The following is a 238,982-nucleotide window of genomic DNA, read 5'->3' as shown; positions in this document are numbered from 1 at the left end:
GGACCTTCACTTAAACTCACAAAGCTCAGTTATTTGGTTCGTAATTGTACTACGCAACAAGCATTCATTATGCATAAAATGTTACAAACATAGGCGTCGCTAAGTTGGCTGAAGTAGTAAGAGCAAAAACAAATAATGCATGAAAATTTTGTGGTAGGGATTATATTTGAAATTGGATTTGGATGGAAGTTCACATCCATTGAGCCAAAGAACAAGAGGCTAGAAACACAGGAAAATAAACCTAAAGGGTTCTCGAAAGAGGAAAATAAACATAATCTGCATAACTTTCATTAGGAAATTGTCAAAGGCCTGAGTCTTATCCTCCAATGGTGATCGAATATCTTGCCTCACAGAGGTGTGCCTTAATGCAAAGTGACACGTACAAATTTTCCTGCGAAGGGTTCTGTTTTAGCAGCGAACAATCTAAGAATTTAAACATGTTATGTTATTATGCATCATAAGAAGTAAGAACTAGCGAGAGGACATTGATGTATGTTATTGGCTTGAAATACAACGCGCTTTGTATAAGTTGGCTATTAACCATGCTCATTTTGTTCACGAGTCTAGTGGATTTGACGAGTTGGGTACCATGTACTGGACGCATCCTTGTTGTTAACAACTCAGACGTACAATTTCGATTTCTGTTGGAGTGTCAATTAAACTCTTTTTAACATATGGAAGAAGATTTATTCGGATGTTGCCTGTCATTCCTTCGAATGCCTTTATTGATGCAGAGAAAAAGCGCTAATTAAAACTGACATTCTTGTTCTCATGAGTATACCGATTTTCTTTTGTCACTGTTCTAAAAATCCTCGCCTAGCGCCGCCTAGGCACTAGGCGGTTGGTCACCGCCCGATTAAAGCCCAAGCATTTGAAAATTAAGAAATGATGGCTAGACTTGCTGAGGCACCTGCCTAGACCGCCTAGCTCGTCCAGACCGGCGAAGGTTGCGACTCACTAAGAAGAAAATAGATAAATTTTATTTTACATTTTACCTTTTTCAATAAATTATAAAAGACTTGTTGAATATTTAAATAAACACACATTATATGCTTGTTTCTTATGTTTTTATTATGTTCCAATACTTAATGATATATATGTCATTCTATTTTGTAGTTTTTGAAGAAATTACATATATTTTAAGTATAAACAGACACTTATTTACATGAAATATAGTAGATTTACTTAAATCCTCCTAGTCCGCCTAGGTGCCTAGGCACTAGGCCTCAATCTGCCACCCGACTAGCTCCTAATGTCTTTTAAAACCTTGCAGTTTGTTTACTCAATAATTCTGCGTAAGAAATGAATAAATATGTTTCTTGATTTCTGCAATTTGATCAGTTAGTACTTATGGCTTTTGGCAGTGGCTTTCCTCTCAGAAATGAGGCAAACAGAAGTAGTGATCTCTCTGGCTGCGAAATTGGAGCTTCATGGCCTGCTCCTCTTATGGTAGCGTAAGATAAAGCGTCACTGTATACTTGTGTCCATCCAGCAACCTGAAAAGTTAAAAATTTATAAAGGATAAAAACTGCTAAGACCACAAGTAGATAGTCCGAATTTTCCACTATTATTATATTCACGAACCGACCTGTTTTTCTTGAACCCAGACTCTGTAAGGCACGTTCGTTTGTAGCCCCAAGTCCTTTGCCAATCCGTTCACCAGTGTCCGTGTACTCGTTAGTGGAATAATAGAATCTTGATCTCCACTGTGGAAAACATGTAAGATAAACTTTTAAGGACAATTTCTAAAAGACTAAGATTATCGAAGATGGCAAGAGTTTTGATTTGTACAATGGTGAGACTCATCACCTGTAAATCAAAACCCGAATTCCAGACTTGACAAGGTCACCTAAAACTGGAAGCATCGGTGTTTCCAGGTTTTTCAGGTCATACTGGATGACAACTCTGCTGTAAAAGAGAATAATCAAAGTTAGAAGCACTTTAAACAAAAAAGAATTGCTGCATAAGGAACATTTCTTCGATCTTCGAATAGTTTGGAATATAATTGGAATTCTTTTCATGTTTTGATTCATCTTCAGAACCTAATATGTTTATGTGCATCAGTGATTCACATGAGATGAGATGATTACTTGCTGCAAAATGTCCAATTTGTGATTCGGGCATGAAGCGCCTCCTGAACATCTGGTCGGTTTAAGTATGAAACTATTTCATCTACGAGACAGACATCTATCTTCACTGTTTTTCGCTGCAGATGTGATCAGTGAGTTGGAAGTTTTGTATATTAACGTAGAGAATTTGAAAAAAATGAAAGGAGAAAATACCAAGGCTTACCAGTTGGAAAGCTTTGACCGATGATAAACAGACATCGAGAGTAACATCATTTCGGTTGATCAAATGTTCAGGGACTTCTCTTTCAAATTGGTTCGCCACTGCATCACAAGCAGGGGTAAGGGGACCACCACGAATTCGCTCCTGTCTAAAAATTTCAGAATAGTTGCAGACTGAAGTCAAATTTGCGAAGGTTGCATCTGATATTAATCCATGAGACCACCAGTACTCTGCTCGTGAGTTGATATCAGTACTGAATTCGAGAAGAGGATTGCCAATCTGCAAGCAAAAACAGCTCAAGCATGACATCTTAGTCGAAAACATCAACTCCAAAGTATTTCACTTCACTTTTTCGATTCCCGTTTGCTTACTGCTACTGCTTTCAGATTGAACTTCAGTTTTGATTGGATAATGAGTTGTGCAAGCTGCAGAACATAGTGTCCTGGCAGTGACAAAATGGAAACTTTTAGAAGCGCATCGTAAGTTGGTACCTTTTGAGTTTTCTAATTGGTCATTAGTGATAGAAATGACGGTTTTACAAGTAAATGATGTTACCTGCATAGCTCACTCCTGTGATAAACAAATCCCTATTTTTATACTCAGGGAATTCGTCGAACCAGCGCTGAAGGAACTCGAGATTATCTCGTGCTGAAAAGAAGAGAATCGGAACATGATCAGAATGTACATTATACCTATACTAAAACTCAACACAAAACACTGTTCATTAACAGTAAACGAACTAAATTGCCCTTCAATTCCTTTGTTATCAGCCATTTTTTCCATTTTTTACACAGCTAAAAGACACTTTGCCCTTCTAGCCCACGCATCTGTCATCCGTGTGCTTTTTGGTTCCATCTTCTTTTTGGTTCTATCATCTTATACACGTGTTGCTCACCGTGTCCCTTTTAGGCTGCCCATGAGTGGATCATCGTTGAAGGCTCTACTTCGATTTCTTCTTGACATTTCTTTCCGTTTCCACTTCTCTCTCACTCTGCGGTCATCTCTCTTCTCCTCTCCTCCTCTTATCTCTCACTCTTCCTTCGGGTAATTTTCCAGTACGCTTTTCCAGTTGCTTCCCACATTAATCTCACCCTAAAACCAACAAATCCCAAAAACCCTGAAGCCCTCCAACAAATTGAAAAAACACCATCTTTGCCGAAAATTTTGAATTTTTCTCAGGAATTTTTGTCTATCCCTGAGATTTTCTTGGTGGGTTTTCCTTCTCAGGTCCCGTATGTAAAAGGGTTTTGGCTTTGGTAGTAGATGAAGATCGGTGACAATGATCGGAGTTCATCACCGTGTGGGTGATTCCAGTGGCTGGCTTTCAATTCTGGTGATTTCTAGGGTTTTGTGCTGAGTAATATTTAGGGATTTGGTTTGGGTTTGTGGGTAAGCAATCTTCAGGGTAAATTTAGTACCCTTTATTTTCTCAAATTTGTTTCACAGCATGATTTTTGGTCCTTTACTGAATAGTTCTTAAGAATGTTGGAATTTTTATTTGTTTTGATTTGTTTTGAGTTTGTTTTTTATTTTATTTTCAAGTCTTGAAATTGTTTCTAATTTCTCTATAAGTAAAATAAGGTTGAGGATGAAATTTATTCTTTCTTAACACTATTTGACTGCAGATTCTAGGTTCCAACCCCCAGTTACGCAGCATGCTTGATTCCAATTCTTAATAAGGGAGATGATGCAAAACCCATAATTTCTTCGTCAGTTGGCTTCTCCCGAGACTATGCAGGTATATTTATTCAGGATGCCTAATGTTTGAGTTTTGAAGTTTGTGCCTTACCAATCACAGCTCGACAATCCCCAGCATTAGCAACTATCAGGTTTCTTCAAAAAGTACAAACTATGTAAGACCAGGACATGAAACCTAATTAAGATTCACAAATTCTGAATGCAAAGTATTTAAAAAGTAATTCTGGGCAAACTCAATGCTCATCATTCAATTCCTTTCTCTCTTTCATAATATAACTTTTGCTTCTTATTGCCTTTGTTTTTTTCTTTTCTATCTTGCAGATGCTCTTCACTTTGCAGCAATCACTTATGTCGCAACTTGGTCGGCAACAGTGACAGTCAGCCAAGTGACATAATTTTTTCTTTGATATGTCTGATAGAAATAGCCTGAATTATTTCTCCCTTAGATCCCTGAATCCATATTGGTCACTATATGGATTAATCATGCAACTCGATTGAAGTTTGAATGTAATTTCATATTGTTAAAACCCTTTAAATGGATGAGAAAATATTATTAAACCCCTCAAGCTTTATTCGAGCTCTACTTTCAAATTAATTTTATATCAGTAAGAGAACATAATTTTACTTGAAAGGTTTGGAAAAAACTAATAACTCTTGGTAAAATGTCTTTATGTCACAGACAAGCAAACATTATCAAAACTATGTGTTTGAGTTGCAAAGATATGTTTGCAAAGGAATAGGTGACCTCTGTATTCTAAATTTCTAACTTTTTTTTCTTTTTTTTTTTTCCAAAATCCATGATGAGCAATTTATGTTTCTCTTTCTTTAACATTTTTTCCTTCGGTTTTGCTGGCTTAATAATTTGATTGACACCTACTTCTTAGAATTAGAATAGAATATGGTTATAATTATCTGCAATTGTGGGGTAATTGGCAAAACTCAAGTCCCTTTTATGAATGTTTGAAGGAACAAGCATAGTTTGTAAACCCCTGCCTTGCTCATACATGTTTTACTCTTTCATTGTCATTTAATTTATTTTCCTGTTTTGGTTTAGGCTTTTAGTTTGGTTTGTTTTGCTGTTAACTTTGTTAATCTGGTAAGGATTACATTTTTCTGATAGCTTGAATTTAGAATTTGATTATAATTTCTTCTTTTTCAACGTAATGGTTAATCCGGATAAGGATGTAGTTTGGATTCAGGTGAGGTGGGGGAGACTTTTTCTTCAAGAACCTCTTGGTGGAGTCCCTCAGAGGACAGAATAGTACTATTCAGTGACTAGGAGCTGAGATCCCAATTTCATTACAATTTCTTCTTTTCAACTTAATGGTTATCGAATTGATTGCTTTTCCTTTAAGAGTACCAAAAGTAGTCTACGCTCAGCACTCATACCCTTCCATTTTTTTCTTCCCATTTCCCCAAACAATACCAATGTTATTCCCTTTTTTTTCAAATTATAAATTTTCTATATGCAATCTTATTTTTAATTTTTTTTTTTTTATATTTTTGCTCGGAATTCGTAAGTGTAGTGTTTTCAATTTGTTAAAAGGCAGGATCGTATTTCCATTCAGTTTAATGTCATTTTAACCTGGTGTTGGTTTACACATAATTTTTAGCATTTTCCACTTAGGTTCTGATTTTAATTTTGCTAAAACCTATAGATTGTTAAACTAATGACAAGCTATTACTATATATTGTTCGTATCAAGGAGGAAGACATTTTTAGATCACCCTGAAATATAGCTAGGAAAACATCATTTATTTTTATTATGACAAACATTTATGCCTTACACTGTTGACTTTCTTCAATGCTTGCTCTAGATTCTACAGGTTTTTTTAAAGTTTATTTGGTTGCTGGAAAAAAACTGAGAAATAAAGGGCTTCAAAGTTTGATCATTTGTGCCTCAAATTTGGTACGGTTTCTTTCCCGTATATAATTTTGATTGGTATTTATAGATTTTCATCATAAATTATTGTATTCTCTTGCAAAGAAGTTCATTTTTGACACTTATGTCAACTTTAACACCACTTCACCAAAGAACTCAATTTCAATTAGAGAAAGAGGAAGAGGAACATAGAAGTTTGCCCACTACTTCTCTGTTTCATCAATAATATCCACAAACCCAATTCTCAGCTTTTAGGTTTTTTTTTTTTTTTTCACATCAATTAATTTTGCCTGCAATGTCAGGGCATGATATTTTAGAGAATTTTTTGCTCATAATTTTTTTGGGTGAAACAAATACATATGAGTCTTCACTAAGTTAATTTTATGTATTATAGTTTTATTATTTCAGAACTAAATGACATCTTGCAGCTTTTGGTAGGTTTTGTGTAAGCTTACTTGCATTGCATACTTTGTTTACAAACAATGTTTGGTTTAATTTGATGATAATATATTTGGTAAATCATTTCAGAATTAGTCTCTCCAACCTCCATAAGTTTACAATATTACTACGGTAAAACTTAATTTTGGATTGCATGTTTGAAAGTTTAGCCTTTTGTTTAGGAAAACGATCCTTGCCGGATCCTTTTTCTGGAGATCCGTGGGATCTTGTAATCATGTCCGTTCATCATACATTATGCAATCAAAAATCATTTAAAATTTAAAATTAAATATAAATAGTACCTAACGAAAACTGACTGCACGATGTACGATGAACGGACATGATTACAAGATCCCCATGAAAATGATCCGGCGAGGATCCTTTTCCCTTTTTTTAAAATTTGAATTGCATGTCTCAAAATTTATAGTATTTTCTTAATTGCCAGCGAAAAGCTCAGAGAAAGAGGTAGCAGTCATCGATCAAATTCGAGTTCAAATATGAGTTCACACCTGAGTTCAAATCTTATTTTTGAGCCTTTGTTTCGTCAGTAATCAGGTAAAGCTCAAATATTTCCTACATGTCTTAATTTTGGATTAGTCTCTATATCTACACATACATGTAACAAATATTCACTGGTCCCTTACAATGATGATCAATTAGTGTAGTTCATGGATATAAGGGATATATTGACAAGGGAATATATTGAAATATGTAGGGATATATTGAAATATGCAGGAAATTGTTTCACTATAACACATTGAGAGTCAAGGAATCTCCTTCTTTTGAGCTGGCCATGTCGGAGTATATTTTTACTAACTTGGTAAGCTATATCAAAATTTAGACTCTTTTTCTTGCCTTTTGTATTTGTGTTTGCTAAATATATATAATATTCGTTGAGTTATTTGGTATATAGTTGATTAGATTCCAGTTTGTATATCATTTGACGCCTAGCTACCATATTTTTGGCATATAATCCATGCGATTGCTTAACAAAATTTGGTCAATAGTCTCAATTAAATGACTTCTGTGTTTGTGACCTTTTACCCAAATTTTATATATTTTATCCTTTCAAATTTGTGTAACTTTTGCTTTTTTAGAAGATTAATTTTTGTATAAAATATAAATCTTAGAAACATTCTACCCATAGTGTAGTCTAACGAATTTTGTACTGTTAGTTCTGCACCATTCCAATTTGGATTTGATTGGATAAATAATAGCATTGTTTAGCTAATTAGCAAATTTCCTCATATTCCTAAGCTCTCTCCAAGCAGTATATTGGTGCCTTTGTTTCAGGGTTTTGAAGACGCTGGGGATTTCACCGTGACAAATAAATTGAAGACTTAGGTTCTAAATATATTTTTACATGTATGTAAATATATATCTAAAACTATCAACATGGTTTATACAATTTTTAAACCCCCGCAACATCGCGCAAGCAGGCTTTCTAGTGTGTTTACTATTTTCGGGTTATATTTTGTTGGTTGAAAGAGGATTAAGAAAGTCGTATGAAGCAAAAACCTGTGATATCGTCGTTCACGAAGCCATAGAATGATTTGTTTGCTGAGTAGGAGAAGCCTACTCCTGCAGGTGACTCCAAGTATAGCATATTTGCTTCTGCAAAGATTATATAACAGGAGAAAATCCATCGTAATTAGTATCAATATTACGTGAATAATCGGGAGCAGAATCTAATTAACAACGAATGTGACACAATTGTGATCACTTAAAGACTAATTTAATGGAATCATTACCTCTATTCCAACTAAAATCTTTCTTGAGTAAAATGTCTCCGCTTGGTTGAAAAGGTCCGTGCTCGATGAAAGCTCCTCCAACAGATGAACAACCAGGACCTTCACTTTAAACTCACAAAGCTCAATTATTTGGTTCGTAATTGTACTACGCAACATGCATTCATTAATGTATAAAATGTTACAAACATAGGCGTCATTAAGTTGGCTGAAGCAATAAGAGCAAAAACAAATAACGCATGAAAATTTTACGGTAGGGATTATATTTGAAATTGGCTATGGATGGAAGCTCACCTCCATTGAGCCAAAGAACAAGAGGCTTTGAAGCAGGATCAGTTTGTGCTTCAACAAAGTAGTAAAAAAGTGATCTCCCTTGCTTTTCATCCACAGTTACATATCCTGCATATTGGTGGAAGTTGACTTGTGGTTGACCAGGCAACCTTGTGATTTTATCAGCTTCTTGGAGGGAGTTTGCCGTGGAAAACGCTTGGATGACAGTTGCAAAGACTGTGGCGACGACGACGATACTCCCTCGTTGAGCCTGCATCATGAGAGAGAGAGAGAGAGAGAGAGAGAGAGAGAGAGAGAGAGAGAGAGAGAGAGAAAGAGAGAGAGAGAGAGTGAGAGAGAGAGCTTCAAATATGAATTGTGGTGTAGGATGGTACAAGTATATAAAGATCTTATCTCGATTTTATCTGGTACCAAGCTGGCTAAGTTGTGTAAGACAAATTGTCCAAGAGCTCTCGTATTCAACATATTGTATTGTTCTGACGTGGGTTAGGCAGGACAACCTGTTATGATACCAGTTCATAAATGTTCATGAGTACAACTTGCTCTTGCAAGAAAGGTACTCTACTTTGAGATTCTAAGCGAGTGTTATGCATATATATAGGGATTGGACGTCTTGAGTTTGATGCATATCACAATACTGCTACACTAGGCAGGGAAGGGATTTTCATTTGTTTTTTCTTCAGAAAATGGGGATTAGTTGTGGCCCTATGGAACCCACTCCGCTTCAAACTTTAACAATCCAAACTGACTATTTTGTAAGTCTTGATTCATAAATCATCCTTGAAACAATTCAATCCGAGATATTTTGTCCATTTAATTGTCATGCTAAAATTTCAATGTTTCTTAGAACACAATGTTTGATACATATAACAATACTGCTACACCATTTGCCTATTTAATTGTCAATTTGTCACGATAAAGTTTCAATGTTTTTTAGAACACATTGTTTGTCAATTTATTTGAACTCAATTAGATGCCTCAACTATTTCTAATTTGGCTAATATTTTGCAAGGACGATCTGTGAGGTGCAACTTGAAAAATAAACAGTTTGGACCATTAAAGTTCAATGTGGTGTGGGTCATACAACCAATCTCCATTTTTTGAAAAAAAAAAAAAAAAAGGAACCCAAGACTCTGACTACTACACTAGTGTGAGTTTAATATGTTGGTACCCCACTCACGAGTTTGTATAAAACTTACGAATGCCATATACTGGTATTATATTTCAATTTTTCGCCCTAATGAAGAAGTGTGATTTTTGTATGATTTAATATATTAGTATTACACTCACATTTTTTGACGTACTGTGGAAGTAAATATTGTGTGCCGTTTCATGAATCAATAAATAAATAAGAATTTGGGTCCTTGTTTCTCCCACTCTGTTTTTTTTATTTAAAATTTACAATGTCAAAGAAAATGACCAGAAAAGTGTGATACACATGTTTTACAAAATAGATTGACTTGGTGTTGTGTTATCCGCAATATTAACCATAGTCCAGTGAACAAAGTCCATGGTGTTACCTGTTCAATTGATCAAAACACCCATCACTCATCTAGCATCACCTCAATGGTACATTGACAACAAGGCTTGGACAGTTGTGCATAGATAAGGATGAGCAAGAAGAACATTCTTATAGGGTTTCAAATGTAGTCATGCATATAAATACTATTGTTTTACTCTTTATGTTTTGAGCTTTAGGTCTGCCGTTTCTTTCTTCTTCAAAGATATCAACATATTTTGTAATCAATTCAAACCATATACAAGATGATTCTTTTCCTCAACTTGTAGTTTAAAATTCTGAAAAGCTTGCCCAAAGCTTGTTTCAAGTTGCTTAGTTCCAAGCTAACTGCTCAATCTCCGCAACTTAGCTTGAGGGGGAATATTAACCATAGTCCAATGAACAAAGCCCATGGTGATATACCTTGCCAAGACACATGTTCAATTGATCAAAACACCTATCACTCATTTAGCATCACCTCAACGGTTCATTTACAGCAAGGCTTGGACAGCTATACATAGATAAGGATGAGCAAGAAGAATATTCTTATAAGGTTTCAAATGTAGTTTTTTTGTACCATACTTGACCAATCTCAAAACTACCAAGCACCGGTCAACGTCATACCTTCAAGGACCCACTGAGGGGTTCATGCTGAGGCACCCATGTCGAAGCACAAAAGTTTCCCTCCAACCAGAAGGCCAATCACAGGGCGACACATGTCAACGTCATAACAAAACTCACAGAGTTCCACATCGATCACGGACAAAAGCTGGAGACTCTTCTCAACTATAAAAGAAGAACATTCTCCTACAATTAATCCATAATGTCATTATTGTACTTAAACTAGTTATTAGAACCCATTGATGATAACTATGCTTAAACTTATGTATGTGTAAACCCTTCACTATTAATGAGAACTCCTCTACTCTGTGGACGTAGCCAGACTTAGGGTGAACCACGTATATCTTATGTTTGCTTCCATATCTCTATTTCCTTACATATTATCCTCACTAAGTGACCGGAGCAACCAAGCAAAGGTTACAAACTTGACACTTTACATTGTTCCAAAGTCTTCATTGATTTTGTGCATCAACATTTGGCGCTGTTTGTGGGAAGAAGGCACTTATTCTTACTCTCTTTAGCTCCATCAAGCTGGTTTCTATCGTTCATATGCTCTCATTCGATCAAGAATCCATCTCCAACATGGGGAATGAAGAAAGCCACAACACACAGAATGACATTCCCCTTATGCCTAGTGTGAGGCAACGAAGAAAGGAACAAAAAAAGTTTGTTCTTCAATCTAAAGTCGAAAAGCTGGAAGCTCAAAATAATAAAATAGCAATGAAGAATGAGATCCAGGAGCAGTATGAGAAGCTCTTCGAGATGCTCCATGAGGCTAGGCATACTCAATCACACGAGCCTATTACCCATGTGGACGTCAACCATCACCTGGGTGCCCCCCAACATGGGGGGTCACTGGTCTTCAACATGGATATTCTTGATGAGGAGCATGTTACTCATCAATGTCTTGATCAACGTGAGATTTTTCTCAACCCAGCTGCTTCGACCCGAAGCATGAAAAGTGGAGGGAGACACTTCCTTGCAGAGGGAATGGAAGGATCAAGAGCCTTTTACTGTGACTGTCGAGACTTCCTAAGACAGCGTTGAGAAAATTTTATCCACATAAGCTCAAGGATCAAAGAACCAAGAGTCATTGAATGGCTCGGTCCTCTACCACAACATAGGCCAACGCCCAATCCAAGAAATGAACGACATGCCTTGGAGGGACATGAAGGTGTAGAAGACTCGGGGGCTCCAAATGGCACGTCTTGGAAACCAGTACGGTGAATCTAAGGAAAAGCCATATGCCTTTAACCAAACTCCCTTACTTCCAAGGGATAAGGGAAACTTGCGAATAAGAGTTCTAATGGTGCCTGACTCCACTCAGGACCTTCTTATCATGCATCTCCTCGAAGAAGTGAACAGGCTAAAGGACGAGCGTCATGCCCAAATCCCTAGCTGGGATCAACCAAGGCCCAACCCTCTGACAAAGAGAATCCTTGACACCCCTCTACAAGGAGAAACGAAACAGAAGCTTGGCTTGCAATCTTATACAGAGAGGGAAAATTCGATTGAGCATATCCACCACTTTGAATCTACCATGGCATACCGAAGACACAATGATGAAGAACGATATCTCATATTCCCCTCAACTATCTCTGGTGAAGCTCTCAATTGGTATTGTTGTCTTCAACCTAATATTGTGGATTCTTTTGCTAAATTAAGAAGACTCTTCGTGGCTCAACACATCTTCCAAGCTGATCGCTTACACAACGTTAATGAGCTATACACCATTCGTCAGAAATCAAACGAGTAATTGTGTGAATATGCCGGTCGCTTTAGCTATAAGTACTTTCGTTGCACTGAGGCAGATGACAAAACAACACTCAGGGTTTTCACGGTAAGCATACGTGAATGCTTCTTCAAGTACATGATCAATGCTAACACTCGGAATACTTACTCTAAGATGATGATGCAAGCTTACATTCATGCCTTTGCCGAGGCAAGGACATACCAAGGGAAAACTCATGTGGTTAACTCATATCAACAAGTGGGGAGTGGAAGTCAAGTTCTACCAAGTGATGAAGTTTTGGCCATTCAAACACCCATTGCAACCTCTTTTGCCTCACTTAGCTATTTGCTAAGTCACCAAACGTATTCGTCTCTTGGTAAAAGGGAATATTTTTACTCTTAGCAAGCTCATTACAATAAGAGGGATAAAGGTTCGTATCAAGACAACCAGGAGTGAACGTACCTTCAACTATTATGATCATGGGGTCAAGCCTCGCTCTTTCAAAATGGGAGGACTAGATGCTAAAGGAAATGCTATTATAAGAAGACATATACATTACAAATGTTTTGACCCTCAACCGTTTGAGATCTTTTGTAACACAAGTCATTCGATAAATATTTAAAGAAGAAGGAAGTCAGACAACTTCGCTTGAGTCTTTTACATTCCTAACATTGGAACATTTGGTCTACACTGACCTACCTCTATACTCTAACTCAGAGCTTCAACATGCGTACTTTGACACAAAGTAAGTGAAACTAAGTATTACAACCAACATGGTTCACATATTAAAAGCATGGATTCCTTTATGCATAGCAAAACATTCATAAGCATGACTCATGTCAATCAACATAAGCATCATACATCTCAACACATTCTTACATAAGCCAACTGATTTTCGAAAGGGTGTCAACATACTTTTGTCATTCGGCATTTGCTACAATGTGCCTCGACACCTTGCCCTTATTCTTACCAACCAAGTGATGAAAGGTACAACTTGTACTCTAATATCATTCGGCAACTTTCCACTCTTATCACCAACTAGGTGATGAAGGAACTCACATTCATATCACCAACCAGGCGATGAAGAGTACAACCAATACTATTAATAAACATTTTTGCCTTATCAACTCACCATTCTTCCCACCAACTCGATCAAGAATGGTACAACTTGTACATGTGAACTCTTAGCATCACAAATAATAAAAAAACCCTCAAGCCTTACAACTCAAAAGAGGGATAAGCAAGCTTAGCTCAACCCAACTGGGGGAGCACTTATGACCAACAAGAGTTATTTATAGTTACCAACAAAGTCTTATTACAAGCTAACAAAAGCTTCAGTGCATAGTATACAAAGATCAAGCTCTTCATCCCTCTTGCATCTACTCCAGACATTTCCCCTTTGTAACAATGCAAACACTACAACTTGTAGAAAGCTTCGCCCACTCTTGATCAAGACTATGCGAAGCAAAATCAATTTATATGGTTCATTCGAACCTTCAACTACTACAATGTGTTGCTTGCCTCGCACATTCTTGCTCAAGAGTGTGAAAGCAAAATCTATATATGTTGTCTCTCCCACATTTTCTTGTCCATAGTTCAAAAAAATAAAAAATAAAGAAATTTGCCATAAAAAATCCGAAATTAATTGTTAAGTATTAATTAAGCAATTAATTAATTATTAATTATGACATGTAAAGAAGGCCAACAAAGCTTCAACACATAGGAGGCAACTACAAATGTAAAAAGCTTCACACACTCTTGATCAAGCTAGTGTGAAGCAAAATCAATTTATGGTGCCCAACAATTAGCTTCAACTATTCAAGCTATGTGCCTAACGAAAAAGCTTCACCTACAAAGCTTCAATCTAAAAGTTTCGCCTACAAAGCTTCAACCAAAAAACTTCGCCTACAAAGCTTCAACATACAAGCTTCACTTACAAGGCTTCAACATACATGCTTCAACTTAAAAGCTTCAACTTAAAAGTTTCAACCTAATAATTAATTAATTATTTTTTTATAATTATTAATTATTTAATTAATTGTTAATTATTAATTAAGCAATTAATTAATTATTAATTATGACATGTAGAGAAGGCCAACAAAGCTTCAATACATAGGAGGTAACTACAAATGTAAAAAGCTTCACACACTCTTGATCAAGATAGTGTGAAGCAAAATCAATTTATGGTGCCCAACAATTAACTTCAACTATTCAAGCTATGTGCCTAACCAAAAAGCTTCACCTACAATGCTTCAATCTAAAAGCTTCGCCTACAAAGCTGCAACCAAAAAACTTCACCGACAAAGCTTCAACATACAAGCTTCAACCAAAAAGCTTCACGTACAAAGCTTCAACATACATGCTTCAACCTAAAAGCTTCACCTACAAAGCTTCACCTACAAAGTTTCAACCTAAAAGCTTTACCTACAAAGCTTCAAATAAAAAGCTTCAACTACAAAGTTTCAACTAAAAAGCTTTAACCAAAAGGCTTCAACACCACAACATATAGAAAGCTTCACACACTCTTGATCAAGACAGTGTGAAACAATATCAATTTATGGTGTCCTACAACTAATTTCAACCACCCAAGCTATGTGCCTAAGCAAAAAGCTTTAACCAAGAAGCTTCAACTAAAAAGCTTTAACCAAAAAGCTTCAACACTACAGCATGTAGAGAGCTTCACACCCTCTTGATCAAGACAGTGTGAAGCAAAATCAATTTATGGTGTCCTAAGAATAACTTCAACTATTCAAGCTATGTGCCAAAGGAAAAAGTTTCAACAAAAACCCTACAACCAAAAAACCTTCACCCAAACACTGTAAAATGTAAATCTTGTCCAATTAAATTATTTTTCAAGCTTTCCCAACTCCTACAACAAAACATGCTTCATTGTCCTAATCTCAAGACGATACAAATTCGAATACACAAATATTCAATAGAATATAAACTATACAGCAAAAAACAGAATACAAACACATGCGTACAACTTAGACACGGACTGCAAATTAAGCAAAATTCAAAGAACATAGCCTCAACCTTTCACCCATTTAGCTACCAATCAAGAGCCTTCGGTCCAATGGCATAGCCACCCACAAGGCTAAGGTGGGTTGTAGCCCATGGAGGTTTTCTGTAAGGGTAGTGCTATCCATGCACTCATTTTTACTTCTTACACACCTCTCTGAATTGTCGGTTGTTCAGATCGAATGAATTAAAGATGATCACTAACAAAACATTAATAAGGTTGTGTTGGAAGTAAAATGGGTTTGTGAATAGATCTATTATTTTGTAAACTCATGCTTATAGCCTACTCAGTTTCAATACATATTATTATTTTGATGTATATTTAGTAGATGAAAGGTAGTGAATAATACGTTTTATGCTAAAAATTATAAATTAGTTCTATCTCCAGTCCCCCTTTATTTACCTATTCTTAATTTAATTAGTAGGTTAATTATTTATATGGTCCTTGAATTTATCGGTTAGGATTATGATTTTGAGAATAGTTTATATTATAGGACAAGGATTGTCTACCCTCCCACTTCCGGTGCCCTCTCGTGCCCTCCTATTTTGTGTGGTCACGGTTAAGCCACGTCAACATTTTATATTGTTTTTTATACAAATAATAAGACAAAAATGAATAGTAATATAAAATGTTGACGTGGCTTAACCGTGACCACAAAAACAGGAGGGGGAGGGCACCGGAAGTGGGAGGGCAGACAATTCTTGTCCTATATTATATTGTTGTTCTTTTATATTGATTATTATATAATTTTATATAAGCAAAAAAATAAACATATAATTTTATGGTACTATTTTCAACTAACCCACCCAAGAGAAAAATCATGGCTCCGCCCTTGCTTTAGTCACACGGGTCCAAGAAAAAATCTCGATCCTCTGAAGCGATGGATTCGAAAACCTTGCAATTTGTTCACCCAATAATTCTGTTTACGAAATGAATATATGTTATAAATAGGCAAAAGTTAGAGACCCTTGCTAGGGATCGGAGCGAGGTTGTTGCAAAATATTACACTAATACAAAATGATTGCAGATAAGAGAGAAATAGGAGGATACTGAAAATATTCTAACTTTTCTTTCTTTCTTGCTCTTATCTTTTGAACACTAGTAATGCTCTATTTATAGAGCAACTACTTTGAAAGCAAACAAATTACACTATTAAGCATATGAAAAGTTTACTGTATGCAAGTGGGCATACATACCCACTTATTTACAACACTCCCCCTTGGATGCCCACATATCAACATCAGTTGTCTCGTTAAAACCTTGCTTGGAAAAACCCAGTGGGAAAAAACCATAGCAAAGTAAAAAGAGTACAACTTTACCCGGATTGTTGATATGGTGTTGAGCATGCTTATGTTGCCTCGTTAAAACCTTGATAGGAAAAACCCAGTGGGAAAAATCCTAATTGAAGGGAAAAGCGTACAACATGCATGTATCATGGATGCTCCCCCTAACTTTTATCTCCCCCTGATTCCGCATTCTTCAAATTGGTAAGCCGACGTAATCCGATTCCCTGCACTAACTTCTAAAATATGCACTTTGGTAGAGATTTGGTGAACAAGTCTGCCAGATTTTCATTGGAGCGGATTTGTCTGACTTTAATAACTTTAGCCTTCTGAAGCTCATGTGCACTGAAAAATCTTGGAGATATGTGTTTAGTCTTGTCACCCTTGATAAATCCTTCATTCTTTTAGGCAACACAAGCTGCATTATCTTCATGTATAACAGTTGGAGTGTCTGTCCTTGAAGGTAGACCACATGAATTCCGGATGTGATGGATCATTGATCTTAACCAAGAACATTCACGACTTGCTTCATGTAAAGCAATTATTTCCGAGTGATTGGAAGATGCTGAAACTAATGTTTGTTTTGTTGAGTGCCATGAAATTGTTGTATCTCCATTAGTGAACATATATCCAGTTTATGAGCGGGCTTTGTGCGGATCTGATCATTTATGGATTTATCTGAGTAGAAGAGACATATGTCTGTTGTTCCATGAAGGTATCGCAATACATCTTTGACTCCCTTCCAATGACGAATTGTTGGAGCAGAGCTATATCTTGCTAACAAGTTGACTGAAAAAACTATATATGGTCTAGTACATTGTTCTAAATACAATAAAGCACCTATTGCACTCAAATATGGTACTTCTGGACCAAAGACCAGTTCATCATCTTCTTTTGGACGGAATGCATCTTTCTTAATGTCCAAAGAACGAACGACCATTGGGGTGCTCAGTGGATAAGCCATGTCCATGCCAAATTGCTTTAATATTTTCTCAATGTAAGCTGATTGATGCACCAAAATTCGATTAGCACAATGCTCGATCTGAAGACCGATACAAAATTTTGTTTTCCCAAGGTCTTTTATTTCAAATTCGCTTTTTAGATATTCAGCAGTTTTATTGATCTCTTCAGGGGTTCCAACTAGGTCCATATCATCGACCTATACTGCCACTATATCAAATCCAGTATTTGATTTCTTAATGAACACACAAGGGCAGATGACATTGTTGGTATATCCTTCTTTGATCAAATACTCACTGAGACGATTATACCACATTTGTCCAGATTGTTTCAGCCCATATAATGGTCGCCTTAATTTAATTGAGAACATACCTCGTGGTTTGTTAGTTGTTTCAGGCAACTTAAGTCCTTCTGGGACTTTCATATATATGTCAGTATCTAATTCTCCATATAGATACGCAATGATGACATCCATAAGTCGCATGTCAAGTTTTTCTGAAACTACCAAACTTATTAAGTAACGGAACGTAATTGCGTCCATTACAGGAGAGTATGTCTCTTCATAATCAATTCCAGGCCTTTGTGAAAAACCTTGTGCAACGGGTCATGCTTTATATCTTGCAATCTAGTTTTTCTCATTGCGTTTCCTTGTGAATACCCATTTGTAAGCCACAAGGTTTACACCAGGTGGGGTTTGGACTATCAGTCCAAAAACACTTCGCCTTTCTAAGGAATTTAATTCTGCCTGGATTGCATCTTTCCACTTAGGCCAATCTTGTCTTTGTTTACATTCATCAACAGAGCGGGGCTCAATGTCATCGCTTAATATAATTTCAGTGGCTCATGCAAATGCGAACATGTTGTCGATGATTATTTCATTTCGATCCCACAATTCATTAGTATATGCATAATTTATGGATATTTCTTTGCTTTCATGTACTTCTGTCTCTTCAGGGACATGTGTTTCATCACGGATATTTTCTTTTTCAGAATCATGAATTGTGGATTTATCATTCATTTTCTTTTCTTGAATGATTCCATTTGGGTTCAACTGTGCCCTCATTTTTCTCTTTCGAGGGGCTAAATCTTTTGAACCTGGGAATCTACCACGATTCAGGCGTGCACTAGATGAATCAGTCACTGCCACTTTATTTTGTCCAACAGGGACATCAATTTTTGTAGGTGCATTTGCAGCTGGTATATGTGACTTTGTCACTTTCGAAACATCATTAAATGCATATGGCATTTGATTAGCAATACTTTGAAGGTGAATGATCCTTTTCACTTCATTTTCACATTGAATGCTTTGAGGATCAAAATGAGATAAGGTGGGAACAACCCATGTCAGCTTTTACCGCTCTTCTGGAACGGTCTTTTCTCCCCCTAATAACGGGAAAACTGTCTCATCAAAATGACAATCTGAAAAACAAACTATAAACATATCACCTGTCAAGGGTTCCAAATATCTAATGATAGTTGGTGAATCAAAACCCACATAAATTCCCAGTCTACGTTGAGGTCCCATTTTAGTGCTTTGTGGCGGTGCAACAGGCACATAAACAGCACAACCAAAAACTCGTAAATGTGAAATGTTTGGCTAATGCCTAAACACGAGTTGTATTGATGAGTATTGGTGGTTGGCTATAGGTCTCAATCGAACCAATGATGCAGCATGTAAGATAGCATGTCCCTATGAAGAAACTGGTAATTTTCTTTTCATAAGCAGAGTGTGAGCTATTAATTGAAGCCACTTGATAAATGCCTCTGCTAAACCATTTTGAGTATGGACATGAGGAACAGGGTGTTCAACATCAATGTACAGTGCCATGCAGTAATCATCAAAAGCTTGAGACATAAATTCACCAGCGTTATCAAGTCAGATTGACTTAATGGGGTGATCTGGGAACTGTGCTCACAACTTAATTATTTGAGCAAGAAGTCTCACAAAAGCTACATTTCAAGTAGACAATAGGCAAACATGTGACCATCGGGTAGATACATCAACCAAAACCATAAAATATCGAAATGGTCCACAAGGTGGTTGAATAGGCCCACAAATATCCCCTTGAATTCTTTGCAAAAAATGATGGAGATTCAGTATCAACCTTTAGTTGTTATGGTCTAGTTACCAACTTCCCTTGGGAACAAGCCTTGCAAGGGTTTTCATTTGAGACAGCAATATGTCTGCTCAATAATGGATGTCCATTAGAATTGGTAATGATCCTACGCATCATGATGGATCCTGGATGACCCAAACGGTCATGCCAAAGCATGTAAACTTTTGAATCTATGAACTTCTGGTTCATGACAATATATGTCTCAATTGTCTTTATGTATGTATAATAAAATCCACTCAATAAACCACGCAACTTCTCCAATATACACTTCTGGGTATCATTGAAGGTAATGCATAGATATTCTACATTTCTGCACTTTTCGTTTCAATGTGGTATCCATTTACAATTCAAAGCAGTTTATTCATACATGAATACTACTTTTATTGAATTGAAAATGTGAGCATTAAATCACAAGTACAAATAACAAGAGTACATCAAACATAAATGATTCACTCGGACCCATACACTTCATTCTCTCTTTCAATAATGAAGTCTGAAACATCCAGGTGGGTTGTGTTCAATTCCCCTGATAAATCGAACATTGTATCAGTTATATCCATTAGTTTAGCCTGGTCGAGGAAATTAGTCTCGACACCCTTCTCCTTGAGGGAAACTTGATACAGATCCACCAGATGTTTTGTGGTGCGATAGGTACGTGCCCAGTACCCATTGCCACCACACTTATGGCAAACTTCTTCGGGATTTCTAAGAGTGTTTATATGAGCTTTGCCTTTCTGGCGATTTGCAATCTTAAAGCTCGGGCCTGGATTATATCTTGGAACTTGGTTGTGAAACTGGACACCATGGTTCTTGCTTTTCCCGTTCCACCAGCCTCGCTTGTGGCCATGTCCTCTTTTGTAATTATTGCCACGAGAGGATGTGGTATTCTCTTCAAGGGAAGCAGCATTCACTTCTGGGAATGGTGATGATCTGGTAGGTCGGGACTGATGATTTTTCATCAGAAGCTCATTGTTTTGCTCGACTACAAGGAATACAGATATCAGCTGGTTGTACTCAATAAAGCCTCTTTTTTTAGACTACTGCTGCAGAAGCACATTGGAGGCATGAAAGGTGTTGAAAGTCTGTTCCAGCATATCTTCCTCAATGATTGTTTCTCCACAGAGCTTCAACTGGGAGCTAATTCTAAACATTGCAGAATCGTATTCAGCCACTGTTTTGAAATCATGGATCCTTAGGTGAGTCCACTTATAACGAGCCCTTAGAAGAATCACCGTTTTCTGGTGATTATATCTATTTTTCAGTGCCTTCTAGAGGGTTAATGGATCTTCAACCGTGAGGTACTTGCTCTTCAGTCCCTCATCAAGGTGGCGACGGATAAAGATCATGGTCTTCGCCCGATCTTGAGATGATGCATAGTTATCTTCCTTAATGGTTTTCCCAAGATTTCCTGCCTTCAGATGGATCTTGGCATCCATTACCCAGGTAAGGTAGTTCTTTCCAATAACATCTAGGGCAACAAAATCAAGATTTGCCAAGTTCGCAATTTTCTTTTCTAAAAGAAAATTAAGGCGTGTAAAAACTTGCAATAATATATATATTCTGGAGGAATATATTGTTAGAACTTCTGGTTCTTACAAATTTTTTATTTTGATCTTCAGGCCAAAATGATAAGCACTTGAAACTTCATGCTCGAGATTTACATGATGAATGAGGAGGGCAATTGTACTGCACCATTCTCATCGAAATAACATAGGATGGGCGATTATTCCACACCACTCAAGCAGCAGAAAATTTTAAATATGCAGAGTAGGGTGGGTGATTATACCACATCACCTAAAATTGCAATAAAATTAAATAGCAGGTAAATTTAAACATGCATGATAGGGTTGACGATTATATTGCTCTACCTAAAATTTGCAGTAAAATTAAATCTGCAGTCCAAGATGGGCGATGATACCGCACCATCTTTGATCGCAACAAAGGTAAATAAACATTGGGTTAGTAATAAGGAGCTACACCAAACAAGAAATCAAAGATATAAGTAACTGTTATGTTGAGAACTAAAAGCAGGCATGGTGCAAACAATTCTTCGCGAGGGTATATCCAGCAGGTGAGGCAGAGGAAGAAGAAGAACAGTAAAATCCTTGGAGGAAACAATTTTCTTTCGGTGAAGAGAAAAGAGAAATGGTTAGAGAGTCGTACTGATAACGTGTTATAAATAGGCAAAAGTTAGAGAAATAACCTTTACTAGGGACAGGAGCGAGGTTGTTGCAAAATATTACACTAATACAAAATGATTGCAGATAAGAGAGAAATAGGAGAATACTGAAAATATTCTATTTTTTCTTTCTTTCATACTCTTATCTTTTGAACACTTGTAATGCTCTATTTATAGAGCAACTACTTCGAAAGCAAACAAATTACACTATTAAGCATATGAAAAATTTACTGTATGCATGTGGGCATACATACCCACTTATTTCCAACAATATATATGTTTCTTCTTGATTTCTGCAATTTGATCAGTTAGTACTTAAGGCTTTTGGCAGTGGCTTTCCTCTCAGAAATGAGGTAAACAGAAGTAGTGATCTCTCTGGCTGCGAAATTGGAGCTTCATGGCCTGCTCCTCTTATGGTAGCGTAAGATAAAGTGTCACCGTATACTTGTGTCCATCCAGCAACCTGAAAAGTTAAAAATTTATGAAGGATAAAAACTGCTAAGACCACAAGTAGATAGTCCGAATTTTCCACTGATATTATATTCACGAACCGACCTGTTTTTCTTGAACCCAGACTCTGTAAGGCACATTCGTTTGTAGCCCCAAGTCCTTTGCCAATCCGTTCACCAGTGTCCGTGTACTCGTTAGTGGAATAATAGAATCTTGATCTCCACTGTGGAAAACATGTAAGATAACTTTTGACAATTTCTAAAAGACTAAGATTATCGAAGATGGCAAGAGTTTTGATTTGTACAATGGTGAGACTCATCACCTGTAAATCAAAACCCGAATTCCAGACTTGACAAGGTCACCTAAAACTGGAAGCATCGGTATTTCATGGTCTTTCATGTCATACTCAAGGACACCTCCGCTGTAAAAGAGGATAATCAAATATAGAAGCACAGTAAACAAAAAAGAATTGCTGCGCAAGGAACATTTCTTCGATCTTTGAATAGTTTGGAGTATAATTGGAATTCTTTTCATGTTTTGATTCATCTTTGGAACCTACTACGTTTATGTGCACCAGTGATTCAAATGAGATGAGATGATTACTTGCTGCAAAATGTCCAATTTGTGACTCGGGCATGAAGCGCCTCCTGTACATCTGGTCGGTTTAAGTATGTAACTATTTCATCTCCGATACAGACATCTATCTTCACTGTTTTTCGCTGCAGATGTGATTGGTGAGTTGGAAGTTTGTATATTAACGTGGAGAATTCAAAAGAAATGAAAGGAGAAAATACCAAGGCTTACCAGTTGGGAAGATTGAGCTTCGACGGATGATAAACAGACATCGAGAGTAACGTCATATTGGTTGATCAAATGTCCAGGGACTTCTCTTTCAAATTGGTTCGCTACTGCATCACAAGCAGGGCTAAGTGGACCACCACGAATTACCTCCTGTCTAAAAATTTCAGAAGAGTTGCAGACTGAAGTCAAATTTTCGAAGGTCGCATCTGATATTAATCCATGAGACCACCAGTACTCTGCTGGTGAGTTGGCATCAGTATTGAATTCGAGAAGAGGATTGCCAATCTGCAAGCAAAAACAGCTCAAGGATGACATCTTAGTCGAAAACATCAACCCCAAAGTCACTTCACCTTTTTGATTCTCGTTTGCTTACTGCTACTGCTTTCAGATTGAACTTCAGTTTTGATTGGATAATGAGTTGTGCAAGCTGGGGAACATAGTGGCCTGGCAGTGAAAAAATGGAATTTTTTAGAAGCGCGTCGTAAGTTTGTACCTTTCGAGTTTTCTAATTGGTCATTAGTGATAGAAATGATGGTTTTACAAGTAAATAATGTTACCTGCATAGCTCTGTCCTGTGATAAACAAATCCCTATTTTTATACTCAGGGAATTCGTGGAACCAGCGCCGAAGGAACTCGAGATTATCTCGTGCTAAAAAGAAGAGAATCTGAACATGATCAGAATGTACATGTTTACTATTTTCGGGTTATATTTTGTTGGTTGAATGAGGATTGAGAAAGTCATATGAAACGAAAACCTGTGATATCGTCGTTCACGAAGCCATAGAATGATTTGTTTGCTGAGTAGGAGAAGCCTACTCCTGCAGGTGACTCCAAGTATAGCATATTTGCTTCTGCAAATATTATATAACAGGAGAAAATCCATCATAATTAGTATCAATGTTACGTCAATAATCGGGAGCAAAATCTAATTAAGAACGAATGTGACACAATTGTGATCACTTAAAAGTATAATTTAATGGATTAATTACCTCTATTCCAACTAAAATCGTTCTTGAGTAAAATGTCTCCGCTTGGTTGAAAAGGTCCGTGCGCGATGAAAGCTCCTCCAACAGATGAGCAACCAGGACCTTCACTTTAAACTCACAAAGCTCAGTTATTTGGTTCGTAATTGTACTACGCAACACGCATTCATTAATGTATAAAATGTTACAAACATAGGCGTCGCTAAGTTGGCTAAAGTAGTAAGAGCAAAAACAAATAACACATGAAATTTTTCCTGTAGGGATTATATTTGAAATTGGATTTGGATGGAAGCTCACCTCCATTGAGCCAAAGAACAAGAGGCTTTGAAGCAGGATCAGTTTGTGCTTCAACAAAGTAGTAAAAAAGTGATCTCCCTTGCTTTTCATCCACAGTTACATATCCTGCATATTGCTGGAAGTTGACTTGTGGTTGACCAGGCAACCTTGTGATTTTATCAGCTTCTTGGAGGGAGTTTTCCGTGGAAAACGCTTGGATGACAGTTGCAAAGACTGCGGCGACGACGACGATACTCCCTCGTTGAGGCTGCATAGAGAGAGAGAGAGAGAGAGAGAGAGAGAGAGAGAGAGAGAGAGAGAGAGAGAGAGCTTCAAATATGAATTGTGGTGTGGGATGGTACAAGTATATAAAGATCTTATCTCGATTTTATCTGGTACCAAGCTGGCTAAGTTGTGTAAGACAAATTGTCCAAGAGCTCACGTATTCAACATATTGTATTGTTCTGACGTGGGTTAGGCGGGACAACTTGTTATGATACCAGTTCATAAATGTTCATGAGTACAACTTGCTCTTGCAAGAAAGGTACTCTACTTTGAGATTCTAAGCGAGTGTTATGCATATAGATAGGGATCGGATGTCTTGAGTTTGATGCATATCACAATACTGCTACACTAGGCAGGGAAGGGATTTCCATTTTTTTTTTCTTCAGAAAATGGGGATTAGTTGTGGCCCTATGGAACCCACTCCGCTTTGAACTTCAACGATCCAAACTGACTATTTTGTAAGTCTTGATTCATAAATCATCCTTGAAACAATTCAATCCGAGACAGTTTGTCCATTTAATTGTCATGCTGAAATTTCAATGTTTATTAGAACACAATGTTTGATGCATATAACAATACTGCTACACCATTTGCCTATTTAATTGTCAAATTGTCACGATAACGTTTCAATGTTTTTTAGAACACAGTGTTTGTCAATTTCTTTGAACTCAATTAGATGCCTCAAATATTTCTAATTTGGCTAATATTGTGTAAGGATGATCTGTAAGGTACAACTTGAAAAATAGACAGTTCGGACCATTGAAGTTCAATGTGGTGTAGGCCATACAACCAATCTCCATTTTTTGAAAAAGAAAAAAAAAAAGGGATCCCAAGACTCTGACTACTAGACTAGTGTGAGTTTAATATGTTGGTACCCCACACACGAGTTTGTATATTGAACTTATGAATCCCATATACTGGTATTATATTTCAATTTTTCGCCCTAACAAAGGAGTGTGATTTTTGTATGGTTCAATATATTAGTATTACACTCACATTTTTTTTACGTACCGTGGAAGTAAATATTGTGTGTCGTTTCATGAATCAATAAATAAATAAGAATTTGGGTCCTTGTTTCTCCCACTCTGTTTTTTTTTATTTAAAATTTGCAATGTCAAAAAAAATGACCAGAAAAGTGTGATACACATGTTTTACAAAATAGATAAACTTGGTGTTGTGTTGTCCGCAATATTAACCATAGTCCAGTGAACAAAGCCCATGGTGCTACCTGTTCAATTGATCAAAACACCCATCACTTATCTAGCATCACCTCAATGGTACATTGACAGCAAGGCTTGGACAACTGTGCAGAGATAAGGATAAGCAAGAAGAATATTCTTATAGGGTTTCAAATGTAGTCATGTATATAAATACTATTGTTTTACTCTTTATGTTTCAAGCTTTAGGTCTTCCGTTTCTTTCTTCTTCAAAGTTAGCAACATATCTTGTAATCAATTCAAACCATATACAAAGATGATTCTTTTCCTCAACTTGTAGTTTAAAATTTTGAAAAGTTTATCCAAAGCTCATTTCAAGCTGCTTAGTTCCAAGCAAACTGCTCAATCTCCGCAGCTTAGCTTGAGGGGGAATATTAACCATAGTCCAGTGAACAAAGCCCATGGTGCTATACCTTGCCAAGACACCTGTTCAATTGATGAAAACACCCATCGCTCATTTAGCATCACCTCAACGGTTCATTGACAGCAAGGCTTGGACAGCTATGCATAGATAAGGATGAGTAAGAAGAATATTCTTATAGGGTTTCAAATGTAGTTGTTTGTACCATACTTGACCAATCCCGAAACTACCAAGCACTGGTCAACATCATACCTTCAAGGACCCACTGAGCGGTTCATGCTGAGGCACCCCTACCGAAGCACATTAGTTTCCCACCAACCAGGAGGCCAATCACAGCACGACACATGTCAACGTCAGAATAAAGCTCACGGAGTCCCACATCGACCTCAGACAAAAGCTAGAGACTTTCCTCTAACTATAAAAGAAGACAATTCTCCTACAATTAATTCCTAATGTCATTATTGCACTTAAACTAGTCATTAGAACCCATTGATGATAACTATGCTTAAACTTATGTATGTGTAAACCCTTCACTATTAATGAGAACTCCTCTACTCCGTGGACGTATCCAGACTTAGGGTGAACCACATACATCTTATGTTTGCTTCCCTATCTCTATCTCCTTACATATTATCCTCACTAGGTGACTGGAGCAACCGAGCGAAGGTCACAAACGTGACACTTTAAGTTGTTCCAAAGTCTTCACTGATTTTGTGCATCAACATTTGGCACCGTCTGTGAGAAGAAGACACTTATTCTTACTCTCTCCACCTCTATCAAGCTGGTTTCCATCGTTCGTATGCTCTCATTCGATCAAGCATCAGTCTCCAACATGGGGTGAAATACCTGTAAGACTACGGGTACATACGCCGTACGATTTCTCATGGACGGTTCAAATTCAAATAATGCAAGAGAATACTGATAGTGGTCCAGTGTAACCAACAACTACTAGTACCGGTAAACGGGTCGAATTCAGCCGAAGACATGGCCGCAAGATCCCGAATTCACTCAAGCTCAAGCAAAACACCGCGACGCTTGAACCCTGCGTATTTTGATGTGCAGATGCCCCCCTCTCAGGACCCTGTAAATCCATTTATTCACGACGCATTAGGCCATAAAGTTACTCATGAATTGGCCCAATGGGATGGTTTTAATAAGAATCCGGCGAACTCTACTACTACTAGTACTACTACTTCAGTCATGGAATCGAAGAATCCGATGAATACTACTTCTACTGCTAGTACTTCAGCCATGGAATTGAAGCCTCCATTGCCAGTGAAATGTCCAATGCTGCCAAGTGCGTGGATTTTGAACACAGAATTACAGAAGAAGATTTAACTAAGGACACCATCTCGAATCCTTGGTTATCGAACTTCTAGTCTTCTACTAATTTTTGGTTTGATTGGTTTAACTCTTGATTTACCGTTTGGCTATGAACAATATTCGCCTTGCTATTGTTTTGTTTAGAGATTAGCAGTTGCTTTGTAATTTCAATTTAATTAATTCATTGTTGGAAGTCGGTTACCTTGGTTATGCTTTCGTTCTTGATAAATTTATCTTGCACTCCTCCCTCTCTTATTTCACTACAAATTACCGTCTTGCTAGAAACACAGGAAAATAAACCTAAAGGGTTCTCGAAAGAGGAAAGCAACCATAATCTGCAAAACTTTCATTAGGAAATTGTCAAAGCCCCGAGTCTTATCCTCCTATGGTGATCGAATATCTTGCCTCACCGAGAATATGGTGTGCCTCAATGCATAGTGACACGTACAAATTTTCGTGCAAAGGGTTCTGTTTTAGCAGCGAACAACCTAAGAATTTAAACATGTTATGTTATTATGCATCATAAGTAAGAACTAGTGAGAGGGCATCAATGTATGTTATTGGTTTGAAATACAACGCGCTTTGTATAAGACTATTAACCATGCTCATTTTGTTCACGAGTCTAGTGGATTTGACGAGTTGGGTACCATGTACTGGACTCATCCTTAAAGTTGTTAACTCAGACGTACAATTTCGATTTCTGTTGGAGTGTCAATTAAACTCTTTTTAACATACGGAAGAAGTTTTATTCGGATGTTGCCTGTCATTCCTCTTAATGTCTTTATTGATGCAGAGAAAAAGCGCTAATTAAAACTGACATTCTTGTTCTCATGAGTATACCAATTTTCTTGCAATTTGTTCACTCAATTATTCCGTGTAAGAAATGAATAGATTTGTTTCTTCTTGATTTCTGCAGTTTGTGTCAGTTAGTACTTCAGGCTTTTGGCAATGGCTTTCCTGTCAGAAATGAAGTAAATAGAAGTAGTGATCTCTCTGGCTGCGAAATTGGAGCTTCATGGCCTGCTCCTCTTATGGTAGCGTAAGATAAGGTGTCACTGTATACTTGCGTCCATCCAGCAACCTGAGAAGTTAAAAATTTATAAACCATAACAACTGCTAAGGCCACAAGTAGATAATCCGAATTTTCCACTGTTATTATGTTCCCGAACCGACCTGTTTTTCTTCAAACCAGACTCTGTAAGGCACATTCGTTTGTAGCCCCAAGTCCTTTGCCAATCCGCTCACCAGTGTCCGTGTACTCGTTAGTGGAATAACAGAATCTTGATCTCCACTGTGGAAAACATGTAAGATGTACCTTTAAGTACAATTTCTAAAAGACTACAATTATCGAAGATGGCAAGAGTTTTGATTTGTACAACGTTGAGACTCATCACCTGTAAATTAAAACCCGAATTCCAGACTTGACAAGGTCACCTAAAACTGGAAGCATCGGTATTTCCAGGTTTTTCATGTCATACTTGAGGACACTTCCGATGTAAAAGAGGATAATCAAATTTAGAAGCACAGTAAACAGAAAAGACTTGCTGCACAAGGAACATTTCTTCAATCTTTGAATAGTTTGGAGTATAATTGGAATTCTTTTCATGTTTTGATTCATCTTCAGAACCTACTACGTTTATGTGCATCAGTGATTCAAATGAGATGAGATGATTACTTGCTGCAAGTTGTCCAATTTGTGACTCGGGCATGAAGTGCCTCCTGTACATCTGGTCGGTTTAAGTATGAAACCGTTTCATCTTCGATACAGACATCTATCTTCGCTGTTTTTTGCTGCAGATGTGATCAGTGAGTTGGAAGTTTGTGTATTAACGTAGAGAATTTGAAAGAACTGAAAGGAGAAAATACCAAGGCTTACCAGTTGGAAAGATTGAGCTTTAAAAGATGATAAACAGACATCGTGAGTAACGTCATATTGGTCAATCAAATATCCAGGGTCTTCACTTTCAACTTGGTTCGCCACTGCATCACAAGCAGGGGTAAGTGGACCACCACGAATTCTCACCTGTCTAATAATTTCAGAATTGTTGCAGACTGAAGTCAAATTTTCAAAGGTCGCATCTGATATTAATCCATGAGACCACAAGTACTCTGCTTGTGCGTTGTTATCAGAATTGAATTCTAAAAGAGGATTGCCAATCTGCAAGCAAAAAAGGCTCAAGCGTGACATCTTGGTCGAAAACACCAACTCCAAAGTTACTTCACTTTTTCGATTCTCATTTGCTTACTGCTATTGCTTTCAGATTGAACTTCAGTTTTGATTGGATAATGAGTTGTGCAAGCTGTGGAACATAATGGCCTGGCAGTGACAGAATGGAATTTTTTAGAAGGGCGTCGTAAGTTTGTACCTTTCAAGTTTTCTAATTGGTCATTACTGATAGAAAATGATGGTGTTTACAAGTAAATGATGTTACCTGCATAGCTCTCTCCTGTGATAAAGAAATCCCTATTTTTATAGGCGGGGAATTCGTCGAACCAGTGCTGAAGGAACTCGATATTATCTCGTGCTAAAAAGAAGAGAATCGGAACATGATCAGAATGTACAAGTTTACTATTTTCAGGTTATATTTTGTTGGTTGAATGAGGATTGAGAAAGTCATGTGAACCGAAAACCTGTGATATCGTCATTCACGAAGCCATAAAATGATTTGTTTGCTGAGTAGGAAAAGCCAACTCCTGCAGGTGACTCCAAGTACAGCATATTTGCTTCTGAAATGATTAGTATCAAAATTTCATGAATAATCCAGATCAGAAGCTCATTAACAATTACAGTGACACAAATGTGATCACTTAAAGAGTAATTTAATGGATTAATCACCTCTATTCCAACTAAAATCGTTCTTGAGTAAAATGTATCCGCTTGGTTGAAAAGGTCCGTTCTCGTTGAAAGCTCCAACTCCAACAGATGAACAACCAGGACCTTCAATTAAAAGTCACAAAGCTCAATTATTTGGTTCGTAATTGTCCTACGTAACACGCATTCAATATTGCATAAAATGTTGCAGACGCAAACGTCACTAAGTTGGCTGAAACAGTATGAATAACAAAAACAAATAACACGTAAAATGTTTCCGGTAGGGATTATATTACTCATTACTGGATTTCGGTGGAAGCTCACCTCCATTGAGCCAAAGAACAAGAGGCTTGGAAGCAGGATTAGTTTGTGCTTCAACAAAGTAGTAAAAAAGAGATCTCTCTTGCTTTTCATCCACAGTTACATATCCTGCATATTGCTGGAAGTTGACTTGTGGTTGACTTGGCAACCTTGTGAATTTATCCACTTCTTGGAGGGAGTTTGCCGTGGAAAACGCTTGGATGACAGTTGCAAAGACTGCGGCTACGATGACGATACTCCCTCGTCGAAGCTGCATCATGAGAGAGAGAGAGAAAGAGGGAGGGAGCTTCACATATCAATTGTGGTGTGGGATGGTACAAGTATATAAAGATCTTATCTCGATTTTATCTAGGCCTGGGCACGGTTCGGTACTGAGGTGGTACCGAGACCGAACCCATAGTAAAATTTCGGTACGGTATGAATGGTTGTACCGACTTAGTACAAACCTAATAGGTTCGGTTCGGTTCTGGGCCTTTAAGGAACAAGGCCTGTTTTAGTGTTTTTCAGTTTTTGTGAAAAAAAAAGCCCAAATCAGTTTTTGGCACAAAATTAACAAAGTGCACAGTGCACATGACTAAATTAGTCAGCTTATCCATACCTACAGAGTCTCCCTGCTTCTGAGATGATGGATGTAGTGAAAACATCCATCCCAAAATTAAGGAGATCAAAATTAACAAAAGCAAAAGTCAGACTAATCTGACTATTCTGAGCATATAGATGCAGCAAAAATTGAGTTCTCCCTGCTGCTAGCCTGCTACATGACTAATCTGAGCATACAAAATTCAATCCAACAACAAAGTTCAAGTAAATGCCTTAAGGCATTAGTACAAACCAAAATGAAAAATCAAAGTTCAAGTCAAAGCCTTATGGCATTAATACAATCCAAATGTAATAGCAAACATCAAACTAAATGCCTTAATAACTAATAAGTTCAATTCATATAAAATAAAAGCAATTACCCCTTCGAGACGCAGCAAGGGTCCAACACCCACCCCGTACGTTTGATGAACAAGTAAGAACACAAATGCAGAACACAGAATCGAATCGATAGTATTTAGTTTGATGACCCGTACAGAATCCAAATTGAACCAGTTCTTTTGAATTGAAGCTAGACAGATTGGGATCATTTTCATCCCATTAATAAAAGCAATCGATAGTATCATCCAATATGGCGATAGTAAAACAACGGAAGGATTACAATGTTAAAGACCCCCAATTTCAGAGAAACCCCCAATTCCAATCCCAATTACATTAGTGTTAAAGATCGAGGTTAACCACATCAAAACTACAAAATCCAGCAACAAGTTAAAACCCTAATCTAAGAATTTCAGAGAAACCCTCGAATCCAATCACAATTTGAATCTAAAAATTAAAACCCTAATTTTATAAAACGCAAACAAATTCAAGAAATTGACTTACCATGAGAGAAGACGAAGTCACGATGGTTGCGGTGGAGGTGAGACCGTGAGAGAGATTGGAGAGGAGGAGGACTGGACGGCCGGCGACTGAGAGAGACGGAGTGAGAAAAGTGAGAGTCGGAAGAATTCAATTCTCAGATGACTGAAAAGCATCGAGTGCAACGAGTGGCGACCAAGGACCAATGGGGATCCAGTGTGACCAAGTCCTTGTGGACTCGGATAAGCACCAATAGAAACAAGCCACGTGGATGACAATTTTTAATTAAAATTTTAATTCAGTACGGTTCGGTATCAAACTTAGAACCGAAACCGAACAGAATAAGCACCGAACCGAACCGAACCGATCTTGTACCTATACCGAATGAACCGAAAAAAACCAAACCAACCGGGTTCGATTCGATTCTCAGTATTTTTTTGTCCAACCCCAATTTTATCTGGTACCTACTAGCTAAGTTGTGTTAAGACAAATTGACCAAGAGCGTGTAAGACAAATTGTCCAAGAGCTCATGTATCCAACATACGCGTTATCTAGAATACTCGTAAGATTACGGGTACATACACCGTTTGATTTCACATGAACGGTTCAGATTTAAATAATACAAGAGAATATCGATAGTGGTCCAGTGTCACCAACAGCTACTAGTACTGGTAAACGGGTGGAATTCAAATCGAATTATAAATTAACGGATTTGAATGTTATTCGGATCAACAGATTTGGATGCTATTCGAATCATCGGATCTGGATCAATCAGTCGGATCCTTATCGAATTATAATTTAAGGATCCGATCATCGGAGAGAGAAGAGTGAGCCGTGTTCTCTAGCGCGAGTCTCTAAAACTAGGGGTGGTTCGGTATGGGATCCCATACCGAAACCCTTGTCTCGATTCCCAAACCGAAATTTTTGGGAATCCCAAATTCAATACCAATCCCAAACCAAATTTTCGGGAATCCCAATTTTCGGGAATCCCGAAATAATTTCGGGATTTCGGGACAAATCGGGAATCCCGAAATGTTTTTGGGCTTTTGGACTAAAATTTGACATATTATGTTTTTGGGCTAAAATTAAGTTTCAATCTACCCACTACCCATTTGTGCACAAAGTTTTTGGGCTAATGCCATCTCACCCCACATTCCAACTTTGATTCCTCTTCCACATAGTTGTAATTAAATGAAAATTTTGGCGGCGCCCATGTCTGAAAGAACAACTATATTGTGTACTCGAAAACAAAAGAAAAAAATTTGAGCTCAACTAATTGCATGCCCTGTACCCACCTTGTCCGTGTATATATATACAATATATGTATACTGATATGTTCATGCATGCATAATGGTCTTTGCTCCTTTGTTTCCTTGATTTGCCTAGGTATGCAGGAAACTAATATCCACATATTAATCACACTAGTGGCTAGGTATGCAGGAAACTAATATCCAAAGATTAATCACACTAGTGGCTAGGTATGCAGGAAACTAATATCCAAAGATTAATCACATTAGTTGAGACAACTGGAATATAGAAACAAACAAATTGAACAAACAAACATTAGTTATTTAGTTGAGACAAAGATTAATCACACTAGTGGCTACCAATACCATTAATTAAAAAATAATTCTCTTATAATTAAAAAATAATATATATATAATATTTATTTCTATTCGGTATGGGAATACCGAAAAAATGGAGATGTAATCCCGAATCCCATACCGAAAATTTCGGTTTGGTTCGGGATGACATACCAAAATTTTCGGGAATTTTGGTTTGGGATTTTTTTGGTTTGGGATCGGGATTTTTTCGGTTTGGTTTGGGATTTTTGGGATTTTTTTCCAGCCCTATCTAAAACTCAAAAACCAGAAGCGGAGAAAAAAAAAATTACAGTTACAAACGCAACCCGTCCCCACAGTTTCAGTTGGCAATCCACAACCGCCAAAAGCAATGAGAGTTAATTCCGGCGATGCCCTCAGCGGCGCCGCCACCAGTTCCTTCGCCACTGCAGCCGCCGCTTCTCGAGATGCCGAGTCCCTCTTCCGCTCCAAACCCATTTCCGAGATCCGCACCGTCGAGTCCACCACCCGCACCCAGATCCAGTCCAAGAAGGAGGAGCTCCGTCAACTCGTCGGCACCCGCTACCGGGATCTCATCGACTCAGCCGATTCCATCGTTCTCATGAAGCGCTCCTCCCACTCCATCTCCCAAAACCTCTCCTCCGTCCACGCATCCATCAATTCCCTCTCCTCCGCCTCCTCCGCCGACCCTCCCGATCCCTCCCGCCACGACCCGACCCGCCACCGCATCTACGGCATTGCCTGCCGAGTCAAGTACCTCGTTGACACTCCCGAGAACATCTGGGGCTGCCTCGACGAGTCCATGTTTCTCGAGTCCGCCGCGCGCTACGTCCGCGCCAGCCACGTGCACTCCATCCTCGCCCTCCCCGGTCAGGTGCGCTTCCTCTCCAACTTCCCTCTCCTTCAGCACCAGTGGCAGATCGTCGACAGCTTCAAGTCCCAGATCTCTCAGCGCGCCCGCGACCGCCTCTTCGATCGAGAGCTCCGATTGCCCATCTCCTCCTACGCCGACGCCTTGGCCGCCGTCGCTTTGATCGACGACCTCCGGCCCGAGCACGTCCTCTCCCTCTTCCTTGACAGTCGCAAGTCGTGGGTTTCCGGGATACTCAACGCTTGTCGTCCCGATGCTCAGTGCTCCGACGTCGTTTCAGTGCTGTGCGAGGCTCTGAGGGTGATTCAGGTGACTGTGGGGCAGGTTGGGGAGCTCTTCTTGCGCGTGTTGAACGACATGCCGTTGTTCTACAAGGTGGTGTTGGGTTGCCCTCCTGCATCCCAACTGTTCGGTGGAATTCCCAATCCAGATGAGGAGGTCAAGCTTTGGAATTCATTTCGGGAGAAGCTCGAGTCCGCCATGGGAATGCTGGACAAGAATTACATTGCCAAGGCTTGTTGCTCTTGGCTTAACGACTGCGGAGGCCAGATGGTGGATAGGATCAACGGGCGGTTCCTCATCGATGCAATTGGCAGTGGCCATGAGCTCGCCACGGCTGAGAAATTGATTAGGGAGACGATGAACAGCAAAGAGGTATTAGAAGGGAGCTTGGAGTGGCTCAAGAACGTTTTCGGGTCTAACATTGACCTGCCATGGAGTAGAATGAGTGAACTTGTTCTCGGAGACGATTCAGATCTCTGGGACAGTATCTTCGAACCTGCGTTTGTCGCCAGGATGAAGGTGATTGTGGCATACAGGTTCGAGGATCTCATGAAGGCGGTGAACATTAAGGATGGCGAACCCATTGATTTCCTTGGCGCTGGTGGTGGAGTTTGGTTTGTAGAAACCAAATCGAATAATGCTAAGAAAGGTACTACTAGTGCTTTGCCTTGTGAAGAGAATTGTCTCAATTTCTATTTTGGTCCTCAAGTGAGTGGAATTCGGGATGCCGTGGATAGTAGCTGTAAGGATGTTCTTGATGACATGCTGTGTTTCTTAGAATCGCCAAAGGCAGCTCTTAGGTTAAAGGATCTGGCACCGTATCTACAAGATAAGTGCTGCCTGACCATATCCAATATATTGGTGCAACTGACTAGTGAGCTTGATAATTTGGAAATTGGCAAAGACACGCAAGGGCCAATAACCGTTGACAGGGCACTTTTCATTGGGAGACTCCTGTTTGCATTGCAGAGCCACTCCAAACACATCCCCATCATTCTTGGCCCTCCAAGGTCTTGGGTAAATGTAACAGGTTCTGTAGTTTTCGATAAGTTCCCAGCCATGTCAAGACAATCTAGAGCTCCCACGGATTCTCCAGTGCTTGATAGCCCCTCGGGTTCTAAAAGGCACACTTCATCTGCTACTGCTGCATTGCTTGGAGCCAGCCAAAGTGCAAGCCCTAAACTTGAAGAGCTTAATTCAACTATGAAAGATCTCCGCATCCGAGCGCATGGTTTGTGGATGTCGTGGTTGTGCGATGAGCTTTCAGTTATTCTTTCCTGTGATCTTCAAAAAGATTATGCTTTGTCATCATCAACACCTCTGAGGGTAAGGCGCATTCAACACACTTTGCTCTCCGTTATTTCTTTCTTTATACGCTGTTTTTACATTTTAATCAGTATAAGTGAAATGAACTGCAATCTGACGTGATTAGTAATCAACAAGTTGTTGAATGCCAACAAGGAAGTGTAAATGATCCTTCATTTCATCTGTTTCCTGCTGAGAAATAAGTGAAACGAAATAGGTTTAAGCGTTTGAGTCTAAACAACCTAATCTTGATACTGCAAGCTTCTCTTGATTATTATAATATGACAGTTAGCCCGTAAGTAGCTATAATTGGAGATAATTGCAAAATAGACCTAATGCAAGATATAACTTTTTGATATAACATATCTAGAACGGTAAAGAAACATTCGCCACAAAAAATTTGTATGTAGTAGTTACAACGTAGGATGAATGTTGTGGTTTAAATGAACAGTCCTGAAGAAGTAAATTATGTGGTATGATTCAAACTTGGTTTTAAATCAAAGCCATGGCTCTGCTGAACATGTAAGTATGTGCAAGTGTAAGTGCACATTTTATTAGTACTCTTGAAGAGCACTTGGTGTTCATCCATCTGCTTTTGAAGATATTTGGTGCTTATGCTATTTTTAAGACTGGGTGGATTTTCTGTTACGCTACGGTGTTTGTGGTTTGCTGAGTACGGTGTTGACTGAATACAAATTACCTATTCTTATTTTTTATTGTTTGGGCAGGGTTGGGAAGAGACTGTTGTTAAGCAAGAGCAGTCTGATGATAACCAGTCAGACATGAGAATATGGCTCCCATGCATGCCTTCTCTCTATATAGTCTCATTTCTATTTCGTATATGTGAAGAAGTTCATCGAATTGGAGGTCATGTTCTTGACAAAACAATTCTGCAAAAGTTTGCATTAAGACTGCTGGAAAAGGTATGTAGCTTAGCTTGATATCTGACTTAGTATTTTCTGTATTCATCAATGTCTTGTTCATTTGTCCAATGAGTATATATGCATGACTACACTAAATTCCAAATCCAATCCATCCATGTTTCTCAAGCTTGAATGGGCTTACATGCTACTAGACCAACAGGTCATTGGCCGGCCATCATACATGATTTTTGTTTCTATTACAGTTTTCTGTATACCTGTTTGTGATTTTACCATTGCTTAGCCTGAAGATTATCTTGTTATCTTGCAACCTCAGGGATGTTTAGTATTGATTTTGGTTTTTATCAACTCATGCATTTGTATTTTTGTGCCCTTGTGTATCAGTTTTAATAAAATTTACATCTTGTCACTTGTTGCATTGAACTTTATTACCTCATGAAGTAGTTTACGTTTACTTCTGCCATTCACAGAAAATGTGTGTTTTGTGTGTTCATTAAAAAAAAAGGAAAATTTCCCAGTTGTTTCTTCAGATTATTGTTTTGATATATACTCTCAATTATTTTTCCTTGTTTCTGTAATATTGATAGCAATACTTTAATGTAGGTCATTGGTATTTATGGGGACTTCCTTTCTACAGTAGAGGCTGGTGGATCTCAAGTGTCAGAGAAAGGAGTTTTGCAAGTTCTGTTAGATTTGAGATTTGTTGTCGATGTCCTTTCTGGGGGTGATTCTAATCCGAGTGAGGAGTCATCTGTATACCTAAAGACAAAAAGTCCTTTCAGACGGAAGCAGGACCAAAGCCACGTGAAATCTGCCATTAGAGAGCGTTTTGATGGGTTGATAAATCGTCTTTCGCAAAGATTGGATCCCATAGACTGGCTTACGTAAGTTAATTTATTCTCATGAATAAAAAGTTAGAAATCTAAACAAATATATTGAACTTCCAGAAGTGTGGACATGAGACTGGTGTCTCATTTCATGCATCTTTCTCCCATATTGTTTCACTTAAAGGGTTATCTCTGGTGGTTGTCTTCACTCTTCATAGAGAAATGAATATTCAGGAGTTAGAAGTTGTTCTCTTGCGTAGCTAGTCATGATGTTATGATCACAAGGGAAACTGAGGATTTGGATCGTAAATAGAAAAGCATGGGAAATTAGGACAATGTATTCTATGGAACATAATTCAACTAGTGAATCATCTATAGTGGAACCACAGCTCTAGTGAGTTTTTATTATAGCATAGAATTCGTGCTTATAGTGGCACTATGTTTTGAATTCTTATATTATTAATCATTTTGTATAACTATTCAGGCATTTTGACTTTGTGTATTTTATCACATTATCTCATTTTAAGGTATGAGCCGTATCTTTGGGAAAATGAGAAGCAGTCCTACCAACGCCATGCTGTCCTCTTTGGATTCTTTGTTCAACTTAATCGCATGTACACAGATACTGTTCAAAAACTTCCTACTAATTCGGAGTCCAATATCATGAGATGCTCTTCAGTTCCTCGCTTCAAATACCTTCCAATCAGGTTAGTGTTTCTTGAAATTTCTACTTTGTTAGTTGCCACATTATATGGTGTGCACAACGCGTGTTACTCTTGAGTCTACTCATATATCATTCGTTTACTGAACTGAATAAATTGGGTTGCACTGGCTGATTTGGTACATACGACTGTTTTCTATTAGCATTTCCCAGTTTTAACTATGTCCAAAAATATTCATTGCCAATGGGTATCTTCCTCAATCATGGGTTCTAAGCTTTGACTTTATCTTGGTGTTCCAGTGCTCCAGCATTGTCTTCAAGAGGGACAGCTAAGGCATCCATTCCAACCTCTTCGGACGACATTTCTTCAAGAAGTCCCTGGAAGGCTTATACAAATGGAGAGCTTTCCAGTAAGCTAGATTTGGACGATAACGCAAGTTTTTCTGCAGTGCCAATCTTTAATTCTTTAATGCAGGCAAGGCTGTCTATCTCTTTAGATTTTCTTGTTACAAGTTTTTCCTATTTCCATAGTTGCATTCTGAAAACTTCTGTTTCATGTTGGAATAGCGATGCATTTGTTGTTTGAAATGTGAATATTTCTGGTTCTCATGTTTTGGGGACACATAGTTAAAACATGTAATGCAAGACATTTTCAGTTCACACTATTACATTTGATTATAACAAGTAAATTTTCTGGATAGTAATGAGATAAAAGAGCGTGTCAGGTCTGTAAGCAAGCATGGATTGCACACGGCATACCTCTTGTTTTTCTGATATTACCGCATGATTTATCTTTGCTAGGTTTCTGTGTATAGGAGATTAATACAGATAAACTGTTCCATTTGGTTGGGATATTGAGATATCCAGGTTGTGAAAATGATATTCGCTATGATTGGCAGGCTGGAAGTAAATTCGGAGAGAGCTTAAAACTAGGATCGATGCTAACAGATGGGCAAGTGGGCATATTTAAGGATAGATCAGCGGCCGCCATGTCGTCAATTGGTGACATTCTACCTTCCCAGGCTGCAGGTCTTCTATCATCGTTCACAGCTTCCAGATCGTACTCTTGATTGCCTTCAGAATCCTTCAGTCTCATCTTCATTTGGGCACATATAAGTAATCTATGGCTGTGAAGAGAAACAACGGAGTCTCACCAAGCATGAGATAATGGCTCGGAGATTGCAGTACTTAATTTGAAACCTGATAGAAGAGGTATGCAATTATGAAACCCTAAATTTTGGGATGAGTATCGGGTGGGAGATTAGGAAAGTTAAGATATGAGAGGTTGAGTAACCCTAGTTTGAAGCTTTGGGAGCTTTATTCTTTTCTAAATTTGATTCGTTTTTTAGCCGCCATAGGTTTTTGTTGGCATCTATTGTTATAAACTTCGATTCTTTTGTGTGTTTAGATTTCCCCTTTGGGTGAAATTTGTGTTTCCGCTTGTCTTCAACATTGTTCGTAGTTTGGGGTTTGGCTTTTAAAGTTGGCTGTTAGTGTTCCGAAAGACTTAAGAGGAGGCTTAACGTAAGCATATCTCCCGCGTATGGGTGAGTCATCCTTATGTAAGGAGGAGAGGTAGCTGAAAGTATGGTCCATTTGTTTCTTCAATGCCCGTCTACTGTCTAAGGCTTCAGCTCAATTTATCTATGGAAGTTAACGCAATACTGAAGGAATTGGAGATGAGAACGACTCGGGTATCATGTCGACTTGGACGACGAGGATGCACGATATTGTTCGTGTTAAAATTCAATCATTCTCTACCAAACTGGAACTCTGTTATGTAATTTTGTGTGTATAAATACTCTTAACATGTATTACATAGGAGCCTTAAATAAATGAATTTATGATTTTCTGATTGTTACGTAGCTCTTTTGTTTTTGCCAAAAACTTGGGGATATACGGTGCGTTATTACATTCAAACTTCAACCAAGGACAAAATATAATTGATTCGGTTTGACACGAAAAATATAATCGAACCAACTAGCATAAAACGGTTTGGTCCAGATATAACCAATACCAGTATTAAAACCAAACCAAATCATTGTTAATCAGTTTTGTTCGGTTAATTTAAGCCTATGCGTCCGACATTTTTAAAGTGTTAATTTTGTAAACATCTAAGAGAAATTGTTTGTATTGATTGGTGGTAGAAAATGAAATGCGCATGTCAATACAAGAAACTGGAGCCTGTGACAATTTCTCGTCTAAATCAAGCAAAGCATCTGCACAAAAGCATTAGATACAACTAATTTCTCGGTCTGAAACAGACAGCATCCATTCCATGCTTCAGAAATTGATCAACAGAAAACCGCAACTTCTCTGAGAGACACGAATGATTAACGAAAGCATTTGAAACGAAAAGATGAACTCGAGAAAATTAGTCCGAGCAAAATTGACAAAAGTCAGTTGCATGCATTTAACAGTTGCTAGTTTAGTTAGTCCAAATAAACAAGCTTAGAAACTACTGTTAACTGTATTCGGTGTTCATCTCTATAGCTTACAAGATTCAGAAGTTAATTCAAAATGCAGAAACAGATAGATCCAAGTGCTGCAGCCTGCAGCAGCTAAGTTGCACGGAGAGGGATTGGCTTCACCGCACTTTGGATTCGACGAAATGCTGTTTTTACTCTTTCCTTGAGACCTTCGTTTTCACTCTCTACATCCCCGCTCTGTTTATCAAGCTGCGCCACATTCCCATCAACACTAATCACTAGTTTCCCGTTTTCTCCCGGCTTCACGTCGCCAAAGAGTGAAACAAGAAGTGCATGGATAACCTTTTCCGCCTTCTTCACATTCTCTTCCTCAGTTTTTATATCCTCTGATTCAACAACTACCTTGGGGACTTCTCGATTGATATTCAGAATAAGAGCAACAACCGAGTCTGACACCATGTCACTTATAGGATCCGACGCCCAATGCAGTGATATGTGTTTATCTGTATCCTGCTTCAAAGTCACCCGATCATGCACTTGCAGTGCTGGCACTCCAGATTCCTCATCCACTGAAGACTCTACACTCTCGTATATTTGCTTAAGCCGATGCTTTATCACAGTGAAGCCACTAGCATATGGAATAGTAATTCGTTGAGTGACATTTGCTGTGGACAGCTGTGAGAAGACATGAAGATCATCGGAAGCCATTATTTGATAACTGAAGCCTTTTTTCACCAGTAAACCGCTGACACTTTCACCAACTTCAGGGGTCTTCTCAGCAAGCCTTCCAATAGCTTTTGCCATTTTCTGGGAGTTAAAATACATTTCAACAGACTGACAATTCTTTGGGGTCAGGATTTTGGTGTTCCGATCAGCAAACTGGGTCACGAGCTTCTGTTTTAGCCTTCCCATCTCATTAGCTTCTCCATGAACTAGGATTATGTTAGGAGGCCTCAGCTCCTCCAAAAATGCACTAGTCTGAACAGAGTCTGCGTGGGCAGAGAATGAAATGTAATGCACCTGCATGTTGAGAGGTACCGAGAGTCCAGTCATACTAGTTACCTCTTTTGGTTCATTGATGATGGTTTTGGCTAGAGTCCCTTCTACCACATAACCTGGAATAACACATGAATTTTTCTTATCAGTGCACCATTTATCGAAGAGCTGCCTTGACAGTCCACTCTGAAGACCACCAGGGCTTGCCATCACCACCGATGGACCTACATCTTTGAGATTCTCAATGCTCTTTAGTGGTGATATGTGCTTGAAAATGAAAGGATTTGACTTCGCATTGCGGATCCTATCGTTCATAGAAAGGGTGTATGTCTCGTATACAGACAAACATCTTTTAGCAAGTGGGGAAGCATAATAAATAGGAATATTGTGGAGCTCAGGATGGTTTGACCAATACTCATCAAGGATCAGGAGAAGTTCTTGGGCACGACCAAGTGCAAATACAGGAATCAAGACACGACCCCCTTGAGCGACAGTTGTGTGGATAACATCAGTGAACCGCTTCTCACGGATGTGCCGAGGTTGATGGTGCTGGACACCATAAGTGGATTCAATAATGCACACATCAGGGGAGAACTCTGGGGTCTCAGCAGCACGGAGATGCCGGTCTTCTTCACGTGAATAATCTCCAGTATAAAGAACTCTAACACCAGCTATATCAACCATAAACATGGCAGCACCAAGGACATGACCGGCAGTGTAGCACCAAAATCGAATGCCCTCAACCTCTACTGTCTGATGGAAATCAATAACCTGCAATTATCATGCATTGTTAATATTAATATCATCGTGAGAATATCATTCATGTCTTGTTGAGTTTAAACGATTAAGGATCCAATAACAGTATTCATGTTAAGTATGCTGAATAGGATAAATGGATAATGACGTAAAAACGGTGAGGACTGAGAGTTCATCAGTGACCACAAATATTAATCAACTCAAAGTACTAATATCACCAACAGCCCTGTCCCCACCTGCAATATTAATTAAGTAAAAAAATGCCGACTGAAATGCATCTAAACATACAACCCCAATGAGACACAAACTAATAGTTCTAGTAGTGATGGACAAGTTTGGTTGGTTCAAAGTTCAAACCTGCATCATCAAGAACAACATAACTTAAATTTAATATAAATCTGTGATAGGTTGGTTATGTTGGAGACAAAACAGTTGGGGATGAAAACATAAGTCATGGGAGAACAACAAACCTCAATTTTATCCATCGAGGAATTTATGTCTTGCTCATCAAACAACATATCTTCAACTGAAACTTTGCTCACTTTTATATAATCCGTCAAAAGCAACTTGTAGATAGCCTTTGTAGCATAAGTCATAAAAACTCGGCCTTTGAATGTGGTCTATCAAAAGTTACAGAGATATTAGTCCCGTGGAGAGCATAATACATACAAATTATTGTACAAATCATTCAAAAAGTGAAAACCTTCTCAAGAAAGTAAGGTAGGGATGCAGCATGATCCAAGTGAAAGCTGCAAACAAAAAGTATGATGTAATATTAGTATAATTGAATGAACAATCGCAAGTAATAACTTTTACTGTACAAACTAATAGGTTTTAACCAGAAGATTAGGACAGTTTTGCACATTAAATCAACTTGATAAAACTTTTTTCTGAGATCTTGGTTTGTTCTATCTATGGTTTGTCCTAGATCATTTTGGTGTGGAAACTCTTTATTGCAAAAAAGTGGTATTGAGGAATTAGGGCTGTAAATTTGGTATTTGAGCTACTTTTCCAACATTAGATACAATCTTTTCAACTGATAAGAAAATCAAGGAAATAAGCACGAAATATTCCCCAAAAAATGTTTAATACTTTATATGTTAAAAACCATTTTTTAGTCAGAGAAAAATTTGATCCCATGTAAGCAGCTCTCCTATTAGAATTTATTGCTCCTAACTCTAAACAAGAAATACATAACGAAAGGGAGGTAAAGTACATTGCACTCAAGTTTCAACCAGAGTAAACACATAACAAATTATGAAATTTCTCAACCCAATGTGCCATGTCTGATATAATTTAGAAACAGCTTTCAACAAAAGCTCCAAACTTTGTATGTCAATTGACTATCAATCAATTGATAAAACAAAAAACACTCTAAACAACGATAAAGACATACTGGGTTACGAGGAGGACATCAATTGTGGAAGGATCAATCTCATCAAAGTATGGCAAGGCAGCCATGCCCGAATAAGCAGGGTGAATTCCACAATCAAACTATCATTCATACGAAGGCAGCCACACAGCCACAAGTGCATGAAACAAGGGAAAAAAAAAAAAAAAACAAACAAACAAAGTCAGGAGAGTGAACAAGATTAAATCCAGATTCAACACTCAAAGAAACAACAATGCACTTGTGTGAATGGAAGCATACCATGACAGTTTTCCCTTTGAAGGTCATGTGCACGCAAGAGCGGCCGACTTCATTGCCAGCACCGAGTGGAGTAATGATCATTTTATCATCTTCTCTTGATGCTGCAGGAGCCTCCCGCCGCTTAAGAGGCGGCGGCGGCGGGGGTTGTCCCATTGAAGCCATTCTTACCCAGAATGTGTGAAGCTCTGCAATCAAAATGATACATAAATGAATCAAAAGACTTTAAATTTCCAACCAAAAGTCACATTGATTACCCATTTTTTTTCAGACCCAAATTCGAATTTACCCCATGTAAAATTCAATAAACAAATTGAAATCATAGCTGAATTGAAGAGGAAAAGCAAAGAACATCAGATAATAAATAATACCCAGAAGAGAAAATGTTCGAGTTCTTACCTAAGATTTCAGATAAAGAAGAAGGAAGAGACAGAGAGGGCTACAAGTGCCTAAAACCCTAGAGAGAGGCAGAGAGAGAAAGGGAGGGAGTGTAAAGTAAATGGAAAAAAGAAATATTTAAAAAAAAAAAGAAGGAAACGACCACAGTGGGAGTCGAACCCACGACCTTCTGATCCGAAGTCAGACGCGCTAATCCACTGCGCTATGCGGTCATATGAAAGAAAACTGCTGAAAAAAGGATGTTATATTCAAATTTTCAACAAGCTACCTTTACAAGTGAAGTGGTGCTGTGATGCTATCTCCACCTCTTTTTACCTTTTACACACTCCTCTCAATTTCCTGCCATTGGATCGAATAAACTGAAAAAGATCAATATGACAAAAAATAAAAGGAGGTGTTTGAGACGTAAAAAGGATGTGTAAATCATTGTTCTTTGGATGCTTTAATAAAATGTGTTACAAGATCAAATTGGGTTCGACTTCAATGCCCATCTAGTGCTCGTAACATGGAAGAATTTTCCAATGAAAATAGTTGGCCTTGCTAAACATATGAGTTAGAAGCCTTTTTTGTTTATTTTTTTCCATCAATTTCTACTAAGAGAATCATCAGAACTTACTAGTAATGCAAATGGTGATTATATATGTAATAAATCATAAGCAAATTAATTATACTATATCACATGTTCCAGTACCATACAATAATTTTCTAATCAGCAATTGACCAACTCGAACTGCTGAATATAATTCATGACATCATAAAGACATGTTCTGATGACACTGTACAACATCACAATTAAAGTTTTAGATTTAAAGACTACATCCACACTGTACATCATATGTTGGTGCCTTGACTCCCAAGTTTACAATTTCAACTGGTTATGTTGTTAGGGCATCCGGAAGACTGGTGGGTGCTCCCATTATTTTACCACCAACATCAGGAAACGATTCGTATCCAGGCAACGAACTCACTCGTCCATCTCTCCCAATCTGAACTGGGTATGTCATCAAGTGTCCCTTCATCTCCCTATGCTCTTCAGACACAAATGCTTTCCAGTTAAGCTTCGCGATGTCGTTAACACGCTTCACGCATTCAAGGCTCTCGGGGTCTTGATAAGTATCCTCAACTCCGCCCAGGTGCTCAGCCCACAATGACATCCGATAACCATATACCTGCATCCGTCCAAAGACATCGAGTAACATAAGCAGACACCGAAAAGATTTGGAGACTATGTTGCTTTTCCGATTACATATACGGTGTTCTGTTACATTGTGTTCGTCCTTTTAGATTGCAACAAGTATGAAAGAATTTGATGTAATGGAAGGGTTTCGGACCTGGCCGTGTGGATGAAGGTTTTTTTCTGCAGCCCATGTATGGTGTGGTTGGTAAGCACCCATAGCAATTTCTGTGTCCCTTGAACCGTCCATTGATCTTTGGTTAATGTTTGCAGATCCCATGATTACATACTCATCATCAACTATCATCCCCTTGGCATGAACATAAATCATAAACCGCCGGAACTTTTGCGCTAACAACTGTTAACAAGAGAGAAAAAAGTTAAGGACATAGCAAATTGTTTGATGTGAGATCCATCAGAGTCTGTCAAACGTATTTCGTATTGTGCAATGGTAAATTGACTACTAGCTAGTTTACCAGAATGAAAACACAAGTATACCAGTCCACGATTATCGGTTGGCTGATGAGGTTGGGAGGAAGATGGAGCTTCGCGGTTACCGAGGCAGTAAAAGTTCAAATAATCCTGTGGATGATACTGATCGAAAAGGCCTGCATCTTGAAGGGCACTTGTAACAACCTGGTACATCATACCCATTGTCTGTGCCTGTGGTGACCAGGAAACTTCAAATTAAGCTCAAGAAAATGGAAATAAGAAATCACAGTTCTCCCTCCGATGTAACTTCCGAAGCTGTGATCTTTACACACTAAGTAAGCAAGCTTTCGTTGGCTTTATTAACTCAAGAACTCGACAAGCTGGGAAGCCTACAATAATGTTTATCAACTTTTTAAATGCAGTTTTGAAAGTTCTAAATTCATTCTTTGCAAGCATTCAAAAAGTCCAGGCCCGAGTAGTATCAAACTTTCATGCTTGTTTCGGCGAATTGGGAAGGTTATAATTGTAGACAACAGTTAAACCCTAAAAGCATACGTTGTTAGGAAATGGCCAAATGAATGCAGATAACGATATATATAGGTGCAGTCCCACCGGTGGGCATTGGAGGTTTCGAACTCATTGCAACCAACGCTGTGGTACCAAGTTAGACAACCACTAGAGCTCAAAATCTTAAGTTGTTATGGAAAATGCTAGCAAGGTCTATCAAGCTAACAAAAGTTACTATATCAGTCAATGCAGACAAAGTTTCTTCTTCGCAGTAAATCTTACGTTACAAAAGTGCAGAATTTCACAAAAGTTGTAACACAGAAAAATTATGAATTTAGTTCTTGGCTTGGAAATTTCTTATGGGCAGGACTCCGGAGTCATACACAAACTGATCAGACAAAGATCACTCACAAAGGAAAGGCGAAATAACAACCGAGTTCTAGCATTCATTACATCCCAATTTATCCACACACAAGAAAGTATGGTTGAGAAATTCCCTTTTTGCACATTTTAAAAAGGTCAAGAGAATAAAGAGTTCCTTGTAGCGTAACAGAAGACAGAATGGTCTAACCTGCCAGTATAAAATTTCCTGAGTAGCAGAGGCAGTTGGGACACCCTCTGGCCACATAGGTACTACTATGTACACCGAGAAACGCTCATTTGCTTTGATTTTGCTAGCAACTTTTAGGGCCAGTTCCATCGGGATCAAGTTATCTGCACCTGTGGTGGTGATATTGCAAAGTATGAAAAAGAGAGAGCAAAATTGAGAGCCAAAGGGCATTTGCTAACATGTTAGTTGACGAAAGTGTAACCCTGGCAACACCAGAAACTAAGCTGTAACTTACCTGCATTTTTGTACGACGGCCAGTAGAATGAAGATCCAACAAAGTACTGATTCTCTATGTATATAAAGCGTTGAGCTGATCGTATAGCTTTAATATATGCAACATGGATGCTCTTATCTATTTTCAAATTCTTTCCACAAATAAGATTCTGCAAGAAGTGAAAGTCAGATTAAAAGAGTTTTATTTGTGAGTTTGATCAATCAGACGAATGGAACTACTAACGCATGTTCAAACACATAAGTTGACCTCTCAGTTTATGATCAATGGACAAAAACCTGTTGGAAGCTACTAATTAATTAAGTAGATGGTTAACACAATAATTTTCGGTAAAGTAAATAAATAAGTAAGAAAAACTCCGTGAGGATTATAAACGAATTACATAAACCTAGTTCTAACCTGCGCTTCAGCATCCTGGACACCCTTTGGAAATCCCTTTACAGATCCTGAGTCAATGGACCTGAATACCTATCAAGGAAGAGTCAAAACTGACCACCATCTATGTAAAAGTTTCATTGAAATGAGTTGCTGTATTAAGGTGTTATCATTGAAACTTTTCCTTCCCTACCTGAACATGCCAGTTCTCACGATCTTCTTCACTGCTAACACGTACATTTTGTTCACCATCACGATTAGAAGTTGGAGAGACTATCCATGAAACGCGGTCAAGCCTTATCAAGGCATCATCATGCCTATTAGTGACCTTTTTTATCTTGAAGTCGCGCTTCTTTGCCTTTCTCCATCTTTGTTCAAAATTTGTCAATATATCATATGCAGCAGGACCTTCAATTTTACAGTGTAAATCATGCCATGGTTCCCTCGGGCCATGATCGTTAGGCTGTACTTGTTACAACAAATAGAACTGTCAAAACTGTATATTTATACTTATTTATTGTTTGAACTTTCAACAAAAGGAGACCACTTAAGACGTCGAAAAATAAAGAGATGCAGATTGAACCAAACATCACTGGTAGCAAAAAGATATGATTAATATATTTATACATTAAACCTTGGTTGTAACTTCATAAATATAAACAAAACAAAAAAAAGAAGCGAAAAGTATACTATAAAGAATAATCTGATAACAAAACTCAAGCTTAAACGGGTCAGGCCAATGTTGGGCAAAATGCACGTATTGCTCACTATTGAGCAAAAAATGTACAGATTTCTCCGTGTCGTAACAGAGTTGAAAAGGAGAGAAAAGAATAAAGAAAACTGCTTCAGTACATATCATATCATACATTGATCTCAAGAAAGTAGATGGTTGTATAGAGGTGCTATCGCTACTTACAGGGAATGTAGGATTATGAATATCATTTTGAAAGACTGAGCCGACATCTTTAAAGAGCCTGTGCTCCGGAGTGTCATATCTTCCGTCACACATATCCAGGCCACCAATGAAAGCGGTTATTTTCCGATTATTCCCAGAAGCTGTGTCAAGAAGCACACATTTCTGATGATGCGTAAAAAGGGTTCCCACAACCTGGACTAGAGGAATCCATTTAAATGAGCAACTGAAATTACACGACGCTATAGGATATGTATCATTCCAGTAACAACATGGGTTTAGCTCTAAAATGCAGATGTTCCATACCTGTTGCTTGAAAATACTAAGCTTATTGCTCGCATAACGAGGAGAAAGAACACAATGAACACTGGAATGTTTGAAAAACCTTTTGGTTTCCTCGTCATGGGTCTGCATGACACCTTCCTGCATTGAAACGATCATCAATAAAATGCATTCTAATAGTAATAACATTTAATATTTGTAAGATTTGTAACTTTCAGGTCTCATGGAATTACCGTTTTCAAAAATAATTTGTCATGTGAAGTTTTATCATCCCAGATCAGCATAACAACGCGAATCCCTTCTTGTGACTTGTACTTCAACAACTCCCCAAGCGCCAGCTCTCCTCCAGAAGGTAGCGGCTTTGTTGGCTCCCTTACAAGCTTAACACGGTGGTACACTGACCAGCCTATAATATATATAAGGTGCTGAGCTTCCAAGATGGCATGACATATGTCTTCCCAGCACTTCCCTTGCTGAAAAATTTTCCCTCCGTCCAGTACAATTTCAGGCAGCATATTGTTAGGTACATGAGCATCTTGATATAAAGTGACACTCCCTCCTTTGCGAAGGGGAAAATATGTATTAGGAACTCCTTTATAGTCGGGCCCAGCGCCAACACCGTTCTTATACAACGGGTTACCTTCAACTGGCTTAAACTGAATAGAAACATGCAGTTCAGGAAAAGGTTTTAAACAGTTCCCATGATTGCCAATAATCGGAAACCAATCATTAATTGGCTTTCCCGAAATGATTTTATCAACAGATATCTCCACTACTCCAATAAGTTCTGCTCCAAGAACATCGTTATCTTTGACATGAAACTCCACCTTCACAACAGGGTGAGCAACAGGTACGCAAAAATGTTCTTCCCACGAAGGATTCTCGCAGTTTGAAATTATTCTGGTTTGAGCAACAGTTGCTCCGGCTAGGCAAACAGACACATAAGGATCACTTGTAATCATTGCCTGCTTTCCCGAAGCTGTTTTAGTTGGCCTATTACCGAAGGGAGTAGAGCAAGTCCCAAACATGGTGAAACACCGTCTCATTCTTTCTGAAGGTAAATCCATATTTGGAAGAGCTTTAGCTTCTATAATCCACAAATCCAGTTCACCATGCAAGATAATATGTTCTTTAGGACTCCCATCCTCACTGCCGTCGTTACCCATTTTGACAGGTGAACGTGAGAAGGGAAATGATTTTGTAGTTTCCTATCTAGCAACTATAAAGTTATCTCACAACTGCTAACTGTATCCCATTATATCATCAATCAAAATCTGAGATAATTGTAAGAATAACAACTTATAATAGAGAACTCCTCCTCCCGGGAGTCTAAAAGAATCGGTTAGTGACTTAAGTATGACACATCTGGAATGAAAGCGCAAGAACTGCAGTAAACTCATACACAAGCACAAATCTTCAGCATAATCAAGCATCTAGGAAATTTAAAGCATGATTTCCTCGTCCGCGTATCTGTTTGACAATCAAGCAATTAGGCAATTTTGGAGCATGATTTAAGAATGTCCCCTGATAATATCGGAAATGAGAACTACGTTAGATCAGACAAAACATTTCCTCAGCATAGACGCATGTTTCATGCACATACAAACAGTTTGAAAACTACAAAAGAGTAAAATGCATTACAGACAAGCACATAGATGTTACCTTAACGATCTCGATCACTGACCAGAAGCAAGTGAACCATCTCAATATTCAAAAATCAAGCTTCCCAGTAAATTATTAAACAAACTGAACTTTCAAATATTGTAGATGCAAGAAATATACTTTTGCTTTCTGATTGCGCCAAAAATCAGAACCACGGTTTTCTTGTTTCTTTGAAAACAATTCAAAGTTCTCATGTAGTTAGCTAGCATACTCAATACTTCAGGGAGCAAGTTTGTGACTAAATAACATAAATTGTACTAAAACGAAAGACTTTCAATGTCAACACAAGAGGTATACTAACTGAACAATTTGTCAGGTCAGGTTCGGATAATTTTGGTATTCAATCATTGAGTATTTGGTCTAAACTGAGGCCTAAAACACATAGCTGCATCCGAAAAGTCCTACTACATCGTTCTTTAAACGGGACGCCATCATAAGCAAAATTCATGTTATTCTAGGTTTGGACACGCGAATCGAGCACCTACTGATGATTCGGTTAGACAATGCGACTATGAGACGGCGACTCCGGGTAAAAGGGTAGAGGAAGGCCTAGGAAGACTTGGAAAGAGACTCGAAAGATACTGGGATAAGACTTGGTTGTTGTTGTTGTATAATTAGGTTCAAGTTTACAGTTTTAATGGCATGATTGCTGCCCAGTTATTTGCACGATTCGATTATTAAGAAATAAAGTTTTAAAATTGTTTTCTTTTTCTTTTGTTCTTCTTGACAAATTCTTGAAATTTTTAATTCTATATTTTGTGTATTAAAGTTTCCTTTACTAATAAAATTTATATATATCCAATGTGAAGCATGCCAAACATTAAAAGATGACAAATTCATTCATATATATATATATATATCAATCACCAAAGAGAAAAGAATATATATATATATATATATATATCACCATTTGAACCTTGTAAAGAAAAAAAAATTCACCATTTGAACATTCAGAGAAACATAAGCCATCAAAAGATGACAAGTTCATCAGATAATTCATAAACATTTACAGATACCAGAAACAACAGAAAAGCAGAAGAAAGAAACGCATAAAATTTATTTATTATAAGCTCAAATTCGATTATTATTGGATTAAAAATTGAAAGCAAGATGAAAAGCCAAGTTTAATCTCCACCTGATGAGGAATGGAATTATTTCTTTCTGCTTTCTTTTACGGGGAGAAACAGAAGCGAGCTGGCCAAACAGCACCATCACCACCCGAGAGAGGAGAGAGAGAGGGAGGGGGGGGGGGGAGAGAGAGAGAGAAAGAGAGAGAGAGCTTGAATGAAGCGATATTGGCGGGAAATAAATGGAAGCGGAAGGCAGAGCTCCTTTGGCTGCCTCTTTCCCCTACAAAACGGTCTCACCAATTCAAACTGAAAATAGAGAGTCAAATTAAAAATTGAAAAATTGCTCCATCTAGTTTAAAAAATAATTCTTACAAGCCACTTAGCGGTCTACAGGTATTCATCTTTACATGAAACTTATAGGTTAGTTTCTCGCCAAAGGTAAATTCGAATCACATTATTGCTAGTTCATTGTGAGGTTAAGTCCACCTCTTCCCCTTTAGTGCATCATAATATCATTTGTTCAAAAAATAATAATAATAATAGATACGTGCAAATGATTTTCTACACTAATGTAAGAGAGTTTTGAAACTTGAGACATAGTGGATTGAAGAAAAATATCCTAACCTACAAATCACTAATTCACAATCGAAATATATAATAAAGAGAGAAATTTGATGTACTTAATATTATAATTTAATGTTATTTTTTTTACTTGTAAATAAGCGTTTTAAATTTGAATCTCTTTCAATACCAATTTATTCTCTCATCCTCTTGTGTAAATATATTTTTGTATATAAAAAAATTAAAGCTTTTGGTTGTAAGAAATGGAATAAAAAAAAATTTAAAACAAAAGGAGTGCCCTAGTAAAATCAAAACTAGCGTATATCCACACACATTGGACTTATTTGGAAGTACTTTTAAAATGACTACAAACGTTTTTAGTGAAAATGTTTTAAAACCAATCCTTAGTAAAATCCAAGTGAATCCAAGTGAATCCTAGATAAGAACTTGAAGTGCTTCTTGCAAGAAATACATATCTAGTACTTTTTTCAAAAAAACACTTGAAGTGCAAATCAATTTCACCAAAAACGCTTTTAATAATTTTAAAAGCAAATTCAACCGAGCCCTTTGCATGTGTGACCATTTTTTTTAATGGAAAGGAGAGATGGGGAGAGATTTTTATTTTATAATAGTAGAGATATGTTATGATCACGTCTACTGTGAGATTAAACTCAACCATTTTTTTCTTTTAGTATCTATAAAATCATCTGTCAAAAAAAAAAAAAAAAAAGTACAAAATTACATTACTGTCAATAATTTTACTCTTTCAAACGAAAACATGGGCGGTTAGCCCAATCCACAAACAACAAAAAAAGCCCAAACCAACATTACGACGAAAAAAATAAATAAATAAAAAAAAAAAACCAGCTGCCCAAAAATCTCTAAAACCCTAACTAAAAACCCTGGAATGCTGGAAGCCTCTGCAACCTCTGTTAAACGAAACCCCTTCTTCTTCTTTCCTTCTTTCCTTCTTTCCTTCCCTCTTCACTGAACAGCAAAAGAACCATCAGAAAGATGACGTCGTCGGAGAGAGAAGAGAAGCCGACGAAGATGTTCGGGAAGCAATTGGCGGCGGCGGAGGACTTCGCGGCGGTGCGTGAGCTCTTCCGCCACCACATAGAGTCATTCGACTACCTTGTCACGAAGGGTCTCGAGGTTCTACTCAGCAAGATCAAGCCCATCGAAATCGTCGACCCTTCCACCAACAATACGCTTACAAATATCCTTTCTTTTATTTTCCTTGCATTTTTATCTGCAATTTGTTTTGTTTGAGCTCTTTTTTTCTCTTACCATTTGGATTAAGTTAGTTGATTATTGTATTGAAATGGATACGTTTGTTCTTGACTTATCTTACTCTGGTTGGGTGACCCTGCGTTGTACCGACCTTATAAGGAAGAGTCGAAAATGATGCAAGTTCCTCTGCTGCCTTTTGAAGTAAGTGTCAAACACTCAAATATGTGTGTATGTTTATACAGGTATGATTGTGTACATGATAGGCATTAATGGGTTGTTGTTGTTGTTTAAACAGTGTAGACAGGCTAAACTTTCCTACACGGGGAAATTCATGGCGGAAGTTTGCTTTAAGTATAATGATAGTGGAGCTGTTATAAGAGAAAAGTTCAATTTTGGGCAGCTTCCCATCATGCTACAGGTCGGTGTTCTTTCCTTTTTGTTCTTTATCTTTATCAGCTCTTGTATTTGTTTGCGATTTGTAAATCGTGCAATGTATTCATATTCCTTCAAGCGATTTTGGGAATCTAGGATCATGAATAGGGCTGGATTTGAGCCTGAAAATAAAGTGTTGACCTGTAGCGTTTTTGCGAGATGTTAATAACTGGTTGTTATTTGTAAGAACTCATCAAAACATGCTTACTTTTGTTGACTCTTCCGTTTTAGTCTTCTTGTTGATGGATGGCAAATGATCATTGTTTGTACAATGCAGTCAAAGCTTTGCCACTTAAGAGGTGCTACTCCCCAAAAGCTAGTTTCTTACAAAGAAGAGGCATCGGAAATGGGTGGGTAAGTATTTTGATTTCTCTTTTGTTTTTTTATCATGTCATCATGTGCGATATCTTTACTTTTTGTTTTTTATTTGTCTTTACTATACTTTGTGTGCTTTGTTAATTCTTTTTCTACATTTGTTTTGTTGTAGTTATTTCATTTTAAATGGGCTTGAGAGAGTGGTTCGGCTTGTTATATTGCCAAAGCGGAACTATGTAAGTGAGCATTTTCATCTTATGTAATGCAACAAATTTTTGGACAGGCCATCACCCTTGTAGCCAAAGTGAACCACAACACAGTGGACAAGATGTACCCTGGACTAAACCAACTAACTAAACAAAAAGATTGAACGAAAAACAAAACAGATATACAGAACTCCTTTGCAAGAGCATCCCAATCAGAATGAATAGATTGGGGGAGGTCTTGAATTCAAGTTAGATTGGGAGTGGGTGTTGGAGGGAGAAGACTTTGTGTTTTCTACGATAGGAAATTGGCTAGTACCTTACTTAGCTAATCAGTAACATACTTGATACTGTTCTCTATAGTTTAACAGTAGGATTTATGGTGGATTTCAATTCTCAAAGATAGTTTTGGAGGAAGGATGCTAACTTTCTCAATTTGTTTTTCCTATTGTTCCAGCCAACTAGTATGGTGCGAAATTCATTTCGTGATCGAAAGGAAGGATATACTGACAAAGCAGTTGTAATAAGGTTTGGTTCTATCTCTACACATGTGTGCTTGCATGTTTATAATAAAGTTCTTCTTTTGATATATTCTGTTATAACTCATGACCTAGTATTAGTAATAATAGTGTCAGTCCTAGTTTGTGAGATGCATATATTAAAAAGAGAACAACACTGGGGACAAGGTGTACCCTGCACTATACCCAACTATTGAAACAACAAAACAGAAACCAACGGAATAAAACAAAAGGACAGAACTCTTACCAAGGCGTTGCGACAACTATGTCAATGAAAATTAAATTACAATGGATGATAGTCTCTTCATAAAAATGGGATGAAAAGGTTAAAGTTTCAGCTTTGATTGGCATTTCATGCAATTTGGAAGGTAAAGATACATCATAAGCTATGGGGTTTGCTTGGTTATTGCTCATGGTAAGGCAAATTCACGGTGCAAAGGAGGAAACCATAGTGAAGCGTTTCTCCTCACTGGTGTGTAATGTGCAAAGGAGATCCCCAATTCAAATGCTCCATTGTCAAGTTGGGTATTCTTTAGAAATGGGATTTCAGATTAGAAACGGGAGTTCAGATTGAGTTGGTAATTCCAGAAACTTGTAATGCATTACTTTGTGAGAAGCTTATATTTTTTAAGGGAGTAAAAGTGGCATGGTGACTGGAAGGTGGAGAGAAATAAAATAATCTTTAGTGTGTTGGGTGGGGGAGGTGGTGTTCGATTATTTGTGAGACATTGTTTGTTTCCACACGTCTTTATGGGCTTAAATTTCCTAAGATTTTAAGTAGTGGTCCTTTCATGTTCTTTGTTTTTTATCTGTTCTCGTTGCTTTTGGGTTAAAATCATATGTTGTTTGTTTTACAATGGATTGATTCATTCAGAATCTTATTGAATTTCGGTTAGAATTTGGGTTAAAATCAGGAGCTATTCGCATGTAAGCCTTTTATAACATTAGACTTGGTAATGTGAGAAGGGCACCAAAGAATTTCTTAATCAATTAGAGCATAGCAAGTGGATTGATGAGGGATTTTTTTTAGTTAACTTGAGCTTTTGAAGTGTTTTTGTTTTAAACTTACCTAGGTGTTTTTTCTAATTTACTATGAAATCAGAACCATTGCCATCTTCAGTTGTTAGGAATTATCCAGATCCAGTAGCAGCTTCTTTGTGCAAAGGATATGTTGTTTTATCTTGTTTTGATTTTCCTATTACTGTTATTTCAGATGTGAAAGAGAAGATCAGTCTTCAGTAACTGTCAAATTGTATTACCTTCGTAATGGAAGTGCAAGACTGGGATTTTGGTAAGTGATTTGAAATGGACTACCAAAGTATTTTGGTTTACTGTTTGGAGAGGCAACTAAAATGAGCATGTATATGTATTATATATGGAATCATGGATTAAATATTTTTGCAGGATACAAGGGAGGGAGTACTTGCTTCCGGTAGGCGTTGTCTTAAAGGTACTTCGAATAATACTAGTTACAGATATCTGTATATTTCTACTTTTGATGAAAGTGCTTGAAAATAATGTGTATATCCTCTCTCTCTCTCTATCGATTCTCTTTACATCTGGTTTCTGTATCTTTTGAGGTTTTAATGATCAGCAATCAAGATTTATATTTTGTATGCATAGAGGTGAATATTTGATCCAGACTTAGCTAGTTGGACAAGAACACCTTTTTTGTTTTATAAAAAAGCAAGAATCCTCTTCATGTATTCTTTTTTAAATCATGATCATAGAGGTTAACTTTTTAATTCATGATCATTTTTTACTTTATATCAGGTATATTTTTATTCGTTGATCCATTTTCTGTCTGTGAAATGCTTTCTCACATCTCGCAACATTTTTATTTTGAGGGAGAGGTAAAGGTTTAAAGTGAAATCGTTGGTGGAGTTCAGTACTTTGCAATTTCTTGAGAAACTAATGCTCTTCATAATTTTTATTAACTTTTATGTTAGAGTTCATATATTTATATATATTAGTTTATTTTACTTATGCTTTCTATCAGAGAATGCAAATAGAATAACTAACCCACTTTTGTTGATAAAGATTCACAAGAAAGTCAAGTGATTCCTCCTCTTCCCCAATCACCATCCGAGTAAACTTTTCAGAACAAAAATAAAAGAATTTGTTTATTTTGCACTTGAAAAGATTACAGGATATGTTTCAGTAGAATAGTTATACTCTGCTTGACAGTTGATTTGTGCATAGTAGTGTTATATTCACATTCCATCCCTTATGAACGTGTCCCCATGTTATGTGAAGGACTAAACTTTTGGGCCCAATCTGTGTTGTGGTCTCATGATCTGTTCCTCATTGTTTTATTATGTATGTGGCCTACTTTATATTCTTTTGACCTTTTCACCTTAGTTGATGTAGTTGTCATGTTGTAATATATATGATTATGCTAACTTTGCCAACATGCTTAACAGGCTCTCATTGATACTACTGATCGTGAAATTTATGAGTGTTTGACATGTTGCTATGTCGAGAACTACGAGAAAGGAAAAGGGGCTGTTGGCACTCAGCTAGTGGGTGAGAGGGCACAAATTATCCTGGATGAAGTGAGAGACTTGAAACTTTTCACTCGTCATGAATGTCTAGAGCACATTGGTACTTACTCTTATCTTGTCATTGTCTTTCAAATCTGATTAAAATAATAACCATTTGTATTGATTCCTTTATCGTGATCAGGAGAACACTTCCGACCTCTTATGGGTGGATTGGAGAATGAACGACCTTCGGTTGTAAGTCATGTTCTACAAACTTTGACTTGTTTTGGTCCTTCAAAGGAGTTAGGGAAAGAAAGCTACTTTACAAATGGAGTGGGTTGTTAGGCTGCTTATTTCTGACTGTTTCATTTGTAGGTTGGGGATGCTGTGATAATGAATTACATATTGGTCCACCTTAATAAGGCTCATGACAAATTCAATCTGCTCATGTTAGCTGCTCTCTCTCTCTCTCTCTTTCTCTATCTCTTCTATATATATATATATATATATATATATATATATATATAACTATATATGTATGTGTTGGGTTTTTTCCAGCCCATGATAAGTTGTCCTAAGTCTATAAGGAATTATAGTCTTAGAGGATTAAATTGTTTTCCCAATTGGAGTTGTTTTCCCAATTGGAGTTAGTTTCTCAATTGAAGAAGGATTCATAACTAGATTCCAATTAGGATTAGTAATCCTTATTGAAGAATACCTTTATTATGTCTATATAAAGGAGCTATTGTACTAGTTTTGAATTGGACGGAGCAAAACAATAAATTGTATACCACTCTAGGGATTAGAGTGAGAGAATATTGTAAAGTGTGTGTGAGAGAAAAGAAAAGAGATAGTGTATTTCTTGTTCTTGTTCTTTCAGGTTTTTCGTCAATTCCTAGTTCTAGAGATTTGGCAAGATTATTGGTTGTACTCATTATTGATATAGTGAAAGATTGTTGTTGCTATCTCGTGGACGTAGACACATATTGCTGAACCACGTAAATTCTTGGTGTTATTTATCGTGGTTATTTGTTTTTCGATTTCTGGAGTTTGTTCTTGTTTTTCCCATTCTTAAACGTGATATTCTCAACAGTATGTGCGTGTGTGTGTGTGTATATGTATGTATTCTAATTCACCCTTGGTCGCAAAAAAAAAAAAAAAAAAAAAAGGTGGTTTCTGTGTGGGAGTGTTGTGCATCATTTCTCACACTTTGCATGTCTTTAGATTTATGGTGCAGAAACTTTTTTCACTTGTGGATCAGACTTCTGTGCCGGACAACCCAGATTCCTTGCAAAATCATGAAGTCCTACTCCCTGGTCACTTGATTACAATATATCTTAAGGTATTGTGGTAGTTTGAATAATGGTAACTCTTGAGGAAAACATAAATGTTTTGGTTTCTGGTACGTGCACCACAATGTCAAGGTTTTCTGCTATTCTGTGTATTGCAGTAATGTCTGAAGAATTTTATGTTGTAAAGCTTGTCTAGGGTGGCAGGATAAGTATTTACTTAGAAGAGTAGTATGTCTCTGAACACCATGTAGCAATTCAATGGTTAGTTCTAGAATAAAAATATTTTCGTGGCTAAGGCTAATGCTTCCCCTGATAATTAACTTGCAATTAAGCCACGACCAAAAGTTCAAAGGGATCGATTCAGTCATTTGATATCCTTAAGTTGTTGACCAATTGTTTTTACTAAGTAATCTATTGAGTTTGTGGGATAGGGATTCATGGTTTTGTTTGGATCTTACTGCTATTTGATATGCCATGTAACATAACTGAGAATATGATACCCCAACCTATTATTTCATAGTGAATGAATACAACTACATGGTACAATAACAGTGAGTATCACATTTCTGTGGTCAATTTCTTCCATAGCTGTTTGATGTTGTAAAGCCCTTCTTGTCTTGTCTCTTTTGTGTTTTCTTTCAACTGGAGGGTAGGTTTTCTATCCCCATTATCCCAATAAACATTTGCTCCAGAGCAAATTATCTTAAATTTTAATACCCTTATATGATTATTGCAGAGTACAATTTCTATGCATTTGAGTCCAGGGTTGTGTTCACTTAGTGCTTATCTTGATTTCTAGGAAAAACTAGAAGAGTGGTTGCAAAGGACGAAAAAGCTTATTGAAGATGAGATCAACAAAAATAAGGACTTTGAATTTGGCAACGGTATGTATTTTCTTTCTTTTATTAATTTTTTTTTAATTAAATCATTGAATTATTCCTCTTGTCCCCTTTCTCTGTGAATTGACACTTCCATCCTGATAATGCAGTAGCTAAAGTAAAGAAGCTTATGGATAAAAATCCTGCAAAGCAGATCAGTTTAGCTGTTGAAAATATGTTGAAAACTGGAAGACTTAATACTCAATCTGGTCTAGATTTGCAGCAGGTACGACTTATTGATTATGCTTGAACTTTTCCACTTCATAAATTTTGTACTAAGAGGTTTGCTACTCATAAACGAAACCTGCCCAGAATTTGGGCACTTCTTATTATCTGAATCTTATCTCATGTATGATATTCAAGTTTACAAGTAGGCTATCTTTAGATTTATCTGGATGCGTGTTTATGATTGTTATGTGTTTTACAAATATTCTTTCAGAGGGCAGGCTTGACGGTTCAGGCAGAGAGGCTTAACTATTTACGCTTCATATCTCATTTTCGTGCTGTTCATCGAGGGGCATCATTCGCTGGACTTCGCACCACAAGTGTGCGGAAATTGCTACCTGAGTATGTATTTGCTTGCGAGGTTACTCAAAATGACGTTGATTCCATGATTAAAATTTGGGTTTGACCAGATGTTTATTTTTTTCTTTACAGATCTTGGGGTTTTCTTTGCCCTGTCCATACACCTGATGGTGAACCATGTGGCTTGTTGAATCATATGACTCACATTTGTAGTAAGTACATGTTGTGCCCTTCTTTTGAAAGTTTCTTTTTTTCTTGTTTTTCATTTAAATTTGGGGACCTCCGAATGTGTTTGAATTATAGAAACTTGTTTCCATTGATTCAAAAGAACTACAATACAATACAATACAACTTTTGGTGAAGCATAATAAGAATTGAACTTCTAACTAAAGGTAAAGTAGAACTCTAAAAATACCTTGATAACAAAATAAAACTCTAAGGCCTCGTTTGTTAAAGAGGTTTGGCTTGGGGAGCACTATTCACTATATTGAAGGCATTTTGAAGGAAGAAATAGATGACAATTTCCTTATTTTGTCCAAGTTGAAGGTTATTCATGGAGAAAAGTTGTCCCTTTTAATCCTACCATTTTTGCGGGATTAGTAGGGATATCTTTTCTTCATGGGTAACCTTCAACTTGGAAAAAAAATGAAAGTTTCTTCCTTCAAAATACCTTCAATATAGTCAATAGTCCTACCCAAGCAAATCCTCTCTAACAAACAAGGCCTAAGAATTACAGGTTACACACGGATTATTCCTCCACTCCAGAAAATTTGAAAATCACAGAAGTGCCCTTTACCATCTGAAACGAATAAAGGAAATAAGCAATTTTGAAGTAAAAGGCCTGTTTGGAAATGCTTTTAGATTGGATAGACGTGCTTTCAGATAAATGCTTCCAACAACTGGGAAAAAAGAGTTGAAAGAGCTTATGGCTGTCGTACAATGCAAGTATACTGGCAAATTGAATAAAGGTGTATCATGAAATTTGATTACGAAGAGTTACGTAAGAGTGATTGTTTTTATTATCTTAAAATACATGTCCAGGAGGAAGGTTAGATTGGTGCCAGCACTACAGATGACATTAAGGTGCTGTCAAACTTAGAAGCTAGAGAAAATATTTTGCCTCATCCAGATGTTTATTAGTGCTTTGCCTTTTATTTCCCAAAGGTCTTATTTATTGCCACACTCATCTTGGATGTGATACCCAATAACCAATTATTCCATCTTATTCATTACAGGGATTACATCCTTCTTTGATGCTCAAGGAAATATTAGAGACTTCTCAAAGATCCGAGAGTCTATTCTCAGTGTTCTGAGTGCAGTTGGAATGAAGACTTCAAAGCCAAATCTGGTTCAAGCTGGTCCTCCTGCAGCTTTTTCTGTTTTGTTAGACGGCTGTGTTGTTGGTTCTATATCTTCCAGTAAAGTTGAGAAAGTAGTGGCTCATTTAAGGAGGCTGAAAGTGGCAGCTGCTCCAGTGGTTTGTTTTTGCCCTCTATTTGTTTTTTCCTTTCTTGTTTTTTAGCCTAGCTTTTCTGTCTAATATCAATCCTTGACATTGTTGCTGAAACGATGTCTCAGATTCCTGACGATCTGGAAGTGGGATATGTTCCATTAAGCATGGGTGGGGCATATCCTGGTCTGTACCTTTTCACTATCCCTTCTAGATTTGTTCGGCCAGTAAAGAATATTTCAATTCCTTCTGTTGAAGGTCAGAATATTGAACTTATTGGACCCTTTGAACAGGTAAATATGGTTTTTCTTTTAATAATTTGTTTACCCAGATTACTGTTGCTGCCATCCCAGATTACATTTGCTGCCGTGATAAGAATTATCGTTTACAAGAAGACAAGTAGTCTGATGCAATATGCTTTGTTACTTGTTACTTTTCATTTTATTTTCTTTTTGTGATTTTTAGATGGGGTACCAGATAAATATTGATTTGAATTACTGTCATATTTCCGCTTTGATCATCAGGTGCTTATTATGATCAGACCCTAAAAGTATGACTATCTGGTTTCTCTGTGTGATATTAGGTTTTCATGGAAATAAGATGTCCTGATGGTCGAGATGGTGGAAGGAAAGATGGTTTCCCAGCAACTCATGAAGAAATTCATCCAACTGGAATGCTCAGTGTGGTCGCTAATCTTACACCCTGGTCAGATCATAATCAGAGCCCACGAAATATGTATCAGTGCCAGGTTCTCTTCTGTTTTACCCTCCTGTCTGTCCTTGGTGATTGTTCAACAAAAGTTTTATCTTGTATAAATTTTTGGAATCCTACTGCTAAATTTTATTGAATATCGTTGCTGTTTGAACTGTAGATGGCAAAACAAACAATGGCCTTCTCTTTACAAGGACTTTGTAATCGTGCAGATCAAAAGTTGTACCATCTTCAGGTTGGTTCTCTTTGTAATCTTGTTATTCTGTAGCAGGGATCAGGGAAATAAATTATGAAAAGCTTTTCCTGGAACACTTTATACAACATTTTAAGTACCAGTCCATTAAGATAGGGTTTGGATTACTGATTAGCATTTGGGTGGATTTTTGTTCTCTAATTTAAAGTTCTTAGCTTCCCCACCAAGTATTTTATTTTTTCATATTTCCAATTTGTTGACACAACATGAAGCTGGAACTGTGTAGTATTTCTCTCGATGTTGTTTTGATGAATGTTTGTCCATGGTGGATCCATTTTAGTCAGCACTTGTGCTAGGGAGGCATGTGATCTAATATTGCTGTAGAAGCAACAAATTCTCTTATTTAAATGTACTTCATTGTTATTGTCCCTTCATTTCATCATGTGTTTTTATCCTTTTTTTTGTGCTAACTGTTCATTGTTACGTTGAAAAATGGGGCATGCAGACTCCTCAGTCCCCTATTGTACGCACAAGTGCATATAAGAAGTACTGCATCGATGAATACCCAACAGGCACAAATGCGATTGTTGCTGTACTGTCATATACTGGGTGAGAAATTTAGATACATAAAGCCTATATGTTATTTGCTTTCTTTTCTTTTAGAATTTATTAATATTTCTCCTTTTTTTTCTTATGATATCTAGATATGATATGGAGGATGCCATGATTCTAAATAAGTCATCTGTTGAACGTGGAATGTTTCATGGGCATATATATCAGGTTTCTTCTTGCAATATCACATGATGCTACTTTCGTATAAAAATAGATAAATAAATAATATTGGATGAAACAACTTTGTTTTTTTCCCCTTGTGCTCTGCTTTTTATTAATTATTGCTGGTGCTTCTTGAGCTCTGTATACTATAGCCTTTATTTTTTTTCTTTTGTAATGTTAGAGGTCAAATGCAATGCTTTTTAATATTGGTCCCTTTTTATAGAATCTTTTACAAAATTGAGTTTTATATATTGTTGGATCGTTTTTCTTTAACTTTCCTGTATAGATCGTTTTGAGAAATATGAGTCCGAGCCTCAAAGGCAATTTACAAATTATAAGAATGTGCACTGAAATTCCACGCAGCTTGGTACTTTATTCATATTACTAAGTTGGAGTCCAGACCGAAATTTCTAAATAATCATCCTGCAGGGCCCAGACAAAGTGAGGGAGATTTTGTTCTTGATGGAATCTGTTAGCAAATCTTGTATTCATTTGGCCAAATGCATTTTGTATACATGAATTTACTCTTGTTTCTTATTGTATGTTGAAAGTCATTTTTAACGGGGTTTTTTCCTTTTATTCTTTAATGTTTTTGTATACCAAATTAATGTCTTTACTAATGCATATGGTTTTCTTCTTCTTGGACCTAAATACCCACCCTTACCAAATGATGGGTTTTGGCAGACAGAAACAATAGACTTGTCTGATCAAAAGAAGAGGTCGGATAACACCCCAACATATTTTAAGAAAAGTAACGTCGATAAAAATCCTTTGATTGATTCAGATGGTCTTCCTCATGTTGGTCAGGTTAGCATTCATTTCTGGATTTAGTTTCTGCTCTATATTATCTTCTGCATTATGTTGAACCCCGATAGTTGGGATCACGGCAGTGCAACTGTTGTTGTGATATTTTGTCCAGATGCAAGCTTCTGGCCAGTCGACTGACTTAATGATTGGATTTTGTCCTAATGCGGCCTCTGGCTAGTTGACGGACTGGAAGTACAAGTTTTTCTCTTGCTTAGATTTTAGGTGATTACTTTTGGGGTTTTTCAGAGTTCAAAACCCGAGAGTTGAAGCCTAAAATCTCATCCAATATAAATGTACCATATATAATACATATGTGCTTGCAATTATGTACTTACTTCATTCTTTGTTACTTTTCAGACAATAAAACCATATGAAGAATATTATAGCTTTACGAATGACACTCTTCATAAGCCCAGAGCCGTCAAACGGAAAGGTACAGAACCTGTTATAGTTGACTACGTTGCTATTGATGGGAAGAAGCTCCTCCAGAAGGTAAGTGGACAACCTTTACTTTGGTTCCTCCATATGAAGAATATTTTACTGTTCTTGCCCAGCTTTCATTTCCTATATTACCCTTATTTTACTTTTTTTTTTTTGTTTTTTTTCGTTTTGAGCAGGCAAACATACGTTTTCGACACACTAGAAACCCCATCATTGGTGATAAATTTAGCAGCCGGCATGGGCAAAAAGGTGTTTGCTCCCAGTTGTGGCCTGATATTGATATGCCATTTTCTGGGGTTACGGGAATGCGTCCAGATCTAATCATCAATCCCCATGCATTTCCTTCTAGAATGACAATAGCTATGCTGTTGGAATCAGTTGCTGCAAAGGTACTTGATCCTAAAGAACTTTATTTTTACATCATCTTTAATATGGGCATGGATTTGCATTCTGATGCAACGAAAGGAAACTGTGAAAGATGCCGGCATGTTTCTTTGTCGCAGGGCGGTAGCTTACATGGAAAATATGTTGACGCGACTCCATTTGCTAGTTCAAAGAATGCTAATGGAGAGACTGGACCAAAATCCAAAACCCTTGTTGACGAACTTGGTGAAATGTTAAAGGTTAAGGGGTTTAACTACCATGGTGTAGAAGTTCTGTACAGCGGGGTTTATGGCACAGAACTCACATGCGAGATCTTTATTGGCCCTGTTTATTATCAACGACTACGACACATGGTTTCAGACAAATTTCAGGTTAAGATTCAACCAAATTCAAATTTTTTAACTACATGAGCTTTCAAGATTTTCTTAAGATTCCTACTTTTTATCATTGGTTGCCTTACATGTGGTACTCCAATTTGGCGTGCAGGTTCGCTCCACTGGAACGGTAGACCAGGTCACTCGCCAGCCTATCAAAGGACGAAAGCGAGGTGGTGGCATACGTTTTGGTGAAATGGAGCGCGACTCCATGCTTGCGCATGGGGCAGCATATCTGTTGCACGACAGGCTTCATACCTGTTCTGATTATCACATTGCCGATGTATGTTCCATATGTGGAAGCATCCTAACGTCCACATTCATCCAACCAAAACGGGTTGGGCGTGCGGTTTCAGGAATTCCGTCTGTAAGAGCTCCCAAGAAGGTCATCTGCCATGCTTGTAAGACAAGCAAAGGGATGGAGACGGTTGCAATGCCCTATGTCTTCAGATATTTAGCTGCAGAGTTGGCATCAATGAACATAAAAATGACTCTTCAGGTAAGTAATGCAGCGAAAGATTGATATCACGTTCTTAGGTATGACGAACCAATGTAAGATGGTACGTCAGTTGATGAGATCTAGCAGGCTGCGGCGGCGGGACACTTCACACAAGCAGCAAACCGTCGATGTTGGGGATTGGGGAGAGGGTCCTTGTATGTATTTATAAATTTCCAAGAGGGTTTGGGCTCTCTTCAGTTTTCTTATAAGCACAGATTACTCTTGAAGCTCTTAACCTTGTTTTTTCTTTTTTAATTATTGTTTTGAGTCCAAGTGGAATTACTGTTTTTTAAAATACCATCTCAAATGTCAGTGGAAAGATATTGTACCAGAGAACGCGAAGGTCTATCTCCGTTCACGAAATGCTGAACGTAACTCTTAGGGCTATGTATGTTTTAGGCATTCAAAAATTAATCTTTTAAAGAATATTGTGGGGCTAAAATATTCCATCTCGAGAGAGGATCCTTGCCGGATCCTCGTTGTGAGATCCTTGCCGGATCCTCTTTGTGAGGATCCCAGGGGTCCTCCAATCACATTTATTTATCGTACATTATGTGATTAATTTTTGTCAGGTATTGTTTATATTCAATTTTAAATAAAAAAAATTACAATAATTTCTGACCGTTCGATATACGATAAACATATATGATTGGAGGATTCTCACAAAAATGATCCGACGAGAATCCTCCTGGTTCCATCTCCACCCGCACATGCAAGGCTTGTCGAGGGGCTCGTGGGCTTGCTATATGCAGTCGGTTCTTGGCTAAATTTGGCCCTGATTCTTTTTAGCAAATTCATTTTTGTTTTTTCATTTTTTTACAAACAACAGCGTTTTAGTGTGTTAAATGATTAGCTGTTAAGGAGGAAGATCGGTGGAGATAAAACCAACACCAAATTGCACATGCACGTTTGAATGAACAGAATAACGAAGGTGTACATGCAAGGCCAAGGAAGACTGGAATGATCATACAAAAAGTGATTTCCAATGCCAATATGGTTGGTAATGGCGAAGCGGATTATGGTGTCTTCATTGATACTACCGCAGAAGAGGAGTTTGATGGGAGTAGCTCTGCTGCTGCTGCTGCTGATGTAGTTTTGTGTGACATTGGCGAATACAAGTTTCTCCTGTTAGAATTCCTTTCAGTCCTATTTCTCTCCAAAAGCTTCGTCAGGAAAGCACGAAACTTGTATGAGTCCGGGGCCTTTCCCCTAGAACCACCACCAAGATTTCTACCGGCCTTCCGTGGCCGGGTTTCTGTTTGCTTTATGCACTTGTAATTGGTTTGAAACAAAACATACTTCAAAATTTGTGATATAACAAATGTTGTCTTTGTCGTTATCAATTATCATTTTCAAGAAACGAGTACAACAAGATAAGCACTACTTGATAATGCAAGGGAGCTTCCCGACTCATTTCACTACGAAAGAGGATATTTACCATCGAAAGACTTCAGAAGGACAGATAATCTCCCTTATCATCAGATCAAACATGAGTAAACATGACTATAACTCGTCTTCCTACATCCCTTCGTGCATCGTCTTGTCTTGAGTGGCACTGGCATGTCGCTAATAATTTTTCCCCTGCAAAAACCAACCACCATGAGCTACCTAAATTTCTAGAAAATTCCATGATTTTCTCATCTCATCCGCAAAATTGTAAGCATACTCCGCAAGTTAAAATTCATCTAGTTACTAAACATTGGATATCTTACTTGGTCAATCCCTGTATGTTCCATGGGTGCAGAGTTGCTTTGTTGGAATCTCTCATCTCCTCCATGTGCAGGGTATCCCTGCCCATTACCAGATGCCGTTCCTTGGCCATAAGGTCCAGAACTCGGTCCTTGGCCATAAGATCCAGAGCTCGGTCCTTGCCCATAAGCTGCAGAGCTTGGTCCTTGCCCATAAGCTGCAGAGCTCGGTCCTTGCCCATAAGCTGCAGAGCTCGGTCCTTGCCCATAAGCTCCAGAGCTTGGTCGTTGCTCATAAGTTCCAGAGCTCGGTCCTTGCGCATAAGCTCCAGGTGTTCCCTGGCCTTGAAATCCACTCAAACCTTGCCCATCAGTATCAGAATGCGGGGGACCATAATTCCTGTTATCTCCCCTAAATCCCTGCTGACCAGGAGGGGCATAATTCCTCTGATGTCCTTGTGGGAAGTTCCTTTGTTCTTGGGGGCGATAACTTTGCTGCCCTCCTTGGTTGTAATTGCCCTGATATGAAGGTACTGGTTCTCCACCTGGCTGATATGCATCCCTCCCTCCAGCGGTATTCACTGGAATAGAACCTGTGTTCTCTCCTTGTCTTGGTGAGCTATAATTTTGTGATGCTGCATAGTTCCCTCCACCTCGCATAGGACCCTGTTGATTATAGGAGGGATTGCCTTGCGGATTATACGATGGTCGTTGCTGATCATATCTTTGTTGGTCACGGTTCCTGTTATTATCACGGAATCTTCCACCCTGCTGCCTTCCATACTGAACTGGGGGTGGTCTTGGTATGATTGTACCATTAATGTATTTGTCTCCTGATATTTACAGAAAACAATTTAAATTGAATTAAAATGGTAGATATGGATGGACTGGCTCATTTGTTTTACAAGTCTGCAATCCAAAACAACTTAAGTTGAATCAGCAGATAAATTGCTGCCCACTATTCTCAAAGAAAACGATCATTGCATCCTACCTCCATATTCCTTGTTCTGTGGATCAATGTAAGAATCCGGCAACACAAAAACTACTCCAGGTAAACCTGTTAAAAATTGAATGGAAAAGTTATCATCGGGGTTCAAGACTATCATTTTCAAAGGTAACACAGAATGCGATCCAAAACTTACCTTCGAACTTCTGTGACTCTTCCTCAGCCATCACAACCTGAAAGCCTGTATATGTAGTAGTGCTACAAGCATATATCTTCTTTTTTGCCTCTTCCACACTGATTCACAAAAATACTTATGAGAAGAAACATCCAATGCATACAAGACTGCTGCAAGCATAAAGCTACCCGACAAACATGTCATAGAAATTAGTAGCATTGACATAATCGCATCCAGCAAATGGTTGATGAGCAACATATATAGACAATAATATATGTATAGTAGACAAGTTAGAATTACATTCAATAGTCGATGAATATATAAAAGAATCGATATCATATCATCAACCGAATTCGATAGTGGAATTATGAGGTAACACATTTCACAGGCAAGACACTGTAACATCTTATTAGTTCCTTTAAGGGGAAATTAGAGGCGATTACACCAACAAACCTTTCGGTTTTTGTATTATCCCGAAATTATTACCAGAGCGGGACTAATAGGTGCTTTATCTTTCTCAGACCCGCCAAAGGCGAATACTTTTTACAGGGACTCGTTATGGTCCACCTCGAACACAGAAGTAAACAATCAAGCTACTGTTGGACTTGAATCGGGCGCCTACTCCTGAGTGGAGGGAAGTGCTAATAAATACTACAGAATATATTGCAAGGTTCAAAATTACCATTTTCGTTCACAGTAGTGATTTTCCCTCTGATTTTCTCAGTAACCAAACATATCGTCAAATCAAAGCATACCATCATAAGCATATACATAAAAATGGACAGAGAGGAAAGATGCGTGACCTGATGTTCAAGCCTTTAGCACAAGTCTCCTCATAATTCCTGATCATCTCCTCAGCCGGAGGCTTGTTGTCCCTCGGGTAATCCATGACGATCAGCCAGTGGTTGTAGTCACACCCTTCGAACAGTATCGTATCCGGGCCAATCTCGTCATTTTGGTTGTTGCCGTACGAATTCGGTCGCGCGGAAGAGAACGGCGACGACCTGAACGTCCGAGACTGGAGGAGGAGCCTACAGGACTGTGGCGGCAGCGCAGGGAACTTTTCGGACGTGGAGGCGGGAAGCAGAGGAGAGGAAAAGGAGTGTGGAGCTGAGAGTGCGGAGGTTGCAGAGAGGGAGCGATGGAGGGTGGAGAGACCGCTTATGGTTCGGCGGAGGCGGAGAGAGCTCAGCGCCATGGCTAGGGTTTTGAAGAGTTCTGGAGTTTTCGGGGTTTTAGAGAAGAGAGGGCTCACTACAATTAGTGAAGGGGATACCCAAAGGGTTTTATGATCGAAGTTATTCTAATCATTTTGACCATTCGGTAAAATTTATTAATATTCTAGGTAAACTGTTATGTAAATGGCTATGTGGTCGTTTTTTTACGGATAATTTTATCAAATCAACTCTTTCCCTTAACGAAAGTATTAACATATTTTTTACAAAATGATCAAGAAAACTTGTCAAAGACAAATTCAAAAATCAGTTTTATTAATTTTTATTTTCAATAATTAAAATAAAAAATTATAACAATCTTAAAAATAATTTTGACTAAAAAGTCAATTTATCATTTGGTCTCCAATTCGAAATTTGATTGCTCAAGTAAAATACATAAGTATAGAAAAAAAAATGTAAAGTAACTTTTGTAATTGAGCCAAATAAAAAAATTTGAATATAAACAAGTAAATTATAAAAATAAAAATTTAAAATTTTATGAGTATGGGTTAAAAGGAATACCTATTTTCAAGAGCTAAACAAGTAGTAGAAAATATGAAAAATGGGGGGTAAACTGTTACTGCATTTTAAAAAAAGACAATTTTCTATTTTGCTTTTGAATCGATGAATTTACGATATAATTGAATATAGTTAAATTGCTTAATATTAATCAAATCAGCTTCAAATGATAGTAAATTTTTAAGCCAAACACGTAAAAAATAAAAATTTAATGACGTGAAACATATGTAGCCATAAGTCTTTACACGAACCAACCTGCTCTAATACCCTTAAAAAAATTAGAGTTCCATCATAAAACTAATTGGTTTTAATCTACATAATGAAAGAGCTATGATTGAAAAGAAGTAGACTTTTTAGCCAAAATGGTCATTGAGATTGACATAACTCATCACTTTGGTCCTAAAGATTGAAAATTCATAGAAGTTGTATTTGAGTTTGTCTACAATTAATCATTTTGATCATTTTGTGCAAAATTTCCATTAAATTATTAATATTTTTGTCCAGTCAACCCCTCTACTTAATTTCATTTAACGAAAATTTTTCATAAAATACTTAAATAATTGATGATGAATAAACTCAGAACCATTTGATTTTCAATATCAAGTATCAAAGTAAGAGTAATGTCAAAATGAGGAATCATTTTAAAGCTAAAAAGGCAACAAAGTGTGATATTATTACCAGTTTCTGCAGTAAAAAGGACCGTTGGATCTTTAAAACTTTTCCCTAATCGTGGAATGGAGGGGAGGGATATGATGATTCTTAATCTCCACGTGAGTAGGTTGGTAAAAAGACATGCAGCTCCAGCACATCCACAGGGAGAGGGAGAGGGAGAGGGAGAGGGAAATAGCAGCAGCAATTCCAAAGCAAATGGAAGGTGGGTTTGTTTAGAAAATCACAACCCGGACAAAGAAAAAGGATAAAAATAATGCAACAAACTTCAGGTCCTATATGTAAAATATTGAAGAAGAAGATCCGCCTACTACTTTCACAATCAATTATTCAAACCCCCCCTCTCTCTCTGTCTCTCTCTCTCTTCAACAACATTAATATATTGCACAACAACGTGGTCTTACTATTTCCCCATTTCCTGGATCTTTCCTTCTTTCCGCTTTTTTCAACTTGGGCTGTTGGGCAGCTTCCATTTTCTCCAGAAAGCTGCCATCTTTCCTTATAAACTAAGAAAGTCGAAACCTTTGAGAGTAACAGTTGATGGTTTTCTGTTGACTGTTGATTGTTGGTCGAGGAGGAAGGAGGAAGGAGGAGGAGGAGGAGATGGAGGAGGTGATACAGCAACAGAGGTCGTTGGCCGAGACGCCTACGTATTCAGTTGCTTCGGTTATTGTTGTTATGGTCTTTGTCTGCCTTCTGGTAGAAAGGTCAATCTACAGATGTGGAAAGGTAAACAAAATGTCTTGGCTTGTTCAGCTTAGTTGGGAAATGTTTTGTGAGAAAGCTAATTTATTTCTAGTGCTGTAAATTTCTTTTGGTTAATATTTTTTATTAGAGAGATATTTGAATTAATTTAATTTAAATTGGAGCGGATATTTGAACTTTTGGTGTTCTAGCCAACTTGACGAAGTCTTTTGATTCACAGTTGTAGTGCTGTATCTAATTTATTATAGCTTCAAGAAAAGAAAATGGGTTTTATTTTAGGGTATTTTTGTTCACGATCATATGTATGGCGGTTTTAAGAGTTTAAATTTCGAGATTTTTTAGTAGATAAACACAAATTTCAAAATTGATAAATATAATGGTGAGCATTACCAACACGTCACCACTTGAGAGTGGTGAGCAAAATTGCGTCCTTTATTTATTTTAATGTATTGGGGACCCATATAGCTATCTGGCATACATTTTTGTTAGTTTGGAGATATACATATGAGAAGAGTTTTGTAATGAATTGATTATGAAATGCTCTGAAAAATATGCTGATTTGTAGATTCTTCAATGTCTGAGACCCAGCTAGCTACTTTGCTCAATTAATTTTGTTTTGGACACTAGATTTTTCATCAAGTGAAACCTATTAACAACTGAGATGGACTCCATAGACATCAAGAAATATAACGGAAAGAAGCTTGAAGAAGAAGCCACAGAAAACTCTTTATATCTTTCTCTCAATATTTCTGAATTTACAATCACTCAAATATTAAAGAGGGAAAAGCTATTTATACTATCTTATCTAGTAAACCATACATGCACATGTTACTCACGTGCAGTAAGTATCACTTAACCTATATACTCATCCAATACCCCCCCTCAATCTTTGCTGGGGTACCCAAGCTTAAGATTGAAACAATGACGCAGAAAATCTGGTCCATGTAAGCCCTTTGTCAATACATCAGCAATCTGATCCTTAGTACACAAATACTCCACAGATAAATCCCCCTTTTGAACCCGTTCACGGACGAAATGAAAATCTGTCTCCAAGTGTTTAATCCGAGAGTGTTGAACCGGATTTAAACTCAATGCTATAGCTGATTGATTATCACAATAGAGCACTGGGGAAGAAGGCACAAAGACATGTAAATCCTTGAGGATAAGTCGAATCCAAGCAATATCAGCAGTGGTATTAGCAAGGGCACGATATTCAGCCTCCGTGGAACTACGAGAAACTGAGGACTGTTTCTTAGATTGCCAGGAAATAGGATTCTGCCCAAGATACACCACATACCCAGTTATAGACCGTCGAGTATTCAAATCAGCGGCCCAATCGGAATCACTATAGGCAGTGACCGTAAGTGAACCCCCAGAAATATATGTTAAGCCACATTGAAGAGTACCTTGGAGAAATCTAATGATGCGTTTAACCATAGCAAGATGAATATCAGTAGGAGCATTCATATATTGACACACAGTATTCACAGCAAAGGCAATATCAGGACGGGTAAAGGTGAGATATTGTAAGCCACCAACCAAGCTGCGATATAAGGTAGGATCTGGTAATAAGATACCTTCAGTGGACAACACTTGATTATGAGGCTTGCAGGGTGTGGAGCAAGGTTTACAGTCATCCATTCCAGCCTTGTGAATCAAATCTTTAGTGTATTTGGCCTGATTAATAAACAGATCACCATTAGATTTATAGGTAATCTGAAGCCCGAGGAAATAAGACAATCGACCCATATCCTTCAAATCAAAGGCAGCATTAAGAGTTGTGATCACAGACTGAATCAGTTGAGAATTAGACCCTGTAATAATAATGTCATCGACGTACAGGAGCAAAATAACAACATCAGTCCCAACAGTGTGAACAAACAGGCTAGAATCAGACAGAGAGGCTTCAAAACCAATTGCTTGCAGATAAGTAGTAATTTTATCATTCCAAGCTCGGGGAGCTTGCTTTAAGCCATAAAGAGACTTAACCAATTTGCAAACATGCGTAGGAAAGTTAGGATGAACAAAACCTTGAGGTTGCTTCATATAGACTTCTTCCTGCAAGGCTCCATGAAGAAATGCATTCTTCACGTCGAGTTGTCGTAGTTCCCAGTGATGAGTGGCAGCTAATGCTAACACTAAACGCACTGTAGTATGACGAACAACGGGACTAAAGGTTTCTGTATAATCCAGCCCCTTTTCTTGGTTAAAACCCTGAGCCACCAGCCGAGCTTTATAACGGGATATAGATCCATCACTAGTTCTTTTAATTTTATACACCCATTTGCTTCCAATCACATTCTTCTCACAAGAGTTAGGAACAAGAGTCCACGTGCCTTGAGATTGAAGAGCATCAAACTCTTCTTGCATGGCCAACTGCCATTGAGGGATATGAGAGGCTTGTTTAAAGCTAGATGGTTCAGACACATCCACAATGTCAGCAATAAATGTGAACCCTCCTGAGAAATGAGCATTATTGTCAAGAGTCAAGGATGTCACTTCTGGAAATATAGCAGTCAAAGCAGAATAATCCTTTCTGGTAATAGCCCCTGTTCGCAATCTGGTTTGAATACCTTGGGATAGAGACACATTCTCAGTCAGTGCAGAAGTAGGTGAGGGAACATGAGAGACCTCCACAGAGGTTTGTTGAGGGTGAAGGACAGGCAACAGAGAAGAGGGACGGGACAGAGTAGCAGGAGAGACAGAGTCCTGTGCATTTTCCAAAGAACCTGAAGCAACAAATCTGATAGGTTGTGAAGCTGAACCAGTCTGAAAATCTGGAGAAGGAGCAGCAGGAAGAACCGGTGCTACTGGAATCGACAACTGAACAAGAATAGGTTTCATCTGACCAGGAGAACGAGAAGAAGCAAGCGTTCCAGCAACGGCAGTGACATCCTTCTGGTAAGGAAACACAGTCTCATCATGATAAACATGGCGAGAAATAAGAATTTTCCCAGTGTGCATATGGTAACACAAAACACCTTTATACCCTCGAGGATATCCCAAGAAAATACACTGAGTGGATCTGGATTGCAATTTTGTAGTATTATATGGTCTGAGGTATGGATAGACGGCAGAACCAAAAACCTTCAAATGAACCAGGTCAGGGTGCGTGCCAAACAATTTACCAAAAGGGGAATCCATATGAAGAGTCTTGCTAGGCATCCTATTAATCAGAAATGCAGCATGGACTACAGCAAATGACCAAAACTTATGTGGTAACTTAGCAACAGATAACAATGTGATGGCTGTCTCAAGCAGATGTCTATGCTTCCTTTCAGCAAGACCATTCTGCTGAGGTGTGTAAGGACAGGAAATCTGATGGACAATACCATGTGTGGCCAAAAATTCCTTAAATGCAGTGTTAACAAACTCTCCACCTCCATCAGATTGGAAAAGCTTAATCCTGGACTGAAATTGGTTCTCAACATAAGCACAAAATTTGACAAATGAATTGAACACATCTGATTTATTCATTATAGGAAAAATCCATACAAAACGAGTAGCTTCATCTATAAACGACACATAATAGCGAAACCCCTCAACCGAAACAACTGGAGAAGGCCCCCATACATCACTATGAATCTTATGAAATGGTATATCTACTGTATCAACCCTATCAGAAAATGGAAGTCTACTCATCTTTCCTTCAAGACAATGAGAGCAAACTGTACTAATGGGATCAGAAGAACAAATTACATTGGAATTCCTAAGCATAGTGGCTAATATAGCATTTGATGGATGACCACATCGCTGATGCCATACAGATGATTGCACTTTACATCCCAAATAGGCAGAAGAAACGGAACCTGGAGGAAACAGTGTTGGAAAAATATGCACAGGAACTCTGAACAATTCATTCGTGCTACTCTGGCCTTGATGGAGGATGGCCCCTGTTGCCTTGTCCTGTACAAAAAAGCGAATGTCATCGCATATGAACCAACTACTATTGTCTCGGCATAATTGCTTAACAGATAAAAGATTAACATTTAACATTGGCACATGTAAGACATTCTTAAGATGTAAAAGATGAGAGGAAGATGGTAGAGTGCCATGACCAATATGTTGAACATCCAAACCTTCACCATTACCAACAATTATCTTCTCAGTGCCTTCATATGGTGTCGAATGATCAAGAACTGTTAAATCTGGAGTCATGTGATGAGAAGCCCCAGTATCAAGAATCCAAGAAGCTCCATTGGAAGTAGATGCAGAAGCTTGAGCGTTCATAGCTGGAAAACCAGCAGAAGAGGATGGCACAGATGGAGAAATGAATGAGGAAGATTGAGGGACATTCAAAAACTGAGGAAAGGAATTAGGATGAACAAACTGGGACGCAGGAGAAACCATGCCCATATCAACACCACGAGGAGACACAGAAACCCCTTGATATGCAACATTGCCAGATAAGGAAGGAGATGGCTGAGCACCTTGATAAGCATAATTGCTCCGATGTCTACAATTCAAGGCAATATGACCCCGTTTACCACAGATTTGACATTCGAGCACATTCATACCATTATCATTCCTTAAACGACAAGTAACTGCAACATGACCCTTTCGCGAGCAAATCTGACACTCAGGAACAGGCTCAAACCTGTTGAATGTATTTCCTGACCACTGCTGCCAAGAATTGCCAGATCGCGTGCCATTAAATTTCTGCCGATAGCCTCCATTACCCCTTGGCCGATAATTGTGACCATTGAATGATCTGCCAGACATATTGTTGCCTGAGTAGTCATTGGACTGAAATTGATTACCAGGATGAAATTGATTACCAGGATAACCTGGACCAGAAGATGAATTGCCAGAATAACCAGAACCAACACCCGGAGAAAATGGTACATTAGAAGCACTACCGGATGAATTGGAAGAGACAGGGTACTGATTGGAAGACCCTGCAGTAGGATCATTAGAAGCTTGAGCATTAACATACAGGGCAGACATACTTTGTACCAAAGACTGCATTCTGGTTTCAAGTGTCTTCTCTGCACCAATTAATTGAGCCCGAAACTCTTTAAGTGTAATGTTGGAGTCTTGAGCCAAAATAACAGTCCGAATCATATCATAATCAGCAGGTAAACCAGTAAGTGCAGCAATGATTAGATCATTGTCTGATACTTTCTCTCCAGCAGCCTGTAATTGATCTTTAAGAGTCTTTAATCTCAACAGATATTTATCAATAGTATCACCCCCTTTCTGCATTGTATGTAACTCTGCTTTGAGATGATTTACACTAGCTTTAGACACAGACATATATCTATCCTGTAAAGCAGTCCATGCCTCATGAGAAGTCTTACAGCCTACTACATATTCGATAGCATCATCACTGAGGGTAGCAAGTAACAGACTTAACAACGCCATATCAATCTTAACCCATTCTTTATAAGCTGCATTGATCTCATTGGTAACTCCTAATTCAGAAGTAATCACAAACTTGGGAGGACACACAGAATCACCAGTAAAATGATCAAAGAAATCATAACCACGAAGAACTGATCCAAATTGGTAGCTCCATTTAATGAAATTATCATCATTCAATTTAATAGTGAGCATACCCAGCAAGCTTTCAATCCGCACTTGATTTGCCATAGTATGAAAACAGACAGAAGAAATCAAAGAATGTCGATGCGAGAAACCAAAAATTCCAGACCAACCCAGATACAAATTGAGTCGGTGAAAACCCCCAGATGAACAAGAATTACAGATCGGATATCCAATTAGCAAAACAAGCACTATACACGCTCAGAGAAACAAGAATCACAGATATACTTCAACAATGGCAATCGGCCTTGAATCACTTCAATTACTTCAAGAAACTAAAATTCGCAACAAATTTGGCATCGGCCTTTCATCAAATCAACATATAACTCTTCGATTAACAAGAAAATTATGGCATCGGCCTTCAATCAACTCAAAGCACTTCAATTCAAACGAAATTGCACAAGAAAGAACGCTAGGGTTTTTAACACACAGAACACATACCACCTTCTTACCAGGTCGAAGCAGCGGAAACACTAAACCAAGACCATTGCGCAAGCAAGAAAACAGCTCTTGATACCATATTAACAACTGAGATGGACTCCATAGACATCAAGAAATATAACGGAAAGAAGCTTGAAGAAGAAGCCACAGAAAACTCTTTATATCTTTCTCTCAATATTTCTGAATTTACAATCACTCAAATATTAAAGAGGGAAAAGCTATTTATACTATCTTATCTAGTAAACCATACATGCACATGTTACTCACGTGCAGTAAGTATCACTTAACCTATATACTCATCCAATAAAACCCACAGACCTACCTGTTTAGTTTAGTTCACAAGTTTCTATCAAACTCTTCAGGACGGTGGTACACTACTAATCAACGTTGATATCCCAACTTAACCACACGTATACTCCAATAGGCAATAGGTTGGGTTTTAACCGTTTTATACAAAAGTCTTGATGAAATTAGTCGTAGAGCCATTCAATATAATGACGATTTAACTTTTTCGATGTGGGACCTGCTTCGGCAGTTTCTATGCTTGGTTGCGGAGAAAAGGGCAGGAAAGGAGAGGAAATAAGTTTGAATGTTGTTGTGATGGAGGGTTGTTTTATTCTTAACAAGTTCTTTTTTTTGAACAACGATATTATCTACGCTAAAGGGGCGGGGGTGGGCTTAGCCTCATAATGGGCTAGCAATAATGTGGTTCAAATTCGCCTTTGGCATAAATCAAATCTAAGACCTCTCGCTTACAAGTGAAGAGGAATACCACTAGACCGTAGTACTAAGTGGCGAGCTTAACAAGTCCTTGAAGGCATTTATGAATTTTGGATTTAAGATCTTTGGCATAAATCGAATCTAAGACCTCTCGCTTACAAGTGAAGAGGAATACCACTAGACCGTAGTACTAAGTGGCGAGCTTAACAAGTCCTTGAAGGCATTTATGAATTTTGGATTTAAGATCTTTCAATTTTAGTTTTAGTTTTCAACAGTGATTTGTGTTATTTTGTGTGCAGTGGTTGAAGAAGACTAGGAGGAAAGCGCTGTTTGCTTCTTTAGAGAAGATTAAGGAAGGTGAGTTGAGCCTCGGGTTTAAGTTCAAACAGTACAACTTCTCTACTGAGGAGTGCTAGACTTCTAATATCCCTAATGTTTGTGACAATGCCGGTTAAATGTTTACATTTCTCTTCTTGTTCTAATTGGCATTTCGGTCTTCATGGCAGAACTGATGCTGCTTGGCCTAATATCGTTGTTGTTGTCACAATCGGCAAGGTGGATCTCTGGGATTTGTGTAAACTCTTCCCTTTTCACCAGTAAATTTTACATATGTTCCGAGGAAGATGACAGCACCAAGAAGCATGTCATGCTTGAAAGTTCTCCTAACAAGACTGAGATTCCAAGAGGATTAACTGATTTTTCTCATCAATGTGGTGAGGTAAACTGGTTTCCGAAGTTAAAATTTGGAAGATTTGTGGATGCATTTTCCTTACAATTTCTAACGGTTAATTGCAGGGCCGGGAACCGTTTGTTTCTTATGAGGGACTGGAGCAGCTGCACCGGTTCCTGTTCGTTCTTGGGATCATCCATGTGTTGTACAGTTGTTTGGCTGTGGCTTTGGCTATGAGCAAGGTGTAATCTTCATCCCTAATTCATTTCCTTGTGATGATCACTGCATTCTAAGAAAAGTCTTCCGTTAGCTCCAAGTACTCTAAGAAAAGACGTGGAGTACTTGGAGTTAACGGAAGACTTGGCGCAAAACTAAGCGCAATGGGGTTCTAGGATTCATACAGCCGACCCCACTTAGTGGGATAAGGCTTTGTTGTTTTTGGCCATTGCATTCTGAATTTGTGCACCTGTTTACAGATTTACAGTTGGAGGAAATGGGAAAATCAAGCAATCTCATTGGCTGATGCGAATTTTCAAGGTACATGAGAAAACGAAAAATAAGATAGTTAAGGTGCCTCCTGGAATTTGTTCAGCACTCACTTAGCAATGAATCTGTTAAAAGCCTTGTTATGCTGGTGAAAATTTTCTCAATTGCTAAACGCAATAGCCTAATTGAGGTCAATTTCAAGGCCATTCGACACATCAGAGAAATTGGTCAAGTGTTGGATAACCTGATGCTTGCGGACCTGTAACCTTATCAGATTAAGCAAAATCAAATATTGTGATGTCTCGTACTAGCTAACATTAATGATTACATTTGTCAATTAATTTAAACAAGAAAGGTTTGTTTTTAATAACCATCCCCCAGCCTGTGGCACTTCACTTCTGTCTGTAGAGGGTTATAGAACAGCAGGCCTGGGTTTCTTTTTGTCAAGTCTAAACCAAAAAATTGGCTATTGAGATATCTGAGCCAAGAGAAGTTATCTTGGACACAAGAAATGAACTTGTTACGATGAATTTTCTTGGTCGAAATCTAGAAGTTGGTACTTGAGAATATTTACCCAGGAGTTAGATATGGGAAAGAATATTAGTTCATTGTCAAGGGGTTCTGATAACAACCGAATAACACAAACTGGTGTGGAAATGTGCAATTGGCTGATATGAGTTAAAAAACGCGCACCTGCACGCACACGCACACACACACATACACACACACACACACACACACACACACACACACACACACACACACACACACTAGCATCAGCTTCAGTATTGGAGTCTAGAAGAGTAAATTCAGAGGTTTTATTTTGTGGATTTTTTTGCTTCCTTTCAACTGATAACTTCTAGTGCATTTCCATGCCTTCTTCATTACCCTATTTTTGCAAGTCTTTGAAGTACATATATATTATCTTGGCTATATGAGCCTACTAATCCATTGGTGTTTTCTTTAGCAAAGAAAAACAAGGTCATGAGGCGGCAGTCTACCTTTATTTTCCATCACACATCTCATCCATGGAGCAGGAATCGGCTTCTAATTTGGATGGTAACTTATCATCCTTGATACAAAAGAAGATATATTAAACCTTGATTCTCCCTTTTCACAAAAACTAATGGTAACAAATTTTTATAAGATTTGATAAAAACAAAGGGAGCTGAAACATACCCCTTTGAGTTCATTTGCCTAGTGTTTTCCGATCAAGACAACTTTTAAAACACATAGTAGTCAAAACGTCTTTACTGCAAGGACAATATGGATCAGGCCCTTATCTCCAATTATTTGCTAAAAATCTTCAATATCCTGAGTTTTCAAATGTCTTTAAAGTAATGATTTTCATCTTAATGCTGCAGCTCTGCTTTCTACGACAATTTAAGAGTTCTATGGAGAGATCAGATTACTTGGCTCTGCGTTCGGGCTTCATCAGTGTGAGTATAGTATTATTGATTCCCTTAGTTGAACACGTTGGTTTCCTACTGCTTATGTACAAGACATACTTTGGCACCTCATTTTTCTTTGTATTCATATTTGTAATTGGTTGTCTCTCTTCTCCTTTTATTTTATTTGTAAAACAAAAGGTTAGTAAACATTCTGTTTTCTATATTGCACTAGAAACCTCGAACTATCTGAATGAATATGCAGCATGCTGGATAAAGTTGCAGATCTTAGAGTGTATTAATCACTCTAGGTGTTTTGAGATTAGTAACCAGTGTATTTCTGTTGACTTTCTTGTTCACTGGAATAGCATCCCTTCTCATGGCTTTTTGATGTTGTTATTGTACTGATGCGCATGGCTTTTTGTTTATGCGTTCGTAATATGCAGAAGCACAAACTTCCACTTTCTTATAATTTTCATAAATACATGGTCCGGAGTATGGAAGATGAATTTCAGGGCATTCTGGGTATTAGGTAAGCACTTTTCTGGATTACATACGTAACTTTATACCAAACTATGTTATATTCTGATATTTGGGAGTTTTGTATCGTATGTATGTACTTGAGTTGTCATGGTTTGCGCTTCTTGGCTGTCAATCTGCTATTTTATATTCACATCTCCAGTTAATATAAGGCTGTATAGGACAGTACATATGTAATATCGATAGAAGATGAAATGACCTTTTCCAATGCCTGTAAATATCACTCGGAATGTTTTTACCCTCTGGTTGGTGTCATTGGACGTTAAGCTTTGAATAGATGAGTTATTGGAGAAAACAAAAACAGCTTCTTTAATCAAATAGTGAACACGGATTTATTTCATATTATGATCTTAATTATCTTACGGGATGAAAGTTGTTGTATCTGAATAATTTTTTTGCTTGCAGCTGCCCGCTTTGGGGATATTCCATAGTCTGCATTTTCGTAAATGTTCATGGTAAAGTCTTGTGTCTTCAGAACGCAAATAAATAGATTCGCGCACATGTGTGTGTGTGTTATTGGAGCCTTATTTCCTGACATATTTCCGATTTCTGCAGGTTTGAATATTTACTTTTGGCTTTCTTTCATCCCTGCCATTGTAAGTACACATGCTATCATTGTTCTAAAGTAAATCGTCTATAAAACAATCTTCCTTCTCATTTTTCTTTCGGACGGTTCATGTCAAAGCTTGTCATGCTGGTTGGAACGAAACTACAGCATGTCGTCTCTTCCTTAGCACTTGAAGTGGAACAAACAGGGCCAGCTAATGGGACTCAAGTAAAGCCACGTGATGATTTGTTTTGGTTTGGAAAACCTGTGATACTATTGCGGTTGATACAGTTCATCATATTTCAGGTTACGAATATTTGAAATCATATCTTACGCCTTAATTGTAGTTATTTTGATCCTCACGAGTTTTCTTGGTGTGACTGCAGAATGCCTTTGAGATGGCAACATTTCTCTGGTCCTTGGTAAGAGCATTAGTCTCGTGTAACGATATATAAATTGGTTGGATGAAATTTCAGAGATTATGGAAATTGTATTGAACTTTTCCTCTGTAAATGCAGTGGGGGCTTAAGGAGAGATCATGCTTCATGAAAAACCACTTAATGATTGCTATTCGGTTGACCTGCGGGTATGTTCTGTACTTTGACAACGCAATAATTTCCGGTCATGCTGATGCATATGAACGGGATCCTAACGTCAATCAGTCCTATAGGTTGACCATGGACATGTTAAGAGTACCGGTATTATGCATCTTACAATATTTTTCTTAATTTTTTGGTGATTGCAAATTTGCAGTGTTCTTGTTCAGTTCTGGTGTAGTTACGGCACAGTGCCTCTGAACGTAATTGTTACACAGGTTTGTTTAAACGCTTCACTGATTTACGTTAGAATTTTGCGCAATGCACAATACTGCACACTTTCCGGGATTGTTACCTTAGCCTAACAAACTAATGGTTTCTTATTTACGGGAACTTATGGATGTCACAGAAGCTAAGAAATTGTTCTGACTCGCACGAATGAGTTGTTTTTTATGGTTCATTCTCGCTATTTGGTGACTGCAGATGGGATCCCAGTGTAAGAAAGCTCTTGTTGCTGAGAGTGTTAGAGATTCGCTCCATAGTTGGTGCAAGCGAGTAAAAGAGAGGTCTAAACACTCACACGCAACAAGGTCAGTTTGTTCACTTGATACAACAGACGAGAGGGATGAGATAACCGTTGCATCTGGTACCTTGTCTCGGAACTCATCCTTGGATTCCCTACATCAAGTAACGGTAGCACCAATGGAACAGCAACCCGAGGCTGATCAACAAACTTCCGGACCATCTCAGCATGACTACTCATTTCGAGTGGAAGAGTATTTATCTGACGCGGTGAGAATCAGTGCATCACAGCCTCCGATAAACAGCGATGATGATGATGGAGTGGAAGAACAAATGGATACTCTATTGGAGTTGTTTCAGAAAACATGAAGGGCTTGATTAGCAAGTTGAGGCTTCGTAATTGGAATCAACAAGAATCCGACTCTGACTCGTCATAATCCTACCATTTCGATTATGGATTAGCAAGCGAGGGCGTTGTTTAGGTTTAGAAAATGGCTGAACACTTGGAAGTTTCTGTTAAGCCATGTTAAAATTCATTCCACTGTCAGTTAAATATGGCTTTTAAGACATACCTTCTACCTTCACAAGCACTTTCATTACAAGTTCTTCCCTCTTGAACCTTACTTTTACTAACAAACGTTGTCAGATGTTCTTTTAATTATCTAAAAGCACTTATTATCCTAAAAGCACTTCCAAGCAGATGAGAGAGAGAGAGAGAGAGAGAGAGAGAAAGAGAGAGAGAGAGGGAGAGAGTTAATACAAGGGTGAGTTTACAAGGTACAATGATTTTTATACCACAAGCGAAGTACAAAAACATTAAGCAACTCATATAATTAGAAACAAGACAACCTTATCCTGAAACAAACTAAGCCAGATTCAACCGGACAGCAGCCGTCAAAACATGACATCATCATGAGAAAGCTCAAAAGCACTTAACCAGTAAGCTCCTCTTCCTTGTGGGTCTCAAGTGTGACGTCAGACGACGGATAAGCCACGCAGGTCAGCACAAATCCACCGCCAATCTGATCATCATCCAGAAAGCTCTGGTCCGACTGATCCACACTCCCACTCACAACCTTGCCGGCGCACGAGGAGCAAGACCCTGCCCTGCAGGAGTAGGGCAGGTCAATTCCTGCCTCCTCCGCCGCGTCGAGAATGTATACGTCCTCAGGGCACTCAAACTCTTGTGGCCCTTCTGGTGTGATCAGCTTCACCTTGTAGGCAGCCATCGCCACACGCCCTCCGCGGTTGGCCTTCAGCCCGAAAAGGGCCTGGCCGACATTGGGGGACAACCGCAGGCTAGTCATCGGCTGGCCGCGGATGAAGGAGGTGCTGACCATGGTGCTTGAGAGAGCTGCTGCTGCTGTGGCTGCCATGGTTTTTGGTTTGCTTTGGTTGCAAGGCTTTTGTGTTGTGGCTAAAGAGAGTGGGAGTGAAAGGCTTAGTAGTGTTGATAAATCAGATGGCTTGTGGAAATTGTGGCTACAAATGAGAGAGAGAGAGAGAGAGAGAGAGAGAGGGAGGGTGAAGTGGCATCAACCCTTATCTGCCACGTGGCAAAATCTTGTGGATCACTCTATCTTTTTATCATCACCACAGGACCATATAGGAGTGAGTGAATGTGGCGGCCACAATCCTCTGAACGAGGTTTTTGGTCTTATTTCAACTACAAATCGAATCCTCTCCGCGTCTAGCAATCCGAAGCTGACAGACTAAGAAGTTCAGACCACTTTTTTTTAACTCTATGGCCTCCATTAGTTCATTTTATTGGTCTACCTTACACAAACTAAGGGTCTGGATCTCTCTTTTGACTGATCTGAATTTCTCAGTTCGTCGGCTCTAAACTACAAGATACAAAGAGAATCTAATCTCTAGTAGGCCAAAATACAGATGCAAGTTAGGTCTATTGGCTAGATCAGTGTATGTCAGGCCGATTGGCTAAGATGGTGTTTTTGTCTCCTAACATTAAAGTTCAAATTTATCTTTCAATAGATTATAGTAATTTGAAATATCGTATTATAAAAAACAAAACTAATTAAATTAAAATCACCAAGATTGACTTAACTATAACATTACCTGTATAACACAAGGCTATCATTTTGAGGAGAATGATAATATTAATGGATTAAATAGTTAGCTGTTAGGGGAAAGGAAATTGACAGAGATCAAACTAGCACCATCTGCAACAATAGGCTATCATAAACTAGGATTACTTGTTAAACAAGATTTTAACAAAAAGATCCAAAGATTTATGTCAGCATGTAGCAGTTTTTGCACAACATGGATGTCGAAGAAACAGAGCTCGTTTACGGATACTCATCCGTAATTTTCTTAACGACACCTCGAAAGGCTCTTTATCTAAAATGATCTCCAAGATTTGCATAACTACTTATTTTAATTCCTAAGATTTGAAATCAATAGAATTGGTTCATTAGTTTGTCCACCATCAATCATTTTAGTTATTCTGTGAAAAATCTTCATTAAACGAAGATAAAATGACAAAAATACTCTCTTTTTGTCAGATCATTTTGACCTATTGTTTATTAAATTAAAGGTAGTTTGATTATTTTAACCTTTATTTAACATAATTATTCACAAAAGGACAAAAATGATTAATGATGAATAATCTCATAGACCAAAATAAAGAATAATGCAAATTTCAAGAACTATTTTGGCTAAAAAGCCCACGACGGAATATCACGAGATCACCTGAATTGTCATTCATATCGGGTTAAAAGAAATAGCCGAAACAAATCATGCAAAGATGTAGAAACACAAAGTGAGGTTTCAGACAATGATACTTATATATGCAAGGTACAGATGGAATCAAAATTCACAAGTCGCTACATAACTCGGAATCAAAGGTTCGTTTCGGGAAGCCCTTCCCTTCCTTTCCATCCATCCCAAAGACATACAGATAGAAAGAGTAATAGGGCACCTATTTGTAAAAGGACGAAAAAAAGAAAATAATAAAATCAACAGGAGTTCGACGTCCGCTAACTTAGATTATAAAACAATCTCTGCAATCTAAAATTTAGGCTTTCACTGACAGCTGGGGAAACAAAAAAAACTCTCAGGGCTTTCCCAAGTCCAGAGAAAGAATACATTCCCTATCCTCAACCCTGCGATTTCGGTCTCTAGTGGTTGCTGGATCCCCATCCCTGACCACGTACCTCAACAACAGCCAATCTACTCGGGAAAGCTCCATCAGGTCCATTTCCTCGCGGAGATGCTCTAATCGCACTTGATATTTCTGTAGATCCTCCTCACAAACAAATTGGAACCCAAATATCCAACAGCTCCTGCACATTTGAAAAGGAAACAAACAAATAATCAGAGGGTGGGAGAACTTGGCACTCAAGAAGAGACGATTCTTCTTAGTAACTCTGCAACTAAAGCTCAGGTCAAGCATAGTTCAATCAAGAAATGATAGCACCGTAAAATGCCTTTAAATACGTAGGTCAACAATTGGTCGCCCACATTCATGCTGCCATACTGGCTGGGTGGGAACAAGAGTCGAGCAAAAAACAATATTGACATCTCAAAATCCATGAAGTGGAACTGAAATTCAAGTTAGTGCATAAGATAAAACTCACCGCAGAGGATCCCTAAGCCAAGGCAGAACATCAAAGTGTACCCAAAATAGAAGCTGGTCTGGAAGAAACCCGACATCTTAGTCTTTGCATGGTAGTAATAAATTGAATACAAGTACACGTAGACAGCTGTTGATGCAGCAGAAAAGAAAGAAGTCCATTGCCAGTGGTAGTTCTCGGCATTAAGCAAGAAGTATGTCCCCACAATTGTCACGCATACGGTAACAATGATGAGAATCAGAAAAACAAGCAGCATAAAGCCATAGACATAGTACACCTGTTGAGACACAAAGACCAAGAAATACATTACTATTCATGTTAATCATTGTGTCAACACTCAACAAGTATCATGCACTTTCGCCACAACAGACTTTAGCAGCTTTCTAAACAACATAGAATATGCTCAAATGTGGTGCAACAGAACTTCACCAAGTCTTTGACAAACAAATGATTCCCAAGACAGACCAGGAATCATTGCTTTCAAGATGTAAAATTCAGCAAATGAACCTCATGAATTCAACAGTTTTCATAAGCTTGGTATCATAATGACTCCAACTATTGTAATTTTGTCTAACTCTAAGGAATGCCATGCACAGCCTATGTTTGCAATGTTATTTTGTACTCAGATCTATGTAATCAGCAAGTCTATCCTATAAACAGTACATAGTTATTGAAATTTCACCTTGTAATTCCAGAAGGACGTGAAGACAAAATACATTTCGATAAATATGCTTCCAAAGGGCAGAAGTCCTCCCATCATTGAGACTACAGATGGGGTTAAATACCATTTCTTCTCAGGAATAGGACGAGGAATGGTTTTCACACGGCAAGGATTGTTAGGAGCACCACTCCAGTTCCTTCCAACAACTGTACCAAGAAGTGCTAGAGGAAAAGAGATGAATGCCCAAATGACAAAAACAACCACCATTGTGCCAAAAGGAATAGCTGCTAGTGACCCGTAGAAAATAGCAATTGTGTTCAAGACAAACCCAATCCCGAAGCACATAAATGGAAATAGGGATGCTGTGAGTATCATTGACTTTATCCAGTTTTTACCTGATAAAGATTGTAGTCATTTGTTAGAAAGCTTAAACAGAATGACTAGCACATCTATCATATCAAACAAAGAAATACATACCCCCATGCCGTGAATACATCCCACCACTTACATAACCAGAAATGAAAGATGTAAGGGCATAACACACTATGAAAGTTGTTACAATTGCACCTCTCCTGAGACACCAGATAAATGCAATGATGTAAGACATAACACACAATTAAAAATCTAGCAATTCCTCCCAGGACCACAAATAGTAATGAACTAATTAAGATGGGAATATGAGATAACAAGATAAGACAGGGAACCATTAATGTGCAGCGATGCATAGTTGAACTAACATTAATTACATAAACATATATGTATGCACAACTTACATGTTTATGATTCAAATATAAACGTTTTGAAAATAATAAAATAAATAAAGCTAGGAAAGTGGAAAACAGTAACCCAAAATAGCATCCCAAGAACTTTTGAGCAAGCAGTCAACATACCCAACATACAACATCCCAACAATTGCCAGTAAGATGACGAGGAGAACAAGCAACGCTAGCTGAGCGCCTGTGCCAACAAGAGCTGAAAGAACAACCAAATTCCGAGAAGGCCGAAAAACATCCCCATGCACAAGTTTCCAGCCAGACTCTTCACTGACATCTCTTTCCTACAATAGGCACATTTTCAAAAGGGTCACCACACAAAAGATTTTATGTATTGTATCTCTATCTATGTCATCGCATAAGAAAAAAAATCAAAACATCTAAAAGAAGGATATGATATGATTATAAACAAAATCATTAGACCATACCAAAGTCTCCAGATCGTCATCTTCCCGAGCATACTTTGCATAGTCGTTCCTAAGAGTCCGCATCAATATCATTGAGACCAAACCCGTAAGGAATATAACCATCATGAATGAATTGAAAATCGAGAACCAATGTATCTGCATATTGCAAAATGTACATACAGCTCATTAAAAATTAAAATACATACATACATACACACACACACATATATATATTAACATCATTAAGCAACCAATGTTACAGTACCTTGCAGACATAATTCTACTGAATTTAGGATAATACGCTTTCAACGCCAGAAAGAAAAATAGGTAAACAAATAAACAGTCAGTTCTTACTTGGTGCTCAAAAAAAGGGTAGTCCAAATAGACATCAAATCGACGTGCAAAGGTGACAGTGGTTGCAATCCATTTGACAGAGTATGTTAGATCCAATTTCTTCCCTACTTCCAATGGCTTTGGACTATCTTGAGTGAGATTCACATGAATGATCTACAAAATTATAAACTATAATAAAAATCATAGATCCTCAAGCCCATTATAAAAACCACATCTGATATGGAGAATCGCAAACCTGGTCTTTATTGTATTTAACAATGATACTTTTATGAGTGTAAAGGACATGCTTGCCATTTTCACTGTTCTTGTCCTGGTGCAACTCACCAACAAAGCCTAGTACATCACAAGAAGACGAAGACCAATTTAATAAGAGGATAACACAAGCATGAGCTCAAATTGGGAGGAACGAGTATACCACATACCCCATAAAGGGAGATCATCTGAATATGTATCCAGCACAGCAACGTCCAGGGGAGATAATACGTTAAAGAGACAAAATACAGGATCAGTGAATGCCCCCATATAAAACAAATTGGCCACAAAACATAAAGAAAATAAACCCTTGCAGTAGACCCCCACAGAGATCCAGATTAACACACACAATAAAACCACTTTCAGATAATTTCAAGCATTTCCTAAGCCAATACTAACATTATACTGTTTATGAAAATGTAATTAACACAAAATTCTTGTAGTTAAAAATCAAGTTTCTCGTAAAGTAATATTGATCTTGGCAACAATTAGAAAGTAGCTCATGAGGTATAGACAAACATGTAAGTCACAATACAATGATCAATTAACTTTTATGACTAAGGAAACATCTAAGTAAATAATTTTATTGCATCAGCTATATTGTAGTCCAAATATAAGCACAAGAAATGTTCTTAATATTGATTTAACGATAACTCTGCCCTAATCTTTTGCTTCCTACATCCCTCTTCCATGCGCTAGATACGTACGACTCATCTTTCATTCTTTCCACAACATTCTCCAGTAATTACGCTGAATTGCAGGCCTTCTAGCCCCAACAGGCCACCGACTTCCCCAGAGAAAATAAAACGCATGCTATATACCAAAAAGAGTACAAACTTTGTAAATCAACAGTAAGTGTTTTGGAATGTTAACTCAAGACTTCCAACAGAAACTTCATATGCATCTAGAAACACCATACTTCAATTTGATCTAAACCAATATTTATACCATGTATACATATCGTATTAAATAATTTTATTGAAAACATACCCATGAAAAATTCAAACCAGTAGTTATTCTCGATTGCGTCCTTGAATTGTTTAACCTTTTGATCGTCAAGTTCAAGTTGGCAAATGGTGGCCCTGTCCACATTTTCTGCATATAGAAATGAAACAGATCAAGTTGCAATGAAATACCTCAATCCAGCAACAAAAATTAAAGCAGAGCAAGGAAGCCTACATACTTTGAAATTTTATTTCAATCAGGCTATCAATCAACTCATTTCCACCCAGGACTTCACCAAGGCCACCCCACTTGTGAGCAGCATTTTCAGATTGATGACAGAAAGGAAGACTGTAGTAATTGTATGTTTCTTGAGGATTATTGTAGGGCCCAACCTTATTCACCCAAAGGGTAACTGAATCTTCTATTTGATACTGAAAACGAAAGCAAGGGAGCATTAGAATATTTACAGATAATTTAGAATTAGATCAAGCATGGATCAATCCAATACAATTATTATCATAGCAGTGCAGGAAAGTGTGAACTTAGAACTAACAAAAATGTTTCCTGTTAGATTAATAAAATTGATGACAGAATGACAGTGTATGTGAAATTCTAGTTGACACGTGCCGATTATAGAAAAAGGCTTCAGGCTATCATCTTTTACATCTACAATTCAAGGCAGCCTGCCACCTGTAAATGCTTCATTAGAGCATCAGGATGCCTCAAACTAATGTCTTTTGAAATTACCTAGGTTGAGGATCAATGGGTTCATTGAACGGGTACCTAACTTATAGATATATGGACAGTACATTAGCACTCATAAAGTATTTTTTGCTAATGCAAGGCAAGCTTCTTGTGTTACAATGGCAGATTGACTTGCAACCAGTTTTTGGTGGAGGTGGATCCCATTCAGATGTCATTTCAGCGTTATGGATACGTAGTGATATTAGCTATCTGTGCAATGTAGTTTTCAAGTTCCAAGATCTGCACTTTCGATAAGTTTGATGTCTTTTGTTCTGCTAAACGAAGCATCTATGCATAAATCTACTCAAATGCAAGCATAAACCCAGCTCACGCAAATTTCGTCATCGATATCCTCGAGGCCCCTAGACCCCATTAACATAATACCAAAACCCTATGGTAAAATCACCATTGCAAGTCCCAATTCACCACTACAAGCGCTATCGTAGGTACCCATAAGACAAAAACAGCAACAATTGGACCAACAAGAAAAACCCAGTTAAGATCTAACCCTAACAAACATATACACATGCTTACACAGTTACATGATAACCAGCCGTAGAAAATACGGATCTGAATCGGAATTTAAAGTTTTAAAGGACAAACATAGAGATCTACGGGGATTTAGTGAGAGAGAAAATGTTAGGGTTTGCGCAACGCAATGGAAGAGATAGAGAGAAGGAGGAGGGGGGGGGGATAATTTTACCTTGTGATCTGCCTCGGTGGCGAAAGCGGGGGCGAGGAGGAAGAAGACGAACAGGAGGGAGAGGGAGAGAGATCGGACGGAAGAGAACATGGCGATCGCCGGCGAGGGTGGGATCTGGACGGTCAGCGAGGAGGTGGTGTAATATTTGTGTTGTGATGATTCTGATCTCTCCCAGAGGCAGAGGAGGTGAAGGCTGAGGCCACTCGGACTCGACTCAACAACTCTCAAAAGTCTTCACGAGAGAGAGAGAGAGAGAGAGAGAGAGAGTTTGCGAGTTCGGATCGGAACGCATATTTCATTTTTCTTTAATTTAATTTATTTTTTTATCTCTGACAAATGGGACAAATGGGGCAAATGGTAGATCGCGATTTTAATTAATTTTTATTCAGTTTTGGCCTTTTGGGTTGGGTTTTATGGTTGGGCTTCACAACAACAACTAGTTTTTATTTTTGGGGTAAAGTGCGGTTTGATCCTCTAAACTATTATCTAGTTGAAATTTATTCCGAACTATTTAAAATCAGTCAATAACCCTTTTTCGTTGGATTCCGTCCACTATTCCGTTAAATTTAAGGGCAAATTAATCTTTTTATCTTCAATTCTTACTTGTCAGTTATAACCACTAATAAAATAATGACACATGGACACGTAATAATTCAAATACTTATAGCATAATAAGAAACATAAAGAAACCAAACATTTGCATAATGGGCCATTTCACATTATTATGTTTCCACATGTCATAATTTTATTGATGGTTATAACTGACATGTAAGAATTGATGATAAAAAGACTAATTTCCCCTTGAATTTGACAGATGAGTGGATGGAATCTAACGAAAAGGGGTCAGTTGGCTTATTTCAAATAGTTCAGGGGATCAAACCACAATTTACCCGATTTTTATTGCATCAAACACTTGATAGACACAAAAGAGACTTGTATCAAATATTCGGGATCCTCGAAAGATCTTCGCAAATATATTTTCCGGATTCCGAGTAGTCTCGAGATCACCTTGATTCAAATGTACACCCGTCCTCCATGAATTCTCTCTCAAAAGTGAAAAATAAAATAAAAGGAGAGATACTCATCCTTAAAAGAGAGAAGAGAATGAGTTTGAGTTTTCAAGAGAGACAACAATACAATCACTTCCACCGCCGCCAAACTCCAATGGTTTTGATTCTTGTTATCTCGTATAGGGTACAAAGGCAGTTATAGGGAGGATGCAACCGAAAAATCTACAACACAAACGGGTGTTAGTGAGAATATTAACATATTTCTTAGGGAATGATAAAAAAGATTTCCGATGGACAAACTCACTCAATGACCACTTGCATCGATTTTCAATGTCAAAGACTAAAGTGATAAGTTATATTAATCTCATAGATCATTTTAATTAAAAAGCTAAACAATTATATTGGCATGTTCCCCTCCTTCCGGATTGTATTCTTCACCAAAATCTGATATCTCAAGTTCTTGCGGATGCTTTTGATAGATTGCATGCTAGAATAGCAGTCATAGCACAAGATTCCTGCTAGTGCACTCAAGTTGGATGGGGGTATGTTTTACATGTTAAGGGCTCGTTTAGAAGTGGTTTCAAAATGATTAAAAACACCTCTAGAGAAAATGTTTTTGAGTTCCAAAAGCACTTGAAGTACTTTTCTAGAAAAGTGTTTTTCTAATATTCACTTACATTTTTATTAAGTGATTTCTACCAAAATGCTTTTAATCATTTAAAAGCAATTCTGATCGATCTGAAATAATGAATTTGAAATATATGTTCCTTTGGTGGAAGTCTAATGGTGTGAAATGTCCGACTCTGCACAGTGCTTGCTAGATATATCTTGCAAATTCCACTCTCTGCCTTTACTAGTTTCGGACGCAACCCACCTTTCGTACTAGTGGAAGGATTGTGAGTGCTCATCGAAGTCGGCTTCACTCTACTGTGGAGCCTTTGATGTGTGCTCAAGTTTGTTTTTTTTGTGGTGATATTTAGACCCTGCAAAACTTTGGTGCTTTTGTGGAGGAAAGTTGGTATTTTGATGCTCGTTTGGCAAGTGATTTTAATTTTATGGTACGTGCTTTTTGTAATAAGTATTTCAAGTGTTTTTTTATGATTAACTTGTATTTTTACTAAGGATTGGTTTCAAAAATATTTTATCTAAAAACGCTTTTAGTCGTTTAAAAGTACTTGTCAAAAAAACCCTTGATGTCATGAGAAAATTATGTTAACCTTTTAGTTGCATATATTTTGCTTTTGTGGATAATATTTACGTTTGCAAGTCTTACCCATTGGTTTTGCAAGTTGTGATGTCCTGTATTACCTTTTATTTTAATAAGTACTAGTGTTCATGTACGCGTACACACGCGTGCATCAGATATTTTTTAAATCACGACGTGCAAAGCGTGACTTATACGTTTTAAATATATTTATATGCGTAAATTGACAAAAGAAAAGTCAAATATTTCAAGTAAATGAATAGGGTGTGATTTTCACACACCCTTTATTACTTTTCCCACACGCCTCTCTAATTTTTAATGCTTAATTGGTATCCCACTATTTAATCTTCCATATATACCCTTCCTACTCTTTTATGGTAATTAATGAAAGATTAAATAGGGAGGGATATATACGGAAGATTAAATAGTAGGATACCAATTAAGTATTAAAAAATATGGAGGAGTGTGGGAAAAGTAGTTAAGGGTGTGTGAAAATCACAACCTAATGAATAATCTTATATCATGCTAGAATAAACCTTTTATAAACCAATTAAAGCAGTTTAATTGACATAATAACATTGGTCTCTATAGAATTTACATTAAGAATAAAGAAAATAATGTTTAATAAATAATTAATTGAATCACATTATTGCTAGCCTATTGTGAGGGTAAGCCTAGTCTATCCCACTTATGTTTAGATAATATCGTTTGTTAAAAAAAAAAAAATCATTTGACAATTAATTTAATCAGATAATTATTCGTGTGCGAACGACTTTTTTATAATCCGCATTACATGTCTCTTAAGATATTTTGAACGTGTTTAAAAATAGAGAAAATAATATTTAATAAACAACTGATTAAATCATATTATTGCTAGTCCATTACGAGGCTAAGCCTACCCCTTCAAAAAATATTTTTTTATAACCAGCATTACACGTCTCTTAAAATGCTTTGTTTGTACATTTTTGTGATATGACTGTTCATACTTAATTGCTCCTAGCTTTGTCAGATTGCTTATCCACTTGTTCTAAGACAAAATTATTAAAAAGTAAATTTACAAAATTACCCTTGTATTGTTTTATGCATTCTTCTTTGCTGCTTTTGATTTTCTTTGGTTGTATTCTGGTCCTAATCATTTTGTCGAAGCCGTGACCCAAATTGGGGCTCTGGTTTTATATATAAAAGAAGATTGAGACAGGGATTGATGAACATTCAACGAATTAGAGGTTACTATGCTATTATAATTATGTGGAATTATTCACTATTTTATTAACCTTTTGATACGAGTCGATTAATTTATGTTTCATATATGAACAAAAAAATATTACTAATTAATTTTTTCATAAAAAAGCGAATTGGTGGATGCAGGTTTAGAGGTACTATTCTCTAAATAATACTTGATTACATAAAAATAAGTAGAAGCTCATACTTAAAATTCTGAGTGTTTTAATCATAAAACTTTGTGTTTATGATCAGAACCATTCATATTATGAATCACACTGTAAAGATCATTTGTGCCAAAATAAATTAAAACTAAGGTCGTTTAGTCAATCTATTGTAACAAATACATAAACGATTCGTAATGCTTTTATCAATATCGTTAATTTGTTTTCAAACAGTTTAATGACTTTTTAATTGATTTTTTGTAGAGACGATTTTTATAGGATGATTTATAATTTGAACAGTTATGATTAAAAACATGAAATTCTATAAATTAACAACAAACAATTTAAAAAAATTTTAAATAAAAATTACTACTTATTTTTGAGTAACCAAATATTGTTCCTATTCCCTGCAGATGCAAGAATGAGGAATTCTCAATTAAAATAACTAGTTATGGATGCGGTGGAAAGGGATCCTCTCCGAATCTCTTCCTCCTAATTCATCAAGTTCGGAAATCCCGCCTGTTGAAATTTGATCAACGGCTGCAAACAGAGGCTCACTTTAAAAGTTATAAACAGAGGTCCACTTTAAAAATTGTAATAATTTTAACCGTTAAATCAAATTTCAACTGTTCGAATCCCCAAACTTAATGAATTGAGAGGAAGAAATTCGAAAATAATCCATGCAGTAATGGAGTAATAAATCTTAAACGAAAAGGACAGATGGATGTGGCGCCCGTTCACACCCGCCCCGTTCTCATCCCAAGTTAAAAATGGAGATTGATCCAGGCAAAAATGGAAAAATAAAATAATGAAAAGTAAATAAATCTTTAAGAAGGCTCACCATTATAAAGCTTTCTTTGTGATTCCTTTTGCTTAACCTTGAAGACTCTCAGCCTCTCTCTCTCTCTCTCTCTCTCTTTCGTTCTTTCCAAATAGAACATTCTTTCTTTCAATCTTCACCACATGCAACCCCAACCTAATCAATTCCCCAAATCAAATCCAGCAAGTGATCCAATTCAGTAACTCTCTTCCTTCCCAACCCCCCCCCCCCCCCTCTCTCTCTCTCTCTCTCTAGAACGCTGATCTCGTTCCAGGATTTGGGTTTTCTCCGATTCGGTTCAGTTTCTCTTTGTTTCTGGGTGTTGTGTGAGCTTGGATCGTTTCAAGCTTCCGTGGTGTGCAGCTCAATTGGAGTTTCTATACAGAACCCCAAGAGCAAAATTAGAAGAAATCAAACGTAGAAAATGGAAAAGTACGAGATTGTTAAGGATATTGGATCTGGGAATTTTGGGGTGGCCAGGCTTATGAGGAACAAAGAGACCAAAGAGCTCGTCGCCATGAAATTCATCGACCGCGGCCACAAGGTCCTTACTTTTCCTCCTTTTTTCATTTCTCCGTTTACTTATTTGTTTTTGCTTTGATTTTTGCTTTGAAGTTTAATTCTTTTAGAATTATAAACCTCATGTAGGAAAACCCATTTGTTTAATTCCGGAGTCGGTGCTCGAAAAAGCTACAATCTTTCCATTTCATTCTATGAATCCATGAAAAAAACACAATATCTTAATTGTTTCACATGATTATATGTATATGTGTATGACGTTAACTATATGTTTCATTGTTTGGTCGTAGATTGATGAGAATGTGGCAAGGGAAATCATAAACCACAGATCGCTTCGCCATCCAAACATCATTCGGTTCAGGGAGGTGTGTGTTTGTTGATATGGTTTTCACTGTGAAGGATCCAAATAAAATATAATCAGTTTCAGTGGGGTAAAATGATGTTCTGGAATTTCAGGTAGTTTTGACTCCTGCACATCTTGGTATCGTGATGGAGTATGCGGCTGGTGGAGAGCTCTTCGAGCGAATCTGCAATGCAGGAAGGTTTAGTGAAGATGAGGTTTGATCACTGACCTTGACTAATGGGAAGCTCCAAATTTTGAAAACTTTTGTACTTGTACCCTCATAAAATCCCGGAAATGATAAAGAAAATGATAGCTATACTTACAGCATGCCAATACTTATGATTGCATAACCCTCCAGTGTGTATTTCACTCTGGCTAATTTGTTAAGTTTCTAAGTAACAAAGTCATCTTAAGTTTTGTTGGTTTTGCAGGCTAGGTATTTTTTTCAGCAGCTTATCTCAGGAGTTAGCTACTGTCATTCTCTGGTAAAGATAATATGAGTCTATAATGCTCCTGATGTCCAATGGATTTTATCCTTAACCCGTGATTCTCATTTGCCCCTTGTCTTGCTGTGCAGCAAATATGCCACCGAGATTTGAAGCTGGAGAATACCTTGCTGGATGGCAGCGCGGCTCCACGCCTGAAAATTTGTGATTTTGGTTATTCTAAGGTTTAATTCTGCAATGAACATACTATGTTTCAAGGTAAATGTTAAAGTTCTATAGTCTGATGAACCTTATTTGTGTAGTCATCCTTGCTGCATTCAAGGCCTAAATCAACTGTGGGAACTCCAGCATATATTGCTCCTGAGGTTCTTTCTCGAAGAGAGTATGATGGCAAGGTAGCTTTAGTAACTTTTGCATTGTTGTCATTTTCATTCTTCTATAACTGATGCACTACAGTTTTAAAGATACTGGTATATTGTTCTAAGGGCCAGTTAATATAAATTCATTACAATGAATGGGATTTTCCGGATTGTGTCATAAGATTTCTTTACGTGATTTCTTGTTGCGCCAAGTAGGTGAAGGCATAGGTATATCATTTAACGATGGCGAAAATGAGTTGAAACTTGGAGTGGCAGCATCAATATTTGTGGTCAATTTTTTGCTTCCATAATAGCAATGTTCATTTACATGACAACTAGGAATCAGGGAGGTAAACCGTTCTCCTGCCTGGGGGGAGCAGGAAGTGAAATGATGTTATACACTCATTCATTGAATTTTTGTGTCTGGAATTTAAGTAGAAATTTTCAACAAGAGCTTTTACCTCAATTATCTGACTTTGGTTTCTGTTCATCCAGTTGGCAGATGTGTGGTCCTGTGGAGTAACCCTATATGTTATGCTGGTGGGAGCTTATCCATTTGAAGACCAAGAAGATCCAAAGAATTTCAGGAAAACCATTAAAGTAATTTGACTATTTATTCAGCCTCTGAATGTTAATCATGCATGTTTTTTCGTTTTAACTGTGTAGTTTCCTTTCATTCTTTTGATGCAGAAAATAATGGGCGTTCATTACAAGATCCCAGACCATGTTCACGTGTCTCAAGATTGTAGGCATCTCCTCTCTCGCATCTTTGTTGCAAATCCAGGAAGGGTATGTATGATACTATGTTGCCGGGCACTTTTTGATTATGTATTACTTAAAAAAGAAAGCTTTAGGTGGCTGAACTTTGTAGGTGAATGGCAAATGGCTCATTGTCCTGTTATGACTGAATAACATCAGATTAATTTGCATATATAGGCTTCTGAGTTCTGACACAGAATATCCTACTAGACTAGGCGTATAATGAAGGGTCCCTTGCAATCTTTACCTTGACAGTCTTTGGAATAATCAAGAATCCATAATGGTGTAATTGTTGTCTTATCAACGGACTAATGTTTTAACCTTCGGAATGAAAGGATGGAGGTATGCATCTAAGTCCTCGTATATTTTGTTTACTTCAGTCTCATCTGATTTGCTCCTGTCTAGGTCTTTTTTAGTCATCCCAAGGTGCCCCCTAAAACGAAAAGAAATGAATTTTAAAAGTTTGAATCATTGTGCGAGTGTTGAACATAAAATAGCTCAAGTGAATTTGATGTTGGATTTTATCAGCTAAGTGCATTGTTTTCTGTTTTCTTGCTCTTCCATGGTGTGCTCAACTGGCTTCAATTCTTGCTTCAGAGGATCACCATTAAAGATATCAAGAACCACCCATGGTTTTTAAAGAACTTGCCAAGAGAGCTTACAGAAGCAGCTCAAACCATCTACTACAGAAAAGAAAACCCAACCTTTTCTCTCCAAACTATCGAAGACATCATGAAGATAGTGGAGGAAGCCAAAATTCCTCCTCCAGTTTCCCGATCAATTGGAGGCTTTAGCTGGGGAGAAGAAGATGGTGATACAAAGGAAGAAGTAGAAGGCGAGGGGGAAGAAGAAGAAGATGAGTATGTTAAGACAGTCAAAGAAGTACATGCAAGTGGAGAAGTGCGCGTCAGCTGAGGACCAGTTTCTTCCTCAATATCGGAGAACCTGAACGTGCGGGCTCTCATTGTCTTTGTAGTAAAAAACGTTGTCATGTTTGTAAAAACAGTCATTTTTTTGGTTTTGCGTAGGCGATGGTGTTTTGTGTTTCAATAAACAAGCTTGTGTAAATTATGGTGTGGGGTGTAAACGCCTAAACGGGCTGTGTTGTATCGTTTTATCCGAGAACAAGAGATTCTCACAATGGAAACTTTGCCCCCTAATGGGGTGTGGCATGTAAGGAGGTTTATTCAGTTAGAACATAAGTTAGTAATACTTTTGTTGTATACTTTGGTAGCGCCCTTATCTCTTTATTTGGATTGCTTTGTTCTGAACTCCTGTTCTGATTGCTTGTCTTCATTTTTACAGTTCTCAGTTAGGATAAAATGCTTTTCTTACTCCATGTCGTAACTTTTCTGGAGTAGGATTCTCTCCCTCCAAATCTCTTCCTCTCCCCTCACTTCTCTCTCTCTCTCTCTCTCTCTCTCTCTCTCTCTCTCTCTCTCTCTCTCTCTCTATATATATATATATATATATATATATATATATATATATGAAATGGGATGACTAATATGTGCATAAGCGAATGCAGACTAAAATCAGGTTGAATTTGGGTTGACATGAGCAAGAAAGGCATCCACCCAACCTAGCACATCCCAATAAACGGTCAGGTTGGAACCGGGTTGAGTTTGGGTGGGTTTCCCAATCTAGTTTAAAACCATGTTGGGTTTCAGGATAGGGTTGACTTTTGGAGTAAACACAAAGATGAAATAGTAGCAGACATGTAACGACCCATCCCTAAATTTTAAGGTTTTTATAATTTTAAAGCGTGAAATTATGAAAATGTCCTTTGGGGCAAAAAGATGGACCATTGTTTCTTCACTGGCGTAACCCATTGTCGTACAACTTCACCTTTGGTGATGGTTATGCCTTCGAGCCACTATGATACCCCTAGAGAGTACAGTATCGGTGAGATGTATGGATTTACCTTCGGGCGGCGATAACACCATTATCGAGCATTGTTTTACACCTATATGTTTTATGAACGTTTTCATGCCATGCTAGAGTTTTCATGAAACCTACTATGTAGTACTACATATATATATATATATATATATATATATATATTATATATTTTTTCAAAACAAGGGGTTAATATGTTCAGAAAGAAAATGATTTTCTTATTATTAGTATTATTATAAACTTTGGTCCACTCACCTTTTCTATTTTGGCGCCTTAGGATTTAGATTCGAGGCACACACTCCCGACATCAGGGTACTTCTGCTTAGGCATCTTCGAGTCTCTTTTATGCAAGGCCCATTTCTCAATTCGTACCTTTCTATAATAATTCTTTCACATTATTCTTGGTTAGTGGTATGCTCTGAATACAATTCTGCTTTGGTTTAATTCGTTCTAATTAAGTATTTTTAATTGTATGTATGTTTAAAATGGTTTCGTCACCCTCAGGTGTCGGCCAACATGTGTCTATCCTGATATTTGGGGATATCGAGATTGGGGCATGTCAAGACAGATCTTGAGTTCGGAGACAGCAAAAAGGCTTACTTTTATATTCTTCACATCCACTCAATAAAAATACAATAATGTTTTCAATAATTCAAATATTCGATCAACCATCTCAAGTCAGAAGCCAAGCACATGGTTACATATCATGAATTAATTTAGAGCAGTACATCACACCGCTGCAGTGCATTACATTATACAGAACCTCTGTGCCAAATATTTGAAAAAACAAACGTCCATACCGAGCAACCAAACGTCCCATACTACGCAGACTAACGTCCATACTCAGACCTTCTGAGCAAGATCAACTTTTTTCGGTGCATTGAACCCAAAAACACCGAGTACATTCGCCTTTCTAACCACTAACAAGAACAAATGAATGTCATGATGATTCTGGTACCGATGCTAAACTTCAGACAGAAATTTGAATCAAGGCCTTGTTCCCGTACGTTTCAGTTAACTGCTGCTGCTGCTGTTGCCTCCGTTAGCACTGCATGCAGCTTCCTAGTCTCTGTCAGAACACATTCCCTGTCAAATAGAGCAGACACAACTGCAACACCTTTCAGGTTCGGTACACCCATTTCCATCACTGGACGTGCATTTGAAATATTGATCCCACCAATCTCAACCACAGGTAATCTGGAAGCCAAACAAACAGTTTTCGGCCCGTCCAAGCCTACGGTGAGATTGTTTTCCTTTGTATTAGCTGGATATACACCACCACAGCCAATGTAATCAGCACCACCAAGCCATGCTTGCCCTGCTTACTCTGGGGTCTTGCAGGACACACCAATTATCTTTCTGGGGCCAAGGAGAGAACGTGCAACATGGGCGGGCATGTCGGACTGGCCAATATGCACACCATCAGCGTCAGAGGCAAGTGCAACATCAATGCGATCGTTTATTAGTAATGGAACTCCATGGGCACGGCAAATTTGGAGACATGACTTGGCTGCCTCCAGGAAATCCCCGGTTTCAATATCCTTTTCCCTGCAAGCAAAGTTAAATTACTATCAAGATCAACAAACGGAAAACTACTAAAAGCAGATATATTTTAGGTATCATAAGCATAGTTATGGGAATGAATACAAACAAATACTGAAGGTGAAACAATACATAATAATAACATACATGAGAAGGGTGGGTGACAGTTGATCACAGTTCCGAGTAGGCAATTCCTGTTGATTGTTGGCTCAAACAAAGTAGAAAGTAGTCTAAAACCAACAAATGATGTTGGCTACTTTTGTGGTCAAAATTGATGGTTGGCATGCTACATGTGGGAAATAAAATGGATGCTCTTATGCCTAATTTGTGGTCAAAGAATGGATGCACTTATGCCTAATTCTTTTGACTTGATGAGAGGCCTTTGGCCTATAAAAGGAGGTGTAGGCATAACTCAACAACACCAAGGAGAAAGGAAGAGAGAAAAATAGCAAGAAGCCATTTGGCATAGAGAAGAATTTTCTCAAATTGTCTTGCTTTGTATTTTTGGTTTTCTCTTCCTATTGTAAGTGTGTGAGCTTGGGGTTATTCGGGTCTTTGGGAAATTGAGTGATAAACACTATTGTATGTTCTCATTGATTATAGTGGAATACTCCGTCGTCTCCAAACTGGATGTAGGCATTGCCGAACCAGTATAAATCTTGGTGTTCTTGTTGGTATTGTTCCATTTATCTTTTGTCAGTTATTGTGGTTTATTTTTCACTCACACTTAGTTGACGCTTCCGCACAACAAGTGGTATCAGAGCCTAGTGTTTCGACTAGGCGTTCTCGTGGGAGTGAAAAATTTGTTGGCGCTACAGTCCTGTGAATAGTGCCGAGTAGATGGCTGGAGATAAAGATGAATCTGTGAAGGGGAAGGAGTCGACATCGTCTTCGTCGGCGTCTACATCCAATAGACATCAAATTGCTACTACAAGGTTAGAGGTTGATAAATTCAATGGCTCTAATAATTTTGGTATGTGGCAATGTGAAGTTATGGATGTGTTGTATCAACAAGAGTTGGATATGGTTCTGGAAGATAAACCAGAAGATATTGATGACAAGCAGTGGACACGAATTAATCTTCATGCTTGTGCTGCTATTCGATCATTCCTTGATAAGGAGTTGAAATACCCGTATATGAAGGAAACTTCTGCTAAGGAGTTATGGACAAAATTGGAGGAGAAGTATATGACCAAGAGCGCAGAAAATCGGCTCTTCTTGAAGAAGCGACTCTTCCGATTTCAGTATAGTCCAGGTATTTCTATGCATGAACACCTCAATGATTATAATAAAATACTTGCTGATTTAGCAAACCTTGATGTGAAAATTCCTGACGAGGATAAGGCACTATGTTTGTTAAATTCATTGCCTGATGATTATGATCATTTGACAACTACTTTGTTGTATGGAAAATCCGAGGTGAAACTTGATGAGGTGTCTGCGGCATTGGTGAATCATGAGTGTCGAAAGAAGGAACTGAAGACTCACAATTCACAAACCGAGGCACTTGTTGCAAGGGGTCGAACAGAGGAAAGAAAATCTGGGAAGCGGGGAAAATCTCGTTCAAAGTCACGAGGGAAGTTTCCTGCTAAAGATGAATGTGCCTTTTGTCGCCAAAAGGGTCATTGGAAGAAAGACTGCCCCAAATTGAAGAACAAAGAGAAGGAGAAAGCGGGTTCTGAAGCAAATATTGCAAAATCTGGAGATGATGATTTCGAGTTTGTTTTGGCTAGTTCATCTGCTGATGGTCACTCCAAGGAGTGGATTTTGGATTCAGGTTGCACCTATCATATATGTCCCATTCGAGAATGGTTTTCTAGCTTCGAGGAGCTGGATGGTGGAGTTGTTTTGATGGGTAATGATAATGCCTGCAAAACACAAGGGATAGGCAAAATCTGTTTGAAGATGCATGATGGAACAGTCAGAGAATTAAGTGATGTTCGGTATGTACCGGATATGAAGAAAAATCTTATCTCACTGGGTGCATTGGAATCCAAGGGTCTCAAGATCACCATGAAGGGTGGAGTTCTTAAAGCTGTGTACGGGGCACTGGTGGTGATGAAAGGTACAAGACGAAATAACTTGTATTTCTTGAAGGGGAGTACAGTTATTGGTGAAGCAGCTGTCACCGAAGCTGCTGACGCAGATAGCACAGACACCACGAGGTTATGGCATATGCGTCTTGGGCATGCTGGTGAAAAAGCGTTGCAAGGATTGGTGAAGCAAGGCTTGTTGAAAGGTGCAAAGGCATGCAAATTGGAATTCTGTGAACATTGTGTGTTGGGTAAGCAAACTAGAGTAAAATTTGGCACTGCTATTCACCACACTAAAGGCATTCTTGATTATGTTCACACTGATGTTTGGGGACCTTCCAAGAATGCATCTTGGGGAGGTAGCCATTATTTTGTCTCCTTTGTTGATGACTTCTCTAGAAGAATATGGGTGTACACCATGAAGCGTAAAGATGAAGTCTTGAAGATATTCCTGAAGTGGAAAAAGATGATTGAAACGCAAAGCGGTCGAAAGATCAAGACTCTCAGATCAGACAATGGGGGTGAATATAAGTCTGATCCTTTCTTGAAAGTTTGTCAAGATGAGGGTATTGTGAGGCACTTCACGGTTAGGGAGACACCGCAACAGAATGGGGTGGCGGAGCGCATGAACCGTACTTTGCTTGAGAAAGTTCGGTGTATGTTGTCTAATGCTGGATTAGGCAAGGCGTTTTGGGCTGAGGCAATTACTTATGCAAGCCATCTCATTAATCGATTGCCAGCTGTTGCGAATGAGGGCAAAACGCCCATGGAGGTATGGTCTGGTAAACCTTGTACTGATTACAAGTTCTTACACATATTTGGTTGTCCTGCTTACTATCATGTCAGAGAAAGCAAGTTGGATCCAAGAGCAAAGAAAGCTCTATTTATGGGCTTTAGCACTGGCGTGAAGGGATACCGACTCTGGTGTCCAGATGAGAAGAAATTTGTTGTAAGCAGAGATGTGACCTTTGATGAGGCTACTATGGTTAATCAGAACAAGCATGAAGGTGAAACTGAAACAACCGAGACCATGAGTAGCTCAAAGCAGGTGGAGTTACTGAAGACTCCAGTTGTTCCAGTAAGGTCTGATGTTACAGACACTAGTCCTACAGTTAATCATGATGATGAGGACGAGGATGATGAAGAGGAGGCACCTACCCAAGAGCCTCCACAGCAACAAGACTATATTGCAACCAGAAGATCGAGAAGGGAAATTCGAAAGCCTGCTCGATTTACTGATATTGTGGCATATGCACTTCCCGTTATTGAAGATGATATTCCATCCACCTACAAAGAAGCTGTCATGAGTTCAGAGTACGAGTTGTGGAAGAAATCTATGGATGAGGAGATGAAATCTCTTCATAAAAATAAGACTTGGAAGCTGGTTCAGTTACCAAAGGGGAAGAAAGAAATTGGTTGTAAATGGGTGTATGCCAAAAAGATGGAATCTTTGGAAAAAGACAATGTAAGATTCAAAGCCAGATTGGTAGCTAAAGGCTATGCTCAGAAAGAAGGCATTGACTACAATGAGGTATTTTCTCCTGTAGTAAAACATTCTTCTATTCGTATTCTATTGGCTTTGGTTGTGCAGTTTGATCTTGAGTTGGCCCAACTTGATGTCAAGACTGCGTTCTTACATGGTGATTTGGAGGAAGAGATTTATATGTCTCAGCCAGAAGGTTTTAAGGTTGCTGGAAAGGAAAATTGGGTTTGCAAATTGGAAAAATCATTGTATGGCTTGAAGCAGTCTCCAAGACAATGGTACAAGCGATTTGATCGATTTACGATCGGGCTTTCGTTGCTCAAGTTTAAGCACTGCTTAGACTTGATTGGCATTTGCAAAATTTGTTGATTGCCCCATGGGGGAGTGGGAGACGACTATTGGGAGATCTACTTAGAGGGTTTGCGCCAAGGTGGAGATTGTTGATTGTTGGCTCAAACAAAGTAGAAAGTAGTCTAAAACCAACAAATGATGTTGGCTACTTTTGTGGTCAAAATTGATGGTTGGCATGCTACATGTGGGAAATAAAATGGATGCTCTTATGCCTAATTTGTGGTCAAAGAATGGATGCACTTATGCCTAATTCTTTTGACTTGATGAGAGGCCTTTGGCCTATAAAAGGAGGTGTAGGCATAACTCAACAACACCAAGGAGAAAGGAAGAGAGAAAAATAGCAAGAAGCCATTTGGCATAGAGAAGAATTTTCTCAAATTGTCTTGCTTTGTATTTTTGGTTTTCTCTTCCTATTGTAAGTGTGTGAGCTTGGGGTTATTCGGGTCTTTGGGAAATTGAGTGATAAACACTATTGTATGTTCTCATTGATTATAGTGGAATACTCCGTCGTCTCCAAACTGGATGTAGGCATTGCCGAACCAGTATAAATCTTGGTGTTCTTGTTGGTATTGTTCCATTTATCTTTTGTCAGTTATTGTGGTTTATTTTTCACTCACACTTAGTTGACGCTTCCGCACAACAATTCCCAATGTGAAACAATAACATATGATGCATATAAGATAATGTATCTATAAAAAGCAAATGCAAACTCCTTAAGTTGTCGGTGCGTAGATTTTTTCTATTAAACATTACTGCATAAAGTTTTGGCATATTTGTAAACTGAAATCAGCATCTGACTCTACAAGAAAGGAAATGATCATCAAAAATACATGAAGAATGAACATTAACCTAAAGACGTCTCTAGGATTAGTTATCAAGGCACTGATACATACAAATGGAAGAACCAACTCACTAGTACTAAAGTTATCAGAGAGACATAAGGCCTAAAGTATATAAGAATTATGATGAGCATTAGATGAGTAAAAACCTCAATTGGACAATAGCAGCACCTCCTTGTACGGCATCTTTAACAGCATCTGAAATAGAATGGCCCCACTTTCTGTTCATACGCGAATCTGTAACAGCATACAAGAATAGATCGCTTGGATTGAATCCGACTTGTCCACCAGAATTGTGAATGTTACTCTTGAGCCTCATTAGGTGATCGAAAGGGCCTTGGATACGGCCTGGGCCTTGGATATGGCCGTGGAGGCCATATCCAAGGCAGACTCAACAAAGAACTTAGCTGCCTACCAAAATTTAATAAAAAAGATAATAGATTTGGGCACTTCAATGGCATTTGTGAGTCTTTTGTGTGTTCTTGTTGGTGCGTGTGTGAGTGAAAGTGGAATTTCACATGTCATATGTGATAAAAGTTATCCCTGCTATTTGGAATCACACAAACCCATGACTATCCTCTGTTATTCTTGAGTGTGACTACTTCAGGATACGTGCTCAACTGAAAGAAGGCAGGCTATTTTATCTACTCTTCCTGCAGCATACGATGTATAAGAAGCACATATGTATTTACCTTAACAGCCTCAAGCATTGAATAACCTTTTGCCAGCTCAGCTGCAATACATGATGCCAAAGTGCAACCAGTTCCATGAGTATTACGAGTTTTTATGCGTGATGAACGCAACTCATATAAGTGCTCGCCTGCAGTATCAATCCTAAAGAAGTAAGTTTTCCAGAACTTCACTCATGCATCAAGTGGATGAAAGAAAAGTATTATCATCGGTGCGAAGGCTCCAGAAGACCAAAGCTTACCATCAAAGAAGACATCAACGGCATCCAATGAATCAGGAAGGTCTCCGCCTTTGACAAGAACATTTCTGAAAAGCAATGACACTGGTTTATAAAACTACAGTTCCAACACGAGGAAACTTGGTTTTTATTTCATAAATTTCCAACTATCACACTGCATTAATTCTGTGAAATTGGTAGCTTGAAAATATGTCAATATTATCTAACTGCAACTCTTCCTAACCTCAATGAGAGACATTGTGCTATTGGGCTTCACAGCCCTAGAACAGTCATTGTCTCCTCATCTTTGTTCTACATTGGTGACAACATACTGAGGATGGCACAGAGCTATAAACCTTGCCAAATATGTCAAGGGCACTTGCTGTAATAAGTTGAGAGCTTGGGAGACTGTTCTTTGGAAACCAAAGACTAATACATCCCCACAACATTTACAGATTACTAATACCCATCAAATTAGTCTATCATAGTCCATAATCACGCAATCTTGTTTCCAAGAAACGTGCCAAAAGCAAAGAAATCCATCTAGTGAGAAAATAGATGAATTTGCTGCTTTTCCGTAAGTCCAGAAAAGGTGTTCATGTACACTCATCATACAATATTTGGGCGTCCTAACTCCTAATACACCATTGCCCAAAAGCACATGCCTGAAAACGCAGTAAATACCCTGGCCAAACCCTCTAAACCAAACAATAGCATATGATAGCCCATCTACCCCATCAATCAGATAATTTCAAACACGATAACAGTTTTACATTATCCCCCAACTTATTCAACAGTGAGGTCAAAAGGATCAAAGATGGATATGTAGACTGTAGTACAGCCATTGAACCAACGCAACCAAGAAGCAAACCTATATGTACGTTATACGAACAAAAAGAAATGACCATGACCATTTCGTACAAATTCCTGAATACAAGCTCAAGGGTACTCCGCTGTACAATAGTGACATACTGGAAATGGTTAAAAACTACAAACACCTTCGCGTTTTAGTTGATTATCCAGGTGAAATCATAAACTATTCCTAGTAAAGTCTTAGGTAATGGAAGAATGTTTTGTGAGAACATACAAAAACCAGTCACATTCGTGAAGTGAAGTGCCTTCTCTTATGATTTCAACAGTACTCACAATGCATTCGAATTTAGTACTAATGCAACATTCTGCTTTATTAAAAACATGTCCAACAGTTGAGTGACATTGGAAGGACTATTATAAACTGCAACAATGCAAAAAACAAGAGTTCTGTAAATCATCCGATTAAGAGAGAACTGAGATCTCAAGCATGTTCCAATAACTAACCGTGGACCCATATCATGTAACAATTTCGCAGCAGAACGCATGTCAGAAACGGTTTTTATTTTCACGCCATCCAGTAAAGCGGATGCCTCTTTCAAATTTGGAGTTACTATGTCAGCCATAGGAAGAAGCTCCTCTCTGCAGGAAACCACAAAATTACAATTATTGACGAGTATCTGCTGTTACACAAGGAGACCTTTTCTCTAACTTAAGAAGAAAATTGGCCAAGAAATAAAACAGGGAAAAACGGTGAAGGAGCAATTCAAGAACATAAGCACTATGCATATATCCATGTTTATTCAAACAGCACAGCCCGCCAATACAATCTCTGTTTCTGCCAAGCAGATCTGAATGCACATTTTGCATTCAATAGATGGTTTCAACATCCTAAAGAGGTTTTCATAAGGCGAAAAAAACCAGAAGGTGGGACTATGAATTTACTCAATCTTATGTACAAAGGATTAGCATACCTAAACCCAGGAAGAATTGGTCAACCACTAAAGCTGCCTTCAATGATAGTATCAAACTCATTAAAAATGCTACTTTATTAACATTAGATTAAAAAATGTTTAATTTTTAATAAGACTGCATACCTCGAATAGGATACTCCTGAAGTTGTTGATGCAGAATCTTAATGATGCCAATAGACGGTAACATCCCAGTTTTCACCTTGAATGACATATCATGAGCAGATCAAAACCAATTTAGTATCAATACCGCTTCTTGATATAAACAAGTTTGCAAAATATGCATGCCTCAGGTAAAGAGGAAGTGAAAGCAGACAAATTTATAATAGCGTTTTTGAAATAACAATTGCAGACGCTAAGATTAAACTTTTAGCCACATGCAGACTTAAAAAAGAAAATGGATGTCTAGTCAACTATGAAGAATACAACATTTCATTAGCTACTTGTAGCATATAGATTTATTTTTTACTATATAACTACTCTACAATCTATTATCAATCAATTCTATAAGCTCACGATGATGGTCGAACATAAGTCATCGTACCAGAATGGTTGACTAAATTACTAACTTGCTAAAATCAAACAGTCGAACATATGTCATTGTACCAAAATACCAAAGTATTTCGGACAAGACTCGTAAAAACAGACCTGTTCGGGCAGGAATTTCGCTGGGAAGGGTCCCTGGCTCGAGCACACAGCTCCTCGAGGAGTTGGCACTTTGGTTGGCTGTCAGGCTCTTGCTCGCATGTCGGGCTGCAAGAAGAGGACAAAGTTAGTTCTGAAAGGTGCCTTTGTCGGGCCTTAGGTGTAGGCCGTGAGGCTCACAATCAAAACTAACCAAGTGTTGAGGCATGCCACTGCCATCTCTGTATGGCAGATGTAGAATGAGTGTATTTAAGTCGATTACTTGCGCCCCAAGTTATTCTGACTTTTTATCATCAAAGGATTGTCATGGATGTGTTAAGTCCACATTAAATTCTTTTCTACGCCTTAAGATCAATGACTTTTGTTTATCTTGTATGCTTTAAAGGGCAAGGGTTCAAATCTGATCAAGGCATCAATTTTATTTACTTTTACGATAGTAAAAGTACCAAGTGAACTAGATCTAAGAGTTAATAGAACTTTGGATCATCAAGAGACCGAAAATGACTTGCATATATACTGAGGGATACATTATAACACCATATCCAATAATGGAAAGGCAAAAAAAAAGAGAGTCGGGCAAGGTTAAAACGTCTTGCAATCTCTTATCTTTGCAGTTACAAAGGGTTGAGTAATAAAGAGAGATGAAGGGCAAACGAGTTTACACAAAAGAATCGACACTACAACATTTGGGGACAGTAGTAGAGCTTTTACATAGACAAAAGATGTCTTTCTACGGGAAATCTAAGGCTAAAAGGGTGCAGAATCTGGACAAAGTGCAACTTGTTGAGCATTTGCTTGACTAAGAGACAAGTTGTATGTTTGTTTGTTTGATTGGTTGAGTGTCTTTGTCTCTGGGCCTTCTTCCTCATTTTATAGACGAATTAACCCAACTGTATTGTTTCTGTTCTTACCTGAAAGTAACAGAAGGGCAGTGAATCATCAGTATTTTTACATGTTCTACCATCCAAAAGTACCTTTAGGCTGGGACTAGGTGGATTTCCATCGGTTGTCACTTCTCTTGTAAGCAACTAGCCTTTGCATTAATGGGGGTTCGTCATTTCATCTTGAGATGGATGACTTGGGCTTAACTCTAGGCTTCGAGCAAACCTTCTTTATTGAGCTCATTTGGGTTTCTTTCCTTTGAAGTCCAAAGTTTAAAGATGAGAAAATTTGAAATAAATCCAATTTTATAGGCCAACTTTTGAAATAGGTCCAATTTTTAGTTATTTTAGATCCATATCAAAAGATCCCTTTAAATATTAACACAAACAAGACCAACTCGTAAAACCAATTGAAGGTGGAAACTAAAGCAGTTCCAAATATTGACTTACCACATCAACATCCATATCAGATAGCACAAACTTCGAGCTAGTTTGGTATTGCTGTACTTTGAAAAAAAACTACTTCTGTTGTGCTGTGAGAATAAGCAGCTATGAAATAAAGCAGCAGAGTATTTGGTAAATTTTTTTGTAAAAGTTTTTTTGAAAAAAAAAAAAAAAAGTAGCATTATAATGTTTGATAAACTTCTATGTAAAACAGATGTGAAAAAAAAACTGATTTAAGCTGGGTTTTGCAGTTTTGTATTTTTAGTTTTTTTTCATCCAAAACTGTGAAAAAAAAACTAAAGCTGAATCGTTACCAAATTAGGTTTCCATCTACCCGGCAACAAACTCCTCGGGCACAATGTTTACACCCTATCCATCAAAGAAAAAGAAAGATAAGTCACCACTATAAATGTTTTCTTTTCTATCTTGTGTTATGCTTTCTCAACAACCAAACAGAGCATAAGCCACGGAATGCAACATCAAACAACCTGAACCCCAACAGTGTTTTGTGCAGTAACAGCAGTTATGACAGTAGAGCAGTACACTCCGAGAGCAGCACAAGTCTTAAGATCAGCTTGGATTCCAGCACCGGCACCCGAATCGGAGCCAGCAACAGTCAGTACATGTGGAATCTTAACTGCAGAGTGGTCACTTGTCATTGGAACTCCATTTCCCTGCATCTCCATTGAAGTTCTCTGCTTGCTTCGGTTGAATCTCGAATCCACCAGAAAGCTCAAACCTTTTGATTGTCTGAAGTCTGGCAGCACAGCCTGGTAACGATTTAACGTCAAACAATTGAAATTATAAGTGCAACCCAGAAATGCAACAGCCATGGCAACACAGCAGCAGTGATTGAAAATGCAAAAGAATTTGAAAACCTAATTGGATATGCAATTCTTCGAATAAATAAACAAAATGACAGTAAATTTGAAAAGCAGAAGAGTAAAGAATTCTGACGTCTCTGCCTTTTTTTTATCGGCAACCAAACAGTAAATTGGAAAAGCAGCGAAGAGGGTTGGGGGGGGGGGGGGGGAGCGTACCTTGTTGAAGGAGAGGAAGGAGAGAGAGAGGTGGAGAGAAAGTGAGCCTCGTTTGCCATGAAATTATGCGATGATGATGATTCCTTTTAAAATGAACGGTCATGATTAAACCTCAGCAGAAAGCTCAATCTTGTCCCAAAACCCGATAGTGTGAAGTGCAGCAGCCGCTGCCACTCCTCCACCCCTCCTGAGACTGCTCCTCGCTATCAGGCAGCCATTGTTGCCTCCTGTTCCTCCATTTCATGTGAGTTCTTCCTTCTTCTTCTTCTTCTTTTCCCTCTTCAGTTATATTTTAATTTCTGATTTGATTTCTTTAAATTAGGGATTTAGAACCGAGCGCAATGACGTTCTAGGATTCATATAGCCAATTCCATTTAGTGAGAAAATGTTTTGTTGTTGTTAGGGATTTGAGCAAGTTAGGAATTTAGTGTTTTTCTTGATGGGAGGCTGGAGTTGATCGCTCAAAGTTTTTGGGTCTGCCGTAAACATTGCCCACCAACTGTTCTATAAAATGTCTCAAAGGCGTCTATGCGTATGCCGCACACGCCAAAGCCTTCCTTAAAAGAAACTTCATCAAAGAATTAGTCTAGTAAATTTACAAAACAACTAGTGTGTATGAAAAAAGAAGAGAGTATATCAACTTTCGTACATGAAAACTGAATCGACATCCTTACGTATAAGAAGATTACTTCGTTTAATTGTAATTATGTATCGCTTCAACCCGTATTCTATGGCCCAACATATTGTGTACTTGTCATGGACATTCTTGTTCATATAGAAACAGTGATGTAAATTATGTACATGAGGTTTGTTAGTGTTAAGTTTATTTGTTTGATGCGTTCATTATTGATTGATTTAACTTTTTCTGAAGCTGTATTCAAAATTTTCAAGGTTTGGAGTTTGGGGCAAATTTCCATCATTTCAAGTTTTAGAGCTCTGTTAATTAATAAACTCTATTATTATCTGGGGATTGTTTCGTTGCTATCGTCGATAATGAAACCATAATACGAATTTGATAAAAAAATTCATCATGGTCCATGGACAATGCTTGTAAGGGTTTATCTTCCTGGAAAAAAATGAGAACTTTTCAATGTTTTAAAATGCTCGCCTCCGGGCGGGCATAGGTGTCCTCTGAGGCTGGGCGTGAGGGTTGTCGCCTCTGTTTTGAGGGAGTGGACGGAAGGCGCCGCCGGAGCCGCCTAGGCACGCCTTAGGGGATAATTTTTATTTATTTTTACTCCCAAACCCAAATTTTGGATAGGGTTTTAACTACCTCATACCTCTTCCTTGCACTATCATCTCTCTGCCTTTTTTTTTCTGATTTTTATTTTTTTATATAATGGATGTGTGTGTTGTCTGCATGCATTGTTATGTGTGCTCAACTGCTCATTGTACTTTTCGTCCTCTATTTTATATATATATATATATATATATATAATATGTATATATATGTGTGTGTATATATATTTATAATATATGTGTGTGCTCAGGGTGATTATTAATTAATAATCTCTTTTTTTATTTTTTTATTTTTATTAAATATAATACATGTGTACACTCAGGGTATATATTAAAAAATTTAGGTCCCGTGAGGCTTCGTCTCACACTTAGGCTGGGCTGTCCCTCGGACGCCTCACGCTTTTAATACATTGGAACTTTTACACATTGACCCGGTGGAGAAAAATTTCTAGAGCTGCCACTGGTCTGTAGCTGATGCCCTGCTTCTGTTTAGGCTTAGTCTCAGTTTTGGCATATAGCTTTATACACTTTTACTTGATTCTGAAATCCACTCGTTGTTTTGTTTTAGATTTCGGCCTCTTGGTCATATAACAAAGGAGATGCTGGCAAAATTTTGACAGAATCTTTCCACTAAGATAGATGGCTGGGTGCCGAAGAATCATCGTTTGGAGAGAATGTGCTCAAGTTTGAAGGTTCTCAGACGTGGGTTTTCCTGGCTTCTTGCTAGCTCTTGTTTCACTTCCACTGGAATCGACATCATTATTTCTGGCGTATCATTCTTCATTTAAGTGACCGAAGTTCAGAAATGAAATTAGCGGATAACTCTTGAGTATGACCAGTGTATTAAAAGCGTGAGGCGTGGGCGAGGCGTCCGAGGGATAGCCCGATCTAGGCATGAAGCAAAGCCTCACAGGACCTAAAATTTTTAATATATACACTGAGCGTACATATATATTATATTAAAAAAAAAAGATTATTAATCAATAATCATCCTAAGCACACACATATATGATAAATATATAGACACACATATATATACATATATTATATTATATATATATATATATTAAATATAGGATGAAAAGCACAATGAGCATTGAGCACACATATAACAATGCACGCAGACAACACACACATCTATTATATAAAAAGATAAAAATCAGAAAGAAAAAAAAAAGGTAGAGAGACGATAGTGCAAGGAAGAGGTATGAGGCAGTTAAAATCCTACCCAAAATTTGGGTTTGGGAGTAAAAAAAAAAAAAAAGGGCCAAACAGAGTCGCCTGTACACCCTAAGGTGCGCCTCCGCTGCCTAGGCGGCTCTGGCAACGCCTTCCGCCCACTGCCTCAAAATAGAGGCGGCAACCTTCACGCCTAGCCTCAGAGCACGCTCAGGCGCCCTGAGGCGAGCCTTTTAAAACATTGAGTATGGCAATTGAAGAAATTAAGAAAAGGAGTTGCTGGTTCTGAAAATCTCTCTTTTTTCTTGCAGGAATTTAATAATGGCTGCTGCCACCACCTCAAGGGCCTTTCTCTACTCCCATTACTACCGTAGTCTCCCATTCTTCTTTCCTCCTCTCAGTACTGTGTCTAGGTTACCCACCGTTCGCAGAAATAAGTTGAGGAATCCAATCATTCTCTCTACCGTCAAGTGTTTTCAGTCCTTGTCCGGGCGTCCAAATGTGGTTGAAATTCTTGAAGAGAGAGGGTTGCTTGAATCCATCACCAGTGAGCATTTAAGGCAATCCTGCTCCGACCCCAATCTCCCTCCTCTCAAAGTCTACTGCGGGTTCGACCCAACTGCCGAATCCTTACACTTGGGAAACCTTATTGGAATTGTTGTCCTCTCATGGTTCCAAAGATGTGGCCATCACCCCGTCGCTTTGATCGGTGGTGCCACCGCTCGTGTTGGAGACCCTTCCGGCAAGAGCTTGGAGAGACCCGAGCTCGACCTTGACACTCTGTCACGAAACACCTCAGGCATTACCAATACGATTACGAGAATTCTGGGTGGGATCTCCATCTCGAACAATTATGATTGGTGGAAAGATGTTCGGTTGTTAGAGTTTCTCAAAGATGTGGGTCGGTATGCAAGATTGGGGAGCATGATAGCGAAGGAGAGTGTGAAGAAGAGGTTGGAGTCAGAACAAGGAATGAGCTATACCGAGTTCACTTACCAGTTATTGCAGGGATATGATTTCCTCCACCTCTTCCGCAATGAAGGTGTTAGTGTCCAGATTGGAGGAAGCGATCAATGGGGGAATATAACTGCTGGGACTGAACTCATACGCAAGATTCTTCGTGTGGATGCTGCTGCTTATGGCTTGACATTTCCTCTTCTACTGAAGAGTGATGGAACCAAATTCGGCAAGTCCGAAGATGGTGCCATATGGCTTTCGCCATCCATGTTGTCTCCCTATAAGTTGTATCAGTATTTGTTCTCTGTTCCTGATGTTGATGTGGTCAGGTTTCTCAAGATTCTCACTTTCCTGGACATGGATGACATCAAACAGTTAGAGAGCGAGATGGAGAGACCTGGATACTTGCCCAACACAGCTCAGCGCAGGCTTGCCGAGGAGGTCACTCGTTTTGTGCATGGTCAAGATGGTCTGGACGAGGCCCTCAAAGCAACTGAAGCAATGAGGCCTGGTGCTGATACTAAATTGGATTGGAACGCCATTAAAGCCATTTCTGAGGATGTCCCCTCATGCTCATTCCCTTATCATGAGGTCCTTGATCTCTCTATTCTTGATCTCTCAGTTTCATCTGGTTTGCTTGACAGCAAATCTGCTGCCCGGCGTCTGTTGAAGCAAGGGGGACTTTACTTGAACAACTCCAAAGTTGATAGTGAAAATAAGAGAATTGAACCTGAAGACATTGTGGACGGGAAACTTCTGCTTTTATCTGCAGGCAAGAAGAATAAGGTTCTGGTACAGATAAGCGACACCTGAGGGGTGCCCGTCTGATGGTATGCCTCATATCACTTCGATGTTCATCTTTATAGCTCGATATTCACAGATACAACTGTTCAACATTTAATATTTTGCCATCCAGAACCACCTGATATCTCTGTGCAGTTACTTTTGCATTGACTTGCATATGTTTTAAGCTTATGAGTTGTTTAATTGTAGAGTAGTTGATGAATCCCATACTTCTTGGAACCCGATTTAAGTGTAAGTCGAAAACTAAAGTTAGAGTAGTGTTTAAAGCTGTTCATGCTTAAGGCTTGCTTCTTTCTGGTGCCCTGTTATATACTCTTTCATTCTTGCTGTGATCTGTGATTCAACCTTTCAAATTTCTGTGCTATTTTAAAACTTAAAAATGGTAATTCTTCAATTACTTTCCTATTGGTTCCATAGCATAAAAATGTTTCGAGCTATTTCTTTTCCCCTGAACTTCAAACTTTCATTTCAATTTTGTTTTTGAAACGTGTACCCCAGTTAAAAACTTTGAACTTTCATTGGTCATATTAGAAGCATTTATCATATTCATTTGTCACTTGAACGAAAATCTTAACAATATTGTTAAGATATTACCATATTGTGAAGTTCAATCTTTTTGGTCTATAAACCCTTTCAGAATCTGTGTTTGGGTGGACCATATTTGATTGAGAATAAGATATCGTGCAATATCGATTTTGGTATGAATGTTGGGGATGAGGTATAGGATTTCTAGTTCTCCGTAGTTTTTATCTTTCGAAATCTGCTTTGGTGTAAATCTGTATTTACATCAAGTTCAAGTGACAGCAGTGAGAGCGATTTGGGATTGTTTTGTCATCATAGGTAAGTGTTAGTTCCATCGGAGTTGCCTACATTGGTGATAGTGTCCCGTCAAACTATATGGTTAGCCATTCTGCACAAGGAAAGGTTGAATATACGTGAAGATGTTTTTTATGGAAAAGTTTGGTCGTTACTGTTCAATCTGACAATTACGGGACAGAGGTTTAGGGCCGAAAGGGTAGAGGAAGACCTAGAAGGACTTTGGAAGAGACTCTAAGAAAAGACTTGGAGTACTTGGATCTAACGGAAGACTTGACACAGAACCGAGCGCAATGGCGTTCTAGGATTCATATAGCCGACCCCACTTAGTGGGAAAAGGCTTTGTTGTCATTGTACTGTTCAGTCTGACTAGCTGTTTTACTTTTGTATAGCATCATCCATGCTGGTCTGCTATTACAGATAGATACTGATATGTAATTACGCACGAACTGTTCACCATTCGAAGTGTGTATAGTACGAACTCCATTGTTTTGACCTGGGATTAGCTCTTCAAAGTTCTGAACACATATACTAACGATGGCTCTTATCGGTGTTCCAACAGGTGTTTTGCTTTCATTAATGTGAATCTGGTGAAAGTTGGGAGTTTAAGAAGTTGGATGCGAGCATCCTCCCTTTAAAGATGACATTTTTCGCTGTGGTTCTTGAAGGCTGATGAGGCTTAAACGCAACTGTTTTCCCTCTGTTATTTAGATGATTTGTTTTTTCTCTTAATTAATTTGGTCTATATCATGTTGATTTGTTTTTCACCAAAAGCACTTTTAGTCAGTTTAAAAGCACATCCAAACAAGTTCGTGGTCTCTGCATTGCGTTGCATCTTAGATGTGCTGTGTTACTCACAAAATTATTACACGATTGCGACTCAATTCTAAAAACTTTTTCAACGACCGGTCAAATTTTTACACAATCGGGGACCGGTTGGCCAATTCTACCCTAAACCGTAAATCATTTTCTTCCATGAAATATACGGTTGTTTGGCCGGTCGTTAAAAAAGGTGGCCAACGGATCACCGATTGCCTAAAAATCGAGCCGGTTTTTGAAAAAACTGATAGAATTGAACGTCAATCATGCAATAGGTTTGTACCACAACGGTAAAATTTACTTATTACGCGAAAGAATTAATAAAATCAAGAGCTAATGATTAATATCGACAATTCAGACACTCAGTCAAAATAAATTGTGCTCTATTTTTTATTACATGAAAGAATTAATAAAAAATCCATACCTTACAACTACACAGCTACATACAATCCACACACACTATATACATGTATTTTACTTATTTCTTCTGTACGACGTCGTTACTATCTTCAAACAAACACAAACCCTTCACATGTTCTCAGTCAGATGTACATACCAAGGACCATGAACACTTACTGATACGGTGGCTGCCACCACTAAAACCTCCGCAGCTTCCACCAAGCTGTCGGTCAGCGCCACAGCTCCAACTTGCCGGAGCGCTGTTTCTGCTAACTTTCTTCCTAGGGGTCCGCTCCCGCCAAGAACAACTCCCCTTGCAGCCGTGTAAACAGCAGAAGAAACCCTTTTAAACACGGGATCCTCAGCTTGCAAGCTCTTTCCCAACATGCTCGTGATAACCGCCTTCCTCGATTGAAGCTTCTCGCTGTCTGCAACTTCATTGCTGTCGATCAAGAAGTCACTAATTGATTCAACAATTTCCTCCATGCCTGCATCTTCAGCACTGCCCAAGGTCCCCAGAAGTCGCTTGGTGCATTTTGATAATATGCGTTCCATGTCTGTGGGGCTGGTTACCATCCTCTCACCTAGAAGGGTTTGCCGGCAAATAAGAACGCTGCGTTTGCATAAATTCATCAAGGATTAGAAAGCTATGATATAGTCACTCAAGGTCAAGGCAAAGACAACTGAAACTTTAAATCGTATAGGAAGTAAATCTGAGAGCGCGCACACCGAGTTACCTTACGGAAGTAACAATAATTTTCTGAATTTGGGCCTGAACAGCCCTCAGCCGAGAACAGTTAAGCTTGAGAGTCTCAGGCAGAGCTTCTTCAGTCAGACCAGACACTCCGCTTACCAACTTCAACAAACCAATCCTCACCAACAAATCAACTGTTTCTCCCTTACATTCCGGTTGTTGAATACCTGGTCCAAGAGAAACAAACACATATCAAACAAAGAAACACGGAACCCACCTTGCGATTACAAACATCCCCTTAAAAAAAAATGAAAATTTACAAAATGTAATTTCCGTTCTCAAACCTGTGCTATTAGTAGCAGCAGAAGTAGAAGGAGAATTTGCTTTCACCAGAAAGCTTCCACCGCTTCTAAGGGAGGTGATAGGAACAAACCCCTGAGATGGATTATCGCCGCTCGTCAGAGTTGAGCAAGAGATTGTATGTTCTTGCCACTCCTGATCTTTGCAATCCCACACTGTTGAAAGCCACTGTGCTGTAAGTGGTAGAGAGGTATTGGCATCACAGGGAGATCCATGGCGATCGGCAAAAGCTTTTCTCAGGTACTGCACACCAGTTGGCCCCTTTAACAAAGGTTCCATAAGTCTTATACGTGCTTTGCTAATCTCTCGTTTAAGCACCTGTTACAGAATTCAACATTACATCACTCTGGGGGAATCTTCGGTATTTCAAACTACATTATGACACTTGAATCCATTGACTAAAAAGAACTTTAACAGAAGTGTTTAAAATACTGTGTTTTGGGATAAAAAAGGTAACTATCAAATACACTGAAAACATTTTCGATTCTCATGCAACAATTCGCAAATACTACTACAAAATACGCTTACAACACCAATACTTCAATAAAAGACATTATGTGAAACCTTTTTCAGATGTACAACTAAAACTAGAGACATACCTGAATCTGCTCTAGAACAAAACGCAGGCCCTTGACCATTGCCAGGACACTTGAGCAGCTGGAATCGTCCCCGGTTTGACATATCTCATTTAGTTCTTTCCTTAAACTCTGGTATGTGGCCAACATTTCATCATCATTCGCTGGAGAGGAGAGCCTTCGCAATGTGACCAATGAAAACTCTAGGATCTTTCCCAGGTAATCAATGTCCAGGTTACCGGACTTTAAAACCTAAGGAAAAGAAAAGAATTTAATTTTCCATACATGCATACGAAGGTAATGTCGCAGAAGAAAATTAATGGTGCTGCTACCTGAGAGAGAATATCCACATCAATAGCTTCAAAAATCTCTTGCTTCCAGCTCTGTGGAGCCATCTCGCAGATTTCATCCCTCACCTCCATCATGAGTTGAATTATTCTGTCATAGTTGGGCTCGTCCTGTTTTACAGATTCAATTATGCCATCCCAGAAAGCCTTCTCCATTGTCTGTCTAATCTTTGACTGGAAAATATAATACTACCAGTCAGACAAGTGCTAAAATTTCTAGCTCATCATCAGTAAAAACATGTATAACAACAAACTAAATTTTATTTTCAAAATATGACCACCATAAATAGATGAAAAAGCATTAATTGTGAGCCTGTCAACATCCAAAACAATAAGAATTACATCTTTAAGTTAAAACCACCATTTATAAATATGAAAATGCACAAACCTGGACATTGTTTGGATCTTCGTCATTAACATTAAAAATATCGGCAAAAGCCTGCTTTTGCTCATGGAGAAACTCATTCACAATCAATTCATTCTCTGTGACCAACTTTTGTGAAGAAGATCCAAGCTGCTGATCCAAATTGGTTTTTGGAGCAGAGGACACAACTCCATGATGGGCAGTATCATCTTCCCTAAATAAGGATCGGACTACACGACCTGAATCACTTCTCTTATCTGCACTAGCAGAAGGACTGAGTGGTGAACTAGGGGGACTTGGAGAAGTAATGTGTGTGACCTGCTGCAACCCCGACGGGCTTCCATTTTCCTTTGCTTGAAAGTATTTTAACCGTGTTTCGGATATAGCAGATTTCATACGCTCGATCCCAGCATCTCCACCTAGGTGCTGCACTTTTTCCCTCAGTAACTTTTGGTCTTCAGTAACCTACGCCAACAGGTAACTCAAAATGTCAATCAATAAGTCAACACAAAGACACTGCTAGATTTTCAAAAAAAGAAAAAAAAAAAAATGAAGACAAAGTTGAACAATTCCTACAAAGTACATTTGTAAAACTAGTCAATATTTAGCTTATTCTTTTACTGAGAAATTATAGAAAAAATGGCCCCAATCACTGAAAGAGATGAAAGTTAACAAGAATGCCTTTCACTTTTCAGAAAGTTCACAGACCATAACCATGACATGTATGTTTTCCCATACAAACTCATAATGATTTGTAAGTGAAAACAAGTAAGTTCACAAGCAAGCAACAAAAATAAGTAGAAAACGGAAAGAGAGAGGTGTGGAAACACATTAGTTTATCACGGAAAGTAAAACCTAAAATAGAGAGGAGGGTGTGCCAGTTTCTTTTGTCTTCTTTCCCCTATGCATAAGTCAATATACAACTAACGTACCTGTTTCTGAATAGCCTTCACATCATGAGTAAGATCACCACTCTCTCCTTGCGGAGTCATCTTGCAAGTTTGAATCATGGAGAGCTCTAAATGGCACGCTGCTCTCACTAAATCTTCCACTAATAACTGAGCATCCTTAACCTTCCAACCCACAAAACAATTCAAGTAGGAGCACCATGCTTTATCAAAGGCTCCAAGCTGAGATCTGAAGGTCAAATGTTTGGGCAATGCGGAATCAGACTCTTCATCAGAACTCTGTACAGGGCCGTCCAATATAACCTTTAGTAGTAACTCAAACTGTCTAACAAACTCTTCTGCAGATTTGGCCAGAGAAATTTCAGGCTCTCCGCTACCACTGAAAACCGCATCTGGATGACCCAAAATCATGTAAGCACAAAGCACCACTCTCATCGGATACCTTGATAATTTAACAGAATTTCTAGCCGCGTCCCAGATGGAAGATTCTTTCTTTGCATCTCTGCTCCTTAAAGATGTCCTTGGTGTAGTCCTCTTTCTTGGGGAAGCAACTCGTTTGAGAAGGTGATCTATGTTATCAAAGCTGGATGGATAATTTATTGAGGCAACAGTCCTGGAAACTTTTAACCGGATCTCAAGCCTGTCAAGAAGAGCTTTCAAAGTCTGAAGGGTATTAGTTGATTCAATCAAAATTGCGAGCTGCTCAAACGGCATCGACTTGACAGTCTTTTCATTAATTTTCAAGGCATCATAATCTTTTGCCAAAGCAAGTGTAGTTCTCCTTAGCATGAGGAAACGCCTCCAACACCTATTAAAACATCAACACAAATTTAGGCTGAAAGTTGTAGTTTAAACTAAGGTGAAGAATAGGATAAGAGCATGTTACAATAACAACGCCGTAGATAATAGCATTTTACAAGCTAATAATTTTCACTGGCATAGAAACAGGTGAAACTTAATCTAATCTTCACAACCACCGAAAAAAATACGACCGACTCTGGTACACAACCAAACACAATAAGGAATACCAAACATCTACTGGGAAATACCAGAACAAGGCTTTGACACAGACAAAGGAAGGTTTAACCAAACAGGGAAAACTCTCTGAAATCAGCATTTCAAAGGATGCATACCTTGCTAACTTTCTGGAAAGGAGATCAGCCTCCTCGTGCATCCTATTCCAACTCACTTGAAAAGATATCTGTAGCTTTCCTCTTTGCCTTAGATACTCTGCTCTTTGCCTCTTTGCCTAAATATAAAACCAAAAATTAAAAGTTTATTAGGGAAGATTCTTTCTTTGCATCACTCTAGAACAACCGCAAAAAGCCACCAGTGGAACTGAGAAATAAATTGTGATTGTGTAACTTCAAAAGAAATGCATACCCTTTGCAACCGGTCTTCTAACTGCTCCCTTTTTACCCTCCTTTCAATCTCACGTTGATGAGAGACAGACTTGGTCACTCTTTGCACTTGCAACATCCTTGCACATGCCCTATTCTTCTCTGCTTCCAAAAGTGCCAATCGCTTTTTTTCAGCAGCTGCCCGTTTTTGGCTAATTGCAGCACGTACACGCTCCTTGTACTTCTTCTCCCAAGCCATTTTCCGCAATAATGACTGAGATGTTCTTTCCTTCAAAGTAGCCCTTCTTTGTCTATAAGCTTTGAGCAAGAGCATTCTATTTGCCTCTGCCTGCTGAAAACGTGATTCCACTTTCGAGCCAAGCTTTTGACGTTCCTTTTCAACACGCATTTCTACCCCACTTTTAGCTGCTTGCCGCAATTCGTCCAATTTAGCCAAGCGCATTTGAGCATTTTCGAGAATGCTCAACCTGTTACTTCAACAAAAAGCAACAGAATGACAAGATTAATCAGGACCTAGGGACTGGAGGAAGCATGGTCAACTAATGGATAGTCTAGCTTTGGTCCAAGTCATAACTTAATAGGGATAAAGAAAAGAGCCCAACTTTACAAAAGAAACAATTCACCGTTCAGGATAAAAATCAATTGAAAAAAGGGTCCGAATAGATGTGTCTGAGAGAGTCCCTCGTGTTTGCTTTCTGGTGAGATTCAAAAAGAATATTTTCAATCATGAAAGGAATAAACTGGAAGAGTGAATTTGTATGAGCAACCACATCAATAAAATGTTTAATGTTGAAATCCTTCAGTACGAAGAGGGACTATTCAAAACGTTGTGGACCATGAAAACATTGGACGGTGAAATTAAGCATCATTCTAAGCCAACAACATCAGAGAAGGATGAGCTTCTTAAACTATATAAACTGAAGTGTTACCTTTTCTTCTCAGCAGCTTGTAGCTTGGCTTCTAGGCGCTGGCTAAGGTCTTCCCCTTCAGATGAAGATCTTGAGGGATTCCTCGGCTTTGCTCGTGCCTTGCTTGACAACTTTTCATAGTGTTCCTGTACTCAAACCAGTTAATGAAATTCAAAAAGTCAGAATTCAGGTTAAAAACTAGATACAAACACTAGCGCGCTTAAGAAAGGAATTAAGAAAATTTTATGCCACAAAACATAGAGTTTGACAAGAAAATACAATTACCAAAACACAATATATATACGCACGCGCGCACGAACACAGACACACACATATGTTTATGGAAGTATCAAAGAGGGAAAAAGAGAACATTAGCTTACAAAAAAAAAAAAAAAATTACTGTTACTTGTTCCAAACTTAAAAACAGAGACACCCATGTGAAAAGGAAGAAAACCCAGATTTCAAACAAACTTAACTAACACAAGCAAACTCAACACGCTTTAAATGGAAGGTATAAACAACCTAATGTCCGTAAAACTAAATTTTCTCAAAAAAAAAAAAAAAAAAACTGTATCAAAATTCACAAGGTGTTTTTGATATATGAAAATTATAAGCAAAACCCTTTTCCGTTCAATTCCGATCACAAAGATTGTACAAGGAAACAAAAGGAGAACAAATAAATTTGAATATCATCTCAAAATCTGGAACCAAAAAGTTCATAAAAAAAGTATGAAAATTTAACAGCACCACCTATCTAAAATTAAAATTAAAAGCTAATTAACTGAAGTATATGTCTCAGTTCAGTCATTGAATTTTCCCGTTCCAAATTATCATCAAAATTTTCTCAGTAAACAAACAGAAAACCACAAATTCAAGAACAAAAATTTCGAGGAAAAAACAAATTTAAGAAATGAATAGTAAAAATAGAGAGAGAGAGGGACCTGACGGCGAAGATCGGCGAGTCTTAGCTTGGTCTGAATCTGTTCGGCGGTGGTTGGAGTCTTGTTTGAGTCGACAAGGCTGAGCCTCCGTCTGAGCCTCGTGGGAAGTCTCGGAGGCGAAGAGAAGGACGACGCCGTCTCTTCGGCCGGAAAATCCATGGCTATACCGCCGCCCCCCACCATGTCTCGTCGTCGTGAAAGTTGTTGATCAATCAGCACGACGTCGTAGAGAGTATGAATTTCGAATTCGCACGAATCAATCAATCAATAATTTGATTAAATGAATGAATTAACAGAAAGTGAAAGGTCGCGAACGATCTCAGCTCGGAGTTTCGTTTCGGCAATTTGAAATTCGAATTCGAAACTTTCTGTCGAGAGCCTGGTTTGGGTTTGGGGACCGTTTGGACCGGGAATTTAATATTTATAATATTTAGTTATTTATTTATTTATTTTCGCAGGAGTGATGAGATGAGACGAGAAGCGTAAAGAGAATGAATGTGTGTAATGTAATTGAATTATCGCGAACAATCCGGGTCTTTCACACGTCATATCTGGCCCCAACCGATGTGCATGGACATACCATGTCGGGAAAGAGATTTGCTCCGGATCTACCATCAAATTATCTCAATCTATTACTTCGAGTTTTTAAAATTTGATTTAACAGTTAAAATTATTATAATTTTTAAAATACTTTTCATTTATAGCTCTTAAATCAAATTTTAAAGATTCATGGATTAAGAGAATTTGGTAAATGGGATCCAGAGAAAATCCTTTTGCACCATGTCGGTCACACATACAAACCATGTCGGCATGTCCTAACCAAAAAAACAAAGACTCAGTTTTAATATCTTTTTGGGATTATAACTCAAAAGTTACTACTTTACTTTTCAAAATTAAAAATTCAATCTACTTTGCCACCTAGAAGGCTAGAACTCGATTTTATGATCCGATTTTGCTATCTGAAACTCAAAATTCGTCATTTTACTATATAAAACTCAAAATTCACTTTACATTGCTTTAATTCTACTAATTTTGTTACGTGTGTTGTTAAGGGAGATTTATGATATTTTTTTGTTAATTTCATCATTTTACTATGTCGATTTTAATTTTTTTTATTATTAAATATTAACACCTAATGCAAAAGATTTGAACTCACGGAAGAGCATCTCTAATGAAAATGAAAATGTTAAATTTTTAGATTGTGAAATTTTATTTGACATCTGAGCATGAGTTAAATTATTTGAGTGGGGATCCTCACCAGATTCTTTTTGTAATCATTCTGAGAATCCTCAAATCATATTCATTTATTGTACATTATACGATCATAAATCATTGTTAATTTTTTATTTAAAATTGAATATAAATAGTATCTGACGAAAACTGATCGTACGATGTACGATGAACAGATGTAATTCGAGGATCTCCGAGATCATCACAAAAAGAATCTAATGAGGATCCTCTCTCAAATTGCTTTAATATTATATTATGGGATCCACTTTACAGAAATGATAAAAAAAAATATTATGTAAATTAATTTAGGTACGGTACGTGATTGGTGGATTATTGGAGACATTTGCTAAATACAGCAAATTAATAGATTTGCCATTACTGAACTATGCTGTTAAAAAAAACCTACTGGTATTTTACCCCAAAAAATAAAAATAAAAAAACCTACTGGGTAGCCTATCCCATACCCAAAGAAGAAAAAAAAAATTGTTTTTTATATATATCGACATTTTTAATTAAGATCTAGGGAAGATTCGGTTAAGCTAAAGGTTTGAACTTAAAATCTCTTACTTACAAATAAAAAAAAATATTATCGTACTGTTACACTGGGCAGTAAGAAGAAAATGTTTAAAAAATAAATATAAATAAAAAATGGAAAAAAAAAAAAAAAAAAAAAAAACTTCAGCGCTTCAGCTTGCTACCGTGTTCAGCGCCTCGACCAAGAGTAGGAGCGTCTCCTGCATCCAGCCATCCCTCCCTCTCCTGCTCCCGCTCCTCCCACTGAAACTCCTAATTGGAGGAAACCAAGCCGCCTCTTGTTTTGGTCCACCTCCATTTTTTGGATTCGGATTTCTCACCGGCTACTCTCTCTCCCTCCCCCTTGTCTGCTGTGGAGCTGTGAATTGTAAATTTACTCTTCGAGTTTGTCTGGATTCTCTGTTTGGATCAAAGCAATCGTCTTTTAGAACTCCGTATATTCGGAGACAGACAATACCTACTGTGACTCGGCAATAGACTCCACTATGCGAAAGCACTTTTTGCTGTTGAGTTGCTTTCGAGTTGGTGTTGTGTATCTTTCCATTGTACTTGCTTTAAAATAGTTAAAAATGTTTTTGATGAGAATATTTTTAGAATAAATTTTTAGTAAAAATACAAATAAATTATAAAAATGTTATGATTTTATGCAAGAAGAAGATAACTAGCGTATTTTTGGATTCTAAAATTATTTTTTTTAAAACCCCTTTCATTTTAAAAGTAGTTCCAAACAAACCCTGTATTTAAAATTAAAAAAAAAACTATCCATACACAATATTCTGCAACAAAACACGATGAATAATGGATTGTACAAAGCAATGGGAGATCAGTTGATAAATGATTTGAGAGTCACATTTCGTATGACATTGTTGATGAGGATGTTATGCAATCGAATGAAAACATTATCAGTTTAGATTTTTATTTAGTATGAGTTAATCACTTCGTAATGTTATTATTGCCTAAAAATTTCTTAGAAAAAATAATGAAAATGATTTGAAAACTTTGAGTTTTAATTAAAATAACAAAAATGCGCTTTAAGTGAATAGTACCATGAGTGATTTTTTTAGAATAAAATTATCATTTTTCGTTAAAATGAACAGTACATGAAGTGTTTCGTTAAAACTCTCAAATTTTTTTCTAGCTCGTGAACTTTTTTGCCTGCGGTACTTGTTATCACAGCCGATATTGGTTTAGATTCCTAATTCAAAAACTTATTGAGTAAAAGTTTCCCCTCCACAGTTGTGAATACATCGGAGGGGGAGTGGTTTCATTAACGGCTGCCACTGTATTAGCATTACCCCTTTACGATTATATCCACTGATGTCGGTTTTAAGGGGAACAAAGCTTCAAGATTTACATGTTTTCTTATACAATATTTGGTTTTGTACTGATAAGAAGAAGGAGTGTATGTTGACACGTCGTATTTTGACGTATTGCAGGTTTGGGTTTCTCGTAGGAAGCCATTATGTCTGATGTAAATGATAGTTTCTAGATGACTTTTTAGTCAAAATAATCTTTCAGATTTGCATAATTGATCACTTTGGTTTTTGAGATTGAAAATTAATAGGAATGGTCTCTGAGATTGTCCACCATTCATTATTTTGGTCATTCCATTAAAGACTCTGTTAAGTATCCAGAAGCTCTTGGTCAGAAGTTTGGGCAATTTTCAAAGCTTCGTAACTTAATCGTTTCTTAACCAAATTTGACCCATAATATATCAAAATGAAGATAGGAAAGTGTAAAACAAGATTATACCTATTTAAAAGCCCAATGGTTGCCGAAAATGGCCATAAAATATCCTGAAAGATGATTGGTCTGAGAGAAAACTGGAAAATTCGCAGGGAAACTAGGTAAACTTTAAATATTCATAACTTCTTCAAAACTTAATGAAATCGAGTGATTTAAAAAACTTCTCGATGAGACGAAGAGAATGGTACCTCCCTCGATGGCTAACTCATCATGGTTTGGCTGAAAAATGGCTCGAAAGTGGCTAACTTGAGACCAAGATATCAATTTTCGAGCCACTTTCCGGCCAAACCAAGGTGAATTAGCGTCGAGAAAGGTACCATTCTCTTCCTCTCATCGAGAAGTATGGTTTTTGTTTATGAATCACTCGATTTTGTTGAGTATTGAAGAAGTTATAAACGTTTAAACTTGAACCAGTTTTCGGCGAGTTTTCCAGTTTTCCCTCGAATCAGTCACCTTTCAGGCTAGTTTACGGTCATCTCCAGTAACCATTGGGCTTCCAAATGGTATAATCTTGTTCTACACTTTCTTATGTTTATTTTGATATATTATGGGTCGAATTTGGTTAAGAAATGATTGAGTTACGAAGATTTGAAAATTGCCCAAACTTCCAGTTAAGAGCTCCGAGACACTTAACGGAAAAATCAAAATAATATATGGTGAACAATGTCAGGGACTATTTCTATTGATTTTCAATCTCAGGAACCAAAGTGATATGTTATGAAAATCTCAGGACCATTTTAGCTAAAAAGCCTTTGTGGATTAGTTGAACATATGCGCTTCTTGTAAGGCCCGGCTACTGGAGAGAGCAGAAGCCGTTATAACTGACGGCATAAGATTAGGGGTGATTCCAGACGTGGTAACTTACAATACTTTGCTTAGTGCCTATTCTCGGTTTGTTAGCTTAGATGCAGCTTATTCTGTTGTTCATAGAATGAAAGAGGCCAGGATTAGTCCATATGTCATTACATACAATTCTTTGTTATCCGGCGCCACCAGGAATTGTTTGTTATCACAATCACTGGATCTGTTTGAGGAAACGTTACGAGCCGGCATACATCCTAATTTATGGAGTTACAATATTCTGATGCATTGTTTCTTTTAAGTTAGGAAAACCTGATGAAGCCAACAGAGTATTTCAGGACATTTTACTTACCAATCTCAGTCCCACCCGGCTACGTTCAACACAATGATCAATGGCCTTTGTAAAAATGAATACATTGATAATGCTCTTATGTTATTTAGGAATTTGCAACGTCGTGGATCTGTTCCCCAGTTAGTGACATACAATATTCTTATCCACGGGCTATGCAAGGCGCGCAGATTGGGGCAAGCAAGGAAATTGCTAAAGGAACTGGGGGAATCAGGATATGAGCCAAATGCCATAACCTACACTACAGTTTATGAAATGCTGCTTTAAGTTTAAGCAGTATGACGAAGGGCTTGAGATTATGTCAGAGATGAGGAGTAAAGGGTATGTTTTTGATGGCTTTGCATACTGCACAGTCGTTGCTGCTTTAGTTAAGACTGGGAGGATAGAAGAGGCAAATGCTTGCATGGAACAGACAATGAGGAATGGCGATGAACTCGATTTATCGGCGTATAACACTTTACTTAATATGTATTGTAAAGAAGGTAAGTTGATGGATGAAAAAGAGAATGGAGGTCTGGTGTGTGACAAGTATACCCACACAAAATTATAATTGATGGATTGTGTAAGGTTGGTAATATTATCGGCGCTGAACAACATTTACAGTATATGAAAACGATGGGCTTCCGGGAAATCTTGGTTGCCCTCAACTGCATGATTGATGGCTTGTGTAAAGCTGGTCAAATTGATCGTGCGATGGAATTGTACAAATCGATGGAGACTAAAGATTCTTTTACCTACACTTCCTTTGTGCACAATCTTTGCAAGGCGGGGAGGTTCCGTTGTGCATCCAAGCTTATGATGAAATATTTAAGAGTTGGCAAGAAAATACTCAGGGCTACCCAACGAGCTGTCCTTGATGATCTTCGTAGTACGGGATATACAGATGAAGCAAGGAAGCTTCGGTGGAAAATTCAAGTGGCTCGAATATTACGTTAGAAACTGGCTATGCTTTTGCTGCTGGAAAGTAAGTATCATCCTATTTGGATTGGCATTTTGGACAGCACCCCTCTTTTAGTTATACTCTGTAAACATCAGTTGTCTGGGACTGGTAAGCTTGTTCTACTCAGCATCGATTATTAACGGTGAAGAGTAATGTTGAATCTGAATGGAAGCCTTCTAACTGCCCTGCCACTGCCGTGCATTGCTTATCTGACGGTGGTTCTGCCGGTGTGCATAACAGAAAGACACTACTTGTAGTAAACACACTACTACCCCTATTCATGCATGACTGGAAACATTTCTCAAATTCAACTGTCATTCAAGCTGGTTCTTAAGTTGACGCACCCACTGTAAGATTCCACATCGCCCGGGGAAGAGGATGTGATGTGCCTTATATGTACATGCCCACCTCCCTATAGTGAGACGCGTTTTGGGTGGAAGCCCAAGAACAAATCCATGAGGGCGTGACCCAAAGCGGACAATATCTTACCATGAGGACTGGGATGTGACACCCACTGTGAGTTTCTGTTCTTATTCCAACTGATTTAATACATCTTCTTTGAGTAATAACTCATTATCATTTGATAAACATTTGTTTGGTCATTATCATCACATGTATATCTCACCATTGTGCATAAGAAATAAACTCGACTTGCTCGCAATCTCGCCATTGGAATCCTTTAAAGAGATACTTTCGTTTAGGGTTTGACAGACTTTGGGTCTTCAAGTTCAACCAGGAAAAGTTTGTCATTATCTCGTATCACTTCTATTGAGTCAATTTCCGCTCCTCCTTCATCTGTTACCAATGTATTTCCTGAATCAAATCCAAACTTTACACCTGTTTAAGATCATCAAATTAACATATTAGAATCTCATACAACGTACATTTGCCAAAAACATATTTCCATTTTGTGTAAATATATTAAGCATGCATCCATATGGACCATTTCCACTTATAACAACATCAAGCATGATATATACAATTTCCTGCAATGTTTTGAGAAGAATCACAATCACGTAGCAGTTGATACTGGATTACGGTTAATTAAATTACCTGCAATGTTTCGGAGTTCCTCTAGGGAACGAGGCAATCTAATTACTCTACCAGCTTCCCTGCAACATGTTGTTTTCCTAACCATAGGATGGCCTCTGTATATGCTCACTCTTGGACAATTTACTCCATAGGATTCTCTCCCAGAATTACGCTCTCCTCCATTCTTCATCAAAGGCACTTCATTTATTGTACTGTCTGGAACTGTAATCCGGTGTCCAACCTCTCGTTTTTGTAGCATTTCGGTCAAACTTTGTGAAGGAAATAAACAGTTCTGTGCATTGGTAACATCTGCACCATTCATCACTAGCAAATTTACCATGTCTGCATTGTTTTCTTCCATGGCTATTTGTACGGCTGTTATCCCAAGATGATTCTTTGAGTCGACATTTAATCCCTGCTTCAAGAGTTCCTCCATTACGGTTAGATCATTTCTCTTGGCGGCAGTGCATAGAAGATCGCCAGCGGTGTATGGATCAGATATGGCAGCGCAATAGTAGAGACTTTGGAATATGGAATGGTGCTTAGATGCAATGGCATCCCATAACGCTGTGTTACCATTTGTGTCTGCCGTGTACAGATTTTAAAGACGTTGAGTTTAAGAACAGAAAATAGGAGTGACATACAGTAAAGCAAAACAGAGGTATATTAATTACCTCTTACATGTACGTTACAAGCATACTTCAGGAGTACCAAAACACATTCGTCGTGGCCTTTTGATGCTGCTATGTGCTGCAGGTGCATTAAAAGGAGCAATTAAATCAATCTTGTCCTTCTATTTTATCATGCTACTTGTTTTAGCTACTGCTAGATAGGCTCATTGCTTAAAGTGTACATATTACTGTTATAGTTGTGAATATCTTCTGTTACAACGATGAACTAGCTCGTTTATCTTGTCAATGTTGTTCTTCCTGATTTTTACTTTTTATTTTTTATAATTATGTGCTTTAATTGCTTTTGTCTGGCACTATCAGAAAATCTAAGTACTTGAGGCTAGAAAGGCATTGTATACCAGGGGAGTTCTTCCCTTGAAGTCTCCAATATCGGGATCCAACTTTGCCTTGAGAAGCTCATCAAGAAGAGTGGCATCGCCTTTGCTGGCAGCAGTCAACACGTTGAATGCCGCCTTTGGGTCACCACCTTCGTCCTCTCCACTCTCAACCAGTATTTCTCCGACTCTCAGATCCCTAAGCTTTTTGTGATGCTGCAATATAACATTTAGTCATTAATTCATTTCTTATTCTAGAAAGATATTTTACTTGATAATTATATACCATATATATATAATTATATATGCTCACTAACCTGGTTGAAGTTTTTAACCATTTGTTCTTTGTCATGTGGTTTGGTCTGCATTGCTTCTACTAGGGCAGTGGTTTTTATTCTCAAGAGCTGTGACAGTGTTTTGGTTCGGTACGTAAAGCTTTGAGGTCCAACTTCTCTACCACAAAATGCAATAACTTCTCCAAACATGTCTCCAGATTGCAAAGTCCCAACAACTCGTTCTCTCTCCATCTCACAATCAATTATTTCCACTTCTCCAGAAACAATGATGTAAACATCCTCCGGCGCTTCGTTTTGCAGCAGAACATCTTCTCTGGGAGGCGTATACTCTGCCTTCATATTCACAACCTGATCAACCATCGATGCACTTACATAGTTAGAAGGATGCAAGATTATTAGCACTTAATCAGTTTTCCTTTTGCAAAGTGTTTTCTTATTGTCCAAGAAAAGAAATATTGGTCTTTTTTCTAGAATTGCAATATACATATAGTTACGGCTTTTTAGTCCAAATGGTCCATGAGATTGGCATAACCCCTTACTTTAGTTCCTGATATTGATAGAAGTAGTCCTTGAGATTATACACCGTCAATCATTTTAGTCATTCTATGAAAAATCTTTGTTAAATTGAAGAAACTAGTTCAAGTGGAGGAGTTAATTTTGACAAATATACCCTCAATTTAATGGAGATTTTTTACAAACGTGCCAAAATAATTGACCGCAGACAATCTCATAGACCACTTTTATCGATTTTAATTCTCATGGACCAAGGTGAAGAATTATGCTAATCTAAGGACCATTTTGGCTAAAAAAAACCTACATTTACCCTACCAGATGCAGAAGTGTTTCCCTTGAGACACCTTTGAAAAGATACACTTTTTCCACAATTGGTAAAAACAGATGTTGGCATATGCTTTTGCAAATGGATTTGGGAAACTGTTCAAGCATCTGCTGCTGGTTCAAGGTCTCCGCCTTAAATCTCAAGCAAATATATGCCAATATTTGGTCCCTCAGCCGTTGAGGCAACCGATTCCGGCACACAAAACTTGATGCTGCTTCAATGCTACTTCTCTGCACAACAATTAATCGAATTGATTGATTAAGCATCATTCAAACCGATATGTAATTTCCGTTGTTTTAGGCACGTAGTTTACTAGTCGTTGCAATATAAGAACAATAGTTTACCTCAAATGCGCTTTCAAAAGATTGACAAAATGAAGTTTGTCTTTGAATTGCAATGATTAGTAAACTACGTACGATCTTAAGTAACAAAATATGAAACCGTTGACCTAATTTTAATGTTGCTTACGAATTCCATGGTACGACGAGTGCCTTCAACAACCAAGTTGGTCATGTTGCCGATCAAGTAAGCAGTGAGGCCAAGGTTGAAGAGCATGTAGAAAATAATGAAGATCATTTCGACGGTGTTAACTGCATGGAGATCGCCGTAGCCGACGGTGCTCATGGTGGTCATAGACCAGTATAGGGCTGAGATGTATCGGATCCAGAGGCATGTTTCTCTGAAATTTGGAAACACAGTTCCAATCCACGTCTTCCCTCGGTGTGGATATCGATCCGCTAGCAGGTAGTACAGGCATCCAGCACAGTGTACTGAAAACACTGTCACCTGTAGAATGGCAATCCGTCTTATAACTATTTCGTCTTTAGTTTTTCGGATTTTACGTTTGATTGAGGATAACCATACGGAATAAACGAGAGATGAACAAAAACGGAGAAATAATGGTGACAGGAAATGTATGGGATGGTATAAACACAAAATGCAATTAAAAACCAAAAACTGAAAACAATTTTAAATTCTTTTTTTTTCCCGAAAAGATAGCATTCAATTTGTTTCATACATTCTCCTTCACTCTCCCTCCTCTCACCCACCTAGACCTGGCAAACGGGGTGTTTGTCGTGTTTGTGTTATACCCGTTATCTCAGCGGATCTTGTTGTGCCAAACTCGTTATCTTAACACCTTATTAACAAGTCACCTGATAATGACCGGACTTATTAATGATTTGTGACGTTTCGTGTCTGGTTAATACGTCATGCAAGACATTGTCATGCCTAATGTCTCGACCTGTCAAATAGGGTCGTGTTCGTGTCGTTTATGTGTCATACCTGTTATCTTAATGAGTTTTTAACATGTAACATGATAACGGCCCGAACTATTAACAGGTTCTTAGTAGGGAACCCAATAACGACCCGACTCGTTAATGGATTGACCGAGTACCTGTTATTTTTTTGTCGTTTCATGTTGGGTTAACAGGTCGTACAAGAAATTGTCAGACCTACTCCCACCCCATGCTCTACCCTTCTTTATCCCTCCCCTGGCCCCTTCCCAATATATTTTTCTTCTCGCACAACAAAAATGAAATAATTATCAAACGACGCTTTGTTGCGGTGGTTTTCTTACTAAAACACCTATACAATATATTGTATAGTGTTTAATTGTATTTCTAAATTTTATTACTTATGTATGTTAAAACTTGTAGGATGCATTCGATTTTCATTTGAAAAAATGATTAAACTTTAAGTAAAAATGATTAGGTTTGAGAGGAAAAAAAAAAAAGTGCTAAATACTTACAGATAAAAGCCTTGCACATCTGACCCAAAAATAGCTAAACCTGATATCCTTCTCTAGTCTGCCAAAGAAGATATATGATGCATGTGATTCGGTCACAAATTTTTACTGGAATTAAGATGAGGTTATATATATATATATATATATATATATATATATATATATATATATATATAATTACACACACATATATATGGTCAGGATTAGGAGACACGCTTTTTAACACACATTTTGACACATTTTCTTAGGATTTTTTGACACATTTTGGACACATTTTCTCAGAATTTTTTTTCAACAATTCGAACGGTCTATATTTTAAATTATTATTGCAAAAATTTACACAAATCTAAAACCATTAAAACATTCATCTGTAGCAAAGAAAATGAGTGGTTTTACACACTAAAATGACTACCATTTAATCCAATGATCAATGATTTTAGATTTGGATGATTTCTGATAAATATGATCTTTAAGTAAAGACCTAAAATAAAGACATATTCAGATTGTTGAAAAAAGTTACGAAATAGGTCTCACAAAACTTGTGTAAAAATGTATCCCCCGATCCTAAACCATGCATATATATTACACAAATATATAATATACAGAGGCAAATATATATGTACAGAAAACCAACCTTGTGAAGAGTTGCTTTGCTCGTCTTAGTCGCCAGAATCTGAGCAATCCCAAGAGAGAGTAAGAGGCACTCAATTTGTTTTTTCCCAGTGCTAAAAAAAGTGCCTCAAATGGCAGTGTTGATGCCAAATCCATCAAAAACCATGTCGAAAGGTACCTGTATATATTTTAAGAATTAATTGATCATCTTTTTGTTATATCATTTGTAGTTAAATCTTAATTAATGTATTATTACAATATACATACAATTAGTGATTAATATTCTGAATTTTGTACGAAAATAAGCTTGGAAAGGTTTCAATAAAATCAGATGAAAATTTGAAATTTTTGGAATTCTTCATTTCAGTTTTCATCCAATTCTTCGGAAATATTCGATTTTCGATCGGACTTTTTCAAGTCAGATTGAAATTTCCAATCCAAGTTTCACCAAAGTCATGATGGAAGCATAAATTTTTGAGTACGTGAAATAAGGAAGAATCATATCCATGTAGTGCAGGAACCATATTCGTAAATTGGAAATGCGTTTCTCACGCCACTTTTCTCTACTTCTACACACTTTTGATTTTTTTTTTTGGGAATTTTAACGAAAAGTCTATGGTACTGTTCACTTTAACGAAAAATCATATTTTTATACTAAAAAGTCAATCATGGTACTATTCACTTTACTCTTTATTTTGTCATTATCATTAAAACTCAAAGTTTTCAAGTCATTTTCATTAGTTTTCCTTATTTTTTTTCTATTTCTTAATTTATTTAGTTTAAAAATCAGAAATAAACATAGCTATGTAGGGAAAAAAATAGTCATGCAAAAATCACTTTCTTCAAAATTCAAACATACAACGAAGCAAACATGGAGATATTCTTTTAGTGTGTCAAATATAATAATATAATTAGTTGAAAACTTAAAAACAAAATATCAACCAATTGTTTATATCACTTGGTATATCAGACTGTCCTTCTCAACTTTTCTTTTTTCCTTTTCCCTTTAAATAAAGTGAGGATTCTAGTCTGTATTATTACTTGTGCTGAATATTGAAAAATGCTCTAATTCATCACTATATATTATTGGATTTAATTAACTAATGATGAAATTAGAAGCCAACCAATGAATTAATTAACCAACCTCATGGCGATTTTTTTAGATTCATGAACAAGTAACTGCGTTCTTGGATCAACATATGCGACGAAGAATGTCAAGATAATGTCTGCGGCAAAAAATAGATCGACGACGTTGTCTGCAATGTAGAGTGGCCTGCTTTTGGACGTGTTAAGAAATGCAACCTCAAAAGGGTAAACCCACGCCGAGTATGCCACCAGAACCACCATGAATGTTTCCCAACACCTGCATTCATAAATTGGCCACTAAAAAATGCAACTACGTGACAACTTTTGTAACCGTTCTCGTTCATTCATGGATAAATCGCTATTGTTTTTTCGAAAAACATACATGCGTACATAAACACATGCACTTATTTATTTTATTTTCTTCATTCATCTATAAAAATTCTTGTCTAATGCCGCGTAGGCACTGCTTGGATGCTAAACAGTTGACTATTGTTCAGAAAAATTTGTATTAAAAAGATGATATAAATGATGATCCAAGTACAATATAGTAAGAGTAACATTTTTGTTAAGTAAAATATTACTTGATCTTGTTGTTTAGGAGAGATTTTTTAATATAAATGAATACGGTCTAGTACACTAAGTTTTACAAAACAATTGATTAGATACTTGAAAACCGATTATTTTGTAACAGTACCGGAGTGCGATTCGTAACCAAATTGACGAACCCATGCTTCATATTTCAGCCGACCAAAAAAACCAGAAAAAGCGGAAAAAAAGAAAAAGAAAAAACAGAAAGAAAAGACAAGCTACCTGTATCTTGAATCCATGGGCGAGACGATCCATCCATTTGACTGGATAGGAGTTTGGTTGTAACTCGAAGCACCCAAGGGAGGAAGGATAAGCTTTGAAATGTTTCTTAAATCAAGCTCCGACGAAGACGACGACGACGAAGGGTTCACTTTTTCATGACTATTTTTATGCTGCTGCAGCTGCTGCTGGTGCTGCTTATGCGTATGATTATTCCAGCTGCAGACCTTCTTCATGTTGTAAGAGGCAGCTTCTGCAGCTGCTACTGGTTGCTGAAACCGATGATCAAGATTCTTGTGGGGACTAAACTTCCAAAACTCCATTAATATATGTACCTAAAACTCTCACGTTCAACTCCAAAACATGAGTTGATTTTACAGCAGAGGGGAAGTGGGGGTGGACCGTGTTCCGGATGGAGTGATTCTGGAAGGCGTGGGACGCGATGAGTAAATGGAAGAATATTGGAGAAAGTAGTGGCATCTGAATATGATCTGATTATTGTGGATGTGGGAGATTGGATAGTAGGTGGTGGTCCTTTCAATCAAACCACAAGCAGAAGTAGTGGCCCCGGAGCAGAACAACAACAAAATTTTATCTCATAAATAGAATCGACTGTATAAATCTCTGCGTTTAATTTTGTACCAGGTTTTTCATTTATAATTTACTATCATAAGGAACGAAGTGAAAAATGAAGTGTCGTGTCAGCTATCAACTAACTAACTCACTCCCCTTCCTTTTTTATTTGAGTTTGAAATCTAAACTTACACATTATACAATGATCATATGCATGTTTGTGTGTGATGGGAACAAGTTTCTGGCACCCGAAGATGATTCATCATGGATTGTGATAACACCTCAAGTGGACGTGGGGTACGTCGCCGCCCAAGAATATTTCTTCAATAATTGCAAAAACGAAAGAAAATCGAAAATTACAAAATACCGAAATTATCCTTAAAAGCATAAAACTGTAATTTCAAGTTTCAACCCTTTAAACGACTCCAAAAAGCCGAGAACCACCTTACATCATGGGCAAAGCCAATGAGTATTGCTCGTCTTGTCGTGTCTTTTCAGAATGGTGGCCAATTACATCATGGGAAAAATCATTAAGTATTGCTCGTCTTGTCGTTCCCTACCATTCTGACTCCAAAACACTATTCACTGCTGAAATCACTATTCACAATTCACGATCGAAATCACGTTTCTTAGCTGCTTCTCTAGTTTTACGTTAAAATCGAATTTAACTGCTAAAATATTCGTAGTATTGAAGTCACATCTGAATAATAATGCCAACTATGAGCCTTTTTTTTTGGTGGGGTGGGGGTGGGATTGTGTGTGTGTGGGTGTTTGAACAATTTTCTCCATTTTAATCCTCGATAAAGATTGAAATTCAATTAAAACCTTATGTTAGATTATATATTCATTATAGTCCCTTGACTAAATTTCCATGTCAGCATAAATATTAAAATTCATATTTTCTTGTTTTTAAATATTTAATGCGTTTTTTTGTTCCTATAATGCCCCTATTAAATATTTGATTTTAACTTGCTCCATATTTTTTGGTATTGATTATTGTCTGACTTTCTAAAACGATAAACATAATTCAAAAAAATATTAGTGATACGTTACAAGAATTAACAAATACCTAATTCAAATTATTAATTATCACCATTCAAAGCATAGAGGAAATAAAAATAGCCAAATCATATATTATACATAATCGAATGCACTTAAACCATGTCCTAATGTGCTTAAATCATAGAAACTAGTCGAATGCACATAAATCATAGTACCACTTAAACCATGGTACCTATACGAATGCACCTAAATCATAGTACCTATATGAATGCACCAAAATCATTTAGGTACTGTCAATTAGGTCATATCCATTCGGTACTGTCAGTTATGTATATATAGTGTATGTCCAATTAATTCGGTACGATCAATTAGGTTGTGATTTCACATTCTATTTTCTCTATTTGTATTTTTTTTTCCTTTTTTTTTATCTCTGGATTCACCGTCCATTTGGCATCTAAAAGCCCCTTTTTCTTCTTTCTTTCGAATACAACGAGATTTTTGGTTTCTAAGTTTTCTGGCTTTTTTTGTTTGATCATGCTTTCTAAGTTTTCTGGATTCTTTGATTGGAATAACACATGGAGGTTTATGGTAATGTTATTGTTATAACGAACATGTTAAATTTGGATCTAGTTAATTAAGCATTCTTGAAATATTAATTATATATTTGTTTCTCTAATTGGTTTTAAGAGAGTAATAAGGGTAAATAGGGAAACTAAAAATGCAATAAATTTATTAAAAAACTGATTAAATGTGACGTGAATACTATAATCTGACATGAAGGACTATTTTTAGTTTTTAATCTTACATACGGTATTATTGAACAAGCAATCTTATTTAGGAATTGAAATGAAATTTTCTATTTTTAAGGGTTTATTATGTTGGAATGAACAATAACTTGCCAACAATATAGGTTTTTGTTTGGTGGATGAACAATAATGCCAAAAATTAGGTGGATGTTACATACACGGTTCTCTTGTTAAGTATCTATCATGAATTTGAAAGGTAATAAATACCCAAAAGATTATGTGGCCAAAAGTAGAGCATCTCTCATTCACAATAATAATTAGGTGATGCTAGAGTGATTATTTATTTAAATTAAGTTTTGCAGTTATCACATAATGAATCCAACAATTAATCGTTACATAATGTGGTTTATAAAATATAGTATAAAAAAATTGTCTCACGCATACTATGATTAATGTCCATGTAATGTGAGGTCGTTGTTCGAGAAGTTGAAAATAACTAATAAAAAAAAAGTGAGGAGAAAAAATAAAAATGAAATGTTGCAGTTTTAATTTAATTAGGAATGTGATTGTGTAAATTCTAGTATGTTGTGTTTAGGATTATCTTTTAGATCTTCCCTATTAACTATTTTATTATTTGTAGGTCAAGTAAGCCTACTATATTTACATAGGAAAGGGATCCTCTCTGGATCCGTTTCCATCTAATCCACCTAGTTCGGGATTCAGGGCGTTGAAATTTGATCAAACGGCTACAGTTATTATCGCTTTTAAAGGGGCTCCCTATTTGTAACCGTTGGATCAAATTTTAACAATCCGGATCCCATACTAGGTGAATTAGGTGGCAATGGATCCGAAGAGGATCCCTTTCCATTTACATATAAACAAAGGGACTAGTGATGAGAAAGACCACCACAGAAAGTCCCCAACTCTCTTTTTTTTTCTTCTTCCTCTCTCTCTATACTTGTGTCGGGCCCTCTTCTCTCCCTTCATTAAAATAGACCTATACACGTTATCCACGCGCTCCTGACATTGCGCTACGGATTTGGAGAATGATCTTCTACAACCAAGTTCAAAGGCCTCCTCAATGTCATCAATCAAGTAAATTCTAAAATACAATTTCAATTTCGATATTTTAATCAGCCTTGATAGAATGAAATATTTACTATAATGCATGGACCGTAAATATAATTTTCGTATCATATGATGTTTATGTTATTAACCTATTCATACTCATATTATTAGTTGACCCAAAAAAAACCTATTCACAATATAGGATGTACTTTCATTTCAATACTAGAACACAATATTGGACATATCTCGAGTCATACTATTATACATCGTTGCACTCAATTTTCTCTTCTTTAACTGGATTGCCATTTGAATAAATTCAAATTTCAAAATTTATATGGTAACTAATCACACTAGTCTAATGACAATTAAAGGCAATTGTAAATGCTCACAAGGAAATGCGTTTTCTTAGTGGCGATGCTGGCATCAGCTGATCTGGTTGAAAAATTAGAAACATAATTCCAACTTGTATCTCTAAAGACAAGATAAGTATAACTAACGGCTTGTTTTCGTTCACCATACTTAGGGCTAAGTATAACTAACGCCTTGTATTCGTTCACCATACTTAGGGCTGGTTTGGTATTGCTGTGCTTTGAAAAAAAGCTGCTTCTGCTGTGCTGTGAGAATAAACAGCTGTGAAATAAAGCAGCAGAGTGTTTGGTAAACTTTTTTGTAAAAGTGCTTTTGAAAAAAAAAGCAGTATTATAATGTTTTGTAAGCTTTTATATAAAATAGATGTGAAAAAAACCAAAATTTCAAAGCTGAGTTTTGCAGCTTCTTGTTTTTGACTTTTTTTCACCCAAAACTGTAAAAAAAAGCTGAAGCTGAATGTTTACTAAACACAAAAACAGCTCCCAGCTTTTTTTGATACCAGTTTTTTTCAGAATCACCTCAGTACCAAACCAGGCCTTAATCGTGTCAGGTATATTGAATAACAACAAAAAATTTATGATTGCATGGTGTTTATTTTTTAGTATGGCTAGGGCATGAGCACATGCACCGTATATTGTTATACAAATTAAGGAACACTTGAATATTTTTTTTCTCAACTTGTATAATAACATATAATATAACCCATCGTGTTTCGAAGAATTCGAAAAATCTATAGTTCGGAATCAAGACGTTATGCAATCACAAAACAACACGTCATTATTGTCATATCATACTATTACATGTCGACCAATACTGAATTTACTAAAACACCCTTGCACATCTCACAAAAAGACCAATACACCCCCGATAGTACAGTCTCCTGTCCTCCGTACTCACAACAGAGTCGTCTTCTCGTTCAGTCTACGCTCTCCCTCCTTAGCCGAAAATCCTAAAAAATCCCAGACGAGCTTCGTTTTCTGGCTCTGTGGATGGTGGATCTATCCGGACCCGTATGCTTCTGAAGGATCCGAACCGGTTCTGTTTCGTTCGGAAACTGCAAATGGGGACCCGTTATAAATCTGCGTTTTGTGCTGTGATCGTCTTGGTGTGTTTGGGAGCGTCAGGAATCGGTTTGGTTTCGGCTCAGAATCGGAGGCCTAAGAATGTTCAAGCTGCGGTTCGGGCCAAGTGGTCGGGTACTCCATTGCTCCTGGAAGCCGGGTACGCTGGTTTCCTTCCAAATTTTATGTCTTGATAACTTTTGGAATTTATTGTGTTGGTTAAGTTTGAACCATGGAGTTGTTGGTAATGTCGAATCCGTTATTGTTTTATGCTACTGCGAAGCGGATGCTTTTATGAATTAGGAAGATGATGGTTGAGTAGGAATGCGTTTTGGCAGCGCCATGGAATGGGGCAATGAGATGAGGGATATAATCCCACCATTGTAAAAATTTTGTAGGAAGAGAAATAAGAACCGAGTGGATTTCTTTCGGAAGAGAAATGTGGGAGTACTGTGAAAGATTCAAACTTTTTTAATTGGAGATAATCAATTTTAAAATAATTTGAACACTTTTTGAATTCGTTATAGTATAAATAGAAATGAAATAATTCTTTAATTTGATGTGGTTTAGATGGTAGCGGTTGTGACATTATTCCGGGATTGTTTGTCTTTTTCCCTAAATATGACCAAAAAAATGATTCCTTTCAGTGATAACGAGCATTGGGGCTCTGCTATTTACTTCACGAGTAAACAGAATGAGCTACTGTATCTTGAAGGGGATGATCATCTTGAATGTACCTTTATGTAAGAATAAACTTAAAGTAAGCACGTGAATGAGCTTCCTCTGGAAAGTCTTAGATAACAGAAGGTGGTTTTTGAGTTTAGAGAACTAATTGTCTTGGAACTCTGATGCACAAGTGATTTGCTTCGTTTGAATGTTCTGAAGTTTTTCGGTGGAAAGAAAAGGATAGTGCTTGGGAGAAGTGCTGTGATGCTAATTTTCTAGGTGCTATGGGAAGAAAGGAATATGAAGAATTTTGAGAATGTTAGGGCTGAGGAGGTGGAGTGCTTTTTAGGGGTTTTGGAAAATGGAGAGATCCTCTGTTTCTGTCATTGGATCAAATTGGAAGGCCTCTATCTTGTCTCCTTGTTTTATTTTTTTTGTTTCGTGTTAAAAAATGAAAAGAAAAAAAAGTAGCATATGTTATTAGTATTGTGATTATATGATGGTTAGAGCAGAATCATGTCAATGAGATGATTATTCTTTAGGTAAGTTAAAATTGGAGTTCGAATTCTCGATTGGAATCAGCAAATTATTTCATCTGCTTTTTGTAAATATAGTTTATTTCATTTAATGTGCCTTTCCTAAGCTATTATTAGCTTCCTGTTTTCTAATGCAGTGAATTACTATCTAAAGAACAAAAAGACCATTTTTGGGACTTCATTGATGCCTGGCATAATAGTGAGAAGGATGATGCTGAATCTTATACTGCTAAAGGCTGCCTAAAAAATTTTGTAAAGCACGGACTCTCTATTTTGAACGAACCATTGGCATCTTTGTTTGAATTCTCTCTTATGATGAGATCTACATCTCCAAGATTGGTTCTTTATCGGCAATTAGCTGCAGAGTCTCTGTCTTCTTTTCCTCCGGTTGATGAAACTAATTCAAGCAATGACAGTGGAATTTCTGAAACAAATGAACATGTGGAAAGTAAAAGGTCAGATCCCTTGAACGTTGGTAGAAACCCGAAAAGCCCTAATGGGAAATGTTGTTGGGTGGATACTGGAGGTGCACTGTTACTTGATCCAGCAGACTTGAAAATTTGGCTTCAAAGTCCAAGAGATTCGTGAGAACACTCTTTCATTTTGCCTTGTTCTCTATCTCTAGTAAGAGTTGCCATTTGGGCACAGTTCCTTACTTTATTTTTCTTGGTTTGCAGTTCTGGAGATTCATTTCAGCAGCCTGAACTTTTCGAATTTGATCACATCCATTTTGATTCAAGTGTTGGAAGTCCAGTTGCTGTTCTTTATGGAGCTCTTGGAACTGATTGTTTTAGGGCATTCCATCTCACCCTGGTTGAAGCTGCAAAAGAGGTTAATACATCATGTTGTACAATTTATTTATATGTATTGAATATTGATGCATATGTAAGAAAGGTGAGTGTTGCATGCATAGTTTTATGCACATAATACATATCTTTGTTTGCTTGATAACTCCTTTGTGTGTGCTTGTATTTACTATATACAAAATCTTTCTAAAAGATTGGCCCAATAACTTACAGGGAAAAGTTAAGTACGTCGTTAGACAAGTATTACCTTCTGGCTGTGATGCGGAGATTGACCGTTGTGGTGCTGTTGGTACAAGAGATTCGTTAAACTTAGGAGCCTATGGAGTGGAACTTGCTTTGAAGAATATGGAATATAAGGCTATGGATGATAGTGCTATAAAGAAAGGTTAGAATAATTGAATCTAGCTGTTGCCCTTAGAAATTTCTGTTGACTTGTCTTCTCAAGCTCTTGAGGCATGTCCCAAGATCTTAAGGTCGTTTGAATGCAAAAATATAGGCATTGAACTGTTCCTTGATTAATATTAGTATATATGAAAGATGTGTGATGATAATTAAATTGAAAACTTTGTAAATCTCAAAATGTGCAAGGCATACACTATCCCAAGTCTTGAAAATTTTATATATGTTTCGAAAACCTTAGTAAACCTGATAATCTCAGACATGCAGTCTTTAACAAGAAACGAGATTGCGATGGAATGAGTGAATAAAATGTATACGAATCAACCGTTTTGAGATAGAATCGTGTTTTCCACTCAGTTTTGAAACCACTGATACATTTGCACTTAAAAAGCATTGCTACACTCTTCCATAAACTACGAGAGTGCAATTGGATTCCACTTGAGTGAGTTGCATATAACCATTTTTTTTTTCAAGATCACTTATTTACAAAAAATATAAAAGCTTTCAACTACTTCAAACAAGTAACGCCAATAATTACCAGAGATTAAGAAATTTTGTAAAGCTGCTTAGCCTCCTAAACATGCATGAACGGGTACCTAAGTCATTCTGCTGACCAACTTAAGAGAGATTCGGATTAGCTGCTTCCACATGCACACAATATCTTGAGTATTAGTCTGCATGCTTATCGCTCAACACAACTTGAATATACTCGACTGTCTTTACTCTTCTTCTAAAAATATCTTGACTCTCTTTAAAAAGTTCGGTTAGGTTGGAAAGTTGCAATTATCGTGAAATATGTATTGGACAGTATTTTGAATATTTCCTTTTTTCCCTCACATCTCCATGTTTTTCTGCTATTTTGTTAATTTCAGGAAACAAAAATATGTTTTGTGCATGTACTCATGCTTAATTGTTCTTAGGATTTTTTTTGGGTTAAAATATTTCTCATTAGTACCGGGTTGCAGGTGTCATGCTAGAAGATCCTAGGATTGAAGATCTCAGCCAAGAAGTCAGAGGGTTTATATTCTCCAAAATTCTGGTTTGTTATCCTTTATATATTAATGTTGAGTCACAGGCCCCATAAGTGTTCACTACTAAGGCTGCCATGCACCGATATTGTCTCCACTTACGACCTAGGCCCAATCCCCCGGGCGGTATCAAGCCCAATGGACCTCAGGTGCAATTAGAAGTGGAACACCTATATTTAAACCTTAGATTATACTTCTCCGATGTGGGACTCTCTTCACATCCATCTTGGCTTGTATTGAGCCAACCTTTTACACCAACAAATAGCACAAATTACAATAATTTTTGTTCTTAAAAATATAAGATTCAGAGTTTTAACCATGGACACTTTTACTCTCTTTGGCTTTCACTGGAAAGCTTAAAATAAAAGAATGGACACTTTTACAAGAATGCATAGGTTTACTGGACCCAACTAATGTTAAACAAAAGAAAGTAGCGGACGCATTAAAGCTTGTGGTCTTGTGTTGGTATCATTGCTGAAATAACAGGAATCCAGTTTTGTATTTTTTTCCTGTGGTGCTTATATTCAGGGTATGACTAACAAATCACCCAAATATGTGGAAAACATTTGAACTAATCTTATTCCAAGAATTGTGAAGCCCTTTTGAAAAAGTTTGATTGATAACTTGAGAGAAGAAAGTGGACCTCACATGATTTTTGTTTTTGTAGAAATAAATTATGTGGTTGGCAGAATTTATGAAAGATGATTAATTCTGTGATTAAAGATGAATTCAGATGTTAGAAGGTAGGTATCTTTAAAAACAAAGGTTCACAAAGACTCTCTTGCCATGATCTGATGCTATTATTAACAATGTCAGTTGTGATAATGATGGAGTTATTGCAGTTTGTGGATAATGAGTAATTTTGAATTCTGGATCTCATTATTTTTCTCCATCTACTTTGCAGGAACGCAAACCTGAACTCACTTCAGAGATAATGACATTCAGGGATTATCTTTTGTCATCAACAATATCTGATACACTTGATGTTTGGGAACTAAAAGGTATCTGCACGTTAAGGCTTTTCTCCTGATTTTGATGAACTACAGTATACTAAAGGTTTTCTGTTCAACAGATTTAGGACATCAAACTGCACAGAGGATAGTTCAAGCCTCTGATCCTTTGCAAGCAATGCAGGAAATTAATCAAAATTTTCCGAGCATTGTCTCTTCCTTATCTCGCATGAAGGTAAAAAATTTGTTTGCACATTTTGAGTTTGGTTCGAATGTTAAAGTATTGTCTCATTTTTAAAATATTTCAAAATATATATAATTTTTTTTTTTTTGCTATTGTCATCGATTTACTGAGCATTTCCTTTGCAGCTCAATGATTCAGTTAAAGATGAAATAAGTGCAAACCAGAAAATGATCCCACCTGGCAAGTCCTTAATGGCTCTGAATGGTGCTTTACTCAATATTGAAGATATTGACCTTTATCTGTAATGCTTTTGCTCTTACTGAAGTTCTTTTCATCTTTTCACACCAAAGAACTTGCACAATTATCACTGTTTATAGTATCACCCGGTAGTGATGCATGTAGTTGTTTGTTATTACCAATTTAAATCTTTAGACTTCTTTTAGCTTGATAAATGTGTAGCTGAGGCGGAAAAGTACAGGCTTTCTTTCGATCTTATACATTACAGTTTAATTTTATGTCGTGAAGCACTTTCTATTTGGCGGTTAATTACAGATATACACCTTAGGACACATGAAATTAGAAGAATCTCTGTTAGATTTCTATATTTCTTAGAAATTTTTTCCCATGTGAACATGACTTAAAATGTATATTTTTATTCTTTCATTTTTGTATCTGTTAAGTGTTTAGTTTAATGCTTATCTGCTCAACCTCTGACATTGCATTTCTTTGATATTCTCATAGGTTGCTTGACTTGGTTCATCAAGATTTATCATTGGCTGATCATTTTTCAAAGTTGAAGGTAGGCATTCAATCTTTAGCTATGATTAGCTGGAAGAGTGTACATGATGGGCTAATATGTGGCCAAGTTAGTAAAGGACTGTTCACTCCATCAATTGAAATGCTAACCTTGAATTTTATTCACCCAATGTTATAGAGTTTAAATATGTGTATTTTGACCCCATTCCCTCTCTGTTTTTGTTTTTCTTTATAAATTACTTGTCTTTCAGAAGCAATTTTTTTGGTTGCGAAGAGCAACTTTTAGATTAGAATTTCATTCACAGGTGACCTTATTTAAGCATATGACCTGACACTATCATTAATCTTCTTTGGTCAGTCAGTTGAATACCTTTGAATAGAGTACACGAATCCTTGGTTTGGTATGCCACTCATTTCTATTTTTATGCTTAAAAATGTTTACCATGGTCCCGGGTGAGATATCAGATGGTCATCCTTTATGGGTGAATTCCAGCTTAGAATATGGATTAGGAGTTGGGCTAGGTTGATCTTGGTCTAAGGTCATTGCATATCTGACTTTTAGTTACTAAGCTCCTGGCCTAGCTCTTTAAGCTTACTTTCAACATTGATATGTAGTAGCCTTGAACAGTGTTATTCAATGCATTTAAGTTGGCTGGCTTTATTCTTACTATCAATTATCACAGATTCCTCATAGCACTGTACGGAAACTCCTTGCAAGTCTGCCTCCTCCAGAATCTAATATGCTCCGTGTAGATTTTCGTTCAAAACATGTTCAATATCTAAATAACATAGAAGAAGATGCTATGTATAGGCGATGGAGGAATGATCTAAATGAGGTGGATATATCACTTCTTTCAGCTTTTTTCTCTCAGTTTTGGATGGCATCAAATGTCCATGATTTTCTGGAATATGATTCCTACAATTTATTTTGTGTAGATTTTGATGCCAGTCTTCCCCGGTCAGATACGTTATATCCGGAAAAACCTTTTCCATGCAGTTTCTGTTATTGATCCATCAACTGTTTGTGGTCTTCAGGTAAGTTTTATGTCTCCTTACCAAGTGATATGTAATATTCTTGCTTCGTGTTAATTTTCTTGTTATGTGTACTGATGTTTTTACTGTTAAAATCTTGCAGTCCATTGACATGATTTTGTCTTTGTACGAGAATAATTTTCCTATGAGATTTGGAATTGTATTATATTCTTCGAAGTTCATCAATCATATTGAAGCTAGTGGCAGTGAATATGACCATGAAATTGGGGAGGATATGTCCAGCTTGGTAATTTCTTCTCCAGCCTTTCGTATTTCGTTATTCTTTTGTGGCTATTTAATTAAAACTGTTCCTTAACTAACCAGCTTCTATATGTCTCTGCGTTCAACTCATATACAAAATATTGTTCATGTCTTACAGCAGCAATTCTTGAAAATGTTTTTTCTTTGCAGATTATACGTCTCTTCATTTATATAAAGGAGAATCATGGAATTCAAACAGCTTTCCAGTTTTTAAGCAACGTAAGTGTGATCCCATGCTTCTGTCAAATATTTATTCATATTTATCAATAGAAATCCCATTAGACCATCTCCAATGGTTGGGCTAAAAGTCAAATTTTTTAGCCCGAAAAATTTAGCTTTTAGCCCAAAAACAGCTTTTCTACTCCAACCATTCTACCCTAAAATTTTAGCCCGGGATTATTAAAGAATGAATTTAGGCTATTTTTTTTGTTAAATTAAATTTAAAAAAAAAAAAAAATGTAGACTATCGTAAATTAATTTTATGAACATTTTAATCTAAAAAAATTTGAATTCCGATAAATATTGGGTAGAGTCCACCCCGATTTCTGGGCTAAATTTCGGGGGGAATTTGGCATTGGTTTAGCATTTAGCTCAAAATTTCCCCTTGGGTTGGAGTGCGTTTGGGGGGGAAATTTTGGGGGGTAATTTGGCTTTTAGCCCACCATTGGAGTTGGTCTTAGAAAGATTTTGCAATCACAATATAATATTATTATTATTTAAAAAAATAGACGAAAGCTTTTCGCTTAAACCAATTAAAATGCAAGAGCGGACAAGCTGTCCACAAAGTAAAACATAAACAGCAACCGGATAATGAATGTGATCATCCTGAACTTAAAACCTCTATGCAACAACAACAAAGCCTTTTCTCACTGAGTGGGGAACTTAAAACCTCCATGAAACTCCACAAATTTAACTAATAGCGGCTTTGCAGTTAAGCCATATATCTGAAAATGATAAATCTCTAAAGTCTGAGAAACAGATGCTATAGTGATGACCATAAACAGACTTTATCCCATAACTCACCCCTCTGCTGACTGCATGTTCCTCAATGATCAGCCTATTTTTTGACCATGGTTGCTTTTGATCTACTTTTCTGTAGCTTTTCTGTTGTAGTGATGTCGCAATATTGTTTTATTGCATTACTTTGTGTTTGTTCTGTGTGCTAAGTTTGCTTAAGTAGTTAAGTGTCCCTAATTATATGCCTTTGCTGCTTAATTGACTATTCTAAAGCACCTGACCTGTTTCTTGTTAAGCACGTTGAAAATCTGTATTTGTATGTTATTTTTTTTTCTCTGCTTCTTATTTCTTTTTGTTTTTAAGATTAATTATAAGAACTAGACTTACTTTATCCATTGTAGCATATAGGGGAGCTACATCCTTAGAAAAAGGGGACACATTGTATCCTGTACTTGAACACAGTGAAATTCTTTATACTACTGAATAATAATTTTCCATTTTTGTATGCTTGTAGCATTGGCTGAAAATAAATGGGCCTCATGTTGAACTCATTCAGTGAGGCAACTGAGATAAGTACAAGTGCCAAATGAAAACCCTTTACCTTTTTGTTGCTTTCTCTTGTAATTTAAATGATTTCAAGTTGTCTCTGTATTTTCCAGTCATCCTCTTGTGTAACGTTACTTCTCAATGTGCAGTGACATTTGTTGATGCTATCTATGACTTGTAAGACAGTGCGGTGGGAAATAATAGTTTATAATTCTTATGCCTAAACAATGTTATTCTGTTTGATTCTGGACATGTCAGATAAACAAATTGCGGATTGATTCTGAAGATTCTGCTGATGATGCTCTTGAAATGCACCACGTGGAAGGAGCATTTGTAGAAACTGTATTGTAAGTGTTTCATAAATTTTATGGTGATATCAATACTTGTATGTTAATGAGGATTGCAAACAAATATACATTTACCTTATTATATTTATGAGTGATCTAAATTATGTGCTCATTCTCCTTTTGTAGGCCCAAGGCAAAATCTCCACCTCAAGATTTACTGCTAAAACTGGAGAAGGAGCAAACTTTCAAGGAACTTTCTCAAGAAAGCTCCATGTTTGTCTTTAAGCTGGGTTTGGCGAAGCTGCAGTGTTGCTTGTTGATGAATGGGCTTGTGTTGGACTCGAATGAGGTGTTGTTTGAGATCTTTAGATAAATCTTCACAATAATAATTCTACTTATCTAAGAATTAAGTAGAATACTCGTTACCTCATCTTGGTCTCACTAATGGGGTCCCAGGAGGGATGACCTATCAGCAGTTATATATTTAGTATTTCCACCATTCAGAATCAATTGCAGTTGACAGCCTGAAGTTCCTAAAACTGAAGCAGTCAATGTGTCAATATTGTTCAACTTTATGCTATCTGACTTTCTGATTAATTATGTAAGGGTCCGTTTGATACCCATTTCATTTTTAGTTTTGTTTTTGTGTTAGAGATAGAAAGGAAATACATGGGAGAAATGAGGGATATAAAAGAGTGGAGGAAGGATGGTGGGAGAGATGTTGGAAGAAATGTATAGGGAAAGGCACACAAAATGAAACTAAAAACCAAAACTATTGATGTTTTTTTTCACTTTCAAGATGTATATTCACTCGTTCTTTATTTCTTTCCCTCCCTTTCATCACCCTTCTTCATCCTTCATTTCCTCCATATACCTTCCTCATATCTGAAGCACAAAAAAGAGAAAACTAAAAACCAAAAATACAAAATTGTAATCAAAGGGGCCCTTCATCTCGGATATATTTAATCATTTTGAATTCCCTGACCATTAGCGCCTATAGTTATACTCAGTAATCTTTGCACCTCTCATTACAGGGTATGTGAATTCACAGAGTGAGCTTAGAAGGCACAATCTCAACATGCAATATACCTAACATATCAAACTTTATCATTCTTGCACTTGCAATTTGATTTTAAATTTTACCTGGCAACTTCAGTTTTATCCATTTTATAATATCTGTGTCTCTAATCAGTTTATTAAGCTACTGTCTCACATAAATTTTTTATGTACTCTGTTTTCCTAGATGTTGTAAACCATGATTTGTTTTGGTTTGCATTGATCAGGAGTCTCTTATAAATTCCATGAATGATGAGCTGCCCAGAATACAGGAGCAAGTATACTATGGGCATATAAATTCGCGAACAGATGTTCTTGATAAGTTTCTGTCAGAAAGTGGTACGACTCGCTATAATCCACAGGTGAATCATTTTACAATTTTTAATCCAAAATTTAGAATATTTATATATCTCAATTGTTTAACATGTAGTGTGGTTTTCTAGATTATTGCTGGTGGAAAGCCAAGGTTCATTTCTCTGTCTACTTCTGTTTTTGGAGGGGAAGGTGTCTTAAATGATATTAACTATTTGCATTCTCCCGAAAGTAAGCTGTTTTTTGGTTGAAAATATTAGTTCACACGTCCAATTTTCCTCAGTTAATTATTAGTTATAACACATGGTTTATTTTGATTGCACCCAGCTATGGATGATTTGAAGCCTGTGACCCATCTTCTAGCTGTGAATGTTGCATCAAAGAAAGGGATGAAGCTGCTTCGTGAAGGCTTGCACTATCTGGTTGTAACCTTGATACTAATCTCACTTGAATTCTTCAAATTTGTATTATGTGTTTTGCTGTCATCATTTCACCCTAAACATGTTCATCACTATTATCATAATTATTATGTTGCTTAATGTTTTGTATTTATTATACTTACTCTTAATTCAGATAGAAGTGTCCAATCGTGCTCGAGTAGGTGTGCTTTTTAGTGTCAATCATGATGCTGATGTCTCTAGGCATCTTTTTGTGAAGGTGTTTGAAATCACTGCATCCTTGTATAGGTTTGTATTCTTATCAAAGCTTAATGGGTTTCTGTCAATGAATGCATAACACATGTTAAATTTTCATTGACTTATTATGCAGCCATAAGAAAAAGGTGTTAGATTTCCTGGATCAGATGTGCTCATTCTATGATCATAATTATTTGCTTCCATCATCTAAGGGTGCTGAGAGCACTCAAGCATTTATAGATAAAGTCTGTGAATTGGCTGAGGCTAATGGATTGTCATCAAAGGCCTACAGACTTGCTCTATCTGAATTCTCTGATGACAAATTGAGAAAATATATGAATAAGGTATGCGTTTATCTGTATGCTTTGGCTTTTTTTATCTTTACATGTAAGTTTACTACTTTCACTAGATGTCTACTGTCCTGATAAAAACTGGCTTGCTAAAGGTCCTTACAAATAGTTATATGAAATCTCTCTGTGATCAAACCGTGGTTATCTATTGTGAGAATGTTCTTATGATAGCTGTTTATGATGGTTTCCAGGTATCCCAATTTTTTTATAGGCAGCTTGGCATTGAAACTGGTGTTAATGCAGTCATTACTAATGGAAGGGTGAGTCTTCTTTGTAGACATTTTACTTAGTTGGAAGTCATATTAAATGTTATTTGAACTCTTTTAACTAAATAAGATTGGTTTGTTGGACCAACTTTTCATTTTCTGTTTGCATAACAATCCGTTCTGTTGGTCATTGTTTCTTTATTTATTTGAATTTGAACATAGTCTAGAGATTTAGTATTTTTAAATGATTATCTTTGCAATAAGTTCCCTAATCTTGGCAGTTATGACTTTATTAATGAAATCATTATCCGATAGGTGACACTTGTAAATGACGGGGGCACATTCTTAAGCCATGATTTACGTCTTCTAGAGTCCCTAGAGTTTGCCCAGAGAATAAGGCACATTGTGGAAATTATTGAAGAAGTGAAGTGGCAGGATATGGATCCCGACATCCTAACAAGGTTTGTTAGTTTTAACACTTATTTTCTATAGCTGTACAATGTGCACTGCTGACTACAACAGCTTAAATTTCCCTGTTTTCTTTGACTTCTATATATTTGGAAGATCCATCCTCTGGTGCAAGTACATTAGGGTAAAATGAACTGTCCATATTTGGAAGATCCATCTTTCTGTTAATCTGGACTAGGCTGTCTGATGAGCACCTGTATTCACCGTATTATGTGTTAATTCATTAATAACTGCTTTCATGTTGCAAATTTTACTGATCAATTTGTCCAGAAATATTTCTGTAAACTCAAGCCACCATGAGTTCTATCAACACCACTACTTTCATTTTTGAACATGGGATTGGTGGCTATTTTTTGGTGATATTTTTTCTTCACTAGAATTTTCTTTCTTGAATTGATGTTGATCTTATTTGTTGGCCGTAGTCTCTTTTATTCATGGAAAGACTAATGGTGATTTTATAAAATGATTTGTGCAGCAAATTCATTAGTGATACTATCATGCTTGTGTCATCTTCCATGGCTATGCGGGATCGAAGTTCTGAAAGTGCACGCTTTGACATTTTGAATGCACAGTATAGGTGAACAGATAATTGGTTCTTTGAGTCGATGTATATATGTGGAATTACAACTATATGGCTTATTATCATTCAGTTTCACTATACCTTGTAAACAGTTTCGATATCATAGATAGATATCTAATATTTAATAGAAAAGCACTGGCATGTTCACTAGTGACAATTCTCCTGGATACTTGGGTGTATATAAATAATACATTTTATGGTGTTGTGTGCAAAATCATTTAATTATGAATAAACAAGCCAAACCCTTCAAAGTAGGCAGTTGATTGTAGTTTGTAGGATTTAGTGAAAACTAAAATCGAATGAGGCATCTTTTGTAGATTTCTTGTGTTGTTATCTGCTTTTTATGTTAGTTTCTGTTATGTACAAAAGTAAAGCTTTTGAAATTTATGTATCAACTATCATGATTAAGAGAAGATCATTGTTATTGAGTTGATTCTCACGGATAGGTCTATAGTTTATGTGATTTTGATGTTCTTTTATATCTTACACTTATTTTTTCTTTATTCTTTACAGTGCCATTGTTTTGAACAATGAAAATGCTAGTATTCATATCGATGCGGTTATTGATCCTTTAAGTCCATTTGGGCAGAAGCTATCATCAATTCTTCAAGTTCTATGGAAATACGTTCAGCCTAGCATGAGGATTGTACTAAATCCGTTGGTGAGTTACTATTTGCTCCGTTGCTTGTACTTCATTTATGTGATACATGATCACCTTTACCTCTTCGGTGTTTCTTTTCATTTAAGTCTTTGCCATCTTGTCTACGCCATTTGTAATTTATTGTTTCTGTGCAATACAATTTGTTTCTTTTCCGCGAAAAATAGATTACTTAGAATGGAACGGACCACCCTCATGGGGTCTACCTCATAATGTGATTTCTTGATCCGAACATTCTTTTTCACTTGGCTATTTAATTATCATCTTAATTTTTTCAGTGTTTTTATCAAATTCACTATGTTTATTCATATGAAATATTAACTTCCGAGTTTTCTATTTTCATGAGGACTCAAGCAAGACAACACTTTTTCTATATTTTCTGCCCTTCCCTGGTCTCCTCAGCAGATAAAAGGATTCAACAAAATATCTATACTGCTTTTTTTTCCTCATTATAATCATCTTTCCTTCTTTATTCAGTACTTGTTGCATCAGAAGCTTAGATATCCTTTTTATTTTCCAAGTCTGACTTTCTCTGTGTTGCTGGTATGAAAAGAGATTTAGGGAGGGAAATTTTTGTCACCATTTACAAACATGGCTAAAATCTGATTAATGTCAATGACTCAATATGATTTTTGGTTTACATTCAAGTCGATCAAGAAATTGCATGCTTGACTCATGATTGGTACAGCCTTAAGAAACAGATATTCATTAATGGAATGTGAAAGAATGCAGCACACAGGAAAGCTGTCTAGTGGCTCACAGATCCTCACTAGCAAACTCTAAGAATGAGGGCCAGCACAGATTTTAAAATAAAAAATAAAAAACAGAAAAACTAATCTTAAGACACTCAACAACTATCCAATCAGACAAAATAACGGAAAAATGATCATTACTTTTACTTTGAAATGGGAAGCCCATGTGGATGCCCAAAATCTCTTCTTCAAAAGAAACAACCATCATAGCATGGCTCCCTGGCACCACACCCAAACTTCTCATGTTTGGCATTGAAAAATCAATTAAGTTATAAATTTATAATGGATTGGCGTTAATAATGATGCCAATTCATTTTGACTATAACATAACATCACTTTGTTCAGGATACACTAAGTTACAATAATTAAAAGGTGTATGACCACTAGATAAAGGAAAAGAAGAGTAGTAACTGACACTTTTAAATAAAACAAGGTATCATAATTTATTTCTTTATTTTGGCGCTGTCTTTTGAGGTTTGACCTATTTTCATAAGTCATGATGTGTTTTTACCTGTTTCACATTGAAGCTGTTTATGAGTTTTGAATTCTACAATTAATAACAAGGTTGTTATGTGATGTTTCACTTGGTATCTGTATGTTGATAGTACGTTTATAACCGACAAACATTATTTTCCATCATCAAACCAAATTGTCTTTGGTTAGTTTGCAGTTTACTTGCTGCTGCAGTACTCTTAATATTTTCCACATTCTAACTATTGAATTCATGGCAGAGTTCTCTTGTTGATCTTCCTCTGAAGAATTACTACAGATACGTCCTACCAACAGTGGTATGCCAGATGAATGTTTAGTTATAGCCCTAAAACTGTTTGCTCCATTGGAATGTAGACGCCTGTTTCACACTCTCAGTTGTGGCATATTTGCAGGATGACTTCAGCAGCACTGACTACACAATAAATGGGCCAAAAGCTTTTTTTGCAAACATGCCACTGTCCAAAACTCTCACGATGAATCTTGATGTTCCTGATCCATGGCTAGTTGAGCCTGTTATTGCAGTGTGAGTTTCATCATTAAGAAAGTTTTTAGTTACCATACTTTCATTAGCTCTGCTTTAAACAATGTTACATTATGAGTCACACTTTTTGTGCTTTACCTTTACTAATTTTTTTCTAATTATACCCAGCCATGACCTGGATAATATTTTGCTTGAGAATCTTGGTGAGACACGGACATTACAAGCTGTGTTTGAACTCGAAGCTCTTGTTCTTACGGGTATGATTTATTTGTTTTCTGTTTTTTGGTTTTTAGATAAATTGTAACTTTGAACAAGCATGCAATTTTACTCCCAGTTAATGGTGAGGCGAGGGTTACCCACTATGTTGTGATATGCACTGACAAGTCATCTTAACCAGGTCATTGTTCTGAGAAAGATCATGATCCTCCCCGAGGCCTTCAGTTGATTATTGGTACTAAGAGTACTCCTCGCTTGGTTGATACTCTTGTGATGGCCAATCTGGGTTATTGGCAAATGAAAGTGTCTCCTGGAGTTTGGTACTTGCAACTTGCTCCAGGTAGAAGCTCTGAACTTTATTTTCTGAAAGAGAATGGTGAAGGAAGTGGGAGCAAAACATTATCCAAACGTATCACCATAGATGATTTACGGGGTAAAGTAGTTCACATGGAAGTAGCAAAGAAAAAGGGAAAGGAGCATGAGAAATTGCTGGTTCCTGATGGCGAGGACAACTCACGCGATAATAAGGAGGTGAGTTTTTTCTGTTATTTTGAAATAATTGTTCAAACACCTACTAATGTAGTAAGTTAATAACTGAAAATGTGTTTGTTGCAGTCTTACAAATGCCATTTTTTATTTTTCTGTATTTTTATTTCCTTTCTGTTGCAGGGTAGTAGCTGGAACTCCAACTTCTTGAAATGGGCTTCTGGTTTTATTGGTGGCAGTGAGCAATCTAAAAAGAGTGAAAGTACTTCAGCGGTGAGGAATTTGTGTGCTTCCGTTCTTTTGTTCACGGGATTGTATTAACTTGTTCAACCACTTTCATTCTTTTTTTGGGTATTGCAATTTATCATGTGTCATATTTTCAATCATTGCATTGGGCAATCATATCAGTTTTGGGTATTGCAATTTATCATGTGTCATAATATGCTATTATGGAGAAAATATTTGATGTTCCTATTGGAATTTGTTATAGATCAGTTTTACACTTGGTTTCTGATTGTGTTTGAAAAATACTCTCTTATCTGGTTTTGGATAATTATTAGGAGCAAGGAAAGGGTGGACGACATGGAAAAACGATTAATATTTTCTCTATTGCTTCTGGACACCTGTAAGTGTTTTTTCTTTCTTGATTTTTATTTTCTTATTTACTTTATGCTTCCACTTGTCTTTTTGGGGGTGAATTCTACACCATCCTTTTGTTTATCAAATTTTTTTCATGTTTCTGCTATGTATTATAAATGGACGGTAAAATTTCACTTACGGATAATCCAAATGCCATAGTCATGAATCGTTGAATACTCAGAAAAAGGTTTCCACCCTCTTAGTTGTATAGTGAAATAAATTTCGCTTTGAAAACTATTGTAATGCATAGTAAGTTAATAACAATCATCATCATGGTAGGACGTTTACCTTCTTTTAATTTATTTATTTAAGCATGCAATCTTGTAATGACTTTCTTGTGATATATTTTGGCAGGTATGAACGTTTTCTGAAAATCATGATTTTAAGTGTCTTGAAGAACACCCGCCGTCCAGTCAAATTCTGGTTCATAAAGAATTATCTCTCTCCTCAGTTCAAGGTTATAAAGTGTTTTAAGTTGTAAATTTATCACGTTTTGTTTTACTTGCTGAGAAGAAATGAGAGTTCTTAACATGGATGCTTGGTCGTTGTTCTTATATGCAGGATGTCATTCCACCTATGGCTCAAGAGTATGGTTTTGAGTATGAACTAATAACCTACAAGTGGCCTACATGGTTGCATAAGCAGAAAGAAAAGCAACGGATTATTTGGGCCTATAAAATCTTGTTCCTTGACGTTATCTTTCCCCTTTCGTTGGAAAAGGTATTGACATTTTCCCTGTTGCCTTATTAGGTTTTCATCCCTAGTTTCTTGTACATTTGACATCTACGATATTTTCCAATATCTGCAGGTCATTTTTGTTGATGCAGATCAAATTGTAAGGGCAGACATGGGAGAGCTCTATGACATGGATATAAAAGGACGACCTCTGGCATATACTCCATTTTGTGACAACAACAGGGATATGGATGGATATCGGTTTTGGAGACAAGTAATTACCAATGACCTTTTCTTTCGCTCATTGTTTTCTTCAGTTTCTATACTTGTGCATCCATCTACCAAATATGTTGCCAATTTTTGGATCCGTGTCTGTTTAAAATGTTAAAGGAATAATTTCTTAATTCAAATTGATTGAGTCTTGTTAATTTTTTGGAACAGGGTTTCTGGAAAGAACATTTACGGGGGAGATCCTACCACATAAGGTCAATACATGCTTTATCAGGACTTAAAGCCAAAAAATTAATTACTTCATAACAAAACAGTAAGGAAAAACCAGTGGAGTTGACATGTTGATTTTGTGCAGTGCTTTATATGTTGTCGATTTGAAGAAATTTCGAGAGACTGCAGCAGGAGATAATCTGAGAGTTTTCTATGAGACTCTTAGCAAGGACCCAAACAGTTTATCTAATTTGGACCAGGCAAGTGGTTAAGTTCATGATTCGCAGTTTTGATTGCATTGTCTCATATTTACTCTTTCATTTATGATGCATCGAAGCCAGAATTAGTGTGCGACGTCTCTGATTTTCTTTGAATTTTAAGTTACTATAAATTGATGTTCTAGGACGCGTTTCTAACAGTACGCTAACAATATTTGGGGTCCAACATGTGAAAGGTTTGATTAATTAGGAAGGAAATAATTAAAGAAGGGGTTTGAAAATCAGGCCACACTGCTCTTTTACCAAGGATAAATTTGATTGTTTTTTCATTATTTCCTAAGGCTTTACCATTCATAAGGATATAGGCAAGCAATTGCTTTATTCTTAAGTATTTCACCTCTATACATGTAAACAACGAAAATGGATCCATGTTTGCTGCCCTCATCGAGTGAAAATAACCAAATGCATTCTCTCTCTCTCTCTCTCTCTCTGTGTGGAGGAAATAAAATGAAAAATCAACAAATTGATATCGGGAACACATCATTTGGAGGCTTCTTGTAGATTCATATTTCATTTTGTTTTCATTCATTATGCTAAATTCATCCTTCATATTTCAGGATCTTCCAAACTATGCTCAACATACAGTACCCATCTTTTCATTACCGCAAGAATGGCTGTGGTGCGAGTCATGGTGCGGTAATGCAACAAAATCCAAAGCAAAAACCATTGATCTTTGCAACAACCCCATGACAAAGGAACCCAAGCTTCAGGTAGATATGTGTTCCTTTGGTTTGTGATTTTTTACTTACTGAGCAGTGAGCACACACCTAGACATTATACCCTTGTACTTTTTCTTGGTTTAGTGTTTGTCCAATAATTTTTCCTGAATTTCACCGAGTGTTGCAGGGGGCTCGAAGAATAGTTTCTGAATGGCCAGATCTTGATTTGGAGGCAAGGCAATTCACGGCTAAGATCTTAGGTGACGAACTGGACATCCAAGAGCCCGCACCACTTCCTAGTCCATCAGAGCAATCAGTGACTGGCAGTCCGGAGGTGGACCTTGAATCCAAGGCAGAGCTGTGAATGCAATATAATGGACGCTATGGTTCTGTTTAAGCAGAGAGAATACTCGAAAGATCTAAGGTAACAAGTACACTTACACATAATTTGACCTCAAGGTGAAGCCCCTTGCAAACGGTGCTCCTGCGTGCTATACGAGAGCTTTCAGCTAAGCAGCAAGAAGAGGCAGCACTTCAAAGTATTCAACAGTGAACAATTCTCAATGTTCTTCGGCTATGAAAGCTCATCACAAGGGTGTTTCAAGCAAAACTCCAATGTGTTTCAATTTAAATTTCCTTGGGAGATTTGGCGATTCTGATATTTGTGGAAAAAGACTGAAGCTTGTTCTTCCAGATGAGTTCGGATCTTATCTGACTGCTTTCGAGAGGCCTAAACTGAAGGAATTTCAATCTCCCAATCTCACCTTCTTAAACAATGATTGTGAACAGAAGGAGGAAAAGGAAAGTGATGTCGATGAAGTTCCAATTAGGCCATCGGGCAGGTTGATTGAAGAGGAATCATCTGAACAAAGGATGAGGTTGACAGAGGATCTGGGCCTGGATTATTCTCAATTATCAGATTCTGGTGTAGACGAATACATGTCACAATCATCAGTTTCAGAGGAGTTTGGTGATTCTTCACAAGACGAAAAAGAAACCTTCGATGATTTGGATCGCTCTAACGATGTGCTTCACAATCTCTTCACTGATACAACAATGGAAACAAGGACGACGATGGAAGAGGTACCTTCTCAGTCGCATCATATAGCGAATTTAGACACTGTGGAACAGTTTGAATACAAAGATACTGGGAAAAACAAGAAACTGTTAAAGTACAGCAGAAGGAAAAGGTCGGCTAGAGTATCAGTCAAACGTGAAGCACAAACTCGAACTACCAAATTCATGTCAAATATGAAAGTTTCTTTGGTGCCACTGAAAAGGTCTTTATTTCTTGAGAGGAATACTGGGAAAGCCATTGCTAGCAAGCTTGTGGGTGGAAACAAGGCAGAAAAGAAAATTCAAGGGGGCATTGTCAGATTTAATGAAGATAATTAGCTGGAATGTTAGAGGATTGGGAAGTAGGCAGAAGAGGTTGATTTTGAAACAGCAATTCAGGCGATTAAAGCCCGATATTATTATCTTACAAGAAACAAAGAAAGAATCAATTGACAGATCGCTTGTGGCTAGTGTTTGGGGAAGTAGATTTAAAGAGTGGATTTTCGCCCCTGCTCAAGGAAGATCTGGGGGTATAGCGGTGTTTTGGAACACCAAACATATCTCGGTTATTGAATCTTTGGTTGGAGGTTTCTCTGTCTCCATAAAAATTAAAGCTCTCAATGGGTTGGACTGGTGGTTATCTGGTGTCTATGGTCCCTGCAAAAATAGAGAGCGAAAGGAGTTCTGGGAAGAAATGGCTGGCCTTTACGGTCTTTGCGGACCAAGATGGTGTGTAGGAGGAGATTTTAACGTGGTGAGATTTGTAAATGAGAAATCAAATGGGGGAAGAATGACTACAAGCATGAGGAATTTTAATGATTTCATCCAAGATACAGAACTCAAGGATTTGGAGTTGCTCAATGCTCAATTTACTTGGTCAAACTTCAGAGAAGATCCTGTGTGTCGGAGGTTAGACAGATTTTTGATCTCGGTAGGTTGTGAAGAGATTTTTCCAGAGGTAAGACAAATGGCTTTGGCAAGGGTCACTTCTGACCATTGTCCAATCCAACTAGATACTAACAAGGTGAAATGGGGGCCAAGTCCTTTCAGATTTGAAAACATGTGGCTACAGCACCCAGATTTCAGGAACAAGTTCAAACAATGGTGGCAATCTGAGCAGGTGGAGGGTTGGGAAGGTTATAAATTTTTGTACAAGTTAAAAGCTATCAAAAAAAAGTTGCAAAGTTGGAGCAAGGAAAGTTTTGGTGATGTTGAGAAACAAATTAAGGATGCTGAGGCTAGCATAGAGGATTTAGATAGGAGAGAAGGGTTGGAAGGGCTAGATGTTGCTGCTAAAAGAAAGAAGGAAGAGTTACTTTTCCTTGTGGAAGATCTAGCTTTTAAGGAAGAAGTGAAGTGGAGACAGAGAGGTAAAGTGGAATGGGCTAAAGAAGGGGACGGTAATACTAAATTTTTCCATAGAATAGCAAGTGGAAGAAGGAAGAGAAACTATATAGAAAGGTTGGAAGTGGATGATAGGGGAGTGGTAGAAGATGCAGAAGAGATAGAAAAACATATCGTTAATTTCTTCAAGTCTCTGTTTAGTAGTAACGAAGAGGTATGTTGGGGCTTGGAAGGCATCAATTGGGCCTCAATAAGTGAATCTGAGGCAGCTTGGCTTGAGAGGCCTTTTGAGGAATCGGAAGTACAAAGAGCAGTTTTTGATTGTGGAAGGGATAAATCGCCAGGACCAGATGGTTATTCCTTGCAAATGTTTCAACACTGTTGGGATTTCTTGAAAGTGGATATTTTGAAGGTCATGGAGGAGTTCTTTGAGACCGGAATAATAAATGCGGTGACAAATGAAACATTTATTTGTCTAATTCCGAAAAAGTCAGATTCTTTGAAAGTGACAGACTACAGGCCTATAAGCCTAGTTACTGGTTTATACAAAATTGTGGCGAAAACCCTAGCTTCAAGATTAAGGGAGGTTATGGGCAGCACAATCTCTCCACATCAAGGAGCTTTTGTTAAAGGCCGACAAATTTTGGATGCTGTACTTATTGCAAATGAGGTGGTAGAAGAGGTGAGGCAGAAGAAAGAGGAGGGATTGGTGTTTAAAATCGATTTTGAAAAGGCTTATGATCATGTTGAGTGGAGATTTTTAGACGAAGTTTTACAAAGAAAAGGCTTTGGCATTAGATGGAGAAAATGGGTGCAGGGATGTCTAAATTCTGCAAATTTCTCCGTTTTGATCAATGGGAGGCCTAGGGGAAAATTTCATGCTTCAAGAGGTTTGAGACAAGGCGACCCACTGTCACCTTTTCTTTTTACCTTAGTAGTGGACGTCTTGAGCAGATTAATGGAGAAGGCTCAAGAAAATCAACTGATCAAAGGTTTAGGCATTGGGCAAGAAAGGGTGGAGATCTCTCATCTTCAATTTGCTGATGATACTATTTTTTTCTTGCCAGATGATGAGGAAGTTTGGAACAATTTATTAGAGGTGCTCAATTTATTTTGTACTGTTTCAGGGTTGAAAATCAACAAAGCAAAGTGTTCTTTGGCTGGAATAAACTCAGACTGTGAGAAATTAAAAAGGTTGGCAGATTCTTGGGGTTGTGAGGTGGGTAGTTGGCCAATAAAGTATTTGGGTCTCCCTCTTGGGGGTAGGCCAAGAGCACTTACGTTTTGGGATCCAGTGGTAGAAAAAATGGAAAAAAGACTTCAAAATTGGAAGAAGGCCTTCTTATCCAGAGGAGGCAGATTAACTTTGATTCAATCTGTTTTGGGAAGCTTGCCAATCTACTACATGTCCTTGTTCAAAATTCCTTGCGGGGTGATTGGACGCCTAGAAAAACTAATGAAAGGATTTCTTTGGGAGGGGGTGGAGGAAGGAAAGAAAAATCACCTGGTGAAATGGGAGATAGTTATTAAAAGTAAGGAGGAAGGGGGTTTAGGAGTAGGGAATTTGAGGAATCAGAATGAAGCGTTATTGGCTAAGTGGTTGTGGAGATTTCCAAAGGAATCAAATTCTCTCTGGCACAAGGTGATAAGAAGCAAGTATGGGCTGCAGGATAATGGGTGGAATGCAAATCCTCCATTGCGGGGCTCAAGTCGAAGCCCCTGGAAAGATATTTCGTGTGGTCTCCAATCATTTCTACAATGTTGCAAGTTTAAGGTGGGCAATGGGGAGAGAGTGAGGTGTTGGGAGGATGGTTGGTTGGAAGGGGGACCATTGAAAGAACAATTTCCTAGATTATTCTTGCTTTCGAGAAAGCACAACCAGAACATCGCAAGTTTTGTGGATCTTTCTATCAATTCTTTGAGCTGGAATTTTGATTTCAGGAGAAATTTGAACGAGGTGGAGATAGAAGAGGCGGCTAGATTATTACAGAAAGTGGAAAATGTTCGCTTGTATCAATCAAGAGTGGATGATAGAAGGTGGAAACTGGAATTATCAGGATTGTTCACATGCAAATCCTATCGCTCTTTCTTGAGCAACAATGGGATTGTGCAGCATTTTCCACCCTCTTCTCAGATTTGGAAATCAAAAGTTCCTCCGAAAGTCAAAGTCCTTGTGTGGCTAGTGGCTTTTGGGAGGCTCAACACTTGTGATCAAATTCAAAGGAGAAGTCCCTTTATTTGCATTTCTCCCCATTGGTGCAGTTTGTGTAAAGCAAAGGAGGAAAGTGTTGACCACATTTTTCTTCATTGTTCTTACACGATTCAACTGTGGTGGAAATTGTTTCAGGAGGTTAGAGTAAGTTGGGTCATCCCAAAGGGTTGTTTCGAGCTTCTAAGCACTAATTTTGAGGCTCTAGGAAGTGGGAGGAAAGCTAAAGCTTTGTGGGGTTGTCTGGTGTCGGCAGTTTTTTGGAACATTTGGTTGGAGCGTAACAAAAGAATTTTTGAGAATTATTCTGGTGTGGGGGTAGCAGATCTGTGGGGAAGAATAAGATATTGGGCAGCTTTCTGGGCTTCAGTTTCAAATGATTTTAAGAATTACTCTCTTTCTCACATATTGTGGGATATGTTAGCAGTCGTAAAATGATTTTGGTTGAGGTTGTCCCACTTGTAATCTGATACTCTGGAGAGATTTTCTTGTTCTGTTCTTGGTGGATTTCTTATCCACTTCTGTGTATTACTCTTTGTTTTTAATAAACTGTTATAGTTTCTTCTCAAAAAAAAAAGTGAGTGGTCATTTCAAGACTCACCGGCAAATGCTTGACGACCATAACCATTCGCTGCGCGGCTTGCTCTCATAAGTCTTAAACCGCTGTTATTTTGGCCGAAATCGGGAAATATCCGACGACGATTCACGTGTGTTCCTCCATCGTAAGCCATTTATGTTTTTAATTTTATTATCTATATAATATAAAAGAGAAGTTAAAAATGGTGAAACTTTCATAATACTCAAATTGACGATTAAAAAAAAAAAACTAATGAAAAGAGTTTGAAAACTTTGAGTTTTAAACAAAATAAAGGGTAAAGTGAATAGTATCAGGATTGATTTTTTAGTGTAAAAATGTAGTTTTTCATTAAAGTGAACAGTACCGGGAGCTTTTCGTTAAAGTTCCAATTAAAAAACATGTAAGGTGGTTGGTAAGTGCATTATTTCTGAAAATATTTTTTTAATAAAAAAACAATAAAAAAAGTCCTCTGAAAATATTTTTTTTAATAAAAAACAATAACATCTAAATTAAATAAAATTAAAACAATAAAAAAAGTCAATAACATCGAAACTGCTACAATAATTTAAGAGTTGAGAGGGTGTCGAACTCGTGATAAACAGGTGAAAACCCAACATTATATCCACTAGAATATTAGATCACATGCAAATTAAATTTTACCATTTGATCTAATATGAGTTGTGTAAATATTAAGAGTCCTATATTTGATAGAAATAGGATTTGTATTTATTCTTTAAGATAAGACATATCTGTGTGTATATATATTGTAACCCTAACGATCGAAACGTACGATTTGAAGTATATATTCAGCCATTCGTTTTCTACTATTATGGCGGGTGATGATGGAGAATTGCCGATCTTCTCCTCCAACAACGACGATATAATCATCGATACACTTTCATGGCTACCGGTCACGTCTCCTCCGATTCCGTTGTGTATGCAACTCATTGACTACCAATCACTGAAGAAGAATGTTGCCGGCGCCTCCTCCGCTTCATCAGCAATACGAAGCAGCCGTAGAGACGTTGAAGATGAATTTCCAGATGAAACTAGCCTCAACGATTCATCACTTGTGGGTTCTTGCAATGGTCTCATCTGCTTACTAAACCCTCCACTTGATTGCTGTACAGGATACTACGAAAATTTAGGACTTCTGTTGTGGAACCCTAGTACCAGAACAGCCCGTAAGTTACCGGACATTGATTGGTTTCGTTACAGCCCACTTTACTATGGATTCGGCTACGATTCCACCACTCATGACTACAAGGTCCTTTTGGGCGGTCAAAATCCTAAAGATTACGTCGGTTATCTTCGCACTCAAAGCGGGTTCATGGAAGATTGTTGGAGGAGAGTTCATGGAAGATTGTTGGAGGAGACCTCCTCGAGGCTGCGGCCTCGTTACAAGTTCATGGGCGAGAGGGTGCTTCTTAAATGGAGCTCTACATTGGGATGAGAGAGACTATAAGGATAATGAGGGATCAATCGTCTCTTCTTTCACACTTTTTGCCATACTTCCACAAATCTTCCTGACTTTGAGGACGCTGGCCTGGGTGATGATCGAATATGGGGTCGATCAATCTTGGACTATTTTCGCGAAAATCCGCCCGGTGATTTTCCCTCCTAATGTGTGGTTGTTGAAGCCGATACTCCACGATGATGGTGCAGTTTTGATGCAATCGAGTCAAGGTGACTTGGTATCATTTACGCCTAAGGAAGAACATGCAGGATTGTGCTCGACAATTCTGATGATGAAGAATTCCGCTTCGGATGCAGAAACGGTTATGTACGTAGGCACTAATGTTTCACGGTGGCGGCTAGCTCATACATTTGATTTGAAACATCCCAAATGGTATCGTGAGCCTTGCCTTTCCTTAGCTCTTTATTAATGTAACAATGTAATTTCGTACAAATTAACATAGATGTTTTATCAAATGTTATTGAGAATTATATTACTGATCTATTACTCCTTTCATGATCATGTACAAGACTAAATTTAGATTTATATTACTTACTCTTGATCTATTCCTCCTTTTATGATCATGTGCGAGAACAAACGGACGTACATAGCCCCATTGATATAATTCCAAGCAGCATTTCTTTATAATTGACATCAAACGTACAAACATATATATAGAGTTTTGGAAGAGAAAACGATCTGTTAGTGTAGAGGAAAACGAAGATGACAAGATCAATGAATTTGTATTGAAATTTGTAGCATGTTTACATATAGAAATGTAAACTATTAATTTATACGCGACTTATTGTTTGTTTAGTGGTCGTCGAGTTGGTGAATGGGATCAACTAGTCACAACTCGCCAGGTTGTGGGATAGGTTGGAGGGTCTGGGATGAATCTAATGAAGCAATTGGGTTTCCGAGTCTCATATATATGCATTTCCTCCTTTTTAAGTTGCTCTTCTTCTTGGTCTCTAAAAATCAAATCAAGCTCTTGAGATTGAAATTGATTGAAATTCTGGAACCAAAGATTCAAAATTAATTTGCTTGGCCCGCTCTGGTTCATAACTACCACGCACACGTGGCAGCTTGGCTTTCACTCATGCATATGACATGTGGCTCAGGAGGAACTAAAATAATATGTCAAAGAAACATATAGCGGACGTGCAATTAAGAATACTACATGAATTAATGTAAATATAGTTATGCTTTAGGTGGCTTCTTAATACTACAGACTAATGATATTCCTCTTCATTTGTAAGTAAGAGGTTTTAGATTTGATTCTCGCTAAAGACGAATTTGAACTACATTATTGCTAGCTCATTATGAGGCTAAACCCACCTCCTCTCCCTTAGCATAGATAATATCTTTTACTCAAAGTTATGCATTTAGGTGATCTTGGGGCTATTCTCACCATTTGCCACTGGCTTCTCTCCGACTAGGAGTTTCATGGTTTTAATATTTTAGTTCATGAAAGTTGTCAAAAATGATCCAAATGGAAAAGAGAGATTATATTCACACACCCCATATTACTTTTCCCACACTTATTTATTTAATATTTTTTGACACACCACTAACACTTGATGGAAAATATTAAAAAATTAAAAAAGGGTGTGGGGGAAGTAATTTGGAGTGTGAATATAATCTCTCAATGGAAAATTGAGATTGTAAGGTCCAAATCCAATTCATTAATTTTGCAGAACAAGGTCCAATTTTTAAATCTCTATGTACTTTCCAATTACTTCTTAGAGAAATAGGAAATACGATGGAAGTGGCGGCAAGGTCGTCAATGAGCAACTATTTGAGTTACAAGTTGTCCAAAAAAATGTAGTACAAGCAAGGAAAACAAAGCAACAAATATTTCCCGCAGCTACAGTTACAAGTTGATAGGTATTTACTATTTACCTTACTATTACTATACAAATATGTCAAAATTCACCAAAACTTATGTACCTATGGTCTTGAACTAATAAAAACGTTAGAGATACTAGATTTTCACCCCCAACCCTCGCAAGGTGAGAGAGACTTGTTGGATGGGGTCGCCCTTTTAGAGATGTAGGAATCTTCCAAGGACTCAAACCCCATCAAGTGCTTCACGCTTTGTTAAACCTCTTGTGGTAGTAGACATCAATTATGCTACTTCAATCGAAAAATACAGTTATCGAATACAAGATAACTATACATATTGCAGCTTGGTTACGCGAGAGAGAGAGAGTAATAAAAACGTAAGCGATGTAGGAATCTTCCAAGGACTCAAACCCCATCAAGTTCTTCACTCTCTGTTAAACCTGTTGTGGTCATAGACATCAATGATGCTACTTCAATCGAAAAATACAGTTATCGAATACAAGATAAATATACGTGTTGCAGCTTGGTTACGAGAGAAAGAACACAACACATAAAAGAAAAGAACCCGTGATAAGATAGAACGGAACAATGCATGAAAATATAGCTTCAATAAAGATTTGATTTCTCATTAGATTCATTTCCACATAAAACTTCCAAATTCATGATGATTTCGAATCCAACTTCTTGAGTCACTCTGTTCTTCTGGATCAGCTGGTTCAGTTCAAATAATACTGTTTGCTTATACCGCTATCTACATCTTCATTTGTTATTTACAATGTCAAGCCTCAAACCATATATATATAGTTTGGTAAACATAATAACACCACAACAAGTTACATCCTTATCAAACACAAAGAAACACGTATGATCCTACACTAGCCGGCTTACATCCTAACCTCGGATTTGAGCTCGTAGTGTAGCCTTTATAATTGTCTAGGACTTCTTGTATGTAATATTCACAATATTCTCAACGACAATACCTTGAATGAACTCATGGATTGGAGGGTCTTCCATGAACATGCATCTCACTCTTTACATCCTTCAAGGCAATGTACAAACTATATATAGAATCGCAAATTTTTTTCTAGATTACCTGAGCATGTCTCCGCTTGGTAATTTTGGGCCGCTCAAAGCTGGTGATATGCTGAACGTGTTACCGTTGCCATTGCCATAACTTGAAGGATGACCAAGGGCAAGGGGCATCGGCCTACCTGGAATTCGTGGCTTCTCTCTTACTTGGAGGCAGAGGGTTCATGGTTTTAATATTTTAGCTCCTATTTTTAAATCACTTTGTACTTTCCGGTCACTTCTTACAGGATTAGGAAACATGAAGGAGTGGTGGCAAGGCCCTCACTGGGCATTAACCACTCGAGCTACAAGTTGCCCACAAAAACGGACAACAAAAAAGCAAATCGAAACAACAAATATTTCCTGCGGCTACAGTTACAAGCTGATAGGTATTTGGGACTCAATTACCCGAGGGAAGAGGTAACGAAATTAACCGATTCCTTCGACAAGGATCGAAATTTGGGCCTCAATATCTGAGAATTTACTTTTTTTTTATTTTTTTTGATACGATTTTTTAAGATGACTAAGTTACTCGATGAGGAAATTGAAGAGGATCGATGAGATGTTCTGGAATCAGGGAGCTCTCAAGAGGTGAAAAACAATTTTCCATTTTATATTTGGTCTAATATAAATCATTAAGTTGTGTATATATATATTAGGACTCCTATATTTGGCCCGAGTAGGATTTGTATTCTTCCTTTCCTTGTGAGATATGGCATATCTGTGTGTGTATACATATTGTAACCCTAACGATTAATATGTAGGATTTGAAGTATATTCAGCCATTTGTTTTCTACGATATTATGGCGGGTGATGATGGAGACTTGCCGATCTTCTTCTCCAGCAATGACGATATATTCGTCGAGATACTTTCATGGCTACCGGTCATATCTCTCCTCCGGTTCCGTTGTGTATGCAAGTCATGGCGCGACATAATCTCTACTTCCCAGTTCGTCGCCAAGCACCGAGCACATACCAACGACAACAGCAAGAATGTCCTGATTCTCTTTAAACGCCCCTATCCACTTCCCCATGACTGGCCACCAATCCCCTTTCGATTTCCCCGACTCACTGACTACCAATCACTGAAGAAGAATGTTGGCGCCACCTCTGCAGCCGCATCATCAGCAATACGAAGCAGTCGTAGAGACCTTGAAGATGAATTTGCATTTGACACTAGTCTCTACAGTTCATCCCTTGTGGGTTCTTCCAATGGCCTCATCTGCCTACTACTTGACTGGCCTCGGCCACCTCGTGACTACTATAGGTGCTACGTAAACACAAGACTTCTGTTGTGGAACCCTAGTACCAGAACAGCCCGTAAGTTACCAGACATTGATTGGTTTCGTTACAACCCGTTTTACTATGGATTCGGCTATGATTCCATCACTCAAGACTACAAGGTCCTTTTGGGCGGTCAAGATCCTAACGGTTGTGAATTGGTTGCAATCTTCGCACTCAAAACGGGTTCATGGAAGAGTGTTGAAGATCCCCTCGGCCTCGAGGCTGCCTCGTTAGATATTCATGATCGAGGGTGCTTCTTAAATGGAGCTCTACATTGGCATAAGTATTATTGTTATGAAGATGAGGATTGGAATGAAGATGAAACAGGTTATATGAGAACAAGAATCGTATCCTTTGATTTCGCACAGGAGAAATTTCATTCATTTTCCTTTATTAAGCATAAAGGACATACGGGGATGGCGGGGGGAGTGGGGACTATTGGAAATCGTCTCTTCTTTTACACTTCCTGCTATACTTCCACAAATCGTCCTGACTTGGAGGAGGCTGGCCTTACCATATGGGTGATGAGGGAATATGGGGTCGATCAATCTTGGACTATTTTTGCGAAAATCCGACCGGAGATTTTCCCTCCAAACGTGAAGTGGTTGAATCCTATATTTCATATGGAAGACGATGGTGCAGTTTTGATGCAATCGAGTCAAGGTGACTTGGTATTATATATGCGTAAGGAAGAGAGAGAGGAAGAAGACACATGCAGGATTGTGCTCAAGATTTCTGATGTTGGAGAATTGCCGGCTAGGTACGAAGAGACGGTTATGTACGCGGACACCTTGGTTTCACCGGTGATTGGCGGCGGCTAGATGATATATTTGATTTGAAACATGACAACTGGAACTGGTAGTCTGAGTCTTGCATTTCCTATGCGCTTTTTATTAATGTAACGTAAATGTCATAAAAATTAAGATCGTGGGTATTATCCAGTATTATTTAGAATTATATTAGTTGTTTTTGATCTATTCCTCCTTTCATGATCATGTACATTTGTGTGCGGCCCGATCGATATAAATCCAATATGCATTTCTTTATAAATGAGACCAAACATACATGCATATCCTTATGGAAGAGAAGGAGACAACGTCAATAAATTTGTATATCAATTTTTTTTTTTTAAATTGTAAAGAAATTCGACTAAAAAAAAATTGTAAAGAAATTTCGGTTGAAATTGAATTTTGAATCATAACCACTAAGGGCCCGTTTGTTTGATAGGATTAAGGAGGACTGGACTGGACTGGACTATAGTCCCTTGTTTGGTCTGCTGCAGGATTTGGTTTAATGAGATTAGGTGGGATTCGCTCGGATTAAACACCTCCTTAAGATGAGGGAGAAAGTGGTGAAAAAGAATGGTGATGAGGGAGAAAGTAAAAAGAGAGACACAGAGGCAGTTGGACGGGAAGGAGGAAAAAATGGAGAGCATTCTAGAGAGAAAGGGTGCTCTAGAAAGGTAAAAGAAAAAAGAAAAAGAAAAAAATGTAAAAGATAGAATTAAATATTATTATTTTTATTATTTTAGTTCTTAATCCGATATTACACCAAACGCTTCACTAAGTTAGTCCAGCTTAGTCTAGTCTAAGCCAGTCCAGCTTAATCCCTAAAGTTAGTTCAGTCCGATTTAGTCCGGTGCAACAAACGCACCCTAAAGATTTATAGTTAATTGGTAAAATCAAGTAGTTTAGTATTAAAGTTTTTATAGTACACGTGGCATGTGAATTGTAAAACAATGTTGAATAAAAAATCTATAGGCTATAGATGTTCAGTCTAACAGATAGGAGTTTGAGGCACCTGAATTGAAAGCTCCCTTTTATTGATAAGTAGTTAGATTAAAACTAAAAATAAAGGATAGTGATATTTGTAGACCGATTTTTACCTTACACACTTTTGTTAATTTTTTGTCATTGTTATTTTTCAATTTATTCGATCCGACAGTCGAGGATTGAGGGGTGTGTGATAGTGTGAGAAGTAAAAATGAATGATATTTGAGACTATTGTCACGATTTACCATTTGGCCACTGACTTTACAAATCTCTTAATTTTCCATCATAATACTCATGGCTTCTCGCTAAGAGGCAGAGGGTTCGTGGTTTTAATTTAAGAAAATTGTCAAAAACGATCCAAATGGAAAATTGAGATTGTAAAGTCCAAATTCAATTTATTAATTTTGCATAACAATGTCCAATTTTCAAATCACTATGTACTTTCTAGTCACTTTTTACAGAATTAAGAAATATGATGAGAGTGGCGGCAAAACCGTCATTGGACATTAACCTCTCGAGTTACAAGTTGCCCACAAAAACATACTACAAGCAAAAAAACTAAAAGATATAATATTTCCTGCGGCTATAGTTACAAGCTGATAGGTATTTACTATTTCCCTTACTGTTACTATACAATTGTAAATCAAAATTTCACCAAAACCTATGTACGTACGATCTTGAAACTAATAAAAACGTAAGATATGTAGGAATCTTCCAAGGACTTAAACCCCATCAAGTGCTTCACTCTCTGTTAAACCTGTTGTGGGCAAAAACATCACTGATGCTACTTCAATCGCAAAATACAGTTATCGAATACAAGATAAATATAATTGCAGCTTAGTTACAACTTACGAGAGAGAGAGAGAGAGAGAGAGAGAGAGAGAGAGAGAGAGAGAGAGAGAGAGAAGAACGAAACACATAAAAGAAACGAACCCGTGATAAGATAGAACGGAACAATGCATGAAAGTATAGCTTCAACAAAGATTTGAGTTCTCATTAGATTCATTTCCACATAAAACTTCCAAATTCATGATGATTTCGAATCCAACTTCTCGAGTCAATCTGTTCTTCCAGAGTAGCTGGTTCAATTCAAATAATAACGTTTGCTTATACCGTTGTCTACGTCTTCATTTGCGCTATTTACAATGTCAAGCCTCAAACCATATAGTTTGGTAAACATAATAACACCACAAGAAGTTACACCTTTATCAAACAGAAAGAAACACGTATGATCCTACACTAGCCGGCTTAATTCCTAACTCGGATTTTTGAGCTCCTAGTATAGCTTTAAATTTGTCTATGACTTGAATGAACTCATGGATTGGAGGGTCTTCCATGAACATGCTTCTCACTCTTTAGTGTTGGAAATTATATATTATAATTAATATTATAATTTTTAATTTTTGTATGAATGAAAAATAAGAGTCATGTGTCATAGTTGAATTCAAATTCATAAGTTGTATTTGTTTGTTGGAACTTTAGGCAACAGTCATAATGTTTCAAAAATGGTGACTTGAGTTCTATATGAACTCAAGCATCCCACCTGTCTAAAAAAATTAAGAAAAGAGTTTTCTCAAATGTCTTAGTAAAAATCTAAATCGTTGAGAGTACATAATATATGAAGTTCGCCAGAGTCCGAAGATTGAAGTGCTTTGACTTTGGATTATAGATTGTTGAATCCTGGGAGACGGACGCCTACCGGACTACAAGCACAGGAGTAGGGGCGAAATTCTGTCTTTAGGACGTTGCATTTATGCAAGCCTCAATCTCCAAGTTTGTCAGTTTTTCTAACTTTCTCTCTAGTTGTTTATATTAATCTCATACATAAATTGATGTTGTGAATTTCTTTATGATTATTATTAATGGAATTCTTGTGTTATTTTCATGTTTTCTAATATTGCTCCAACAATCTAAAGACAGAAACTTTTTCTCTTGCATTGTTAGAGAATATGAGTCTAAGTAATAGAAGTTAAAATCAATAACATTGAATGTAGCCCTAAACGCTAAAAAGAAGAAACTATGATCTTTCTTTGAAAGAATTGTGGGGCTGAGTTTTATATGCATATTGATGTATATTAGTAGAATAATGTTTGTAAGTTGCCATACTAGTGTTAGTTGCATCATATGTTTTTGAACTTCTTATTTATATACACTGGAAGATGTCCTTCGCTTTTCATGGTAGTTATTTATGTGTTTTCATTGTTTGCATATGTATGTTATGGCCTACATGAGTATATGTATATCTCCAAGTCCTAGCTATTGTCAATAAAATGAATCTGCCATGCATATGAGATTTTTCGGTAACTTCTTGTCCGAACTAGGCTTCGGTTCAGGTATGAAAAATGTTCCCCTCCTTGAGTTGTACATTTCTACAAAATTTGGTGAATTTTAGTGTTGGTCGGAATTTGGGGTTTCCGTTCGCCGAAAACTGCCACCCGCGACGGTGTGTGCGGTGGCCAGTGAGCCGACGCTGCCTTTTTAAGTTAAATTCGATGTCCTGATTTCAAATTTGATAACCGTTTGATATAGTTTGATGGTTTGAACCTAGCGTGGAAGCCAAATGTTGATAGCAACCTAATTCTAGCAATTGGTGGAGATCCGACTGTTGGATCATTCCAAAATTTTAGAATATTGTTCGATAAGATAAATGAGACCCTTGGGAAGTTACAGATCATAAATCCATGGGCGGATGTTCCAGATTGACTTGTATAGGGTTGTGGACCCCACCTTGGACAGAGACCTGACTTTTGGTCAATATGCTACAAATTGATCTTAAATATTAAAATCAGTATTACTAGAGATTGTAGGGCTTAGTAGGCCTATATTGGTTAGTGAGTTATCCCATATAATAAATACATCGGTTTACGTGTATGGGACATCATGTTGTGATATATATGTGTTTCTTTATCTTCTTAATAATGTGAATGATAAGTACGATAAATGTTATGACAATGTGATCCTAGAATCCTATTAGAAGTATTATGTAGAACTTATATGCTTGGGTGACATATTAGTTGGTGGCCAAGAGAAGTTGATGGTGTAGGTGACTACATTGTAACTCATAGGGGTTGAGGTATGCGTAGGTTGTGTGTTGAATTTACTGCACCATGTAGTAGCGGTACATGGATGGTCCTGCTTGGTATATCCGCGATGGGGGACCATACGCATACTAGGGGTGAAGAGGATTAGTTGTACTTGGTACATTTCGATATATATAGGCGATCAGATTTTGGTTGGATTCCGTTGAGTGTTTTGGAATTCTTGCTCAATTCCATAAAGTTAGTCCGACCCTAGATTAGAGTGAGTAGGAATTGCTCACAGTAAACGTTATGTTTATAAATTAGAATTATCATGTTATTACTTGAAATCCAAGTAGGGAATTATGTAGAATTCCTTTATTAAATTTCGTGTATTGAAATGCGATCTTACTGATTGATTAATGTAGTTAAATGTTATTATAATGCATCTTTTATTCTTAGGACTGATTAATTGGAGTGATTGTGGAATGATGTTGGATGTGATTGTTATTATTATGATTAGACTCGTTGACCAATGCGGTTAGAGAATAATATTATGTTTTGTTGATTGTTTCTTGAGATGTGTTGTATATTATAAATTGCGGTATTATGTAAAGTATAGTGATTTATATGATAGATAAACTGGAAATCTTGATTGTCATGTGGGTTTGTTATGTAGCCCTAAATCTAGTAAGTTCATGCTTATTAAGAATAATTGATTGAGGAATGTTATGCTTTTCCGCTTAAACGTATTGTGATAAACGTCGGAGTGTAGTGAATGGTGAACTACAAATGACTTGATCCTTATTTAGGGTACGTAGGCAGTCTATCGAGGAGGTTAGATGCAGCCATAAAGTATACGAAAATTACTAAGCAATTTGAATCTTGATTTATGCTTTGTACATATCCTGGAGGCGGGGTCTATTAGATATACGGATACTTGGTGACGTCACATGTCAATCCTGGGCGTATGTCAAGGTCAGGGCGTGATAAAGTACATAAGTGGAAATACATGCAGTCACATAAGGAAATCAATCCTCAATTAGAGGTGTACTGGATAATCTGGATATGAAGCATATTGACTTCATATGTTGTGATGGTTTGTCGAATAGGACTTAGTAATTAAGTCCTAATATAATTTTGAGGGCTTGACATTTCAAACAATGTCAAACAACTACTCTCGTATGAAATATAATTTCATAAGATGGATTGTGCACACCATTAATGATAGTCAACCTAGTGGTGAATCCAATTATTAAAGGTTAGACTAGAGAGTAAGTTGATCATCGAGGGGAATGAGGCTAAAACCAACATAACTAATGAATCAGTCAGGCGGAAACCTAACTTAGTTGATTGGAGATCCCATGGTCTAAGTTCAATAGGCAAACTGGTTGGGCATAATTCAAAGAAGTTAACACATTATATACCTCATTCCTATAGTGGAAGCAGTGTGTTGTTTGCAGAAGTTTTAGGATGTATATTTATACATAATGACAGTAATATCTTATAAATAAGAGGTATGTTGCAGATTATTCTTAATCAGTGGTCACTTATGTGAGAGTAGAAGTGAGTCACTTCTATGAGTATGAGGTGGTTAAATTCTCTAAAGCACTCATGAATCCGAGATTTGTTCAAGACCAAAATGAACACAACCGTATGAACCGAAATATATTAGGATTAGTGATGTGTGTTGCTTATTGTCTCGATTTACTGCTGCGATGAACAGTTCAAGATTTCATATCCACTGCATCACCAAGTAAATCCGATAAGTATTTACTAGGGCAGGTTCAAATCCAAAAGACACATCTCCCAATGCATCTCTTGTTCTCCTGTACTCTCAAATTCTTCCTAATTTTTCAATCATGTGAGGGATTGTTGAAAATTATATATTATAATTAATATTATAATATTTAATTTTTGTATGAATGAAAAGTAAAAGTCATGTATCATAGTTGAATTCAAATTCATGGGTTGTATCTGTTCGTTGGAACTTTAGGCAACAGTCATGATGTTTCAAAAATAGCGGCTTGAGTTCTATATAAACTCAAGCATCCCACCTGTCTAAAAAAATTAAGAGAAGAGTTTTCTCCAATGTCTTAGTAAAAATCTAAGTCGCTGTTTTAAGAGTATGAAATATATGAAGTTCACCAAAGTCCGAAGATTGAAGTGCTTTAACTTCGGATTATAAATTGTTGAATCCTGGGAGACGGACGCCTACCGAACTACAAGCACAAGAGTAGGGACGAAATTCTGTCTTTAGGACATTGCATTTATGCAGGCTTCAATCCCCAAGTTTGTCAATTTTTCTAACTTTCTCTCTAGTTGTTTATATTAATCTCATACATAAATTGATGTTGTGAAATTCTTTATGATTATTATTAATGGAATTCTTGTGTTATTTTCATATTTTCTAATATTGCTACAACACTTACATCCTTCAAGCCAATGTACAAACTATAGAATCGCAAATTTTTAGATTACCTGAGCATGTCTCCGCTTTGTAATTTTGGGCCGCTCAAAGCTGGTGATATGCTGAACGTGCTACTGTTGCCATTGCCATAACTTGAAGGATGACCAAAGGGCATCGGCCTATCTGGAATCCGTGGCACCTCAATATCTCCCTCCAACATTTTCAGGGCATCCAAAATGGTAGGCCGTAAAGCCACCATTACATGAGCACACAAAATGCCGACCAGCAAATATCTCTCCATTATGCTCTTTGGATTCGAATTCGCGTTGTCCCCATCTTTCACCAATGAAAAGTCTAAAGCCTGCTCGGCTTTTCCAGATTTCACCAATGACCAAGCCCAATCTGTGATCAAAAAAGCACGAGGGGATCCCAAAGACAAATCAAGAGCTTTCCTCCCACACATGATCTCCAAAATAACCACTCCAAAGCTATAAACATCGCTCTTCTCAGTCAGCTGTCCATAAAGAGCGTATTCGGGGGCTAAGTACCCGTGAGTCCCTGCCACTCTAGTAGTGAGATGGGACTGGCCTTCCATGCTCTGTTTTGCAAGCCCAAAGTCCGCCACCCTCGCTTTCATATCTGCATCTAGTAGTATGTTTGTTGCCTTAATATCTCTGTGATATATTGCAGGCTTCACTCCATAGTGCAGATAAGCTAAACCCTTGGCCACATCCAATATTATGCTCTTTCTTTGAGGCCAAGTCAAGGGTCTCCTTTCAGTTCCGCTCGGATTACTTGGCTGAGAAGTAAAGAGATGGTCATCTAGATTCCCATTCGGCATGTAATCGTAGACAAGGTACCTGTGACTTCCTTGCTCCTCATAATTGTCTTCCCCCTCGACCACACAACACCCTCTAAGCGGGACAAGATTTCGGTGCTTCAAATTGCTAATAATCTCAACCTCATTGCAAAACTCAGCATCCCCTTGCATATCAGAATCTATAACTTTCTTAACAGCAACCGTAGTCCCATCCTGCAACACACCCTTGTAAACAACACCAAACCCACCTCGACCGATAAAATTCTTCTGCGAAAAGTTATTAGTTGCCTTCTCAAGGTCCTGAATTTTAAACCAAATTGAACCAGTGTTCGGTCTCACTCTAGTCCTAGAATCTAGTTCTTCCAAGTCGAAACCGGATTCCATCCCTTTGTTCTTCCACCTCCTATCGTACCAAAAGTACAATCCCAACAAACTACACATAACAAACGCCGCAACTCCACCGCCAGTGAGGCCGAAAACAAGAGCGGTATTGCTCTTTTTCGACGAAGCATTCGAATCAAACGACAACCCAAATATACAGTTCACAGCACCATTACTCTCAGGGCCGAACTCGTTGACAATACCAGCAGCATAAAGAATAGTAAAGTACCAACAGTCCCGAGTGTGAGAAGAGTTACCATCAACGCCAAGCAGCATCTTCTGAGTGGCAAAGCCGGCGTAGACGCAGGCCCCGCAGGAGGATTGATCGGTGAGGTCAGGGCGGCAGGCGGAGTCGAGGACGGTGGAGTTGCCGAGCTTGGAGACCCAATCACTGGTGGACTCAATGTTGGCGCAGATGTTGGGGGTGATGACAAACTGGAGGGGGTCCCAGCAGTAGTTGACAAGATTGGGAGGGAGGGAGAGGGAGGAGAGCTTGGACTGGTAGTTTTGGAGGCAGGAAATGGAGGTGGGGAGGTTGGGGAGGTTGAAGAGGGAGGTTTCTTTGAGGCGTTGGGCGAGGGAGATTCCGTAGACGGACAAAAGGGTTTGGCAGCAGGTGGTATTGGCGGGGTCCTCTGACTCCATTTGTGGGGTTTTGGGAGGAGGTTGGAAGTTTTTGCAGGTGGAGGAGTTGAAGGGGATTCTTAGGACATAGCTCAGATCCAAGGGACATGTTGCCGTTGTTGTTACGTTGGTTGTGGGAGGAGCTGGTGTTTCTGCTGCGGTTGATGGAGATAAGGTTGAGAGAGAAAGTAGAGAGAGAAACAACCAAAACCCAAATGCAAGTTTCATCATCTCTTCTCAATGTCTGCTCTAAATTTCTAAACTTTCTAATAAATTCCTAAACTTTAGGTTGTGGGCTGTGATTGTTTTGGAAAAGATAAGCTGCTGTGTATATACTTCTAGAGAGAGAGAGAAAAGTTTCTAGAGAGAGAGAGAAAGGAAGTGACTTGCTTAGATGGGATTTGGTTTGATGAGTCAAACCTCCTCTGCTTAATTTCTTGCTTAGATGGGATTTGGTTTGATGAGTCAAACCTCCTCTGCTTATTTTCTGCTGGCTGCTGGGTTTGGTAGGCGTCAGTGTCACGGTAGCGTGACTGTCAAAAGGCGCGTGACCAATACAAAATGAGATTAGACTTAAATTTATGTTAGATTTGGTAATTAATTACTAATTATTTAATTTAAACACTGTTGCGGCGGCGGTATCACTAGATTTTGTTTTGTTTTACGTAGCTTTGTTTTTGTTTGCGGGCCTCCTCTGTTTTATGTCACTTTCCAATGTACCAGGAGGATCCTGCCGAATCCGAGGAGCATAGGATTCTCCAATCATATTTGTTTATTATATTTCGTGTAATTAGAAATCATTGTAAATTTTTTAATTTAAGATTGAATATAAACAATACCTGACAAAAACTAGCTGCATGATATACGATGAATAAATATAATTGTAGGATCCTGGAATCCTCACAAAGAGGATCCAACGAGGATCCCCTCTCTCCAATGTATATGTTATTTTATTTTTTTAATTCAAGTATTCTAATTATTTATTTATTTTTAAATATAAACAGGTATTTATTCATATGATATAAAACAATTAGACCTCTGCCTAATATCCTAGGCACTAGGCTCTAATTTACCGCCGAATTATCGCCTAACGTCTTTTGAAACCTTAGTTCATAGACCTATGAAATTTTATATATTACACATGATAAAGGATATATTAATAGATGATTGGTCTCTAAACTTTAGAGAGGGTAGGGTGATGAAAGTACATAAAACAGTTAGGTTTACTCGGAAACAACCTAAAAATAGATACATTTTAGTGTAAAATTAAATAATTAAAAACGACATGACTTCATGCATGTCACAACAACAAACACACTTTCCCCTCATCTCACCCAAAAAACAACACTAATATTTTGCCTCACAAAAGCTCCTAAGGAAACGCTTCTTCATCTTTGGATCCCCAGCCATCCTCTTCCGGTATCGATCGATCGACATCCCTCCTCCGCCCTCCTCCTCCTTCTCTCCTCCCCCTCCCCTTTATGGGGGATCGTCCACGTTCAGCGTCGACGTCGGATCTCTACAACATGCTCGGAATATCGAATATTTGCAAAGGATACAAATCCTTTGTTATGAAATTGGCCCCCAACAATAAGAACGGAGAATCCAAGTTTACAGACAATCATGAAATCACCAAGGTAACATATGCTCTCATCAAAACCATAATCCCTAATCATTAATCATGCAACTAACACGTGATTTATCGATGCGTAATTACGTTTTGTTAAATTTAATAACATGTTTTCCGTGATTTATGTATCAAAATTTACATGTATCATGATCTTGGAAATTTTTCTAGCTTGTTCCTGATGTAATTTTATGCTTGATCTGCATAACGATTGAAACCGAGGAGCAGGAGGACGAAAATTTTACGATTAGTTATCCCACGACACCGGTAGGCAGTTTCGAACGAAGTGTTGATGATAACTTCCTCTCCCGCCGAAGTCTTTCAAGAACAACGAGTAGAAGATCTAAGACACCTACACCGATGAGCTTCTCAAGATGTGCAAGCCGGAGCACCTCTCCGACATCCTCGTCATTATCGAGAATTATGAGTCGACGAAATGCCTCTGAGACCGAAATCTCTGCCTCTATTTCGAGAAATAGGGGTCGAAGGAGCACTTCAGAGATTGACATTCCTTCCCTTACATCAAGAAATATGAGCCGGGGGCACCCATCTGAGACTGAAATACCTTTACCATCACCCACCGCCACTTCAGCACCCGCCACTCCATCACCGGTCTCTCCATCACCAACCTCTCAATCATCAAACGCCAGTAAATCAGGCACGTCAGATCAACCGGAGTCTTTATCAAGAAGCGTGAGCAGGAGGAGCACAACCCCCATTGTGTTCTCTCGAACAACTGCAAGAAAGAAACCTCTTCCGATCGAGAAGAAGCTGGCATTCACACTTGAAGAGTTGTGTCACGGATGTGTAAAAAAGATCAAGATCACAAGAGATGTAATCAACAATGCCGGGTTTGTTACTAACGTTGCTGGCAAACTCTTACATAATTAAGCAGTCTGTGTGTATATATATGTATATAATGATGTGTGTGATGATATATCTACAGAATTATTGTCCAAGAAGAGGAAACACTGAAAATAAACGTGCAGCCTGGATGGAGGAAAGGAACGAAGATTACATTTGAAGCGAAAGGCGATGAGAAACCAGGGTACCTCCCAGCCGACATAGTTTTCTTGATAGATGAAAAGAGGCACAATCTGTTTAAAAGATCAGGCCGCGACGATTTGGAAATCGCTGTTGAGATCCCTCTGGCAGATGCACTGGGAGGCTGCTCATTTCCAGTTCCTCTGCTAGGTGGAGACAAAATGAGACTTTCATTAGACGACATAGTAAATCATGGCTATGAAAAAGTCATTCCAGGACAAGGAATGCCAAAGCTTAAAGAGCCAACAAAGAGAGGCGACCTCCTGATCACATGTCTCGTAAATTTTCCAACACAGTTGAGTGACGAGAACCTAGCAGAAGCAGTTCAAATTCTACAAGATTGTTCTTATGATTAACAGTTCAAATATCTCTCCATCACTTCTGAATTACGAGCAGAGGAACCAATCAGCATTGGGACGAAAAGAAAAATACTTACACTAGTATCTAGCCATGTACAAAGCTTGTGGAACTATGAATATACATATAAATTCCTCTGAGAATTTTGCAACAGATAGTGTGTAATGTATTTGTGTCAAACTTAGCAATCTTTCTAATCCTTTGCTTATGTTTTCCAATATTGCGGTTAAGCTTGCAACTAATTATCTTTCATATAGAAATTCTACACGCTAAATCCTAAACTCCACATGCTTTACCCTAATCTGCCAACTAAATTCAAATGTTATATGCATATACGCACAATTAGTACATCGATATGTATATGGCAAGGTAACATAATTCAAATCAGCATTTAACATATAGTTAGATACAGATTAAGAATACTATATATAAATAACGGGCGTGTTTGATGGCCATGAAGAGTGAAAACTTCAAATTTGTATGAATCTGGCACAAAAGATGAAGTAAATGTGTTCAAAACGAAAACAACCTAGATTAGAGTGCCAATCACGGTAAACGTAACCAACCATTTGCACAAAATACCACAAATTAAACTTAATGCTATTTATTCCCTTTGGATGGAGAGCGCCAAAAGGATTGTCATTTTCCCTATTACTTATCACATTGTGTTTTGTTTTGGTAAACAACCACAAAACTCAAGCACAAATAAAAATTGGGTTTCAAATTTGTAATGTAGGGTTTATTGCACCTCAAGAGCTTGAGCTTTTCGATGGTGGGCGTTGCCCAGCAAGAAAAGGTACTTCTACCACTGTTCCAGTAATGGCATCTCCAACAATTACGGTGTCTCCCTCCGAAACAGATTGTCTCTTGATATAGCCTAAACCAATATATCCAGATTCCTTTTTTCCAGACGTGCAACTTGTCAGCTTTCCAACCTGTGAAAATTTCAAAAGCTGTTATGATGCAACCATGAAACTTGTGTTTCATTTTCTGCCCGCAACCAGTGACATGAAGCTTCTATTTCCCAATGTTTTAACAATACATTAAGAGTTAAACAACTACTACCTTTTTCCCTCCAACTGTAAGAATGCTGCCAACCTCTGCCGGCGCTGCTAGACGAATCCCCCAAAGTCGTTGCTTGACTCCATCATATGTTATGAGTCTAGCTATAGTCTCTTGTCCTTTGTAGCACCCTGCAAAAAGATAGAATTAAACCAGCTATTTTATTCGACAAAAAAAAAAAAAAAAAAAAAACCAGCTATTTTTTCATTTTTCTGTAAGATGTATACCAGTAAAGAGTATGATACCTTTGTTTAAAGAGATTGAATTCCAGAGACCAGCCTCCAAGACATTATATTCATTGGTAAGCTCCTTCTGAGGTGCTGGCCTTCCTGCAAAAGTTAGCAGGGGCCAATGATCATGTGGGAAATCACAGAAAACTGAACTATAAAAGATTATACTCACTACTATTATCAAGAAACCTTTGATTACATACTTCTACATCTAATCAGCTATAGCATTCCATAACAATTACTTTATTTGTTATTAAAACATGAGGAATAAAATAAGAAATTTTCTTTTCCATGTTAACACCAAAAGCATGTTTTAGTCCACTGTGACACTGTATACGAAATTACTGATGTGAACTCTGCGAATTTCAAATTTCAGTTGTTTCAAACAGCAACAAGAAAATGAAAAATGTTCTGCCGATGAAATTTAAATATTAGGTGACTTTGTACACACTAACTTGTCAAAGTTAATCAAATTGGCAACTAAGTATTCAAAATAGATAATAGTCAAAATATGATAATCAGTATATATATTGACGAAATTAGTGGACAGAGTGAGGAAGAACTTTCTCCGTTTGGTTGAGATGTGACCAATTTTTACATGAATTGGTGATGTGGGTCTAACTCTGATGACATTTAATTTGTTGACTTTTTAAACTAATGTTGTGAAAGTGGAGAGTTGCATTACTTTGAACTTTGAAGTGACTGCTTAGCGGCGAGGAGGATGTTCTTCCTCACTAGTACTTTGTAGCCAAGCATTTTTCATGTAAAAAGGGGTAAAAGTACCAACATCTAAATCAAGAATTCCCTACCTTGGAAAATTCTTAGTTTTTCCCATGCATTAGAGCCCATCGGGATAGCACCCTGTGACAGAATAGTTTTCCATACTGATTCAGCGGTAGTTGGTGACATCAAAAATGAAAAACCTTTTTCAGAAATGACATTGCCCACTCCCACAGTTATAGGCATCCCGTCAACCTGCAAAGTAATCAGATGTCTAAATAAGCTCTCTTGAAAAGAATAAATTGACTTTCAACTCTCATGTTGTTCCAAAAAATGATGAAATCAGAACTAACGCTTACACTAAAATGCTGATGTGTGCCATATGGTTGTTCAACAAGGTCACCTAGGTTTAACTCCTTCATCAGCTGTTCTCGTTGAAAAGAAAACCAATAACATCATTAAGCTTCAGGATACTAAAAAGCAATGTCAAAGGCCAAAATAATATTGCCACATAGAAGAAGAGTTAAGAGGCCTTACTTGGTTGCTTTTAGGTCCGACCAAAACAAAGAAGCAAGTTTGCTTAGTGATGTCTTGAATCTCTACCTTGTCATTAAAGAATATGTACCTATTGATAACAAAGAACAGTGATGACATTTATTACATGGGACTTATTCAAAATAAAATGTATATCAACTGAAAATCTTCCCGATCATCCCTAACTTGTACCAGCATAGAAAATTGTCCACCCCCCCTATCTCCAAATCATCTAGTATCTATGAAAGAAATATTTTAACTGAAAATTTTCAAGCCAAGTGTAATTGGAGCATTTTTAAGAGTGTAAAAGCTAATGTGAGTTCTATTGAAAGCTTTCTTTTTAAAGTTCTCTTCTTTTGAAAAATTGTAGTTACATTAGTAACTTCGTAGTGCTGTGGTATGCAACAAGACACCGTCTATAAAATTTCCAAAAACAACACTAGCAACTTAAAAGAAGACGCACATACTTTTGCAGCATTTCAGAGATACTTCTGGAAGTCACAGGTGAAACGACTAACATTACTGCATTTTTCTGGGAGCACAAAAAATCATATATAAATAACAGCCTTGATGACAAAAATATTAAGATTAATTAAAATTCGGGGAAACCAAACAATTAAAAAAACAAAAAAGATTACCATGATCCATGCATGTGCAATATCTATTGTCCGGGCTGTTGGTGTAACAAAAACAGTGTCGCATCCCTATGGATTTCAAGCAGAAATCCTATTACTCAAGCCTGTATACTGTATAAATACAAAAGTTGCATCAAACAGAAACTTGCGTTCACTGCACAAATGCAACCAACTTCTGATTACATCCCACCAAATATTACCTGTCCTTGATGAAGGCTTTCAAAATTGGCAGTGGTTTGGTTGTGAAGAAACTGGATACGGTCCTCTCCACTAACTTCATGATGAACAGCCAAATTCATATCACAAGGGAAAAACACAGTAAAGCATCCGTCAACACCAAATACTTGGATCACCTCATCGAAGTTAAAAATAAATACATAACAAGTTTAAGTCTCTAACATTTAGCAAAAGACTATGACCTGAATACCAAGGATGACCAGGTGAAAACATAATAACCAAAGACAGCACCTAGAATACTAATGTGCTAGAAAAGACCTTCATCACTGACACTTTAGTAGTGTTTCTTGTATATGCATTGCTCACAAGGATATACCAAAATGAATAAACGGAGGCTCGACTCAACTTGACTTAGCTACACAAGGAGCTTGACTTAGTAACTGGCACGCTGCATGGGCATCTGGTCAAGCAACCTATTGCCCTAGAGCAAGGACCAAGCTATTTCAACAGCTCTACATGAGAGAAACATGTTTGCCTACAAGGACCAAGCTACTCCAAAATAATACGTTAGTACCTATCGGATAAAGATAAACTGGCTTACTTTGGGCATCGGTTCCTTATGCTTTCTGTGAGTATCCTTTCTTCTAAATTTCAACATAAACAATTTTTTTAATTTTTTCTGACTGGATTGCCTGGTTCTTGGTCACGTTTGTTTGGATAGCTGCAGTTATGACCGTCCTTTTTACTGATTTGCATCATGTACTCCGAGGGTTCTCTATTTTGGACTATGGTCTTGTTCATCTGTAACTCTCAGTTTTCTAATAATATAATCACTTATGTGATTAAAACATATTCAATGTGACATCTTGTGATTGTCATTTATCCAATTGGGAAACCTAAGGCCAACCAATTGCTTGGTGACAAAGTAGGGAAGCAAATGTAATGCAATCTCCAATTCCTTGCGAAAAGTGGCCTTATTAGGAAACAGAATATCATGCCTCAAGAAAAATACAAACAGGTAAGTTTCCAATTCAGTTAATATATTTGAGGAAAGTAATAGGAAAGATACCTCTTATCCGTCCAAAATGTGAGAGGTCCACGACCTGAGGCAATATATGCAATTAAGAAAATCAGAATAAAGGTTTCATAAAATTAAGCGATACGCCTAAACCTCGTTTAAACTTAGCATTGATGCTCTAATAAGTACAGACATAAAAAACTCTTCTTCAATTTTGTGAAGAAACTAGCGTACGGTACCTAAAGAAAACTACACACAGGTAAGAACCAATCTTATGTCATCTAGTCTCACTGATTTAAGTCATCCAGTTCGAATTCGCAGCTGTTTACATGGCAAGCCTATGTTGATATACAAGTACACATTTTATTGATATAAATGCACATCCGAAAATGCTGCCTTAAAATCAGATATTTACCAGCTTAAATTGCATTTTGATCCAAAGTTAGACATAATATCGAGTGGAGAATCGGGAAAGGATAGCGTACTAAATGAGAAAAGCACATCAAAAATACAGCGTAATGCAGAAGCTTTTTTCAAGAAATGTAACAAAAAACTCAAACACCATGCCTTTTCTTTTCTGTCATAGGAAAATTCAGCAGACAGTAAATTGAGAACATCAATCTTGTGAACAAACCCGCATTCGGAAACAAAAGTTCTCAGGACAAATTCAGATTGTCGAAAACTCGCTAAACCATCCATAATTAACCTTATAAATCTTGCAATTCAACATCTTTTATCAATTACCAAGTTCTCAAGCATGCAAAAACACAAATATCCAACTCAAAAACTGTGCAAGAACAGAAAAATAACGCGAAAAATACGCACTGCAACGCCATTGTCAGCCGCATCCAATGCTTGGTCATCGTTATCGAAAGTTTCGATAATCCCATCATCAGAAACCTTTGCTCCTGCAGTTGCCACAGTGTCCTGCAATTTCCAACATTTTTCTTCTTACCTAAGTTCTTGTTCCAAATTCCCAACAAAACAAACACAGAAATCCTACCTAGGACTAGGAGGAGGAGGGGGAGCAACTTACGAGGAGGTCGTGGTCGATGGGAGGAGGGGAGAGGTCGAAGGGCAAGGCGGAAGAAACGACGCGGCTCCTGGTCGTTTTGGAAGAGAGTGTGAGCTTCTGCTTCTCCTTCTGGTTGTGTTGATTGTTCTTGGCCTGAGTAGAGAGAAACGCACCGTTCTGGTGGAGATATGAGAAGGAACGCCATGGCCGTGGATTGAGAAGCAGAAAATCACCTCCTGCTGCTGCTGCTGCTGCTATTGGTGTTGCCATTTTTCTTGGATTGGATTCTTTTGCTCGTGGAGGACCCTCACTCGGACAATGCTGGCCATTTTAACGAGAGAATTTTTTATGTGATCCGAACACGGATGCAGGTTATTATACAAATGGTAGAATAACTTTAAAAATAAAATTTCTCACTACTTATATAAAAATACTTGATATACCACTAATGTTCCGATCACAGTTTTATACCCCTTTTAAAAAAAAAAATCCAATGTCATACTTATCTTCGAATTTGTTGCAACCTCATATCTATTTGTCAATTCCACTGATAAATGCAAACATGACTTGAGGCGGGCTCACTTTTTATTAAAAAATTAAAAAATATTAAAAAATAATAATTTACCTTTACAAATAATAAAAATACAAACCCAAACATCCATCTTCCCCGACCTCTTCCCTGCAACCCTTGACCCCTTCCCCACCCACGCCAACATCTCCCACCTAGACCCACCTCCTCCTTCTCTGTCGCCCACCCATCCATCCACCCCACTTTTCATCGTCTCCTCCAACAACCCGACGCACCCAGACGACTCATACGGCTGCTCCACCGCCGTCCCCCATCGACGTCAAACCACCACCATGACTTAATGTTTCTCATGGAACAAAACCCAAGTCTCTACTTGGTGATTTTCAAACCCCAAGCCATCGAATTGAAGATCCCCGTCTCGAACCCGACTTCCCATGACAAAGTTCTCGTTGTGTTCGACAATGGTAAGCCTCAAGATTACCTTAAATTGAACCCTCGTCTCGTGTAGATAGTGTTTTGGCTGAGTGTTGTTGCAGATCGAAGCGAGTGACGGCGTCTCCTCCCCTCTTTGTCAACGGCGTCTGGGTCGGTACATTTCGGGGAGAGGGGTGGGCGGCAGAGAAGGAGGAGGTGAGTTTTGTGGGGGGAGATGTTGGAGTGGTTGGGGAGGGGTCGGGGGTTGCAGGGAAAGGGGATGGGGTCGGGGAAGATGGGTGTTTGGGTTTTTTCTTTTTAAGGGTAAATTATTTTTAATTAATATTTTATTAGTTTTTAATAAAAAGTGGATCCGCCTCAAGCCACGCCAACATTTAAAAGAGGAATTGATAAACAACTGACAGAAGGTATGACATTGCAACAAATTCGAAGATAAGGTATAACATTGAAATTTTTTAAAAAGGGGTATGAAACTATGTGACCCAATAGTTAAAATAGTTTTATGTAATTTAACCTTTTTTTTAACTTGGGCAGTAACTTTTTTTTTTGTGTGACAAATATAGATCGATTTTACTCAAAACTATAGTTGACCCAAACCAAATTCAAGGTATAAGTGGTCGGTCCGGTTTGGTTTCATTAATTTTCAAATTCAGCATGTAAGTAGTCAGTCTGGTTCGGTTTAGCTCAAAAGCAAACCATATCGGCTACTACAGTTTGGATCACCCAATTTGGTCGGTTACTGCAATGATAGTAGAACGAAAACTATATATATGCAATAAACCAGGCTTCGGTAATGATAATTGGTTGAAATTGAGTATGACACAACTAAAATGAACGTCTAAATCACTTTTTCATTTGTTATGTATTATTGTTTTTGGGTAAAAATTCATTGTGGTTTACCAAACATAAGATGTACGAATGGAATAATGCCCATACTTCGAAGGGTAGAGCCATCTCAATCGAAACTGAAAAGCTTAAGATAAAAAAATAAGGGTATCTATATTTAACAATTTTCATGTTTAAGATGGTTTTCAAAACGATAATAAAGCTTCAATTTTCTTACTTTGCACCATAATACATTCAAATTCTATCAATTTGTGCTTTTAGTCGAATTGATTGTTTGACTGTTCATTTAATTGGTGACGATGGTGGACTCTTATATTGCTTAATGTGTGTTAATGCATGGAATTTGGGTCAACGTAAAGAGTGGTGTGAGGACCTTCGCGAGGGCGCTCTGGTCTAGGGTAGATGGGTGAAGCAACCAACAATGAAAGTAGGGTAAGTATCAAAGGCCACTGCTTAAGTTAGCAAAGTGTGCTTAGGGTGCCACGTGGGTGAGTTTAATAGTGGTATAGTGTTTAATTAGTAATAGCAATTATCCTTTTGAATGAAGTAAAAGTTACCCTTCTATAGAGGCAAACTTGGGGAAGATTCCTTACTTCGGCCAATGTGGGATTGAGTGCATTTAATGTGGTGTTGCCACTTCTCGCATGGCGTTCCAAGTTGGAGGGAGATCTTCCATTAGTCATGTCAATAGTCACGTGTTGTGAGATTGATTTGTGCACTTAGGCAAGGGTGCTGAAGCAAGGCCCCTTAAGAGGATTTGGATCCTCGTCGGATCCCTTTTTTGGAGATCCTAGGGATCAACAAACACGGACCGTTGATTAAAAATCATGCGGTCCCAATTAAATGGTTTTTATATTTTTAAGCATCATCGTTTTGCGTAACAAATATAAAAATAAAAAAAATTATGGTCGCACGATTTTTTATCAACGGTCCATGTTCGTTGATCCCTAAGATCTCCATGAAGGAATCCGGCGAGAATCCAAATGCCCCTTAGGAAGGTTACTGAGGTTCTTTAGTTGCCCGGTGCTCGTTGGTTTCAAACTCGATATAATCTGATTCCAACAATATATAAATCACATTTGCACCACGTTGACATCAAACACTATAATGTAAAGAAACTAGAACCTCTATCGCCCATTTTAAAACTAGGCACAAGACAACTTGTCTTTTCGGCTGGGATGTGGACCGGCGGCTCTGCGGAAGTAAACTGAGTTCTGCTCTGTTTGTCTTCCTTGCAAACACACACGCACATATTACAATTCAACACTTTGAAGCATGAGCCTTGACGTGCAAGCATTGGTTCGAATTCTCCATTCCTGCAACACCCACCATTCAATCCACATCGGAAAGCAGCTCCACCTTATCTTCCTCAAAAAGGGTGTTTTAAACTCTGCCGTCACGCTCGGAAACCGTCTGATGCAGATGTATGTGAAATGCGGAAGCATGGCTGATGCACGGAAACTGTTCGACGAAATGCCCCAGAGAAACTGTTTCTCCTGGAACACGTTGATCGAGGGTTATATGAAATCTGGGGACCAAGAAAAGTCTTTGGAGTTGTTTGATGCCATGTCCCATAAGGATGATTTTGCGTGGAACTTGGTTGTTTCGGGGCTTGCTAAAGCCGGTAAGCTAGAGATTGCTCGGGATTTGTTCAATGAGATGCCTAGGAGAAATTGGGGTGTTTGGAATTCTATGATTCATGGATATGCCAAAAATGGGTGTCCTGGAGAGGCCTTAAGGCTTTTCAAGGATTTGAATTCGGACGCGTTGGAATTGTCAAGTGAATATAAGTTTGTGTTGGCCACTGTTGTTGGAGCTTGTGCCGATTTGCTTGCACTGGGTTGGGGCAAGCAAATCCATGCGCGCATTTTCATTGATGAAGTTGAATTTGACTCTGTTTTGGCTAGTTCGTTGGTTAACTTTTACGCGAAGTGCGGGGATTTGGATAGCGCGAGCCACATTTTAAACATGATGAAGGAACCAGATGATTACTCTCTCTCAGCATTGATTTCAGGTTATGGAAATTGCGGTAGAGTGAATGATGCAAGAAGAGTTTTTGATACAAAAAGCAATCCGGATATTGCGTTGTGGAATTCATTGATTTCTGGATATGTTAACAATAATGAAGACAATGGAGCATTAATTCTCTTCAATGAAATGCTGAGTAATGGTGTTCGTGGAAATTCATTTACGCTCGCAAGTGTTTTGAGTGCCATTAGTATCTCAGGCGTCCTTAGACATGCTGAACAAATGCACACGCATGCCTGCAAAGTTGGGCTGATCGGGAATGTTATCGTTGCAAGTGCTATTCTTGATGCATACTCGAAGTGCGGAAGTCCTAATGATGCTTGCAGATTGTTTAGTGAGCTCCAAACCTTTGACACAATATTGCTTAATTCTATGATCACTGTGTATTCAAATTGTGGAAGAGTCGAAGACGCTGTACAGGTTTTCGACACAATTCCAAGTAAAAGCTTGGTATCTTGGAATTCAATGATCGTAGGCCTTAGTCAAAATGGTTGTCCGATTGAAGCATTAGATCTTTTCAGGCAGATGAACAAGCTGGACTTGAGGATGGACAAGTTTAGCCTTGCTAGTGTGCTCAGTTCATGTGCTAATGTATCCTCACTTGAATATGGCGAACAGGTTTTTGCCAGAACTACCATCCTTGGGCTCGATTGTGATGAAATTGTATGTAACTCGCTTGTTGATTTGTATTGCAAGTGTGGGCTCGTTAAAAGTGGGCGAAAACTGTTTGACAGAATGGCAAAGTCCGACGAAGTTGCTTGGAATTCGATGTTGATTGGTTACGCTACAAATGGTCACGGAATTGAAGCGCTAGCTCTTTTCGATGACATGAGGCTTTTGGGAGTGAAACCCAATGAGATTACATTTACAGGGGTTTTGTCTGCCTGTGATCATTGTGGGTTGGTTGAAGATGGACGGAAATGGTTTTACAAGATGAAACAGGATTATCATATCGATCCAGGCATTGAACACTACACTTGCATGATTGATCTTTTCTCTCGCGCTGGTTGCCTTGAGGAAGCAATGAATCTCGTTGAAGTGATGCCTTTTAAGGCAGATGCAAGCATATTGTCATCAGTCCTAAGAGGTTGTGTAGCTCATGGACGCAAGGATCTTGGGAAGAGAATGGCAGAGCGAATCATTGCGCTTGATTCTGAGAACTCGGGTGCTTACGTTCAGCTGTCTAACATATTTGCAGACGTGGAGGAATGGGAAGGATCTGCACAGGTTAGACAAGTCATGAGAGATAACGGAGTACAAAAAGATCCCGGTTGCAGCTGGTTTGACCATTGAAGAAGAGACACTTATGGCAAGTTAGTTCTTGGAAGCCTTCCAGGATACGGGAAATGCAAATGGGAAGGTTCATTCACCAAGCCAAGGTGGGAACTTCGACTTAGATAGGTATGGAAGGCGAACACAGCATATCACCGGAGTGTCTGGTGACAGCACGCCTGTACTCGAGCTTAAGAACACAAAGACAACTGGACTTGTCTTCACAAAAACAACTGTAGGGCAATCGCCTCATTAGTTAACGACCATCGAATGATCTGAGAAGTGCACAAACCTGTGGTTCAACCAGCAACCGCGGCGTTTAGGAGCTATCTCAATAGAACAGGGGGCGCACAACCCTCCCAAAAGCTGAGCAACTCGATCATGCGGTGATGCAGGTACTAAATCACTCTTTTCGGCTTTGCGGAAGTCATTCAGAAAACTTAAGCTGGCCTAGCAGGGCAGTTATTTCGGATTAGCAAACTAAATTTCTAAGGAATTCCAAATGACAATTTATTTTTTAGAATTTGTATATCTTCTCGTTTGATAATCTAAAAGAATAATGAAATTTAATTTGAAAGAAATGCGTATATAGATACCGCTCTTCGAACAAAAATACTTTATTGGGCAGCTTTCGACATTTCATTGTACAAAACTAGGGATCCAGAAACATATCACGGAGCGGCATACGAAGGAACTGGGAGAAACGGAAATGGTGCAATTGAGGCATATGATACAGGCGGGCGAACTTGCGTGCCATCTGTGGAATTCCTCAACCTATTCTTCCGATTGACATTGCCGTCTTGTGAGGGCAACGAAAGCTCAACGCTACTCTCGAAATTCTCCTCAGTAAGGCATTGTTGGTTATCAACGATACGGTGAAACAGAATCCCAGACATAAATACAGGAAGATAAAGAAGGCTGGCATGAAACATCTTCCTTGCTTTATGTCTAGTACGGTCTCGATAGAACGAAAATGATGTTGCAGCTATCGCGAGAGTAAGAAGAGTAGATTCAAGACAAAACCATCCCGACGTCATACCCCCTGCAGACAGATGAAATGGGTGGAACCCAACATTAATTTTTCCCTGCTTAATGATCAAAGGCCAAAGATTGCATCTCAAGCAAGGAATAAGTTAGTCATTCTACGACGAAGAGAGTTGCATAGTAACAAAGATGACATGTCCGATTAATCAACTGCTTATAGATGCACTACGATGACCAAGAAATTAAATTTATCGCACATTGGTAGAAAAGAGAGGAAGAAAAATAAAAGCGCTCAAAGAGCTTTACAAGAAGACAACCACCAACAGAAATACAAAAATGCAAATAGAAACACGGTTATAAAAAGAAAGAGGGTTTGTGAGTCTTGGACTTACAGTCATAGGCCAAGAACCCCAACGGGATCATGTATATACAATTCCTTAAAGCCACTGAGGCTGTTCTCCGACCAGAAGCATCAGCAAGGGAGAACATCCTAAACCTGAATATGCAACAAACGAAAAAGGGTTAGAGAGGAAGAAGCCTAGTGAACTGCATCAATAATATGTGGACCACCATCACTCATACAAAGATCCCACCGACCTCATACACGATCTATCTAGAAAATCAGTTGACGGCAAGTTCCTAAATCTCATGCTAATCATTTAAAAGAGTAAGTAAATTGGATAGAAAAACAGTATGCTCATGCCACTAGCTCTCAAAAGGTTAAAAAAAAGCTGTCTACTATAATTCTTTCTGCCTTGAACTCAAAGGGCATCATTGGATGTTGATTAATTATTTCCATGAACAGATACAAGGCCCACATCATGAAGGCAAATGCAGGATATAAAAACTCCTGTTCTGAAACAATTTCTCAGTGCAATATGTGAATCTTTTCAACTGATGACATAAATGATAAAGTAAGACCATGAAAGACCCAAAAGTCCATACCCTCCAGCGGCATAGTCATCACGGCACAAGTATGCAAGGGCCATAAAATGTGGTATTTGCCAAAAGTATAGAGCAGCTGGGAGTAGCATTGCATTGAGGGAAACCTGCCCGCAAGCTGCAGCCCAACTGAAAACCCAAAAGAGAAATCATGAGCTAGCATGCAGGAAAAGTCGGTCATTGATAATAACTTATTTATGTCATTACTCATAATTAGATCAAACAAGAATATCAGTTCAGATCTGCAAGAGAAGCTAAGGTTCATTAACTTCCCGAAATACACACATATGAAGTTCAAAACAGAGTATAAGAAAACTGCAAGGGGGAAATTCAACACGGAGAAAATTATAGAAAAGAGAACTAGATCTTTATCCACTTTTTTCAAGAAGAATAAATAAGAATTATACTTGGATGAATAATATAAAAAGACTTAAATCATATAGTGATGACTATCCCATAATAACATCCTAAGACCAAAGTTGATTGACAGGGTGTGTGGCTGCAGTGTTAGAAGCTTCATATCTAAAAGTTTTTGAGGCAGATAAAATGGGATATCAGAGAGTAGTAAGTGATGGTCAATCATCTTCCCATATGCATGCCAAGACAAACCAATCTGTTTTCCTTGTGGTGCAGTCCTAGGATACAGGAGTGTTATAGCAATCAGATGATGAAGCAAAGTGAACCACCTCCAGATGAGGTCGTTCAAAATCATCAACTTGAAAATGGTCCCATCTACAAGGTGTACGCACACGGAAACGCACTTAATGTGTGTGTGTGTGTGTGTGTGTGTGTGAGAGAGAGAGGGAGAGAGAGAGATCTATTTTACTATTGAACAAGTGGAAGCTACGAGTTAAGTTCATAGATATTGACAAAAAATTTCAGACCAGAGAGGGAGGTCATGGGCAGGACTGAGAGAAAAAGATACTGGGGGAATATGCAGTTATAACTTATATGTATTAAATATTTAGTACAACAGTGGGTACTTTTCAATAGATTTTGGGAAACAAACTTGGTTTTTATTTAAAGCTTAATGGGGATTGGAGAAAATCGTGATCAGGTTTGGGCTGCCAAAATATATTGCAACAACTAACATTTAAGCTACTATAAGTTAGCTGAAAACATAATTTTTCAATGGTCAAAGCAAAAAATAAAGGAACTCCAATAAGTCCAATGAAAATAGCATGTAGCTCAAAGAAAATCACGAATCAATTACCCTAAAAGTGGAGGGATAGCCCCAACAACAGCACCAACCCACGTATTCACTGGGTGAATCTGCTTCAACGGAGTGTACACAAACGCATAAAGTATTAAATTGGAGGCTCCAAGACCAGCTGCCAACATATTAGCCTGCAACAACCTTGTCATAAGATGGCAACATTAGTCCCCAAACTCACAGCCGATCAAACACTTGAGGTGATGGAAATCAGAAATTTAATGTCACATAACATTTACAGAAGTGAGAATTCATTTGGGCACCTTGCTTGCCAACAAAGCAGTTCCAGCTAAACCAGCAGCGGATGCCCAGGTGACTGCATGAGGGATCGTAATGCGTCCTGAAGGTAGTGGTCTGTTCTTCGTTCTGTTCATTTTGGCATCATTTTGCTTCTCAAACACCTAAAACCAAAATATTACAATGATTTAACACCTTATCTAGTAAAATTTAGATACGCAAAACTACAGGTAATGCATATGGTGAGCCATTAACTACTCAAAAATGATCAAATGGGCCCTAAACATTGAAAATTAGAAACTGCACCATCAAAATAAAATAAAATGAACTTTTAGAAAATCATTAATCTTGAAATGGTTCTAATTATCATCAAATATTTTGTTCATAATTTTCATATCGGTCCCCTTCATAGTTGGATTCCATGCTAAGCTTCATTCCTACTTGTATCTTAGATCAAAGTTTAATAGACAAAGAAAATATGTTGTGTGTGTGTACTCCTGTTACAAGGGCGACATCTCTTCACATACTGACCGACCAGTTAGTTCCACTTCTGTATAGTGTGTGTGTGTGTGTGTGACATCTCTTCGCATACCGACCGACCAGTTAGTTCCACTTCTGTATAGTGTGTGTGTGTGTGTGTTGAAAGAAAAATCTGTTACTGAAGAGCAAACCTGATTTAAGGAATTAGCAGATGCTGCAACCATCATGGTACCAGCACATGTGCAACAAAGTCCAGCAAAATCAATGGCATGGCCACTTCCAAGAACAAAGCCAGTTCCAGAAGTTGCAACGACTAACATGCTGAAGTAAAAGTGAAAATTACATAAGAAGAAATCTTAAAGTAAGTTTGAATGACAAAACTTGTAAATCCCCAGGTAGAAAACAATCCGCTATGAACACAAAAGGTACATGTTTAATGCATAAATGAAAATACACCAAATACTTATTTCACATGTGGAAGCAAAACATCAAAAGTCAAAACATCCTTTTCTAAAAGAGCAATCAAACTGAGTTCTGAATTCAGGAGTTGAAAAAAATGGCATACTAAGTGATAACTTAGATGGAGGTGGAAAATAAATACTTTCTTGCTATGTGACAATGGATATTTCCTTAAGAAAGGGATCCTTGATGAATGTTTATATTGAAAACAATTAAGGTTAAATGAACCTGGGTGGGATGCAAAGTCTGTTGTGAGGAGATTGAGTCTAAGCCCTTAATATAATTTGCAAAGATAAGAGTCCCTTAAATCTTCCTGCAAGTTGGCCATGGTACATGAAGAGAGGATGAAATCTAGGATGAGAAAAAGGGTTGCGAGTCAGTTTTGAATAACTAGTCTCCTCACTTGTACAATATGTCCATTTACCACAACATTCCCCTTCACTAAATTTATCAAAACTTCTATTCCATTGAGCTGAGATTTTGGCTTCAGGAAAATTTCCAATGATGCAAATTGAGGGAGCTCACTTCTTTGTTGTCTTTTTTGGAAAATATTCATTTATAATTTTATATCATGTTAGATGAGATGCTAGAAGTGCAGTTTATTATAATCGTGAGGCAGCTTCTTGGTTTATGCGACAATCCATCTCTATTTATTGATTTGGTTTTTCCTTGGTGAGCTGCCTAAGATATGACTTGAAGGAGAAGACTACACATCCATTTGTCTCCACACGGGTGTACAATGAGTTAAAAGTGGGGCTAAAAGTGCAGGTCCAGTGATTCTCCATTGTCCTACGGTTCTAAAACTATGAGTGAGATCGTGTAGCAATGAAATTGTGCTGGGTAGTTCTAGCTGGATGTTTCCCTAATTTTTGAGAGGCATAAAATTGTCTGGTTGTGAATAGGAAAAGGTTTTGTGGGGCTGTAGTGTGCTAGCCGATTTTAGGTGATGTTTGAATACCATCTACGATACCCTAATTTTGGTTTAAGGTCCAGGTTGTCGAAAGAAAATATATTATTGGTTCTGCAACCTAGTTTGTTTAAAGTTGACACCTTGTGCACAGTTGTAGGGGCAATTAGCTACAATAAACATATTTTGACATTTCTTTGCAGAAATGATTAGTGTTTATTATGTCATCATTATATTATCATTGTGCGACTTGTGTCGCCAATATATGATCAATATGTTGTCGAAAAATGATAATTTCTGCAAATCAAATGTCACAATATGTTTATTCTAGTTATCTTCCCAAGATTGTATTGGTTTTTAATGGAAATTAAATGTTGTTTTTCAACAGAAAATCAAACATATTAAAGAAGAATAAAATGAATCAACATAAGACTAAACATATCAAATAATCACAAAAAAAATTCTCTACAACTGTCACCGAAATTATCAATAAATCTCAGAGAACACAATTTTTAATTGTTACATGATGAAAAATGATTGAATAGATTGAGGAAATGGTGGAAATGAGTACCTGAGGCGAGCTTTGGAGAGCTCCCAATAGCAGCGGCCATAGTGGCGGGCCAAGTGCGAAGCCCTGGAAGCCAAAGACGCGAGATCAGCCGCCGCCGGAAGGGCTCCGACTCCATCGGCTCGGTGAAGCCCGAGCTTGAGAGAATCTGAAGGCGAAGGCGAAGGGGAGTAGGGGTAGGATTGGGTGAGGGAGTGAGAGAGCAGCGCGGGTCGAACGCCGCCGTGTGCGGCGGTGGGGGAGGCGGAAGACAGGTGGTAGAGTGGGTTGTTGGATATCGGGAACTTGGAAGATAAACTCTTCGAGTTCCTCCACATCGTGGTCTCGTGAATGCAGAGAGAAAGGGAAGACGAGGTAGAAGAGATCGACAGAGCAGCTGACCCGAGCGACTGCCTGCTTTTAGGCCCAACACTACTAGCTAACCGAACGGGTCGGGTTTGTCCTTATGGTTACGGATTGACCTATTATTGTCTTGGGGTGTGCAATGATATCCACGCATCCCATTTTACTTCTTACATACTTTTTAAATTTTTGGCAATTGAAGAAGATTAACGGTTAGAAATTATCAAGGGCGTGTGAATAGCACATCCCTATTTTCATATCATTTTGTAAGTTCTAAAGCCTGATGTTCGAGCCTATAATAACCTAACTCATTAACAGGCTCTTAACGGGTGATTTTATACCAACTCGACTTGACTCATTAATAGTATTTGTTTGTTGGAATCTACACCCTGTTAATTGGATTTCGATTAGTTTTTTTTTTTTTTTTTTTTTTTGTGCATTGATTCATGAAGTAATAAATGGGGTCCAAATGAGATATGAGTAAGGATTGGAGATTATGAAGCATCAAAGGGTAAACGTTTTCGCCATCTTGGATTTATCTTGCAAAAGAACAGAGACTTAGATGGAGATCTCAACTATAAAATTCAAGCTGGATTGATGAAGCGAAATAGTACATCGGTTTGTAAAGCGATCATCGTATGCCATTAAAACTTAAGAGAAAATTTTATAAGACGACTATAAGACCAGCAAGGCTTTATGTCACGAAGGTTTAGCGGTCATAAAGCAACACAAACAAAAAATGAGTGTAGTGGGAATGAAATGCTTTGTTGGATGTGTGAGCACACAAGAAATGATAAGATAAAAGAACAAGGACATCCAAGGTAAAGTAATAGTGATCGCAATTGAAAGTAAGATGAGAGAAAATTGATTAAGGTTGGTAAGACATGTGAACTGAAGGCCTACAGATACTTCAGTTAGAAGATGTGGCAAAAGATCAAGTCAAAAAGGGTAAAAGAAGAAGGCTTGGGAAAACTTTTAATGAGACTTTAAGAAAAGATACAGAATACTTGGAGCTAACGGAAGACTTGATGCAAAATCGAGTGTAATAACATTATAAGATTTATGTATATGAATCCACGTAGTGGGACAACGCTTAGTTATTGTTGTTGTATAAGGTTTGCAGCTTCCGTTTGTTGCGTCATGGGAGTTTCTTCGACATATTCTTTCTACTACTTTTGCGTTGTGTTTGGTTCTGTATATGGGATAGATAAAACTTGTCTCATATATAGGAAGCGGTTTATGGCTGCATTTCAAGTACTCAAAACTCAGTTTGTAACAATACCTGAGATAGAATAAATCTAGTCTCATTTGTTCACCAATAATCTCGGCAAGAGCACAAGCCGTCTTCGAAATGGTGGAACCTCTTAGCATCTCGCATGATGAGTTTTCGGCCTACAATTTTCGAAATGATCTTCAATGCGTTATGGCAATCACCACAAACACGAAGATTCTTGATTACTCTAATAGTTGAACGAGCTGAGCTGCTGATGAGGCCATGAGCGAGAGCAAGTCGCTCACTATGGGCAAGCAGAGCATCTTCCTTGCCTTCCTGATCTATGTCATGTAGCACAAATCTAGTCTCCGGAATGTAACCAGCCTCCTTCATTTGTTCCCTTAAACCCCTAAGTTGAGCATAAATCTCATCGTTCTCAGGATGAGATTTATCACCTGCTCGATATTCATGGACTCGGCTCCTGACTTCTAAAAGATTCTGTGCTGCCAATTTTTTGTTCTCTTTCTCCTTTACCAGGTCAGATTCTTTTACAGGAATAAGGCCAGCCTTTGACTGCTCATCTAAGCAGGAGGGATCTAGCTGCTCAATAAGCTCCACACAGCGGTCCCCAAGCTCCAACTGGCCGTGAACTCTGCAGTGATTCATCAAAGTCTTCCAAACATCGACGTTAGGTTCCAATGGCATCTTTTCAATGAATTCCAAAGCTTCATCCAGATAGCCCGTACTTCCTAGCATAGCTACCGCACTCACATAATGATCCATATTTGGGACAATACCATAATCTTTGCTCATTGATTCAAAATGCAGCAATCCTTCATTAACATCTCCCACTACACTGCAAGCATATAAAACCCCAATAAACAATTGGCCATCAGGTTTCAAGCCTGCTTTTTTGAATTGGGTAAATAGATCAATGGCATCTTCCCCAAGACCGTTCTTAGCAAGCCATGTTATCATAATGTCCCATGATGTCAAATTCCGGTTAGGCATCTTGTTGAAAACCAAAAATGCGTTGTCCATAGAACCACATTTAGAATACATCTCCAAGATTCTGTTGTACGTACTCACGTTCAGAGGAGGCAATAATCTTGTAATGTTGTCATGAACAATTTTTGCTTCTTGTAGAGCCTTAGCCTCACCGCATGCCTGCATTAACTGTAAATAGAGATGCAAATCCACATGAACATGCTGCTTCTCTAGCAGTCCCAAGATCTCCACAGCCTCCTTAACTTTCCCCTCCTTGCAAAAACGATCCAACTCTTCAAGACTAGAACTAGACGGGCTATTTTCTGAAGCCTCAATCAATTGCCCTTCAGATTTTGACTCACTTCCCACGTGAGAATCCACCATCGTATTTTGAAAAGCATCTGAATTTGTCTGATATTGTCCAACGCGGGGGCTTTGCTGGTATTGCCCAATACTAGGCTGTTGCTGGTATTGCGCATAACTAGGTTGTTGCTGATATTGTCCATATGCATAACTAGAATTCTGTTGATATTGTCCATAATTAGGGTTCTGCTGATGACCATTGGTGTTTTGCTGATACTGTGCATAACTTTGCATAGAATTCTGATTTGGGATTCCCTGAGACCCTGAATTTCCTTGTGAATTAAAACCATCGGGGTTCTGTCTAACTTCTATTGATCCCTCTTGCCGAGACACATACGGATTCTGTATATTTCCATTTCCTAATTGTTTCCCGTTCAGGTTTGGGGTGTTTTGCAACCCTCCATTTTCATAACCGTAATACCCTCGGAAATTTCCATTTCGTTGAACTGGGTCATTTAGAAATTCATTGCCTGTGCCTCTCCAGAAAGTCCCATTGTAACTCTGATTGTACTGATTTGAGCTCTGCTTGCGATCCGGCGAACCATCCGCACAAGACCCATTTAGTTTCTGCTGCAACTGCCAACTATTTTGACCAGAATACCCACTATCACTTCCACTCTGATTATATGTATTGATCCTACTCTGTATAAACATTAATTGAAATTAAATCACTATATAGCCCGCAATTAAGAAAATTTGATATCTTTAAAACTGCAAAAAAGAGAAGTGTAGTTAATTTGTTAACCTGATGCTCTGCCTCAACTTCCTCATGTTCATGACCCATAGCAAATGCAGATGCACTGGAATAGGAAGTAAAGGTGGCGTGGGTGGAGGAGAGAGCACGGGATCGCTGATATGGCAACATTGAAGAGGAAGATGGTGAGAAGATGAGGAGTCGAAAGATGTGTCTGAGACATGAGGATCTATGTGAGCCTGAGGTTGAGGCAAGGGTTTGGAGCTGAGCTGATGGGGCTGATACCACTCGCTTCCACATTTTTCCCAGTTATTCAGTTTTGTTTCACTCTCTCTGCAAATGCACAGATTACCAATTTATAAATGATTTAGAAGAAATTAAGAATCAAACTGACATTATTAAGGGAGAAAAGCAGAACCATGAGTGGAAATATTCATTTATGGCTCAATCAGAATTGTTGGAAAATGTTTGATATCTGAATTTCTTTTGGGAATTGTTATTAGCACTCCAACAGATTCATTCTACCTCCTTCCGTCTTTATTTTTTGCATTAGGGAGGAGTGCATGATGACTGTTTTGGAGTGCATATAGCAGCTGCCAGCTCCCTTTCATTTTTTAATAATAAGAAAATTCATGATTGTTGAGCCTTCACCCAAAGATTAGAAGTGGGAGACTTAAAGGACATTAGCTTTCAACCAAAAATTAATGATTGTTCAGCCTTCACCCTAAGCTGTGTTTCTAAAACTGATGTGAGTACAAATAGCAGTTTGTGAGATTTTGGCAAGCGGTTGTGACTGTGTATAATGGCCAAAAATGACACGATACGAGAAAAATAGCAAAAAAAAGAAAGAAGGCATAGATAACAACTTGCATGATAGTTTGACTTTAAATCATGCAAGATAATGAAAATAACTTAAACTTCTCCTAAACATCATCAGCAATTGATTTCTCATCAATCAATAATCCTGACCTTACATCTATGATATGATCTAGAATAAGTTCATCAAAATGAAAAAAAACACATGGAAACACTTTTAGGAAGTAATAGAACAGACTTGTAAACTCATTTAGCTAGATGTTGGTTCATATCTTCGGAAGTAAATTCCCCAAAAGTACTCAAATAGCGCACTGATGACTGATCTCTCTCAGAATCTTAACTTCACTCCACACACTAACAACTTCGAACAATGCACAATTAAACAAAGAGGCAGACCACTAGCGGTCTGAAAATTGGTAAAGTCATTAACATACTCGATTCAAAGGAAAAGCCACACAAATGGTGGAAAGAAAATAATGAACAACCTAAAAAGAATCCATTGTTGCAGAAAGAAAACGTGAACCGCAGCTATTCCCACTGAAAACCAAGGCAAAAAATAAAAGCTATCAAATCCTAAACATGATCAAGTAAGTGTTTAAATATGAATACCAAAGAAGTGAACTTTGAGGTTCTCTTCAATCCATAACTAATGGTTTTGAGCCAGGGGTTTAATCACATTGATTTAATTCACATTACTTGTTCCGCAGAACAACTGTGGCCGCTCTCTGTGATATGAGACTGAGATTCTTCGTTCTTCCTTGGTGGGAAGTTTGTGTCATTTCCAAAGACATCTTATAGGAATTGGTTTTTGTTCAGAGGCTTATCTAGTAGTTTTGTTTGTATTAACAGTATCTTCATCGACTAGCTGTTCAAGGAGTTCATTATTTACGCCGGCCAGGAGCAAAGCTTGGCGACGCTGCCGGTTCTTTCTCCTCCCAGAATTGACAACATATAACGCATAAACCCATAAACCCATAAACCCTACGACATATTCCATCAAGAATTTCAAAACCCACCAATCATTTCGTACAAATTTCCAAAACCAATCAATCATTTCATTCATTTGTTCAGCAAATTAACTAAAACCCATCAAATTATATGTATATATAACGTAATACTGAAAGATTGAACGAAAAAAGATGGGATATTGAAAGAGAAAATACCTGAAAATATCCTTTCGACTTTGTGGGTGGGAATATTTTCAGCAAAGCAAAGTCCTTGTCCTTTTTGCGGTGAGTGGAATTTGAACAACGAAGAGCTGCTGGAGAGGGAGGCTCTGAGTGAGAGCAAAGCGATGGGGGTGACAACGGGTCGTGTCGGGTTTGGGTCGTGGATCGGAAGTAAAAATGGATCAAGAAATCTTCATTCCAATTGAATGCAAAACCCATTTTTTCAAAACGGGTCAGAGACCCCCAGCATAATGCAACCCGTTTATTAAACGGGTCAATAACCACCCCATAGAACATCCTAAACCCTGAACCCTACTTTCATTAGGGAAGGGTACAAAAGGAATTTCACACACCAAAAATTAGCATGGGTTAATCTATATTTATTTCAAAAAATTTGGATTGGAACACAATTTTTGGAATGATCGGATTGGCAACAAGGTTTTCAATATTTATTTCAAAATTTTGGATCAGAACACAATTTTTAAATTTAGAATTTTCTGAACATAATTTAGAATTCATATACTTTACAAATTTTAGAATTTTCTATTTGTCCGTTTTTTTGTATGCCCATAATAAAGTGCATGATTAAAATACGTTATTTCAGTAAATAAGTAAAAGAAAAAACTGAAATTTTCAGAATTTTTTTATCTAATAATTTTAGAAAATTTCAGAATGAATTCTCGAAATCTCTAAATGCATTCCAAGTTTCATTTGAGTTTTTTAGAAATTTTTTAATTCATAAATTTTCGAGTCCAAATTGAAAATTTTAATGGCGGAATTGGAAATGACATTCCAACTTGCACTCCTAATTGTGTGGGTGATTTTACTAATTATGTCTCATAAATAAAAAGGGAAGTGTTATTGGCACTCCAAAAATCTTATTATGCACTCTTCACAAATGTATTTTTCTTTCTAATTATAGAAAGTTTGGATTGTAAAATGAGAAATTTGGAGTGCCAATAACAATTCCCTAAATAAAATTAGTTCAATAACTAGTTTAACGGCCTTTTTTTTTTTTTGGGTTTGAAAAGATAATTTAATTAATCTAAAAGAAGGTTATAGGCCAACACAAAGGAAGGCAAAATAACCCAAATACATCAGGGGGAACAACTATAAAAGGCCAACCAAATTAAATAAACTAAAACAGAAACCCAAATCCATAATTTTCAACCATAGAAAGCAGTGTCCCCTACTGTCATCGCCACGAAAGACTTGCCAGCAGCTACCGAAGCAGCAACACTAGAGAATGCCCGAGTGGTGAAAACAAACAAGACATCATAGCACAAAAGTACCAACCCCGCAACAAGAAGCACACCACATACATATTTCTTTACCAAATACGCATAACCAAAAGTTAGTCACCATATAAAAAACACATTCATGAATCCCTGCAAATATATACGAACATAGCAACACATGGGTAGAATGTGAGGCTAAAGGGTATGTAAAATACCCTTACTTTGGTCAAAGTCGCAATACACTTGGCCTTGATGGAAATCCGGCAAGCTGTTTGGGGGGAGGGGGATTGTGAGGGAGGGAAATAAATCTGGAAACCATATTCACCCCAAAGTCTGCAGATCAAAGCAAAGGATGGGGTGGGGATGGTTTATGGGGAAGGGAGGAAAAGGGGATATGCGAGGGGAGATGGAGTTTTGGGTTTGAAAATAACAACCAGAGGAGAGGGAGGGGTGGAAAGGAGGGACATGAAGCCCAAAAATGAGACAAACTCACATGAAATTTTGAGACAAAGCTCAAAGAAACTGAGAAAAATCTCAAGGGAAAATTGAAAAAAAGAGTAAAGGATCGAGAGAAAGAGGGAATGAGGAGAACAAGAAACTTGGACAGGGATAGCCACCCGCACTCAAGCCAAAGGCTAGGGCCGGCAGCAAATGAGTTTGCAAGGTTGGGAAACCAGAGAGAGAGAGTCTCACGTGTTTTCTTCTACAAGTAAAAACGCCTAATGTGATTTCTTCAACTTCACATACAGATGAAGCATTTATACTTTTGCTACTGTTGTTACACATGATCAATTGGGCAATTGATTACGAATTTACGAAATGGTCTGCAGGCTCGAAAAGATTAGAGTATTCCCATCGTAGCAAATTGCTCGGGGGACAGTCTCCAGAACAAAGGCCCGAGGGCCGGTGGATGGCCTCCAGCGTGAGGCAGGCCGGGGGATGGGGGAGGCCCGAGGGCCAGGCCTGTGAGGGATTGCCAGGCCTTGAGCCCGAGCTGAGGATGACGCCATGCTGACGCCAGGGTGGCGTCAGCGTATTATTTAATTTTTTTTGTGTCAGGCGCGTGCACCCCACCCGCGCGTGGGGGCGCGTCCCGACACAATAATCAGAAAAAAAAAAGAGTTTTGTCAGTTACCGTTGGGAAGCCACGTGGCTTCCCACGGTACGTTAGATCCTAACGGTCACTTAATGTGGACCGTTAGATCTCAACGGTAAAAAAAAAAAAAATGTCAGATTTAATATCCACCGTTCGATCTGAGATCAACGGTGGATATTAAAATGCTTTATAAATTAAAAAATAAATGAAAAAATAGTTTAAAAAATCTGAAAAGTTACCGTTGTGACACGTGGCACAATCTAGAGCGTTGGAATTCAAATTTTTTTATATCCAACGGCAGAGATTAATTAATTGAATAAAAATTAAAAAAAAAATGTAAAAAATTCAAAAAAATTCAAAAAAATATTTGAAAAATCTGAAAAAAATTGTAAAAAAAATTGTTTTTACTTTTCTATAAATACCTTCTCATTATCATCTACCTTACACAACAATTTCATATTTTCTCAACTACTTTCAATCACATTCCTTTCTTTGTCTCAAAGTTTGAATCCATTTTTTTTCAATTATGCTCCATATGCAAGCATCCGCAAGGCAGCAGTAATTTTTTGCTCAGGCAGTAGACCCATAACACCAAAAGCATTTTTTTTTTGCACAAAATAAGAATCATGGTTGCAAACAGCAATCATGATTTTGTTGAACAAATGTCGTTCCATTCTAAAACGACGTCTAAAGTACGTATCAGGGAATGCACTATTAGGAACAAAATAATCATCCAAGAGTTCCATACCTCGTCGTTGCCTGCTTCTATCAAGGTTTCCGGAACGGCTGGGCCTGCAGATCTGAGCCGCAGCTTGGATGACTCGACGGGAATGTGAGGCTCTACCCCTTCTTACTTCGTCATTTCTCATTTGACGCTCCTCATCCTCTTCCCTCTCATTTCTTACCCTCTGGTGATTGAAGATTGCTTCAGATTCGTTAAACAAGTCTTCCTCTTCCTGATTGTATTCCCACATCATCCTTGAGGAAGAAGAAGACGACATTGAAAGAAAGAAACAGAAACTATGAATAATGATACAAATTTTTGTGAATAAGGAAGCAGAAACTATGAATAACGATAGAGATCTTGAGAATTTTGGTGTGAGATTTGTGAGGATGGATGGTGGATTATATAGAGGATTCAGAAATGATTAGGTTCTGCATAATGCCACGTGGCATGCCGTCATTCGTTACAAATCTGATGGAAATCTATCCTCAAAGATTGTGAACGGATTATGACACGTGGCATGCCGTCATTCGTTAAAAATCTGATGGAAATCTATCCTCAAAGATTGTGAACCGATTATGACACGTGGCGCGACGTGATTGGTTAATAATCTTATCAGAAATCCATCACCAATAATTGTATTATTTTGTATTATTTTGTATTATTTAATAATACTTCGGATAATGACACGTGGCGCAACGAGAACGATTAAAAATCTTATCCTATATTACAATTAAAATTATTTTGTATTATTTTATAATATAAAAAAAATACTAATATTTTATTGCCTATTGCCAGGGCTATTGAAGTGTAACGGTGGAGATGCAAATTCTATTGCCAGGGCTACTTACTGTTCATTAAGGGCAGTTACTGTTCATTAGGTGGATTGAATAGTGTATTGCCAGGGAGGAGGGCTCCAACGCTGGAGTTGCTCTTAAGGAAAAAACATGTACCACACTAAACCCTAAACCACACACAAAATAAGTACGGGAAATTTCATTTCGAAGTTGGATGCCCATCTCCTTCATAAAACCCCAAAATGTCCTGCAAGTGAGAAGCTTGACTAGGCAAAATCGGACATCACCAAATCCGATTCTTGCTTTCGCTTGTATTCTTCGATAAACTAAGACGATGTAACGTATCATTTCTATATAAACATGTATATCCAGCATAACCTTTTGCTATACTACTTCACATACATGAAGATCTACAACAACAAAAGGAAGCAAACTAAGATCGCCTTCGTCCATACGTGCAATGTTCTGATGCTACCTTTGTATGTCTTGATTTTCTGGCCTAGGGGCTTCCGTGTAAACTTGTCCTTGCTCTCTCACATCTCTGAACATAGAAAGAAGGGAATTGAGGCCGCCTTCAGAGGACGCCCCTCCTAAGATCCATAACAGAAGCGAACTGAATGAATTCATAGCGCCGGGGTTGGGACCATTCTCTGCTTGATTCAGATCAGCTTGGCCGGGAGCCTGAGGGTTTCCTACCCCGTCTAGGTTGTCGTTACCTGACTGTTCTTGAAGGCCGGGTGCTTCTGCTGCATTTGATGGTACTGCTGGATTTGATCCAGATCTCAGCCCGGGTCCAGGCTCCAAGTCAGAATTAACTAGGTCGGGGTTTCTTGGGTTCAATCTTGTGATCTGTACTGTTGAGGCAAGGAACGTTGACGAGGTAATGTGGAAATCTGGGTGTTGCTGGAGCTGAGATCGTCGATTTTGGATGAACCTCTGTAAAGTTGGTACCTGCAGGGAGTGTACCAAGATAATAACTGGTTAAACTTCGACTAATTAAGGTCGTTACAGATCTCAACAATAACATACAGACCACACTCAAATGTTCCATTAATGATCTTATTCTTGTACCAGTTATGCCTCTGGTCTCTTGTCAAACTAGGAAAATACGCAAAGTACATGGTAGTTTGCAAGAGGTTGTGTCATTCAAAAATATTTCATCTACACAATAAGCCAGGCCCTAAAGGGAAAGAATCTACACAATAAGGGTTAAGGGTTACCTCAAAACGGTTCCAGAAGTATAGAATGAGATGCTGCATAAAAGCGGCAGCTGTAGAAAGAGCCAAATAAGAAAAACCTGCAAACAGTTCGAAAGCAGGATTTTAGCAACAAAACAAAAAATAGTTTCCATCTAACAGTAAAGCAAGAAGTAATACGTACCATAACTATAGGAAAAGAAATAGATGTGGAAAACAAGAAAGTAGATCAAAAAGAAGCGGGGAAAGAACTTCATAGAAATGGGTGTCCGAACACTGCAAGAAGGGCAATCAAATGAGAAGAGCATGATACAAACTAGATATGTAGTAAAAATAGGGTGTGCACAATGGAGGGAAAATTAGCCTTAAAAGAGGTGCCATTATCAATGCATGGGACCATAATACTTTTCTGACATCATATCTTAGCCAAGGTACACAGCGACTCACATTATCAAAGCCCATGAACAAGGCTTTCAACTCTTTCAAGGTACATCTTAGGGCACTTGGTGATTTGCTTTGTAGCTAAGTGGATTTGGAGACATATCCAAGGGCTGGGAAATGGAAATTTGGAGGCTAGAAATAAAGCCTTTCTAGCTAAGTGGCCATGGAGTTCCTTTGTGTCAGGAAGCTTTATGGAACTTGGTGAGTAAGTGTAAATATGGTGTTTCACCTAATGGGTGGGATTCAAAGGTTGTTTTGACTGGATCATGTCACGACCAGTGAAAAGACATATCCAAGGTTTTCAACTCTTTGATTTCCAATTGTAGCTTAGTTGTGGGAAATGGCAAAAGAATTCCGTTTTGGGAAGATGTGTGGTTGGGTACTTCTTGCTTGAAAGATCAGTTACTCTACAACCTGTCTGCTTCTCGCAACAAGGTTATTTCTCAGATAATGGATGCGTCTAATGGTTGGAGGAATTGGAACTTTGACTTTAGGACGAATTTAAATGAGTGGGGTGTGGAAGAATCTTCATCCCTCCTAGGTATGGTCAACAATATCATCATTCACAACTCTAGGTTGACACCTGTGGAACATTTTCGTGCAGATCTCATTACAACCACATTTTGGAAAATGAGCAATCTTTCCATCCCTTTCGGCTGATATGGAAATCTTGAGTTCCTTCAAATGTCAAAATTTTGTCTTGGTTGGTAGCTCATATCAAGGTCAATACGTGTTCAGAGAAGACGCCCCTATTTTAATTTGCTACCTCAATTGTGCATCTTATGCAAATCTTCGTCTGAATCAATCGACCATACCTTTCTTCATTGTCCAGTGACTTTGAGTTTATGGCTGATGTTCAAGAGATGGGTATCTCTTGGGTATCCCGAAGAATTGTCTTTCCCTCATCAGTGAGACCCATTTTACATTGTGGAAGGGGAAGAAAGCCAGGGTTTCACTTGGCTTTATCATGCTGCGGGTTGGGTTGTTTGGATGGAGAGAAATAAAAGGATCTTCAAGCATTACGGGGGAGCAAGTATTGAGGAGCTTTGGGATGAAGTTCAGTTTCTATCAGTCTTATGGGCTTAGGTTTCTAATGAGTTCACTGGAATATCGCTTTGCTTGCTTTGTTTAGACTGGAAGGCAGCTCTTTGCTAGTCCAGCTGTGTTTTTGGCTTTAGGTTGTTTTTGTTTTTGTTTGCTTGGTTTTGTGATCTTTGTTGTGGTTGAAGTGTTTGGACTGGTCCGCTAGACCACCCTATCCGTTTGTTTCTTTTTTTCCTAATAAAATTCTCTGCATAAAAAAAACCCCTTGATCAAGGCAATCAACTGCAGAGATAATGGGACTAAAGCCACATCAGTTTCAAAAGAGTGCCGGTTACAACCTAACCCTGCCTCAAAACTGGTTAAGTATTGACTTTCAGGTAATATTTTATCCATATTAAGCCCAGCACTGCCAATCTAAAATAGGCCTACATACCAGATTCTAAAGAGCAACAAGTTGAGCAATCATCTGTGTCTAGACCAAATATCTGATTTATATATTACAACCAAGATATGGCCGGATGAAAACTATGAACTCATGCATTGACTAATGACACCACGATTCCCATCACATGAACTGTGGAAAGGAATGTCTCTGAGAGTGAATAATTTTTTAGTTGAAACGTCCTCATTATGTGTACAGGTATGGCACCCAATAATTTTCCTGCCACATATTTAAAGGGGAGAGAGAGAAACCTGATTAGCGTGAATAGTTCACTCAACCAGACGAGTATGAGGACCATAAAAGCCAGCAGTTGATCGTCATAAAACTCGAACAGAAAAAATAATATACCAATCATTATCTGCAACCACAAATGGTTTGGCATGAAATGTGGAAATCCAAAATTTTCATTTGCAAGTAAACATAAGTAAATGAATAAATAAAATTCCAAAAATTCATTGACTGACTATATATTGTGTGATGGTGAACAAAAACGATGTACTCTTACCGGCACAAAGACAAGTGATTCAATTACATGCACAAAAATTAACTGGAAAGTTGGAAGCTGATGACGAGCATGGTGTTGAAGCTGCACTGCAATAGTTTGGCAAAAGTAAGCACCCAAATATAGAGGCAGGATAAGGAGGATGTATGATGCACAGGGAAACCCAAACAACTACGTTGCCACCTCACTTTATTTATAAAAATGATATACTCATCAAACCAGGGAACCAAAATGGATGATGTTTTCAGTGAACAAAACCTTAAATTTGATGGTATTACTAACACGTGAATAAATGCTATTTCTTGATTTAACGTCAAAATACAATTACGAGTTTCCTAACACACATTATTTCATTGTCTCAAGGACGGAAGAAGACACTAATGGGGGCATGTATTGTGAATGGAGCTAGCGTCTTGCTTTATCCAGAATAACAAAATTAAATAACACAAACCTGTGAACTTCAGCATGCGAGTCTGTGTCTCTCTCAATGTGAATGACACAGACATGGTGGTTGTAAAGAACACAAAAATGGACATCATAAGCACACCACATTTTGTCACAAGGTAGTCTGCACAGAAACCAAATCAAGACAGAATTTTTCTTAGCATAATGCATATAGAATTGAAAAAGAATAAAATATGTTTCAGCACCTTTTTTTTTTTTTTTTTCCATAAATACTTGATTTTTAGTAGTCTAAGGTCCCTGATAATGTAGCATATTTTACTTTTGAGTGTCCTCAGTTGATTGTTTGGCCAGATTTAATTCCATAAAATTTGTTATAACATCCTTACTTACACAATTTTTTTTTTCAAATACCCAAATTAACCTTTAATGTAAAACTGAAAGCATCACAGTTTTAAACATCATTACATACATTCCATGTGGCCGCCTTTTATAAAATATTTTTTTTGGGAAAGCGAAATTCAAGATCTATAAATCAATATTATGAAGAAAAAAAAAAGTAAATAGGATAAATAATGCAACTGTTGTACAGCTACTTTAACCAAACCATCCTAAATCCTAAATCCCAGTCGCCACCCAGTGAAAATTCTCGGCCGTCTTACAATCATTTTCCATAAAGTTCAAACCCTTCTAATCTCAAAGTCATTATTCCTGCAAATACTTACAGATCCAAATTTCCCAATATATTAGAGACCAGAAATACATTAATAAACTCGAGTAATGTTCTACCAACTTAGCTCTTGGTGTAGTGCTACTTGTCTTCCCAAGTATTGAATGAGGTTAAAAGTTTGATACCCCCTCCCTGATTGATTAAGGAAAAACAAGCATTCTAATGCTGTCACAGGTGCTTTACAGAATAACAAAAAGGTTTCTGTAGTATACTTAACAAGTATATTATGTATTCTTCGTTCTTTATGCATTTGAGAAGTAGATGCACTACTTTTTAACATAAGTTCATATTCATCAAATAAATTATTTTATATACCTCAACAAGTGCTTCTCATAACTGAAAATTTCACAAAGGCTGATGTAAAATAAAAGCCATGGCATCTTATAATTATATGTGAAAAGTCAAGTTTACTAGTGAGATTCACAATGAAACAACATTGCACAAGAATGGAAATAGAAGGCACAAGTCAACAAACCTCCAAACCTTGCAGGGCCTTGTGGCGGTTCTTGTGCATAGCTGATATTAAAAAACTCCTTTGTCTGAAAATTATAAAGATATCCTGCAATGTGTAATAACAAGCTTAGGCACAAGTCCTGAAACTCACTCTCAAGTGGTAATTTTGCCACTAAATTTAATTAATGCTCTCCTCCAAATGTCCTAGCTTATTTACAAGTGCCACATATAGAAAGGAAAAAGGAAATTAACTGCTAATTTACCTTGTCCAGGTGAACTCAATAAACTATTTATTAAAATAGTATCATATCCAACAAATCTGTTAATGAGTAGCTGCTGCCACCTGGTGATTCAATGTAAGCCACAACAATCAAAACACGTACTAGTTTACCACTCTCATATGCTTATTAATAACTCAAAGTTACAAATCAATATAAATTACAAAATTTCTTAGATAAATAATGCTTTTATGAGAAAAGAAACTGAAAGTAAAAGGTGCACCATGAGTATCCATTGTTGATCAATTGCAAAATATAGCACACATAAGCAATATACTCATCGGAGTCCTGAATTATTGAGCTATATTTGATCCCAACCAGGCTATCCGAAAAGTTAAAAGATCTCCTAATTCTCTCATCTTACCGAGAAAAATAATTTCAAAAAAGTGTTACTTTAGTAACAAGCTATCCAAGCCTAAAGAAAAGTATGGCTACTATCTCAGTATACAACATAGAAATATATTAATAAAAACAACAATAAAAATGGCCAATAAATAAATCACAATATTCCTGATTAAAAACAAAAAAACAAACACTCCTGCTTATGACAGGTAAGCTGTAGTTTATGACAAAAACAAAGCCAAGGCAGACAACTGATGTTTCATTTTGTATGCTACAAGCACTTGGGTTAAGTTGACTTTGATTTAATGTATGGGTTCTAAATTTCACTACCAAAACCAAAAGCACACCACCCAACACCACCCAAACCAATATATGTAGTTATTTTTAGGAGATAATATCATTACCTGTTCCCAAAACAAGAATGCCGAGCTGATATGCTAATGTTTACAGCACGAATATTATGCCGAGACCTGGCACTTTCAGGTAGTAAGAAATAACCCTACAAACAAAGTTGATAAAGACATTAGAAAACTATTACGAAACAAGCTTCTGAAGCCAAAACCTGTGCAGTCCAACTCATCAGAAAGTTCGGGAGAAATGAGTGGAAATAATCTATCACATTCAAAATTAACCTTTTCCATAGTGTACAAATAGGTTGGTTCAAAAGTTTTGCTTCTGTTCTCAAGCCACTGCACTGAAACAGATTCAAAACAACTTATCAATAGCAATGACTTTCAGTTCTCATAAGCTCAAGAAAGGCTGTTGAAAACTGATACACTGAACAAAATGATACAGTGCAATCCAAATTGGTGAACTTTGATAATATATTTTATACTGGCTATAAAGTAATGATAACTAGAAACATGGATTCAGCTCTCATGTTTCTTTTCCTAATTGCTGCCTTTGGTTCCAGCAGCCAACTCCAAACACAACAGGACAATAAAACACAACCTTTACCCAATCCAATGACTGAAAATAAAAGGAAAGCCCCTAAATTACTTAGACAATGAAGCCCAAAAGAAGGTAAAGAACCTAGCTGTGTCCAAAATAAAAGTACATATCGTTGAAATCTCTCTTATTAGCAAAAAGAAAAAAGAAAAAAAAAAAACTAAAAACTAAAAAACAAAAAAGTAACTGCTCAACTATTTGTCCTTTTCGGAGTATATTACAAGTGGTACAACAGTCACAAATTATCTTATTAGAAAAAAGGGTTTTAGATGAATGACTCAAAACAAATGAATAGACAACATCTTCAGCGAGACTGAAGTGAACTCAAGGATGGTACAACAGCAAAATTTTGTTCCATTGATAGCCTTGATGCGATAATGTACTGCAGCAAGGGTATCTACGTTGTCCACTATTTAGCTTTAAGACTTCATGATTTACAAAAAATATTCATGTAAGCAATTTTCATGGTGTCTAAGATATACTAAGAATTGGTGCTATGGCAAATAGGAGTTTCAACTAGAACAAACACTAATAAATGCTTCTCCACCATGCTCCTCCATAGGCCTGACTTTCAACATTAAAAAACATCCTCTTACACGAACATAATATCTAGAGTCTCCAGACAACTTGCTGAAAATGACGTTGTATACCTTTGTTTTGTATCCCAATCAAGCATTTGCAACCAAATCACGGAAACAGCATTCCAAATTTAAATCCTTTGTACAAAAAAGTATATAAAAAAATCACATCCAACCAAGGCAAAGATTCTTATTTTCATTATCATTGAAAAAGTTTGTGCCTTTGCAGACTTCTTGTCTGCTCTCGTATTTTTATTGTTTCTTTGCTATAAAAATTTGTTTCTTCTTCTTCCAGAAAGGAAAAGGTGGAAAAATGGTTTGTGCTCCTTTAATTATTAAACTATAAAACTCGGTTTAAATGCACTATGTAATTAACTGTTTTTCTTTTCCCGGATGAAAAAATAAAATAGAACAAACATGGGTGTATGGAATCCAAAATGATGCTATGCAATGAATGGTTAAAAGGATAGTCAGAAACCTGCATACAAGTTAAGCCTGTCCAAATGAAGTATGCGCAACCACTTGGGAATATCAAGATCTAAATGTATCCCTGCAATGTTCTGCACTTCAAAATAAAAATCAGCAAAAGGGTCTTTAAACTACAATACAAGAAGCCAAATAATGTTCACACAAAGCATCCGTTTCCAAATATGAAATTGGTCAAATGCACGAGAGAGAGAGAGAGAGAGAGTGCCACTGCAAGCGGCAACTATTTCAATGTTAAGGGAATCAGCGGGTACGACGAAACTACAAAGAAAAATTAGAAGTGGAAGAAAGGCTTCTTCAAAATCCTTCAAAAATCAAGGTAAAGTGGGGTTATACGACAAAGTGGATAGAGCCAATTTTTCTTTATTGAAACAAAGAGACATGCCCATGGCAATTTCAGTAATGATAATTTTCAACATGAACTAGATGAAATCAAAGGTAAATGGACCTTGAAACATAACATACTGCCACTATTGATAATCACAATCTTCCAAAACTACCAACTATTAGTTTGAGCTGTTTCTTTTGGTAAGTCTATTTTGGATCAATAAAAGTAATTGGAGGTTTACATAATTATGCAATGCTGTTAGATTATGGGCACCTATTTTGGGACACCTAAAAACAAAATGATGGAGAAAATTTGAGACCTGGGGAGATATATAAATTTCTTACTATGTCAAAGAAATTCACATCAACATATTCCAAAGCACATAGAACACCCTATAAGGATAGCAGTAACAGCAGAATGTAATAACACTACAAAGTATAGAAACCAACCACAAATCAATTATGCACACTGGTTTATTCCAATGATTTTGGTAACTAGAAAACAGGGTCAAGATATTAGTAGTTCCAAGGATGACTATAGTTCAGTTATTAATTTTCAATTGCCTCAGTCTACTTACCCATAAATTTCCAATGACATGTGCTCCATGTTTCCGAAAGACTGAAAAGAGACGGGGACGCATTTTCCACAGTTTGATAAAGTTAACAAGTGCGGCTCTAACTGTATCTTTCATAGGTGAAAGAAAACTACTACGTCTCTCCTTTATTTCATTTTTGACAACGGCATCATCAAGTGTTGCCATAGTATTCAGGCTATCGGTAGAGCTATCAGTCTGTTGATCAAGAACTTCAGTATCAGTCTTCAGTTCCAACTTACCACTCCTAACACCAGAACCAACCCAAATCAACAAAAATTTTGAAGCAAAAAATGTCAATCCATCTCCATCTACATTAGCAAAGTCTTATTTATACATTACAGATTTTGTGTCTGGGGCATCATCCATCACATTGGTGAACTCTGACTCATTCTGCGACCACAACCCTGCACTAGTTATCTAAATCAAAACAACAGTTAGTATTTAAGAGATGTCTGTTAGGCCACAATAAGAAACAAACTCAATCTCCTGTTGGATTTCATGGTTTCAAGCTTAGTAAATCTGTAAGTATTCTTGTGTTGTTAGCTTTGCTTTACCTCCATGTTTATGAATCTTTGAGCTACTTTGTTACTGAGCTTTGGTTCAGTTAAGTTGCCCCCTTTGACATTTGAACCTCTTTTGATTATTGATTCATATACCATTGCCTTTGTTTCATCGCTCAAAGTGTTTATGGTCAAACATCGAATAGGATCTAAACTTGTGGTTGACTCAGTTCGTCTGAATCATAGTGTCTGTGCCTTCTTTGTGAAGGAGTCAGGACCTCTGATCAGTTGGTAGTAACACACCACCATGAGAATAAGGTCTCATTGGATTTACTGATGAGGAATTACAGATGCTGCTTGTATCATTATTGATCATTGAATTTATGTGTTCATTGTATTGCACCTCTTGAATCCAACTTCTTTGATTGTGCGTTTAATCATTTCGTATCAGATATTGTTGCTTACTGAGCTTTGTAGCTCACCCATTTTTTCCTTCTCTTTCGGATCAGCTTGGGTTAGAAGTTGACATGTTTTGAATGTTTTTGAAGAGCTGTAGAAGACTTTGGTTCTTTTAGGAAGAATTAGATGTTTCAATAGCTGTTTTGATAGCTTTGTGTACTTTAGAAGTTTAGTACTTTTACTGGATTTTGGAGCCTTTGTAGTTCATTTTGAGGTTTATTGTAAGAAATGGTAACGAACTGTTTATGTTCAGTTTTGGAGACTTTAAAGTAGTTACTTTTTGCTCTTAAAAGTAAGTGTCACCTGCTCGGGTTTAGATTGGGCCAAATCGGGGCGTGACAAGACATGACGACATACCTTAATTTGAATAATTTGGGCTTCTGTTGTTTCGACACCAGAAAGTTCACTTGAACAGCCAGGCTTCCAATGCAAGGGAATCAAAGTTAATTCAAAGGCTCACAAGATTTTATGGAATAAAACTTTAAAAAAAAAAAAAGGGGAAAACACAAAGTGGGCATACATCTGGAGCACACCTAAACAATTATCTAAGCATTTCCTTGAAAACTAAAATGATCAGAGCAGGGTATGGGGATGCAGAGACACAAATACTTATGGGGATGCAGAGACACAAATACTTTCTCAACAAATAAAAACACATACATGGTGGGAAATAGTTGTGATTTGTGAATATACAAGTTTTCTCGGCGCTCAAGCCCCTATGCAGCATTATATCCAAATTCTACAGTACAATAAGTTGATTTCAGATATGGAAACATGATAAACAAAAAAACTGTATAAACACTATTTTGATGACATCAAGGCTGAAGAAACTCGACCGGAACTGATCGTCTATCTAATTTTAACTTTTAAAGACCCAATCAAGAGGGCCAACTATGAGCTCACCCACCCATGTTGCTGTGAAGTATGAACTCACAGAATAAAATGCACATCTGCAAAATTAAGACCTACAAGTGATCAAGAATTTACATGAATGGAACTCAAACTGAAATGCAATTGGTGAAGATTTACACGAACTAAGCTCGAATTGATCAAAACCCTAACAGAAACAAACTACTAAGGCAAATGTAAGGACAAATTACAATTCTCCAGCTAAATTCAAAAACCCTAAAAAGCATAAAAAATCTGCACAAGGAAGTAGGGAAAAACCTGTTGAACGTAATTGGCGTGCATCACAACGAGAATAAAGAACAAGGTGATGGCGATGAAGAGGTATATATACTCCAAAGCAGCTCTCACTTTCGGCGTCAGGATCTGCGAGAACCGCTCTTGTACTCGGATGAAGGTCTGCTCCGCATCCATGTCTTCTTCTCCCTTTCTCTCTGATATTTCTATCTCCTTCTCTACTCTTTCATAATGTGATAAGTTTGGGGTTGAGAAACGACGATTTTCCCGAGGAAGCGATGGAACACCGATTACGTCATGATGTTTGAAGGAATGGGTGTAAATATCTGACTTTCGTGTTTCACGTGTCAAATTTGTTGGAAATAATCCCTTCGGATATCTTCTACCAAATTCACTCCATTATCTAATCCGGATTCTTGAAATTTGATCAAACGATTAAAGTTATTATAATTTTTAAAAGAATTTCCTGTTTTTAATCTTTGGATCAAATTTTAAGGATCTGAATTTGTTGATTTATTGAATTTAATGGAAGAAATCCAAAAAAGATTATTTCCAAATTTGTTATCCTAGATAATAACCGATTCTATTGGGTAAGAGTCCGGAAAAGATCCATTTCAAGTTCTGTTCGAATCCTCCTTCCATTAATTCATATTATTCTATTGTTTTAAAAAAATAAATAATAATACAAACTCAACCCATTAAAATATGTTGCCCGACTCGTGATGTTTAAGAACAATATACTTACTTCAATAAATAATCAAATGAAAAAACAATACTAAATTACTAAATATTAATATCTAAATTATGAAGTTTTTTTCTATTCAACAATCCAGCTACAATCATTTCATTAAGCACTATATTTACATGCTATTTAAATGAACATTAATCTTTCAATTATTCCATACTAAAAAATAAGAGTTTAATGAAAATACATCAGTATTTTACTTTAATCTTTCGAAGTATTATACACCCAAAAATAAGATTTTAGTGAAAATACAATAGTATATTTCTATAAAATGCCACAGGTTTAAGCATATATCTAAAATAAATTCTTTTCAGGAAAATTTAATAGAGTGTTTTTGGGTCACATTCCACGGAAGAATAACAAACTTTCTAACTATCGGGGGAATAATAGGGTTTGCATCAGGAAATGTGCATAAAACATCTCCCATATGAAACTGGGTACAAGTATAATTTGGGTGAAATGATTTGAAACATAAGAATGTACGATTTTTCACATTAGTTGTGACAATTTAAATACAAATAAATCAAGTTAGAAGTAGTTAGGATGGTTTACAACGTAGAGATTTGGTTTTTAAAATGAAACACTCTTGAAATTTGTTCATAAATCTCGTAACAACTCGTACCCTTTTATGAAAGAGTTCGAAGTTGGTCAAACTGCACTTGTTCGTTAAATTAACCTTGGTACTTAAGTGTTCATTTATCTTTACAAAAGTGCTACTAAGCCCACCCTAGTGTCTTATCACTTCACCCACTTTAAAATAATATTTTTATTGACAAATTTATCCTTGTATAAAATGACCTTCAAAGACCTAAAAACCAACGAATCATATCTTGCCACAAGCCCCTTCACCTCCACAATTAGGATAAATCATTAGATAATTTAGTATTACCACATCAGCACATAACTACCACTCAAAATTTAACACATATATAATTATTATACAGCTAGACTTAAAACTTATTTAACATAAAAATGAAATTAAAAGAAAAAAAATAAAAAAATAAAAACTTGAAGAGCCCCATAACCACCACCCTCCCCAACCTCAGCCTCCACAACTTCACCCCATTTTAATTTCCTACCTCAATGCTTCAACCCCAAACTCTACTGCTTCTTCCTCCTTCCCTCTCTTTCTCCTCTCCCTCTCTCTTATGCACTGGCTTTCTCACTGATTGTCTCGCTCGCCATGGCTGAGACCTTCACCAAATTCGTCGAGGCCGTGCTTGGACGGCAAGCCCATCTCGTCCATTGATCTCCTTTGTGGTCCTCCAAAGACTTGATCAAATGGGGACTCGAGAACCATCTCCCGATTCCCAAAACATGTTGTTGATGCCAAACGAGGATTTTGGGCGAGGAGGGGCACTGGGTGTGTTTTTTTTTGGGGGGGGGGGGAGCGGTTGGGTTGAGGTTTGGGTGTGTTGATAGTGACGGTTCTGGGAATTTTTTAGGGAGGGGACTACTGTGATATTTGGAGTTGGAGTTGTTGGGCATATTTGTTTGATAATTTTCATTTTTGTTAAATTATAATAATTTTTTTATGTTGTGTTCTGTATTTTTATGGTGGATGTGACTATAAGGTGGGTGGGGGAAATAAAACACTGGGATAGGTATAACACCTGACACGCCCTGATCCTGGTCATTAAACGTCCACACTTTAGTACCAACGAGTTTCATTTGAAAAGTTACACACTTAATATGACAACGCTGAAGGGAAACAAGAGAAAGAGAGAGGGAAGTTTGGTGGGATTCGAGTCAGCGAAGTTCTCATACAACGAAGTCGCAATGTTCAATGACAACGAAGTGATTTATATGGGAAGGCCTACGAAAGACTTTTTGAAATCTTTGAAAGAAATGATCACATTTTTTAAAGGAGAAAGTCCTGATGATAATCAAATTTAATGGTAAAATAAAAGTATAGGGTTGTAGGGTTCAAGTTTAATAAATAAAAGTTGGACTGTGTTCATGTCTGGTGGATATATACTTTATTGTGCGTGTTTTCTGTGTTTAATTTGGCTTTGGAATATCATATCTGTGCAGTGCCTATTAATTTGCTTTGCTTGTCCTGGTGGGGTTTGTGTTTTTAATGGGCAATTGTAGTGAGTTATTTGGTCATAACACCTATAATTCAATTTTCAAGCCTCCACACACCAAACACCAAACAGCTTGAGGTACAGAGATTCCAACAATAATATGAGTACCAATCTCGGGCAGCTGGTGATCACTACAAGAAAATAGCCATAGAACACCGTTCTTGTTGGTGCCAATTATAAACAGTAGACTCTGAAGTCGGTGGCAAACATCAATATCCGCTGCCGACATTAGGGTTGGGGTAAACTTTGTATTTATATGGTTATTAAAGGAAAATAAAAATATACTTTTGACGGAAAATAGGGAGAAGAAAACTGAAAATTAAGTCCCCCAAAATTGAAAAACATATAATATGTCTTTGGTGTAAAATTTTTTATAGCAGACACACCAATGCACGGTGTTGCAAAGGTTAACAATGTTGACAATCCAATTTACAAAGCCATTGTTAAAGAATATGTTGTGCCTTGGCTGATTATCTTCACCAACATACAAACCCACAGTTGAATAGTTTAAAATACGAGAAATAAAGACACCGAGAAATTTACGAGGTTCGGCAAAAACCTGCCTACGTCCTCGGAGAGATATTGCTCTTCACTATGAGAAAAACAGTACAAGTTACACATGAGTTAAATCGACATAACCCAATCCCATATCCCTTGTACACCCACTCACAGAATTTTCCCAAGAGCCTCACTCTACCCCAAGAGTTCTTTCACAAGAGATCTTTCACTCTAGCTCTCTTGATTTCTCTCACCCTTGCCCTTGCTCTCTGCAAAAAAGAACTCTTTCTTCTCCTTTTTTTTTTCTGCAAAGGCAAATGAGCTCTCTGCTCTCTCTCCAAACCGAATTGAGCTCTCACACTCTTTTATTTCCTTTTTGAACCAACACCCACGGGTGTTGAAGAGAACATTTTGCTTTTCCCTTTTTTCCTCCTTGCTTTTCCCTTTTTTTCCTCCTTGCTTTTCCCTTGTTTCCTCCTTGAAACAAGGAAAGATGTTTTCTTTCTTTCTTTAGCTGAAAGGCATTTTGGAGGATAGTCCACTTGGCCACAAACTCCAACAATCTCCACCTTGGCCAAGCTGTACCAAAGTCCATTGGCCTTACGTACCAGCATGCACACTCTGAATCAACCTCGTTGGTCCTGTTCCGATTCAGTCACTGCCAATGCATGTGCAGCTGCTGCAAGCAAAAAAAACATTTAGCTTCAGACAGGATCTCGACACATCCTCGTCTCCTCCAGCAGGTTTTCCTCCTCTTCATTGTCTGCAACTTGGAAACTTGTCAGTGCACCCATTTCCAGCAACACCCGTCGAGCCAGACAAACATTCCTCACACTTCTCATCCTTCAGGACCATCTCATCACCTGTGAATCCCATAGCTCCACCTGCTGCAAAACCCCTGCAACACTTGAGACTATACATCACCATGAGATGTGTTGCTTCGAGTACCTAGAGGGCATACTCGAAGTCTTCCGCCACAAAATTGCTGCTACCTGGACCAAGATCATCCTTTCTTTTTCTCAAAGGACAATTTATCCTTTTATGCCCGAATTCTTTGCAGTCATAGCATTGTGGTCCCTTGCCTTTGGAGCTTGATTTGAACCTGCTGTCTCTCTCAAATCCTCCTCCCAATTTTCTTCCATGATTCCAACCTTGAACAGCTAAAGCAGTCTCGTGCCCACCATCAACAATGGTCTTCCTCTTTTGTGTATCATAAGACACCAAAGAAGCCTGCACCTGCTCCAAACTTACTGTATCTTTTCCATGCAATAAGGTTGTCACAAGATTCTCATACGAATCTGGAAGTGAGGTAAGAAGTAAGAGGGCTTTATCTTCTTCCTCAACCTTAACATCAACTTTCCTCAATTGATCCAAGTATCCATTGAACACATTCATGTGGTCCATGAGATTCCCGCCTTCATCCATCTTCAGCTTGTACAGCTTCCTCTTCAGATGTAACTTGTTGGTCAAACTCTTAGCAATATAGAGTTTTTCCAACTTCTCCCACAGTGCAGGCGCAGAATCTTCATCCATAACATTGTTGATAATGTTATCAGCTATGCAGTGTCGAATCGTGCTAACACAACGCGACTCCAGCTCCTCCCACTGGTCATCTGTCATTTCTTTAGGCTTCCCATCTTTTCCCTTCAAAGCTCTAACCAAGCCTTGTTGAGTCAAGACATCCTTTACTCTCATCTGCCAGAGAGTAAAACTGCCTTTCCCATTAAACTTCTCAACTGAAAACGACATGTTTGTAGTCATCATGGTGAATAATAAATCTGAACCTTCAATGAACCAAAGCTTCCAACTAGGCTCTGATACCAATTGTTGTGTCTTGGCTGATTATCTTCACCAACATACAAACCCACAGTTGAATAGTTTAAAATACGAGAAATAAAGACACCGAGAAATTTACGAGGTTCGGCAAAAACCTGCCTACGTCCTCGGAGAGATATTGCTCTTCACTATGAGAAAAACAGTACAAGTTACACATGAGTTAAATCGACATAACCCAATCCCATATCCCTTGTACACCCACTCACAGAATTTTCCCAAGAGCCTCACTCTACCCCAAGAGTTCTTTCACAAGAGATCTTTCACTCTAGCTCTCTTGATTTCTCTCACCCTTGCCCTTGCTCTCTGCAAAAAAGAACTCTTTCTTCTCCCTTTTTTTTCCTGCAAAGGCAAATGAGCTCTCTGCTCTCTCTCCAAACCGAATTGAGCTCTCACACTCTTTTATTTCCTTTTTGAACCAACACCCACGGGTGTTGAAGAGAACATTTTGCTTTTCCCTTTTTTCCTCCTTGCTTTTCCCTTTTTTTCCTCCTTGCTTTTCCCTTGTTTCCTCCTTGAAACAAGGAAAGATGTTTTCTTTCTTTCTTTAGCCGAAAGGCATTTTGGAGGATAGTCCACTTGGCCACAAACTCCAACAGAATAGTGCACTCAAAATGGTGCCCTATATAGCACATTTTCTTGTACGAGAAGAATACTAGTCCATCTTATTCAAGGTGGACAAGAATCCCACATGCCTAGCCGGTCGATGTACAGCCAAGCCATGCACAGTTGCCGACTTGGCCATCTAGTTGTTCAATTTGCCACTGGCCTGAAATTTGCCCCCGGAGGAAACAACTCCCCTCTGGCGTAACTCAGGTAATTGGCAAGGGCTATGGAGTAGATGGGCGGCGTATTATTCGCCTTGGGTGTGCTTATTGTAACGAGACTGGTCTCCACAGGATTTATGACTGCCCGAATTGGAACAAACTACTCAGGGAAACAGGATCAAGGAAGTGCCCATGCCCACATATTTGCTCGATGATATACCATCATGCTGAGTGCTGAAGCTGAGGAGGTCTAGGTGCATGTATGTAGCAGCTTTTGAATTATCATTTCATTTCAATGCCCAATATTATATATATGTTGTTAAACAAGCCCTAGAGCTTGGTATGAGGCTTTCTACAAGGCTATTATCTCTTTGGGTTTCAGTTCATCATATTCTGATACCAACCTATTTATTAAAAGAGATACATCCATTACCTTTATATTGGTCTATGTTGATGATATAATCATCACTGGAAGTTCCACTTCTGAGTGTCAATCCATCATTTCCAAGCTTCAAGCTATGTTTCCTCTCAAGGATTTGGGAGATATCCACTATTTTTTGGGTATTGAAGTTCAAAGATCAACAAAGGGTTTGTTTATACATCAGTGTAAGTATGCCTTGGACTTACTTAAAAAGACAAACATGCTTGGAGTTAAACCTTGTGCCACACCTGTTTTTGCATCCAGATTAGATCATTCAGGCACTCTCTTATCTGATCCCACTTATTACAGGTCCCCAGTTGGTACTTTACAATATTTAACTTGGACAACGCCTAATTTAGCCTTTGCAGTCAACTAAGTCTGTCAATATATGCATTCACCAATAACTATTCACCTATATGCAGTCAAGAGAATCCTCAGATACTTGAATGGATTCAAGTCTTTGGTTTACTCAAGGTCTTTAATGCCTTACTGCTTGGTCTGATACAGATTGGGCAGGTTGCCCTGTGGATAGAAGATCCACCAATGGTTACTATGTTTTCCTAGGACCTAGCCTCATTTCATGGAGTGCTAAAAAACAAGCTACAATTGCTCGATCCTCCATAGAGGCAGAGTACATATCTCTTGCCAACACTGATGCTGAAATTACTTAGGTGTGCAAGATCCTGCAAGATATATCATTTCCTTTGCTAAAGACACATGTGATCTATTGTGATAACAAAAGTGTCATTGCTCTTGCATTCATTCCTATTTTCCATGCTAGGACTAAGCATGTTGAAATCGACTATCACTACATCTGAGAGAAAGTTTTACTTGGACATATTGGTGTGCATCATGTTGCTTACCTTCTCCAAATTGCAAACATTTTCACAAAGTCCTTAGCTCCTAATCGATTTGCTGCTCTTACTTACAAGCTCTCAGTGCGATCCCATTCCTTCAGCTTGAGGGAGTGTGTTAAGAGTAATACAATCTCACATAGCAACATTGACCTAAACCACCATATTAGATTCTAGCTTAGCTGTTAAGCTTAGGATGATTAGTGATAATACATTATGTTGAGCTGGCATATATTGTTGGGATAGGATATTTACGTATAAATACCTTGTGTAATGATTTGTTGAGTTAATGAAAATCACGGTCTTATTTTACGTATAAAAGAAGATTTCGGGACTTCGGGAATACTGAAGAAATGAAATCTGGAAACCAATCCCATACTGAATATTTCGGTATTTTTTGATACGGGATTACCAAAATTCGGGATAGTTTCTGTATGGGATTTTTTCGGTTTGGTTTGGAATTTTCGAAAAATTTTTCCAACCCTAGTTAGTCTAGCCCAAAAATCATGGAGAGTCATGTTCCGCTACATTAGACTAAAAAAAGGAAAGAAAAGACAATCAAATTAAATGAGAAGGGTATTATAGTCAAATTATAGTTTGAAGGTTTAGTATGTAAGTCTGTCGAAGGTTTAGTATACTCGGCAATCCAATTAGAACCAAAAAAACATACTCGTGCAACTGCAGTCTCTCTCTCTGACAAAAGCCATGCATCGCCGACCCAAAGCCACATCCAAGGCGAAGGCTAGGTCCAAGTCCCTCGCCGGACAAGGATCCGGGAGGGGGAAGAATCCAATTCCAGCCCAACCGACGAAGCTCCGAGGTGAGATTTGGAGTCCTTTGATATGCTTTTCAATTTTCGTTTTTAGGGTTTGTGAGGAGGAGGATTATCTGTATTTTTTGTTTAATATAAAGCAGCTTAATTGGGCTGCGTATGTTTGTTGCAATCTGCATATGTGTTTAGGGTTACAGAGCTTGAATTTAATTAGGGTTCTTGATACTTAATAAAAATTCAAAATCCCTTGTTACGTTGAAAATATGTATTTTTTTTATTTTTTATAAGTTGATTCATTTAATTACAAATAGCTAGATATACTTTTCATAGTCAATGAGTATCACAATTTTGATTGATTTGCCCGGTTACTGAGTACAATTTTCAACCCAATTTCGTAGCTAGCTAAATAATAATCAATTAAGTATTGCAATTCTGTTTGATTTTGTAACCGGAGAGATTTTTGAATGTAACCGGAACACGAGAAATACACCATATGCCATTATACAATTAGTGAGAATTTCTTTTTTCAAATGTTCCTTCAATTGTATATTGACATATGACTAACCACCAATACACCGTATGCTATTATACAATTGGTGGGAATTTCATTTTTTCAAGTGTTCCTCCAATTGTATACTGACATATAGCTTACCGTACACTGTGTTCCGAACATATTGAAAAATCTCTCACGAGTGCGGATGACCTGCTTAGCTTTTCTATAATTATTAACGTATCTCTACATTTTGCAAAACACACAGATAAAAAGAAAGAAAACAAGGCGGCTGTTAAAGACTCTCCGACGACTCACCTCAAGAATATAAAGGCTGTTGCGGACTCTCTGGCTCAAATCCAACTTGAGGAGAAGAATGCTAACCCAGCTTTTTACCAGGAGGACAAAATTCCCAAATGCATAGTCGAGCCACGTGTAGTTTCCGAATTGCCGTCAGGTTGTCCAATTTGCACTAAGTTTGGCCACGCTCCTGAACAATGTCCCTGGAGGAGACGTCTCCCTTTCGGCGTAACTCAAGTTGGCAAGGGCTATGAAATATACGGGCGGCGTGTTAATATCCTTTGGTGTTCTTTTTGTGATGAGATTGGTCACGACACGATCTCAGAATGCCCCGAGGGGAACAAAAAGATGGGGAGAACTGGATCATGGGAAGAGTTCTTCTTCCCTGAAGATAAGGAAAGTTAGGATCCTCCCAGTCCCACCCCTTTTGAGCAATGATACATCATCCTTCTGATTTCTGATCATGATATATCTTCCTGGGTGCGTACATACATGCAGCAGCTGTTGAACTATTGTTCGTTTCAGCGTGCTATATTCTTATGGACTCATATCTGACTTTGGAATACTTAAGCTAGATAGCTTAATCGTTGCCATTTCAGGCAGCCGGATATATCATTTACATAGCGTTTTCTGTGTTTAATTTAGATTTTGCTTTACTTGTACTCCTACTTTTGGGATATCTATTTATGCAGTGCCTATTAAATTGGATCGACCCTTTTGCTTTTATTTGCATGTGTGGGTGGTGTTTTCAGTTGATAATTAATTGTTGCGAGTGATTCTAAATTCAAAACATCGACTATTATTAATTTTTCAGTCAAATTGTACTTATATATATATCATAAAACAGTTATCAACGTACTAACGCCCAGGTTTTATGAAAACACATATATCATGATAAAAATAGGTTTTCCGAAACCTAGCATGCGGGGTAATGCCTCAAAACATATCTCTTATTTATCGTAATCACTAGTGAATGTCCAATGTCCCTCTAGGTCCCATGCCAGCTCCTCGTCTCTGTGCCAATTGCCAGAGGAAAATCACCCCCAGGCCCCGTGCTAGCTCCCTGTCCTTGTGCTAATAGCCAGAGGAAAACCATCTTTAGGCCCTATGCCAACATTGTACCCTCGCTCGTGATGGAATCTATCCATCGTCCCGTAACGGAATAGGGACCACTAGATAAGTACAAAACCATTGAACATATATATAATTGAAAAGCATCTTCATAGTATAAAGTCATCTATCATCTATACTATAAAGAAGTGTTCGAAACATGTTCTAAATATTATATCGTCATCCATCAGATATCCTATAAATAACATGGGTTATAGGAAAAATAATAATAATTCAAACTAGCCTCAATAAGTATGTTATCTCGTAAAACGTTTCACAAAATGTAATCATTAAATCATGTTTTTCATGTGTGCATTTCTACTATTAAAACATGCATTTTTAGAAGGGGTCCACTCACAGATATTTAGCTGCCGAAGAACCACGCAAACTAGCGAATACGGAATCGTCACAAATAATTGCTGCTAAGCACATAAAGGGTCAAATTAATAAAACTCTATTATAACAATTGAAACGGACGATGGAAATGAATTCAGGATGTTGAATTACGCTATGAAGGGTCTCGAGGATTTTTGAGCTTGGGTCTATGCTTCACACTGCCCAAGGGCCTTAGTTCACTTAGGGTTTTGGGTTGGGTTTTAGAATTAGAAATTGGGTTGGGTTTAGGTAAATGGGCTAAGGGGTTTAGGCCTAAAGGGTTTTGGGTTTCTAGGTTAATGGGTTAGGGAATTGGGTTGATAAAAAGGCCTGGGTAATTAATTGGGCTTGGGCTTAAAATGGTCACGGGTTGGGCTGGTTTCAAAGGACTTAGGTTGGGTTGACCTGTTTTTAGGCCAATGAATTGGCCGGTTTCTGGGCACCACTTCGAACGTCCATAACTTTTTCGTTACTCAATGAAATCAAGTGAAACAAAAATGAAAGTTATAGTCCTCGACGAGACGAAGAGAATGGTATGTCGCTATGGTTTAGCCAGAAAATGTCTCGAAAGCCTCGGAGGTCGTCGGAAACTAGGTAAGACTTCTTCCATACTCAATGAAATTGGGTGATTCAAAAAGGAAAGTTGTAGTACTCAATGAGACAAAGAGATTGAACCTCATTTAAAACTATAATAAGGTAATTTAACCGCAAATGAAGGTGGGTCTCGCCCAAATATGCGTAATGTCACGTACTCCGAGAAAATGTGTGTCTTTGGGTCGAGCCCCAACAATAGCGAATCTGTAATAGCTGTCGTAGATGGATCTTCTTGCCCACTTGCTTAACGAACCCAACGCATAAGTTATCGATACAACGGTCGGGCGCCTGTGATATTAACCACACATTTGTTGTCTCAATAAGCAAGAAGTAATTTCCCAATGATGCATAATTTTCCATATCGTAATTTCGATCATTCGAAAACAAGCTTGCATAACTCCTCTGTCAGCCAGTGTTGCCTGTAGAAAACTATTGTACCATGTATACCCAAAACGAACAAAACATAAATTATCGTCGCAAAAACTCCATCCAGTACCAAGCACCCCATCCTCTTTAGTTCTTCCAAATGTAACCAACTACTCCAAAGTTTCATGGTCAAGAACCCATTTGAAAATGGTATCTTGGGATTCAAGAGAAGTGGCTACCATGTTAATAGTAGACCCAAAAGTTCAAACCAAGCAAGCAGAAAATGAAGAGTCACTTCCCCTACCAGCAGTATCTCTCGGGAGCTATTGCAGTGTTCAAACCACCTCTTCATTTTTGCTTAGTTGCAGATTTCTAGTCAAACAAGGTCAAAGTTGGTGGAAAGAAGAAGGACTCGCAAATGATCAATTTAAACAACCCATGAGAGCACACACATTTCGAGAGAAGTGTAATTTCTAAATGTGCTTAAACCACAAGACAATTGAACACAACGCATCCTCCAAGGTCTAGATGATTCGTTCAGATACCAGACTCGGAACTCAAGATGGAATCTAAACTCAGTATATGACTATTAAAGGTGTGTTAGGGTTGGGTGGAAGATACCTTTAAAATATTTGGGCAAATGAACTTATTTACATATCGTTGGAAAATAACTACTAGAGTACAATATAATATTGATGAATTGCAGTACGATAATGAGTGGTGACCATGCAATTCAGTGTGAAGATAGTGATGCAATCTGTTGATCACCTACACTACAATCTTCACCAGTCTCTTACCAAAAGACGACTTAAACCTCACACCCACGTGAAACTCTTTCTGGTAAGTTTGGTAAGCTTGTGAAAAGGTTATTCTCTTAACATTCCTGTCCAAATAGAAAAGAAATGGGCACACACTTCCCCCGAATCGATCAATCTTGAATTTCTTACTGATTGAGTGAGAAACCATGTTGAAAAGGCTAAACGAACACTCAAGAATTTGAGGGTCAAAACAAGTCCACTAATTAGATATCGAGATTTAGATATACAACTCTACTGCTTGAGTTCATACAGGTGCCTAGCTTAACCGTTAATAATTATTGACCGTTCAATATCTAATGTCACATAACCGATAACATCACTTGTCTCATAACTTCGTCCGAAATCTCGTGAATAATTTGACATTTGAACATCCTGACAATTTATAAAGTTGCAGTAGATTTAGCTTTTTAGCTTTTCCAATCCAATACGATCTCACTAGATAATTGTCTGATTAGATTCAGGTGATCAACATGAGCTTTGGGTGAAAGGTAGTAGAAAACATCAGTACGATTGTATGATCCAGTTTTACATTGAGGGACGAACAAACGAAGGAAGATGAAGATACAGAAATAGAAGTCACTGTTTCTGATTATTTGGTTAAACGTCACAAAAGGTTGACTGGTTTCTTAGCCAAAAAAGAAATAGGTCTAAGCCCAAGAATAGTAATAAAAAAAACTGTTAATAAGATTTGACAAGGCTAAAGACATTTCGAAATTCACAATACTTTGTGAGAGCTGTTTCAAAGTTCAAAAATTAAACATAGAACCTCTAAATCAACATAATCAACAGAATGATGAAGAAGAAAGATACAAAGCAACATGCGTATGCATGCAGTGACATGATTGGCTACCTTAAAGTGATGCCCTTGAGCAAACCAAAGCTCAATGAGTCCAGAGAAGTTCAGCCCAAAGCTCAATCTTCGTACAATGATAAATATGGTAGAGTCTCAAGCCATTACACTGAAAATTACAAGGCTGAACAATTAGTGGACTAGAGCACTGGTCAGTTGGGCTACAAGCAAGAGGCTAAGTTCACCTCTACCGAAAAGTATGTGGACAAGAAGTTAGGGTTTACCGCCAAGTATCAGACCCAGTGAAGTTCAAGGATTTTGTTTATCCAAACAAGACTGGATCTTCATCATCCAATTCCAACTACAATAACAACAAGAATCGCAACTCCTTTTGAAAAATTGTGAGAATAGTGTCTGCACCGAGGATTCACCTAAGAAATTATCTAATTTAAATGAAGCCAATGCCCGAAGAATTTGGTGTGAAGCTGATGGTCAATGGTTAGGGAACTTGACTTCATTGTTAGAGTAAATGAGAAGATTATCGGTAGAACAATCGTCGAGAATTGTTGTAAAGATCCACACGAATTTCCTTAGCAGGAACGAGTCTGAGGATATTGATTCAAATTCCAACTAAAACTTACTAAACGTCATAACAACTAGCGTTTTCTCGCTTCCTCAAAACGCATTTCGAAAGTTTTGTGTAGTTTCCAAAGAGATATGACTATGCCTGCCATTCCTAGGGAACTCATGTCACAAAGTACAACATTGCTTTAGATCTTCCAAATTCAACCCACTTAGGTTTTTCCGTTTCCCAACGCTCTTATATAGATCCGACTCTGCCCTTAATTCCTAGGGAACGCATGTTGCGGAGTATCGATTTGATTTTGAAAGTCATCCGACAATCCACTTCATCACTACTGATGCACAATCCCAACATGAATTCTTATATTTCAACCAGAAGGTGACAATTCAAACAGAGAAAGGTTTGTACAACTGCGCTGAATGACACCAAATTCAGAGGTCGTGACATCCAAATGACGTCATGGCTGACACACTATTACAGTAACAAAAGGTCTTAAGTATGCTCTGAACAAACTAGGCTCTGATACCAATCTGACACGCCCCGATCCCGATATTCACCGAATACCAGGGTAGGTACGTGTTGGCCCACACCCGACGGTGACGAAAACCATTTATTGAATACAAATGATGAGAATAAGAAATAAATAAGACTTATAAATTTAAAATATAATGAATATGCATTTTAGGAACGTGTTCAGAGCACACATCGAATCTAGAACACTAAAAGAATTTATATAAAATTTGAATGAACAAAAGAATGGGTCCTACACCGAGAGGACTCGAAGATGCCGCTGCGGAAGTGCCTTGACGCCGGGATTGTATGCCTCGATTCTAATCCTGAAGGGGGCACAAAACATACATGAGTGGACCAAGTTGATATATATATATATATATATATATATATATATATATATATATATATAATAAAACAGTTATCAACATACTAATCCCCAGGTTTTATGAAAACACATATATCATGATAAAAATAGGTTTTTCAGAACCTAGCATGCTGGGTAATGCCTCAAAACATATCTCGTATATATCGTAATCACTAGTGAATGCCCAATATCCCTCCAGACCCCATGCCAACTCCTCGTCTCTATGCCAATTGCCAGAGGAAAATCACCACAAGCCCTGTGCTAGCTCCCCGTCCCTATGCTAATAGCCAGAGGAAAACCATCTTCAGGCCCTATGCCAACATCGTACCCTCGCTCGTGACAGAATCTATCCATCGTCACGTAGCAGAATAGGGACCACTAGGTAAGTACAAAACCATTGAACATATATATAATTGAAAAGCATCTTCATAGTATAAATTCATCCATCATTTATACTATAAAGAAGTGTTCGAAACATGTTCTAAATATTATATCGTCATCCATCAGATATCCTATAAAGAACATGGGTTATAGGAAAAATAATAATAATTCAAACTAGCCTCAATAAGCATGTTATCTAGTAAAACGTCTCACAAAACGTAATCATTAAATCATGCTTTTCATGTGTGCATTTCTACTGTTAAAACATGCATTTTTAGAAGGGGTCCACTCACAAATACAAAGCTGTCAAAGAGCCATGCAAACTAGCGAATACGGAAACACTTCGAACGCCCATAACTTCTTCGTTACTCAACGAAATCAAGTGAAACAAAAATGAAAGTTATAGTCCTCGACAAGACGAAGAGAATGGCACCTTACCGTGGTTTGGCCGGAAAATGTCTCGATAGCCTCGGAGGTCGCCGAAAATTGGGTAAGATTTAAATGGATATAACTTCTTCAATACTCAATGAAATTGGGTGATTCAAAAAGGAAAGTTGTAGTACTCAACAAGACGAAGAGATTGATACCTTGCACACCGGCCAACTCACCATGGTTTGGCCTAAAATTTCCTCAAAAGGGGCGGTGCTCGCCGGAAAACTAGGGAAAATTTCCCCCGTGAGGTTCCTACGTCCAAACATCGATAAAACCTCTTAAAACCACTTCAAAACATACACTAAGACATGATCTAAAACTTTTGGACGAGGTTCAAGGCTTACCTTCGTCGGAGGAGGAAGAAACTTGCCGGAGAACTTCGGTGAACAGTGTAGGCCGAGAGAAATGGAGGGGTTCGGGGTGTTCTCTTTCAATTCTAAGCTCACTAGGGTGATAATGGAGATGTTGATGTTGTTATGGTGTTGGGTGTGTAGGGGTGGTGCTCAAGCAAAAGGAGAGAGTGTAGAGAGAGAGAGCATGGGTAGAAAGAAGAGAGTGATGGAGAAGAGAGAACTGAGACAGAAGAGAGAGAAAGACCGAGGTACATAAATTAGGGGGTGGGCCCCTTGGGCTCACCAATTAACACCCAAAAATAATTTTGAAAGAAAATTATCTAGCCCAAGGTGTAAAATTCACGAAAATACCCCCTTTGTTTTGATAAAATCAGGACAAGTTGTTACAATCTACCCCTGTTAAATAAAATCTTGTCTTGAAATTTAAAATAACTTGCCACACTGACAAACTCAAAAATAGGAAAAGATATATATGTATAAAGAGAAATCAAGTCAAAGTGGTTGCATCAAAGGGAATATGCCACACCGTCGCTAGCAGTTTGCCAAATCCTCTTTCATGCCTCCAAATCCTAGTTTCTTCCCCAATCCGTGTAAAAGTAGAAATCATACTTTATAAAGATATATAGCTGAAAACATATATTGACGTAAGGTCAAAAATAAGCACGCAAAATACGATAACGTCAACATAAATATGTACTAACATATCGGACTGCACTTAAAATTGAAAACGGAAAAACTTGACCAAAACTTTGCAACTTGAAAATTCGCTAAAACTATAATAAGGTAATTTAAAATACTTATTCTGAAACCAAAACCACAAATGAAGGTAGGTCTCGCTCAAACATACGTAACGTCACGTACTCTGAGAAAAGGTGTGTCTTTGGGCCCCAACAATAGCGAATATGTAACAACTGTCGTAGACGGATCTTCCTGCCCACTTGCTTAACAAACCCAATGCATAAGTTATCGATACAACAGTGGGCCGCCCGTGATATCGACCACACATTTGTTGTCTCGATAAGCAAGCAGTAATTTCCCAAGGATGCACAATTTTCCATATCATAATAGTTTTAAACTCCCCTCTTTCTCTTTAATAATTTTGTTTCTATAAGTTCTCTACAAGAGTAACATCAACAAGGTCTTCAAGTTTCACTAATGATAAAGAAATATGCGTAAAACTGTTAAAGTTCTCTCATAAAATATGGGAAGGGAATATAGAATGAGCATAGATCAGCGTTGTCTTCGTGATTTTTTTTAACTGAATGTTGGAGAAGTTTTAAAGTTACTGAGAGATTTTATGTTTTATCATCTTTTATTAAGACTTTCCTTGTCTTCCAGAAATTAGATGGTTTACTTATTTAATTAGGTATACTTAATTATTGTTCTCTATAAATACCTTCTACGCGAAGAAGAATAAAGTATGAAGAGTTGAATTGAAGTTATAATTATCGAGTTTGTGAGAATTCTGAAATTTTCTGAATGTGGTAGGTTGGCTGGCTAAATCTTTCGATACATACATACATATATATATATATATATGTATGTGTGTATATAATATATATATATATATATATATATATTATTGTTCTGTTTAGTTAGCAAATATGAATTCAAGCAAACAATTACCGAGTGGGCACGTACTGGGAGTGTATGGACACTTTGCTGAGGATTCTGTGAGCTGCTTTGAAGATAAGGACAATTTTCATGTTTTGCCTGATGATGACAGCTTAATTACAGTGGATGACTTCTTCAGGCTTACGCTCGAGAACGAAAATAACACAGTGCTTAAAAGGATTGAAGGAAATCCAATCAAAGCTAAGGAGACAGGATCGGGAACCGTTACTTCAGCTATGCTTTTGGAGCTTGGCTTGGTGTTGGGGTCGGATTCAAGGATAACCAGAGAAGACGATAGAAGTAATACTCTATCTTTATTTATTTATTTTATTTATTTGTTTTTTTTTTGTTTTTTTTTTTTTGTTTTTTTGTTTTTTTTTTTAACAAACGATATTATCTATACTAAATAGAAGGGGTAAGCTTAACCTCACAATGTGATAACAATAATTTAGTTCAAGTTCGCCTTTAGCGAGAATCAAACCTAAGACCCCTCGTTTACAACTGAAGAGGAATATCACTAGACCGTAGTACTAAGTGACATCTACTATTTTAAAGTACTCTATTATTCTATTTTATATATTTATTTTTTAGTGTATTTATGTGAACTTTTCAACTGACCTTACTTAGTGAGACAAGGTTCGATTGTCGTTGTATTTATGTGAACTTTTTGTTTTTTCAGTTGGAGCTGATTAACTTAAACTTCAAACAATTAGAGTGCATCCACCGACTTTTGGCGTATGGTGTGGTGAATATGAAGCAGCGAATCGCTTCTTGCGGGCTTTAAGGCCTAAGGCGAAACTTGGTAAATCAATTGAATTCCTTGTTAAACGTGGGGAGGCGTTTTTACATAAACATGATGATATGGACGCATTTGCGGTTTACGTTTGTTATATGGAGGACCAAGTTCCAGCAGGATATATTTTCTATTACAACCCTCAAGTAGTGACGCATAAACAAAATTGTAAAGGAGTTGACGATTGCAAATGTCCAATAGACTACATTAAACGCGGTTCTCGAAAGTTGATCTATGGTGGTGCTTTTAATGATGGATCTGGTGGAGAACATGCACATGATGATTTATCTCGCTTATTTAAAGATGCCAAGTAAGAGGAACAAGATGATGCCGAAGACTACAAACTTGTAAAAATTAAAAAAAAATTGGGCATTGATTTGGGAATTGCAAGATTTCTCACCCGTTTTGCAATGTTTCGAGCTTCTTTGAAGGATTCTTATTGTGGTGCGCCGTTTAGAGGTAGAAGGATCCGATAAAATTATATTTTTTTTCATTGTAGGTGTAACGTATTTGATATTCAAAGATTGTTATTGTTTTTCAGTATGCAGTGTCATTCCAGATGGAACTATTGAGCGGGAAGGGCCTTTTGGTTTCATTAGAACATGTCTTGACTTTTTCAACATGTTGAAGGCTCGCGAGAAGACATTGTTTTTGATCTGTCACAAAAGACTCGAGGGATCAAATTTTGGGAGATTTGTAGTTGAAAACATTCCATGAGTTTATATATATATATATATGGCTTTATTTAAGTTATACTTACAAAAGGCTATTTATGTATTTTTCTATTTATTTCGTTGAACTTTTATGTGGTTTTAGGATTGGGTATGAAAAGGTGAAGCACAACGGACATCGTGTGGCTTTGTTGCAAGGAGACTTTTGTCTGCATCACTTGACCTTGAAGGAATCAGAAGATGTCGATACACTTTTTAACTCTGCCAATCTGGTCATTAAA

The 238,982-nt window shown here is 37.7% G+C and overlaps 25 protein-coding genes, 1 long non-coding RNA gene, 1 other non-coding gene and 3 pseudogenes across 33 annotated transcripts; 12 read left to right on the top strand and 18 right to left on the bottom strand.

Moving 5' to 3' along the window:
- Positions 1–708, bottom strand: part of LOC137717218 (serine carboxypeptidase-like 45) — an 18,557-nt pseudogene extending 17,849 nt beyond the window's left edge.
- Positions 709–1,053: 345 nt separating this feature from the next.
- LOC137717478 (serine carboxypeptidase-like 45) lies at positions 1,054–8,653 on the bottom strand. 2 transcript variants are annotated; one of them, XM_068456861.1, is made up of 10 exons: positions 8,350–8,653; positions 8,059–8,157; positions 7,826–7,921; positions 2,845–2,937; positions 2,661–2,731; positions 2,293–2,568; positions 2,091–2,206; positions 1,810–1,908; positions 1,589–1,706; positions 1,054–1,496 (listed from the first exon to the last, which is right to left on the bottom strand). In XM_068456861.1, exons 1-10 carry the CDS (start codon positions 8,603–8,605, stop codon positions 1,338–1,340), a joined length of 1,383 nt encoding a protein of 460 aa, XP_068312962.1. In that variant the 5' UTR covers positions 8,606–8,653; the 3' UTR covers positions 1,054–1,337. The 2 variants fall into 2 exon arrangements, with proteins under 2 accessions (XP_068312962.1, XP_068312963.1); XM_068456862.1 differs by having other exon boundaries at positions 1,810–1,905.
- LOC137717479 (uncharacterized) lies at positions 2,948–7,799 on the top strand. 2 transcript variants are annotated; one of them, XR_011065779.1, is made up of 5 exons: positions 2,948–5,896; positions 6,398–6,439; positions 6,753–6,862; positions 7,023–7,127; positions 7,601–7,799. It is a non-coding gene; the product is annotated as an uncharacterized lncRNA (long non-coding RNA). The 2 variants fall into 2 exon arrangements; XR_011065778.1 differs by having other exon boundaries at positions 6,753–7,799.
- A 13,155-nt stretch (positions 8,654–21,808) lies between the features above and the next one.
- On the bottom strand, positions 21,809–24,577 carry LOC137717476 (serine carboxypeptidase-like 45). Its single transcript, XM_068456860.1, has 10 exons — positions 24,291–24,577; positions 24,000–24,098; positions 23,766–23,861; positions 23,567–23,659; positions 23,383–23,453; positions 23,013–23,294; positions 22,812–22,927; positions 22,531–22,629; positions 22,314–22,431; positions 21,809–22,221 (listed from the first exon to the last, which is right to left on the bottom strand). Exons 1-10 carry the CDS (start codon positions 24,541–24,543, stop codon positions 22,063–22,065), a joined length of 1,386 nt encoding a protein of 461 aa, XP_068312961.1. The 5' UTR covers positions 24,544–24,577; the 3' UTR covers positions 21,809–22,062.
- Positions 24,578–28,170: 3,593 nt separating this feature from the next.
- On the bottom strand, positions 28,171–32,163 carry LOC137717452 (serine carboxypeptidase-like 45). Of its 2 annotated transcripts, XM_068456831.1 has the most exons (11): positions 32,008–32,163; positions 30,592–30,838; positions 30,292–30,393; positions 30,087–30,182; positions 29,888–29,980; positions 29,702–29,772; positions 29,332–29,613; positions 29,131–29,246; positions 28,850–28,942; positions 28,629–28,746; positions 28,171–28,536 (listed from the first exon to the last, which is right to left on the bottom strand). In XM_068456831.1, the coding sequence occupies exons 1-11, from the start codon at positions 32,008–32,010 to the stop codon at positions 28,390–28,392; spliced, it is 1,368 nt and encodes a 455-aa protein (XP_068312932.1). In that variant the 5' UTR covers positions 32,011–32,163; the 3' UTR covers positions 28,171–28,389. The 2 variants fall into 2 exon arrangements, with proteins under 2 accessions (XP_068312932.1, XP_068312931.1); XM_068456830.1 differs by lacking the exon at positions 32,008–32,163 and having other exon boundaries at positions 30,592–30,847.
- Positions 32,164–33,842: 1,679 nt separating this feature from the next.
- LOC137717962 (conserved oligomeric Golgi complex subunit 1-like) lies at positions 33,843–40,248 on the top strand. Its single transcript, XM_068457484.1, has 6 exons — positions 33,843–36,045; positions 36,753–36,947; positions 37,509–37,789; positions 38,260–38,439; positions 38,694–38,868; positions 39,293–40,248. Exons 1-6 carry the CDS (start codon positions 33,937–33,939, stop codon positions 39,461–39,463), a joined length of 3,111 nt encoding a protein of 1,036 aa, XP_068313585.1. The 5' UTR covers positions 33,843–33,936; the 3' UTR covers positions 39,464–40,248.
- A 523-nt stretch (positions 40,249–40,771) lies between these two features.
- Positions 40,772–44,680, bottom strand: LOC137717797 (cleavage and polyadenylation specificity factor subunit 3-I-like). The gene is made up of 6 exons (XM_068457285.1): positions 44,622–44,680; positions 44,226–44,410; positions 43,971–44,068; positions 43,278–43,323; positions 43,045–43,194; positions 40,772–42,589 (listed from the first exon to the last, which is right to left on the bottom strand). The coding sequence occupies exons 2-6, from the start codon at positions 44,385–44,387 to the stop codon at positions 40,955–40,957; spliced, it is 2,091 nt and encodes a 696-aa protein (XP_068313386.1). The 5' UTR covers positions 44,388–44,410; positions 44,622–44,680; the 3' UTR covers positions 40,772–40,954.
- A 79-nt stretch (positions 44,681–44,759) lies between these two features.
- TRNAR-UCG (transfer RNA arginine (anticodon UCG)) lies at positions 44,760–44,833 on the bottom strand. The gene has a single exon. It is a non-coding gene; the product is annotated as a tRNA-Arg (tRNA).
- Positions 44,834–45,297: 464 nt separating this feature from the next.
- Positions 45,298–50,312, bottom strand: LOC137718780 (phospholipase D delta-like). Its single transcript, XM_068458314.1, has 10 exons — positions 49,380–50,312; positions 49,171–49,287; positions 48,868–49,059; positions 48,145–48,414; positions 47,976–48,044; positions 47,580–47,727; positions 47,306–47,454; positions 46,294–46,458; positions 45,953–46,153; positions 45,298–45,790 (listed from the first exon to the last, which is right to left on the bottom strand). Exons 1-10 carry the CDS (start codon positions 50,310–50,312, stop codon positions 45,497–45,499), a joined length of 2,538 nt encoding a protein of 845 aa, XP_068314415.1. The 3' UTR covers positions 45,298–45,496.
- Positions 50,313–53,347: 3,035 nt separating this feature from the next.
- Positions 53,348–66,432, top strand: LOC137718199 (DNA-directed RNA polymerase I subunit 2). Its single transcript, XM_068457702.1, has 27 exons — positions 53,348–53,658; positions 53,794–53,873; positions 53,968–54,090; positions 54,382–54,458; positions 54,592–54,655; positions 55,080–55,150; positions 56,354–56,431; positions 56,545–56,590; positions 57,564–57,744; positions 57,826–57,878; positions 57,999–58,072; positions 58,848–58,965; positions 59,715–59,799; positions 59,904–60,019; positions 60,233–60,360; positions 60,451–60,530; positions 61,554–61,795; positions 61,897–62,061; positions 62,352–62,516; positions 62,640–62,714; positions 63,178–63,281; positions 63,377–63,452; positions 64,131–64,253; positions 64,611–64,745; positions 64,871–65,083; positions 65,198–65,449; positions 65,565–66,432. The coding sequence occupies exons 1-27, from the start codon at positions 53,454–53,456 to the stop codon at positions 65,973–65,975; spliced, it is 3,540 nt and encodes a 1,179-aa protein (XP_068313803.1). The 5' UTR covers positions 53,348–53,453; the 3' UTR covers positions 65,976–66,432.
- Positions 66,433–67,233: 801 nt separating this feature from the next.
- LOC137717843 (multiple organellar RNA editing factor 1, mitochondrial-like) lies at positions 67,234–70,025 on the bottom strand. The gene is made up of 5 exons (XM_068457331.1): positions 69,564–70,025; positions 68,782–68,879; positions 68,631–68,696; positions 67,664–68,472; positions 67,234–67,532 (listed from the first exon to the last, which is right to left on the bottom strand). Exons 1-5 carry the CDS (start codon positions 69,956–69,958, stop codon positions 67,518–67,520), a joined length of 1,383 nt encoding a protein of 460 aa, XP_068313432.1. The 5' UTR covers positions 69,959–70,025; the 3' UTR covers positions 67,234–67,517.
- Positions 70,026–71,765: 1,740 nt separating this feature from the next.
- LOC137718121 (MLO-like protein 4) lies at positions 71,766–83,895 on the top strand. The gene is made up of 15 exons (XM_068457626.1): positions 71,766–71,891; positions 78,872–78,929; positions 79,079–79,290; positions 79,368–79,484; positions 79,719–79,779; positions 80,696–80,787; positions 81,093–81,167; positions 81,563–81,648; positions 82,062–82,111; positions 82,212–82,252; positions 82,342–82,509; positions 82,590–82,625; positions 82,722–82,789; positions 82,957–83,017; positions 83,223–83,895. Exons 1-15 carry the CDS (start codon positions 71,766–71,768, stop codon positions 83,628–83,630), a joined length of 1,659 nt encoding a protein of 552 aa, XP_068313727.1. The 3' UTR covers positions 83,631–83,895.
- Positions 83,896–84,030: 135 nt separating this feature from the next.
- LOC137718122 (ferredoxin, leaf L-A-like) lies at positions 84,031–84,709 on the bottom strand. The gene has a single exon (XM_068457627.1). It carries the CDS (start codon positions 84,635–84,637, stop codon positions 84,194–84,196), a length of 444 nt encoding a protein of 147 aa, XP_068313728.1. The 5' UTR covers positions 84,638–84,709; the 3' UTR covers positions 84,031–84,193.
- A 1,332-nt stretch (positions 84,710–86,041) lies between these two features.
- Positions 86,042–91,992, bottom strand: LOC137718120 (transmembrane 9 superfamily member 1-like). The gene is made up of 12 exons (XM_068457625.1): positions 91,694–91,992; positions 90,485–90,677; positions 90,292–90,396; positions 89,472–89,489; positions 89,285–89,382; positions 89,050–89,202; positions 88,717–88,851; positions 88,406–88,572; positions 87,993–88,087; positions 87,537–87,910; positions 86,858–87,131; positions 86,042–86,563 (listed from the first exon to the last, which is right to left on the bottom strand). Exons 1-12 carry the CDS (start codon positions 91,781–91,783, stop codon positions 86,496–86,498), a joined length of 1,770 nt encoding a protein of 589 aa, XP_068313726.1. The 5' UTR covers positions 91,784–91,992; the 3' UTR covers positions 86,042–86,495.
- A 4,167-nt stretch (positions 91,993–96,159) lies between these two features.
- Positions 96,160–99,809, top strand: LOC137717353 (serine/threonine-protein kinase SRK2A-like). The gene is made up of 9 exons (XM_068456685.1): positions 96,160–96,656; positions 96,922–96,996; positions 97,088–97,189; positions 97,406–97,459; positions 97,552–97,644; positions 97,723–97,815; positions 98,275–98,379; positions 98,470–98,568; positions 99,136–99,809. Exons 1-9 carry the CDS (start codon positions 96,537–96,539, stop codon positions 99,451–99,453), a joined length of 1,059 nt encoding a protein of 352 aa, XP_068312786.1. The 5' UTR covers positions 96,160–96,536; the 3' UTR covers positions 99,454–99,809.
- A 1,251-nt stretch (positions 99,810–101,060) lies between these two features.
- On the bottom strand, positions 101,061–112,358 carry LOC137717316 (thiamine biosynthetic bifunctional enzyme TH1, chloroplastic-like; annotated as a pseudogene).
- An 18-nt stretch (positions 112,359–112,376) lies between these two features.
- Positions 112,377–118,441, top strand: LOC137717315 (tyrosine--tRNA ligase, chloroplastic/mitochondrial-like). Of its 3 annotated transcripts, XM_068456628.1 has the most exons (4): positions 112,377–112,627; positions 114,191–114,324; positions 115,113–116,588; positions 117,941–118,441. In XM_068456628.1, exon 3 carries the CDS (start codon positions 115,123–115,125, stop codon positions 116,569–116,571), a length of 1,449 nt encoding a protein of 482 aa, XP_068312729.1. In that variant the 5' UTR covers positions 112,377–112,627; positions 114,191–114,324; positions 115,113–115,122; the 3' UTR covers positions 116,572–116,588; positions 117,941–118,441. The 3 variants fall into 3 exon arrangements, with proteins under 3 accessions (XP_068312729.1, XP_068312727.1, XP_068312728.1); XM_068456626.1 differs by lacking the exon at positions 114,191–114,324; XM_068456627.1 differs by lacking the exons at positions 114,191–114,324; positions 117,941–118,441 and having other exon boundaries at positions 115,113–116,836.
- A 124-nt stretch (positions 118,442–118,565) lies between these two features.
- Positions 118,566–125,446, bottom strand: LOC137717314 (uncharacterized). Its single transcript, XM_068456625.1, has 11 exons — positions 125,055–125,446; positions 124,135–124,259; positions 123,228–123,672; positions 122,978–123,093; positions 121,869–122,652; positions 120,961–121,401; positions 120,558–120,746; positions 120,250–120,477; positions 119,635–119,968; positions 119,334–119,517; positions 118,566–119,209 (listed from the first exon to the last, which is right to left on the bottom strand). Exons 1-11 carry the CDS (start codon positions 125,235–125,237, stop codon positions 118,726–118,728), a joined length of 3,513 nt encoding a protein of 1,170 aa, XP_068312726.1. The 5' UTR covers positions 125,238–125,446; the 3' UTR covers positions 118,566–118,725.
- A 3,771-nt stretch (positions 125,447–129,217) lies between these two features.
- On the top strand, positions 129,218–130,990 carry LOC137717217 (pentatricopeptide repeat-containing protein At5g46680-like; annotated as a pseudogene).
- Positions 130,991–131,215: 225 nt separating this feature from the next.
- On the bottom strand, positions 131,216–138,697 carry LOC137717596 (potassium channel AKT2/3). Its single transcript, XM_068457009.1, has 11 exons — positions 138,082–138,697; positions 137,330–137,548; positions 136,208–136,363; positions 135,577–135,634; positions 134,295–134,612; positions 133,817–134,056; positions 133,010–133,336; positions 132,717–132,908; positions 132,361–132,436; positions 131,708–132,271; positions 131,216–131,491 (listed from the first exon to the last, which is right to left on the bottom strand). Exons 1-11 carry the CDS (start codon positions 138,399–138,401, stop codon positions 131,352–131,354), a joined length of 2,610 nt encoding a protein of 869 aa, XP_068313110.1. The 5' UTR covers positions 138,402–138,697; the 3' UTR covers positions 131,216–131,351.
- A 4,048-nt stretch (positions 138,698–142,745) lies between these two features.
- LOC137717289 (UDP-glucose:glycoprotein glucosyltransferase-like) lies at positions 142,746–161,209 on the top strand. Its single transcript, XM_068456596.1, has 37 exons — positions 142,746–143,057; positions 144,237–144,683; positions 144,777–144,930; positions 145,119–145,290; positions 146,270–146,343; positions 147,237–147,333; positions 147,405–147,517; positions 147,652–147,767; positions 148,208–148,265; positions 148,906–149,058; positions 149,159–149,257; positions 149,358–149,501; positions 149,666–149,734; positions 151,277–151,365; positions 151,492–151,654; positions 152,589–152,723; positions 152,805–152,904; positions 153,001–153,095; positions 153,247–153,359; positions 153,442–153,652; positions 153,850–153,918; positions 154,180–154,325; positions 154,808–154,909; positions 155,426–155,573; positions 157,054–157,110; positions 157,207–157,337; positions 157,464–157,552; positions 157,693–158,042; positions 158,181–158,270; positions 158,558–158,622; positions 158,991–159,093; positions 159,198–159,356; positions 159,445–159,585; positions 159,753–159,796; positions 159,898–160,012; positions 160,588–160,740; positions 160,877–161,209. Exons 1-37 carry the CDS (start codon positions 142,849–142,851, stop codon positions 161,051–161,053), a joined length of 4,950 nt encoding a protein of 1,649 aa, XP_068312697.1. The 5' UTR covers positions 142,746–142,848; the 3' UTR covers positions 161,054–161,209.
- Positions 161,210–166,704: 5,495 nt separating this feature from the next.
- Positions 166,705–167,328, top strand: LOC137717216 (uncharacterized). The gene has a single exon (XM_068456511.1). It carries the CDS (start codon positions 166,705–166,707, stop codon positions 167,326–167,328), a length of 624 nt encoding a protein of 207 aa, XP_068312612.1.
- Positions 167,329–171,047: 3,719 nt separating this feature from the next.
- LOC137717215 (F-box/kelch-repeat protein At3g23880-like) lies at positions 171,048–172,349 on the top strand. Its single transcript, XM_068456510.1, has one exon. It carries the CDS (start codon positions 171,048–171,050, stop codon positions 172,347–172,349), a length of 1,302 nt encoding a protein of 433 aa, XP_068312611.1.
- Positions 172,350–173,841: 1,492 nt separating this feature from the next.
- Positions 173,842–180,907, bottom strand: LOC137718422 (probable receptor-like protein kinase At1g11050). Its single transcript, XM_068457970.1, has 2 exons — positions 178,799–180,907; positions 173,842–174,057 (listed from the first exon to the last, which is right to left on the bottom strand). Exons 1-2 carry the CDS (start codon positions 180,781–180,783, stop codon positions 174,042–174,044), a joined length of 2,001 nt encoding a protein of 666 aa, XP_068314071.1. The 5' UTR covers positions 180,784–180,907; the 3' UTR covers positions 173,842–174,041.
- Positions 180,908–181,854: 947 nt separating this feature from the next.
- LOC137717816 (uncharacterized) lies at positions 181,855–184,328 on the top strand. The gene is made up of 2 exons (XM_068457301.1): positions 181,855–183,030; positions 183,126–184,328. Exons 1-2 carry the CDS (start codon positions 182,540–182,542, stop codon positions 183,577–183,579), a joined length of 945 nt encoding a protein of 314 aa, XP_068313402.1. The 5' UTR covers positions 181,855–182,539; the 3' UTR covers positions 183,580–184,328.
- On the bottom strand, positions 182,994–189,258 carry LOC137717815 (putative transferase At1g60990, chloroplastic). Of its 2 annotated transcripts, none has more exons than XM_068457300.1 (13): positions 188,993–189,258; positions 188,782–188,883; positions 188,008–188,041; positions 186,962–187,035; positions 186,765–186,830; positions 186,594–186,658; positions 186,130–186,217; positions 185,952–186,017; positions 185,682–185,847; positions 184,888–184,971; positions 184,646–184,773; positions 184,329–184,515; positions 182,994–183,369 (listed from the first exon to the last, which is right to left on the bottom strand). In XM_068457300.1, exons 1-12 carry the CDS (start codon positions 189,239–189,241, stop codon positions 184,330–184,332), a joined length of 1,308 nt encoding a protein of 435 aa, XP_068313401.1. In that variant the 5' UTR covers positions 189,242–189,258; the 3' UTR covers positions 182,994–183,369; position 184,329. The 2 variants fall into 2 exon arrangements, with proteins under 2 accessions (XP_068313401.1, XP_068313400.1); XM_068457299.1 differs by having other exon boundaries at positions 183,232–183,366.
- Positions 189,259–191,900: 2,642 nt separating this feature from the next.
- Positions 191,901–194,564, top strand: LOC137718673 (putative pentatricopeptide repeat-containing protein At1g77010, mitochondrial). The gene has a single exon (XM_068458222.1). It carries the CDS (start codon positions 192,057–192,059, stop codon positions 194,100–194,102), a length of 2,046 nt encoding a protein of 681 aa, XP_068314323.1. The 5' UTR covers positions 191,901–192,056; the 3' UTR covers positions 194,103–194,564.
- A 125-nt stretch (positions 194,565–194,689) lies between these two features.
- LOC137718674 (protoheme IX farnesyltransferase, mitochondrial-like) lies at positions 194,690–200,261 on the bottom strand. The gene is made up of 7 exons (XM_068458223.1): positions 199,875–200,261; positions 198,129–198,258; positions 197,484–197,621; positions 197,221–197,354; positions 196,011–196,136; positions 195,458–195,561; positions 194,690–195,123 (listed from the first exon to the last, which is right to left on the bottom strand). The coding sequence occupies exons 1-7, from the start codon at positions 200,186–200,188 to the stop codon at positions 194,753–194,755; spliced, it is 1,317 nt and encodes a 438-aa protein (XP_068314324.1). The 5' UTR covers positions 200,189–200,261; the 3' UTR covers positions 194,690–194,752.
- Positions 200,262–201,435: 1,174 nt separating this feature from the next.
- LOC137718273 (pentatricopeptide repeat-containing protein At4g32450, mitochondrial-like) lies at positions 201,436–205,515 on the bottom strand. The gene is made up of 3 exons (XM_068457791.1): positions 205,450–205,515; positions 203,522–203,803; positions 201,436–203,418 (listed from the first exon to the last, which is right to left on the bottom strand). The coding sequence occupies exons 2-3, from the start codon at positions 203,768–203,770 to the stop codon at positions 201,526–201,528; spliced, it is 2,142 nt and encodes a 713-aa protein (XP_068313892.1). The 5' UTR covers positions 203,771–203,803; positions 205,450–205,515; the 3' UTR covers positions 201,436–201,525.
- Positions 205,516–209,577: 4,062 nt separating this feature from the next.
- Positions 209,578–220,456, bottom strand: LOC137717579 (membralin-like protein At1g60995). Its single transcript, XM_068456989.1, has 15 exons — positions 220,202–220,456; positions 219,392–219,454; positions 218,410–218,492; positions 218,058–218,319; positions 217,145–217,226; positions 215,773–215,834; positions 215,545–215,639; positions 214,784–214,863; positions 214,543–214,626; positions 213,387–213,503; positions 212,939–213,024; positions 212,685–212,791; positions 210,691–210,782; positions 210,531–210,607; positions 209,578–210,261 (listed from the first exon to the last, which is right to left on the bottom strand). Exons 1-15 carry the CDS (start codon positions 220,352–220,354, stop codon positions 209,782–209,784), a joined length of 1,923 nt encoding a protein of 640 aa, XP_068313090.1. The 5' UTR covers positions 220,355–220,456; the 3' UTR covers positions 209,578–209,781.
- Positions 220,457–238,982: the final 18,526 nt, after the last annotated feature.

This window comes from Pyrus communis, chromosome 15, assembly GCF_963583255.1.
Source record: "Pyrus communis chromosome 15, drPyrComm1.1, whole genome shotgun sequence".
NCBI classification, from domain to species: domain Eukaryota; kingdom Viridiplantae; phylum Streptophyta; class Magnoliopsida; order Rosales; family Rosaceae; genus Pyrus; species Pyrus communis.
This window is presented reverse-complemented; position numbering and strand designations above follow the sequence as displayed.

Excerpts from the sequence above, each read along its gene's own strand:
- LOC137718422 (XM_068457970.1), bottom strand. The coding sequence starts at position 180,783 with ATGATGAAACTTGCATTTGGGTTTTGGTTGTTTCTCTCTCTACTTTCT.
- LOC137718199 (XM_068457702.1), top strand. The coding sequence starts at position 53,454 with ATGACGTCGTCGGAGAGAGAAGAGAAGCCGACGAAGATGTTCGGGAAG. Across the intron at positions 54,656-55,079 it reads TATTGCCAAAGCGGAACTAT|CCAACTAGTATGGTGCGAAA; the intron begins GTAAGTGAGCAT and ends CTATTGTTCCAG. Across the intron at positions 63,282-63,376 it reads GCTGTACTGTCATATACTGG|ATATGATATGGAGGATGCCA; the intron begins GTGAGAAATTTA and ends TATGATATCTAG.
- LOC137717478 (XM_068456861.1), bottom strand. The coding sequence starts at position 8,605 with ATGATGCAGGCTCAACGAGGGAGTATCGTCGTCGTCGCCACAGTCTTT. Across the intron at positions 7,922-8,058 it reads AGATTTTAGTTGGAATAGAG|AAGCAAATATGCTATACTTG; the intron begins GTAATGATTCCA and ends TAATCTTTGCAG. Across the intron at positions 2,938-7,825 it reads CGTGAACGACGATATCACAG|CACGAGATAATCTCGAGTTC; the intron begins GTTTTTGCTTCA and ends TCTTCTTTTCAG.
- LOC137717596 (XM_068457009.1), bottom strand. The coding sequence starts at position 138,401 with ATGGAGTTTTGGAAGTTTAGTCCCCACAAGAATCTTGATCATCGGTTT. Across the intron at positions 134,057-134,294 it reads CTCGTCGTACCATGGAATTC|AGAAGTAGCATTGAAGCAGC; the intron begins GTAAGCAACATT and ends ATTGTTGTGCAG. Across the intron at positions 131,492-131,707 it reads GGAACTCCGAAACATTGCAG|GTGTAAAGTTTGGATTTGAT; the intron begins GTAATTTAATTA and ends GATCTTAAACAG.
- LOC137718674 (XM_068458223.1), bottom strand. The coding sequence starts at position 200,188 with ATGTGGAGGAACTCGAAGAGTTTATCTTCCAAGTTCCCGATATCCAAC. Across the intron at positions 198,259-199,874 it reads CTCTCCAAAGCTCGCCTCAG|CATGTTAGTCGTTGCAACTT; the intron begins GTACTCATTTCC and ends CTTTTACTTCAG. Across the intron at positions 195,562-196,010 it reads GATGACTATGCCGCTGGAGG|GTTTAGGATGTTCTCCCTTG; the intron begins GTATGGACTTTT and ends TTGCATATTCAG.
- LOC137717452 (XM_068456830.1), bottom strand. The coding sequence starts at position 30,847 with ATGATGCAGCTTCGACGAGGGAGTATCGTCATCGTAGCCGCAGTCTTT. Across the intron at positions 30,183-30,291 it reads CGATTTTAGTTGGAATAGAG|AAGCAAATATGCTGTACTTG; the intron begins GTGATTAATCCA and ends TAATCATTTCAG. Across the intron at positions 28,943-29,130 it reads AATTGGACAACTTGCAGCAA|TGTCCTCAAGTATGACATGA; the intron begins GTAATCATCTCA and ends TTACATCGGAAG.
- LOC137717816 (XM_068457301.1), top strand. The coding sequence starts at position 182,540 with ATGAGCTTCTCAAGATGTGCAAGCCGGAGCACCTCTCCGACATCCTCG. Across the intron at positions 183,031-183,125 it reads GATGTAATCAACAATGCCGG|AATTATTGTCCAAGAAGAGG; the intron begins GTTTGTTACTAA and ends ATATATCTACAG.
- LOC137718673 (XM_068458222.1), top strand. The coding sequence starts at position 192,057 with ATGAGCCTTGACGTGCAAGCATTGGTTCGAATTCTCCATTCCTGCAAC.
- LOC137717476 (XM_068456860.1), bottom strand. The coding sequence starts at position 24,543 with ATGCAGCCTCAACGAGGGAGTATCGTCGTCGTCGCCGCAGTCTTTGCA. Across the intron at positions 23,660-23,765 it reads CGTGAACGACGATATCACAG|CACGAGATAATCTCGAGTTC; the intron begins GTTTTCGTTTCA and ends TCTTCTTTTTAG. Across the intron at positions 22,432-22,530 it reads ATTCGGGTTTTGATTTACAG|TGGAGATCAAGATTCTATTA; the intron begins GTGATGAGTCTC and ends TGTTTTCCACAG.
- LOC137717216 (XM_068456511.1), top strand. The coding sequence starts at position 166,705 with ATGGCGGGTGATGATGGAGAATTGCCGATCTTCTCCTCCAACAACGAC.
- LOC137717843 (XM_068457331.1), bottom strand. The coding sequence starts at position 69,958 with ATGGCGCTGAGCTCTCTCCGCCTCCGCCGAACCATAAGCGGTCTCTCC. Across the intron at positions 68,697-68,781 it reads AGAGTCACAGAAGTTCGAAG|GTTTACCTGGAGTAGTTTTT; the intron begins GTAAGTTTTGGA and ends AATTTTTAACAG. Across the intron at positions 68,473-68,630 it reads ACAGAACAAGGAATATGGAG|GAGACAAATACATTAATGGT; the intron begins GTAGGATGCAAT and ends TGTAAATATCAG.
- LOC137718120 (XM_068457625.1), bottom strand. The coding sequence starts at position 91,783 with ATGTTCTCTTCCGTCCGATCTCTCTCCCTCTCCCTCCTGTTCGTCTTC. Across the intron at positions 90,397-90,484 it reads GATTGAAATAAAATTTCAAA|AAAATGTGGACAGGGCCACC; the intron begins GTATGTAGGCTT and ends TTCTATATGCAG. Across the intron at positions 88,852-89,049 it reads ACCCTTTTTTTGAGCACCAA|ATACATTGGTTCTCGATTTT; the intron begins GTAAGAACTGAC and ends TGCAATATGCAG.
- LOC137718122 (XM_068457627.1), bottom strand. The coding sequence starts at position 84,637 with ATGGCAGCCACAGCAGCAGCAGCTCTCTCAAGCACCATGGTCAGCACC.
- LOC137717579 (XM_068456989.1), bottom strand. The coding sequence starts at position 220,354 with ATGGATGCGGAGCAGACCTTCATCCGAGTACAAGAGCGGTTCTCGCAG. Across the intron at positions 213,025-213,386 it reads TCGCATGCTGAAGTTCACAG|TGCAGCTTCAACACCATGCT; the intron begins GTTTGTGTTATT and ends AAACTATTGCAG. Across the intron at positions 212,792-212,938 it reads AATCACTTGTCTTTGTGCCG|ATAATGATTGGTATATTATT; the intron begins GTAAGAGTACAT and ends TTGTGGTTGCAG.
- LOC137717215 (XM_068456510.1), top strand. The coding sequence starts at position 171,048 with ATGGCGGGTGATGATGGAGACTTGCCGATCTTCTTCTCCAGCAATGAC.
- LOC137718273 (XM_068457791.1), bottom strand. The coding sequence starts at position 203,770 with ATGTGGAAGCGAGTGGTATCAGCCCCATCAGCTCAGCTCCAAACCCTT. Across the intron at positions 203,419-203,521 it reads AAGTTGAGGCAGAGCATCAG|AGTAGGATCAATACATATAA; the intron begins GTTAACAAATTA and ends ATGTTTATACAG.
- LOC137717962 (XM_068457484.1), top strand. The coding sequence starts at position 33,937 with ATGAGAGTTAATTCCGGCGATGCCCTCAGCGGCGCCGCCACCAGTTCC. Across the intron at positions 38,440-38,693 it reads TTCAAATACCTTCCAATCAG|TGCTCCAGCATTGTCTTCAA; the intron begins GTTAGTGTTTCT and ends TTGGTGTTCCAG. Across the intron at positions 38,869-39,292 it reads TCTTTAATTCTTTAATGCAG|GCTGGAAGTAAATTCGGAGA; the intron begins GCAAGGCTGTCT and ends TATGATTGGCAG.
- LOC137717815 (XM_068457300.1), bottom strand. The coding sequence starts at position 189,241 with ATGGCAACACCAATAGCAGCAGCAGCAGCAGCAGGAGGTGATTTTCTG. Across the intron at positions 188,884-188,992 it reads CCATCGACCACGACCTCCTC|GACACTGTGGCAACTGCAGG; the intron begins GTAAGTTGCTCC and ends TGGAAATTGCAG. Across the intron at positions 186,831-186,961 it reads AAAGCCTTCATCAAGGACAG|GGATGCGACACTGTTTTTGT; the intron begins GTAATATTTGGT and ends TGAAATCCATAG.
- LOC137717314 (XM_068456625.1), bottom strand. The coding sequence starts at position 125,237 with ATGGTGGGGGGCGGCGGTATAGCCATGGATTTTCCGGCCGAAGAGACG. Across the intron at positions 124,260-125,054 it reads TCGCCGATCTTCGCCGTCAG|GAACACTATGAAAAGTTGTC; the intron begins GTCCCTCTCTCT and ends GTTTGAGTACAG. Across the intron at positions 119,518-119,634 it reads TGCTGCTACTAATAGCACAG|GTATTCAACAACCGGAATGT; the intron begins GTTTGAGAACGG and ends CTCTTGGACCAG.
- LOC137717797 (XM_068457285.1), bottom strand. The coding sequence starts at position 44,387 with ATGGCTTCAATGGGACAACCCCCGCCGCCGCCGCCTCTTAAGCGGCGG. Across the intron at positions 44,069-44,225 it reads TCAAAGGGAAAACTGTCATG|TTTGATTGTGGAATTCACCC; the intron begins GTATGCTTCCAT and ends TATGAATGATAG. Across the intron at positions 42,590-43,044 it reads CCTCGATGGATAAAATTGAG|GTTATTGATTTCCATCAGAC; the intron begins GTTTGTTGTTCT and ends TGATAATTGCAG.
- LOC137718780 (XM_068458314.1), bottom strand. The coding sequence starts at position 50,312 with ATGGGTAACGACGGCAGTGAGGATGGGAGTCCTAAAGAACATATTATC. Across the intron at positions 47,728-47,975 it reads TCCAGGATGCTGAAGCGCAG|AATCTTATTTGTGGAAAGAA; the intron begins GTTAGAACTAGG and ends CACTTCTTGCAG. Across the intron at positions 46,459-47,305 it reads AGGAAATTTTATACTGGCAG|GCACAGACAATGGGTATGAT; the intron begins GTTAGACCATTC and ends TGGTCACCACAG.
- LOC137718121 (XM_068457626.1), top strand. The coding sequence starts at position 71,766 with ATGGAGGAGGTGATACAGCAACAGAGGTCGTTGGCCGAGACGCCTACG. Across the intron at positions 79,780-80,695 it reads GGCTGATGCGAATTTTCAAG|CAAAGAAAAACAAGGTCATG; the intron begins GTACATGAGAAA and ends TGTTTTCTTTAG. Across the intron at positions 83,018-83,222 it reads TGAACGTAATTGTTACACAG|ATGGGATCCCAGTGTAAGAA; the intron begins GTTTGTTTAAAC and ends TGGTGACTGCAG.
- LOC137717353 (XM_068456685.1), top strand. The coding sequence starts at position 96,537 with ATGGAAAAGTACGAGATTGTTAAGGATATTGGATCTGGGAATTTTGGG. Across the intron at positions 96,997-97,087 it reads ACATCATTCGGTTCAGGGAG|GTAGTTTTGACTCCTGCACA; the intron begins GTGTGTGTTTGT and ends CTGGAATTTCAG. Across the intron at positions 97,460-97,551 it reads TTAGCTACTGTCATTCTCTG|CAAATATGCCACCGAGATTT; the intron begins GTAAAGATAATA and ends CTTGCTGTGCAG.
- LOC137717289 (XM_068456596.1), top strand. The coding sequence starts at position 142,849 with ATGCTTCTGAAGGATCCGAACCGGTTCTGTTTCGTTCGGAAACTGCAA. Across the intron at positions 149,735-151,276 it reads CTTTCCAGTTTTTAAGCAAC|ATAAACAAATTGCGGATTGA; the intron begins GTAAGTGTGATC and ends TGGACATGTCAG. Across the intron at positions 152,724-152,804 it reads CGACTCGCTATAATCCACAG|ATTATTGCTGGTGGAAAGCC; the intron begins GTGAATCATTTT and ends GTGGTTTTCTAG.